Source organism: Dermacentor albipictus, unplaced genomic scaffold (assembly GCF_038994185.2).
Source record: "Dermacentor albipictus isolate Rhodes 1998 colony unplaced genomic scaffold, USDA_Dalb.pri_finalv2 scaffold_35, whole genome shotgun sequence".
NCBI lineage: Eukaryota > Metazoa > Arthropoda > Arachnida > Ixodida > Ixodidae > Dermacentor > Dermacentor albipictus.
This window is the reverse complement of record NW_027225589.1, coordinates 298006-583359: the sequence shown is the minus strand read 5'-3', so window position 1 is coordinate 583359 and position 285354 is coordinate 298006. Positions and strand designations below refer to the sequence as shown.

At 44.7% G+C, this 285354-nt stretch overlaps 11 protein-coding genes and 1 long non-coding RNA gene across 18 annotated transcripts; 3 read left to right on the top strand and 9 right to left on the bottom strand.

Annotated features, from left to right (window-relative positions):
* Positions 1–14743: 14743 nt before the first annotated feature.
* LOC135897230 (sulfotransferase 1B1-like) lies at positions 14744–31281 on the bottom strand. The gene is made up of 3 exons (XM_065425812.2): positions 31143–31281; positions 20073–20548; positions 14744–15275 (listed from the first exon to the last, which is right to left on the bottom strand). Exons 2-3 carry the CDS (start codon positions 20526–20528, stop codon positions 14790–14792), a joined length of 942 nt encoding a protein of 313 aa, XP_065281884.1. The 5' UTR covers positions 20529–20548; positions 31143–31281; the 3' UTR covers positions 14744–14789.
* Positions 31282–44134: 12853 nt separating this feature from the next.
* Positions 44135–47376, top strand: LOC135897202 (uncharacterized). The gene is made up of 4 exons (XM_065425784.2): positions 44135–44387; positions 44979–45125; positions 45393–45467; positions 45732–47376. Exons 1-4 carry the CDS (start codon positions 44186–44188, stop codon positions 46472–46474), a joined length of 1167 nt encoding a protein of 388 aa, XP_065281856.2. The 5' UTR covers positions 44135–44185; the 3' UTR covers positions 46475–47376.
* Positions 47377–49087: 1711 nt separating this feature from the next.
* On the bottom strand, positions 49088–59037 carry LOC135897220 (uncharacterized). Its single transcript, XM_070529891.1, has 6 exons — positions 58543–59037; positions 57789–57904; positions 57154–57356; positions 55689–55803; positions 54205–54545; positions 49088–49102 (listed from the first exon to the last, which is right to left on the bottom strand). The coding sequence occupies exons 1-6, from the start codon at positions 58884–58886 to the stop codon at positions 49088–49090; spliced, it is 1134 nt and encodes a 377-aa protein (XP_070385992.1). The 5' UTR covers positions 58887–59037.
* Positions 59038–62504: 3467 nt separating this feature from the next.
* On the bottom strand, positions 62505–119461 carry LOC135897211 (sulfotransferase 1C2-like). 5 transcript variants are annotated; one of them, XM_070529917.1, is made up of 4 exons: positions 73762–73788; positions 72237–72712; positions 64936–65432; positions 62505–62658 (listed from the first exon to the last, which is right to left on the bottom strand). In XM_070529917.1, the coding sequence occupies exons 1-3, from the start codon at positions 73763–73765 to the stop codon at positions 64947–64949; spliced, it is 966 nt and encodes a 321-aa protein (XP_070386018.1). In that variant the 5' UTR covers positions 73766–73788; the 3' UTR covers positions 62505–62658; positions 64936–64946. The 5 variants fall into 5 exon arrangements, with proteins under 5 accessions (XP_070386018.1, XP_065281866.1, XP_065281864.1 ...); XM_065425794.1 differs by lacking the exons at positions 62505–62658; positions 73762–73788 and adding an exon at positions 119381–119461 and having other exon boundaries at positions 64900–65432; XM_065425792.1 differs by lacking the exons at positions 62505–62658; positions 73762–73788 and adding an exon at positions 80350–80450 and having other exon boundaries at positions 64900–65432.
* A 12060-nt stretch (positions 119462–131521) lies between these two features.
* On the bottom strand, positions 131522–144932 carry LOC135897243 (sulfotransferase 1C2-like). Its single transcript, XM_065425827.1, has 3 exons — positions 144840–144932; positions 138816–139291; positions 131522–132007 (listed from the first exon to the last, which is right to left on the bottom strand). The coding sequence occupies exons 2-3, from the start codon at positions 139269–139271 to the stop codon at positions 131522–131524; spliced, it is 942 nt and encodes a 313-aa protein (XP_065281899.1). The 5' UTR covers positions 139272–139291; positions 144840–144932.
* Positions 144933–145486: 554 nt separating this feature from the next.
* On the bottom strand, positions 145487–179778 carry LOC135897236 (sulfotransferase 1B1-like). The gene is made up of 4 exons (XM_065425818.2): positions 179551–179778; positions 178346–178415; positions 148305–148780; positions 145487–146085 (listed from the first exon to the last, which is right to left on the bottom strand). The coding sequence occupies exons 1-4, from the start codon at positions 179776–179778 to the stop codon at positions 145600–145602; spliced, it is 1260 nt and encodes a 419-aa protein (XP_065281890.2). The 3' UTR covers positions 145487–145599.
* A 21424-nt stretch (positions 179779–201202) lies between these two features.
* Positions 201203–217615, bottom strand: LOC135897207 (sterile alpha motif domain-containing protein 3-like). Its single transcript, XM_065425787.2, has 8 exons — positions 217539–217615; positions 216816–217016; positions 216126–216210; positions 215266–215418; positions 214270–214485; positions 210828–211002; positions 207963–208039; positions 201203–206022 (listed from the first exon to the last, which is right to left on the bottom strand). Exons 1-8 carry the CDS (start codon positions 217547–217549, stop codon positions 205726–205728), a joined length of 1215 nt encoding a protein of 404 aa, XP_065281859.2. The 5' UTR covers positions 217550–217615; the 3' UTR covers positions 201203–205725.
* Positions 217616–221821: 4206 nt separating this feature from the next.
* On the top strand, positions 221822–222721 carry LOC135897219 (uncharacterized). The gene has a single exon (XM_065425802.1). The coding sequence runs from the start codon at positions 221822–221824 to the stop codon at positions 222719–222721; it is 900 nt and encodes a 299-aa protein (XP_065281874.1).
* Positions 222722–225186: 2465 nt separating this feature from the next.
* LOC135897241 (uncharacterized) lies at positions 225187–229535 on the bottom strand. The gene is made up of 4 exons (XR_011510066.1): positions 229407–229535; positions 228546–228565; positions 225928–226402; positions 225187–225345 (listed from the first exon to the last, which is right to left on the bottom strand). It is a non-coding gene; the product is annotated as an uncharacterized lncRNA (long non-coding RNA).
* A 9749-nt stretch (positions 229536–239284) lies between these two features.
* LOC139052802 (sulfotransferase 1B1-like) lies at positions 239285–241024 on the bottom strand. Of its 2 annotated transcripts, none has more exons than XR_011510069.1 (2): positions 240911–241024; positions 239285–240395 (listed from the first exon to the last, which is right to left on the bottom strand). XR_011510069.1 is itself a non-coding variant. In XM_070529919.1 (2 exons), exons 1-2 carry the CDS (start codon positions 240953–240955, stop codon positions 239907–239909), a joined length of 501 nt encoding a protein of 166 aa, XP_070386020.1. In that variant the 5' UTR covers positions 240956–240999; the 3' UTR covers positions 239285–239906. The 2 variants fall into 2 exon arrangements, 1 of the variants encoding a protein (XP_070386020.1); XM_070529919.1 differs by having other exon boundaries at positions 240944–240999.
* An 83-nt stretch (positions 241025–241107) lies between these two features.
* On the top strand, positions 241108–262535 carry LOC135897253 (piggyBac transposable element-derived protein 3-like). Its single transcript, XM_070529889.1, has 5 exons — positions 241108–241189; positions 241461–241600; positions 241658–242720; positions 246637–246738; positions 262327–262535. The coding sequence occupies exons 1-5, from the start codon at positions 241159–241161 to the stop codon at positions 262533–262535; spliced, it is 1545 nt and encodes a 514-aa protein (XP_070385990.1). The 5' UTR covers positions 241108–241158.
* Positions 262536–267859: 5324 nt separating this feature from the next.
* On the bottom strand, positions 267860–284909 carry LOC135897200 (sulfotransferase 1C2-like). 2 transcript variants are annotated; one of them, XM_065425782.1, is made up of 4 exons: positions 284777–284909; positions 273448–273730; positions 273253–273321; positions 267860–268519 (listed from the first exon to the last, which is right to left on the bottom strand). In XM_065425782.1, the coding sequence occupies exons 2-4, from the start codon at positions 273706–273708 to the stop codon at positions 268034–268036; spliced, it is 816 nt and encodes a 271-aa protein (XP_065281854.1). In that variant the 5' UTR covers positions 273709–273730; positions 284777–284909; the 3' UTR covers positions 267860–268033. The 2 variants fall into 2 exon arrangements, with proteins under 2 accessions (XP_065281854.1, XP_065281853.1); XM_065425781.1 differs by having other exon boundaries at positions 273253–273730.
* Between the last annotated feature and the right edge of the window lie 445 nt (positions 284910–285354).

Here is a 285354-nt window from a genome sequence, read left to right as displayed (position 1 = left end):
GCATACTACACTAGAGGCTTCCACATTTAAGGGCACTTAGTACTAATAGTGCAACGAGCATTTTTCTTTGTAAATAATGGTTTGTACGTGGCTGATTCATTCCAATACACTTTTTTGCAGCAAAACATTCTGCTGCTGGAGCCACTCAACCGCCTGGTGGCAGTAGGCGAGCGCCAGGCACGTGCTCTTGAGAGTGTGGCAAAGGTCCAGAGGGCTGCTCCGCAACAGTAGTATCGGTGCCCTCACTGCTCTCCTGTCGAGCCCACAGAAGGCACCTTATAAAAGAGCTTTCAGTTTAATATTTTGTTTATTATTCAAGAACATGAATAAAATTATTGCAGTAAACATTGTGCTGTGCATATTGGGAGACTTATAACATGCACTTTGTGTCCCTTCAAAATAGGCAAAAACGTAAGACAACCTGTGCCACTCTTGGACCATGTAAATAAAAAATACACTAATGCAGCATACACGTGATCATGCTGTTTGTTCTTTCTATGTGCAAGAATACAGTGCGTGTTCATTAGCCACAAGATGAACGGTGTGTGTAATTAACAATGAAGAAAGGAAACAGCAGGAGCTTATTAATGCTATCACCTATAGACTGTGCATATGACTGCAACACTCCCCGATTCAAATGTGCCATTACATGCATGTTCGATACCACATATTCTTTAACATTGTCTTATAATTGCATGTACCATATTTCACACATCTTAAGCCCTTGCATAGCACACTTCTGATGTATCCATTTCATAGGCCAAATAATTGTACACTTTGTCCTTTTGTGTTGTATGAAAAGCAGCATCCTTTACAGTCGGATAAAACTTCAGAAGACAGGAGAGGCCCCACCCAGATGACCAAAGCGCAGCAGCCGATTGCCTACACGTCTAAAGAAATAGTCCCTCTCCAACGAACAATATTAGTCTGTCTGGCGGCACGATATCAGTCTCGAGTGCGTGCCCATTGGTGCAGGCTTGTGTTCACCTGCCTTAAAGTGCAGATTCCGCAGCCTCCTAAAGTTGTATCCGACTATACAAACACGTAATGCCTTGCACCAGTTGCATAGACTTCTGCAATTTGATAGCACACAATTATCAGGAGCAGAAATCTATAAAGGCATCCAAGCAAAGCTGGCTGACCACACTTCCAGTATGAGGGGCTGAAAAAGGTCTCGCCAAATATTCCCATGACGTCCTTGAAAAAGAGGTGGTGTTTGGCACTTCTTTAGAATCAAAAACAGATTACACTGAATGTTGTGTAGCACATCAAAACAAACTGAGCTTGGTTATTTTCACAGCATGTAATGGGAGGTCGAGCTTCACATAGGAAACAAACTGCTCTGTCCAGTACAATTTTGAGGCCGGTATGGCACCTATTATGGCACCGGTATGGCACCTATTATGTCAACAGTGTCTATATACAAATTACACTTTTCACAGGCCATTGATTTCACCATTATTTTTGTGTGATCGTTCTTTCAATCTGCGCTTGTATTACATGAGCAGGTGGATTTGAAAGCAAAGCTTTGTTTGCATACCTTCCGACTTCCATAAGTGTGTGGCAAGGCACTGGCATTTTGTCGAATAGCTCACACTTCCTCGGTCCTGCACCAAAGAAGCCCAATGCTCTATTTTAAGTTGGATCGCACAACAATTCAACGGCACACAAAGAAGTGTAACACACACAGCAAAGCATTCTGTTGTGTGTATTTCTCTTTGTGTCCCGTCGAATTGTTGTGCAATTAAACTTCAAGCTTCTATACCAATACACCGTCTTCAACCTCACCAATGCTCTAGTTATTAGGCCACAATGGTGCACATCTTTGAAATTTCCCAACACAAATTAGTTCTCCGAAAAATCACAAATGTTAAATTTTGCAGCACAGCTGTATGTATGAACGTGCCATATTCTTTACCACTAAACTCACAGGAATCAAAGAGGCAAGCATTAACCAGCCTTGCTGCTGCCGTTACCATTATCATCATGACACCAATGGAAAGACAGTGCCACGTTTCAGTAAAGGGAGTGCTGGAGGGAAAGGTGTGACAGCGAGGGCTTACAATAAAAATAACAGTTACGAGACATCTTCAATGCCAATATATGCTGCATGTCGCTCAGCCTACTTTGGCAATGCGGCAAGTGTTTACTCGTTTGGGCAAATCACGTTTTGTGTAATCATTGCTCTAAAGCTGTACAAATGGTCTATTTGCTCTGCAAGTTTTATTTTTATCATGGTAGGTTAAATACCCACTTTTCATTGGCATCTGCGCCACATTTCTCCCGATATGTAATAATGCCTTGGTGGTTCATGACATCTTGACGTACAGACAGTTCTGCAGAGTATCGGATGTGCATTGTTCTAATGCTTAAGAATTAGAGCCCCATTATGAGACGAAGATATACAATTTATCCATCCAGAATAACGCCGCCCCCCCCCAAAAAAAAGGAAGATGCACTGAACCTCTGGCACATGCATCGACAGTGAACAGAGCAAACAATCTGAAGTATTTTCTTCATGCAAGCCAACACACTAAGATTCTCAATGCATTTTCATTTCGCCACAAATGCATAGGCACAACCGGCTTGGCGCAACATCCACATCTCGCGCTGCAACAAATTGTGCAATGCCTCGCTGTTTCATAGCGCGGCCGATAGATTACGCATGACCAAAATTCAGCATTGTGCATACTTAGTAACTTCACCAATGAAGAACCCCAAGTTCTTTATGAGATTAGGATTCATAGGTTACTTCACACAATTAGTGATATCCATTTATCTATTTATACTTAACCCCTTTCCCAAGAAAGTGAGCCATTTGGAAGGCACCCTGACAGATAAGTAGAACAATCGACAAAAAGTGATCAACCAGCGAAAAAGTCTGTTAATCACAGTAACGCTGACACTGAAGGCACCTTAATTCCTACGTACGTTCCGTCGACACACCCGACTACGTTCGTAATGTTCCCACGAAGTGGAAAGCATTCTTTTATATATGCCCGCTCCGCCGCAGTATTCTGGAAAGCTAGCCACCGCTTACGCACTGCCGCATCGATAAGCGCGTCAGACACATCTCTGACACAGTGGCTAACAGTAGTTTGATGGTGTCCGATGTAACGCTCGGCGCCGACGCTTCCCTGAAAACTTCCAGTCCCGTAGAAACGGAGGGCACAGATGACTTGCTCTACGACGGTGAGCGAATGAAGCCCGCCACGCTGTCTCCGCAGACGAGAGTCTTTGCCTAGCTCGTCACACAGCCAGCACACTGATGTCTTCGACAGGCGAAAATGACGCTGAAACTCCCCGTCGGTCATGCAGGTGAACGGGTCCGGACGGTCATACTGACGCTTGCTGCCGCTGGATTCAATGAAACAGGCTGCTGCTGCCGCCGCCATGTTCCCGAGTTGAACTCGGAGGGGGTTTCGCGATGTACGAGTTTAGCACGAGTTCGCGTGTCAATCAAAACCAGAGGTCACGCCCCGCGCGAGGCATGTAACTATTGCGCGCGCACCCACTACAGTTGGGCCACGCCCAACTTATCTTCCGGCAACAGCGACGCGGTGTCGAGCTGAGAGGCATCAACAATCTTGACCGCCGACATAAAACACGCACAACGCACTGTCATCGGTGATATACTGAGCACCACTATCGAAAACAAAGCGTTGACTGTCGCTGGCATACATCTTCTCGGGCTGAGATGGCCGCACAACACGGTTTCATTGCCTGCATTGCGGCACGTAGCGCACAGTAAATAATTATCGGCACGTCACTGTAGGTGCTTGCAAGGCGTCGAGGCGTCGAGGGGGACGACGATGCTGAAGAGTGCTTATTGCAGCAGTCGTTTCAGATGGCTCCTCTGTCATCGGTGATGAAACGGAGCCACAACGTCGTAAACACGATCAGCGTCCGAGAATCGCTCGCTCTTCTAGGCCCAGTGCAATGGCATTTCTTCATCACAAGCACTGCGCACTCAACAGTTCCAACACCTCTCTCCGTTCGAAATCTGATTTCATAACTGCACACAACAGCCCTCACCTGCCAAAATGCGAGTGCTGCGGTGTCGTTACGATATCCATCTGCGATCGCTGCTGGCTCCAGCAGAGGTAATCCGCAAGCACCTTCGACTGCACAACACACTCATATACTGCGTACATGCGCTCAGAGGCGCCTTCACTGGGCAAGCGATGACAAGCGATGAATTCTGTCGCTGGGGAAGCAGCCACGTTTCGCAATGTATCGCAGAGGCTTCGCGCACAAATATAAACTGGTACATTTTCACTGAACTGCGTCACTACGCACTCTAAAATAACATACCGCCATTTTACAGCGACAGCTGTTGTGTCGTTTTTAGTTGGTAAAGCGGGGGCCTTAATGGCCTAGTGAAGCGCCTGTGATGAACAGCCGTACCGCGGCGCTGCGTTTCTATTCCGCAAATAGAGAAAGAGTGGCCATGACCCTCCATGGATCATGACCGACTTTATTGAGAATAGCACTGCAGCGCCCCTAGGCGACTAATCACCATATGAACGCCCTCGTGCGTGCGACCCGCTTCAATGTACCGCTTCTAAGCTTTCGCCTCCCTGTCGCCACTCACGGCAAGAAGTGCAAAATTTAATAATTTGCTCGATCTCCGTTTGTCATCACAAATTTTTAGCATTGAAAACGAAAAACAGATACCTAAAGAAATTAAAATGTGCGTTATTTTATTTGTCGTATTTTAACGTATTCGTTTGAGTGAAAGTGTAGGTGCAAGAATGCGCCGCATGTACCCCGTTCGCACTCGATGGAGGATAGATAGATAGCGCCCGAAAGATGAGGCACGCCCTTGACGCGCCCGGGAAAGGCGTGGCAAACGGCTCACGGAAAGTGTGCTGACAGACAGCGGGGCAGTCACGGTATCGCTAAGTTGCAATAATCCGTTGATAACAATACGCGGCGCTGGCGCGTTTCGTTGTGCAGCCTTCTGCGCTTGAAACGTGGAAGCAGCGTGCCGCGCAGGGTGCGCTCATGTTGTCAAACGCGACTTTTTGTCTACATATTTTTTTGCCTGCACCTTCGGCCCATTCCGCGCTATCTCCGTTCACTGACTGCCGTCGAGCAAACTCGGGCAAAACTCGGGTGAACGAGAAACTCGGCGCATCCTGCATAGCACCCATGTAGTGGTATAAAATCTTTTAAACAGGGATGAAGTACCTCAGACAGGCTGGCCAACGTTTCGATAGGTGGACCTATGGCGCTGTCGTGACCTAACTGTTCATGCAACTGTGGCCTAATGGTTCGATCATATGGCTGATGTTGTCATGTGACCGGGAGTATGATTTCACCATCGGGCACGTAATTCAGTGTTCTCATAGTGTTGGCTGTATATATGGCAGGACCACAGTACTACCCATCAGCCACGGCCTTCAGGCAAATCAGGGAGGCATCGGAAAGGAACCGATCGTGTAAAAAAAAATATTGCGGCGCAACTTGTCATGCCCGCACTTCACATCTACTAGTTGCTGGCAATTTCGCGCGCGCTCTTTGAAATCTGCAAGTTTCCGTCGGCTGAACGCTTGATGGGCTGAACAAAAAAGAATTATGTTTCGGGATGAATGCAACCACATTGATGCTCAGTACCAGAGCTTGCACACACATCAAAAAATTTTTGACAAATTGCATCTTGACCTTGAGCAATTGTGTCAAGGTTTAAACGATAGTTTCGTAAATTTGTAAACCCATATACACCCACAGACACACAGGCGCATACTCGAGGTAGGTGCGAATTTAATCAATTCGCACAATCTAATATAAAGCAGTGCCTATGCACATGTTGTGAGAATGCGAAGGTGATTCTTACATTTGCGAAAACTGCCTCAATTCAGTCTTTTGGATACGGAGATCGAGCTTGTACGTATCTAACAGTGATGTATGATCTAGCGTAGTCTTTGACTGGAAGAAATCAAGCAATGAAGATTTAGAAGCGGCTGCGGCGAGCTTTTTAAAGCGGGAGCGTGTGAACAAGCTCATAGCTTGTCATGTTTATCATGTTTCTCTGCTTAATTGGAAATTCATGCAAATGTAGTGGCACAACTTCTACGAGGCTTCAGAACACAAGCAAACAAAGCACTTAGTTCATATTTTATACCACTGCATGTATGATCGTCTGTCACATCCACAATGGCTGGAGGCTATGTGGTCACAGCTCCTATGTCGATGCTGTTCAACTATGAAATTTCTGTTTGTATGGTTCAGTTAGCGGTATCGACGCAGTTATTCGGTGTGACCAAATAAACAAACAGAATTCCTAGAAATTCTGCCCTGATATATGCTCTTCACGCTGTGTTAGGCCAACGTACCGATCGGCACCATCCTTGTAATTTCTAGTAGCAATACAATATTGCAACAATCATTTGTCTTATTATATTTTCTTCAAAAGTAATGCACTGTCTAGCGCAGGTAAATTTAGCCGGAAGGTTCTGATCAACTCGAGGGGGTTAATAAGGTTATAGTGGTGGGTGTCAAAAATAGCATCGGCGTATTTCAGCTAGCCCGCAGAAAAGATAGAAAAGCAAGTTGTTCAATAGAGGGAGGAGGGACAAAAATGCTACGGTGTAGGTAACCTACAGTACGATTAGCATAATTTATTATGTGGTTAACATGACATGTCCAAGTTAAGTCACGCGAGATATACAGGCGAAGATATTTGAATGAATCAGTTATTGCAATCTGCATATTATCGATGCTGTAATTAGGCATATCGTAATTACACGATAGTACACGATGAATACATATTAACACGGTTTTAGCTACATTTATTGACATGAGCCAAGTGTTACACCAGTTTTGCGTGCGCAATATGGGTGAGCAACTGTTCGGTAAACGACACAATTATATGCGAAGAGTCGGATATGAGAAGAAATATTACAAGACTGCACATTGATTTATAATAAGAAAAGGAGGGGACCAAAAAAGCTACCTTGAGGTATACCTGAAAGCACGGGTGTTAAGGATGAAGAGTGTGAGCGTATACGGACTCCTGATGGTTAGTTGGAAACCCTCGATTACGGCTTAGGACACAAAGATGAAAAATAGTACGGGATAACTTTATTAAGAGACTACCATGAGGGGTCTTATCGAGCGCTTTTTCAATATCTAGAAATATTGTTTCAGTCGGGATGTTACAATCAAGGTATAAATGTAAGTCGTGCAAGAAAAGAGCAAGTTGGGTGTCACATGAATAATTTTTGCGGAAACGACGTTGACGTGGGTTAAAAAAATTCACGGATGTTAGGAAGTTAGCAATACGCGAGCATCAAGTATGTTCCATTATTTTACGAGACACGTTTGTTATGAAAATAGGGTGGTAGCTACTCGGTGATGATAGGCTTTCTTTCTTGAAGACTGGCATGACCTTGCCCAACTGCCAGTCATGTGGAATTGAAGCGCTGTTAAGTGATTCCTAGAATATCAGTGATAAAAACAGGATACACATGTGTTTATTAGGTTTTACACTTTGGCATTGATACCATCTACGGTCGTGAATGACAAGTTCTTTAATGATTCAGTTACTTTGATCATGCCGATGGATCGAATGTGATATTTTGCATAAGCTGGTACGCGAAGTATGGTGAATCGGGCATGCCGCCAGGTAAATATTTAGTAAAAACCAAAGTAAATGTTGTATTACGAAGATCTGCAACCTCAGTCTCAGCGATCGGAACTCCGGAGCTACTGTTAAGTGAAATATGATTGCATTGATTAGGATTCATTATTTTCCGAATTCGCTTAGGGTTAGTTTGTAGCATAGCTGGTAAAGTGGTAGAAAGAAACTCGTGTCCAGTTTGAGAGCTTAACTTGTCATATTCTTTCTCGACGGCGTTATACTTCTGTCATGTACGAGAATTAGATCGTTTGCCTCATCGAAACAGCCGTATTTTTTCTTATTATTTAGTCATTTGAGGGATGCATTAAACCATGGTGATGTTCTTTCTGTTATTGTAATAGTGAGACTGTAAAGACGTATAAGGCGATGCATCTCTGCTTTGAAAAGCAGCCAGTTCGCCTCGACATTATTCAGTGGAAAGTTCGCGACAAACGTATCAAAGTACTCAGATAATTTTGGGTTCATGCTGACATAGCCCCTTTATCATGTCCAGGTTTGGCCTATGATTGGCAAGACGAACAGCGTAATATGAAACGTTCGATTGCAAAAGAAGTCTGCACTTCTATGCCCATCATTGTATCGATCTGGTCACCCCCTTGGGGAGGTCGAAAATGGAGTACGGCGCAGGACAGCATAGGAGAAGTGAAACAAGAAGGACGTGGAGGAAGCGCTTAAACACATACTCATTTGTTCGAGATGCATTAGTGAAAAGGCAGTGTTACACATAAAAGCATGTCTATTGTGGGACGGTAACACGGCACTGCAGTCTTATATAATATACTACTGTGGCATTGAACAATACATGGAGGTTGTGCATACTGCACGCAGTAAAATCACAAAAAGGTACCTGCAGTGGACAGTGGCAGAAAACTACGGGCACAATTGTGTGCTTGGCCCATGTCCTGATAAAACAGTAGCTTTTCTTTGGGTGTGCAACTCCAGTTAGGAACTCGATAAAATTTATTCTATTCAAAGCAAGAGAGGGGTTCGCTGGTAGATAGAGGCCTAAAGTCGCAAAGTGTGGTACAAGAAGACATGGTCGCTGGAAGCCGACGCTTCGACAACAGAACTTGTCTTCGTTAGGATGGCTACTGCCTACCTTGGTGCTTATGTACTTGCTCTCCCACTCACTTGATGAGGCGAGGAAGAGGAGAATATTCTAGTGCACCAAGTAGGTGGAATTCACAATTTTGAAGAAAAGGTGAGGAAGGCGAAAAAGAAAAGAGGGGCTGAGGACGGTGTTAAGTTGATAGATTGAGACAACATCGGGTAACTGATACTTGTTAGAATCAACCTGACCAAAAATGTAAACTGATACAAACATGCAAGCACTGGATGACAACAACCGCAGACCCATCTTCCCGCAAAAGAGGGAATAAGAAATCGTGCTGTTCGACTGCGTGAAATAAAAAATCTAAAAAAAGCAGAAAAAAAAATCGAAATTGTTAGAAGGAACTAAGAGGCAAGACATGTTCGGTTAGTAGTAAAAATACAACTGCGCGCTTGCTTGAAGGCTGAGAGAGAGGGAAACAAGATTGATCAAATATTAAATAAGTTAACATTTAGCTTATACGGAGGAAGACAATATATTAGTAAAACACTTTTTGAGCGAGTGAGGGAAAGAACATTATTTGGTCCACAATAGACGTGAGCAAACTCAACGTCACCTGGCTAGGCCCACTCGAGAACTTCACTGTAAACACCATGCACATACACAATATATTTAGATATACACACACGACAAAGCTTATTATATTTTTGAAAGAGATGGAGGTAGCCAATTAAAAATTATTTCTCAAAGTATGGATAGCGTATGCCCAGACAATTGATATGTTGCTGTATATTGGCCACGCTTCAAATTGCTTTGCCTGCTTTTTTGACCATGAATAAAAAACCTATAGACTTCAGTGACACCTTCGGCAGAGTCTTATCAATGGCGTGTGAAATGCACGCGAATGTTGTTTGTCTCAGTATCGCTTCTCTTTCCAGTAACAATACTAACGACTCATGATAAAAACATTTCTAATAATTTGGAACATTTATTAAGAATGGAAACATCGTCACTTGCGTGCAAAGGTAATAAATATGTACAGTACGTGTGTCCCAATCAACTGTCATGCGCCATGTTTTAAAAGAAAACCAATGCGTTACTCGAAAAAAACCTTTTACATCATAGTGAAGTAGCTGCCAGTATATTTTCGTTACTGAGATTTAATTAAGAAATTGTAAATAATTGTAATTTTAATTATAATGTAATTATAACTCGAGACGTACTAGGATGATTATCAGACTATCAATGAGGCATTTGAAGGCACAGCCAAGAGATGTCTAATTCTGGTATTTTGAGTGACGTACTAATTGCGTAAAAACTTTTTTGCGACTGATAAATAAAAATCGCGCAATATGTAGAATACAACTTGACTGCGCTCCCACCCGGATCATAGAGGAGCGCCCTCGATAAGGCACCCTATGAGTTATCCAGAACGAAATAAAGGAAACGAAGAAAAACATCGTGATGGTGCTTGTGCCGCATCTGCCGCGCCCCAGCCGAAGTAAGACATCGCGTGCGGAGTTAGTTGGAAAGAAGCTGTGATAGCTGCTGCCTTAGTGTATATAAAGTACACGGATGTCTTCTTTTTTTCCCACAAAATCTATCGCGACAAAAGCGAATTGACAACTTCAAAGCAAAGGTTTAAATGTTCGTTTTGTTTCGGTAGCGCTGTAAATATGATAAAGATGAAGATAAACAATGAGGTAAAGATGATCCTTGCCTTGGGATCTGCAAAAGACAGCAAGAGGAAGGCTACAAGTATATATGTCAGTCATGGAAGTGTGGCGCAAGACCACATGCATCATCGACTCTCATAAGAAATTATGAGAACCTGAGAAAAGCAGGCACCTTCAAGAAAGAGCTGCGGAGGACTCCATCTTTGAGTCGAATAGCCTAGGAACGGATTTTCTTGTATTGATGGCCTCAATCTCTCATGTTAGCGTGCGGGACGTAGGTGCCCAAGTACCAATTTCCAAGTCATCAGTTTGGAGGATTATAAATGACGGCCTTTCACCCGTACCACCTCAGCCAGCACCAACGCTTAGAAGAGAGGGACCTGTAGAATTGTCTCGATTTCTCGAATTGGGTCCTCACAAAAGCCGATGAGTTACCGGACATTTGGGAAAGATCATGTGCACAGATGGTGCCAGTTTTTGCAGAAACGGTGAGGTAAATAAACCCAATGAGCACTATTGAAGTGACTCCAATCCACGCTGGGGAAAGCGCCGTCGGCACCAGTACCAGTGGTCGCTCAATGTGTGGTGCAGAAATTACGCCGGTGGTATAATCTGTCCCACTTTCTTCAATCGCACACTGACTGGCCAGCGCACGGGAACGAAATCCTTGAAGGAGTAGTGGATGAGTTTCTCGGCGAAGTACCACTGTCAAGTCTTCCATTTCTGTGATATCAGAATCATCGGGCGCCCGCACACGTCAGCAGCTGAGTTCGAAACTAACTGAATGCGACTTTTCATGCGCAACAAATTGGAATGGACGGGCCTGTAAATTGTTCGGCTAGGTCAGCTGACCTCTGTCCACTCGATTTCTTTCTTTGAGGTTACGTGAAATATCGTGCGTAAATGATCGAGACGGACGTCCGATTAATTCCAGGCAAGGATAACGGATGGCAGCCGTAGAATTATGGCTACTGTCATGAAGAAAGCCACTAAAGATGCGATAAAGCGTACTCATTAATGCGTAGCTGCTCACGGAGACTCATTAGAACACGTCCGCCAGGCAGTAGCTGTTGTTCAAGGGGGCTTACAAATTCACAGGTATCAAGGGCACAGTGAAATCTGATGTTTTTTGTGTGTGTTCTTTTTTTGTGCAGACATCCTGATTGCCAATTCGGCTAATTTAGAAGTATAATTACTTTCTTTAACGCACGCGTTTTGCATTTTCTCTACACGTTGGCCACTTCCCGTTCTGTTTTTTTTCGCTTTTCTTTTTTAACAACAACCTGTTTTTGCAGCACGTATACACTTTTTGAAAAATAAAACAGTCACTTTAATTTGGCTTTGCTCCAAAACGAGTTTCTGGCGCAAAATATAACTTTGCGCGCACTCTTTCGACGCGGTGCGAGCAAAGCCCGGATTTTGAAACACTCTATGCCTATTACTTTGCTTATAGGATTTCGTGCGTCGTCACAGCGGCGCTTCGGCCTCGCTATCATGGGGCATTTGCTATCGATCTGATCAGCAGGCCTTGAGAGGTGGATAATAAGTGTGACGTAGAAAGGAGACGAAGTAGTAGCTGCGAAGCCGCAAAACCTGCTGTTGGAGCTCCTTCCATGCCATTATCCAAGTGACCCGCTGTCTCTTCGTGCTTGTGACAGGCATTGCGGTTGCTTTCAATCAGCTTATTTCGGGCGCTGCATTATGGTGCGGGTGGGAGGTACTCACGTGGTATTTCCATACTTCGTCAGGTTCCTTCGCCATTCGGAAAAAATTGTACGCAATAACTACGTCGCTGAAAACACTGCCCTTAGACGCCATTTCGGGTGTCTACAAGTGCGTCATCGAGACTTTGAAAATTAGGACAGTACTTCTCGAGTTAAACAATTGATTGTAATTACCGTACTAAATCTCAGTAACGAAAGAATTAGTGGCGCCTACTCCGCTACACTGAAAACAATACGCAGGAGGTTTTCTTCGAGTAACGCAACTGATATTTTTTTAAGTCTTGGTGCAAGATAGCTCGTGAGCACTGTACAATTCTCTCAGTAACCGAAATGAGGACAGGCTGGATTCGCTCAAACTCAGAACGAACCACAGTCATGTGCAGCAGCACCTATACTTGGACCCACAGAAAAAGAAAAAGAAAGAGAAGCTTCAGGTCAACCGCAAAGGTGGAACATCACACCATCGCATCTTCACTGCCGTCACGTCAACGCTCAATTTTTCAAGGTCAAGAGTAGTTTCAAGTGCAAGAAACACACACACAAATATATATATATATATATATATATATATATATATATATATATATATATATATATATATATATATATATATATACACACACACATATATATGGGGTTCGGAAAGGTGATCGAAGGCCCCAGCCCTCCCGCCGAAAAATATGGCAAGGTCTGCTGGGCATTGCTGTTCACAGCACCTCGGGGAATGCAAATGTGAAGGGAGGTGTGTTCTAAATGAAGCGGGAGGGGCAACTCCCGAACATGCATATAACAGGTGAAGTGCAAGAGTGAGTGAACAAACTTTACTGGAGGCGTAAATTATTAGTTGAGAACTTGGCAGTGGAGATAGCGTGATGTTTCGGCCAGTTCTCGGGAGTGACATTTCTGCACGCAGTCTACGGAAGCTTTCTTAGGAACATGTATTTTTTGGCACGTCAAATGCACATGTCGTTTGCTTATTTAAAGAACCGCCAAGCTGCATATTGTCAGCTCTTCGGGTACTAATGCGGTGGGGAAGAGCTGCTAGTGCTTATGAGTGTGTGCGATACTACGTGGGATTCATTGAAACCTGCAGTGGTACCAACGTGAGACTTGTCGCACGAAGACTTTACTGAGACAACGTTTATTGAAGAATACTATACTCCAGAGCTGCCACCTAAATCGTACACCCATTGAATAAACAAGCTCCACCTTCCGTATTATTTGCCAGTCATGCAAGAGATTAAGTGCGCAGACAAAGCCTGCAAGATTAAAGAGGCGGTTCCCACGAAGCTTCTGGAAGATCTAACGGCTTTGACCAAAATCCTATGCGCTAAAGTATGCACAACGAGAACGATTGATTGAGCCACCATGCATGCCGAGTCATGGTGCCTTACACCACAATTGATCACTATTCAAACCTTTGAATCAAGTTCGAGAAATGCGCGGAGGCAATGGCCACTACTGCCGAATTTTACTCGGCATGCCAGCGCTGTGTTGTTCATACAGTTCAGCTATTGGCTCAGCTCCCACAGTGCACATTCCAGGCCATGGCATTACTGTCAGTGGGAGCGTGCTTCCAGATGCTGAAAGAACCCACCGTGGAATAGGTGGAACATTTTGCATAGAGTCAAGAAAGCTCGACCTTGCACAGACCAATGGAAGAACGTAACCTTCGTGGCCTGTGCTACTGCTGCTAAAATGCTCGGTTTTAGTCTAAGGTACTAGACTAGCCTGAGGGAGCTCGCTAATGCCTATTTCGGGATCTTGCGCGGCTATCTAATAGCGTTTTCTCATTGTCGCACTAGAATCAAGAGGCTCAAACAGCCGTTACTGAACTCGGCATCATGAAGCAATGCACAGGAGTCACTTGAGTGCTACAAGTCCAAAGGCTGTTGAAAGATTGCAGCAGAAAAGACCCTCTTGAAAAGTAGAATTTCTGCACTATCATACCTGGTGGCAATGACGATCTTTATCTTCAGTGTGTGCGTGCGTGTGTGTGTGTGTTTGTGTTTGTGTGCGTGTCTGTCTGTGTGTGTCTGTTATCTTTGGGAAACATAGATAAACTTATTACAAACTGGTAAGAAATTCAATACGTAATAATGACTAACTGGAAAGTTAGGCGATATACAAAAAACTCTGACTTGCCTTAGGCCACGGCAAACAAGGTTACCGCAGCGCTGTCCAGCTATGTGACAATCACATGATTTTCAATTTTGGCGCAACTTACGTGAAATACCCAGTATACACCCGAAATATTTATTTTCGTACGCAACATTTTTTGCACTGTATTGTACACTTGAAACAAAGCTATAAAAAAAATATGCATGGATGACCTCATGTAGCTGCTTACATAGCAAGATCGAATATTATACCAAAAAAGCACAAGTCAGATAAGCCGCAAGGGTTTTACTTGATGCTTCGTTTTGATAGGCGACAGCGTGAAAACGCGCGTGTATCAAGCAAATGCCAGGTGGAGTACACCACCATTACACTCAGCAGGCTCTTTTGCTTTTATGAATGAATACACAGCTAAATGTGCGTATTAAAACCCCGATATATATATATATATATATATATATATATATATATATATATATATATATATATATATATATATACATACGTACATATATATATATAAGGCCATGCGTTTGCACCATGTTATGCATATTATACACATACACCACGTTTCCTCACGGGAGATCACAGACTTCCCATAGCGCCATGACGCCGCTTCCCTGTGCTTTTTTCGTGATCCATTCTTTCGTTCGCTGTACCTGGTCAGGAGAAAAATAGTTTCGCCAATCGCCAACGATTCCCTTGCGAACAAAGCTGGAGCCCTCGTGCATTTCGTCCTTTACCTCGGCCACGTCCTTCGTCCCTGCAAACGTCTCTGACATCTCCGGTGAAGCTTTCAGCATCGACTTTGCTAGGTCCGCTGGTTTTACATTGAAGACGGCCTTCATGCTTTCCAGACTGCAGGCGTGGAGGACTCTCTCAAGAAGCTCATCGTCTTTACGCAATGCAGTTCCGTGTTCTTCACCAAGAAAATCGGCGATTCTGAGCACTTGCGACCTTGTGTCCGCCTTCAGTTGTTCATATGTGATGAAGAGAATATTTTCTGCTCCTCGATGCTCATACCATGGTAGTAGGTGATCGAAGTAGTCGCCGTAGAGGACCTGGACAAGAGGAAAGCGATCTTTGTTTAAGAAAGAGGAATAGACACGGAGGATTTTAATAAGGACACATTAGGTGCCTACACCATTTGCTTTTTCATTTTTTCTAAGCTAATCTGCATCTATTCTGCTTTCTTCCGTTCGTGAAATGTTGAACTACATTTTGTGTCAGTTCTTACAAAAAGCTAAAATTACTTTGCGCACGGTGGATTGCATTATTAATTGACCCCTTAAAGACCAGCGTGACCATATGGTCACGTAAGTCTGCACAGTGGATTTCAATTAATTAAGATAACCAAAATGGCACCAAAATTGCCTTTGACATGCCGTTAGACATATGGGGGTTCCCTTTACGGATATCAAGTGGCAGCAGGTGTCAGTTGTTTTGTGGGAGCCCCCTCACAAAGTCGGGAATAAGTGTTGCTGTGCGAGTAGCGTCGCCATGCATCACTCCAAAGGGTAATGCGTTTTTTTTTCACTACTTGTTTAAGCAATAGTCAAATATCCTTATCTCAATATTAATTTTTCAATATGTGACCTTCGATGAGCATTCGTGAAAGATTAATGCTTGATTTATCCATGTGCGCGTTGCCATATGGTCACGCTGGGCCTTTAGGCTACGTAACTTTTAATTTTTTTTAAACTGCATTCTCATCTCGTGCACGGCTGCTGGCGCGTTCCCACTGTGGTTATTTCTTATTATATTGCCTGAATAGGTTGATGATTGAATAAATAGCGAAGATACTCGAAGAAGACGATGACGACGTGTCAGTGATTTATATCGACCCGCAAGAGGGTAGCACCTATTTGGTTGAAGACTCGGCCGATGAAGACTCAGGCGGGCTCATTGACAATGTAATCGCGCGGCAGCTATGAGCCGGCACTGAAACTGTTTTCTGTGATGGACGCCGCATTGGTGGATCCGACTCGGACGATGACGACCCCGCCAGGCAAGGTAACGGAACATCAGAGGTTTCTTCTGCTGTAGTTGGTGCGGCCATTCCCGCGAAATTATCCACTGCTTCTGACTAGACGAATGGTGATCTCCAGAGAAGCCTTGGCATATTTCCCTACCCAAACTTTGCTGCTCACAGGGACTTTTCAGCTGATGAATTGTTCGAAATCGTTTTTTGACGAAGCCGTCGTGTAGCTGCTAGTCGCACAAACAAGAAAGTGTGCATTATTTTTCAATATGCTAAATCCGGAGGTTACCAAAGAAGAATTAGGTTTTCTTGGAGTGTTCGTTTTGTCCGGCTATAACCGCTTGCCAGGGAAAAAGTGCTATTGGGACAGCGGCTTGGATATGCGCAACACGATGGCCTACAATGCTATGCGAAGAAATCGTTTCGTACAGATGATGCGATTCCTGCACTGTGCGAAATGCAAGCCTAACGCTTAGTGACAAGTTGGCAGAGTTGCGTCCATTGGTGTCACTATTGAAAGCAAGGTTTCTGGAGCCCTTTATACCTGTGCGTCACCTGAGCTATGACGAAAGTATGATTGACTATTATAGCCGTCATGGCTGTAAACAGTTTATACGCGGAAAGCCTATCCGCTTCGGTTATAAAGTATGGTGCCTAAATGCCAAGAACGGATACCTTGTAAACTTCAAAGTGTATCAAGGCAAGCAGGGGATCCCGGAACATCTGAAAAATATGAAAAGAACTTTGGAAAAGCAGCGGCGCCACTTCTTCAAATGGTGGATGAACTCGCAGCAGAGACGCACGACCTTCCTTCCTTCGGGCACGACCTTCACAGGCATGCCGCTACTCGGGCATTTCAAGGCACAGGACTACGAAGGCACGGGAACAGTGAAGTAGAAGCGTGTTCCCAAAGAGTGCCCTATCGCTTGACCACAATTCGTCAAGCGCCAACCTAGCGGGCACGAAGAGCCCGTGTTGAGCGACAATGGGATAATTCCTGTCCGCTGGATGGACAATTCTGTAGTAACAATCGTAAGCACCATTCATGGCGCAGAGCCAATGTCATCTGCAGACAGCTACTCTCGTGTTCACAACAAGCAAATTAAGGTGGCCCGCAAAAAACAGCTCAGTACAAGTTTCATGGGAGGCACGGACCAGATGGGTGCAAATGTAGGCGCCCACAGGATTGTAATCTATGGGCAAAAGTGGTGTTGGCCGATTTTTACTTCACTTTGTGACCTATCTATAAGCAACGCTTGGGCGCTAATTCGTAGCACAGGGTTCAACGTCACGCAGGTGGAATTCCGCAGGCAAATTGCACAAAGCTACCTGATGCAATGGGACAATAAGCATAGAGGACCTGGTCAACATAGAATCCCAAAGACTGGTGAAGTCCTGACTGGTACGCGGTGTGACCGCATGGCCCACTTTGTTGCACCAGTACCTAATGGCAAGAGGTGGTGGTGTGCAAGAGAAAACTGCAACAGCGCAGTGCACATACAATGCACGAAGTATGACGACGGCATGTGTATTCCACGATTTAAACAATGTCACACTAAATAGGTGCTCGAATATTCGCTATGTATGCTTTTTGTGACGTTTCATAGCTTGAAATAAATGTTTTTCACTTAGCGTAGTTTGCTGTAGAGTAAGGATCCAGTGTGACCATATGGCCACGGGCTATATTTCAAAAACTAATTAGGCAAGAGTAATATTATTTTGCATGTGAATTATTAGTATAAAGGTAAGTTAATATATTAGATTTATTTCAAGATAGCAAGAAAAAAAGGGAAACAGGTCCCTAATCGGTTAAATTAAACAATGTGCTAAACATGGCTCTTTAAGCTGATAGCGCAATTTACAAATAGGTAGTCTCATATTAAGGCAATGTTCAGCTGAAGTCTGTTTACAAACCTTTTATTAGTATAACGGAAACGATGCTGAGTGCCAGTAGTTGCAGGAGCATACCTAAGATTCTTCGACTGACATAATACGCAGTCTTTTATAGACTTCTGTTAGACTATATGCGCCGCCGATTTGATAAGGTGAATGGGGCCAGAGTTGTACTTGTGCGGATAGTTGAGCTGTTATTCGTCAACCGTAAGGCTCAAACACCGCTAATTTGCTGGGCTGGAAACAAGGCAATCTCTTAAAGTGACAGGGCCTCTCATAATGGTGCCTTTTCGTTGGCTAAGGATTAAGCCATACGTTCAAATATAGGTCATAACACAGCCGAAATTATTTTAGTAACCTCAATTGCTGCCGCACCTTCGCGCGCAAAATATATCCTTTAATGTGGGTGCACCGCCGTTACTGGAATATTTAAAATCATAGTTCAACGCGAAGCTAGGAAATGTGCTCTCCGATAATTGTCTTCAAAATGGCACAGCTTTCATATGCCCTCATTTTGCCCGATATTGGTATTGTTTGCAACATAATCTAGTCATTCTTCGAGTACTTTAAGGCAAGCCAACAAAACGTAAGCAATCTTACAGTGCGCACGTTAAGGTCGGGACAAAAATAACACGATATGAAAGATGTCCAGGACAGTTGGTGTTTATGGAATATGCAATTGCTTCGCTTTTACATCCACTTCAGAGCAGAGACTCGTTATTGTTTCATAGTTATTAGGATGTTGTGAAGAGTTGGAGATAACGTGTGCCTGTATAGCAGAACTTGCAGACTTGGTGTCTTGCCTATGTTGCACTAGGCCTTAAAAACCAAGAATGTACGTCCGTGAACAAAAGTTTAAGCAGCACAGGTTACCAAAAAAAATTTATTTTACTGGTAACTAAGACGGACCACTTGAAACGGGCGATCCACTGGAAAACTCGCGCCGCCAAATTTTCCCTGAAGTGCACGATTTCAAGCTACTTTCGCAGGCAGCACCAAAAATTTGTTTTGTTGTGGAATCCCTGGTCCATACACATTTTACTCACGGGCACATTTGATGGGATTAAGAACGATGGCACGATTTGTTACTAGTTGTGCCGAGTTACTCAACAGAAGACAGGGATTCTATTTATCTAATGATGCCATTTGAACTATGATAAATCGTACAGGATGGATCAAGGATGCAGTGGCCCTCTGGTACCCTAAACGCATTGTGAGTGATCCAGATGGTGTATGGGCCCTAGGGTGCATAAATGGCCGTCACCAAATGGGGGCACACGTTACCTTTATTCGCGCAATAACAATGCTTACAAGCTAGAGCTGGTTGCAGCTAGTCGCCACCAGGTGTAATTTTGCAATTGTGCGCACGCCAAATTAGTAGTGGCCCCGTTTGTTTTGAACAGGATGTGTCGACACCATCGTCAATAAGTGACCCCCGTACTGGTGGCGCACAACTACGCCCTCCGTCGATCGAGTTCGTCGCACTACTAGCCGGTACGGGCTCTCTCGCTTGCATCAATATCCTACACTTGTGCTTCTTACGCCGAAGTGCACGTTCGACCGTGGTCTACACAGCGGAACAACCGTTGATCTCGCTATCTTAGTCTTTTCACGCCATTTCCGGAGACATGACAGGGTCTTCATACGGTACTGCGTTGAAATATGACCGATTCTGCAAACCCTAACTATGTCAGAGATGCGTCTGTGACCACTAAGAGGCTACGGGCACTCTACACTCAGTACGTAGATTAGGTGGGAACTTTGACGATAGCTCTAGATACACGCTAAGGATAAAATGATAGTTAGTCGTGTACGCAATCGTCGGCCACAAATGCATAATGAATCTTTATCTACAGACCAGCTAATGTCGAAACTGCAGACGCTTGGCATGCGTATAAGTCGTCTGAATAAAATTAACTACTGTAAACAATTCGAGATACATCCGGATCCCGGATGCATTTGATTAAGATGAAAAAAAAGTTACCTTTCCTTCCAAGTAGAGGCTGAGGAACTTCTCAAAGGAAACATCGGTGACAGTTCGCGGAGTCAGCCCCTTCATGAAGTGGTAGAAGGACACGGCACAGTCATAAGGGTTCCTGGCTACGTAGATGTACTTGGCACAGTCCACTGGACGTAAAACGCTGAAGGGGAAGTGTGTGATAATGGGGCCAGTTCTCAACGGGCTCTCAGCAGAACTTGCTCCTGTCAAATCGATGAACGGGCACGTAATTCTGAACTCCAAAAGGTTAGAGACCGGCGCCGCATGTGTTAAGATGTTGTAAACGATAAACTGCGTCCAATTGGTGCCGCATTTCGGGTACGTAACGACAAGGACGTCTCGCTCCCGTGGTTTGTAGTTCATTGCGGAGAGGATATCTTCATCCTTGAAGAGCTTGTGCATCCACAGGCCTTCGACGTAACGGTATGACTCTTCGTCCATCGTGGCACTCTTGGGTGGCCCTGCGCATTGCATTGACGATAGATGAAACTTTTCAATTGGCGGTGACACTGCGATAACATGTTATGAAACTGTACTGTTGCAGAGCGCTTGCGATAACATTGTCTATATATTGAGAGCCGTTACAACGTGAGAGATAAAACTTGAGAAATGAAAAACACGAAATAACCAAGTGAACTACGGAGCAATTTCTAAAGTAATAATAAAGCCAACTGTTATGAAACGAGAAAAAGAAACCCATAGGTGTCAACTTGCTCGAAGGATTGTGATGGCGCCGGTTGACCAGGCCGATAGCTAAAGAGGGCATTGTTAACACGAATGGAACTACCGGTGTATTCGCAGCGTCATCAGGTATGCGTATTTTGTTTATTCTTCGAGTAATATCTTATGCGAGGAATTGCTTCCGAGGTCCAACGTTTTTCATATATTAAGTGCACCGCCAGAGTGAAGCTTGCGTCCAAGGAACGGCACTTTCCATATTTTTGAAGACTACCGTGAACGCACGCCTTATACCGCTGCCAGAACAGGGGTCTGTTCGCCTAATTTGACAAGACCACTTGCTCGTTCGATCTTCATACGCACGTCGAACGTGCCGCCATGACGCGTGGCCTGCAAACTACAGGCTACTGTATTGTTCACCGGTGCCCGTATTTCGTGTCATTTACCGAGCCTAAAATTATTGAAGAAAGTTTATTTGAAATTTATAACTGAATTATCATACTGTGATATAAAGTTTGTGAACAGGGATGAAGTACCTCAGACAGCCTGTCTGAGGTACTTCATCCCTGTTCACAAACTTTATATCACAGCGTGCCATCCCATCTGTCAGCCCCTTTCTTGTTTTTGAATTATCATACGACATTCGGCATGTTCCAGGTGCTTCCCAGTCATTCTAGTGCAAAAAGAGGGTGGCTCCGCCCGCTTTCGCTTCGACTGTCGCACGTTTAACAATATCACGCGTAACGATGTTTAACTTTAGCGACGAAATGGCGAGGTACAAGGATCGTAACAGAGCGCAGGATATTTCCCCACCTTTGAAATTTGACCTGACTACTGGCAAATAGCAATGTACAATGAGAAAAGAACAGTAGTGGTACTCTACGGGTTCCTTCTAATGCACTTGAGACTATGCAATGCACTTGCCCCATTTTAAAGCACCACTGCAGATTGAAAACAGTATCATATTATATTTTTACCCATTCTCACATCTGCTGAGTTTTGAAGAAACGCTCGTCTGTGTTGCCTAGGATAGACTACATTCTTTCACCGAAAAATGAAAATAAACAAACAGACAAGAAATATGGCAGAACTCATCTCACGATGACTGCCGATGTCAATCCGTCTAGAACAGGATCAATAGAGCAATCGAACCTTTTGCCACCCCCAAAATGAGTTACGTATCAGGCGCTTAGTTCAGCGGGGCTCCTGTTTCACACTTTCCTAAAGCACTCGATGCCATTTTGCGTGCCCTGCTAAAATTCACGGTGCGCCGGTGCGTGCGACCGCTTACAAAGGAGTCATGCAGAAACCTCGCGCTTGATTTAGGAAGCACTGCGCCATCTGGAGGCACCGACGAGAAGTCCTCGCAATGCCTCACAGAGGACAAGAGTGGTGCGTCGGCGCCTGCAAAGTTTTAGAGTTGTTCCGTCGCTTGCCGCACACCGAGTAGTGCGTACTCAGCGACTGAAGCTGGCGAATCGTTCATTGAAGAGCCCCACATACACCGTGCACTCATGGCGTAGCTTGCTGAAGCGCTGGTGTGAAATTGCCACATACCCACTGAAATGGTAGGGCAGCCTGCCGGTGCATCGGGTTACTGCCTTTGAGAAACCCTTGTGATGTGGTTTCGATTCCGCTCAGCGTTGGGGAATTTTAGGAATCTAGTGTCACAATAAGCAATCTGAGGGTACATCATCAATTTTCGCCGGGCTATGTAAGTATGCGTGGGTCTGCTTGTCTCTTTCTGTTCATATATGTTTGTTTTAATGTATAGCATTCTTAGAACACTTCACAGACTAATATGAGCATAAGTATGCCCGTTTCTGTATACGTATACGTATCCATGTTTGTATAAAACCGTTTTACACGCTACCTGGTTCACTGGGCAGTCAATGATCGAATAGCTAGCGCGTCAGGCTGCTCTGCTAACATAACAGGGCTCCAGACCAACCATCCGATCAGCTTAGGTGACTGAGTGTGCGGCAATGCGTGCATACGTGCTCCTGCTCTTCAATGAATATCTTTTAAGCCAACATGAACTGCTGCAGACGCGAGAATGGGTAGGTACCCCTGTTCGCAGAAACACTGTGCGCTGACTTGGAGAACTGGGTGCGTCACTCCCTGCAGTGCGCGCTGAGGGAAATGTCTTGGAAAACAAGCGTGTAGCACTGCTACCTGGCCATTGCTGCATGCGAACGGCTGTGGGAGCTCGATGACGAAGATGACTCCGCCCACAAGTAACATGATGCATTACCTTTCTGCCAATTGCCGTAGTCGGTAAAGCCATGAAATAATGAGTAAGCGTACAATTAAGTATCGCAAGCTGCTGACTGAGAGGTGTTGCCCAAAGATTGCGCTTATATCGGGGAAATTGAACAATAAAAGCGCCAGGGTGCTTTTAATCAGTGCGCCGCATGTGGCTTGCGGGGTTGTTAACCATGTAAAAGCACGCGTAACGCATTTCCTTTCTTAGGCCTCTCACACCGTGGCCACTTGACACTTCTCTTGGAGAGCGGGTCAAGGACTTGAACACTGCCAGTGATAACCCCGCTATCTACCGGTACTCTCCGTATCCTGCGGCTATCTCCCATGGCCATTTTTTTCTTCCTTCTGCATGTTTTCTTTCTCACCCCGTTTTGTTTTCTTTCTTTTTCTGTCTTTCCTTCCTTATGGCGTTGTTATTTCTCTACCTAAATATATAAAAATAGTGTGGCAACGATTTTTTGTATGCCTTGAAAAAAATTGATCCACTGGCCCAGACTCCGGTAATTACACCAAATATAACCGTGAAGTTTGCTTCTCGTCAAATGAAGGTGCCAACATCGAATAATAATTATCCACTGAAGAACCGCTGTTTGACTTTCGCAGCGATTGTTTCAAGTGTTTAACGGACAAATCAAAAATAGTTCTCTTAGTGCGAATGATAAGCCTATCCTTCAGCTTGGTAGACTGTCTGACTGACGTGCATGCTTCAGCGGTGCACGCCATGCCTGACAACATGCAAGCACCTTGGGAGGAAGATAAATGAAACACGTTACTTGTTATATATATATATATATATATATATATATATATATATATATATATATATATATATATATATATATATATATATATTGTTACGTCCAAGCGCGTCAGAGGGACGCGGGGATCAAGAAGAGAGGGAAAGAAGAGAACGAAGACTGTGCAGCGGCCATTCCTGTTGTTCGTAGCCTGCCGTTCCTGCTCTCGTACGCCTAAATAAACCCCTTTTCCCCGTGCTTGTAACAAATTGGTGGACGGTGCGGGGTGCACCTCGTAACCACGGAGCCTACGCTGCTACAACTTCGCCGAAGCCGTCGACTTGCCGGACTTCCGCCACCATCACCTGACATGACTGAATACGCCTGCCATACTCCCGAAGGTTCTGACGCGACTTCAAGGCCAGCACCTGGGGTTCCGTGGCAATACTACCGGGTGCCACTCACTTTCGGAGGAAAAGCCGGAGAAGATGTCGACGAGTGGCTCACAAACTACCGAAGGGTGAGCCGATCTAACGGTTGGAACTCGACCGCACAGTTGTCAAATGTTGTGTTTTCCCTTACCGACACTGCACTCGTCTCGTATGAGAATCACGAAGACACGCTCACTTCGTGGGAGCTTTTCGTAGAGGATCTCAGAGCGTGTTTTGGAGACTCTAGCGCAAAAAAGAAACACGCCGAACAGACGCTTTCACAAAGAGCTCAGATTCCCGGCGAGACCTGTACGACTTATATCGAAGAAGTGCTGAAACTATGCAAAATAGTGAACTCTCAAATGTCTGAAGAGGACAAAGTTGGACATTTGTTGAAAGGGATAGCCGAAGACGTCTACAATTTTTTGATCGGCAAAGAAAGCTTGGATTCCGTGTCTGACGTCATTCGCCACTGCAGGACCTTTGAGACGCTGAAGATGCGACGGATAATACCGAAGTTTGGTCGCCTGGCTAATGTCACGACGGTGGCAAGTGTAGACCCGAGCTCGTGTGTTGACCTTCCATCCACTATACGGCAGATTGTTCGCGAAGAGTTGCTCTATCAGGAAGAGATGTACCGTTGCACACCCGGCATCACTGGCGCGTACTCACCACACGAGACGAGAAACACGGCCGTTTCGACATCATGGCAACCCACGGTTCACTCAGCGTCCATCGAGTATAGGTCTACCCCACAAACGAGAGGGACCATGAGCTATCAAGGTCATGACTACGACCAACGCCCACGCCACACGCACGCCTCCCAGCGGCCGATGCCTAGCCATGATGAATGTCATCCACCTGGTGTCTATGCAGTCGACAGCAACATGCGCAACTACATGGAAGAACATCGCAATTCGAGGCATCTGCCGGTGTGTTTTCAATGCGGTGTCGCGGGCCACATAGCGAGGTTTTGCAATCGTCGCCCAACAACGTGGAATCGTCGATCGGGGTCCTCAACAAGCACCACACCTCCTACGAGGACAACTCAACGGCCATACACCACCACTTGGTCAGCTGGCGTCCCTCCTGGCAACGATTACTGGCAGAGAAGCTTCCGGAGCCGCTCGCCGGCATCTGACAGGAGTTTGACGCCACCGCCAACTTCTCGTGCACCGCGTTTACGTCAATCTCCATCGCCAGTGCGCCGCTCAGCCTCGCCTTCACAACCGGAAAACTAGCTAGCGCGGCCGATGGGGGTGAGGTCGCTCGACACGTGCTATTGAGAGAAATGCCCCCTGCATTTGCTATGATTAAGAACAAACTGCATGTACTTGTTGATGGTGTTCCTACAATGGCTTTAGTGGATACCGGGGCAACTGTATCCGTAATGAGCCTCGGTTTTAAAGGTCGGTTGGGGCGCAAAGTTGTATTTCCGTGGGACCAGGCTGCAACGTTTTGTGGAGTGAGCGGCGAGTCGTTGCGCCCTGTTTGTGTGTGCACTGCTGAAGTGTCCCTCGCTGGTGGAGTTTTCGCGACGGAGTTTGTAGTTATTCCCCGATCGACGCACGAAGTGATTTTGGGCATCGACTTTTTGCGGCAGTGTGATGCGACCGGTGATTGTCGTACGGGGGAAGTTTGCGTCGATGGCCATGTTTCGTGCGAGCTCTTAGAGGAGACTTGCAGTCAAGGTGAACTTTGTGTGTCTGCAGATACTGTTGTGCCTGCGTCCACCTCGGTGTGCGTGCCGGTTGTATGTCGCGGTGAAGTTCGAGACAGTTTCGATGCCTCCGTAGAGCCAATGCATCTAAATTGTGTGAAGAAGAACGTTTTTGTCCCTCATTGTGTGGTATCCATCGGCAACGGGCGTGCTGGCTTGTGGACGGCCAACTGCTCGGCAGAACCCGTCCTGCTTCCAGACGGCTTGAAACTCGGCTACTTTACAGAATACACGTCTTCGTCCGTAGCCGTACTAACAGACTCGCCGTGTGAACCTGCTGACCTTCGCCACGTCTCAGACAAAAAGCTTCTGTCTATGATAAACAAGTCACTCAGCACAAGGGAGCGCCATACCTTAGTGGATACGCTTTCTAAGCATCTGTCAGTGTTTGACTTTGCGCAGCCGGACAAAGCGTTCTCGATTCCCGAGTCACGAACGCGCCATACTATAGATACGGGATCTGCGCGCCCGATCAGGCAAAAGCCTTATCGCGTGTCGCCTAACGAGCGCAAGATAATCGGGGAACAAGTGAGTGACATGATTAAAAATGGGATAATACAAGAGTCCTCGAGTCCTTGGGCAGCTCCGGTCATACTCGTCAGAAAGAAAGACGGTAACTGGAGATTTTGCGTCGATTATCGCAGATTAAACGCCGTGACTAAGAAGGATATCTACCCGCTTCCCCGGATTGATGATGCAATTGATTGCCTTCATTCGGCCTCTTATTTTTCTTCAGTGGACCTGCGCTCGGGATATTGGCAAATCCAGATACACCCGACAGACAGAGAGAAAACAGCCTTCATAACCCCGGATGGATTATTCGAATTCAATGTGATGCCATTTGGGTTGTGCAATGCTCCAGCAACCTTTGAAAGGTTCATGGACACCATTCTGCGTGGGTTAAAATGGAACACCTGTATGTGCTATCTTGACGACGTTGTTATATTCGGGCGCACATTCAATGAGCACAATACGCGCCTCGATATTGTCCTTGACTGCATCAAAAACGCCGGCCTGGTTCTGAACTCCAAGAAATGTAAATTTGGTGATCGTCAAACCCTTGTGCTGGGTCATCTTGTTGACAAAGACGGTATCCGGCTTGATCCCCTCAAGACGGCAGCTGTTGAGGCATTCAGTGCGCCGCAGTCAGTGAAGCAACTTCGTAGTTTTCTGGGTCTTTGCTCTTACTTTCGCCGATTTATTCCTGGTTTTGCTGACGTCGCTTATCCTCTGACAAATCTGCTACATAAAGACGCACGGTTTGAGTGGACACCCGAGTGCGAGTCTGCATTTCGTCAGCTGACGTTCCTGCTGACCTCCCGACCTATCCTTCGCCACTTCAATCCTACTGCGCCGACAGAAATCCACACAGATGCTAGTGGCGTTGGTTTGGGTGCCGTCTTGGTCCAACGTTATGACGACCGTCAGCACGTGATTGCTTATGCAAGCCGCTCATTAAGCAAACCTGAACGAAATTACACGGTGACAGAGCAAGAATGCCTCGCTGTCATCTTTGCAGTTCAGCGATTTCGCTCGTACTTGTACGGACGCCCATTCCTAGTCGTCACAGACCACCATTCCCTGTGCTGGCTCGTGAATCTTCGCGACCCTTGTGGTCGCCTTGCGCGCTGGGCTTTGAGGTTGCAGGAATATAACTTCACTGTTTCCTACAAGAGTGGCCGAAAACACGCCGACGCAGACTGCCTTTCCCGTATGCCGCTTGCCACGACGGACTGCGACGCAGACGATTTTGATCATCTCGTCGCTTCTGTGACACCCGCTTTTTCAGATATCGATGTGTTCAAAACAGAACAACGGACAGACACTAAATTGGAGCCACTCTTTACTTCTGCCCATTCAAGTGCAACAAGCAGCTACTGCGTACGTGACGGTCTCCTGTACAAAAGGAACTACTCAAGCACGGGTGCACGCTTCCTTCTAGTGGTGCCGGAGAGTCTCGGGCCAGCAATCCTTCAGGCTATGCACGATGACCCTACCTCCGGGCACTTAGGCACTGTGCGCACACTTTATCGCATTCAAGAACGCTTTTACTGGCCCCGGATGTGACATTCGGTTGAGTTTTATGTCGCCAGCTGCATACAGTGCCAACGTCGGAAACGCCCAACCACTGCCCCATCTCGTCTCCTTCAGCCTGTGCCGCCTTCCAGCTCACCCTTTCGGCAAGTTGGAATTGATCTGTTAGGCCCTTTTCCAAAGTCATCTAAGGGGAACCGCTGGATAATTGTATGCGCCGACTATTTCACACGCTATTGCGAGACGGCGGCTATACCATCAGCAACTGCCACCGAAGTATCGGTTTTCTTACTTCACGCTATTGTTCTACGACATGGGCCACCTGGTGTTATCATAAGCGACCGGGGACGTCAATTCACGGCGGATATAGTGGAAGAGCTTGTGCGTTTGTGTAACTCGCACCTCAGGCACTCGACGCCGTATCATCCGCAAACGAATGGCCTCACTGAGTGCACTAATCGAACGATCACAAATATGCTTTATGTTGCGTCCGATCACAAGAATTGGGATGAAGTTCTACCGTTTATTACTTACGCATACAACACCGCCAAGCACGAGACAACCGGCTACAGCCCCTTCTTCCTTCTATATGCTCGGCCGCCCCGGTATACGCTCGACACTGTCCTCCCTTTTTACCACCACGACAATCCTACGGTCGCCGATACGCTGTGCCTCGCTGAAGGGGCTCGGAGACTTGCGCGTCTTCGGACTTTGGCATCACAAGAAAACTCCAAAGCCCGCTACGACGCACGACATCGGCCTGTTACATATAACCCTGGTGATCTCGTTTGGCTTTGGACTCCCACAAGGAAGCGCGGTTTGTGTCAAAAGCTGCTGGCAAACTACGATGGACCGTATGTTGTCATCGACAAAGTCAGTGAAGTGAACTATACTCTCGCGCGCCTCACGAACACTGGTAGACGTTCTGCCAGGACACAAGTCGCGCATGTCGCACGGTTGAAATCATGCATGCCACGACAAGCTAGTTGACTCACCCAGGGGGGCTTTGTCTGCGAGGGGAGGTATGTTACGTCCAAGCGCGTCAGAGGGACGCGGGAATCAAGAAGAGAGGGAAAGAAGAGAACGAAGACTGTGCAGCGGCCATTCCTGTTGTTCGTAGCCTGCCGTTCCTGCTCTCGTACGCCTAAATAAACCGCTTTTCCCCGTGCTTGTAACAATATATACATATACACATATATACATATATATATATATATATATATTCACATCATAAGACGCCTACAAACACGAGACCAAGGTCAACATGGGGGATATTACTTGTGCTCAATTGATCAACTAAAGAATCGCTAGCTTACCGGAAATACAAGTGGACAAAGAAACAATTTGCCGAAGCTGGTGAACGATCCCACAAACTCCGCGACCAGTAATTTATCGTTTGTTTATTCCATTGACTAAACACAAGTAATTTCGCCTAAGGTGTGCTTGGTGTCAGTGTCGGTTGGCTTCTTATGATGTGACAAACAAAAATCATGGCTCTCCGTTTACCCACTTGCTTGTCGTTCCTATATATATATATATATATATATATATATATATATATATATATATATATAACCGGGGTTGTTGGAGAAGCATGGGAGAGGCCTTTGCCCTGCAGTGGGAGCAACCCGGCTGATGATGATGATGATGATGATATATATGTATGTAGGGAGAGAGAGAGAGGGAGAGAGAGATCGATAGACACCCAAATTATTTTTCTTCTCACCTGATCTAATCAGATCATTAGTGTTAGCTAAATTATAAACATCTCAAATGTCATAATTAGCTTAAAAGTGCCACTGAGCAAATTTGTAGAGCAACCCGACAAAGTCCTGATAAAGCTTTCTGTTGCTGAATACGTGCCCCATGAAAGTGTGTTTTTGCAAGCGTGAACGAAGCCCACGAATATACGCAAAGCGCCTCAAGGGGGCAATCGTGTGGAAATTTTGCGTGAATTCGCGGGCTTCTGCCTGCTCGGAAAAAAAATGCTTTTATGTGACACGCATTGATCAACAGAAAGCGGTATCGGCAGTTTTCCATGATTATCTAATTATTTTCTCATTGACGCTTGTCATGTTATTATAATAATTGAGAAGTTGAGAAGTTAGTTAAGTCTACTTCGTATAACGTTCATGTATATTGCGCTAAGTAAATTTATTATTGCGTTAAGATTATTGGCAGTGTCAGATTGTCGTTTTTCATCGCGAGAGGTTCGGATTTGTGGCGGAACCCTTGATCGCTATCGATAATGAACGCTGCTACTTGGTCCAACAGTCCCGATCAAGTTTGAGTGAGTTCAATCACACCCGTTGTAGTAAGTGGGTCTAAATCAATTATCAAATTTGTCTAATATGGTGTCAAAATTGCACCACTGAAATATTTTTTTTTCAGGAAACTATATATATTTTCAGGGCTGTTATCGTCTAATGATCATCTGCAACTCTCCAAAATGCATGGCCGTCAGCCTATAATTTCGTTAAAGAGGCGCAATCGCGATGCACGGATCGCGATTGTATCAATTCGGATCGACCAAGATCGTGATCAAAAGGCACGTGACCCTGCATGCGGGCCGAGCGCAATCCGGATCGGGCCCAATCGCAATGGAAAATGACAGCCTGACACTTGTACAACTCGCATTAGATTTATATGCAAGCTGTAGTTCGATGCCCCTCTTTGAAAAAGCTGAGGTGTGGGTTTGTTGAAAATGCATTCCGTAGAGTTGAACATTATTCATTTTGTTGCTAGCCACCAAAACGGCAATACTTTATTAACTTCTATAATAAGATATCTTATTTCTTCTTATGAAAGCGGTACTGCTGTGGCATAAAACCACAAGACCCGTATCCAGAAACAACTCCTAGTCTAGAATTGTTTCTAACTGAAAAAAAAAATGTGCTAACATTGACGCTCGCCATATAGTTAGGGATTGCAACTGCTGGCCAAAGGCAAATGATAATTTAGAAAAACAATCTGTTGATTCTAAGACCCTTTCCTTGGCAAGTGCTGTTAGATATTGACCGTCCAAACTTCGCTGAAATGCCCAACGTAGCCATTGGCTGCAATCTCCTTCATTAACTACAGTTTCTGCGGGAGGACAGATTTCTTAATATTTACGCTAGCATTGGAATACCCCTGCTGCTGAAAAAGTAGCGCAAAGTGGAACGAAACAATAGTGGGTAGATCCACCTACCTCTGTTTCACAGTGCCTTCTGATGTGTATAATTGGCGCTCTTTCAGCGTAGCGAGCCAACGACTGTTTCTGAGCTCAGAATACCGGGACTGCTATCTCAACTGCTGCGGCAAGCAAACCCGCCTGCCTTTAGTTCTTTCTGGGCGTTGCTTTTGTGAGAGCCTTTGGAGTGCTTCTTGTACTGATAGGGTCACCGCATGGCGTGCTGTGGGAACAAAGGTTATTTTTTCTTTTCCTGCAAATAATTCGTTTTGCTGAGTCCTAAGTGAATGCGACAGTTGTAATTTACGTAAGTCATTGGGTTATGTGAATGTTGTACAGCTTTAACACATTAAGGACCAGCGTGACCTTATGGTCACGTTAGTCTGCACAGTGGATTTCAATTATTTAGATTAACAAAACGGCACCAAAATTGCCTTTGACATGCCGATTGACAGATTAGAGTCCCCTTTGTGGATACCAAGTGTCAGCAGCTGTAAGTCGTTTTGTGGGAGCCCCTCGCAGAGGCGGGAATAAGTGTTGCTATGCGAGTAGCGTCGCGATGCATCGCTCCAAAGAATAAGTGTTTTTTTTCTTCACTACTTACTTAAGGAATTGTTGGATATCGTTACCTCCATATTGCTCTTTGAATATGTGACCTCCGATGAGCATTTGGGAAAGAATTATGTTTGATTTATCCATGAACGAGTACGTTATCTTATGCGTTGCCATATGGTCACGCTGGGCCTTTAGGATACCGAACTTTTTGTTTTTGTTTTTTTCAAACTGCATTCCCATCTCTTGCACGGCTGCTGGCGCGTTCCCACAGTGGTTATTTGTTATTTTATTGTCTGAATAGGTAGATGTTGGAAGAAATATCGAAGATACTCGACGAGGAAGATGACGATGTGTAAGTGATTTATATCGAGCTGCCAGATCTGGCAGCTCGATATAGGCTAGCACCTATTTGGATGAACACTCGGCCGATGAAGACTCAGACAGGCTCATTGATAATCTAAGCGGGCGGCAGCTATGAGCCGGCGCTGAAGCTGTTTTCTCCGACGGACGCAGCATTGGTGGATGCGCGTCTGGCCACAACGACCCCGGCGGGCAAAGTGACGGAACATCAGAGGTGTCTTCTGCTGCAGTTCATGCGGCCATTCCTGCGAAATTATCCGCTGCTTCTAAGTGCACGAAGGGTGATCTCCAGAAAAGCCTTGGCATATTTCCCGACCCAAACTTTGCTGCTTAAAGGGACTTTTCAGCTGTTGAGTTGTTCGAACTCTTTTTGGACGAAGCCGTCGTGGAGCTGTTAGTCGAACAAACAAGAAACGTTATTTTGAATATGCCTGATCCAAAGGTTACCAAAGAAGAATTAAGATAAGTTTTCTTGGAGTACTTGTTTTTTCCGGCTATAACCGCTTGCCAGAAAAAAAGTGCTATCGGGACAGCGGCATGGATATGTGCAACACGATGACCAAGAATGCTATGTGAAGAAATCGCTTCATACAGATAATGTGATTCCTGCACGGAGCGAAATGCAAGCCTAACACTAAGTGACAATTTGGCAAAGTTGCGCCCATTGATGGCACTATTGAAAACAAGATTTCTGGAGCACTTTCAACCTGTGCGTCACCTGAGCTATGACGAAAGTATGATTGAGTATTATGGTCGTCATGACTGGAAACAGTTCATACGCGGAAAGCCTATCCGCTTCGGGCATATAGTATGGCGGCTAAATGCCAAGAACGGATACCTTGTAAACCTCAAAGGGTATCAAGGCAAGCAGGGGATCTCGGAACATGTAAAAATATGAAAAGAACTTCGGATAAGCAGCGGCGCCACTTCTTTAAATGCGGGGTGAACTCGCAGCAGACACGCACAACCTTCCTTTTTTCTATTTTGATAATTTATTCACGAGAATGCAGCTACTCAGGCATCTCAAGGCACAGGGCTACGAAGGCGCGGGCACAGTGAAGCAGAACCGTGTTCAGAAAGAATGCCCTATCGCTGGACCAGAACTCGTCAAGCACCAACCTCACAAGCACGAAGAGCCCGTGCTGAGCGACAATGGGATAATTGTTGTCCGCTGGATGGACAATTCTGTAGTAACGATCGTAAGCACCATTCAAGGCATAGAGTCAATGTCATCTGCAGACAGGTACTCTCGTGTTCAAAAGAATCGAATCAAGGAGGCCCGTCCAAACACTGTTGCTCAGTACAAGATTTATGGGAGGTACCGACCAGATGGATGCAAATGTAGGTGCCTGCAGGTTTGCAATCCGTGGCAAAAAGTGGTGGTGGCCGATTTTCACTTGACTTTGTGATGTATCTTTCAGCAACACTTCGACGCTAATTCGTAGCACAGGGTTCAACGTCACGCACGTGGGATTCCGCAGGCAAATTGCACAAAGCTACCTGATGCGATGGGACAATAAGCCTAGAGGGAAGGGTCAATGCAGAATCCCAAAGACTGGTGATTTGCCATTAGGTATTGGCCCACTTTGTTGCGCCAATACCTACTGGCAAGCGGTGGAGGTGTGCATGAGATAATTGCAACAACGTGGTGCACAGAATACGCACAAAGTATGACGTCGGCATGTGTATTCGATGATTTAAACCATATCACACTAAATAAGTGCTCGACTATTCGCTATGTATGTTTTTTGTGGCGTCTCATGGATTGAAATAAATGTTTTTCACTTCGCGTATTTTTCTGTAGCGTAAGGGCCCAACGTGACCATATGGTCACGGGCTATATTTCAAAAACCAATTAGGCAAGGGTAATAATTTTTTGCATGTGAATTATTAGTATACAGGTACATTAATATATTAGATTTATTTCAAGATAGCAAGAAAAAAAGAAACCGGTCCCTAATGGGTTAAAGAGGATTGTGCTTTAATTATTGTACGCACCTCGCATGCTTATTGTTTACTGTACGGCGATTTCATCTTGCATGTACTGGAAAAATTTGATGGTTTGAGTCATTTCGCAAATCAATCCTTCTCTTGATTGTTTTCTTCTTGTTGTACGTGCTCAGGTTATTGCTTTCATATATCGTACAGAAATGAAATATATAAGTCAAATGGCACACTTTTTTTCGTTGCATACCTGACTGCTCTCATACGTATCAATGCGCCCTGTTCCAAAAAAATAGTAATTTTATTATCACCATAATGTTACCACTATAGGTACTCTACAAATACAAGGACAGACGAATATAAATATTAAACTATGCATAAGCAACGCGCATCTTGGATATATGTGAAGCGAAGCTTGCTTAAAATGGTAAATCAAATGCTATAAGTTTGCCGATTTCATCTATGGGTCTTTCGTGGGAAGGAAAGTTGGAAAGTTGGCTTCCTCTCGCGTGCGCGTGTAATTTTCAAGGAGACGTTCACGGCGATTAACTCTGAGAGGTAGTTAGCGCTGTCGTGATAGAACCATTCATGCAATTGTGGCCTAATGGTTAGATATATGGCTGCTGTTGTGGTACGACCGGGAGTATGATGCCACCATCGGGCACGCAGTTAAGTTTTCTTATAGTGTTGGCTCTACTACCCAGAAGCCATGGCTTACAGTAAAGTCTGGAAGACATCGGAAAAGAAACGTTCGTGTAAAAAAAAATTATGCCGGAACAAATTTTCATGCGTGCAGACCACAGGTACTAGTTGTTGGCCATATCGCGCGTGCTCTTTGAAATCTGCAAGTTTCCGTGGGCTGAAGGCTTAATGGGCCGAACAAAAAAAAATTATGGTTTCGTTATGTATGCTGCCACATTCATGCCCAGTACGTGAGCTTGCACTCACTTAACAAATTTTTGACAAATTGCATCTTGATTTTGAGCAATTGCGTCAAGGCTGAAACGAAAGTTTCGTAAATTTGTAAACCCATATACACCCACGGACACACACGCGCATACTCGAGGTAGGTGCGAATTCATACAATTCGCACAATCTAATATAACGCTGTGCCTATGGACATGTTGTAAGAATGTGAAGGCAAAGGTGATTCTTACATTTACTAAAACTGCCTCAATTCAGCCTTTTAGATACGGAGATCGAGCTTGTACGTGCCTATATATAACAGTGATGTACCATCTAACATAGTCTTTGGCTGGAAGGAATCAAGCAATAAAGCTTTAGAAGCGGCTGACGTGAGTTCTTTAAAGTGGGAGCGGGCGAGCAAGCGCATAGCTTGTCATGTTCATCAGGTTTCTCGGCTGAACTGAAAATTCATGCAAATGCAGCGGCACATCTTCTACGAGGCCTGAGAATACAAGCAAATAGAGCACTTAATTCACATTTTATACCACTGCCTGTATGATCGTCTGTCGCACCTGCAATGGCTGGAGGCGACGTGGTCACACCTCCTATGTCGATGCTGTTCAACTATGAAATTCCTGTTTCTACTCTTCAGTTAGCGGTATTGACGCACTTATTCGGTGTGACTAAATAAACAAACGGAATTCCTAGAAATTCTGTCCAGATATATGCTCTCCACGCTGTGTTAGGCCAGCGTTCCGATCCGCAGCATCCTGGTAATTTATAGTAGCAATAATATATTGCAACAATCATTTGCCTTATCATTGTTTCGTCAAAAGTAATGCGTTCTCTAGCGGGCGTAAAATTGGGCGAAAGGAGTGTCGCCGTTCCTGTAACTTTGAGTGCCAGCGCACCCACAATGACACTATTTCTTTCCGCTCAAAGTGGTCAACATATGCTTATGTATGAGTATTATTATCACTCAGAAGCTCACTTCAAAGTCTACTATGAGCATAAAACGTACCCTATCGTTCTTGGTTTACGCACGCTTTCCTTCTAAACGGGTCCCAAATCGTTCCCGTTACATCGTACAGACGTTTTTCATTCGGAACACCTGAAACAGATATACATATATATATATATATATATATATATATATATATATATATATATATATATATATATATATATATATATATATATATATTCTATATATATATAGATTCTGATGAAGGCCGGACATCGGCCGAAACGTCAATAAACCGCTTCATACGTGCGTCTACTTCACTGTGACTATTTACCCGGACCCAGAACTGCTTTCTTTCTCGTATATATATATATATATATATATATATATATATATATATATATATATATATATATATATATATATATATATATATATATTGATTGACACGTGAACTTGTTTATCTTTTTAGGTGGAACGCTTTTGAACGCCTAACAAATGTTATCGCTCAGCGCGGGACATGCCTGCATGTATCGGAAGTTTCTACAATGTTATCAGCGGTTCTATCCGTGGTCTGTAGACAACGAACCTTGTGTAATCTGAGTGCGTGTTTGCGCGACACGAATGATATAGCACTTTCTGGACGACACGCGGGCACCAGCGATTTCTCTAGAACGTTCGATGGCTCGTGTAGAAAAGCTGACCCACTTGACCGGCAAATCTAATTTCCCAGGATCGCCCTCTGTAGTCGCCGCCACCGTCGTGCTTGCGTGTAGCCTATTTTTGAGGGCACAGGTTCACCTAATAAAATACTTAGCTTCGCCATTCACAGTTTTGCTGCAGTCTTCAACGTCACTACTGTAGTAGCGTGCGGCAACCGAGAAGCCGTACTCCAGAAAACGACAGTGGCCGGTGCAGAACAAGGAATCAGCGTTTATTCTTTAGCACACGCTTTTTATAGGCAGCGGTTACTTATCCGCTGCTGATATCAGTGCCCCGTGATGACGAAGTGGCACGGCATGCGCTTGGCGTTACGTCATCACAACTACCACGTGACACACACACACACACACACACACACACACACATATATATATATATATATATATATATATATATACACACACAGTATGTCATGCTCTTACAAAACAGATCTAAACTCCAAAATTTATAGAAATGGCGCGGTCAAACTTATCTTTGGCGCCTGTAGGCGTAATGTCGGCGTAGTCGCGGGGTCTATATCTTGTTGCTCCACAGTTATCATTCAAAGGCTGCATTTGGTGCTATCAGGGAGCTGACAATCATATATTCATATGCAGGCACCACTGGAGGCATCTCTTCGATGCCACTGGTAGCACTGGCCCTCCACTAACTTCTATTTCATTTCGCTTTTGCCAAAGCATTGGGAAACGTAAGAATAGCGCTATATCTGCAAATTCCACGCCGTATATTAGTTTCTTTTACCACCTCTACAGTTGGAAGAGCGTATTTTAATCATTTGTCTTCACGTAACGCCACATCTACCATATTGTTTGTTGAACATTTACATGGCGTTTCAGCTAACTTGGGGCAAGTATTAAAAAAAGATAAACATACTGTACGCGTGTGAGATTGGTGCAGTATTGATATGAGCTGTATGAAGCACGTCCTGCAATTTTTTTTTCAGACCGCCAAGCTGGGTATTTATAAAACATTGCTTAATTAGCTTTTTAACTAATAACTCTAGCGAAAAATGTTCAATGCGAAAGCTGCAGCGCTTGCTCAGAGACATCGGAATATATAGCCTATGCTAAAATAACTGCCGTGTCTAATGTTTTTCCAGCCTTTCTTTAAAAACGGCGAAATTCTAAGAATTCCCCGTCACTGCCAGCTGTCGCGTCACGCTTTCAGTGCCCGCAAATGTAAGTTGAACGGATTTGCAAAAGCTGTTCCGCGCACAGAGATCGATGTCACGTTACGCGACAAAAGGGGCGAACAGTTCTAGGAAAAAAAGATTCTACAACGAAATTGCGGCTGCCACGTGCGAATACGATATGTGGCAGGATCGAGCGTGGTTTTTTATCTCCGTCTTTCTGCACAATATCTGCGTCAGTCCCTCTACCGCGTTTCTCAATTGGTTCCAAAAAGAAACGCCTGCGCTGCGTCAAATGCTGCTTCCGGTCCCATATCGCAGTCTCACGCGGCAGCCAATTTCTCGTAGGAGAATTTTTTTCTTAACATGGTGCGCTGCTTTTCTTGGTTAAAGCATGCGCAGTCCCGCAGCCGATCTCTGAGCGGGGAGCAGCTTCTGCTAAATCGTTCAAGTTGTATTTGCAGGCACTCAAAGCGCGTTGCGTTAGCCGACAGTCACGTGCTATTTTTGAAATTTCGCGCACTTTAAAGCAAGGCCGCAAAAAAAAAATGAACAATGTAGTTAGTTATTTTAGTATAGATGAAATAATGCGACGTTTCTGCACAAGCCCTAGAACTTCCTAATAAATATTTTTCGCTTGAGTTGCCATTTAAAAAGTTTTAAGTAATTTTTCATAATTACCCAGCTTGGCGCATGGGAAAAATCATCATGACGTGGTCCATGCTCCTCAGAACAATGCTGAGCCAATTCTACACGCGTAACGCCTATGTTTGTTTCTTTAATACTTCGCCCAAGTTAGCTGAAAGACCCCGTATAAACACCATATTTGGTGTTGGGATGCTGAGCACGAGGTCGCGGGATCGAATCCCGGCCACGGCGGCCGCATTTCGATGGGGGCGAAATGCGAAAACATCCGTGTGCTTAGATTTAGGTGCACGTTAAAGAACCCCAGGAGGTCGAAATTTCCGGAGTCCTCCACTACGGCGTGCCTCATAATGAGAAAGTGGTTTTGGCACGTAAAACCCCAAATGTTATTATTTAAACACCATATTCTCTTTCGGGCAATGAGAGTGGTTCGCGAGTACCATGACAACACTCCTTTTGGTCTTTTACGTGATTCCTTCTTTCATTTGCTGTACGCACTCAGCGATAAATTGGTTTGGCCAATCCCCGACGGTGCACTCGCGGAGCGAAGGCGGAGCTCTCGTCAATCTCCATCTTCGTCGTCGCCACGGCCGTCAGCATAGCATGCAACTATTACTTGTCCGCTGCACCTTTAAGCGTGATTTTAGCCATGTCCACTTTTCTTTCTGAACGTAGAGATCACGCTTTGCATGGTGGAGGCGTGCAAGACTCTCTGAAGAAGAGATTCTTCGTTACGCAGCGCTGTTCCTTGTTCTTCGCCAAGAAAGCCTTCGCCAAGTGAGCACTTGATCCGTTGTATCTATCTTCAGTTCTTGGTGTACTATGCAGAGCATATCTTTAGCTCCGCGGTACTCGTACGCCGGCGGAATGGGATCAGAACGGTCGCCATAAGTGACCTACAGATGCGTAAAATGTTCTTTGCACATATATATATATATATATATATATATATATATATATATATATATATATATATATATATATATATATATATATATATATATATATATATATATATATATATATATATATATATATATTGCTACGGCATGAGCCGGGCGAGGAGAAGAGGAAGAAGAAGTGAGCTGCTGCAGCCTCAGGACGCCATCTTGACTTTACCATCCATCTCGTCCCTTGAATAAAGCCGGTTTAACATTAACCGTAACAGTTTTGTGGTGGAGGTGCTGGGTACTTCGACCAAGACGACGGAGCTGCTGCAGCAAGTGCCACGCCGGAGCCGACGCCTCGCTCGACTGCCTCCAACACCACTTGAGATCCCGATGTCCCACAGCAGCGACGAACAGCCTTCTCTGGCTGCTCCAGTGCGAACAACCGGCTCCTGGATGCATCAGATGGAGCCCCGCCCTTTCTCTGGAAGATTCGGCGAGGACGTGGAGGAATGGCTCACCCACTACAAGCGTGTGAGCAAGTACAACGGCTGGAACTCCACGACTCAGCTCGACAATGTGGTTCTGTTCCTCACAGACACGGCGCTAGTGTGGTTCGAGAACCATGAAGATATGTTCACAACGTGGGACAGCTTCGTTACTCACCTCACAGAGTGCTTTGGCGATTCCACCACGAAACGGAAGCGGGCGGAGCAGACATTGCTTCAGCGCGCTCAAGTCCCAGGTGAGACCTGTACTACGTACATAGAGGCGATCCTGAAGCTTTGCAAGACTGTCAATCCTCGAATGTCCGAAGAGGACAAGGTTGGACACCTACTCAAAGGCATAGCCGAGGATGTGTACAATTATTTAATCGGCAAGGAGAGTCTCGCCTCGGTCGCCGACCTCATCAAGCATTGCCGCACATTTGAGGCCTTGAAGCTGCGCCGTATCACGCCAAAGTTTGACAGGCTAGCCAATGTCACCACGGTGGCAAGCGTTGACGAAAACAACTACAGCTTTCAATTTGACCTTGCGGCAACTATAAGGCAAATTGTCCGTGAAGAACTTGAACGACACACCAAAGGGGCGGATGTCGAACAGCTTGGTTGCACTTCCAACCAACCTCAAGAACATGCATCTGCTGTGTCAGCATTGTCTGCCACGCCAGGCGTTGCAGACTGTCGAGTTGATCAGCTGCGACAGCACCGACGTACCTTTCCCGACGACATGACGCACGATCAACGAACTCGTCGAGCTACCACCACGAATCGCAATTCGGAAGATCGCGTTTATTATTCGCAGCGTCCCAGGGTTGACTCCGAGGCATACAACGTCGGTCGCGCATCTCCTGTATGTTACAGCTGTGGCACCTCAGGACACATTGCTCGTTTTTGTCGCCGGCGCCGACAGACAACAACATATGGCCCACCACCAACTTGGCATAATTTTGAACGTGATAGTTACGACGACCGTTGGCCGATAGACCCTGCAAACACCACAGGCGCGCCACCTCGGAATACCTTCCGTCAGTATAGTAGAAGGAGTGGCTCGCCAGCTTCTGACCGCAGCCTGACGCCCCCAACCAGTCGCCAACGCCGTTCACCGTCACCACGGCGACGTGCTACGTCTCCACCACCGTCGGGAAACTAGCCGGCGCGGCCGATGGAGGTAAGGTCGCCGGACAGTCTGTGTATCTGCGAAATACTCCTCTGCCTATTATGATGGTGAAGAACAAAGTGCGTGTGTTAATTGATAGTATACCTGCAACGGCATTAGTGGACACTGGTGCTACCGTTTCCGTCATGAGTGTGACTTTCAAAGAGAGGCTGGGTAGGAAAGTTATGTTCCCGTGGAATGATGGTGTGACGTTTCGTGGTGTCAGCGGAGAGTGCCTAGTTCCCCTTGGTATTTGTGTTGCAAGTGTTTTATTCGGAGGAGAAGATCTTAAAACAGAATTTCTCGTACTGCCGCGATGCACTCACGATGTGATTCTCGGGATTGACTTTCTTCAGGATTGTGGTGCATCCGTTAACTGTGGCACAGGCGAAATTACTTTGAATAGCGCGCTTCTCGCCACCCTTGCCGACACATCCTTACCAGTGAAAAACTATTGTGTTGTTTCGAACGATTTGCTGCTACCGCCTTGGTCGCTGTCACGTATCCCTGTCAATTTCGCTGCTGCCGACCTTTCATCGTTTGACGCGCAAGTCCAGCCACTTACGTCGAGCTGCGCAAAGAAAGATGTACTTGTACCACGCTCTGTCGTGAGAGTAGTGAATGGCGCCTCCAATTTGTGGGCTTTCAATTGTTCTTGCGTCCCTGCCGTTCTCCCGCGTGATATGAAGCTTGCTGAATTTGACGAGATTACTTACAGCTCCATTACAGTGCTAAGCGAGGAGGAGCAGTCTCATGCTAGCGATCCCCAAAGAAGCATTTCTGAAGAGCAGATCCTGCGAATGATCAACAAGGCACTGCCCTCACATGAGCGCCGCGCTCTCGCACAAGTTTTGTGGGCACATCTTTCTGTATTCGATTTCGCACAAGGCGACAAGCAGGCTTCACTCCCTCGTTCCCGTGCTCGCCACAGAATTGACACCGGATCTGCGCACCCCATTCGGCAAAAGCCTTACCGCGTTTCTTCAGCAGAGAGGACAGTTATTGCTGAACAGGTGAAAGACATGCTGCGGAAAAGGGTTGTCCAAGAGTCTTCTAGTCCGTGGGCAGCACCAGTAATCTTAGTAAAGAAGAAGGATGGATCGTGGCGGTTTTGCGTTGATTACCGGAAACTGAATGCGGTCACCAAAAAGGATGTGTATCCGCTTCCTAGAATTGATGATGTCATCGACTGTCTACATTCCGCTGCCTACTTTTCATCACTGGATTTGCGATCAGGGTATTGGCAGGTACCCATGCACCCAGACGATAAGGAGAAAACGGCCTTCGTGACACCAGACGGTCTTTATGAATTTAACGTTATGCCGTTCGGCCTTTGTAACGCGCCAGCAACATTCGAACGATTCATGGATACTATCCTCCGAGGACTTAAATGGGAAATTTGTTTGTGCTACCTCGATGATGTGGTGATTTTTGGCAGCACATTGAGTGAACATAACAGCCGTCTCAATCTTGTTCTGGATTGTGTCAAACAAGCCGGCTTGATCCTAAATGCCAAGAAATGTCGTTTTGGAGAAACCGAGACGTTAGTGCTTGGGCATCTGGTCGACAAAAACGGTGTGAGGCCAGATCCACGGAAGATTGAGGCAGTCAGCTCCTTCGAAGCACCGAAGTCAGTGCGGGAGTTGAGGAGTTTCTTGGGCCTGTGCTCGTATTTTCGGCGCTTCGTCCCAAGATTCGCCGACGTGGTGTACCCCCTAACATGTCTTCTCCAAAAAGCCGTCCCTTTCAACTGGACATCGGCTTGCGACGACGCGTTCCGTCAGCTAAAATTTCTACTAACATCAGGGCCCATATTGCGTCACTTCGATGCATCCGCACCTACGGAAGTGCACGCTGATGCCAGTGGCATCGGCATCGGTGCCGTACTTGTGCAACGTCATCAAGGAGCTGAACACGTTGTGGCTTATGCTAGTCGCTCTTTGACTAAGGCGGAACGCAATTACACTGTGACCGAGCAAGAATGCTTGTCAGCTGTTTTCGCTGTCCACAAATTTCGACCTTATATCTACGGACGCCCGTTCACTATCATTACTGACCACCACGCGTTGTGCTGGTTGGTGAATCTCCGTGACCCGAGTGGACGACTGGCACGTTGGGCTCTTCGACTGCAGGAGTACGACTTCGTTATTTCCTACAAGTCCGGGCGTCGCCACGCAGATGCGGACTGTCTCTCCCGCCTTCCTCTGACGACGACGAAGTGTGACGAAGACAATTTTGATGACTGTTTTGCTCCCATTTCTTCTACATTCCCAGACTCGATGACTTTCAAAGTAGAGCAGGAAAATGATATTGGTTTGGAACCTATATTTGTAGCCGCATCGCGTCCTGGAGCCACCGGTCGATTTTGTGTCCGTGACGGCCTGCTTTACAAGACCAATTATTCGGTTAAAGGCGCACGCTTCCTTCTGGTGGTGCCGCAGAGTCTGCGAACGGACATACTGAGAGCCATGCACAACGATGTGACCTCTGGCCATCTAGGATTCATAAGAACTTTGAACCGGACACAGGAGCGTTTTTACTGGCCCAGAATGCGGGACACGGTCAAGCACTACGTCGCCAGTTGCGAACAATGTCAACGCTACAAGCGCCCTACGACCGCTCGGCCAGGTCTTCTCCAACCTCTGCCGCCGCCTCGCCTGCCATTTGAACAAGTGGGTATCGATCTTCTGGGCCCATTTCCCCGATCATCTAATGACAACCGATGGGTGATCGTATGTGTCGACCATCTGACCCGTTACGCGGAAACGGCGGCCGTGCCATCTTCAACAGCTGCGTCCGTTGCAACGTTTTTGCTTCGATTCATTATTCTTCGACATGGTCCCCCCCGTGTGATCATTAGCGATCGCGGTCGTCAGTTCGTTGCGGACGCCGTAGAAGAACTGCTTCGTCTCTGCAGTTCGCAGTTCCGTCATTCAACGCCTTATCACCCTCAGACAAATGGGCTTGTCGAACGTACGAACAGAACTCTAACTAACATGCTGGCCATGTACGTATCTTCCGATCACAAGGACTGGGATGACGCACTCCCCTTCATCACCTATGCGTATAATACTGCAAAGCATGAGACGACCGATTACAGTCCTTTTTATCTCCTTTACGCCCGTTCACCGCTAAGCTGCATTGACACTATACTACCGTTTGACTTTCACAGCGAGTACTAGAGGCGCTAGAGCAGACGGCGGACGGCCGGGGCAGGCGCTGCTGTGCTATACTCGCTGCCGCGCGCACGGCACGCCTTCCTAACATATTGACATCGAAATTTGGCGCGATGCCAATGTCGTGTGTCGCGTACGGCTGCAGTTCACGTGACAGTCCCAGCAGGACAGTGCGGTTTTTCCGATTTCCGTCGGTAAAACGAGATCGACAGCGCCGTGAAGCCTGGATTAGGGCTGTGAAGCGGCAAGATGCGCAAGGGCGTCCATGGCAGCCGTCAGCAGCATCTCGACTCTGCGGGAAGCACTTTGTGACAGGTATGCATCCACATACGTAGTTCTGTGTTTTTGTCGTTACTGACTCATACGAATAATCTCGAGAAAGACGCAAATGTGTTTGAGCTAGCGAAACAAACGATCTCTTGCTCGCGAGAGCCGGCCGAGTGAAACGCGGTGCTTTATTTTTTTTTTATTCTTTTTTGTCGTCATCTCTGTGCGGCCGCCGCGTTGTGCTTTACTTTGTTTTTTTTGCTGTCACCTCTGTGCGGCCGCCGCTAGAACGCAGTCTTTAGCAACGTTACACCGTGCACACTTTTACTACTTCATAAGCGTTCAGCGAGTGCTCGTGATGTCGGCGTAGTTATCCGTTGGAGCCAAGCGCGCCTGCACTGCCGGGCAGATTTGGAAACGGCGTGCACTGTTTAAGTAGCTGATGGTGCTAGTTAGCAATCGCTGCTATTTGTCGTTTCATCATTCTTGTCGACACCGAGTATAGTAATATTTCTTGAAGAAAGCTTATGTTCGTTTAGCGAATAGCGATGTAGTACGGTTTGTACTATGGCTCATTTTCCCGTGCTGCGCTTTCTGGAGTCGAGTGGCGCGTCTTATTGTGTAACGGACACATTCCAGGGGCACCTTCACTGTCACCCAGACATCCGGACTTCATACCGACGCTGTTCGTGTATACAGACCAGTTCAGAAAGAAGGACGCGGTCGACCGCCATGTTCGTACCGCGGCGCGTTCCAAGAGGAAAACAGGCGCTCCACCAACAGCAGGTATCACCGGTTCTGGGCATACTGGCCATTTTCTGGCATTTTTGTAGGTGTACATATACTTTATGTGGGTAAAACACGTATGCAAACTGACATTCTGTTGGCCTCCCCATTACCTGTGTATGCACGCCAAGCACTATGGCACACTATAAAGGAATATATGCAGTGGTGAAACGTGATATTTGCCCTAAGAACTACACTTCATGCCCTATCCGAGTCATGCGTTTTTGTGTGTACTCATACTATTTTATTACTCACTTTACGTCACAGGTACAGAGGTTTCAGGTCAAGGAGGAACTTGTAAAGGTCACAGTGATGGGGAACCAGACACGTCCTGTGTTCAGGGTGAGCAGTGGCTTTTGAACTAATGGCAAGCACACTGCCACATTATGCAGCTGGAAATGTTTTCTGAGGCTCACCTTATGTTGCTCATTGCGAGTCTTGCACGTTTGCGACATATGAATTATCCATAATTTGCTTTCAGGTCACCAGGTCATTAGAGTAGTGCACTCTGCACAAAGTGCGAATGCTCAGAGTAAATGTCAGTGTTCAATGAATTGTGTCTAAAGCAATAGCGTCACTTTATTGCATTTGTTGATGCAAATGCAGGTGCAGACTCTTCATTCGACGAGGAAGGAGCAGCTGATGCACTCTTGCTGCTTGCAACATCCCCAATGCTCACTGAGCCACAGGAGGTCCTAGAGCCAACGCCCTTAAGCAGAGAGGAGAACACTGACCACCTATTAACTGAAAATGTGGCATTACAACGGAAAGTCAGGGATCTAGAACTGCAATGCAGAAAGCTAAAACGCTGCACGTTTTCTGTGGATACTATTCACAAATCGTCTTTTAAGTTTTATACAGGACTGCAAAGTAAGGAACAGTTTGAAGCACTCTTTAAGCACATTGAAAAAAATGCAGAACGCATGGTTTATTGGGATGGAGGAAAAACACAAGCAAAGGAAAGACAGCTCTCCAAGCGCGAAGAACTTTTCATGGTGCTGTATAGGCTCAGGACTGGTGTTTGTGCCAAGGAAGTGGCTCGAATCTTTGGAATTTCTCAGTCATGCCTTAGTCGCATCTTCTGTACATGGGTAATTTTTCTTGATAAAGAGCTCTCAGCATTGACAAGGTTTCCCACATTAGCAGAGATCAAAAGGCACATGCCAATGGCATTCAGTGACTTCTCAAACACTAGAGTCATACTTGATTGCACAGAGGTGAGAATCCAAAGACCTTCAAAACTACAGGCACAGAGGCATACTTTCTCTTCGTACAAGCATTATAACACGTTCAAAGCACTTGTTGGGGTAACACCAGATGGCTACGCTTCATTTGTGCCAGATTTGTAGGGTGGGCATGTTAGTGATAGCGAAGTTGTCGAAAAATCGGGCCTACTGGGTTTATTAGATGCGGGGGACGGTGTGATGGTCGACAAAAGGCTTTAGGTTGGAGGGCGTTTTTCCACCATCTATTCAGACCCACATGCCACCATTTAAAATGGGGAACCAATTGTCAGCTAGTGACGTGATTGCCACCCGAAAAATAGCTGGCGCTAGGATCCATGTTGAGCGAGTCATAAGACGTATCAAAGAATTTCATTTTTTAGACAAACCACTGCCAATCAACATGCTCGACATTATTGACAGCATTTTTAGGACTTGCGCCTTTTTGTGCAATATTCTACAGCCAATCATTTCAATCAATAATGAGAACAAGTAGCCAGCTCGCACATCTCTACTTCAAATGAGCCTCCTTTACCATGCTTATGACCAGAAGAGACCAGACTGTGTAACAACAGTGTACTCTCATACTATATCACGTGTACTTACGACGACGCTGTCTACTGTGCTACCTTCTGAGGAAATTTGTATTTTCCATCTCTGAATAAATGATGCTGCTTTTTCAGTTATCTTCCATGTACACTGCACATTTATTTTGTTATGTCTATAGACGTAACGGCTATAGTTATCACCAATGCTACACAATTTGCTTAGGCCATGCTATTTCTTTTCATTTTGCCATAGAAAACAAAATACTTCGAAACAGTTTAGCCGAGCTACGAGCCGAGTTTGAAGCTTTTAAGCGCACGGCAAACAACAGCACATCACAGCAACCCATACAAATTGCGGACCACACTTCCAAATCACCACCACAAACATCACTGCAACAAAGTACCGCCTCCAGCACTCATTCGTTAACGCTGCAACAGTTAGCACAAAACATGCAACTAATATTCGCAGAGCTACACAAACTCAAACGAATGGTAGAAGATGTGCAAACAAAAGCCGCAGCCGTCCGCCGAAAGAGGGTCAGTCAAAGTCCGGGAGCTCCTACCAGGACTCCGAAAGCTATAGAGCACACTGATAGCGACAGTAATATCCATGGATAATATGGCAAGCAACACAAAGAGCGGACACATTGAAATCTGGCAATGGAATTGCTGCACGCTACGCACTAAATTGGCTAATTTCACGCACTACATAGAATCGGCGCCAATCCCTCCCGACGTTATCTGTATTCAGGAAATAGGGAAACAAAATCAAAAACTCAAAGGCTACGAGCTTCATGCTCACCCTGACTACCCTCAAGTAGCCACCTTTGCCAAGGAGGATGTCGCGATTAGCGTAAATTATTTTTTCCGGGAACCTATTCAGCACCAGATAATCACGATTTGGCCGCAGAAAAGGGGCAAACCTAAAACAATTATTGTCAACGTTTATAGTTCTCCCAGAGAACAACAGGCGGATTTTGGAAACGTGGTGGCCACCGCGGTGCGACTCGCTCAAGGTAGGGACAAATTAATATTGTTAGGCGACTTTAACGCGCTACGGACTTTTTCAGCTAACTCAACCGGATCTCCCAACGCGAATCGGGAACAGCGTGTCCCAGGACACTTCCCCCGACCTCACGTTCACCAACAACGAAAGTGAGACGCGATGGACGAACCTAGGTGAAAACCTAGGAAGTGATCACTATATCTTAAGCATATCGGTTAACGCAGCCAGGATTCGAAGAGCTATTGGCAAGGCAAGGCTATCCGACTGGACCAAATTTCGTGAAAAACAGAAAACAATCGGCAGCATAACAGACGTAGGAGAATGGGCCGAGCAGATCCGAGTTATTCACTCTAGGGTCACCAAAACAATTGAAACGACAACGGAGGCTCCAGCCGTGGATCATCACCTGTTGCATCTCTGGGAAGCCCGGAGAGGCCTCACAAAAAGGTGGAAAAGGCAGAAGCTTAATCGTAAACTCAGGATACGGATAGCTCAGCTAGTGCAGGAAGCTAACGAATACGCACAAAAGCTAAGCGACAGCAATTGGTGTCAGTTCAGCGACTCGCTTCGGGGCACGTTGACTACAAAGAAAACATGGCGCATTCTTCGAAGTATGATTGACCCAGGAGGAACAAAAACAGTCGCGAATCGCACACTTAAGCTGCTTGAAAACGAGTTTGAAGGTCGGGAAGCTGACATCATAGACAAAATTAAAGAGATATACGTAGGTACTGTACCGACCGGGGAATCAACCAAACCCGTTTACGAAGGTCAGGACCAACCGGAACTGGACGCCCCCGTAACCTTTGAAGGTTTACGCAGCGGCACACTCCTTCAAGAAAAACACAACCCCAGGGGTAGATCAGGTCACGAACGCAATGATTCGCAATCTAAATGATGACACGCTAAAGAGCTTGACCAAATTCTTTAACGACACGGTCTGGACAGAGGACGGCGTCCTTCCAAAAGAATGGAAGGAAGCAAAAATTATTCTTATTCCAAAACCAGGTAAGCCTCGTAACATCAACAACCTTCGACCCATCTCCCTAACGTCGTGCGCGGGGGAAATTCTTTGAAAAGGTTGTGCAGGGCCGGCTCTCGAACCACATAGAGCTAAACAACATGTTCCCCTCCAACATGTTCGGTTTCCGAGCCCACGTGTCAGGACAGGACATTTTTCTACTACTAAAGCACGAGGTCCTGCACCCCAACAGAGGGTCGGAAGATAAATTTGTACTGGCATTGGACATCAAAAAGGCCTTCGACAGCATCTCCCACCACGCTATTCGCGGTGAACTGTGGATCGCGAATTTATAACTACATGCGCTCGTTCCTCAGCCACCGCACGGCCACAATCGGATTAGGCTCCACGAGGTCCGACACCTTCAACTGTCCCGACAGAGGTCCCCCCAGGGAGCTATACTCTCTCCACTGCTATTCAATGTAGGGATGAGAAAGCTAGCCCTGGAGCTAGATAAGCACCCGAATCTCGGTTGTGCGATATATGCCGATGATATCACGTTCTGGGCTCACCAGGGGTCCTACGGGGACAAGCAAGAAACCCTTCAAAAGGCCATAGACGCAGTCGTGGAATACGCGAGGGCGGCGGACATGGCATGCGCACCCGAAAAATCGGAATTCATTCGGGTGCGTGCGAAGTACGCAAGAAAGAAGGACTGGGTGCCGCTCACTTTGACTCTCGACGGGGTGCCTATTCGTGAAGTGGAGACACTCAGAATATTGGGGATGTGGATACAGCAGAATGCTGGAACATCTCACACCCTACAAAAACTAAAGGCGGTCACAGGAAACGTGGCCATAATGATAAGGAGAGTGGCAAGAAGCAGAGACGGCCTAACTAAGGGAGAGACCATCAGCCTGGTTCACGCATTCGTAATTAGCCGACTCACATAGGCCCTTCCGTATCAGGCCATTGTTTTGTCCCACCTCCTTGACAATGACTTCATTCTCTTTGTGGTATACATATTGTTACGTAGGAAGACACCGACGAAAAGCTATTTACAAGTATATTTACAAGGCAATACGCCGCAGTTGACCAAGAGGCAACAGCCCGCGCTAGCTTCCAATCGTCGTCTTCGTCTTCTTCCTGCGCGGCTCTTCGTCTGTGGGAATACTACCCCGTAGCATTACCCCCGGCGGCAAAAGCGCCGTCCCGGAGCGACTAAAGGCTGGACTCGGAAGCAGTGTAGTAGCTCTTGAGCCTACTGATGTGCACGACATCACTGGACGCCAGAGTAGATGACGAGGTTGAGCTCAGAGGAGCAATTTCATAAGTCAGAGGCGTCACCTGGCGAAGCACGCGGTAGGGCCCTGTGTATCGCGAAAGGAGCTTTTCGGAAAGTCCAACGTGACGACAGGGCGACCACAGGAGCACGAGTGCACCAGGCGAAAACTGTACGTCACGGTGGCGGGCGTTGTACTGACGCTGCTGCGTGGTTTGCGAGTCCGTCAGTCGAGCACGGGCAAGCTGGCGTGCATGATCGGCGAGGGCGATGGCGTCGCGCGCATACTCGGTTGTTGAGGTCGCAGCAGGAGGAAGTACCGTGTCAAGGGGCAAGGTCGGTTCGCGACCGTAGAGTAGATAAAATGGAGAAAATCCGGCGGTGTCGTGCCGGGAAGAATTGTAAGCAAAGGTGACGTAAGGAAGGGCAACGTCCCAGTCGTGGTGGTCCTTCGAAACGTACTTGGACAGCATGTCGGTAAGGGTACGGTTTAAGCGCTCTGTCAGGCCATTGGTTTGAGGATGGTATGAGGTAGTCAGCTTGTGTTGAATAGAGCAGGAACGCACAATGTCGGCGACAACTTTCGAGAGGAAGTTACGACCGCGGTCAGTAAGCAGCTGTCGCGGGGCGCCATGCACTAAGATAATGTCAGGCAAGAGAAAGTCCGCGACGTCAGTGGCGCAACTGGTAGGTAGAGCCCGCGTGATAGCGTATCGGGTGGCGTAATCAGTTGCGACGGCTACCCATTTGTTCTCAGAGGATGACGTGGGAAAGGGACCGAGGAGGTCTAATCCAACACGAAAAAACGGTTCCACAGGGACGGCGATCGGCTGGAGATGACCGGAAGGTAGCACCTGAGGCGTTTTCTGACGCTGGCAGGGATCACAGGCAGCAACATAGCGTCGGACGGAGCGAGCAAGACCAGGCCAATAGAAGCGGCGGTGGACGCGGTCGTACGTGCGGGTTACGCCAAGATGTCCTGCAGTGGGTGCGTCATGCATCTGAAAGAGCACAGTCTGTCGTAGATGTTGTGGCACGACAAGAAGAAGATCAGGGCCGTCAGGGAGGAAGCTCCTTCGGTACAGAATGCCGCCCTGGAGGACACATCGGCGAACGGATGTGTCGGTAGGTGCAGAGCGCAGACGCTCGATGAGTACTCGCAGCGATATGTCTCGATATGTCTCGGAGGCGGAGAGTACTGGCGGAGCAATCGATGAGAGCAGAATGTGCGGAGAGGAAGTCGAGGCCGAGGATGATGTCGTGGGGACAGTGAGCGATGACTGTGAATAGCACGGTAGTGGAGCGATCGGCGAAGGAGACGCGGGCGGCACGCATACCAATTACGGGGGCTGTTCCGCCATCGGCGACACGGACAACAGGCGTCGTGGCGGGCGTGATTATTTTCCTCAGCCGGTTACGAAGATCCGCGCTCATTAAGGCCGATCCACACGACGGACCAAGTCCGCGGGCCGCTCGGTCACGTGATGCGACGTCACGGCCCGGCGCGGTCCGGTCCGGCGCAGAGCACATCCACACGGCGGACCGCCATAGCAGACGGCAGAGCAGATCAACCAGCTACACTCTCGGCCAGAGTGTTATCATTGTTATCATTCCGGCTCGAGTCCCACAAAGCCGGGAACTGCTCAACGAGGTATACAAAATGAAAAAACCTCCTCGTCAATTCCAACAGGACACGGTGTTTAAAAAATATATCTGCTGCACGCACGTGTACGCGGAACGGCGGACATGAAACGACTGGCTTGACTGGCTTTTGCTGAGCCGAAAACTGGATTGGATTTGGCTGAAGACACTCTGTTGCCGGACAACATTCGTTGGCTAAGCCAAAATCGCTGCGGTTTGCATGCGGTCCGCCGCCAAAACGGAAGCGGGAAAAGCCTCGGCGATTTGTTGGATCGCGAGGGCCGCGGTCTTGCGCGGGCTAACGGCGGTACGCACGAACTGGTGACGTCCTATCACGTGATGCGCGGACCGCGGTCCAAAAGAGCAATTTGGTCCGTCGTGTGGATCGGCCTTTACCGACAAATGCGCCCCAGTATCTATGAGAGCTGATACAGGAACACCGTCGACTTGCACGTCAAGAAGGTTCAGATGGGTGGGCAACGTCAGGAGAGGATTTGGCGGCGTAGGGAGCAATGCAGCGTCACCTCGAGGCGCTGCATCGTCTAGTTTTCCGGCTGGGAGCGGCGTCCGAAGGGAGTCGGCGAATAGGAACGACGGGGCTGGGGAGAGCGAGATTGTCGTCGTTGGGGCGAAGGCGAACGAGAATAGGGTCGGTTCGGCGCAGGAGAATCGGTGGCGGCATTATCTGAGCGGGCAGCATAGGGACGAGAAAGGCCACCTGAGGGGCGGGAGTAGGCAGTATATGTAGACTGGTTCAGGGAACTCCAGCGACTGCGGCAGTGCCGAGAAATGTGCCCAATTCGATGGCAGTGAAAACAAATTGGCTTGTCGTCTGCAGTGCGCCATTCAGAGGGGTTGCGGAAACGTGGAGGGTAAGAAGCTGCGGGACGGGGTGGAATCGAAGATGCCGGGTGGGGATCAGGGCGATGGGCCGAGCAGATTGTGTGAATACCCATGTTGGCGAACTCCTGGCGGACAACTGCCTGGATCAGGGAAACAGTGACTGCAGGTGCATTGGAGGGGCTGGAGTCGAACGCAGCCGGATAGGCGGCCTCGATCTCACGCCGGACAATCCTGGTAACATCGCCAGTGTTGTTGGGACGAGGAGCGTCGGCACAGGAAGATGTCGCTGGGGTGTTGGGCAGACGGGAAAACTGTTGGTCGATACGGCGGCTTTTAGCGAATTCCAGGCGGCGGCACTCTTTTATAACTGCATCCACCGTCGCGACGTTGTTAAACACGAGCAAGTTGAAGGCGTCATCGGCAATGCCTTTGAGGATGTGGGAGACCTTGTCGGACTCAGTCATGTGTCCGTCAACTTTGCGGCATAGAGCCAAGACGTCCTGAATGTACGTGACGTAGGGCTCCGTTGACGTCTGCACACGACCGGAAAGCGCCTTCTGCGCGGTAAGTTGGTGACCGTAGGGGTTGCCGAACAAGTCTCGAAGCTTTTGCTTAAGCGAATCCCAACTGGTCAGCTCATCTTCGTGCGTCCGATACCAAACTCGAGGTGTGCCACCGAGGTAAAAGACGAAGTTGGCGAGCATGATAGTTGGGTCCCACCGGTTATTGCGGCTGACGTGCTCGTAAAGGCTGATCCAGTCCTCGACGTCTTCCCCATCTTTTGCCGAGAATACGCCAGGATCACGGGGAGCGGAGAGGGTGATGTAGGTCGTCGAAGTGGCAGCAGGTGTCGGAGCCGGTGGAGTCGGGTTGGCGTCGCCGGGAGCCATGAAGGTAGGCTCGACGGACCGTCCACTGCGAAGCTCCGTGACGAGGTACAGGGAACGTCCACCTCCACCAAATATGTTACGTAGGAAGACACCGACGAAAAGCTATTTACAAGTATATTTACAAGGCAATACGCCGCAGTTGACCAAGAGGCAACAGCCCGCGCTAGCTTCCAATCGTCGTCTTCGTCTTCTTCCTGCGCGGCTCTTCGTCAGTGGGAATACTACCCTGTAGCATTATTTTTGCAGTAGGGGGCTCCTGCTTTCTGCAGGTTTTCAGATTCCTTTTGGCAGTGCCAACATACCTGGCAGAACTATACAGGGGAAGCCCTCTTCTAATTCGCTGGGTCAGCTCCTCAGCTAGCACAGCATTCCTATAGAAATTCAGTAGTGCTGGCAATATTTCCTGAGACCACATGGCGTCATCAAAGAAAATCCTTTCGACGTGTAAGGAGGATGCAATGGATGCTGCATTAGTCCACACAACGAAGTCGCACCAGCTAAGTCCTGTCACTGCCATTTGGCCCTGCAACTGGTAATAGTAATCATGCTCCCTTTTCAATGTAATTTCATTACCTGTTGCCCTACAACAAAACTTTGGAGAAGCTGCAGCTTCTTCGATACTTTTTCCTTTGAAAGAAAACGGGCATTTAAATTCTAGCAGCCCCATGTCACTGCCCTCAAATACCAGTCTATCTGGGGATGCAGGAATAAACGGATGCTCAGCATGCACGTGCAGGCCTGTATATCCCACAGTTATGGTCTTATCCATGCAGGCCATTAGCTGTTCATATGCCTGAACGGCATCTGGCTCGTGCACATTTCCATAGTGCATGGCTTCAGTTTTATAGCTCCGCGGGTAAAGTATCTCTTTAACAATACTGTCAGGTTTCCGGCACCGCACAATTCTTTTAAACATTGAGGCAGTTAGCCGACCAATCCGCTCCATGTGCCAGGTTGGATTTGCGGCCTGTCCAATCGTTGACTCGAGAACAACTGCTCTGCTGTCCACCGAGAGGGCCTGTATAGCTGCAAAAAAAAAACAGTATTGTTAATTTATAGGTTTAGAATCCGTTTTACAAGTCGTACAGCAAGCATTACATTGTATTAAAGCAATGAGAAGTAGCGTGACGTCAACAAAGCATCACTTGTCATGGCAATGTTGAGCTATTTGGTGGGGATTCATCGTGAAAGGAAGTAAGGGGTGCAAACATGGACACAAGAGAACCAGACAACACAAACGCTGCAGATAGGAGCTAAGTGTACTAGAAATGAAGCTTAAAATGAGAGAAAGTTTAGCTAGTTGGTAGCGAATCGCACTAAAAGAAAGTAACGCATGCAAACATGGATACAAGAGAACCAAACTAAGTAAATGCCATGTTGTCTAGTTCTCTTGTTGGTGTTTGCACGCCTTACTTTCTTTTATGTTGAATCACTTGTCAGAAACTTAATACCATTAGGTTAGCTTTTATTTACTCCTACAAAGAAACCCCTACAGGCCTACTCAAAGAGGCTAAAGTACTTAGGTTGTGTCAAATGACACAACTGCATATTGCAACGATTAAAATGTAGGTAGATACTAATCTCCTACAAAATTGTACAGCTTACTTTCACAGTGACATAAGAATTTTTCTGCAGCTTGTAACTTGCATGTGCTCATTATGTTTTATTTTTTTTTCGCTAATTATGCTGGTCAACATAGCTAAATCGTAAGTTGATTCAGTATTGCAAGTATTTAAACATGCCTAAAAACAAGAAGAGCAAGACAAATGTGCATGCTTTCAATTCCATGCTCTGCTAAAACACAGTCAACATATATATATGACAAATGCCGTGCATGAATCCAGGTGATGGACTCATGCTAAAGGAACATCCATTATACATTCACACAGTGCTTCACAAACATGCCATAGATGAAGCAGATATGTTTGAGGACCCTGTGGGTGCTCACACACATCGAGTTATGCGACAGCCCTGTAAAAGTTAAGAAATGACAAGACACTAAGTCTAAAAGTGACTGCTGCATTATCTGCTGCTCAGTGGGATACTTGTGAAGGTGATGCCCAGAGACATAGGTGGGCATTCTTATATAAATGAGACAGCCTCAGAATGACACGTGCCAAGACAAAAAGTTGCGAAAAATGTAATAAACAAGGAAGTGGACTTTCTTACCATCAAACCTCTCTTGTATGAGTCTTTGACAGGTTTCACTGTGGATGTCTTCAATGTCTGGGACCAGTGGAGTGTCTGAAGCTTCTGGTGCCACTTCACTGGGACTGTGTTCATCCTGGAATATAGTGCTTTACATTAGACAGCGCAGATAACATGCAAATGTTAGCTTAGTGACGACCTTGAATAGTAGTGCAGCTTGAAATATACGAAGCAGCATAGTAAAGATTTGAGGATTTTGTAAACAGGTCTTTGACAGCATCATATTGCGCCAGTGGTGAGAAGCGCAACAAAATAGGTTCAGATTGTGGTCTCATACCTGGCATGCCTTATTGCGCATGGTTGTTAAACAAGCAAACTCAGTATTGTACTTCTGAATCATTTTTCACATTTTATTTATTCGTACTCTAAATGCCTTCTTTCAGGGTGAGCAAAGAACAGTTTTGAAAGTAAGCAAACTACAAGCTTACTAGCATTAGAAAATTTAAAAAAAAACATTCAGATGCAGTGACATGGAACTCGTGCTAACATGTGCTGTAAATCAAGAGCAAATGTAAATATGAAAGTGCAATAATGTGCATGTTGCAGAAGGGGATAGAAAAAACTCAAGCCATACGTAGAGGTAAACAGTAATCAATGCACATCAGATATGCCAACGCAAGATTTAAAATTCTTTAAAATTAGGTTCAGCAGCTCTGTGTAGAGAAGTTATTCCATTCAGCTATAAAGCATGGTATGAAAAATCAAGGGACACTTAATACACGTAACTAAGGAAACTATGTACAGATAATTTAATAAGACTTGCCCAGCATGCTATACTCACATGCTTTGCTGCATAAGTTGCAGGTGATTGGACAGTCTCGCATGATAATTATGTGAATCACATGTGGCTATAAGAATTTATGAAGCAGGCACTGGGGAGTTCATCAGCGACTTGATACCTACAGTATTACAGGAGGCGTCAAAGGTCTTGTATTTTGTAAAGGCACACAGCATTTGAAAGCCCTTAAATGTATCACACTTTGGAATTCACAGTCCCTTACTGCTGTCATGTACAAGACAAGCTATAGAATGGAAGTTGAACAGATGTTTGTGTCAGTTTAACAGTGTGTATGTGCATGAATGCTCTCGCATTATTTCAGTCATCACGAGATAGGTTCTGCCAGAATTTTTAAAATAACTTTGGCTTTAAAGAGGTTTAGTTGCCTCAATTAACCAAGACTTACATCACAGGTTTGCTGCATCATCTCATTGCTAAGCTTGCAGATTGTTTAGTGAGATAAAAAAGAAAGTCACCATATATAAACACTACTGACATTAGTGTTATACTGATGCAAACTGTACTTCGCATAAAAGCACAGTAAAAGGGGCTCTCAAACTGTTCCTGTCTGTCGTCACATGCTGATGGAACACTGCTAACTCTTATTTTAACATATCACAAGCATGCAGAGTTAAGTGTAGCACTTACAAGTGATTCTCCTGAGTTTTCTTTGCTCATATAACGGAGAAGCAGGCAGTTTGCTGCCACCTTTTCGAGATCGGCAGCAACCAGAGATGGGTCACTCGGTGAGAGCCCTGGCAGTGGATCAAACCGCCGCCTTTTCGCACCTTCATGTTTCCTTGTGTGAAAAGTGATGTCTTGCAGAGGCAGAGGTGGCTCATGCTTTTTGACTGAAAAAAAAAAGTTTTGTTTGTACAAGTACAATAACGAAATTTTAAGTGCTTCCTGTGATGTTTAGCCAACGACCACATCCATTGTAAGAAAATTAAATGTTGCAGTTTGGGATTATTTTTTCTCTATGCAGGTCTTGTAGTTAAGAATTTATGAAGCGACACCAATATGTGTTCTTAATTAAAACCAGTAGCCTATATTTGTCCACATACCAATACTCATGTACGCTGTAAACAATGTAGCTGTGTGAATGAGTTGATATTCAACAGCTGCTACCACGAATGCAAGCAATTTTACAACACGTTAAATGGTCAACACGGTGCCACAAAGAACCGTTTGCAGAAAGGGGCCGGAAGTGTGATCACAGATTTTTTAGGCACTTTTGCCGCCTCCTATGTTAACTAATGCTTGCTAAGTAGTAGCATTCTTACCTTGGGCAGGAACAATCCAAGCACATGGAACTTCCGGGCACGTTGCCGCATCCTTTTGCGCCAAGTGAATGGCATGAAGGATTAACCCAACAAAATGTTGGCATGTGCCGCTCAGGCTGCAAGAATAAAATGGAAGAGGAGATGAGTTTTCATGCTCAACAGGTATTCATCAAGGAAAAGATGGGATCAAGTGTTTATGAATTCGAAAGAACGGGTTTAAGTTCACGTCACTCAACGTGAAATACATGCGCCAATCTCAGACATGAGCCGCACACCACCACTCGCGCGTTGGCCTTGTAACACCATGTGCACACATTAGCAGCATCATTGAACGATGCGATGCGGCTTGTCAGACAGCTATGCCGGCACGAAGTTAGGTACAACTAGCGGTTTTACAGTAAACAGCCAAACTTGGAAGTCATTCTCGTTATATGCCTCTAAATAGTGTACTGTGTGATACCGGCAATCCAAGGCTGTGTACGGTCGCAGACAAGTGCAAATTGGTATGCTGCACGACCGTGTCGATCGGTATACATGCAAATGCGCAAAAACAAGAACTCCCCGCTTTCTTCATTTACAGTATGTGTATTTTTTCAACATTTAAGCAACCGTACCTTTATATAAGCAAACAGCTAGCCCAAAACGGCAGGGCCGGTATAGTTATGAATTCCAAAATTTAACCCATCAGACTTAAATGTCCTGCACGCGGTTCATGCAGGTCGCACTCCAGATGTAGAATAGAAAGCTTGCTCACCCTGCGGGGCAGAGGCAATGACCAGCCAGGATGGAGCCCGACGCCTTGGAAATCGCGGCGTGCACGATGTAATAGCCGCCTTTCATTGACGGTAGGCAGATACTACGCAAAAGTCCGCACGTGGATTCTGCTGACACGTCGTTGTACATGACGTTGCGCACGTATCCTTCTTCTTGGAACATCGTTCCTTTCATTTGCTGTCGCGCGAAGCGCGCTCCGCTCGACACCATGTGTTCTTCGAGCTGCGCTTCCGTGGGTATTTTGACGTTGCCGAAGCGCTTTTTCCAGCCGTTCGTCACGCTGAAGAAACCTCCAGGTACAAAGCAGTCACCAGCGGGCTCCATGGCTAGCGGACGGCGACAAACTGTGCGCACACGTTGTTGCGGTTTTCACTCACACGCTGCTTGCTTGCACACGTGTCTCGCGTGCGGCGGCTGTCTGTCGCGGCGAGAGCGGCGCCTGCCAAATCGTTTCTCGTGGCCACCGCACAGTGGCGCCACAATGCATCGCAAAAGGCCCATTGTTCGGAAGCGCTCAACAAGATGGCACGTTTTAATGCAGGCTACGCTCGAACCATTCGCGTAGGCGGAAAGGGGTAGCGTTCCAACGCCGCTAAATTTTTATTTTGCCATGTGGATATACACATGCCATATACAAACACACGCGCGAACATGCATTCATGGGGTAGGACACGCCTCGATCCCCAGAAATAAAATACTGACTATGCCCGAGGCTCCAACAGCTCGAAAAGTCGCTTGCAAACACGCAGTACTTTGCAACAAAACGCACGGCAATGTTGTGCAGCATGAATATGAAGTTTTCTCGCGGAAGCTGAAAGGCAAGAAATGTTTTAAGGGGTGTTCAAGGAAAACTCCACGCGCGTGTGGTGGGCAATTATGACAGAACGTTTTGGCTGCCGAAACCGGACGAATAATGATTGTCGGCAAGATAAAAATCGTGCCTACAGTTACGTAAGTGACCGTTAACCATGGCCATCATTCATCACTAGTGGTCGTTCATAGCAGCTGCATGTTTGGGATATATGGGGTGCAGACATGTGTATCTGAACACTTTTCAAATGTTCACATGCGCAAATTTTAGGCAACGTTTATTTTTACGATTCATTGATACCGCAGACTAAACAGCTGCATCGTAGTAGCAAATCTGCAAGTGTAGTAAGATTCAACATTCAGGAACTGCGAAATCAAATTAATTTCGTAAGTTCTTATTTTTATTTTTTCATACTACTCGGGTCAATTTACCATAACAGAGCGCTTATTAAACATACAGGCAGAATTTTACATTGCTCATTTCGACGAAGGCCAATCGAAGAAGCAGGATATTGCGGCCTCTATATGCTGATGCTATGACAGTTGTCTCATGAGTGGGAGCGCGCGGGGTTCTCGCTATACTGCAAAACAATGAACACTAGCACATTTACCGAAGTTACATAAAAAATAAAGAACTGACAAAAATAGAGGAGGAAAAAACCAGGATGCACGATTAAACTCTATCTGCTTGCATTTACTCTGTTTTGAACACTGTTCTAGAGCCGCATAGTCCGAACAATCGTACAAGCAGCACAGTGAATTGAGCGAGTTGGTAAGTTCACATTCTTGGCTTATATGTGCAGTGCGACACAGACGTGTCGTTCATTCTTTGTCCCACGCGTGAAGTCGCGCTGCACACATACGCCGAAAATCGTACAAGTGAACAACCTTTCAAGCCACCCGTAGGTATCTCAGCGTTAACAAGTATGTTACTCGAGCTAAATGCTGCTTTAGTGTAAACACGACGAACGCAACTCGCATATCCTGGTCGCTTCTGGAACCGGCCAGTCTCGGCGTATACGCAGCAGCCATGCCAGTCCCCTGCGCACATGTGTCCGTCCGCGCCGTACCACGTAAGGAGCTTTGCCACATTCCGGGCAGTTTGTGCAGTTTGGCGGGCTGCAGACCATCATAGTGGAATACAACTGTCAATATGATCTGCTTCGTATCACATCACCAATGTCGCTGACATAAAATCGTCGAATACCGTACCTGCCGCTCGGAGTATATGAATGCAGTGCGCGCTCGACGCTTTTCCAATTGCAATGTCGCTGACACTGATGGAAACAATGAGTCGGCATCGCGCTCGTAAAGTTGGCTCTACCGCGGCGAATTTGATCATTTCATGTCATTTAGCAGCATGTGATAGCGATCGGCGAATATCGGTGCGAGCGGTGCCAGAAAAGCTATGCGTAACTTAGCTCCCTGCGGGAGCATATAGAGGAACAATATACCCGGCCTTAACCAGTTACCCTCTCTGAACCTTTCTCATTACCAGTTGGGCCTGCAAATTTCTTTTTTTTTCATCTCACTACCTACTTCTGTAGCGTCGTCCATGGCGAGCACCTTCCTTTAGCATCCACTCTCTAGCTCTAAGCGACCGCTGATTATCTGCCCAGCCAAGGATAGGGACAGCCCAGCTCCATTTTTAAAGCGAACTTGCGATTTCGCCTTGATGGTGCTCTGAGGAGACACATGACGTATGAACGCGGGCTTCGCCGCGGATATTTGTCTCTCTTTCTCTCGCTCCCTAGTCACTACTGCGCAGGCGCGACTAGTAGCACCGAGCCACAGGTGTTACGCCGCCGCCGCCGCCGCCATTTGGGAAGACGTCACGACCCGTTCCTCGTCGTTGCGCTCGCCTCCGCTGGCTTTGCCAGCTGCGTCGCATGCCCGATAACATGTCGGAGGATTCAAAGGGAGAGCTTGCGTGCGCCGCAACCACAATTGGGGTAGCAATATGGACGGCGACAATTCTGATAAGCAGGAGGAGGCATGGAATCGGCATCGGAACGAGATGAGAGGAAACGGATCGCCCGGGAAACAGACAAACAGCGTGCCGAATGACTGGGTAAGCGCGGCCACATAGCTAAACAGCCAGACTAACCTGGACTTGCAATCAAGATTAACTTAGGCTAATCATGATATGCCTTACCTTTCGCTACGTATATCCTGGCATAGCCGAGCAAAGCCACTGCCAATTTTTTTTTTCATTTTGATGTAAACCACAATACCAGGTACCACCCGTTCAACCTCACACCCACAGCAATGCCTACCTTCCTCTTAACGTTACGCCTAAATTGTTTTACCTCCAATGCCATGATGCGCGGTCCTTAACTTCCTCTGAAGCTTTTTTGTTAGCCTCCACATACCTGCCACACATGTTACTAGAAGTAAATTGCAATGATTGTACACATTTCGAACTGCGCAAGTTCTTATTCCTTCTTTTGCAGAAAGATTGGTGTGCAGATGTTGCCAGAAATTGCTTCCATGTTTTTATCACCTTCCATTTTTTGTCAGCTTGCTTCTAAACCGGTATCATTATCTTTGTTTTCTCAGTCTGACAACTTAACACCGTCATCAGCCCCTCTTTTCTTTTTCTCCTTCCTCCCCTTTGCTTCAACATTCTCAATCCCCCTTACTCAGTGCACCAGCTTATTCTCCTCCTCCTCCTCCCATTATCAAGTGAAGGGGAGAGCAGGCTATGTGTACATAACGATGCTGTTAATATAGGCAGGTGCTGTTCCGACAAAATTTAAAAAGGCAACGATTTCCTTAGAAATTCCTGCGCTGTAGCAGAAAATGTTGGCTGTCGTGTAGCAATGAGTTCCTCCTCGGCTGGTATTCTATAAGCGTCTGTCACGTGCAGGTGTGGCCCAGAAGAGCTGCTGGTAAAGCAGCTCCGGTATGAGCTGGCCTCACACCTCATCATCACTGCCAGGATGAGCATGTGATTGTAGCCTATAAATAAACAGATAAATACATAACTAAATGAATTGTGTCACAGCATGGCTCTTTGTGGGGTGGCTACCACAATAAAGATATTACCGAAGCAGATGTTATAGGCATTCTTCAAGTGTGGTAAACATTAGCAACGAGCCTAGTAAATTTCTGTAGGAACGAACTTTGTTTCAGTACCATAGGTTGGCAGTGTCTTGCAAGAGGTGACAGTGAAGTGGCCCTCCTCGCTTTGCTGAGCTTTACTTTCCATCGTAGCGCTCCTTTCTTGGTGGAAGCCTGAAGTCTTGTAGCGTTCTCATTATAGGGAAGCACAGCTAGTTGAGTCCTGGAAAGAAATGTGGAAGCAGGTATGCCTTTTCATATCACCAAATTTAGTCAGTTTACTTTATGTTCGTGCCATCTACTGAGTAAGCCACAGATTTAGGGGCAAAGCAAATCAACAAGCTGTTGAACGAATCTAATTATTACGTCTGTGCTCCAGGTGAAAGGTAGCGCAGATCACTCAGCAAGCCAGGGCTTTCCGAAATTAGTCTCAGCTTTTGAAAGGTGGTTGAATCTGTTTGCAAGAGGTATTTTCAAGAAGGTGTTAAAATGATGAACTTGGCAAGTATGGACAACCATATGAAATAGCGCAGCTTTCTATTGACATTCACAGACAAAGTACTGTGGTTTTGCTTCTGCTGAATATAGAAGCACAGTATCTTCTTGGCATGTGTGGTAGTTGATGCATGATTGCTTTGTATTCCAAATTCCAGTTTGCATGCCAGTGTGAAATAACATGATTAAGGTCAATGGCTTTTGACAGGCACCGAACAGTGTACTATACACTGCAAAAAAAAAACTGAGCTTTTCAACTCATTAGTTTAGAGATTGCAAATTCCAGCTTAATGTTGCACTGTAGGGTTGTTCTCATTCTTTGTGCCATTCACACTACGACATGACAAATTGTACAATGATGTACCTTACAAAGTTCTCATCAAAGGATGGCTGGTAGCTTGTATCCGCTAGGTGCGCTGAAAGCCAAAGTCGGAGGCAGGCGCCTATGGGAGTGTCCACTCTTTACGTTTACTACGTTACTCTATGGTTATACCTCTTATGCGTCGAAGATTGAAGAACGACTACACTGCATATGCTTTCAACGAAAACACACGTACAGAAATTTTAAGCCCGGCTGTCACGTGACATTGGAGACCTAGTTCTCGAGCGAGCAGAAATCTCGTCTGGTTCATAAGCTAGCTCAGCTGAATTGAAGATCCACCTAAGAGCAGTGGCAACTCTACTACGATGCTAGAAAACAAAACATAGGTAATGAGAGCGTTGAATTGACTTCTTATACCGTGTCTTTTTCACTCTCCGCTGCATCCACAATGACTTGTGGCAATGAAGTGCACTGATGGACAAAATATTATCGTTTTAACGTCAGTTAAAGGTAGCGCGTTAAAGCTTAAAGGTAGCGCGCTTGATTAGTGTGATAAACGAGCACTCTCAATACCTGTAAATTCCCACAGAAACGAACAAAAGTACTTCTCCATAATTTCTTTGCAATTCCTAGTAAAACAATAAATGCTACTAATTATATGCTTCTTGTACTTTTATGCAATTGCAGCGATTTTTTTTATTATGAGTAAAGATAGGACTACAGAGGATTTTCCCCTTGTTCTCAGCTTCGCTAGCAGTGCACATACATTAGGACGATTTCCTTTACCTAAGGTTGCTGAACATATGCCGATTTACCTGCAATAGTATGATTAAAATCGCTGATTTGTAACTGCAGCTTTTAGAGCACAACGACCCGACCTCTTACGTACGATACATCCCTTCTCTATGCGATTTTGGGGCTCTTCATATTTGCTAATATATCTCATTGAGAAGTGGTTCATTCTGGATATAATAAAGAAAGTTGTAGAAGGCATTAGATTTCAGTTATGCGAAAAGGAAGAGGCGTGCGGACAGGACACAAGAGTAGAGAAGTGGACAAGACGAACGCCGACTATCAACTGAAGGGAGCACAGATGCGAAAAAAGAAAGAAGACACAAAACTCAGCTGCGCAAGCATCTGCAAGATTTGTGTATTCTTTCTTTTTTTCTCCTATGTGGCAATCGCATGATTTGCAATTTTGGCATAAGCTACGTGGAACACCCAGTATACATCCTAAATGTTTGTTTTCGTACGCAACATTTCTTGCACTACATTGTACACTTTAGACTAATCAATAAAAATGAGCGCAATGGATGACCTCTTGAAGCTGCTTACATAGAAAGATCGAATACTATACCATGAAGGCAAAACTCAGGCAAGCCGCAATGGATTTAGTGGATGCTTCGTTTTGATAGGGGGCAGCTTGAAAACGTGCGTTTATCAAGTTTATGCCAGGTGGAAAAAGAGTAAAAACACCATTGCACTCAGTAGGCTATATTGCTTTTAATGAAGGAATATACAGCTAAATGTGCGTATATATATATATATATATATATATATATATATATATATATATATATATATATATATATATATATATATATATATATATATATATATATATATATATATATATATATAGGGACATGCGTGTGCACTATATTATGGATATTATACACGTACACCACATTTCCTCATGGGAGATCACAGTCTTCCCATAGTGCCATGACGTCGCTTCCCTGTGTCTTTTTCGTGATCCATTCTTTCGTTCGCTGTACCTGCTCAGCAGTAAAATAGTTTCGCCAATCGCCAACGATTCCCTTGCGAACAATGCTGGAGCCCTCGTGCATTTCGTCCTTTAGCTCGGCCACGTCCTTCATCACGGCAAACGTCTCTGACTTCTCCGCTGACGCTTTCAGCATGATCTTTGGCCGGTCCGCTGGTTTTACATCAAAGATGGCCTTCATGCTTTCCAGACTACAGGCGTGGAGGACTCTCTGAAGAAGGTCATCGTCTTTACGCAACGCTGTTCCATGTTCTTCGCCAAGAAAATCGGCGATTTTGAGCACTTGAGACCTCGTATCCGCCTTCAGTTGTTCATATGTGATGAAAAGAGTATTTTGTGCTCCTCGATGCTCATACCATGGCAGAAGGTGACCGAAGTAGTCGCCGTAGAGGACCTGGATAAGAGAAAAGCGCGCTTTGTTTAAGATAGAGGAATAGACACGGTGGATTTTATTAAGGCGGCAATAGGTGCCTACACCATTGGTTTTTCATTTTATCTTAGGTAGTTTGCATCTACTCTAATTTCTTCCGTTTGTTCAATGTTGAACTGCGTTTTGTGTTAGTTCTTACAAAAAGCGAAAATCACTTTGCGCGCTGTCGATTGTATTATTAAATTAAACCATGTGCTAAACAGGGTTCTTTAAGTTGCGAGTGCAATATACATAGGTAGTCTCATATTTAGGCAATTTTTACTCGAAGTCTGTTTACAAGCCTTTTATTAGTATAACGGAAACGATGCTGAGTGCCAGTAGTGGCAGGATCATACCTAAGATTCTTCGACTGACATAATACGCAGTCTTCTATGGACTTCTGCTAAACTATATGCGCCGCCGATTTGATAAGGTGAATGTGACCACATTTTTGCATGGGCGGATAGTTGAGCTCTTGTTCGTCGAGTGTAAGGCTCAAACACCGCTACTTTGCTGGGCTAGAAACGAGGCAATCTCTTAAAGTGACAGGGCCTCTCATCATGATGGTTTTTCGTTGGCTAAGAATTGCGCCGAACGATCAAATATAGGTCATAACACAACCGAAATTACTTTAGTAACCTCAATTGGTGCCGCACCTTCGTCCAAAAAATATAGCCTTTAATGTGGGTGCACCGCCATCGTTGGAATATATATAATCACAGTTCAACCCGAAGCTAGGAAATGCGCTCTTCGATAATTATCTTCAGAATGACACAGCTTTTATATGTCATCAATTTGCCCCATATTTGTAATGTGTGCACGATATGCTAGTCACTCTTCGAGTACCTTAAGGCAAGCCAAAAAAACGTGAGCAATCTTACAGTGCTCACTTCAAGGTCGGGACAAAAATAACACGAAATGAAAGAAGTCCAGGGCAATTGGTGCACACGGAATATGCAATTACTTCATTTTACATCCACTTCAAGGACTCGTTATTGTATTCTTTCAGAGTTATTAGGATGTTGTGAAGAGTTGCAGATAACGTGTGCCTGTATAGCAGAGCTTACAGACTGGTTGTTTTGTCTATGTTTTACTGGTCCTTACACACCAAGAACGTACGCCCGTGAACTAAAGTTTATGCACCAAAGGTTACCAAAAAAATTGATTTTACTGCTAACTAAGACGGACCACTTGAACAGGTCGGTCCACTGGAACTCGCACCGCCAAATTTTCCCAGAAGTGCACGATTTCAAGCTACATTCGAAGGCAGCACCAAAAATTTGCTTTATTGTGGAATCCCCGGTCCATACACGTTTTACTGAAGGGCACACTTGATGGGAATTAGGACGATGACACAATTTGTTACTAGTTGTGCTGAGTTACTCAGCAGAAGACAGGCACTGTATTTATCCAAGGATGCTATTTGAACTATGAGAAATTGTATAGCCTGAATCAAGGATGCTGTCACCCTCTGGTACCCTAAACGCTTTGGGAGTGCTGCAGGCGGTGTATGGGCCCTAGGGTACATAAATGGCCGTCACCGAATTGAGGCCCAAGTTACATTTATTCGCGCAAAAGAAATTTCAAGGTAAGTAAGTTCAAGGTAAGGGAATTTCAGTTCAAGGTAACGTAAGTTCAAGGTAAGATAAATTTCAGGGTGTAATTTTGCAATTGTGTGCACTCCCAAGTAGTAGTATCCCCGTTTGTTTTGCACAGAATGCGTCGATACCAGCGTCATTAAGTGACCCCCGTACTGGTGGCGCACAACTACGCCTTCCGTCAATCGAGTTCGCCGCACCAGTAGACGCTACGGGCTCTCGAGCTTGCATCAATATCCTACGTTTGTGCTTCTTACGCTTGCCTGCACGTTCAAACATGGTCTCCACAGCTGAACAACCGTTGATCTCGCTACCTTAGTCCTTTCACACCATTTCCGGGGCCATATGGGGGAAGGAGGTGTAGTTGAAAACATTTTGCGCCTGCTCGCTTATGGAGCCCCCACGTTCAAGAAAGAATTAGCATTCGTAGGCGACATCATACCTGGTGGGCAGTCATGTGAGGACGGGAGACAGACATAACTGAGGAGGGAATTCTTTTTTCTGCACAACGATACTAAAGTCCCTACAACGGTCACAGAGACCTAAGCGGTTACTAGTCAACAAGTTTTCGTTACACGCGGTTTTACCAAGAGATTCCTTCTGAGGATCCTAAGAACGTTTCACAAACATCATGATGTTGCGGTCTTGCAAATGTTTTTGCCACTCGTGTACGCATGTCTATAATGAAAAAGGTATTAAAGGGGTGGAGAATCTCAAATAAACTTTCAGTAGGCAGTGAGCGCTTGTCTGTGGTATTTATTGTCTCGTGTCCTTGTTGATTCGCGCTGTTTAACCTCAATTCAAAATATGACCCAACTAGCCCTTCTCAAAATCTTATAATAACTTTATTGGTCTTTACATATAATTTGGGCGCTTTCCTCAAGCTCGGGAAAATGAGCTACGTTATGAATAGCATCGTAGAAACAGCACTACTCGTTTATGAGCACGGTCTGCAGCGGTTGCATTGTAATTTGTGCCCGACGAAAAATATTTAAAATTGTCAATTATTCAATGAGCTTCTTAGGTTATCGCACTTTAATACACATCTGATCAGCCTGGGCGACCAATAATATGTATTTGTCCAAATCGCCTAAGGTGAACGACTATTTTATAGATTGCTTCAAGGTACGCGAAACAACTATAGATAATGAACTATCTATACTATATTGGGAACGAGTCCATTCTTTCGTTACATTAGTTGGAGATTCGTAGAACACCGCCTACAGCACTTTCCTATCGAATATTTTTGCAGCAATGGAGAACCATCCATGCTACTGTGAGTGATTTGTCACAAAGTTCTTTAAACATGAGGTGTCCTACTAACTTCAGCAGATGTGGTCGTTTTCACCATGTGACAATACACGAACACGTCTTTTTTTCACTTTCAGTCTGAGTTTATTGATGCGATTGAAATTTTGTACAAAACACGCAGCGCTAGGAGGTCCCATAGTCAAAGACTGGGCCAGGGATCTTCAACAATAAATGCATAGATAAAGTACTTAATACGGTTAAAAGAAGTAGCAATCCTATGGAACACATCATCCTCATCATCAGCCTGGTTGCGCCCACTACAGGGCAAAGGTATCTCCCATACTTCTCCAACTACCCCGCTCGTGTACTAATCGTGGCCATGCTGTCCCTGCAAACCTTCTAATATAATCAACCCACCTAACTTTCTGCCGCATACTCCTACGCTTGCCTTGCCTTGGAATCCAGTCCGCAACCCTTAAAGACCATCGGTTATCTTCCCTACTCATAACATGTCCTGCCCATACCCATTTCTTTTTCTTGATTTCAAAAAAAAAATGTCAATAACCCGCGTTTGTTCCCTCACCCAATCTGCTCTTTTCTTATCCCTTAACGTTACACCCATCATTCTTCTTTCCATAGCTCGTTGCGTCATCCTCAATTTAAGCAGAACCCTTTTCGTAAGCCTCCAGGTTTCTGCCTCATACGTTAGTACTGGTAAGACACAGCTGTTATACTCTTTTCTCTTGATGGATAGTGGCAACCTGCTGTTCATGATTTGAGAATGGCGGCCGAGCGCACCCCAGCCCATTCATATTCTTCTGGTTATTTCAGTCTCATGATCCGGATCCGCGGTCACTACCTGTCCTAAGTAGATATATTCCCTTACCACTTCCAGTGCCTCGCTATCTATCGTAAACTACTGTTCTCTTCAGATGCTGTTAACCATTACTTTAGTTTTCTGCAGATCAATTTTCAGACCCACCTTTCGGCTTTGTCTCTCCAGGTCATTGACCATGCACTGCAATTGTTCTCCTGATTTACTAAGCAAGGCAATATCATCAGCGAATCGCAAGTTGCTAAGGTATTCTCCATCAACTTTTATCCCCAATTCTTCCCACTCCAGATCTCGGAATACCTCCTGTAAACACGCTGTGAATAGCACTGGAGAGATCGTATCTCCCTGTCTGACGCCTTTTTTTCTTGGGATTTTGTTGCCTCCTTTATGGATGACTACGGTGGTTGTGGAGCCGCTATAGATATCTTTCAGTAATTTACCATATGGCTAATCTATACCCTGATTCCGTAATGCCTCGATGAGTGCTGAGGTTTTGACTGAATCAAACGCTTTTTCTGAACAAATGAAAGCTATATATAAGGGTTGGTAATAGTCCGCACATTTCGCTATCACCTGATTGATAGTGTGAATGTGGTCTATTGTTGAGTAGCCTTTATGGAATCCTGCCTTGTCTTTAGGTTGAAAGAAGTCTGAGGTGTTCCTGATACTATTTGCGATTATCTTTGGAAATACTTTGTAGGCAACGGAGAGTAAGCTGATTGGTTTATAATTTTTCAAGTCTTTGGCGTCCCCTTTCTCATGGATTCCGGTACGCTCGAGGTCATGAGATATTGTGTATATAGGGTGGCCAGTCTTTCTAGAACAATGCTCCCACCATCCTTCATCAAATCTGCTGTTACCTGATCCTCCCCAGCTCCCTTCCCCCTTTGTATAGCTCTCAAGGCGTTCTTTACTTCTACCGGCGTTACTTGTGGCATATCGAATTCCTCTGGACTATTCTCTCTCAGATTATCGTCGTGCGAGCTACTGGTACTGTATAAATCTCTATAGAACTCCTCAGCCACTTGAACTATCTCATCCATATTAGTAACGATATTGCCGGCTTTATCTCTTAACGCATACATCTTATTCTTGCCTATTCCTATTTTCTTCTTCACTGCTTTTAGGCTTCCTTCGTTCCTGAGAGCATGTTCAATTCTACCCAAATTATAGTTCCTTATGTCAGCTCTCTTACGCTTGTTGATTAACTTAGAAAGTCCTGCCAGCTCTATTCTAGCTGTAGGGTTAGAGCCTTTCATACATTGACGTTTAATGATCAGATCATTCGTCTCCTGCGAACAAGAAACGCCAATGTATGAAAGCCTCTAACCCTACAGCTAGAATAAAACTGGTATAACTTCTAAGTTAATGAAACACAAATATTAACAAAAAATTCAGGTCATAGTAATAATTGTAAAGTTTAAACACAAAAGGCAGATTCTCGAAGTATTATTCCACGTACAGAAGCGTGAAATAAACAAAACCTTCACTGTTCTAACAAGTGGTGACGAAGTTTCTTTTTTTCGAGAAGAGGATTGTAGCACCGAAAAAAGACAAATCATAGCAAGCGAGACGGGAAAATGTGCTGTCAAATATGTGCTGTCTTTTTTCGGCCCTAAAACCCCCTTCTGAAAACATGCAACAACTAGCCCTCCAACAAGTATTACTCAGTCAATTCCATATAGGGGGGGGGGGGGGTGTTGCCAAAAAGTTCACAGTAAATTTGCTTTAGTTAGTTCTTGGTTTCGGTAGCAGGTAGTTATTATGGTGTGAAAATCGAGTGCCAGGGAAATGTAGGGTTTAGTCTTTTGTTATCAACAAAATTGGTAGTTCTCCTTGACAAAACCTATACGACAGGACACCAAGAGAACGTTTAATTAAATCCCCTCCTGTCAAAATATTATATGCTTGGAGTAATGGCAAGGCACAAGATGAAAAATGGCAGTAAGTGATTATTCCCAAAGCTTGCTTTTGAGTGTGCTGCAGGGGCGACAAGTGAGTTACGTAGGTATTGCCCCAAAAAGAAATGCAGTAACAGATGTGGCTGTGAAGAAATGCATAGTAGAGTGAAATTATTACACGTACAGGAAAACACGGGCGGATTTTGATTGGTATTCTGAGAACATATGCCATTTTACTTGTTAATAAAAATATGTGAGTTGTAAATTTCAAATCATTTTCCAATTCAACTACAAGAAATGTTGCATGGTCAGCAGCCTGAAGTGAAGTCGGACCAATGTTAATGCATGGCTTCTTCTGTGCACTTTCTTGCGGGATGAAAATAATTAAAAATTTCGATTTGGTAGCATTGATATTGAACATATTATCTCTGCACCAATTCACGATTTTAGCCCCGTCAGCGTTAATGTAAGATATCAGTGATTGCAAACACGTGTTAGAAGAATAAATTGTTGTGTCATCAGCACTTAAAATACAACTAGAATGTGTAATGCATTCTGGAAGATCATTGATGCTCTCGAGATAAATAAAATTTGTCCTAGTATTGAGCCTTGTGGAACCCTTGTGTTAGTTTGGTACGAGAATGAGAATCGTAGGAGCAGAGAATGTCAATGAGTATACAGACGACATGTTTTCCATCATGTAAATAATTGCAAATTAGGCAAAATGCTGTACCACATATGCCAACAGCGCTTAGTTTAGCAAAAAGTATGTCATGATTTAATGAATCGAAAGCATTAGAAAAAGCAAGAAACAAGGTACCATCCAATCTACTAGCGTCAATGGCTGCTTTAAGAAGATAAGTTAAAGTAATGAGCGCTAATTTAGTTGAGTAATAGATCGAAATCCAAATTAATTAGATGACAAAATACTGAACTTTGCGAAATAGCTAGCTAAACGTACTACGAATAATTTTTCAATTACCTTGCTGAAAATGTTATAATAAGTAGTTAATAAACAATTGTTGCTCGTGTACGCAATCGTAAGTAACATAGTCATAATGAATTTGTATCTAGTGACCAGCTAATGTAGAAACTGCAGACGCTTGACGTATGTATAAGTCGTCTGAGTAAAATTAACTACAGTAAGCCAATCGAGATACATCCGGATTCTGGTTGCAGGGGATAAAGCGAGTAAAAAAGTTACCTTTCCTTTCAAGTAGAAGCTCAGGAACTTCTCAAAGGAAACATCGGTGACAGTTCGCGGAGTCAGCCCCTTCATGAAGTGGTAGAAGGACACGGCACAGTCATAAGGGTTCCTGGCTACGTAGATGTACTTGGCACAGTCCACTGGACGTAAAACGCTGAAGGGGAAGTGTGACATAATGGGGCCAGTTCTCAACGGGCTCTCAGCAGAACTTGCTCCAGTCAAATCGATGAACGGGCACGTAATTCTGAACTCCAACATATTGGAGACCGGCGCCGCATGTGTTAAGATGTTGTAAACGATAAACTGCGTCCAATTGGTGCCGCATTTCGGGTACGTTACGACAAGGACGTCTCGCTCCCGTGGTTTGTAGTTCATTGCGGAGAGGATAGCTTCATCCTTGAACATCTTGTGCATCCACAGGCCTTCGACGTAACGGTATGACTCTTCCTCCATCGTGGCACTGTTGGGTGGCCCTGCGCATTGCATTGATGATAGATGAAGCTTTTAAATTAGCGGTGACACTGCTACAACATGTTATGAATCTGTACTGTGGCAGAGCGCTTGCGATAACTTTGTCTATATATTGAGAGCCGTTACAACGTGAGAGATAAAAGTTGAGAAATGAAAAACACGAAAAACCCAGTGAACTACGGAGCAATTTCTAAAATAATAATAAAGCCAACTGTTATGAAACGAGAAAAAGAAACCCATAGGTGTCAACTTGCTCGAAGGATTCTGATGGCGCGGGTTGACCAGGCCGATAGCTAAAGAGGGCATTGTTAACACGAATGGAACTACCGGAGTATGCGCAGCGTCATCAGGTACGCGTATTTTGTTTATTGTTCGAGTAATATCTGCTGCCAGGAATAGCTTCCGAGGTCCAACGTTTTTCATATATTAAGTGCATCGCCAGAGTGAAGCTTGCGTCCTAGCATCGGCACTTTCCATATTTTTGATGACTACCGTAAATGCACGTCTTATACCACTGCCAGAACAGGGGTCTGTTCACCTAGTTTGACAAGACCACTTGCTCGTTCGATGTTCATACGCCCGTCGAGCGTTCCGCCACGACGCGTGGCCTGCAAACTGCAGGCTACCGTATTGTTCACCGGTGCCCGTATTTCGTGTCATTTATCGAGCCTAAAATTATAGAAGAAAGTTCATACGACATTCGGCAAGTTCCAGGTGCTCCCCAGTCATTCTAGTAAAGAAAGAGGTTGGCTCCGCCCGCTTTCGCTTCGGCTATCGCATGGTTAACAAAATCACGCGTAACGATGTTTAACGCCTGCGACGAAATGGCGAGGTACGAGAATCGTAACAGACCGCCCAGTAGTTGACCCCCTTTGACATTTGACCTGACTACCGGCAGATGGCGATGCACTATCAGAAAAGAACAGCAGTTTCTTTTCCTGCCCAGGTATACTCTATGGGTTCCTTCTGATGCACTTGAGGCATTGCAATGCACTTGCCCAAATCTATAGTATGATTGCAAATTGAAAACAATATTATAATGTATTTTTACCCATTCTCTCATCTGCTGAGCTTTGAAGACGCGCTCACCTGTGTTGCCTAGGATAGACTACATCCTTTCACTGAAAAATGAAAAAAAACAAACAGACAAAAATATGGCAGAACTCATATCACGATGAATGCCGATGTCAGTCCGTCCAGAATAGGATAAATAGAGCAACCCAACCTTTTGCCACCCCCAAAATGAGTTACGTATCAGGCGCGTAATTCAGCGGGGCTACTGTTTCATCATCATCATCATCATCATCATCATCATCATCATCATCATCAGCACCACCACCACCATCATCATCATCATCATCATCACCATCATCATCATCATCAGCCTGTTTGCGCCCACTGCAGGGCAAAGGCCTCTCCCATACTTCTCCAACAACCCCGGTCATGTACTAATAGTGGCCATGCCGTCCCTGCAAACTTCTTAATCTCATCCGCCCACCTAACTTTCTGCCGCCCCCTGCTGCGCTTCCCTTCCCTTGGGATCCAGTCCGTAACCCTTAATGACCATCGGTTATCCTCCCTCCTCATTACATGTCCTGCCCATGCCCATTTCTTTTTCTTGATTTCAACTAAGATGTCATTACCTCTCGTTTGTTCCCTCACCCAATCTGCTCTTTTCTTATCCCTTAACGTTACACCTATCATTCTTCTTTCCATAGCTCGTTGCGTCGTTCTCAATTTGAGTAGAACCCTTTTCGTAAGCCGCCAGGTTTCTGCCCCGTAGGTGAGTACTGGTAAGACGCAGCTATTATACACTTTCCTCTTGAGGGATAATGGCAACCTGCTGTTCATGATCTGAGAATGCCTGCCAAACGCACCCCAGCCCATTCTTATTCTTCTGATTATTTCTGTCTCATGATCTGGATCTGCCGTCACTACCTGCCCTAAGTAGATGTATTCCCTTACAACTTCCAGTGCCTCGCTGCCTATTGTAAATTGCTGTTCTCTTCCGAGTCTGTTAAACATTACTTTAGTTTTCTGCAGATTAATTTTTAAACCCACTCTTCTGCTTTGCCTCTCCAGGTCAGTGAGCATGCATTGCAATTGGTCCCCTGAGTTACTAAGCAAGGCAATATCATCAGCGAATCGCAAGTTACTAAGGTATTCTCCATCAACTTTTATCCCTAATTCTTCCCAATCCAGGTCTCTGAATACCTCCTGTAAACACGCTGTGAATAGCATTGGAGAGATCGTATCTCCCTGTCTGACGCCTTTCTTTATTGGGATTTTGTTGCTTTCTTTATGGAGGACTACGGTGGCTGTGGAGCCACTATAGATATCTTTCAGTATTTTTACATACGGCTCGTCTACACCCTGACGCCGTAATGCCTCCATGACTGCTGAGGTTTCGACAGAATCAAACGCTTTCTCGTAATCAATGAACGCTATATATAAGGGTTGGTTATATTCCCTACATTTCTCTATCACCTGATTGATAGTGTGAATATGATCAATTGTTGAGTAGCCTTTACGGAATCCTGCCTGGTCCTTTGCTTTGGTCATTTGCGAATACCTTAGTGAATAGTTTGTAGGCAACGGACAGTAAGCTGATCGGTCTATAATTTTTCAAGTCTTTGGCGTCCCCTTTCTTATGGATTAGGATTATGTTAGCTTTCTTCCAAGATTCCGGTACGCTCGAAGTCATGAGGCATTGCGTATACAGGGTGGCCAGTTTCTCTAGAACAATCTGCCCACCATCCTTCAACAAATCTGCTGTTACCTGATCCTCCCCAGCTGCCTTTCATTTTCTTAGGATTTCTTTACTTCTTCCGGCGTTACCTCTGGGATTTCGAATTCCTCTAGACTACTTTCTCTTCCATTATCGTCGTGCGTGCCACTGCTACGGTATAAATCTCTATAGAACTCCTCAGCCACTTGAACTATCGCATCCATATTAGTTATGATATTGCCGGCTTTGTCTCTTAACGCATACATCTGATTCTTGCCAACTCCTAGTTTCGATCTTCTTCGCTGTTTTTAGACTTCCTCCATTTCTGAGAGCATGTTCAATTCTATCAATATTATACTTCCTTATGTCAGCTGTCTTACGCTTGTTGATTAACTTCGAATGTTCTGCCAGTTCTATTCTAGCTGTAGGGTTAGAGGCTTTCATACATTGGCGTTTCTTGATCAGATCTTTCGTCTCCTGTGATAGTTTACTGGTATCCTGCCTAACGGAGTTGCCTCCGACTTCCATTGCACAATCCTTAATGATGCCCATAAGATTCTTGTTCATTGCTTCAGCACTAAGGTCCTCTTCCTGAGTTAAAGCCGAGTACCTGTTCTGTAGCTTGATCTGGAATTCCTCTATTTTCCCTCTTACTACTAACTCATTGATCGGCTTCTTATATACCAGTTTCTTCCGTTCCCTTCTCAGGTCTAGGCTACTGTTTCACACTTTCCTAAAGCACTCGATGCCATTTTGCGTGCCCTCGTAAAATGCACGGTGCACCGGTGCGTGCGACCGCTTACAAAGGCGTCATGCAGAAACCTCGCGCTTCTTTCAGGAAACAATCAAGCATTATGAGCAAGCATGCAGGCAAGGTATTGCACGCTGCCGACTGACAGGTGTTGCTCGCACAATGCGCCTATATCAGAAAAGAACATTAAAAGCGCCAGGGTGCTCTTAATCAGTGCGACGCAATCTGGCTTGCGGCGTTGCTAACCTCGTAAAAGCACGAATAACGCATTCCATTTTTTATGGCTCTCACACCTTGGCCACTTGACACTTCTCTTGGAGAGCGGGTCAAAGATCTGGACATTGCCAGTGATAACCCCACTATCTACGAGTACACTACGTAGCCTTCGGCTATCTCCCATGGCCATTTTTTCTTCATTCTGCATGTTTTCTCTCTCACCCCGTCTTGTTTTCTTTCTTTATTCTGTCTTTCTTTTCTTATTGCGTTGTTATTTGTCTACCTATATATATCAAAGGCTGTGGCAGCAATTTATTGTATGCCTTGAAAAAATTGGTCCACTTACTGAGACTCAGGTAAGTAAACCAAAAATAACCCTGAAGTTGTGCTTCTCGTCAGCTGAAGGTGCCCACATCGAATAATTATTGTCCACTAAATAAACATGGTTTGGCTTTCGTAGTGCATGTTCCACGTGTTTAGAGGATCCACCAAAATATTGCTTTCAGTTTGAATGGCTAGCCTCTCCTTCAGCTTGATAAACTGCCTGTCTGTGGTGAATGCTCGAGCGGTGCATGCCATGTATGGCGTCGTGCATAGTCCCTGGGATGAAGATAAATTGGTAACATGGTACTGGTAGTCATATATATATATATATATATATATAGTCATATAATGAGAAGCCCACAAACACTGACACCAAGTACAACATAGGGGAAATTACATGTGCTGAATAAATGAAAGAAAGTAATGCTAAATTAATGGAAATTAAAGCGGATGAAAAAAGAACTTGCCGCAGGTGGGAACCGAACCCACAACCTTCGCATGTCGCGTGCGATGCTCTACCAATTGAGCTACCGCGGCGGCGTTTCCCCATCCACTTTCTTGGGTATATATGTGTACTAGTAGAACCCTGGGAGTGTTAGCCAGCGCCCCCACTCACAGACCTTGGCGGCGGACGTGGAACGTCTTTTTTGCCGCAGGCGTCACGACAACGTGATCTTTTCGGGTGAAGGCAACTGGTCAATAAACCCACATATGCTACCTGAAGGCATCAATGTTGCCGGATTCGGGACCCTCGTTATGTAATAAACGAGAAGAAAGGGGGTTAACCGAGCGACCCATTAATTATTAGTCATATAATGAGAAGCCAACAAACACTGACACCAAGTACAACATAGGGGAAATTACATGTGCCTAATAAATGAAATAAAGTAATGATACATTATTGGAAATTAAAGTGGATGAAAAAAACAACTTGCCGCAGGTGGGAACCGAACCCACAACCTTCGCATGTCGCGTGCGATGCTCTACCAATTGAGCTACCGCGGCGGCGTTTCCCCATCCACTTTCTTGGGTATTTATGTGTACTAGTAGAACCCTGGGAGTGTTAGCCAGCGCCCCCACTCACAGACCTTGGCGGCGGACGTGGAACGTCTTTTTTGCCGCAGGCGTCACGAGAACGTGATCTTTTCGGGTGAAGGCAACTGGTCAATAAACCCACATATCCTACCTGAAGGCATCAATGTTGCCGGATTCGGGACCCTCGTTATGTAATAAACGAGAAGAAAGGGGGTTAACCGAGCGACCCGATAATTATTAGTCATATAATGAGAAGCCAACAAACACTGACACCAAGTACAACATAGGGGAAATTACATGTGCTTAATAAATGAAATAAAGTAATGATAAATTAATGGAAATTAAAGTGGATGAAAAAACAACTTGCCGCAGGTGGGAACCGAACCCACAACCTTCGCATGTCGCGTGCGATGCTCTACCAATTGAGCTACCGCGGCGGCGTTTCCCCATCCACTTTCTTGGGTATTTATGTGTACTAGTAGAACCCTGGGAGTGTTAGCCAGCGCCCCCACTCACAGACCTTGGCGGCGGACGTGGAACGTCTTTTTTGCCGCAGGCGTCACGAGAACGTGATCTTTTCTGGTGAAGGCAACTGGTCAATAAACCCGCATATGCTACCTGAAGGCATCAATGTTGCCGGATTCGGGACCCTCGTTATGTAATAAACGAGAAGAAAGGGGGTTAACCGAGCGACCCGATAATTATTAGTCATATAATGAGAAGCCAACAAACACTGACACCAAGTACAACATAGGGGAAATTACATGTGCTTAATAAATGAAATAAAGTAATGAAAAATAATGGAAATTAAAGTGGATGAAAAAACAACTTGCCGCAGGTGGGAACCGAACCCACAACCTTCGCATGTCGCGTGCGATGCTCTACCAATTGAGCTACCGCGGCGGCGTTTCCCCATCCACTTTCTTGGGTATTTATGTGTACTAGTAGAACCCTGGGAGTGTTAGCCAGCGCCCCCACTCACAGACCTTGGCGGCGGACGTGGAACGTCTTTTTTGCCGCAGGCGTCACGAGAACGTGATCTTTTCGGGTGAAGGCAACTGGTCAATAAACCCGCATATGCTACCTGAAGGCATCAATGTTGCCGGATTCGGGACCCTCGTTATGTAATAAACGAGAAGAAAGGGGGTTAACCGAGCGACCCGATAATTATTAGTCATATAATGAGAAGCCAACAAACACTGACACCAAGTACAACATAGGGGAAATTACATGTGCTTAATAAATGAAATAAAGTAATGATAAATTAATGGAAATTAAAGTGGATGAAAAAACAACTTGCCGCAGGTGGGAACCGAACCCACAACCTTCGCATGTCGCGTGCGATGCTCTACCAATTGAGCTACCGCGGCGGCATTTCCCCATCCATTTTCTTGGGTATTTATGTGTACTAGTAGAACCCTGGGAGTCTTAGCCAGCGCGCCCACTCACGGACCTTGGCGGCGGACGTGGAACGTCTTTTTTGCCGCAGGCGTCACGAGAACGTGATCTTTTCGGGTGAAGGCAACTGGTCAATAAACCCACATATGCTACCTGAAGGCATCAATGTTGCCGGATTCGGGACCCTCGTTATGTAATAAACGAGAAGAAAGGGGGTTAACCGAGCGACCCGATAATTATTAGTCATATAACGATCCAGATAAAGTCTGAGTGAGCTCAATCACACCAGTTGTAGTAAGTGGGTCTAAATCATTTATCATATTTGTCAAATATGGTGCGAAAATTCTACCATTGAAATCTTTTTCTTTTTCATGAAAATATGTATATTTTTTGTAGGACTGTTTTCGTCTACTGATCTTCTGCAACTCTCTCAAATGCATGGTCGTCCGCCTACAATTTCGGTAAAGAGGCGCGATCGTGGTGTGCGGATCGCGATTGTATCAGCCCGGATCAACCAAGATCGCGATCAAAAGGGGCGTGACCATGCATACGCGCTGAGCGCAATCTGGATTCGGCCCAATCGCAATGGAAAGTGATAGCCTGACACTTGTATGACTCGCGATACCCTTTATATGCAAGCTGTAGTTCGATGCCTGTCTTTCAAAAGCTAAGGTGTGGGTTTATTGAATATGCATTCCGGAGAGTTGCACATTATTTTGTATAAGACGGGTAAAGTCATTTGTTTGCTAGCAACCAATAGGGCAACACTTCATTAACTTCTGTAGTCAGATATCTCCCTCCTTCTTATGAAAGCGGTACTGTTGGGGCATAAAACCAGTAGACCCGTATTCAGAAAAAGCTCCTAGACTAGAATTGTTTCTAACAGAAAAACAAATGTGCTAATCTTCACGCTCGACTTTTAGGTAGAGAATGCAACTGGCAAATGACAATTACGAAGGAAAATCGGTAAATTCAGAGACCCTTTCCTTGGCAGGTGCTGTTGGGTATTGACCATCCAAACTTCGCTGAAATGCCCAACGGAGCCATTGGCTGCAATCTCCTTGATTAACTACATGTTTCGCATCAGGCCAATTTTTATCTTTATGTATACACTAGCCATGGAATACCCCTGCTGCTGAAAAAGCAGCGCAAAGTGGAACGAAACAATAGTGGGTAGATCCACCTACCTCTGCTTCACAGCGCCTTCTGATGCGTATCCTGCACGCTCTTTCTGCGGAGCTAGCCAACGACTGTTTCTGAGCTGAGAGTAACGCGACTGCTATCTCGACTACAGGCGGCAAGCAATCCCGCCTGCCGCTTGTTTTTTTCCGGGGGTTGCTCTTGTGAGAGCCATTCAAGTGCTTCTCCTAATGATACGGTCACCGTAAGGCGCGCTGTGGGAACAAAGGTATTTTTTTAATAAGCAAATTAATTTCTTTTGCTGAATCCTAAGTGAATGCGAGAGCAGTAATTAACGTAAGCCATTGGTTTACGTGAATGGTGTACTGCTTTAAAGCGAAATCTGCTTTAATTATTTTATGCGCCTCGCAAGCTAATTGTTTACTTTACGGTGATTTCGTCTAAGACGTAGCAGATAAGTTGGATGGTTACAATGATTTCGCAGCTCCACTTCTTTTCTTGAATATCTTCTTGTTGTTGTGCATGCTCCAGACATTGCTTTCGTATATCGCACATAAATGCGATATATAAATCAAATGCACACTTTCTTTTCTTTGCATAGCTAACTGCTTCCGAAAATAAATTTCATTAGAATGACAATGCACCCACTATGCGTACTCTACGAATACAAGCACAGGCGAGTATGAATAATAAACTATGTATGAGCAACGCACACCTTGGATATATGTGAAGCGAAGCTTTCTTAAATTGCTAAACAAATGCTGTAAGTTTGCCGATTTCATCGATGTGTCTTTCGTGGGAAGGAAAGTTGGAGAGTGGGTGCGCTCTCGCTTGCGCGCGTTATAGTCAAGGAGACGTATGCGGCGACTAACTCTGAGAGCAAGTTGACGCTGTCGTTATCTAACTATTCATGCAACTGTGGCCTAATGGTTCGATCATATGGCAGCTGTTGTCATGTGACCAGGAGTATGATTCCACCATCGGGCACGTAATTCAGTGTTCTCATAGTGTTGGCTGTATATATGGCAGGACCGCGGTACTACCCAGCAGCCACGGCCTTCAGGCAAATGAGGGAGGCATCGGAAAGGAAACGTTCGTGTAAAAAAAAAATTATTTCGGGACAACTTGACATGCCCGCACTTCACATGTACTAGTTGCCGGAAATATCGCGTGCGCTCTTTGAAATCTGCGTTTCCGTGGGCTGATTGCTTGATGGGCTGAAAAAAAAAAGAATTATGATTCCGGGATAAATGCAACCACACTGATGCTCAGTACCTGAGCTTGCCCTCACATAAAAAAGTTTTTGACAAATTGCATCTTGACCTTGAGCAATTGTGTGAAAGTTTAAACGAATGTTGCGTAAATTTGTAAACCCATATACACCCACAGACACACAGGCGCATACTCGAGGTAGGTGCGAATTTAATCAATTCGCACCATCTAATATAAAGCAGTGCCTATGCACATGTTGCGAGAATGTGAAGGTGATTCTTACATTTGTGAAAACTGCCTCAATTCGGTCTTTTGGATACGGAGATCAAGCTTGTACGCACCTAACAGTGATGTACCATCTAGCGCAGTCTTTGACTGGAAGAAATCAAGCAATGAAGCTTTAGAAGCGGCTGCCGCGAGCTTTTTAAAGCGGTAGCGTGTGAACAAGCTCATAGCCTGTCATGTTTATCATGTTTCTCTGCTTAATTGGAAATTCATGCAAATGTAGTGGCATAACTTCTACGAGGCTTGAGAACAAAAGCAAACAAAGCAGTTAGTTCATGTTTTATACCACTGCATGTACGATCGTCTGTCGCATCCACAATGGCTGGAGGCTTTGTGGTCACAGATCCTATGTCGATGCTGTTCAACTATGAAATTTCTGTTTGTATAGTTCAGCTAGCGGTATCGACGCAGTTATTCGGTGGGACCTAATAAACAAACAGAATTCCTAGATATTCTGTTCAGATATATGCTATGCACGCTGTGCTAGGCCAACGTACCGATCCGCACCATCCTTGTAATTTCTAGTAGCAATAAAATATTGCAACAATCATTTGCCTTATTATATTTTCTTCAAAAGTAATGCATTGTGTAGCGCGGGTAAAATTAGCCGAAAGGTTCTGATCAACTCGAGAGGGTTAATAAGGTTATTGTGGTGGGGGTCAAAAATAGCATCGGCATACTCCAGCTTGGGCCCCACAAAGGTTAGAAAAGCAATTTGTTCAATAGATGGAGAATCGACAAAAATGTTACGGCGTAGATAACCTAGAGTACGATTAGCATAATTTATTATGTGGTTAACATGACATGTCCAAGTCACGCGAGATATACAGGCGAAGATATTTGAATGAATCAGCTATTGCAATCTGCATGTTATCGATGCTATAATTAGGCATATCGTAATTACGATGACGATGAGTACATATTAACATAGTTTTAGCTACATTTATTGACATGAGCCAAGTGTTACACCAGTTTTGTGTGCGCAATAGGGGTGAGCAACTGCTCGGTAAACGACACAATTATCTGCGAAGAGTCGGATATGAGAATAAATATTACAAGACAGGTCATTGATTTATATTAACAAAAGGAGGGGACCAAATAAGGTACCTTGAGCTATACCTGAAAGCACGGGTGTTAAGGATGAAGGGTGTGAGCGTATACGGACTCCTGATGGTTAGTTAGAAACCGTCGAATCCAGCTTAGGACGCAAAGATGAAAAATAGTACGGGATAACTTTATTAAGAGACTACCATGAGGGGCCTTATCGAGCGCTTTTCCAAAATCTAGAAATATTGTTCTAATCGGGATGTTACAATCTAGGTTTAAATGTAAGTCGTTCAAGAAAAGAGCAGGTTGGGTGTCACGTGAATGATTTTGGCGGAAACGACGTTGACCTGGGTCAAACAAATTGACGGATGTTAGGAAGTTAGCAATACGCGAGCATGAAGTATGTTCCTATACTTTACGAGACACGTTTGTTATGAAAATAGGGCGGTAGTTACTTGGTGATGATAGGTTTTCTTTCTTGAAGACTGGCATGACCTTGCCCTACTGCCACTCATGTGGAATTGAAGCGCCGTTAAGTGATTCGTAGAATATCAGTGATAAAAACAGGATACACATTTGTTTATTATGTTTTGGCAGTTTGGCATTGATACCGTCTACTGACGTGAATGACAAGTTCTTCGAAGATTCCATTACTTTGATCATGCCGATGGATCGAATGTGATATTGTGCATGAGCTGGTACGCGAGGTATGGTGAATCGGGCATGCCACCAGGTAATTAATTAGTAAAAACAGAAGTAAATGTTGTATTACGAAGATCGGCAACCTCAGTCTCAGGAATCGGAAGTCTGGAGCTACTGTTAAGTAAAATATGATAGCATTGGTTAGGATTCATTATTTTCCAAAATCGTTTAGGGTTCGTTTGCAGCATAGCTGGTAATGTGGTAGAAATAAACTTGTGTCCAGTTTGAGAGCTTAACTTGTCATATTCTTTCTCGACGGCGTTATAGTTCTGCCATGTGCAAGAATTAGATCGTTTGGCTCATCGAAACAGCTGTCTTTTTTCATATTATTTAGTCGTTTTAGGGGTGCAGTAAACCATGGTGATGTTCTTTCTATTATTGTAATAGTGGGGATGTAAAGACGTCTAAGGCGATGCATCTCGGCTTTGAAAAGCAGCCAGCTCGATTCGACGTTATTCAGTGGAAAGTTCGCGACGAACGTATCAAAGTACTCAGATAATTTTGGGTTCTAGCTGACACAGCCCCTTTATCATGTCCAGATTTGGCCTATGATTGGCAAGACGAATAGCGCAATATGAAACTTTGGATTGCAAAACAAGTCTGCATTTCTATGCCCATCATTGCATCGACCTGGTCACCCCCTTGGCTATGTTGAAAATGGACTACGGTGCAGGACAACAAAGGGGAAGTCAAACAAGAAGGACGAGGAGGAAGCGCTTGCAACACATACTCATTTGTTCGAGATGCATTTGTGAAAAGGTAGTGTTACACATAAAAGCATATCTATTCTGGGACGTTAACACGGCACTGCAGTCTAATGTAATATACTACTGTGGCATTGAACTATACATAGATGTTGTGCATACTGCACGCAGTAAAATCACGAAAAGGTACCTGCAGTGGACAGTGGCAGAAAACTACGGGCACAATTGTGTGCTTGGGCCATGCCCTGATAAAACAGTAGCTTTTGTTTTGGTGTACAACTCCAGTTAAGAACGCGATAAAATTTATTCTATTCAAAACAAGAGAGGGGTTCGCTGGTAGATGGAGGCCTAACGTCGCAAAGGGTGGTATAACGAGACAATGTCGCTGGAAGCCGACGCTTCGACAACGGAACTTGTCTTCGTAAGGATGGCAACTGCCTACCTTGGTGTTTATGTACTTGCTCTCCCACTCAATTGATGAGGGGAGGAAGAGGAGAATAATCTAGTGCACCAAGTAGGTGGAATTCACAATTTTGAAGAAAATGTGAAGAAGGAGGAACAGAAAAGAGGGGCTGGGGATGGTGTTAAGTTGATAGATTAAGACAACATCGGGGAAATGATACTGGTTAAAATCAAGCTGACCAAAAATGTAAACTGATACAAACATGCAAGCACTGGATGACAACAGCCGCACGCCCATCTTCCCGCAAAAGACGGTATAAGAAGTCGTGCTGTTCGAATGCGTGGAATGAAAAATCTGAAAAAACGAAGCGAAAAAATCGAAATTGTTGGAAGGAGCTAAGACGCAATACATGTCCGGTTAGTAGTAATAATACAAAGGCGCACCTGCTTGAAGGCTGAAGAGATGGAAACAAGCTTGATCAAATAATAAACCAGTTAACAATAATCTTATACGGAGGAAGACAATGTATTAGCCAAACACTTTGTGAGCGAGTGCGTGAAGGAAATTTATTTGGTCCACAATAGACGCGAGCAAACTCAAGGTCACCTGGCTAGGCCCACTCGGGCACCATCAGGTGAAACCTGACGGCCCTCTCGCGAGCCCTCTGGACATCCAGGATTTGAGAATTCTGGTCCTGGTCCCTAACGAGCCTCATCATTTCCTCTGGGTGAAAGGAGGACCGGCAGAGGCGCAGCCCCACAAGACATGTTCCAAGTCCGCATTATCACCACACAAAGGCAGTCTGGGCTTGGAAACCGTTCGGGGTACATTGTGTGCAGCGCCGTGGGGCTCGGGTAAGTGCTTGTTTGCAGAAGTCTGAGATTGACTGCCTGGACCCGCACAGCGAGGAGGACGGCAAAGGCAGGAGTCTTCTTGAGAGATAATTATGTTTGCGAATTTCGTTGTACGAGCAGAGAGGCTCGGGTTGTTCAGGAGAGGATTCGTTACCCGGCGTACGGTCAGTCAAACCATCGAAATGAGGCAATCGAAATTGTTAGAAGGAACTAAGAGGCAAGACATGTACGCTTAGTAGTAAAAGAACAAATGCGCACCTGCTTGAAGGCTGAGATTGAGGGAAACAAGATTGATTCAATATTAAATAGGTTAACAATTACCTTATACTGAGCTTATAATAAGCTCAGTATAAGCTGAATAAGCCTAATAGATTAGTAAAACACTTTGTGAGTGAGTGAGCGAAACAACTTTATTTGGTGCACAGTAGACGCGAGCTAACCCAACGTCACCTGGCTAGGCCTACTCGGAACCATCGGGTGAAACCTGACAGCCCTCTCGCGAGTCCTCTGGACTGCCAGGAATTGAGAGTTCTGGTCCCGGGCCCTAATGAGATTCATCATTCCCTCTTGGATGAAAGGGGGACTGGCAGAGACGCAGCCCAACAGGACGTGCTCGAAGTCCCCATAATTACCACAGAGGTGGCCGTCCGGGCTTGGGAACCGTTCGGGGTACAGTGTGCAACGCCGTGGGCCTCGGGTAAGAGCTTGCTTGCAGAAGGCTGAGAGTGACTGCCTGGGCCCGGCACAGCGAGGAGTGCGGCAAAGGCATGAGTCTTGTAGACAGATAATTATGCTATCAAATCTCGTTGCACGAGCACATTGGCTCGGGTCGCCCAGGAGAGAACGCGTTATCCAGCGCACGGTCAGTCAAACCTCATGCCACCGAGTGAGCTTCCTCATTGGGGTTGATCTAGGCACCCTCAATGGTTCCAAGGTGCGCAGGAAACCAGACCAAAGAGTGATGTTGGATGTCTTTATCATTTTGGATTATATGTAGGGCCTCTGAGCCACCATTCGCATCTCAAAGGCCCTGACAGCGGCTTTGGAATCTGAATAAATCGTATTATGTACACTGTCCGTCAATGCAACAGGAAGACCAACCTGCTCTGCAACGCTGGAACTAGAAGCGCGGATAGTAGCGCAGCTAAGGACTTTAGAATCACAGACGATGACCCCTGAGGAGAAGGCTTCGTGAACGTATCAAGCATGTTCACTCCTTGTTCAAGCGGGCACTGGCGAGCAGAGCTTTACCCCCGGCTAGTCTTCGTCCCTCGTTGTAGGTGGGATGCATCACGGCATCCGGTGTATGTAAATCTGGGATCTTACGTCGGTGGGAAGCATCACAGCGTCGGGCCTGACGACCATGGGGTTTCGTGCCAACTTGCCAAATATTGCTCGGCTGGCTGGTGTACCGGGTAGTCTGACAAACTGGGAAAACCCTTGGGCTTCAAGGATTTCTTCGGGCGTGTAGTGTGTTCCCAAATCAAAAAAAGAAAAATATCTGGTCTAATAAATTAGACGGGGGGGGGGGGTGCATTGTCAGGTCTGGTCTAACCAGTTGTAAGACTGAAAGAAATTACCGCATGGTGCGTTTGAAACATTTATGCCTGTTAGTTGCAGTGCAGTGAACTCGTAAAAGAGAGATCATTCTCCATATTTTCCATCTCTGATGAACAGAAGAGTGACCATAGGATATGAAATTTAAGCTCGTTCAAATTGTGGCCTCTCAGGTTAAAATGATGTGTGACTGCTCTTGGATGTTTCTTAGCCGTGCTGGTACGGTGTCTATTTGATGTAACGTTCTTTGGTTCTCATGTTTATATTGACAAAATAGAAGTAAATACTGTTATGTTTACGTCAGGGTTTTACTGGTCTATTGTCTTCCCCAGTGTAAGCTTATTGTTAACTAAATATTTCATCAATCGCGTTTACCTGTTCTTCAGCTTTCGAGAAGACGTGCATTTGTATTTTTACTCCCAACTGAGCATATCTTGTTATAACTCACTTCCTTCTAGCGATTTTCGATTTTCTTTGTGCATTTTTGTTGTTTTTTTCCACACATTCGAACTACACAACTTCTTATTCCTTCTTTTGCAGAAAGATGGGTGTGCGGTTGTTGCCAGCAACTGCTTGAATGTTTATATCCACTTACATTTTTTGTCAGCTTGCTTCTAAGCCAGTATCAGTTTCTTTATGTTGTCTCAGTTTGACGACTAAACCCCATCCTCAGCCCCTCTTTTCTTTTTTGTCCTTCCACCTCTTATATTCAACATTCTCAATTCCACCTACGTAGTGCACCAGCTTATTCCCTTCCTCTTCCCATCATCAAGTGAGGGGGAGAGCAAGCTAAGTGTACACAAAGACGCTGCTAATGTAGGCAGTTGCTGTTCCGACAAAATTAAAAAACGGCAACGATTTTCTTAGAAATTCCTCAGCTGTAGCAGAAAATGTTGGATGTCGTGTAGCAATGAGTTCCTCCTTGGCTGGTATTCCATAAGCGTCTGTCATGTGCAGGTGTGGCCCAGATGAGCTGCTGGTAAAGCTGCTCCGGTATGAGCTGGCCTCACGGCTCATCACCACTGCTTGGATGAGCTTGTGAATGTAGCCTCTACATAAACACATAAATAAATCAACTATGTCGCAGCATGTCTCTTTGTAGGGTGGCGTATACCACAAGAAAGATATTACCGAAGCAGATCTTAGAGGCATTCTTCATGTGTGGTAAACATTAGCAACAAACCTAGTAAATTTCTGAAGGGACACACTTTGTTTCAGTGCCATAGGTTGGAAGTGTCTTGCAAGGGGTGACGCTGAAGCGCCCCTGCTCGCTTTGCTGAGCTTTACTTTCCATCGTAGCGCTCCTTTCTTGGTGGAAGCCTAAAGTCTTGTAGCATTCTTACTATAGTGAAGAACGGCTAGTTAAGTCCTGGAAACAAATGTGGAAGCTGGTATGCCTTCTCATGTAATTTTTTTAGGCAGTTTACCATACGTTCATGCCATCTGCTTAGTAAGCCACAGATTTAGCGGAAACGCAAAGCAACAAGCTGTTAAATGACTCTAATGAGTACGTCTGCGCTCCAGGTGAAAGGTAGCGCAGATCACTCAGCAAGCGAGGGCTTTCCAAGATTGGTCTCAGCTTTTGAAAGGTGGTTGAATCTGTTCGCAAAATATATTTTCAAGAAGGTGTTAAAATGATGAACATGGCAAGTATGCACAACCGTATGACATAGCACGGCTTTCTCTTGACATTCACAGACAAAATAATGTGATTTTGTTTCTGCTGAATTATAGAAGCACAGTATCTTTTTGGCATGTGTGGTAGTTGGTGCATGATATCTTACAATAGGTATAGCAGAGATTTAAACAGTGTTAACTAACGACCACAGGGAGAGCATGACACTAGGACAGGTATCGTCCTTCTATAAGACTAAGCAGATGACCATGCATTCAGATACACAGGAAAGTGCTGTAAGGTTAAACATTCAAATGGAATATAAGTTTACTACAACTGCATATACTCCAGGGAAGAGGCCGGTAGACACAATGCCTGACCACGGCCTTCCTCCCCATGGTAGGCAGGTTGCATGTGGAGGGTTACAAGTGTAAAAAAATGCACACGCAGCATAGCATATACGTCAACACGTGTTGGCAGGACAAAAAATAATAATCCATTGTAATAAAAAGAAAAGAAAAGCTGCAAGCAACTCCCATGGCTGGTTTCTGAGGTAGTACAAAAACACCAGACATAGGAATACCGCAGGTAAGAGCAACATTTGCAACAGCAACTACAACATTTGGACGCACCCTTTGTGAGTACAAACTCATCCCATGCATCTTTGTGTGTGGTAGTTTGCTTCGAACAAACCTGCTGTAAGCAAACTACGTCATATTTTAAATTATTTTTACAGCAGTGGTTGGATCCATACTGCGTGGAAATATATATGCATGTATATATACTTTTTAATTCATGCTCATGCATAGAAGTTGTGATGTTAGAGTTGTGAATTTGTGCACGGAAAATTTAATGATATGACACTAACTGTATGTAGCAGCATGTGAAGAGTTCCTGATTGCACATGAGATAGAAAAAAAATGACAGTCACTTTAGCATACTTCTCTTCTGCCACCAAATGTGGTGTGAGAAGGACGCTGCCTTAATTAACTTTGCCATATGTAGCACCAAAGCTCATGATTTCAATTCCAACCAAAGGTCGAGTGTTCGTGTGCCTTAATTTCGCCATAACACCAAAGGTCATGGGTTTAACCCCCACATAAGATCTAAGGTTCGACTCCCATCGAAGGTCGCGGTTCGAGTGCCTGAATTAACTTTATCTTAATTAAATTTGCCTTTGTTTCTTGGCATGAAGACCAGCATCGGAGCAGCTGTGCAAAATGATGCATAATGCTAGAGCAGTGGCACAAATTCAAGAGTCAGTACGGGAGCGCTGGCATGCTGAACGGCATCGCAGCCATCTGTGGAAGACGGCGACAAACGCACGAGCAATAGCACAAACACGTGTCTGCGCAAGGCGAACTTACGTGACTGTCTGCACCACACGCAGTGTATTCAAGGCCACTGTCTGTTGAGGTATTTAAGGCTTTTAAGCCATTATGCATTTAAGAGAGCAGTTTAAGCAAATTACCTCGTGTCATCCATACAATGTCTTCAAGGGGGTGATGCAGACATTCTGTGAAGGGTCCTTGATGTTCATGAGGCTGGTCACAGGTGTGGTTCACCAGGGACTTCCACATGCTCACCAGCACTTTGTCCCATAGCAGCCACCCAGTATAGATGGTTGATTATGCTGTGTATCCATTGGCGAATATAAGCACAGTGGCGGAATTTGGCAGCTGCTTTGATCAACTTATTCAATCCTAGGAACACCACACGACCCAGGCACTCATTGTTGGTGTAGATTGATGAGGTATATTCATGACGCACACTTTGCCATGCGCCACACATTGAAATAGTGTGTCATGTCAAGTTTTTTCTGCCTGCAGTAGGCCCTGATGGCAGGGTGTCGATCTGCAAAATAAGCTAGCTTTTCCAAAAGACAGGCCTAAAAGTAAACGTAAAGTTATCATCTGCAGTCATTCAAGTGCGACCAGTGGAGTGCATGGTTTTTGTACAAACTTTGTAAAACCAAAGGCCATGGACATGTACGATGAACTGCGATGTGTTGGTGTTTGTATTGAAAGAGTTCATCAGACAGCTTCAACCTCTCTTACTTTTCGTTTGTTTCACAAAAACCATGCACTCCCCATGCACTGCACTGTTGACATTTCAGTGACTGCACATACTGCTTTGCATTATGTAGGGTTACTTCCATTAGAGCACAGATCAGTACTAAATAAAATAATGGAAGTTGGCAGGCTGTACATGGAAACTACTGTATTACCACTGTCAATCACTTGCCTGTGTAATTTTAAGGTTCAACTTTACCTGTGGTTGGGGAGCGCACTGTGACTCCCTGTTCCAAGTAGTCCAGGCTCCTCACCAGCCCCTCCTTCTCCATTGAAGTGCTGCTTGGCACTGCAGCTGACTATAAAAAGAAACGCCATTTAGAACTTGGTAGCAGTTGATTGGATTATTTGCCTTTTTGTTACATGCCTGTTTTACGTGTACTTGCTCACACTGCAATATTTGCTTACCCTGTGTGCAAAGTAGATTGTATGTGCCGTACTTGGCATTATGCCCTTGTGAACAGCAGTGGCCATCACCCGCCAAGTCGACCTCGGCGCCTGCAATTTTGCTTATCAAGCAAGTCTGCTGCTCCTTGAAAGGCTGTGTACCAACATAATTTACCTTTACACCAATGTTAAGATGTAACTATTTGCAACGTTATGCTTTCTTTTCGTTCTGTGATAGCACTTTTTTTAGTGTACTCCTAATGTGGCATAGCTATTCCACTACCAATTGTTGATGCAATGAAAAAGCCTGTTCCATAGTGGCAAGCCTTGCTAAAGTGCAGTAGGTGAATAGTATAATATTGTTACGCATGAAGAAAACGAAGACCAGTGAACGTGCTTGCGGTCCCGAGTGGAGGAAGGAAGAAGAGGACGACGCTCAGTGGATAAACCAGCTGACCGCTCTTGCGCTCACCTTCGCGACTTAAAGTAAACGGTCCCCTTCATCCGTAAGGGTTACAAACGGTCTCCTTCGCGCGCAACAAAGTGGTGGAGGTGCTGGGTAAGAGCGGTCAGCTGGTTTATCCACTGAGCGTCGTCCTCTTCTTCCTTCCTCCACTCGGGACCGCAAGCACGTTCACTGGTCTTCGTTTTCTTCATGCGTAACAATATGGTTCGCAAATTGTTTATGGTATATTCTTGTGATTGAAAGTTTTGGCCCTCGCTCCAGTTTTGTTGTTCTTGCATTGCTTTATTAGAGCATGTCTTCCATCTTATGCTGGTGTTCTGTCCAGCTTCACATTTATTTCCATACTTTTTCATAAAAAAAGAGAATGCCGACCAAGAACTAAAAAAAGCATTCAGTGAAGAATTAAAACATGCTTTATTTCAACAATCCTCACGTTTCGAGTGATGATGATTGTGAACAAGGCTCCTATATGAGAGCCTAAATATTTTCATTTTTTAATTCAGTGTTTTTATTTCTTGGTCGGTGTTGATATTTTTTCATCATGCCTCTCCCTGACCAAACGAGATTCCGTCAAGCCCTGGGTTTCATTTCCGCACTTTCTGCTTTCTTCTCGTCTTCATCTGACTGAACCCTAAACTGGTTTTTAAAAACATTTGGTAATGTGTATAATGGATCCCAAATTAGCTAATATATGATGTGCAGAGGTCACGAGATTATTTGCAAATGTACACTGCGCTGTTTGAATGAGCCATCTTTGTAGATAGCTCCGGTACTCTTCTTGCATTTGGTGCAAAAAATCACCACGGCCATGGAAAAAATATTGAATTGAATTCTGTTTTATTAAAAAAATTGAATTCTGTTTTACTTGTAAAAATCATGATATCCTCATGAGCAAGCCGTAGTGAGGGACTCCGCATTAATTTCGACCCCTGGGAGCTTCTTTGACTTGCATGCAATGCACGGCACAATGATATTTATTTTTTTGCCTATTATCTCAGTCGAAATGTGCAGCCGGGACATGTATTCTACCCCGTACCCAAGGGCTCAGCAGCGCCATGCCATAGCCACTACGTCACCAAGGCGGGTGTATGATCAGGGAGATAGAGCAAACAATTTGTAAAGAGATGTGTGATTTTACAGCCCCAAGTCAGTCGAGGAGACACGCAAAAGTAAACAATGTAACATGCCCTAGCAACCCTTCGCACCTGTCGCCATACGACAGTTGCCTAGTGAACGGTGGATCCACTATGCCCGCGAAGCACGATCAGCAATAGCTAAAACTTTCTGAGTCATCACCTGATTTCAAAAGCTGGTTGTGTCCAGTTGAACATGATACAAGGAAATGATCTTGGGCGCATCGCTCCACTGAATTGCATGAGATGATCTAGCATGTAGACTCTCGTCCTGCCAGGAGAAAGGAATAGAATTCATGAGAGCCCTGTGGAAGTTCCCGACTGCTGAAGCACCCGTTTTCTGCACCAACCGATTTTTCCAGCGGAGAAAGTGAATAACTCTCTGTGTATTCGTTTGGGATCATGACGCCTCCCTTTCCGCCGATTATTTAGGCAATCTCTGCCAGAATCAATTCACAAGCAGCAAGTGTTGCAGAAAGCCTACGTGTGCACTGTAATTGCGCGCAGATCATTTTGAACGCGTACTCGCCACACTTCAGGCAGCTTTTGGCGGATTAAATCGGGGATTTGACGTACAGCCTGATTGTCGAGGGGGCTACAAATGTAGTAACAACAAAGTTATTGGTTATAGTAGCACACCGTTTTAGTAGTCAGCAAAATAGAATTTTCACTACTTTCCTTGGCGCTTATCAAACATGAGAATGCTGATTCCGCTGCCATCGTGGAGGTATTAAAAAATGGCATCGCATACAATTTTACGCCTTCAATGTCATTAACAATGATGGAGGCGTAATTGGTGTTGATTTTATCAGATGTATCATAAGAAAAGCGGCATATACCCTATGACCAAACTTGGCGTTAGGGATGTTTATCTAGGTGCAGCCCATTCCAAGTAGGCGCAAAACGTGTTCGCTGAAGAGTGGCTCATGCTCAATGCCAGATACCCAGTTGCATAAGCTAGCGTAAAAATGATGCCTTGAAGAGCGCCAGGTACTCACTGACCCAAGTATTTCCAAAGGTTGTTATTGAACACGGTTCCATGAGCACAGCAGCCTCGTGCTTTACCCATTTGACCATAGACTACCTACTGACTTTATTTGACCTGAAAGAGCTCAGTCATGTACATACACACACACACACGCACATACATACATACATACATACATACATACATACGTACATACATACATACATACATACATACATACATACATACATACATACATACATACATACATACATACATACATACATACATACATACATACATACATACATACATACATACATACATACATACATACATACATACATACATACATACATACATACATACATACACATACACACATACATACATAGACACATACATACCGCAAACCTCGTGAAATTCCCACAGAATGCTGGTCGCATTCAATTCTTCGTATGGAAGGCCCATAGGGGCCGACTACCGGGGGGTATTGGGGCCCTTCCCCCTCCCCCCCAAACACACACACCAAAGTGGCATTACCAGAGCTTTGCCACCCAGATCAGTTGTTTCTTTTCACTTTCCTCGACCTTCACACTCCAAAATTTTACTGCTAGTAATAGCTTACTGCATCATTGTTGGCACGGACGTGCATGACTTTGAATTTATACTTTCACTTTATTTCTGCAATTCCTCACAATAGGAGGACACGTGCATTAGAAGCACTAGCGGCGGCAGCCTCCTCCGTATTTTCTCACTTCTACATTGTTTTAAATTTTCACTGTAAACACCATGCACATACACCATATATTTAGATATACACACACGACAAAGCTTATTATATTTTTGAAAGAGATGGAGGTAGCCAATTAAAAATTATTTCTCAAAGTATGGATAGCGTATGCCTATACAATTGATATGTTGCTGTATATTGGCCACGCTTCAAATTGCTTTGCCTGCTTTTTTGACCATGAATAAAAAACCTATAGACTTCAGTGACACCTTCGGCAGAGTCTTATCAATGGCGTGTGAAATGCACGTGAATGTTGTTTGTCTCAGTATCGCTTCTCTTTCCAGTAACAATACTAACGACTCATGATAAAAACATTTCTAATAATTTGGAACATTTATTAAGAATGGAAACATCGTCACTTGCGTGCAAAGGTAATAAATATGTACAGTGTGTCCCAATCAACTGTCATGCGCCATGTTTTAAAAGAAAACCAATGCGTTACTCGAAAAAAACCTTTTACATCATAGTGAAGTAGCTGCCAGTATATTTTCGTTACTGAGATTTAATTAAGAAATTGTAAATAATTGTAATTGTAATTATAATGTAATTATAACTCGAGACGTACTAGGATAATTATCAGACTATCAATGAGGCATTTGAAGGCACAGCCAAGAGATGTCTAATTCTGGTATTTTGAGTGACGTACTAATTGCGTAAAAACTTTTTTGCGACTGATAAATAAAAATCGCGCAATATGTAGAATACAACTTGACTGCGCTCCCACCCGGAACATAGAGGAGCGCCGTCGAACAGGCTCCCTACGAGTTATCCAGAACCAAATAAAGGAAATGAAGAAAAACATCGTTATGGTGCTAGTGCCTCATCTAGTGCGCCCCGGCCGAAGTAAGAAATCGCCTGTGGAGTTAGTTCGAAGGAAGCTGTGATAGCTGCTGCCTCTGTGTAGAAAAAGTGCACGGATGGTTTTTTATGCCACAAAACTTATCACGACAAAAGCTAATTGACAACTTCAAAGCGAAGATTTAGATGTTCGTTTTGGTCTGTCCCAGTCGCCCTGTAAAGATACTAAAGATGAAGATCAAGAGCGAGGTAAAGAAGATCCTTGCCTTGGGATGTGCAAATGGCAGCAAGAGGAAGGCTGCAAATATATATATATATATATATATATATATATATATATATATATATATATATATATATATATATATATATATATAAGTCATGGCAGTGTGGCGCTAAACCACACGCATCAACGACTATCATGAGGAATTATGAGAACCTGAGAAAAACAGGCACCTTCAAGAAGCAGCTGCGGATGACTCCATCTTTGCGCTCCTTAGCCTAGGCACGGATTTTTTTCGTATTGATAGCCTGAAACCATCATGTTAGCATGCGGGACGTGGGTGCCCAGGTACCAATTTCCAAGTCATCAGTTTGAAGCATTCCTAATGACGGCCTTTCACCTGTACCACCTTAGCCAGCACGAACGCTTAGAAGAGAGGGACCTGTAGAATTGTCTAGATTTCTCGAATTGGGTCCTCACAAAAGCTAATGAGTCACCGGGGATTTTGTGAGACATCATGTGCATAGGTGGCGCCAGTTTTTGCAGAAACGGCCAGGTAAATGAGCCTAATGAACACTATTGAAGTGACTCCAATCCACGCCAGGGAAAGCGCCGTCGGCACCAGTACCAGTGGTCACTCAATGTGCGGTGCAGAAATTACGCTGGTGGCATAATCGGTCCCACTTTCTTCAATCGCACACCGACTGGACAGCGCACGGGAACGAAATCCTTGAAGGAGTGGTGGATGAGTTTCTCGGCGAAGTACCGCTGTCAAGGCTTCCATTTCTGTGATATCAGCAGGATGGGGCGCCCGCACACGTCAGCAGCTGAGTTCGAAACTAACTGAATGCGACTTTTCATGCGCAATAAATTGGAAGGGACGGGCCTTTAAATTGTCCGCCTAGGTCAGCTGACCTCTCTTTGCTCAATTTCTTTATTTGGGGTTACGTGAAAGATCGTGCTTACATGATCGAGAAGGACATCAGATTAATTCCTGGCAAGGATAACGGATGGCTGCCGTAGAATTACGGTGTCTGTCTTGAAGAAAGCCACTAAAGATGCGATAAAGCGGATTCAGTACTGCGTAGCTGCTGATGAAGAGTCATTAGAACACGTCCTCCATGTAGTAGCTGGTGTTCAATGGGGCTTACGAATTCACAGGTACTAAGGGCACAGTGAAATCTGATGTTTTTTTCTGTGTGTTCTTTCTTTTTGTGCAGACATCCTCATTGCCAATTCGGCTAATTTAGAAGTATATTCACTTTCTTTACCGCACGCGTTTTGGCTTTTCTCTACACGTCGGCCATTTCCCGGTCTGTTTATTTCGCTTTTCTTTTTTAACACCGACCTGTTTTTGCAGCACGTATACACTGTCATGAAAAATAAAACAGTCAGTTTGGTCCGAACCGAGTTTCTGGCGCCAAATATACCTTCGCGCGCACTCTTGCGACGCGGTGCGAGCAAAGCCGGGATTTTGAAACATTCTATGCCGATTACATTGCTTTTAGCATTTCGTGCGTAGTCACAGCGGCGCTTCGGCCTCGCTATCATGGGGCTTTTGCTATCAATCTGATCCGCAGGCCTTGAGAGGTGGATAATAAGTGTGATGTAGAAGGGAGACGAAGTAGCTGCGAACCCGCGAAACCTGCTGTTGGCGCTCCTTCCGTGCGATTATCCAGGTTATGCGCTGTCTCTTCGGGCTTGTGACAGGCAATGCGGTTGCTTTCAATCAGCTTATTTAGGGCGCTGGTTTATGGTGCGGGTGGGAGGTACTCACGTGGTATTTCCATACTTCGTCAGGTCCCTTCGCCATTCAAAAAAATTGTACGCAATGACTACGTCACTGGAAATACGGCCTTTAGACGCCATTTTGGGTGTCTACAAGTGCATCATTCAGACTGAAAATTAGGACAGTACTTCACGAGTTAAACAATTCATTGCAACTACCGAAATAAATCTCAGTAACGAAAGAATTAGTGGTGGCTACTCCGCTACACAAAAAACAATATGCACGAGGTTTTCTTCGGGTAACACAACTGATATTTTTTTTAAGTCTTTGTGCAAGATAGTTGGTGAGCACTGTACTATTCTCTCAGTAACCGAAATGAGGTCAAGCTGGATTCGCTAAAAAGCAGAGCGAACCGCAGTCATGCGCAGTAACGCCTCTACTTGGACTAACAGAAAAAGAAAAAAAAGAGACGCTTCAGTTCAACCGCAAAGGTGACACATCACACCGTCGCATCGTCCCCACCATCACATGAATGCACAATCATTCGAGGTCAAGAGAGGTTGCAAGTGCAAGAAACACACACACACACACACACACACACACACACACACACACACACACACGCACACACACACACACACACACGCACGCACGCACGCACGCGCGCACACACACACACACGCACGCGCGCACGCGCGCACGCGCACACGCACACACACACACACACACACACACACACACACACATATATAAAAAAATATATATGGGGTTTGGAAAGCTGGTCGAGGGCCCCAGCCCGCCCACCGGAAAAATAAAGCAAGGTCTGCTAGGCATTGCTGTTGACGGCACCTCGGGGAACACAAATGATGTGAAGAGAAGTGTGTTCCAAATGAAGCGAATATGAATATAATAGGTAAAGTGCAAGAGAGAGTGAAGCAAATTTTATTGGAGGCATAAGTTATTAGTTGAGACCCTGAGAGAGGATATCGCGTAGTGTTTCGGGCAGTTCTCGCGAGTGACATTTCTGCACGCAGTCTATGGAAGCTTTCTTAGGAACATGTATTTTCGGGTACGTGAAATGCACATGTCATTTGCTTATTTGAAGAACCGCCAAGCTGCATATTGCCAGCACTTCGGGTATCCCTGTGGTGGGGAAGAGCCGCATGTGCTTATGAGGGTATGCGATACGACGTGGGTTTGCTTGAAGCCTGCAGTGGTCAAAGTATTGGACGAATATGACACTTGTTACAGAAAGACTTTACTGAGGCAACGTTCATTAAAGAATGCTATACACCAGAGCTGCCACCTAAAACGTACGCCCATTGAATAAACAAGCTCTACCTTCCGTATTATTTGCCAGTAACGCAAGAGATTAAGCGCACAGACAAAGCCGGTCCCCACGAGGCGGTTCCCACGAAGCTACTGGAAGATCTAACACTTCTGACTAAAATCCCATGCACTAAATTATGCACAACGAGAATGATTGATTGAGCCCCCGTGAATGCCGAGTCATGGTCCCTTACAACACAATTGATCACCATTCAAACCTCTGATTCAAGTTCGAGAAACACGCGAAGGCAATGGCCACTGCTGCCGCATTTGATTCGGAATGCCAGAGCTTTGTTGCTTTTACAGTTCAGCTATTGACTGAGCTCCCACAGTGCACATTGCAGGCCATGGCATTGCTCTCAGTGGGAGAGTGCTTCAAGATGCTCAAAGAACCCACCGTGGAATAGGCTGAACATATTGCATAGAGTCAAGGAAACTCGACCTTACGCAGACCAATGGAAGAAGGTAACTTTCGTGGCCTGTGCTACTGCTGCGAAAATGTTCGGTTTTAGTCCAAGGTACTAGACTAGCCTGAGGGAGCTCGCTCAAGCCTATTTCGGGATCCTGCGCGGCTATAGAACAGCGTGTTCTCATTGTCGCACTAGAAGCAAGAGACGCAAACCACCGTTACTGAACTCGATATCATGAAGCAATGCACAGGAGTCACTTGCGTGCTACAAGTCCAAAGACTATGTTGTAAGAGTGCAGCAGAAAACACCCTCTTGAAAAGTGGAATTTTTGCACTATCATACCTGGTGGCAATGACGATCTTTATCATCAATGTGTGTGTGTGTGTGTGTGTGTGTGTGTGTGCGTGCGTGCGTGCGTGCGTGTGTGTGTGTGTGTGTGTGTGTGTGTGTGTGTGTGTGTGTGTGTGTGTATGATCGTTGGGAACATAGATAAACTTTTTACAAACCGGTAACAAATTTAATACCTAATAATGACCAATTGGAAAGTTAGGCGAATTACAAAAACGTCTCACTTGCTTTAGGCCACGGCAAACGACGTTACCGCAGCGCTGTCCAGCTATGTGACAATCACATGATTTTCAATTTTGGCACAACTTACGTGAAATACTCAGTATACACCCGAAATACTTATTTTCGTACGCAACATGTTTTGCACTATATTGTACACTTGAAACGAAGCAATAAAAAAAGTTTCATGGACGACCTCATTTAGCTGCTTACATAGCAAGATCGAATATTATAGCAAGAAGGCACAAGTCAGAAAAGCCGCAGTGGTTTTACGGGAAGGTTCGTTTTGATAGGTGACAGCTTGAAAACGCGCGTGTATCAAGCAAATGCCAGGTGGAGTACACCACCATTACACTCAGCAGGCCCTTTTGCTTTTAGTGAATGAATACACAGCTAAATGTGCGTATTCTAACCCTGATATTATATATATATATATATATATATATATATATATATATATACAAGGCCATGCGTATGCACCATATTATGCATATTATACACACACACCACGTTTCCTCATGGGAGATCACAGTCTTCCCATTGTGCCATGACGCCGCTTCCCTGTGCTTTTTTCATGATCCATTCTTTCGTTCGCTGTACCTGGTCAGCAGTAAAATAGTTTCGCCAATCGCCAACGATTCCCTTGCGAACAAAGCTGGAGCCCTCGTGCATTTCGTCCTTTACCTCGGCCACGTCCTTCATCACTTCACACGTCTCTGACTTCTCCGGTGAAGCTTTCAGCATCGACTTTGCTAGGTCCGCTGGTTTTACATTGAAGACGGCCTTCATGCTTTGCAGACTGCAGGCGTGGAGGACTCTCTGAAGAAGCCCATCGTCTTTACGCAATGCAGTTCCGTGTTCTTCACCAAGAAAATCGGCGATTCTGAGCACTTGCGACCTTGTGTCCGCCTTCAGTTGTTCATATGTGATGAAGAGAATATTTTCTGCTCCTCGATGCTCGTACCATGGCAGTAGGTGATCGAAGTAGTCGCCGTAGAGGACCTGAACAAGAGGAAAGCGATCTTTGTTTAAGAAAGAGGAATAGACACGGAGGATTTTAATAAGGCCGCATTAGGTGCCTACACCATTGGCTTTTTCATTTTTTTAAGGTAATCTGCATCTATTCTACTTTCTTCCGTTCGTGAAATGTTGAACAACATTTTGTGTTAGTTCTTACAAAAAAGCTAAAATTACTTTGCGCATGGTGGATTGTATTATTAATTAACCTATTAAAGACCAGCGTGACCACATGGTCGCGTTAGTCTGCACAGTGGATTTCAAATAATTAAGATTACCAAAACGGCACCAAAATTGCCTTTGACATGCCGTTAGACAGATGGGAGTTCCCTTTACGGATATCAAGTGGCAGCAGGTGTCAGTTGTTTTGTGGGAGCCCCTCACAAAGTCGGGAATAAGTGTTGCTGTGCGAGTAGCGTCGCCATGAATGACTCCAAAGGGTAATGCGTTCTTTTTTTCACTACTTGTTTAAGCAATAGTCAAATATCCTTATCTCCATATTGCTCTTTGAATATGTGACATTCGATGAGCATTCGTGAAAGCTTAATGCTTGATTTCTCCATGAACGAGCGTGTTATCTTTTGCGTTGCCATATGGTCATGCTGGGCCTTTAGGCTACCTAACTTTTTATTTTTTTGTAACTGCATTCTCATCTTTTGCACGGTTGCTGGCGCATTCCCACAGTGGTTATTTCTTATTGTATTGGCTGAATAGGTTGATGTTGGGATAAATAGCGAAGATACTCGAAGAAGACGATGACGACGTGTCAGTGATCTATATCGACCCGCGAGAGGCTAGCACCTGTTCGGATGAAGATTCGGCCGATGAAGACTCAGACGGGCTCATTGACAATCTAATCAGACGGCAGCTATGAGCCGGCGCTGAAACTTTTCTCTGACGGATGCCGCATTGGTGGATCCGACTCGGACGATGACGACCCCGCCAGGCAAGGTAACGGAACATGAGAGGTTTCTTCTGCTGTAGTTGATGCGGCCATTCCTGCGAAATTATCCACTGCTTCTAAGTAGACGAACGGTGATCTCCAGAGGAGCCTTGGCATATTTCTCTACCCAAACTTTGCTGCTTAGAGGGACTTTTCACCTGCTGAGTTGTTCGAAATCGTTTTTTGACGAAGCCGTCGTGTAGCTGCTAGTCGCACAAACAAGAAAGTGTGCATTATTTTTCAATATGCTAAATCCGGAGGTTACCAAAGAAGAATTAGGTTTTCTTGGAGTGTTCGTTTTGTCCGGCTATAACCGCTTGCCAGGGAAAAAGTGCTATTGGGGCAGCGGCTTGGATATACGCAACACGATGGCCTACAATGCTATGCGAAGAAATCGCTTCGTATAGATAATGCGATTCCTGCACTGTGCGAAATGCAAGACTGACGCTTAGTGACAAGTTGGCAGAGTTGCGTCCATTGGTGTCACTTTGAAAGCAAGGTTTCTGGAGCCCTTTCAACCCGTGCGCCACCTGAGCTATGACGAAAGTATGATTGACTATTATGGTCGTCATGGCTGTAAGCAGTTTATACGCGGAAGGCCTATCCACTTCGGTTATAAAGTATCGTGCCTAAATGCCAAGAACGGATACCTTGTAAACTTCAAAGTGTATCAAGGCAAGCAGGGGATCCCGGAACATCTGAAAAATATGAAAAGGACTTTGAAAAAGCAGCGGCGCCACTTCTTCAAATGGTGGATGAACTCGCAGCAGAGACGCACGACCTTCCTTCCTTCGGGCACGACATTCACAGGCATGCCGCTACTCGGGCATTTCAAGGCACAGTGAAGCAGAAACGTGTTCCCAAAGAGTGCCCTATCGCTCGACCACAATTCGTCAAGCGCCAACCTAGCGGGCACGAAGAGCCCGTGTTGAGGGACAATGGGATAATTCCTGTCCGCTGGATGGACAATTCTGTAGTAACAATCGTAAGCACCATTCATGGCGCAGAGCCAATGTCATCTGCAGACAGCTACTCTCGTGTTGAGAACAAGCAAATTAAGGTGGCCCGCAAAAAACACTGTTGCTCAGTACAAGTTTCATGGGAGGCACGGACCAGATGGGTGCAAATGTAGGTGCCCACAGGATTGTAATCCATGGGCAAAAGTGGTGTTGGCCGATTTTCACTTCACTTTGTGACGTATCTATCAGCAACGCTTGGGCGCTAATTCGTAGCACAGGGTTCAACGTCACGCAGGTGGAATTCCGCAGGCAAATTGCACAAAGATACCTGATGCAATGGGACAATAAGCATAGAGGACCTGCTCAACATAGAATCCCAAAGACTGGTGATGTCCTGACTGGTACGCGGTATGACCGCGTGGCCCACTTTGTTGCACCAGTACCTAATGGCAAGAGTAGGAAGTGTGCATGAGATAACTGCCACAGCGCAGTGCACACACAATGCACGAAGTATGACGACGGCATGTGTATTCCACGATTTAAACAATGTCACACTAAACAGGTGCTCGACTATTCGCTATGTATGCTTTTTGTGATGTTTTATAGCTTAAAAACCCGCCGTGGTTGCTCAGTGGCTATGGTGTTAGGCTGCTCAGCATGAGGTCGCGGGATCGAATCCCGGCCACGGCGGCCACATTTCGATGGGGGCGAAATGCGAAAACACCCGTGTACTTAGATTTAGGTGCACGTTAAAGAACCCCAGGTGGTCGAAATTTCCGGAGTCCTCCACTACGGCGTGCCTCATAATCAGAAAGTGGTTTTAGCACATAAAACCCCATAATTTATTATTATTTTATGGCTTGAAATAAATGTTTTTCACTTAGCGTAGTTTGCTGTAGCGTAAGGGCCCAGTGTGACCATATGGCCACGGGCTATATTTCAAAAACTAATTAGGCAAGAGTAATAATATTTTGCATGTGAATTATTAGTATAAAGGTAAGTTAATATATTAGATTTATTTCAAGATAGCAAGGAAAAAAGGAAACAGGTCCCTAATTGGTTAAATTAAACAATGTGCTAAACAGGGTTCTTTAGGTTGATAGCACAATTTACAAATAGGTAGTCTCATATTAGGCAATGTTTAGCTGAAGTCTGTTTACAAACATTTTATTAGTATAACGGAAACGATGCTGAGTGCCAGTAGTTGCAGCATCATACCTAAGATTTTTATAGACATCTGTCAGACTATATGCGCCGCCGATTTGATAAGGTGAATGGGGCCACAGTTATACTTGTGCGGACAGTTGAGCTGTTATTCGTCAAGCGTAAGGCTCAAACACCGCTAATTTGCTGGTCTGGAAACAAGGCAATCTCTTAAAGTGACAGGGCCTCTCATAATGGTGGCCTTTTCGTTGGCTAAGGATTAAGCCATACGTTTAAATATAGGTCATAACACAGCCGAAATTATTTTAGTAACCTCAATTGCTACCGCACCTTCGCGCGAAAAATATAGCCTTTAATGTGGGTGCACCGCCGTTAATGGAATATTTAAAATCATAGTTCAACCCGAAGCTAGGAAATGTGCTCTTCGATAATTGTCTTCAAAATGACTCAGCTTTTATATGCCCTCATTTTTCCCGATATTGGTATTGTTTGCAACATAAACTAGTCATTCTTCGAGTGCCTTAAGGCAAGCCAAAAAACGTAAGCAATCTTACAGTGCGCACGTTAAGTTCGGGACAAAAAGAACACGAAATGAAAGACGTCCAGGACAGTTGGTGTTTATGGAATATGCAATTGCTTCGCTTTTACATCCACTTTAGGAACTCGTTATTGTTTCATAGTTATTAGGATGTTGTGAAGAGTTGGAGATAACGTGTGCCTGTATAGCAGAACTTGCAGACTTGGTGTCTTGCCTATGTTGCACTAGGCCTTAAAAATCAAGAATGTACATCCGTGAACAAAAGTTTAAGCAGCACAGGTTACCAAAAAAAAAATGATTTTACTGGTAACTAAGACGGACCACTTGAAACGGACGATCGACTGGAAAACTCGCGCCGCCAAATTTTCCCTGAAGTGCATGATTTCAAGCTACATTCGCAGGCAGCACCAAAAATGTGTTTTATTGTGGAATCCCTGGTATATACACATTTTACTCACGGGCACATTTGATGGGATTAAGAACGATGGCATAATTTGTTACTAGTTGTGCCGAGTTACTCAACAGAAGACAGGGATTCTATTTATCTAATGATGCCATTTGAACTATGTCAAATCGTATAGGATGGATCAAGGATGCAGTGGACCTCTGGTACCCTAAACGCATTGTGAGTGATGCAGATGGTGTATGGGCCCTAGGGTGCATAAATGGCCGTCACCAAATGGGAGCACACCTTACCTTTATTCGCGCAATAACGATGCTTAGAAGCTAGAGCTGGTTGCAGCTAGTCGCCACCGGGTGTAATTTTGCAATTGTGCGCACTCCAAATTAATAGTGGCCCCGTTTGTTTTGAACAGGATGTGTCGACACCGTCGTCAATAAGTGACCCCCGTACTGGTGGCGCGCAACTACGCCCTCCGTCGATCGAGTTCGTCGCACTACTAGCCGGTACGGGCTCTCGCGCTTGCAACAATATCCTACACGTGTGCTTCTTACGCCGAAGTGCACGTTCGACCATGGTCTACACAGCTGAACAACCATTGATCTCGCTATCTTAGTCTTTTCACGCCATTTTCGGAGACATGGCAGGGGTCTTCATACGGTACTGCGTTGAAATATGACTGATTCTGCAAACCCATCTGCGTCAGAGATGCTTCTGTGAGCACTAAGAGGCTACGGGCACTCTCCACTCAGCACGTAGATTAGGTGGGAACTTTGGCGATAGCTCTAGATACACGCTAAGGATAAAATGATAGTTAGTCGTGTACGCAATCGTCGGCAACAAAGGCATAATGGATCTGTATCTACAGACCAGCTAATGTCGAAACTGCAGACGCTTCGCATGCGTATAAGTCGTCTGAATAAAATTAACTACTGTAAACAATTCGAGATACATCCGGATCCCGGATGCATTTGATTAAGATGAAAAAAAGTTACCTTTCCTTCCAAGTAGAGCCTGAGGAACTTCTCAAAGGAAAAATCGGTGACAGTTCGCGGAGTCAGCCCCTTTATGAAGTGGTAGAAAGACACGGCACAGTCATAAGGGTTCCTGGCTACGTAGATGTACTTGGCACAGTCCACTGGACGTTAAACGCTGAAGGGGAAGTGTGTCATAATGGGGCCAGTTCTCAACGGGCTCTCAGCAGAACTTGCTCCAGTCAAATCGATGAACGGGCACGTAATTCTGAACTCCAACATGTTGGAGACCGGCGCCGCATGTGTTAAGATGTTGTAAACGATAAACTGCGTCCAATTGGTGCCGCATTTCGGGTACGTAACGACAAGGACGTCTCCCTCCCGTGGTTTGTCGTTCATTGCGGAGAGGATATCTTCATCCTTGAAGAGCTTGTGCATCCACAGGCCTTCGACGTAACGGTATGACTCTTCGTCCATCGTGGCACAGTTGGGTGGCCCTGCGCATTGCATTGATGATAGATGAAACTTTTAAATTGGCGGTGACACTGCGATAACATGTTATGAAACTGTACTGTGGCAGAGCACTTACGATAACTTTGTCTGTTTATGGAGAGTGGTCACAACATGAGGGATGAAACGTGAGAAATGAAAAACACGAGATAACCAAGAGATATACGGATCAATTTCTAAAATGATAATAAAGCCAACTGTTATGAAACGAGAAAAAGAAACCCATAGGTGGCAACTTGCTCGAAGGATTGTGATGGCGCGGGTTGACCAAGCCGATAGCTAAAGCGGGCGTTGTTAACACGAATGGAACTACCGGAGTATTCGCAGCGTCATCAGGTACGCGTATTTTGTTTATTGTTCGAGTAATATCTGCTGCCAGGAATAGCTTCCGAGGTCCAACGTTTTTCATATATTAAGTGCATCGCCATAGTGATGCTTGCGTCCTAGCATCGGCACTTTCCATATTTTTGAAGACTACCGTAAACGCACGCCTTATACCACTGCCAGAGCAGGGCTCTGTTCGCCTAGTTTGACAAGACCACTTGCTCGTTCGATGTTCATACGCCCGTCGAACGTTCCGCCACGACGCGTGGCCTGCAAACTGCAGGCTACTGTATTGTTCACCGGTGCCCGTATTTCGTGTCATTTATCGAGCCTAAAATTATAGAAGAAATTATATTTGAAATGTATCACTGAATTATCATACGACATTCGGCAAGTTCCAGGTGCGCCACAGTCATTCTAGTGCAGAAAGATGGTGGCTCCGCCCGCTTTCGCTTCGGCTATCGCATGGTTAACAAAATCACGCGTAACGATGTTTAACGCCTGCGACGAAATTGCGAGGTACAAGAATCGTAACAGACTACCCAATAGTTGACCCCCTTTGACATTTGACCTGACTACCGGCAGATGGCAATGCACAATCAGAAAAGAGCAGCAGTTTTTTTTTTCCTGCCCAGGTATACTCTATGGGTTCCTTCTGATGCACTTGAGGCATTGCAATGCACTTGCCCAATTCGCATGATTGCAAATTGAAAACAATATTATAATGTATTTTTACCCATTCTCTCATCTGCTGAGCTTTGAAGACGCGCTCACCTGTGTTGCCTAGGATAGACTGCATCCTTTCACTGAAAAATGAAATTAAACAAACAGACAAGAAATATGGCAGAACTCATCTCACGATGACTGCCGATGTCAATCCGTCTAGAATAGGATCAATAGAGCAACCCAACCTTTTGCCACCCCCAAAATGAGTACGTATCAGGCGCGTAGTTCAGCGGGGGCTACTGTTTCACATTTTCCTAAAGCACTCGATGCCATTTTGCGTGCCCTCCTAAAATGCACGGTGCGCCGGTGCGTGCGACCGCTTACAAAGGCGTCATGGGGAAACCTCGCGCTTCTTTCAGGAAGCACTGCGCCATCTTGAGGCACCGCCGAGAAGTCCGCGTAATGCCTCACAGAGGACAAGCGTGGTGCGTCGTCGCCTGCAAACTTTGAGAGTTGTTCCTTCGTTTGCCGCACCCCGAGTAGTGCGTACTCAGCGACCGAAGCTGGCGAATGGTTCATTGAAGAGCCCCACATACACCGTGCATTCATGGCGTAGCTTCCTGAACGCTGGTGTGAAATTGCCACATACCCACTGAATTGGTAGGGCAGCCTGCCAAAGCATCGGGTTACTGCCCTTGAGAAACCCTTGTGATATGGTTTCGATTCCGCTCAGCGTTGGGGAATTTTAGGAATCTGGTATCACAATAAGCAGTCTGAGAGTACATCATGAATTTTCACCGCGGCATGTAAGTATACATGCATCTGCTGGTGTGTTTCTGTTCATATATGTTTGTTTTAATGTACAATTTATCTTAGAACACTTCAGAGACTATTCGCATGCCGACTATTCGCATTCACAGACTTCGCATGCTTGACCCAATGGCAGACAAGCATGCTACCAAACAACGACGTGCCGCCTTCCTCGCAGCAGTGGACAAGGCACTCTCTATACCATCACTTCCACCGAAGGTATTCACACGGCGAGAGTCAGTCTTGCTTTGGAGAATCCAGGCAAGCACCCTCCTTACTCCTCACTTGTTGAAACGTTTCCACAAGGGTGGCAAACCACCAACCGTAAGTGGGTTCTGTTTCATGTGCACATGTGCTGATCTAAACCACCTTTGTTCGGAGTGCCCCCTCTACATCCCACCTAGGCTTCGTGCCCTGGCCACCATACAGCGAGGACCCTGGCCTTCTTCTCTCCGGACTTGGGTTTGCCCGGATACCACGTCTCCGGAACATGCCATCGAGCTCTGGCGAGCACTGCTGCTGTTCCTTCAGGACCCTGCAGCACCACCCATCGGCGATCGCCTCCGCGACAGCCACAAGCGGCATGCCGCCCCCAATTAGCTGCCTCCAGGACGTTCATTAATAAAACGAAGGTAGCCTTACCCTTCCCCTTTTCCAACAGCACCCCTCCTCTTTCCAGCGCAGCGTTTTCGACGCATTTCATGTGGAATAAACGTGGTTTATTCACATGATGGCGGCAGATGGCGATGCACTATCAGAAAAGAACAGCTGTATTTTTCCTGCCCAGGTGTGCTCTATGGGTTCCTTCTGATGCACTTGAGACTATGCAATGCACTTGCCACATTCTAAAGCACCACTGCAGATTGAAAACAGTATCACATCATATTTTTACCACTCTCACATCTGCTGAGTTTTGAAGAAGCGCTCGTCTGTGTTGCCTAGGATAGACTACATCCTTGCACCGAAAAATGAAAATAAACAAACAGACAAGAAATATGGCAGAACCATTCTCACGATGACTGTCGATGTCAATCCGTCTAGAATAAGATCCATAGAGCAACCCAACATTTTGCCACAGCCAAAAGGAGTTACGTATCAGGCGCGTAGTTGAGCGGGGCTCCTGTTTCACACTTTCCTAATGCACTCGATGCCATTTTGCGCGGCCTCCTATATGCACGGCGTGCCGGTGCGTGTCACCGCTTACAACGGCGTCATGGGGAAACCTCGCGCTTCTTTCAGGAAGCACTGCGCCATCTGGAGGCACCGCCGGGAAGTCCGCGCAATGCCTCCCAGAGGACAGGCGTGGTACGCCGGCGCCTGCAAACATTGAGAGTTGTTCCCTCGCTTGTCACACACGCAGTAGTGCGTACTCAGTGACCCAACCTGGCGACAGGTTTATTGAGAAGGCCCACATACACCGTGCACTCATGGCGTAGCTTGCTGAAGCACTGCCGTGAAAATGCGACATACCGGGCCCACTGAATTTGTAGGGCAGCCTGCTAAAGCGTCGAGTTACTGCTCTTGAGAAACCCTTGTGATGTGGTTTTGATTCCGCTGAGCGTTCTGGAATTTTAGGAATCTGGTATTAGAATCAGCAATCTGAGGGTATTTCATGAATTTTCGCCGCTATATGTAAGTGTACATGCACCCGCCTGTCTGTTTTTATTCATATATGTTTGTTTTAATGTCTAGAAGTCTTAGCATCCTTCGCGGACTATTATGAGCATAAGTATGCACGTTTCTGTATATGTATACGTATCTATGTTTTTATAAAACCGTTTTTCCTGCTACCTGGTTCACTGGGCAGTCAATGATCGAATAGCTAGTGCGTCAGGCTGCTCTGCAAAGATAACAGGGCTGGAGACCAACCATCCGATCAGCTTAGGTGACTGAGTGTGCGGCAATGCGTGCATACGTGCTCCTGCTCTTCAATGAATATCTTTTAAGCCAACATGAACTGCTGCAGACGCGAGAATGGGTAGGTACCCCTGTTCGCAGAAACACTGTGCGCTGACTTGGAGAACTGGGTGCGTCACTCCCTGCAGTGCGCGCTGAGGGAAATGTCTTGTAAAACAAGCGTGTAGCACTGCTTCCTGGCCATTGCTGCATGCCAACGGCTGTGGGAGCTCGATGACGAAGATGACTCCACCCGCAAGTAACATGATGCATTGGCTTTCTGCCAATCGCCGTAGTCGGTAAAGCCATGACATAATGAGCAAGCGTACAAGCAAGGTATCGCAAGCTGTTGACTGACAGGTGTTGCCCAAAGGTTGTGCTTATATCGGGGAAATTGAACAGTAAAAGCGCCAAGGTGCTTTTAATCAGTGCGCCGCATGTGGCTTGCGGGGTTGTTAACCATGTAAAAGCACGCGTAACGCATTTCCTTTCTGAGGCCTCTCACACCGTGGCCACTTGACACTTCTCTTGGAGAGCGGGTCAAGGACTTGAACACTGCCAGTGATAACCCCGCTATCTACCGGTACTCTCCGTATCCTCCCATGGCCATTTTTTTCTTCCTTCTGCATGTTTTCTTTCTCACCCCGTTTTGTTTTCTTTCTTTTTCTTTCTTTCCTTTGTTATGGCGTTGTTATTTCTATGCCTAAATAAATAAAAAAGAGCGTGGCAACGATGTATTGTATGCCTTGAAAAAAATTGATCCACTGACCCAGACTCCGGTAATTACACCAAATATAACCGTGAAGTTTGCTTCTCGTCAAATGAAGGTGCTAACATCGAATAATAATTATCCTCTGAATAACCACTGTTTGACTTTCGCAGCGATTGTTTCAAGTGTTTAACGGACAAATCAAAAATACTTCTCTTAGTGCGAATGGTAAGCCTATCCTGCAGCTTGGTAGACTGCCTGTCTGACGTGAACGCTTCAGAGGTGCATGCCATGCCTGACAACATGCGCAGACCTTGGGAGGAAGATAAAGGAAACACGGTACTTGTTATATATATATATATATATGTATATATATATATATATATATATATATATATATTGTTACGCTCTTAGGTGCATAGTGGGTTCACGCCTCAACAAACAGTATGCGGGGGCACCGAAGGGTGGTGAAGGAGGAAGACGACGTGTGGCTGGCTGGCTGAATCTCGACAGGCGCTCAGCTGATCAAGGCCATCACTTCTAACTCTACCCGGCTTCAAAGTAACGCCTTTTGTGGGCGCAACAGAGTGGTGGAGGTGCTGGGTACGACAGGACGTACCACGGATTCGCAACATCCAGAACTTCGCCGGAGCCGTCGTCTTGCCGGTCTCTTGCCAACGACCTTCCCTATGGCTCAGGACGGAGGTGGACAAATGCCAGCTCTAGTTTCCCCTTCTCAAAGGTCAGCGCCAGTTGGACCTTTGCGGCACTACATGGAACCACGCTCGTTCGCGGGAAAAGTGGGCGAAGACGTCGACGAGTGGCTGATGCACTACGCAAGGGTGAGCCGCTACAACCATTGGGATTCTGTCACTCAGCTTGAAGATGTCGCGCTCTTTCTGAGTGAGACAGCGCTGATGTGGTATGAAAACCACGAAGACTCCCTAACAACGTGGGAGCACTTTGTCGAGGAAATTAAGAAGTGTTTTGGCGACACCCACGCCAAACAGAAACGCGCCGAAAGAACACTTGCTCAAAGAGCTTAAGCTCCTGGAGAAACATGCACTATATACATAGAGGAAATCCTCAAGCTGTGCAAAATCGTCAATCCGCAGATGTCCGAGGAAGACCGAGTCGGACATCTCCTCAAAGGAATTGCAGAGGATGTATACAATTTCCTCATAAGTCGGGAACACGTTGATTCCGTCTCAGATGTCGTGCGTCATTGCCGTACGTTTGAGACGTTGAAAACACGTCGCATTGTGCCAATGTTTGGACGCCTGGCGAATGTGACCACCATTGCCAGCGTCGATGAGAGCCCGTCTGCCGATCTTTCGTCTACTATACGGCAGATCGTGCGTGAGGAACTGCTGCGGCACCAGGAACTTGCGCGCGACGTCATACGACAACCTGACGCTTATTACCCGCAACACATGGCGCCTGCCGCACCCTGCGCTTCCTGGCAACCGGCGGTATGTGTCACAGACGTCAACCGCAGAGGTGCTCCATGGCCACGTGAGGACACATTTACGCCCGAACACAGACCTGCAGAACACCCTCGCCCCAGCAGGTTTGCACGCAGACCGACCGTTCCTCCTGTGCAGCAGGCTCAGCCGCTTCGCTCTGCTACACGACCCCCCATGGCTGAGCGCTTCGAAGGGCAGTTCATCGATCGTCGTTTACCTGTGTGTTATAGCTGTGGCGACTTAGGTCACATTGCTAGGTACTGCAATCGCCGCCAACCACCGAGGTTCGACCGATCGACGATGTCTAGGCGGTACCGCGCTCCTCTGGGCGAAACATACTCGCCCTCGCACACATACTTAGGAAGCTTGCCTCACCAGCACCCGGAGCCGCTGCGGAACCCTTCCCCAGCATCCGATCGCAGCTTGACACCACCACCCGCCCCTCGTGTAAGCCGATCGCCCTCTCCGCGGCGTCGATACCCGTCGCCACCTCCGGAAAACTAACCAGCGCGGCCGTTGGAGGTGAGGTCGCTGGACAATCTTCGCTGTCGACAAAGATACCTCGAACCATTTTTATGTTTAAGAATAAGGTGTTTGTATTAATTGACGGGGTTTCATCCATGGCCTTAGTGGACACGGGAGCAACCGTTTCAGTGATGAGTCTGGCGTTTAAAAGCCTCCTAGGACGGAAGGTGATGTTTCGCTGGGACCGTGCTGATACGTTTCGCGGAGTGAGTGGGGAGTTGTTGTATCCTGTGGGCGTGTGTAATGTAGACGTAACCTTGGGTGGTCAAATATTTAACGCGGAGTTCGCTGTTCTACCTCATTCTACGCATGACGTAATCCTGGGCCTTGATTTTTTGAAACTGTGTGGTGCCACCGTCGACTGCAAAACGGGTGAAATCAGTGTAGGTACGAGCGTTTCTGCTGCGTTTATGGAAGGCCCACCGTATCGTGAAAGTGTGCTTTGTGTATCCCTGGATACCGTTGTGCCTCCGTTATCCGCAACGTGTGTTTCAGTCGCCTGTTTCCCCACCACCGACGGAACGTTTGACGCTACCGTGGAGCCCGTTCACCTGAGTTGCATCAAGAGGAATGTACTGATACAGTATTGCACGCTGTCAGTTGTTCAGGTACGCACCAACTTATGGGCCGTAAACTGTTCCAGTGAACCTGCAATACTACCCCAGGGTCTGAAACTTGCCGCCTACCATGAAGATCACGTGCTATCGCTCGCCATTCTTACAGAGGCCCTTGATTCCGCGGATGAGCGCCATTTCGCTAATGTCTGCCCCGCGGCGCACTCCTCATTTCTGACTATGGTAAACAAGTCGCTCAGCACTAAGGAGCGTCACGAAGTGGCGAATATTCTGCTAAAACATGCCCGACTGTTTGACTTCTTCCAGCAAGAGGGACCACCATTGTTTCCTCCTTCTCGTATACACCATCGCATAGATACGGGATCTGCCCAACCACTGCGACAGAAACCATACAGAGTATCACCATCAGAACGCAAGGTGATCAATGACCAAGTCCACGAAATGCTAAATAAGAATGTAATCCAAGAATCCTGTAGTCCGTGGGCAGCGCCAGTGATCCTGGTTAGAAAGAAAGATGGTTGATGGCGATTTTGTGTTGACTACCGCCGCCTCAACACCATCACTAAAAGGACGTATATCCTCTTCCGCGTATTGATGATGCTATCGACTGCCTCTCATCAGCGTCTTACTTTGCGTCTGTTGACTTGAGGTCGGGGTACTGGCAGATTCCTATGCACGAGGCAGACAAGGAGAAAACGGCATTTGTAACACCAGATGGACTTTTTGAATTTAATGTGATGCCGTTCGGGCTCTGTAATGCGCCTGCAACTTTCGAGCGCTTCATGGACAACATCCTGCGTGGTTTGAAGTGGGAAGTATGCATGTGCTATCTAGATGATGTAGTGATTTTCGGGCGCACGTTCAGTGAGCACAACGCACGTCTCGATCTTGTGCTAGACTGCTTGGACAAAGCGGGTTTGGTCCTCAACTCGAAGAAGTGCCATTTTGGAGAGCGCCAAACACTCGTTCTGGGACACCTAGTGGATAAGGACGGTATACGACCTGATCCAGCGAAGACTGCTACGGTGAAGCCTTCAAGCAACCTCGCCATGTAAAAGAGCTACGCAGTTTCCTAGGGCTTTGCTCGTACTTTCGCCGGTTTATTCGTGGATTTGCCAACATCGCGTATCCGCTGACATGCCTCCTTCAGAAGGGCGTTCCCTTTGAATGGACTCCTGAATGTGAAGCTAGTTTTCGTGAACTGAAGTCTCGTCTGACGTCTCACCCCATTCTCCGACACTTCGATCATGCGGCTCCCACAGAAGTTCATACGGACGCTAGCGGTATTGGCATCGGCGCTGTCCTTATTCAACGCGTCGACACCAAAGAACACGTCGTCGCCTATGCGAGTCGTTCTTTAAGTAAGTCCGAGCGTAACTACACCGTTACAGAGCAAGAATGTCTTGCAGTTATTTTCGCAGTACAGCGCTTCCGGTCGTACCTGTACGGGCGCCCCTTCACTGTGGTGACAGACCATCATTCTCTCTGCTGGCTGGTTAATCTCCGTGATCCGTCGGGCCGGCTTGCGCGTTGGACACTCCGTTTACAGGAATATAACTTTACCGTTTCTTATAAAAGCGGCCGCCGACACGCCGACGCTGACTGCCTCTCGCGCATGCCGCTTCCAACGACGGACTGCGACGCGGACAACTTCGACTGCTATATCGCATCACTGGAGCCGGGATTTCCTGATATAAATACCTTCAAGGTCGAGCAACAAAAAGACAGAACTTTAGAACCACTGCTCATTACTGCAAGGCAATCAGCACCATCCACTCGTTTCTGTGTTCGTGATGGGGTTCTTTACAAAAAGAACTATTCTACTACAGGCCCACGATATCTTCTGGTGGTCCCGGAGAGTCTCCGTGTCTCCGTCTTGCGCGCTATGCACGACGATCCAACATCTGGACATTTGGGTTCTGCGCGAACTCTCTACCGCCTTCAAGAAAGGTTCTACTGGCCTAAAATGCGCCAGACGACCGCCCAGTATGTGTCCAGCTGCAGCGAGTGTCAACGTTATAAGCGTCCGACGAGTGCTCCTCCTGGTCAACTCCATCCAGTGCCACCCCCCAGCACTCCCTTTGAGCAAGTTGGCATCGACCTCCTCGGTCCTTTCCCGCGTTCATCCGATGGGAATCGCTGGATAATCGTGTGTGCCGATCACAATACCATCGGCTACTGCAACCGAAGTGTGTATTTTTCTGCTGCATTTTGTCATTCTCCGACATGGACCTCCCAGAGTCATCATCAGCGATCGTGGGTGGCAGTTCACTGCAGACGTGGTCGAAGAGATGCTTCGTCTATGTGCTTCAAGGTTTCGACATTCCACCCCGTATCATCCCCAAACAAATGGCCTTACGGAACGCACGAACAGAACTCTTACTAACATGCTGTCCATGTATGTCGAGTCAGATCATAAGAACTGGGACAGCGTGCTACCTTTCATTACGTACGCATTTAACACCTCAAAGCATGAAGTTACGGGCTAGAGTCCCTTCTTTCTTCTTTACGCTCGTCCGCCTCGTTATACACTAGACACTATCTTCCCGTTTTCCAGCCACGATAATCTTGGTATATCAGAGACAGTCTGTCTTTCTGAAGAAGCCCGATGACTTGCTTCGTTACGCACTCTTGTTTCACAAGATCGCTCGAAGGCACGCTACGACCGCCGACGCCGACACGTGATATATGACCCTGGTGATTTAGTGTTGCTCTGGAAACCAACCAGGAAACGTGGACTATGTGAAAAACTGCTGGCCCACTATGTTGGACCCTATGTTATTACGGAGCGCATCAGCGAATTAACCTACCGCATAGCACGTCTCACATCAAATGGCCGACGGTCAGCAAAGACTGAACTTTCGCATGTCGCCCGTTTAAAGCCCTTTATTTCTCGACAGCCTGTTTGACTTGCCCGGCGGGCTTCGTCTGCGCGGAGGGAAATGTTACGCTCTTAGGTGCATAGTGGGTTCACGCCTCAACAAACAGTATGCGGGGGCACCGAAGGGTGGTGAAGGAGGAAGACGACGTGTGGCTGGCTGGCTGAATCTCGACAGGCGCTCAGCTGATCAAGGCCATCACTTCTAACTCTACCCGGCTTCAAAGTAACGCCTTTTGTGGGCGCAACAGCACCCGCACCTCGCACCTCCACCACTCTGTTGCGCCCACAAAAGGCGTTACTTTGAAGCCGGGTAGAGTTAGAAGTGATGGCCTTGATCAGCTGAGGTGGTGGTGGTGAAAACGTTCATTTCCTCTGAAAAGAGGGAGTTACATGGATGCTTCTCTGGAGTCAGGCTTAGTGCCTTTCCCCTCACAAACACTAGGTGGAGTCCCTAGTACGGGACCCCAGTGGCTTCCGCTGCCGCCATAGCTCGTTCGACCATCGCCTTTTGGGCTTTCAGGTCGCAACAGGCGAGTAGGGTCGCCTCCCAGTCCTCCCGGGTGGGGTTTGGGTGTGGAGTAAAAGCAGGGTTGGAGGGGCACGCCCACACCATGTGGTAGAGGTCCGAGGATCTCTCCCCACAGTGCGGGCACTCCCCGGAGAAGGCAGGGTCAAAGTGCTTTAGCGAGGCCGGGCACATCATGGTGTTCGTGACAAGGCGGAGGAACAGGCGTTCCTCCGCTCTCGTTAATCCTTTACACGGGTAGGGGTACAGTTTATGTCTATCTTTGTATAATTGTGTTATTTCCTTGTAAGTGTAGGTCGGCGTGGCTTCCGCTGCTTCTTCAGAGGTGGCGGGGGACGAGGTTGCCCGGTTAGAGAGCGCGCGGGCGGCTGCATCTGCTGCCTCGTTTCCTCCTAGCCCCGAGTGGGCCGGAGCCCAGACTATGAAGCGGTGGGATGGATCTCCTACGTACGAGCTATTTTGCAGTAGCCGGTAGGCCAGGTACGGGACCCAGCCCTGTTGGACGTTCCGACACGCCCCTCGCGAGTCGGTTATGATTGTCTTGGAATCGGAGTGTGTTGCCGCTAAAGCGATGGCGACTTCCTCTGCTTGAGTGACGCTTCGGGCTTTGAAGGTGAGCCCGTTCACCGTTTTGGACTCGTGGATCACTGCCGCCGTGTACCACCCGCCATTGTGCGGGCCGGATGCGTCCACGTAGTATACCCCGGGTTTCCTTCCGTAGTGGTGAGCTAAGGCCTCTGCCCTGGCCCTGCGTCTACCCTCGTGGTCGTCCCTGGACATCTTAATTGGGAGTGGTCTTACGTGCAGGGCGTAACGCCATTCCTGAGAGAGTCTTACTCTCTCCTCGGTTAGAGTCGTGTGTTCTATGTGCAGACGGGCCAGAAGGCGGCGTCCTGACGGCGTCTGCGATAATAGCGTGTATTGACCTGTGAGGTGGGCTTCTCTAAGTTCATCGAAGGAGTTCGAAGGTGAGCGCCTGTCGAGATTCAGCCAGCCAGCCACATGTCGTCTTCCTCCTTCACCACCCTTCGGTGCCCCCGCATACTGTTTGTTGAGGCGTGAACCCACTATGCACCTAAGAGCGTAACAATATATACATATATATCATAAGATGCCAACAAACACGATACCAAGGTTAACGTGGGGGATATTACTTGTGCTCAATAGATGAACTAAGGAATCGCTAAATCACCAGAAATAAAAGTGCACAAAGAAACAACTTGCCGAAGCTGGTGAACGATCCCACAAACTCCGTGACCAGTAATTTATCGTTTGTTTATTTCATTGAAAAAACACAATTTCGCCTAGGGTGTGCTTGGTGTCAGTGTCTGTTGGCTTCTTATTATGTGACTAACAAAAATCATGGCCCTACATTTACCCACTTGCTTGTCGTTTCTCTCTCTCTCTCTCTCTCTCTATATATATATATATATATATATATATAGAGAGAGAGAGAGAGAGACCCGAATTAGTTTTCTTCTCGCCTAATCTAACCAGATCATTGGTGTTAGCTAAATTATAAACATCTCAAATGTCACAATTAGCTTAAAAGTGCCACTGAGAAAATTTGTAGAGCAACACTACAAAGTCCTGATACAGCTTTCTGTTGCTGAATACGTGCCCCATGAAAGTGTGTTTTTGCAAGCGTGAATGAAGCCCGCGAATACACGCAAAGTGCCTCGAGGGGGCAATCGCATGGCAATTTTGCGTGAATTTGGGGGCTTCTAACTGCTCGGAAAAAAAATACTTTTATGTGACACGTATTGAGCAACAGAAAGCGGTATCGGATGTTTTCCATGATACTCCAATTATTTTCTCATTGACGCTTGTCATGTTATTTTATTATTTGAGAAGTTGAGAAGTTAGTTAAGTCTACTTCGTATAACGTTCATGTATATTGCGCTAAGTAAATTTATTATTGCGTTAAGCTTATGTGCAGTGTCAGATTGTCGTTTTTCATCGCGAGAGGGTCCGATTTGTGGCGGAACCCTTGATCGCTATCGATAACGAACGCTGCTACTTGGTCCAACAGTCCCGATCAAGTTTGAGTGAGTTCTATCACACCCGTTGTAGTAAGTGGGTCAAAATCAATTATCAAATTTGTCTAATATGGTGTCATAATTGCATCACTGAAATATTTTTTTCAGGAAACTATATATATTTTCAAGGCTGTTATCGTCTAATGATCATCTGCAACTCTCCAAAATGCATGGCCGTCAGTCTATAATTTCGTTAAAGAGGCGCAATCGCGATGCACGGATCGCGATTGTATCAATTCGGATCGACCAAGATCGCGATCAAAAGGGACGTGACCATGCATGCGGGCCGAGCGCAATCCGGATTGGGCCCAATCGCAATGGAAAATGACAGCTTGACACTTGTATAACTCGCATTAGCCTTTATATGCAAGCTGTAGTTCGATGCCCCTCTTTGAAAAGCTGAGGTGTGGGTTTATTGAAAATGCATTCCGTAGAGTTGAACATTATTCATTTATGTCTAGCCAGCAAAACGGCAACACTTTATTAACTACTGTAATAAGATATCTTATTTCTTCTTATGAAAGCAGTACTGCTGTGGCATAAAACCCCCAGACCCGTATCCAGAAACAACTCCTAGACTAGAATTGTTTCTAACAGAAAACAAAAATCTGCTAACATTGACGCTCGCCATATAGTTAGGGAATGTAACTGGCCAAAGGCAAATGATAATTTAGAAAGACAATCTGTTAATTCTAAGACCCTTTCCTTGGCAAGTGCTGTTAGATATTGACCGTCCGAACATTGCTGAAATGCCCAACGTAACCATTGGCTGCAATCTCCTTCATTAACTACAGTTTCTGCATGAGGACAGATTTCCTTATATATACGCTAGCAATGGAATACCCCTGTTGCTGAAACAGTAGCGCAAAGTGGAACGAAACAATAGTGGGTACATCCACCTACCTCTGTTTCACAGTGCCTTCTGATGTGTATACTTGGCGCTCTTTCAGCGTAGTGAGCCAACGACTGTTTCTGAGCTCAGAATAAGCGACTGATATGTCAACTGCTGCGGCAAGCAAAACCGCCTGCCTTTCGTTCTTTCTGGGCGTTGCTTTTGTGAGAGCCTTTAGAGTGCTTCTTGTACTGATAGGGTCCCCGTATGGCGTGCTGTGGGAACACAGGTTATTTTTTTCTTTTGCTCCAAATAATTTCTTTTGCTGAGTCCTAAGTGAATGCGACAGTTGTAATTTACGTAAGTCATTGTGTTATGTGAATGTTGTACAGCTTTAAATTGGATTCGGCTTTAATTATGCACGCACTTCGCATGCTTGTTTACTGTACGGCGATTTCATCTTGAATGTACTGGAAAAATTGGATCGTTTCAGTCATTTCGCAAATCAATCCTTCTCTTGATTGTTTTCTTCTTGTTGTACGTGCTCAGGACATTGCTTTCACATATCGTACAGAAATACAATATATAAGTCAAATGGCACACTTTTTTTCTATGCATACCTGACTGCTCTCAAACGTATCGTTGCGCGCTGTTCGAAAAAATAGTAATTTTATTATAACCATAATGTTGCCACTATAGGTACTCTACTAATACAAGGACAGGCGAATATAAATATTAAACTATGCATAAGCAACGCGCATCTTGGATATATGTGAAGCGAAGCTTCCTTAAAATGGTAAATCAAATGCCATAAGTTCGCCGATTTCATCTATGTGTCTTTCGTTGGAAGGAAAGTTGGAAAGTTGGTTTGCTCTCGCGTGCGCGTGTTATTTTCAAGGAGACGTTCACGGCGACTAACTCTGAGAGGTAGTTAGCGCTGTCGTGATAGAACCGTTCATGCAATTGTGGCCTCATGGTTAGATATATGGCTGCTGTGTGGTATGACCGGGAGTATGATGCCACCATCGGGCGCGCAGTTCAGTTTTCTCATAGTGTTGGCTCTACTACCCAGAAGCCATGGCTTACAGTAAAGACTGGAAGACATTGGACGTTGGTTCGTGTAAAAAAAAACTGTTCCGGAACAAATTTTCATGCGTGCAGTCCACAGGTACTACTTGTTCGCCATATCGCGCGTGCTCTTTGAAATCTGCAAGTTTCCGTGGGCTGAAGGCTTAATGGGCTGAACAAAAAAAAATTACGGTTTCGTGATGTATGCTGCCACATTCATGCCAGGTGTGTGAGCTTGCACTCACATAACAAATTTTTGACAAATTTAATCTTGATTTTGAGCAATTGTGACAAGGTTGAAATTAAAGTTTCGTAAATTTGTAAACCAATATACACCCACGGACACACACGTGCATACTCGAGGTAGGTGCGAATTTAATCAATTCGCACAATCTAATACAACGCAGTGCCTATGCACATGTTGTAAGAATGTGAAAGCAAATGTGATTCTTACATTTACTTTTTGCCTGGGGGCCCCCAACTAGTGTGTTGGAAATAAAGTGGATTCTGATAACGTACCGATCCGCAGCATCCTTGTAATTGTGGTGATCGGTGACGACATCGAAGGACCGGCCGTACAGGTATGGGCGAAATTTTGTGATGGCCCAGATGATCGCGAGACATTCTTTTTCCGTGACGGAATAGTTCGCTTCAGCTTTCGTCAGAGTACGGCTTGCGTAAGCAACAACATATTCTTGGCAGCCGGGCTTTCACTGGGCGAGCACAGTGCCAAGACCAACACCGCTAGCATCCGTGTGGATTTCCGTGGGAGCAGTTGGATCGAAATGGCGCAGTATCGGTGGTGTTGTGAGCAGCCGCCGTAGCGTCGCGAAGGCATCATCGCAAGTCGGGGACCACGCGGAAAGATTGGGGTCTCCCCGAAGAAGCTCTGTCAGAGGTGCCATAATCGAAGCGAAATTTCGAATAAAGCGGCGGAAGTACGAGCAGAGGCCAATGAAACTGCGCAAGTCTTTTAGAGACGTCGGCTTCGGAAATTCTTTAACAGCACGGAGCTTAGCGGCATCAGGGAGAACGCCGTCCTTCGACACGACATGTCCGAGAATTCTCAGCTTGCGTGCCCCAAAGTGACATTTTTTCAGATTTAGTTGGAGGCCAGCGTCACTGAGACAGCGTAAAACTTGCTCCAAGCGGTGAAGGTGAGTAGGAAAATCTGGTGCGAACACTACTACATCATTCAAATAACACAAGCACGTGTTCCATTTGAGTCCTCGAAGAATAGTGTCGATCATCCGCTCAAAAGTCGCGGGCGCGGTACAAAGTCCGAATGGCATCACACGAAATTCATATAAGCCATCTGGTGTGCTGAAAGCAGTTTTAGGCTTATCTTCTGCAGCCATAGGCACCTGCCAATAACCAGAGCGTAGATCGAGGGAGGAAAAGAACCCTGCACCTTGTAAGCTGTCGAGGGCGTCGTCGATCCGCGGCAATGGATAAACATCCTTTCGGGTTATTTTGTTTAGGCGACGGTAATCCACGCAAAAGCGGATCGAGCCATCCTTCTTTTTAACTAAAACAACTGGCGATGCCCATGGGCTGTCGGACGGTTCAATGACACCACGCTTTAGCATGTCACCTACTTGCTCATCAATGACGCGTCGTTCTGTCGACGAGACGCGGTAGGGTCGCTGCCGTAGCGGTGAGTGAGAACCGGTGTCAATACGGTGACATACAGTCGTCGTTCGGCCCAGAGAAGTGCTATGGCTGTCAAAAGCAGGGCGAAATTTCTCGAGGAGACGGAGAAGGTCATGGCGTTGCATGGGGCTTAAGGCGTTGTCGATGACGTGGCTGAAAACGTCTTCAGGTGATGTGGCAGGTACGGGACTACAGTAGAGGGTGTTGACCCCTGACGACCCAACAGGAAGTTCCGACGTGGTAATGGTGTCGTAAGGCTCCACAGAGCCGAGAGACTCCCCGCGAAGCAACGCAATCGGGAATGGGAAGTGGTTGTGTATAGGAAGGTGAGTAGCACCAGCTTGAAGTCTAAGTAACGCAGTTGGGAGTGGTGAGAGGTGGCGGGGAACGAAAGCAGTGGAAGGCGTGAAGAGTACGGTAGAGTCGGAGGCAACGGAACAGGATGGAGGTGCCAGAACGGATGCGTGCGGAGGTATATGGATGTCGTCAGTGAGGGACAACTTGGTGCAGGAAAGCGAAACGTCATCGGATATGGCATTGCCAAGCGAAGAGAAAGCGACTTCCGCACGGGAGCAATCAATAACAGCTTGGTGACGGGAAAGAAAGTCCCAACCTAAAATAATATCGTGGGAACAGTGGGGAAGAACGACGAACTCGACTGTGTAGAGCACTCCTTGAATTTCAAGTCTGGCGGTGCACGTAGCCACCGGCTGGACGTGCTGTGCTGTGGCCGTGCGGAGTAAAGGACCGAAGAAAGGCGTCGTGACTTTTCGTATTGAGCGGCATAGTTTTTCGGCAATTACAGATATGGCGGCACCGGTGTCAATGAGGGCAAGCACAGAGACTCCTTCAACAGCGACATCAATAACATTGGGCGGCGAAAGAAGAGGGCTGGAGCGTTGTGACGATGACGCAGTTCTTGCCTCGGGAACTGCGCCACTTAGTTTTCCGTGTCAGCGGTAGAGGGACGGCGACGCATCGGGGAGAGCGAGCGACAACGAGGAGAAGGAGAACGGCGGTCGGAAACTGGGCGAAGGCTTGGGCGGGGAAAGGGTAAATCGCGGTCTGATGCGTAAGACGACGGATGGTCGTACGCGGCTGTGCGTGGGTCATCACGTGGATGAAGTGGATGGCGGCGGCACAGGCGTGCGACGTGCCCGGGAATACCACACGAATAGCAGATGGGCCGATTGTCCAGTGTGCGCCAGGGATTAATCACTCGATGGGCTGGAGGTCGTGGCGGCGTGGGCGTAAAAACAGGGCTAGGCATCGGAGGCGAAGCCCGGAAGGTCGGTGGTTGTGGTCGTTGTCGTGCGACGGCGTCGGCGTAAGTCAAAGGGGCGGTGAGTTGAGGCGCCCGTTCCAGAGGAAGTATCTCGGACGCTTGTTCTTCTATAACGTGTCGTAGGGTTGGGCTAAGGGACGAACTTGACTCTGGTGGGTTGGAGATCAGGGAGAGCTGGCGAGCAACTTCTTCCCGGACGAAAGCCTTGATTTGCGAGAGGAGGGTGGCATCTGGAAAAGGAGAGGTCAAGTCGGACAACGATTCCTGATGGGGAACAGGACGGCGAGTGAGGAGGCGTTGCCGGCGGAGCTCGTCATAGCTTTGGCACAGTTCAATAACTTGGGCAACAGTAGATGGGCTCTTTGAAATGAGCATCTGAAACGCGTCCTCGTCGATACCCTTCATGATATGCTTGATTTTATTGCCCTCAGTCATGGATGCATCGACGCGTTTACAGAGATCGATGACATCTTCGATGTAGCTGGTAAAGTTCTCACCAGGCTGCTGAGAGCGCGACTGCAGACGCTGTTCGGCACGAAGCTTTTGCACAGCAGGGCGGCCGAAGACCTCGCTGAACTTTGTCTTGAACACCGTCCAGCTTGGAACTTCGCTTTCGTGGTTCCGAAACCACAAGTGGGCAATTCCGGTGAGGTAGAAAGGGACGGTGGTCAATTTCGTGATGTCATCCCATTTGTTGTTCCGACTGACGCGTTCATATGATGAGAGCCAGTCATGAACGTCATGGTCGTCAGTGCCGCTAAAGAAAGGAGGGTCCCGCTGGCGGAACGTGCCGGGGCATACGGTAGACTGGGGAGCAGGTGGTGGTAAGCTCGTGGCGCTTTCGGTGGTCATGATGGCAGGTAGAGTCCGGCTGCGCATTTCCAGGATTGCAGGAGACCCAGCAAACATCCACCAATTATGGCAAAGAAGTCCGACACGGCTGTGGACGACACGAAGGACGTGGACAAGAATACGCAACAGCGTAGGCTTAGCCGGTACAAAACCAGGAACAGCGTCTAGCCCGAGCCCCACTTCAGTAGCGCTGGCGATCCGGCTGCGGAACTCGGCACGGCGCACTTCTTCTTCCTTACATAGCAATAATATATTGCAACAATCATTTGCCTCATCATAGTTTCGTCAAAAGTAATGCGTTGTCTAGCGGGCGTAAAAATTAGGCGAAAGGAATGTGGCCCTTCCTGTAACGTTGATTGCCAGCGCACCCACAATGACACTATTTCTTTCCGCTCAAAATGGTCAACATATGCTTATCTATGCGTATTATTATCACTCAAGAAGCTCACTTCAAAATCTGCCATAAGCATAAAACGTGCCCTATCGCTCTTAATTTACGCATGCTTTCCTCCTAAACGGTTCCCAAATCGTTCCCGTTGCATCGTAGAGACGTTTTTCATTCGGAACTCCTGAAACACGTATATATATATATATATATATATATATATATATTGATTGACACGTGAACTGGTTTATCTTTTTGGGTGGAGCGTTTTTCAACGCCTAACAAATGTTATCGCTCAGCACGGGACATGCCTGCGTGTGTCGGAAGTTTCTACAATGTTATCAGTGGTTCTATCCGCGGTCTGTAGACAACGAGCCTTGTGTAATCTGATTTCGTGTTTGCGTGACACGAATGATATAGCACTTCCTGGACGACACGCGGGCACCAGCGATTTCTCTAGAACGTTCGATGGCTCGTGTAGAAAAGCTGACCCACTTGACCGGCAAATCAAGTTTTCCAGGATCGCCCACTGTATTCGCCGCAATCGTTGTGCTTTGAGTGTAGCCTGCTTAGATGGCACAGGTTCACCTAATAAAACACTTAGCGTCGCCATGCACAGTTTTGCTGCGGTCTTCACCGTCACTACCACGTGCTATATATATATATATATACATATATATATATATATATATATATATATATATATATATATATGCAGGATATCATGATTTTAGGGAGGAAGTCTAAACTCCAAAATTTAATGACATTGTGCGGTCAAACTTTGGCGCCGCTAGGCATAGTGTCGGCGTAGTCGCGGGGTCTATATCTTGTTGCTCCACAGTTATAATTCAACGGCTGCATTTGCTGCCATCAGGGAGCTGACGATCATATATTCATATGTAGGCACCATTGGAGGCATCTCTTCAATGCCACTGGAAGCACTGGCACTCCACTCACTTCTATTTCATTGCAGTTTCGCTATTACGTTTCCCAAAGCATTGGGAAACGTAAGAATAGCGCCATATCTGTAAATTCGGTGCCGTATATTGCTTTCTTATACAACATCTACAGTTGGAAGATCGTATTTTAGTCCTCAGTCTTAACGTAACGCCACATCTACCATATTGTTTGCTGATCATGTACATGGCGTTTATGCTAACTTGGGCCAAGTATTAAAAAAGATAAACATGCTGTACGCGCGTGAAATTGCTGCAGTATTTTTATGAGCTATATGAAGCACATCCTTCAATTTTTTTTAGACCACCAAGCTTGGTATTTAAAAAACGTTGCTTAATTAGCTTTTTAACTAGTAACTCTAGCGAAAAATCTTCAATGCGGAAGTTGTAGCGCTTGCTCAGAGACATCGGAATATGTAGTCTATGCTAAAATAACTGCCGTGTTTAATTTTTTTCCAGCCTTTCTTTAAAAACGGCGAAATTCTAAGAATTCCACGTCACTGCCGGCTGTCTTGTCACGCTTTTAGTGCCGGCCAATGTATGTTGAACGGATTTGCAAAAGCTGTTCCGCGCACAGAGATTGATGTCACGTTAAGTGACAAAAGGGGCGGACAGTTCTAGGAAAAAAGATTCTACAACGAAATTGCCGCTGCCACGTGCGAATACGATATGTGGCAGGATCGAGCGTGGTTTTTTATCTCCGTCTTTATACACAATATCTGCGTCAGTCCCTCTACCGCGTTTCTCAATTGGTTCCAAAAAGAAATGCCTGCGCTGCGTCAAATGCTGCTTTCGGTCCCATATCGCAGTCGCATGCGGCAGCCAATTTTTCGTTGGAGAATTTTTTTCTTAACATTGTACGCCGCTTTCGTTGGTTAACGCATGCGCAGTCCCGCAGCCGATCGATGTGTGGTGAGCAGCTCCTGCTAAATCGTTCAACTTGTTTTTGCAACCACTCAAAACCCGTTGCGTTAGCCGGCAGTCACGTGCTATTTTTGAAATATCGCGCACTTTAAAGAAAGGCTGCAAAAAAAAAATGAACAATGTAGTTATCTTAGTAAAGATGAAATAAAGCGACGTTTCTGCACAAGCCCTACAACTTCCTTAATAAAGATTTTTCGCTAGAGTTGCCATTAAAAATGTTATTTCAGTAATTTTTCTTAATTACCCAGCTCGGCGCATGGGTAAAAATATCATGACGTGCTCCATGCTGCTCACAACAGTGCTGAACCAATTCTTCACGCGTAGAGCCTATGTTTGTTTCTTTAATACTTCGCCCAAGTTAGCTGAATCACCCCGTATAAACACCATATTCTCTTTCGGGCAATCAGAGTGGTTCATGAGTACCATGACACCCCTCCTTTTGGTATTTTACGTGATTCATTATTTCATCTGCTGTACGCACTCAGCGGTAAATCGGTTTGGCCAATCACCGACGATGCACTCGCGGAAGAAAGCCGGAGCTCTCGTCTATCTCCATTTTCCTCGTAGCCATGACCGTTACCATAGCACGCAACTATGACTTATCCGGTGCAGCTTTAAGGATAATTTTTGCCATGTCCATTTTTCTTTCTGAACGTAGACATCACGCTTTGTATGGTGGAGGCGTGCAGGACTCTCTGAAGAAGAGCTTCTTCTTTGCGCAGCACTGTTCTGTGTTCTTTTAAAACAAACAAAGGCCAAGAAAGTCTCAAATGTTGAGAACTTGATCCGTTCTGTCTATCTTCAGTTCTTGATGTGCTATGAAGAGGATAGCTTTAGCGCCGCGGTACACGTACCGTGGCAGAATGTGATCAGGATAGCCGCCGCAAGTGACCTTCGGATGTGCAAGATGTCCTGTGCATATATATATATATATATATATATATATATATATATAAATATATATATATATATATATATATATATATATATATATATGCACAAGTGGTTGCTTTACTGAAGACAAGCGAGACTGTCCACGTAGTATATTTTCTGCTTTCTCATATTTCCTGGCGCAATCCACATACATTAGTCCTAGCTTTCGCCTAGTCAGCTTTATCGTGGCCAGCCAATTTTTACTATCTATAGCAGGACGAAGGGCTCTCCCGGCTAGTGTCCCTGTATAACCTCCCGAAGGGCGCAGAGTTGCGCATAGGTCCTGCATTATGTCCCAGCTGTGATGTGACGCCACTCCTAGCGCGCGCAGGAGGAAAATCACGCGTGGTGTTCCATTCGCTTTTTTGTCTGCTGCTCGCTAGCAACATGCGGCAATTGTTCGGAAGCGCTCAACAAGATGGCACGTTTCAATGCAGGCTGTGCTCGAACCATTCGCGTAAGCGGAAGGGGGTAGCGTTCCAACGGACCTAAATTTTTATTTTGCCATGTGGATATACACATGCCATATACAAACACACGCGCGAACGTGCATACATGTGGTAGGACACGCCTCGATCCCCGGAAATAAAATACTGACTATGCCCGAGGCTCCAACAGCTCGAAAAGTCGCTTGCAAACACGCAGTACTTTGCAACAAAACGCACGGCAACGTTGTGCAGCATGCATATGAAGTTTTCTCGCGGAAGCTGAAAGGCAAGAAATATTTTAAAGGGTGTTCAAGGAAAACTCCACACGCGTGTGGTGGGCAATAATGACACAAAGTTTTGTCTGCCGAAACTGGATGAATAATGACTGTCGCCAAGAGAAAAATCGTGCCTACAGTCATATAAGTGACCGTTAACCGTGGCCATCATTGATCATTAATGGTCGTTCATAGCAGCTGCACGTTTGGGATATATGCGGTACCGGTGCGATATGCGGTGCGGTATGCGGTACCGGATATACCGGTATCATTACCTTTATGTTTTCTCAGTCAGACAACTTACCACCGTCATCAGCCCCTCTTTTCTTTTTCTCCTTCTTCCACTTTGCTTCAACATTCTCAATCCCCCTTACTCAGTGCACCAGCTTATTTTCCTCCTCCTCCTCCCATTATCAAGTGAGGGGGAGAGCAGGCTATGTGTACATAACGATGCTGTTAATATAGGCAGGTGCTGTTCCGACAAAATTTAACAAGGCAACGATTTTCTTAGAAATTCGTGAGCTGTAGCAGAAAATGTCGGCTCTCGTGTAGCAATGAGTTCCTCCTCGGCTGGTATTCTATATGCGTCTGTCATGTGCAGGTATGGCCCAGAAGAGCTGCTGGTAAAGCTGCTCCGGTATGAGCTGGCCTCACATCTCGTCATCACTGCTAGGATGAGCTTGTGAATGTAGCCTATAAATAAACAGATAAATACATAACTAAATTAATTATGTCACAGCATGGCTCTTTGTGGGGTGGCTACCACAACAAAGATATTACCGAAGCAGATGTTATATGCATTCTTCAAGTGTGGTAAACATTAGCAACGAGCCTAGTAAATTTCTGAAGGAACGAACTTTGTTTCAGTACCATAGGTTGGCAGTGTCTTGCAAGAGGTGACGGTGAAGTGGCCCTCCTCGCTTTGCTGAGCTTTACTTTCCATCGTAGCGCTCCTTTCTTGGCGGAAGCCTGCAGTCTTGTAGCGTTCTCATTATAGGGAAGCACAGCTAGTTGAGTCCTGGAAAGAAATGTGGAAGCTGGTATGCATTTTCATATCACCAAATTTAGGCAGTTTACCTTACGTTCGTGCCATCTACTGAGTAAGCCACAGATTTAGGGGCAAGGCAAATCAACAAGCTGTTGAACGACTCTAATTAGTACGTCTGTGCTCCAGGTGAAAGGTAGCGCAGATCACTCAGCAAGCGAGGGCTTTCCAATCTTAGTTTCAGCTTTTGAAAGGTGGTTGAATCTGTTTGCAAAAGATATTTTCAAGAAGGTGTCAAAATGATGAACTTGGCAAGTATGGACAACCATATGAAATAGCGTGGCTTTCTATTGGCATTCACAGACAAAATAATGTGGTTTTGCTTCTGCTGAATTATAGAAGCACAGTATTTTTTTTTTGGCATGTGTGATAGTTGATGCATGACCTCTTTGTATTCCAAATTCCAGTTTGCATGCCAGTGTGAAATAACATGATTAAGGTAAATGGCTTTTGACAGGCACCGAACAGTGTACTATACATCGCAAAAAAAACGAACTGTGCTCTTCAACTTATTAGTTTGGAGATTGCAAATTCCAGCTTAATGATGCACTGTAGAGTTGCTCACATTCTTTGTGTCATTCACACTACCAGATGACAAATTCTACAATGATGTACCTTACAAAGTTCTCATCAAAGGATGGCTGGTAGCTTTTATCCGCTAGGTGCACTGAGAGCCAAAGTCGGCGGCAGGTGCCTATGGGAGTAACCACTCTTTACGTTTACTATGTTACTCTGAGGTTATACCTCTTATGCACCGAACATTGAAGAACGATTATACTACATATGCTTTCAACGAAAACACACGTACAGAAATTTTGAGCCCGGCTGTCAGGGGACATTGGAGACGTAGTTCTCGAGGGAGCAGAAATCTCGTCTGGTCCATAAGCTAGCTCAGCTGAATTGAAGATCCACCGAAGAGCAGTGGTACCTCTACTGTGACGCTAGACAACAAAACATAGGTAATGAGAGCATTTAATTGACTTCTTATACCGTGTCTTTTTCACTCTCCGCTGCATTCCCAATGACTTTTGGCAATGAAGTGCACTGCTGGACAAAAAATTACCGTTTTAACTTCATGTAAAGGTAGCGCGTTAAAGCTTAAAGATAGCGCGTTTGTTTAGTGTGATAAACGAGCACTCTCACTACCTGTAAATTCCCACAGAAACGAACCAAAGTACTTCTCTATAGTTTCTTTGCAATTCCTAGTAAAGTAATAAATACTTCTAATTATATGCTTCCTGTACTTTTATGCAATTGCAGCGATTTTTGTATTATGAGTAAAGATAGGACTAAAGAGGATTTTAGCCCTTGTTCTCAGGTTCCCTAGCAGTGCACCTAGATTAACACAATTTGCTTTACCTAAGGATGCTGAACATATGCCGATTTACCTGCAATAGTATAATTAAAATCGCTCATTTGTAACTGCAGCTTTTAGAGCACAACGACCCGACCTCTTACGTACGATACATCCCTTCTCTATGAGATTTTGGGGTTCTTCATATATGCTAATATATCTCATTGAGAAGTGGCTCATTCTGGATATATTAAAGAAAACTGTAAAAGGCATTAAATTTCAGTTATGCGAAGAGGAAGAGGCATGCGGACAGGGCACAAGAGTAGAGAAGTGGACAACACGAACGCCGACTATCAACTGAAGGGAGCACAGAGGCGAAAAAAGAAAGAAGACACAAAACTCATCTGCACAAGCATCTGCAAGTTTTGTGTATTCTTTCTTTTTTATCACATGTGAGAATCGCATGATCTGAAATTTTGGCATAAGTTACGTGGAACACCCAGTACACATCCTAAATATTTGCTTTCGTACGCAACATTTTTTGCACTATATTGTACACTTTAGACGAATCAATAAAAATAAGCGGCATGGATGGCCTCTTGAAGCTGCTTGCATAGAAAGATCGAATACTATACCAAGAAGGCAAAACTCAGGCAAGCCGCAATGGTTTCAGTGGATGCTTCGTTTTGATAGGCGGCAGCTTGAAAACGCGCGTGTATCAAGTTAATGCCAGGTGGAAAAACAGTAGAAACACCACTGCACGCAGTAGGCTATTGTGCTTTTATTGACGGAATATACAGCTAAATGTACGTATTGTACTTCATGTATATCTATAAATATATATATATATATATATATATATATATATATATATATATATATATATATATATATATATGCACGTAAAGAACTTGAGTGGTGCTACAAGGTAAACAGAACAAGTATTTATTTCGACAGTTTCGATCGGTGGACCGATCTTCATCAGGGCCTTCATATATATATATATATATATATATATATATATATATATATATATATATATATATATATATACATATATACGGACATGCGTGTGCCCTGTCTTATGCCTATTATACACGTACACCACATTTCCTCATGGGATATCACAGTCTTCCCATAGTGCAATGACGTCGCTTTCCTGTGTCTTTTTCGTGATCCATTCTTTCATTCGCTGCACCTGCTCAGGAGTAAAATAATTTCGCCAATCGCCGACGATTCCCTTGCGAACAATGCCGGAGCCCTCGTGCATTTCGTCCTTTAGCTCGGCCACGTCCTTCAAAACGGCAAACGTCTCTGACTTCTCCGCTGACGCTTTCAGCATGATCTTTGGCAGGTCCGCTGGTTTTACATAAAAGATGGCCTTCATGCTTTCCAGACTGCAGGCCTGGAGGACTCTCTGAAGGAGGTCATCGTCTTTACGCAACGCTGTTCCGTGTTCTTCGCCAAGAAAATCGGCGATTTTGAGCACTTGTGACCTCGTGTCCGCCTTCAGTTGTTCATATGTGATGAATAGAATATTTTCTGCTCCTCGATGCTCATACCATGGCAGTAGGTGATCGAAGTAGTCGCCGTAGAGGACCTGGGTAAGAGAAAAGCGATCTTTGCTTAAGATAGAGGCATAGACACGGTGGATTTTATTACGGCGACATTAGGTGCCACACCATTGGCTTTTTCATTTTTTCTAAGGTAATCTGCATCTACTCTACTTTCTTCCGTTTGTTCAATGTTGAACTGCGTTTTGTGTTAGTTCTTACAAAAAGCTAAAATCAATTTGCGCACGGTTGATTGTATTATTAAATTAAACCATGTGCTAAACAGGGTTCTTTAAGTTGCGAGTGCAATTTGCAAATAGGTAGTCTCACATTTAGGCGATTTTTACTTGAAGTCTGTTTACAAACATTTTATTAGTATAACGGAAACGATGCTGAGTGCCAGTAGTGGCAGGATCATACCTAAGATTCTTCGATTGACATAATACGCAGTCTTTTATAGACTTCTGCTAAACTATATGCGCCGCCGATTTGATAAGGTGAATGCGACCACATTTTTGCATGTGCGGATAGTTGAGCTCTTGTTCGTCGAGCGTAAGGCTCAAACACCGCTAATTCGCTTGAATAGAAACGAGGCAAGCTCTTAAAGTGACAGGGCCTCTCATCATGATGGCTTTTTCGTTGGCTAGGAATTGCGCCATATGTTCAAATATATGTCATAAGACAACCGAATTTTTTTAGTAACCTCAATTGCTGCCGCACCTTCGTGCAAAAAATATAGCCTTAAATGTGGGTGCACCGCCATCGTTGGAATATATAAAATCACAGTTAAACCCGAACCTAGGAAATGTGCTCTTCGATAATTGTCTTCAAAATGACACAGCTTTTATATGTCCTCATTTTGCCCCATATTTGTATTGTTTGCACGATATACTAGTCACTCTTCGAGTACCTTAAGGCAAGCCAAAAGAACGTAAGCAATCTTACAGTGCTCACTTCAAGGTCGGGACAAAAATAACACGAAATGAAAGGCGTCCAGGGCAATTGGTGTTCATGGAATATGCAATTATTTCAATTTTACATCCACTTCAGGGACTCGTTATTGTATTGTTTCAGAGTTATTAGGATGTTGTGAAGAGTTGGAGATAACGTGTGCCTGTATAGCAGAGCTTACAGACAGGGTGTTTTGTCTATGTTTTGCTAGGCCTTAAAAACCAAGAACGTACGCCCGTGAACTAAAGTTTATGCATCAAAGGTTACCAAAAAAAGTGATTTTACTGCTAACTAAGACGGATCACATGAACAGGTCGGTCCACTGGAACTCACACCGCCAAATGTTCCATGAAGTGCACAAATCTCAAGCTACATTCGAAGGCAGCACCAAAAATTTGCTTTATTGTGGAATCCCCGGTCCATACAAGTTTTTCTCAAGGGCACACTTGATGGGATTAAGGACGATGCCATAATTTGTTACTAGTTGTGCTGAGTTACTCAGTAGAAGACAGGCATCGTATTTATCCAATGATGCTATTTGAACTATGAGAAATTGTATGGCCTGGTTCAAGGATGCTGTCGCCCTCTGGTACCCTAAACGCTTTGTGAGTGCTGCAGGCGGTGTATGGGCCCTAGGGTACATGAAAGACCGTCACCAAATGGAGGCCTAAGTTACATTTATTCGCGCAATAAAAATGCTTACAAGCCAGGGCTTGTTGCAGCTAGTCGACATTTCAGGGTTTAATTTTGCAATTGTGCGCACTCCCAAGTAGTAGTATCCCCGTTTGTTTTGCACAGGATGCGTCGATACCAGCGTAATTAAGTGACCCCCGTATTGGTGGGCGCACAACTGCGCCCTCCGTCAATCGAGTTCGCGCACCAGTAGACGCTACGGGCTCTCGCGCTTGCATCAATATCCTACGTTTGTGCTTCTTACGCCTGCGTGCACGTTCAACCATGGTCTCCACAGCTGAACAACCGTTGATCTCGCTACCTTAGTCCTTTCACGCCATTTCCGTGGCCATGAGGGGGAGGAGGTGTAGTTGAACGTAGGGGCGTCATAAGCGAGCAGGCGCAAAATGTGTTCAAGAAAGAATTAGCATCGTTAGGCGACATCATACCTGGTGGGCAGTCATGTGAGGACGGGAGACAGACATAACTGAGAAGGGAATTCTTTCTTCTGCACAACGATACTGAAGTCCCTAGTACGGTCACAGAGACCTAAGCGGTAATGAGTCAACAAGGTTTCGTTACACGCGGTTTCACCAAGAGATTCCTTCTGAGGATCCTTAAGGACGTTTCAAAAACATCACGATGTTGCGGACTTGGAAATGTTTTGCCACTGGTGTACACATGTCTATAATGAAAAAGGTATTAAAGGAGCGGAGAATCGCAAATAAGCTTCCAGTAGGCAGTGAGCGCTTGCCTGTGGTATTTATTGCCTCGTGTCCTTGTTGATTCGCGCTGTTTAACCTCAATTCAATATATGACCCAACTAGCCCTTCTCAAAATCTTATAATAACTTTATTGGTCTTTACATATAATTTCGGCGCTTTCCTCAAGCTCGGGAAAATGAGCTACGTTATGAATAGCATCGTAGAAACACCACTACTTGTTTATGAGCACGGTCTGCAGCGGTTGCATTGTAATTTGTGACCGAAGACAAATATTTAAAATTGTCAATTATTCAATGAGGTTGTTAGGTTATCGCACTTTATATACACATCTGATCAGCCTGGGCGACCAATAATACCATGTATTTGTCCAAATCGCCTAAGGTGAACGACTATTTTATAGATTGCTTCAAGGTACGTGAAACAGCAATAGATAATAAGCCATTTATACTATATGGGAACGTGTCGTATATTTGTTACATTAGTTGGAGATTCGTAGAACACCGCCTACAGCAATTTCCTATCGAATATTTTTGCAGCAATGGAGAACCATTCATGCTACTGTTGGTGATTTGTCACACAGTTCTTGAAACATGAGGTGTCCTACTAACTTCAGCAGATGTGGTCGTTTTGACCACGTGATAATACACGAACACGTCCTTTTTTCACTTTCAATCTTAGTTTATTGATGCGATTGAAATTTTGTACAAAACACGTTGCGCTAGGAGGTCCCATAGTCAAAGACTGGGCAGGGATCTTCAACAATAAATGCATAGATAAAGGACTTAATGCGGTTAACAGAGGTAGAAATCGTATGGAACACATCATCCTCATCATCAGCTTGGTTACGCCCACTACAGGGCAAAGGCATCTCCCATACTTCTCCAACTACCCCGGTCATGTACTAATTGTGGCCATGTTGTCCCTGCAAACTTCTTAATGTAATCCGCCCACCTAACTTTCTGCCGCCCCCTCCTACGCTTCCCTTGCCTCGGAATCCAGTCCGTAACCCTTAATGACCATCGGTTATTTTCCCTTCTCATAACATGTCCTGCCCGTACCCATTTCTTTTTCTTGATTTCAACAAAAATGTTAATAACCCGCGTTTTTTCCCTCACCCAATCTTATCTTTTCTTATCCCTTAACGTTACTCCCATCATTCTTCTTTCCATAGCCCGTTACGTCGTCCTCAATTTAAGCAGAACCCTTTTCGTAAGCCTCGAGGTTTCTGCCCCTTACGTGAGTACTGGTAAGACACAGCTGTTATACACTTTTCTCTTGAGGGATAGTGGCAACCTGCTGTTCATGATTTGAGAATGCCTGCCAAGCGCATTCCAGCCCATTCTTATTCTTCTGGTTATTTCAGTCTCAGGATCCGGATCCGTGGTCACTATCTGTCGTAAGTAGATATACTCCCTTACCACTTCCAGTGCCTCGCTAACTATCGTAAACTGCTGCTCTCTTCAGAGACTGTTAAACATTACTTTAGTTTTCTGCAGATCAATTTTCAGACCCACCCCTCTGCTTTGCCTCTCCAGGTTATTGAGCATGCATTGCAATTGTTATCCTGAGTTACTAAGCAAGGTAATATCAGCGAATCGCAAGTTGCTAATGTCTTCTCCATCAGCTTTTATACCCAATTCTTCGCACTCCAGGTCTCTGAGTATCTCCTGTAAACCCACTGTGAATAGCACTGGAGAGATCGTATCTCCCTGCCTTTCTTTCTTTATGCCTTTCTTTATTGCGATTTTGTTGCTTTCTTTATGGACGACTACGGTGGTTGTGGAGCCGCTATAGCTATATTTCAGTTATTTTACATATGGCTCATCTACACCCTGATTCCGTAATGCCTCCATGAGTGCCGAGGTTTTGACTGAATCAAACTCTTTTTCTGAATCAATGAAAGCTATATATAAGGGTTGGTAATATTCCGCACATTTCTCTATCACCTGATTGACAGTGTGAATATGGTCTATTGTTGAGTAGCCTTTACGGAATCCTGCCTGGCCCTTTGGTTGAAGGAAGTCTAAGGTGTTCCTGACTCTATTTGCGATTATCTTAGGAAATACTTTGTAGGCAACGGACCGTAAGCTGATCGGTCTTTAATTTTTCAAGTCTTTGGCGTCCCCATTCTTATGAATAAGGCTTATGTTAGCGTTCGTCCAAGATTCCGGTACGCTCGAGGTCATGAGGCATTCTGTATATAGGGTGGCCAGTCTTTCTAGAACAATGCTCCCACCATCCTTCATCAAATCTGCTGTTACCTGATCCTCCCCAGCTCCCTTCCCCCTTTGCATAGCTCCCAAGGCGTTCTTTACTTCTTCCGGCGTTACTTGTGACATTTCGAATGTCTCTAGACTATTCGGTATCAGATTATCGTCGTGGGAGCTACTGGTACTGTATAAATCTCTATAGAGCTCCTCTGCCACTTGAACTATCTCATCCATTTTAGTAACGATATTGCCGGCTTTTTCTCTTAGCGCATACATCTGATTCTTGCGTATTCCTAGTTTCTTCTTCACTGCTTTTAGGCTTCCTCCGTTCCTGAGTGCATGTTCAATTCTTCCTAAATTATAGTGCTTATGTGAGCTCTCTTACGCTTGTTGATTACCTTAGAAAGTTCTGCCAGCTCTACTCTAGCTGTAGGGTTAGAGCCTTTCATACATTGACGTTTCATGATCAGATCTTTCGTCTCCTGCGATCAAGAAACGCCAATATATGAAAGCCTCTAACCCTGCAGCTAGCATAAAACTGGTAGAACTTTCTAAGTTAATGAAACACAAATATTAACAAAAAAGGTCAGGTCATAGTAATAATTGCAAAGTTTAAACACAAAAGGCAGATCCTGGAAGTATTATTCCAGGTACAGAAGCGTGAAATAAACAAAACATTCACTTTTCTAACAAGTGGTGACGAAGTTTTTTTGTTCATAGAAGAGGGTTGTAGGGCCGAAAAAAGACAAATCATAGCAAGCGAGACGGGACAATGTGTTGTCAAATATGTGTTGTCTTTTTTCGGCGCTACAACCCTCTTGTGAAAACATGCACGAACTTCCCTCCAATAAGTATTACCCAGTCAATTCCATATTGGGGCTGGAATGTTGCCAAAAAGTTTGCAGTAAATTTGCCGCAGTTAGTTCTTGGTTTCGGTAGCAGGTTGTTGTTATGGTGTGAAAATTGAGTGCCAGGGAAATGTCCGGTTTAGTCTTTTGTTACCAACGAAATCGGTAGTTCTCCTTGACAAAATTTATACGTCAGGACAGCAAGAGAACGTTTAATTAAATCCACTACTGTCAAAATACTATATGCTTGGAGTAATGGCAAGGCACTAGATTAAAAATGGCAGTAAGTGATTATTGTCAAAGCTTGCTTTTGAGTGTGCTGCAGGAGCGACAAGTGAGTTACGTAGGTATTGCCCCAAAAAGAAATGCACTAAGAGATGTGGCTGAGAATAAGTGCGTAGCAGAGTTAAATTAATATACGTACAGGAAAATAGGGGCGGACTTTGATTGGTATTCTGATAACACATGCCATTTCACTAGTTAATAAAAATATGTGAGTTGTAAATTTCAATTTCATTCATTGCTGACCATGCAAATGAAAGAAATTTTGCATGGTCAGCAGTCTGAAGGGAAATCGGACGAATGATAATGCATGGCTTCTTCTGTACACATTTTTTGCTGGATGAAAATAATTAAAAATTTCAATTTAATAGCAATAATATTGAGCCTATTATCTCTGCACCAATTAACGATTTTGGCCGCGTCAGCGTTAAGGTAAGATATGAGTGATTGCAAACACGTGTTAGAAGAATAAATTGTTGTGTCATCAGCATGTAAAATACAACTAGAATGTGTAATGCATTCTCGGAGATCATTGATGCACAGGAGAAAAATAAAATTTGTCCTAGTATTGAGCCTTGTGGAACCCCTGTGTTAGTTTCGTACGAGAATGAGTATCGTAGGAGTATAGAATGGCAATGAGTGTAGAGACGACATGTTTTAGATCATGTAAATAATTGTAAATAAGGCAAAGTGCTGGACCACATATGCCAACAGCGCTTTGTTTAGCAAAAAGTATGGCATGATTTAATGAATCGAAAGCATTAGAAGAAACAAGAAACATGGTACCATCCAATTTACTAGTGTCAATGGCTGTTTTAAGATAAGTTACAGTAATGAGCGCTAATTTAGTTGAGTACCAGATCGAAAGCCAAATTAATTAGATGACAAAATACTGAACTTTGTGAAATAGCTAGTTAAACGTACTACGAATAATTTTTCAATTACCTTGCTGAAAATGTTATAATAAATATTTAATAAACAATTGTTACTCGTGTACGCAATCGTCGGCAGCAAAGTCATAATGGATCAGAATCTAGAAAGCAGCTAATGTCGAAACTGCCGACGCTTGGCATGTGTATAAGTCGTCTGAGTAAAATTAACTACAGTAAGCAAATCGAGATACCTCCGGATTCCGGATGCACTGGATAAAGAGGGTAAAAAAGTTACCTTTCCTTCCAAGTAAAGGCTGAGGAACTTCTCAAAGGAAACATCGGTGACAGTTCGCAGAGTCAGCCCCTTCATGAAGTGGTAGAAGGACACGGCACAGTCATAAGGGTTCCTGGCTACGTAGATGTACTTGGCACAGTCCACTGGACGTAAAACGCTGAAGGGGAAGTGTGACATAATGGGGCCAGTTCTCAACGGGCTCTCAGCAGAACTTGCTCCAGTCAAATCGATGAACGGGCACGTAATTCTGAACTCCAACATATTGGAGACCGGCGCCGCATGTGTTAAGATGTTGTAAACGATAAACTGCGTCCAATTGGTGCCGCATTTCGGGTACGTAACGACAAGGACGTCTCCCTCCCGTGGTTTGTAGTTCATTGCGGATAGGATAGCTTCATCCTCGAAGAGCTTGTGCATCCACAGGCCTTCGACGTAACGGTATGACTCTTCGTCCATCGTGGCACTGTTGGGTGGCCCTGCGCATTGCATAGATGATGGATGGAACGTTTATATTGGCGGTGACACTGCGATAACATGTTCTGAAACTCTACTGTGGCAGAGAACTTACGATAACTTTGTCTATATATTGAGAGCAGTTACAACGTGAGAGATAAAACTTGAGAAATGAAAAACACTAAATAACTAAGTTAACTACAGAGCAATTTCTAAGATAACGAAAAGACCAACTGTTATGAAACGACAAAAACAAACCTATAGATGTCAACTTGCTCGAAGGGTTGTGATGGCGCGGATTGACCAGGCCGATAGCTAAAAAGGGCATTGTTAACAAGAATGAAACTAACGGAGTATCCTTCTCAGCGTCGTCAGGTACGTGTACTTTGTTTATTGTTAAAGTAAAATCTGTTGTAAAATCTGCTGCTAAGGTTTTTCATGTATTAAGTGCACCGCCAGCGTGAAACTTGTTTCCTAGCAACGGCACTGTCCATACTTTTGAACACTACCGTAAACGCACGCCTTATACCACTGGCCAGAACAGGGGCCTGTTCGCCTAGTTTGACAAGACCACTGGCTCGTTCGCTGTTCATGCGCCCCTCAAACGTACTGCCACGACGCGTGGCCTGCAGAGTGCAGGTTACCATATTGTTCACCGGTGCCTGTATTTCATGTCACTTACCCAGCGTAAAATTATCGAAGAAAATATATGTTAAAAATATCACTGAAATATCATACGACCGTCAGCAAATTCGTGATGCGTCCCAGTCATTCTAGCGCAGAAAAAGGGTGGCTCCGTACGCTTTCGCTTCGGCTATCGCGTGCTTACCAAAATCACGCGTAGCCATCTTTAATGCCAGCGACGAAATGGAGAGGGTCAAGGATCGTAACAGAGCGCAGAATATTTCTCCACCTTTGACATTTGACCTGGCTACTGCTAGATAGCGATGCACTATCAGAAACGAACAGTAGTTTTTTTTCCTGCCCAGGTGTACTCTATGGGCTCCTTCTAATTCATTTGAGACATTGCAATGCACCTGCCCTATTCTAGAGCATGACTGCAAATTGAAAACAATATCATATTACATTTTGCCCCATTCTCACATCGGCTGAGCATTGACGAAGCGCTCATCTGTGTTGCCTAGGATGGACTACCTCGCTTCACCGAAAAAGGAAAACAAACAAACAGACAAGAAATTTCACAGAACCCATCTCACGATGACGGCCGATGTCAATGCGTTTAGCATAGGATCAATAGAGCAACCCAACCTTTTGCCACCACCAAAACAAGCGACGTATCAGGCAAGTAGTGAAGCGGGGCTACTTGTTCACACTTTCCTAAAGCACTCGATGCCATTTGGCGTGGCCTCCAAAATGCATGGTGCCGCGGTGCGTGTGACCGCATATAAAGGCGTCATGCGGAAACCTCGAGCTTCTATCATGAGGCACTGCGCCATCTGGAGGCACGGCGAGAAGTGCGCGCCATGTCTCCCAGGGGACAAGCGTGGCGCCTCGGCGCCTGCACAGGTTGAGAATTGTTCCCTCGCTTGCCGCGCACCGAGTAGTGCGTACTCAGTGACCCAAGTTGGCGACAGGTTCATTGAAGAGCCGAACATACACCGTGCGCTCAAGGCGTAGCCTGTTGAAGCGCTGGCGTGAAAGTGCCACATACCCATTGAATTTGTATGGATTTGTAGGGCAGCCTCCAAAAGCGTCGGGTTACTGCCCTTGAGAAACACCTGTGATGTGGTTTCGATTCCGCTCAGCTTTGGGGGAATTTTAGGAATCTCGTATCACAATTAGCAATCTAAGGTTACTTGACGAATTTTCGCAGGGCTCTGTATGTATATATGTATATATTGGTCTGCTTCTATCCGTATATGTTTTCTTTATTACCTAGCTTTCTTAGAATACGTCACCAAGTATTAGGAACATATTTATGCACGTTTCTGTATGTGTACACGTATCTTTTTTGGTATAAAACCGTTTTTCCGCCTACCTGGCTCGTTGGCCAGTCAATGATCCGTCAAGGATCGAATGGCTCGCGCGTCGGGCTACTGCGCGAAGATAACAGGGCTCGAAACCAACTATCAGATCAGCTTGGGTCACTCAGTGCGCGCCAATGGGTACATACGTGCTGCTCTTCAATCAATTACCTTGAAGGCAACATGAACGGCGGCAGACGGCGGGAATGGGTAAGTACCAATGTTCGAAAAAACTATTTCCAGCTGAATTGAAGCACAGGCCATGTCTCTCTCAGTGCGCTCTGGGGAAACAGGCTTCTAAAGTAACCGTGAGCCACTGATGACTGGCCATTGCTGCATGCAAGCGGCTGTGGTAGTTCGATGACGACGACTCCGCCCACAAGCAGCATAGTGCATTGGCTTCCTGGCCAATCGCCGTAGTCGGTAGGGGCAATGAAATAATGAGCAAGCACGCAAGCAAGGCATGGCGTGATGTCGACTGACAGGTGTTGCCCGGAGACGGCCGAGAATTTGAATGTTAAAAGCACGCTTTTAATCAGCGCATCGCAATGTGACTTGCGTGTTTGCTAACGATGTAAAAGCACGCGTAATGTATTCCCTTTCTTACGCATCTCACACCGTGGCCACTTGACACTCCTCTTAAAGAGCGGATCAAAGACCTGAACATTGCCAGCGATTACCCCGCTATCTACGAGTAGCCTCTGTAGCCTTTGGCTCATTCCCTTTGCTCTTTTTTTTCTTCTTTCTGCTTTTTTATCTCACCCCGTCTTGTTCTCTTACTTGTTTCTTTTTTTCTTTATTTACCTAAATATGTAGAAAGACTGTCGCGAGAATTTATTGTATCCCTTAAAAAAATGGTCCGCTCACCGAGACTGTCGGGTAAGAGAACCAAAAATAACCGCGAAGCTGTGCTTCTCGTAAACTAAAGGTGCCAACAACGAATAATTATCATGCATGAAATAAACACCAATTGGATTTCATAGTGTTTGTTTCACGTGGTTAACGGGAAAAGTGCCTTGAGCGCCCAATTGCGCGGCAATTTTACCTGCACTTGCGGGCTTCTCCCACGCTCGAAAAAACACTTTTATGTAGCACGTACTTAGCAACAGAAAGCTGTATCGGCAGTTTCCCATGTGGCTCTCAAATTTTCTCATTGACACTTCTCATATAACTATAATATTTGAGAAGTTGCTAAATTAGTTCAGACTAATTTTCTGATGAGACAAAATTAAAAAGAAGTGATTTGAGTATCTATAAGCGGCGGCAAAAACCAAATTACCTTGCTTCTGTCGAGCTACGCGAAATTCTCATATTTGTATACTCTGACTAAAGTTAGGTGGGACACCCAGTAATATATATATATTTAAAGATACATGTGTGTGTATATATATATATGTGTGTGTGTGTGTGTGTGTGTGTGTGTGTGTGTGTGTGTGTGTGTGTGTGTGTGTGTGTGTGTACCGGCAAGTACCGTGTTTCGAGAATTCATCTGCATCCCAAGGAGTCTGCATGGTGCCATGCATGGCATGGACCGCTGCAGCATTCACGTCAGACCTGCCGTTCATCTGGCTGAAAGATAGGCTTATCATTCACACTGATAGCAATATCTTGTTGTGTCCGTTGAGCGCGTGAACCAAACACTACGAAAGCGAAACGGTTGTTATTTATTGCATCATAATTGTTCGATGTTGGCACCTTTAGATGGCACCGAATGCGCCTTCTCACATAGGACAGATATACACTGAACATCAAATAACAAGTGGGCAGTGACTTAAATGAAGAAACGAAAATCGAGAGCAACAAAGTCAGCCAGTTGGGGTAAATGTTCTAAAATTGTTCACTACAAAAATCACATAAAACACACCATATATAACAGAATATTTGCTAATACTCACGTGCATTCGAAAAGCGGCAATGCTATGACCGTATTGTGAATCAGTGTTCCATGGTGTTGCCACTTTTCGCAAAAAAATGTAGAAGGCATTTGTGTCACGCCCACATAAAATGTGTTTCATGCAATACATTACCTTCAGCTCTATACTGTTTGGCAGCTCGAGACTTAGATGACTTTTACCGTCAAACATTATATCTGCAATATACGCCCTCATTTGCTAGGAGCAACATCGTTTCTAGCAAAGAAGATGTAATTATGTTAAGAATTTTCTTAAACCATTATAAGGGCGCATTCAGTGCAGCGATTGGCAAAGGTAACTTGATCGACCGCGGGTAGCTTCCAAGGAGCGACTCATGTCGACTGATGCTGATGCCGCCACACGTGACCTGTCCGTCGCCATGGGTACAACTACTCAGACATGACCGCTGATTGGGTAAGCATCTTGTCGATGCTAGTCACGGAGCTGAAAAAATCTATCAGCAAGTGACTGGCCAAAATTGGTGCTCTCTCTTTTTTGGGGGGGGGCTAAAGGGACAATTTCTCACCGTTTCTTGGTGAACAATTTCGCTGGGGGCCTACGGCGACTCGCTGTTTGAATGTCGATGCTGCTGTAATCTTGCCACCAAATCGGTTATTTTTGTCTGTATAACTGCATCGATCCATAGCTGGCCTCTGACTAAGAATCCAGACGCTTTCATATAACAATCTTTTAAATTCATCTAAGCAAATTTGTTATTGCGTTAGGATTATTGCCCTGTCATTTTTTATCGCAATCGACAATGAACGCTGCGACATGATCCGACGATCCAGATCAGGTTTGAATCGGCTCAATCACGCCAGTGTCGTAAGTGGGTCTAAATGAATTATCAAATTTGTCTAATATGCTGTGAAAATTGTAACATACAAATTCTTTTATATTTCAAGAGACTATTGTTTTTTTTTGTAGCACTGTTATCGTCTACTGACCGTCCGAAATGCATGGTCGTCAACCTATAATTTTGGTCAAGAGGCGCGATCGTGATGCACGGATTGCGATTGTGTCAATCTGGATCGAGAAAGGCAGCTATCGAAAGCGATTCGAGACTGTCCGTCCGGGCCGAGCACAATCCGAATTGAACCCAATCACAACGAAAAATGACAGCGTGGCTCCTGTATAACTCGCTATAGCCTTTATATGCAAGTTGTAGTTCGATGCCTGTCCTTCAAAAGCGGAGATGTGGCTTTATGAAACATAGATTCCGTACAGTGGAACATTATTTTGTATAGGATGCGTAAATTCGTTTGCTTGCTAGGTACTAAAAGTGCAACACTTTAACTTCTTTAATCGGATATCTCATTCTTTCTTATGAAAGTGGTACTTCTGAGGCATAAAACCCCTACACTCGTATTAAGAAATAGCTTCTAGGCTCGAATCGTTTGTAACAGGAAAAAATCAGGTTATTTTTACGCTTTACGCGGCAATTAAGAATACAACTCTGTTGATTCAAATAGCCCTTCCGTGGCGAGTGCTGTTGGCTATTGACCGACCGAACTTCGCGGAAATGCCCAATGTAGTGATTGGCTGCAACATCCTTTATTAACTAGTTTTGGCGTAACGACAATTTTGTTAATATACACCCTAGTCATGGAACACATCTGTTGAAAAAAAGCACCGCAACATAGAACGAAACAAAAGTAATTAGATCCACTTACCTCTGTGTCACAAGGCCTTCTGATATGTATACCTGGCGCTCATTCAGCAGAGGTAGCAAACGAGTTTCTGAGCTTACAGTAACGCGACTGCTATCTCGAAAACTGGCGGCACGCAATCCTAGCTGCCTTATATTTTTCTGGGCCTTGCTCTTCTGAAAGCCTTTCGAGTGCGTTTCCTACTGATACGCTAATCATATCGCGCACTGTGTGAACAAAACTATTTTTTTTTACTAGGCAAAGGTGATTTCGTTTGCTGAATAAGTGTATGCGATAGCTGTAATTTACGTAGGCACGCAGCATCGCATTCCCCTCCGCCCCAACTCTTAATTGTGTAAACCTCCATGATTAAATACCATTTATTTGAATTTTCATACGTAGCTCAATCATTTCTGTTTGTACGCTACAGCTCTTGTGCTTCATTATGGACCTGTCACTAAGCAGTGGAGATACACCACATGGATGACGAAACGAGGCTGCCAAAATAGATGAAGCAAATAGGAATGCAAGGAAAATAGAAGGCAAAAAGCCTAGATGACTTCATCCATGGTTTTTTTCTATTAGAGTGGAAGTTGTTACATAAAGGTGTATATAGCATGCGAATGTCAGGGGAATACAACAGCACACACACTGTGAGTGTCAGTGTGGTATTTTGCGTTTATTCAAGACATCTACAGTCAGATGTGTATTCTATGCCTCACCATCTGCGTACCGCCACACAAATGTACCATATTATGCGCAGTACACACAGATGCCTTAACACTTATGGGAGATCACAGTCATCCCAAATTGCCATGACGTCGCTCCCCTGTGTCTTTTTCGTGATCCATTCTTTCGTTCGCTGTACCTGCTCTGCAGTAAAATAGTTTCGCCAATCGCCGACGATCCCCTTGCGAACAAAGCCGGAGCCCTCATGCATTTCCTCCTTTACATTCACCATCTCCTTTATCATTGCAAAAGTCTCTGACTTCTCTGGTGCAGCTTTAAGCATCATCTTTGCCACGTCCATTGGTTTGCTAGGAAGTAAACTTTTCATGCTTTCCAGACTGCAGGCGTGGAGGACTGTCTGAAGAAGCTCATCGTCCTGACGCAACAAAGTTCCGTGGCCTTCGCCAAGAAAGTCAGCGATTTTGAGCACTTGCTCCCTGGTGTCCGCCTTCAGTTGTTCATATGTTATGAAAAGGATATTTTTTGATCCTCGATGCTCGTACCATGGCAGGAGGTGGTCAAAGTAGTCGCCGTAGAGTACCTGAGGGTGTGAAAAGTTACATATCGTTAGTTATGACGAATACACATCGTTGATTCAATAAAGACAAGCAAGCTTTTCTATAAGTGGACACAGCATATGGTTTCTGATCTGTTCTGATACAATCTGCACCGATTCCCCTCTCTTGCGTTAGGGTTTTTTGTTCTTTTAGTTCTTACCCAAGACTAAAATGGAATTCTGCACGTAGCCGTGGATTTCTTAAATTCTGCAACAACCTTAAGACTATGATTTATGTTGAAAGTGTGAATTAAAAGATAGACAGTTTGATCGTAAGACATTATTTAGAATAATTACCTATGCCGAATGTTTACAAAAAAACATAAAATGATTAGGGTAGTAGTTTTCAAGCCAACGCAAAGCAAGCAATAAAAAGAACGTACGCACTCTGGCAGTGCGCGCTGTGTGGTCTGGACATAAATAGCACAACTCAGCAGAGCATAACCAAACAAGCGTGAAGTTTCTGCAAAATTTTACTTTTTTACACCTTATTATTCATGATACCCGCCGTGGGGCTGCTTAGTGGCTATGGTGTTGGGCTGCTAAGCATGAGGTAGCGGAATCGAATCCTGGCCATTGCGGCCGCCTTTCGATTCGGGCGAAATGTGAAAACACGGGTGTTGTCATATTTAGTTGGACGTTAAAGAACCCCAGGTGGTCCTGAATTCAGGAGTCCCCCACTACGGCGTGCCTCATGATCAGGAAGTGTCACATCACGTAAAACGAAATAACGTTTTTTTTAATTACTCTAGATGAGCAGCAGTTGCAGATTGATATGTTATACATACCATTATATAGCCCGTTATTGCAAACATGGCAATTCCTACTCAGATGGACAAATGTACTGTCCAGCGATGCCTGTCTCAATGCCACACGCAGGACATCAAGTATCTCGCATTGCGTGATACGTGGAGCGAACGTGGCACCGTCTACGCCATGCCGCACATGCAATAGCGAGTAATGGGCTTCATTCCTCTGCACAACGACATGAGAGTAAGCCGCATGACAACTATTCACGCATTGACTAATATTTAATATTGCCCAATTTTGAACTCAGCTAACTAGGCGATTGCATTTTATAGACTGATCTGAGAAACTTAGGCGCCTACTAGAAATATGGCGTTGGTCTCAATCGCGTAAGATGTACTGCATTTTCTTAACCTTCTTTCATGTTACATCAACCACCAGCAGCTAACCACCATTTATACTATCTTATAAGTCCGCATATCCTTTTGTTTTTATCGTCAGATGTTAGTGGAGCACCCCTTTCAGCTATTTCATATTGACTATTAGGGCAGTGACGCACAACCATCGATAATAATTTTGCTCTCTGTGGGAGAATTTCTGAAACCTAAGAACTGTTCTGCCTATAACAGCATAACTGGCCGTTTTTGCCGTGGCATCGTACGAACACTCCTGAGTTATTATAGCTACTGTGCTTCATTAAAAGCGACGTCGCATTGATGGTGACTTTCGCTAGGTAATGTAGCTTGTCGGAAAAAGTGAAACATTTGTAATTTGGAAACGTATTAATCAAAAGGTCATTCATTGCAAACGGAATCTAGTGCACCCTGAAATACATTCAGTGGGGACATGTGAAAAAAAAAACAATCTGGAATTGTTATAAAGCGCATGGCAGTAGCAAAATGGGCTATAGGAAGGGGCGTATTACTATTTATTTGGAACTGAGCAGCGGAGGACTGTTTTTTTTTTCAAGATATGAGCATGGAATACCAGAAGGGTGGCCACCGTCGTTGTAACAAAATGACCAAATAAAGCAGTATTCATAAGGCAGCAACTGTCTAATATTACTAAAGCAAGCGGACTTCTCTCACGTTTGCTAATGACGGAAAAATGGTAGGGTTCTTCACGTGATATTGGGTTGAAAAATGACCGATCGTGCACAACTGTCACCCACACTGCGGACACTTTCCTGATCACTATAGCAGGCATTGCACGCTCCATACTCAGTACCTATGGGAATGCGGAAGGTTGAACATTGTGATAGATAAACTCTCCAGGAAAAAAGCAGAGTTTGCTGTGCGCACCGTTGTCAACAAGACAGTCATAATACCTCTGTGTCTCCGAGTCCGGCCAATTTCTAAAGGTCAGACGCATCGCATGTACGAATAAAATTAACTACCGCAAAGAAGTCACGTTCCCTCTGGTTTCACAGTGCATGTGCTAAAGTGGTAGAAAGTTACCTTTCCTGCCAAGTAGAGGTTGAGGAACTTCTCAAAGGAAACATCGGTGACAGTTTTAGGAGTCAGCCCCTTGATGAAGTGGTAGAAGGAAACGGCACAGTCGTACGGATTCCTGGCTACGTAGATATACTTGGCTCTATCCACCGGTCGTAAAACGTTGTACGGAAAGTGTGTCATCACGGGACCATTTCTCAAGGGGTTCTCCGCAGCAGAGGCTCCTGTCATTTCGATAAATGGGCTCATCAGTCTGAATGCACCCAAGTTGGTGACCGGTGCTGTACGAGTCAAAATGTTGTATACAATAAACTGCATCCAATTTGTGCCGCATTTAGGATACGTATCGATAAATATGTCTCCCTGCCGTGGCTTATAGTTGACAGCGGAGATGATAGCTTCATCCTTGAACAACTTGTGCAGCCACATCCCTTCGACGTAACGGTACGAGTCCTCGTCCATCGGGGCACTGCTGGTTGTCCCTGCGAATGAGGGTTGCAAAATGGATCGAACATATTATAAAGTGGTTTCGACAACGCCAAATTGTAAAATTGAAAGCATAGCGAAGCAGCTTTTCGGCAATGTTTTCCTGTTCAGGATGATCATTTCTAAGCTTCCTGGAATTCACAAATATCGACTGAGGCAGGTTAAAAATTTCTTGTTTTGCATTTGGATTATCCGATGAAGGAAAAATTACTAGCGTGATAAATCTAAGCATATATTACACTAATTTAAAATTGTCTAACTGACATCTTATCTAATTACCTTACGGCACATATTGCGATTTCCGGATTGTAGCAGGTGAGTTTGCAAGGTGGACCCTCTTGAAATTAAGCTCCAGGATGACAAGAGTTTCGAGATAATCTTTCGCAAAGTGCGGGACGAAATACATGGGCTCTCCAGTTACTTTTGTGCTTGCCTGAATAAAAGAGCGCCTTTTTAAAAATGTAAGTGGAACAACAATGTATTTTTGGTGAGCTTGATGGCACATATCTCCAAAGAGATGTAATTCTGGAAGTACATCCTAAGTCAATACACGATGCATACTCACCGGCTCCTATTCGTAAATATCAATGGGCCGCAATACAGGTAATTAGAAAGTTCAATAATAGTTTTTAAAATTATTTTAACATATGTCTTGATTTCTCGTGTAAGTAGTATCCACCTGTCTCAGTAATTCATCTGAAAGCCTTCAATTATGTTACTTGAAACGGCCAATTTTTCAAAATTTAGGAAATCTTCAAAATTATCACCATGTTTACTGAGAGCCGGTAAATATACAGTGGTAAAGCATCAAAGCTGCTTAATTACTCATTATTAGTAAGTTCATGCAGTTATTTTCGGAAAAACAACAAGTCACAAAGTGAAGCATAGTGAAATCCTTCCGCGATAATAAAACAAACATTTATGAAACAGAAAAAATAAACTTGTAAATGTTACGCTTTTCTAAGTGTCACTGTTTCTTGAGCTTTGCGGAGGTGTGAGTGCGCCAAAACGTATTAATAGGCGAAGTAATACATTGTTGTTCCCAGTCTTAAGGTAGGCGTTTTTAAGAGGAGCAGCACCAACGGAATATCCTTCGCAGTGTCCTCAGGCACATGCATGCCATCGGATGACCCGAGTCAAATGATCTGGCAAAATTACTCTCTAAAGTTCTGTTATATTATTTGCACATTCCGAGTCGACCTTGCGTCGTATCAATGGCAGTTGCACATACCCATCGACTGCCATAAGCATGGACCAGAGTGAGATAGATAATAGAGCAAGGAAAGAGCTTAACCATGACTCCATCCAGTTTGCTACCCTAAGCATGGAGAACGAGAGGGGGAGAGAAAGACGAGAGAGAGAGCCACGTCTCTTCGTACACGGCTATATATATATATATATATATATACGTGTGTGTGTGTGTATGTGTGTGTGAAATGCTTCGACGTATTCCCATAGGATCTTCAGAAACTGTGTAGTCATTTTTGTAGGCTGTTCAGTAGGCTTTCACTCGGACTGACGCGTCCCGTACAAAATCACGCGCAATTATGTCTACTGCCTGTAATAGACTGAATTGACGAGGTGCTCTGAACGTAACACAGAAACCAATATTTTGCCACCCCGATATGCTCTGCAGGTTCAGCGTCGTGCCTTTCGTTCTCTGCAAGGCAGCTGTCACATTCGAGGGCATCACAGTAGTGTCTAGCACGGCCTGAAATTGAAAACTTGCTTATGCTATTTAGACGGCATTGTAGTGTATATTCTTTCATACTGCCACATCTGCGGTGCCATGATGAAGTGATCGCCTGTCTTGTTCAGGTCGGACTACAACTCTTTACAAAAATACAAATCGAAAAAAAAATGAAATGCAGCTTCCCAAACAAGGCAATAAAGCTTCTGGGACAGCTGTTTAGGCAAGAAAGGCTTTCATCGGACCAGGAGAAGATTCCAGCAAATAGCAAAGCCATCAAACGTTGCGAGGGGAACAACTGGTACTGTGCATCTAGTACTGAGCTGCTCGTTCATCTTTCACGAGGACTGAACAGCTCGCTACGAATATTGAATATCGAGCTCGACATATTGCTTTGCATTGGACAGCGAGCATTTAGATAAAGAGCCAAACTGTTGCACACATAATTGCCTGAAGAGGCTTCTGTTGCATGCGTGCCGATGTGCTGTAAGTTGGTATATCTTTATAGTGTCCATACTTTCTCTATTTCTCCCTCCTCAAAAAATAAACACTCGTTGTTTACCTCTTTTAGTTCGATTTGCCCTACGATTATCTACAATTGCGCAACTAACATATTCATATGTAAAACAACAATAAAATTTCTGTAATTGTATTCCAATAAAAATAATGACATGCCAGAGAATAAAAATTTCTGCCGCTTTCTCAACAAAACTCGAACGCAAAATTCTGCACTCGGGTCTGATTCACGTAGAATGGGTAGTCTTTCTTTATAACTAAGTGCTCGAAGGGCGTAAAACCATGTCCCTAAGCATGTACGCATGTATGTATGTACGTATGCATACATGCATGTACGTATGCATGCATGCATGTACGTATGTTCATGCATGTACGTATGCATGCATACACGTACGTATGCATGCACGTATGCATGCATGCATGCATGTGCGTATGCATGCATGAAAGTATGTATGAAGAATGCGGCGTTTTGTGGCGCAAGGGCCACATATAGCCAAAAGAGTGTCAGGCCCGTGGTCATGAGTTCGCAGTGGAGGCATGAATTACGAGAGGTATATATTACATGGCTGTAAAGGAGCCTAAAACAGTCGCCATAAAGTGCGTAAAGCGTATATGTAACAAAATAACACCAATGGTTAATGAGCTATACTGTGGACATGAAAGATTGCGGAATTATGATGATATTGTAAATTACGTCACAGCTCTACATTTGCATGTAACACTACTGCCTTAGCAGAGCCCTTGAGATGAGGGGGTGTAGGGGCATGTACCACAGTGGCATCCTCTGGGAAGAGGATGTGCTATGAATTTATGAGGCTAAAAACGTGGAAGTCTACATAATTCAAGTATCCTAGAACTGCTTTGGTGTCAAAGAACCGTTCTGCACCAAGAAGCATTGCAGGATGGAGAGGGGTGTGCTGGTGGTATACAAGAGGAAAACGTTTCTCCCAGTTTCGGCTTCCCGACACTCCAGGAGGACGGTTAGCCAAGGTCCAAAGAATGGCCACCTCTCCCCACATCTACGACAGGTTGGAGGCTCATTTGCAGTCAGTAAAAATTATGGGTGCCATAGGTCTGTCCAATCCCGGGTGGTCAGAATAGGACATCAATTCGTCGTGTTTCCGTTTTGCAGGGTCAGGAACCTAACTGTGGCTTAATCATGTGAAGCTTGTTCGTTGTTTCAACGTGCCGCAAGCGCTCTCAGTGGCTTGGCAGTTTCATTTATAAGATAGGCTTCAGATCAGTGACAGCGACAGCAACGATAGGAGTAATAGCTTGCGATGTGAGTGACACGTCCATTTGGTCTGCTAGTACATTACCCTCGATGCCTCTGGGGCCAGATACACAGCATTTAATGACATGCTTGTTAGATATATGCGCTGTACAGAGAACAGAATACAGGTGAATAAGTGCCGGGTTTTTGGGCTTACAGAGTGACTTCTTGTTAATTACAGAGAACCTCTTCATAATTTTTTGAACTGCATTTTTTATTTGATAATTGTAAATTTGCTTTTGAACGTATGAATCGTAATACCGCTGTCATGTACGTGGGCCTTTAGGTATTTTCGAGTGGTGTTACTACCGCTTTTCGCAAAAGGGACCCCCAACTGTCGCTGGAAATAAATATTTGATTGATTGATTGATTGATTGATTGATTGACTTCAAGGCTTTTACGACGCTAAGCGAGCCTGTAAATATAATTGCTCTTTGAAGTTTTCATTTGTTTATATGCTTCACAGTCCACAATAGTATATAGGCTTCAGCCGTAAATATACTTTTTTCTGTGCAGTACACCGGATTCTCAGGAGGATGGACCAACGCATGTATAAGGCAACCCGACATGTGACTTAGAAGCGTCTTTGTAAAACTCTGTGCTCGAATACTTGCACTGGAGTTCTAAGAAAGGCATTTTAATGTGTGCCTCTGGCAGATGTTTAGTGAACTCTACGAAGCAGGCACGTACCCAGGGGGGGGCCCGGGGGGGCCCGGGCCCCCCCCGAAATCAAGTGGCCTACCCCCCCCCCCCCCCCTGCCCACCCCACGCCACCACTCCTCACACATTCCTATAGCGTCGCCAGATCATTGTTGAGACTTGGCAGCTGTTCATCGGTCAGCATTATGCTGCCTTTTTCACTCCTTTTAGATGGCGGTAGTTATCGGCATCTCTTGTAATGTGAAGGACAGTTTTCTCGTAGATTCCGCACCCGCGCGATTAACTTGAGATGCGTTCAGTTGTCACCATCTATTCAACCGTCACGCGCATAGCTGTTGCTTTTATTAGTTCAACCTTCTTTGTTTAGGCTGATCCTGGGACCAGGAGAGGGATGCGGTTGTTACTCAGCTGGTCTGTACCCTCATGGAACGAGTTGCGGCCGGAGAAAACACCAATTGCGTTTAACTTTTCCCTTTGCTTCATTATTTCCTTGAGTTACGGCTCGCCGCGACGCTGGCAGATGCCCGGAACCATATACACGTGATATGGGTTAGATAAGGTGGAAAATAAGATAATGTGAAAGAGCGTCCATCATGAAACCCTGCAATAACCCTTAAACCCATAAGCAAGATGACTGTCGCCCATTACCTTGTCTGTTTTTTCCTAATTGTATAGCACTTTTCGTGCAAAATTGGAAACTGGAAACAAAAATCTCAAGGAGTTGAGAAATTAAGCGATCTACTAAGGGAGAAAGCCAAGGCAACAACCAAACTGCAAGCAAAAGCGAATAATAAAAAGTTAACCATTGTTTATGAGAATATTTATGGATCAACATATTGTCACGTGGTAGTGACGGCGAAGAAAGAAGCAGTACGGTGGAATACAAAACTAGCTTTTATTGGGCGAACCTGTGCCCACAAAACACGCTACACTTATAGCACAACGAAAGCGGCGAACACAGTCGGCGATCGTCGAAAATCTGATCAGCGGGTCAAGCGCGTCGTCTTTTATAGAGCAGTCGTCGAATGTTCCAGACTAATTGTTCGGACCCGCGTGCCTTCCACAAAGTTCTACACCATTCGCGTTACGCGATGAAATCAGATAACACAAGGTTCGGCGACAACAGACAGCCGGGTAGAAGCATCGATAACTTTCCAGAAACATCAGATACATTCAGGCGCGTCCCTCGCTGTGCGATTACAGTTGTTAAGTGGCGAAACGTGGTCGCCCGATAAAGATAAGTACACGTGTCAATATTTTTATTTAAAAAGGAAGTAGAGAAAACGCCGCCGGAAGTGGAGAATAATTACTTGCTTTGGATGACGCTTCTACAGTTATCGGTCGAACCGCCTCACGTAGCCACTTCTGTGCTTATATATGTGGGTGTTTTTCTAACCTTTCACGGTGAGCGCAGTACGTCTAGAATCGCAGAGTCCTGCGCTCTACGCGGTTGTATGGGACTGGCGGCTACACAGCGTTACGCAATTCGCGGAACTGTCAACGCGGATCCACAAGGCGAAAATAACTGATATTCGAAACTATAACATCAGAAAGACTGAAGAAGCCGTAAAACAAATGAACGCAGCCTGAAATCAGTAAAAAAGAAACCTGGCATAGGACAAACCATGATGTATGCACTAAAAGATAAGGATAATATCATAAGCAATCTGGAAGATATAGTAAAAGCAGCGGAAAAATTCTAAGCTGACCAGTATACAGTACCCAGAGGGGTCACCATACCTCACTTAGAAACAGTGATGAACAGGATACAGAAACTCTCCTATAACTACCGATGAGGTCAGAAAGGCCCTGCAAGACATGAAACGATGAAGAGCGTCAGGATAAGGTGGAATAACAGTCGATTTAATCAAAAATGGAGGAGACATAATGCTTGGAAAACTGACGGCTCTTTATACGAAGTGTCTATCGACTGCAAGGGTCCCAGAAAGCTGGAAGAATGCAGACATTATACTAATCCACAAAAAAGGAGACGTTAAAGAATTGAAAAATTATAGGACCATTAGCTTGCTCCCAGTATTATATAAGATATTTACCAAAATAATCTCCAATAGAATAAGGGCAACACTAGATTTTGTCAACCGAGGGAACAGGCTGGCTTCAGGAAGAGATACCTTACAATGGATCACATCCATGTCATCAATCAGGTTATCGCGAAGTCTGCAGAGTACAATAAGCCTCTCTATGTGACTTATATAGATTACAAACATGCATTTGATTCAGTAGAGATACCAGCAGTCTAGAGGTACTATTTAATCAAGGACTACAGAACGCTTACGTAAAAAGCTTAAAAAATATTGCTACATGCGTGTGGTATTTCTTTGTTTGAACGAGGTGCGTGGGCGCCATCACTCCAGAAAAGAGGAGGAAGAACGAACTGGGCTCGCGCTGTGAATCTAACCGGTCAGCGCTGCAACCGTTGTTGTAAATATAATCTATAAATAGTTTCTCGTCTTACTGACTCGTCCTTCGCGTAAGAATATCTACAGAGGTTCTACAGCTACCTTATTTCTACACAAGAAAAGCAGGGAGATACCTATAGGGAAAGGGGTCAGACAGGGAGACACAATTTTCACTGCGTGCTTAGAAGAATTCAAGCTATTAAACTGGGAAGGCTTAGGAGTAAAGATCGACGGCAATTATCTCAGCAACCTTCGGTTTGCGGCTGACATTGTTCTATTCAACAACAATGCAGACGAGTTACAACAAATGATTCGTGACCTTAACAGAGAGAATGTAAGAGTGGGGTTGAATATTAATATGCAGAAGATGAAGATAGTGATAAATAGCCGGGCAAAGAAACAAGAGATCAGGATTGCCAGTCGGCCACTAGAGACGGTGAAGGGGTACGTATACCTAGGTTAAATAATCACAGGGAACCCTGATCATGAGAAGGAAATTTACAGAAGAATAAAAATAGGTTGGATCGCATACGGCAGACATTGCCAGCTCCTGACTGGAAGCTTACCATTATTATTGAAAAGTAAGGTGTGCAATCAGTGCATTTTGCCAGTGCTGACATATGGGGCAGAGACTTGAGAATAGGTTAAAGACCGCGCAAAGAGCGATCGAACGAAGATTGCTAGACACAACGTTAAGAGAGAGAAAAAGAGCGGTTTGGATCAGAGAGCGAACGGGTATAGACAATACTCTAATTGACATCAAAAGGTAAAAATGTAGCTGAGAAGGTCATGTAATGCGCCGGTTAGATATCCGTTGAACCATAAGGGTTACAGAATGGGTACCAAGAGAAGGAAAACGCAATCGAGGACGACAAAACACTAAGTGGAGTGATGAAATTAGGAAATTCGCGGGTGCTAGTTGGAATCGGTTGGCGCAGGACAGGGGTAAATGGAGATCGCAGGGAGATGCCTTCGTCCTGCAGTGGACATAAAATATGATGATGATGATGATGATGATGATGATGATGGAGGTGGTGGGCCCCCCCCGAAAAAAAATCCTGGGTACGTGCCTGCTACGAAGTATGTGTCACTCTCTATCATCTGGCGCTGCCATGGCGGTAGCAATTTTGCTGGGGCCATGTGACAATCTTCAAGAACTGGAACACCCACTTCTTCACTAAGGTTCCTCACACGCAAAGTCAACCGCCTTCTCGCTGCGGGTTGTTTATCGAAGAGTGTGGATGCGGTCACGTCAGTTACGGTGGAGTCAGACCGATGGTCATGGTTCGAATTTATTTTCAGGGAATATGTAAAACTTGTATACGACCTGTGAAGATGGAGCGAACCCACATTTGCTTCTCCATAAAGGCTTTATACGGGGCTTGCTATGAAGGCTGTGGTCGTGCGGTGGATTCCTAAATGGTGGACAGGATCCGACAACTTTAAAGCACTTGGTGAAGCGGGGTGGATTCCTAAATGGTGGACAGGATCCGACAACATTAAAGCACTATGGTGCCGTAGTCAAGGCGTGGGCCGACAGGACATTTCTACAAGTTCAAAAGACATTTGTTGTCACTGCCTCATGTTGTGCTTGATAGAAGCTTCAATAAGTTCATTGTTTTGAGGCACTTTGCCTTCAAGTATATATACGCGGGATGAATGTGAGTTTTAAGTCTAATATGATGCCGAGAAACTTGTGCTCGGCACTTACAGGTAAGCTACTATAAGATATCTCAATAGTAGGGTCTGATAGCATTCCTGTGTTATTCGTGAAAAGAACGCATGTACTTTTCGGTGGGCTCAACCGAAAACCCTTTTCATCAGTCTATTTTGCTACTTTACTTAAGGTATGCTGGACACGTCGTTGGCAGATAGCAAGGTGGCATGATTTAAATCCATTCTGTACATCGTCTATATATACAGACTATAATCAAATCAAATCAAGTTTATTCATTACAAACAAAGAAACGGTTACATTTTTGTTTTACAGACGAGGGTCCCAAAGTCGAAGACTGTAACCGGGACCCTCAGTGGGTAAATATCAGAAAAAAAAATTACATAGGTGGCAGGACAGAAATAAAACTTATAGAATGTACACTAACAGAAACGAAGAGCTGTAGTGCAACAACAGAAAAGTGATTGTGATGACAATGTACAGTAATACTAACAAAAAAAATGGCTTTGGCTTAGCTAAGGTTAAGCCCAGGATGCGAAGCATACTAGCCTTTATTTTAACGCGACAGCGTTAAGGAGCTCGTGTCGCAGAAAAGCCGGTGTCGTCGGCGTTGGCTCAGGCGTGCGGCGCTTGCTCAGGCGCACATTTCGTTGTCGCGCCGAACGCTGCGTTGCTCGACGCTCACCGCGTCCGATGCGGGGCGCGTAGTCGCTACGCCGTGGCAAGGCCACCTAGAAACAGTCTCTGTAGCACGCCGCAACCTTCGCTTCTCATTCCAACGAGCAGCTCTGTCTCCAGGAGGCATCTCACCTCGTGAGTGTCTAGCAGAGGCAAGCGCAGCTGCTTGTATACCGCCGCGACGCCGCGAGCGACGGCGTGAGTTGGAGCACCGTTTCTCCTCTGTCGTGACGTCACGGTGTCACGTGGTCAGCCTTGAAGGCGACGCCGCGAGCGACGGTGCGAGTTGGAGCCCCGTTTCTCCTCTGTCGTGACGTCGCGGTGTCACGTGGTATTGAAGGCGACACCGCCGCGCCTGAAGAGCTGGGTTGAGCTCTAGTAATATGCTTCGCATAAAATGAAAATAATATCGGCGTACAACAGAACCTTTATATTATGTAAAGAAGGAACAGAACGAAATAGAGAAAAATATGATCGGCAGGCCAAGATGAACTTGAAGTAAAAATATAAGTGTGCTAGAAATATACATATACAAAATTTTGACAGACACAAAATACATGAGAATACATAAAAAGAAGCATTATGAACAAAACGACTAAAGACAACAGCAAGCATGTGAACAGCAAAACATAAGAGAAATAGTGATAATAAATAATACATTTGGAACCATAACTGCGTCACTGCGCCAAAAGGAACTCTTTAAGGGATTTTTGAAGGCATAGAATGATGTGAGTGATTTTATGTTTAATGGTGAGTGATTCCATAAAGATATGCCAGCGAAAGAAGATGTTAGTTTACCATAGTTGGTACGGACACGAGGCAGTAAAAAATTTCTGTTAAAGGCAAACCTAGTTCTATTGTAGTTATGTAAATCATTTAGGTCAATGAATTCGTAAAGCAATTGGTTGTTAAGTAACTTGAAAAATAAGATTGTTAAATTATATTGAAACCAGTTCACGGTCGTTAAAAATGAGGTTTTGACGGAGCAAAATGGATGCATTTGACTGACGAGGACTGCTAGTAATGATACGAATGGCTTGATTTTGTTAATGCTGAAGTGATGACAGGTGGCAGTTGTACGTGTTGCCCCAGACAGTGATTCCATAGTTAATATGACTATGAATAAAAGCAAAGTAACGTGATAAAACAGCCTTGCGAGAAAAGAACGCGCGTGCTTTTATTAGAGCGCGAATGCCAAATGCCATTTTTTTTTCTTAATATTGTTAACGCGGGAGTCAAATTTGAGGTTAGCGTCCAGGAGAACACCGAGGAATAGAACCAAGTCACCGGCTGGTATTTGATGAGCACCAAGTATTAACGCTAGTAGAGAAGTTAGGACCCTGTGACCACTATAGAATATATTTATTTTTCTCTGGAATAATAATTAGGTAATTACTGAGACACCATTCTATAATGTCAGTTAGCGCAGCATTTAACTTTGATGTTAAAGAGAATAACGACGTGACTGATAATTATATGGTGGTGTCATCGGCGTATAAAACGCAGTGAAATGAATGTAAAAGGTCAGGTAAGTCATTAATGTAAATAATAAATAGTAATGGACCGAGAATGGACCCCTGGGGTACAGCTAAGTTAATTATCTTAGTTTGAGAAAGGGCACCCGATACAGAAACCACGTACTGCCTATCCAACAAATAGCTTCTTAATAGAGTTAAGGCGGGAACAGTAGTACCGTATGCTTCAAGTTTAGTGAACAAAATGCTGTGGTTAATCGTGTCAAAAGCTTTGGTGAAATCCAAAAAGACAGAGCCAACGAATTTACCACAATCTATAGATTTCTTAATAAAATCGGTTAAAGAGAGCAATGCTAAGCAAGTAGAACTTCCGGAAAGGAATCCGAACTGACAGGGATTAATTGTACTCAATTTTTCAAGGTAGTTATTTAAACGTTTAACTAATAAATGTTCAATAATCTTACTTAAAGACGAAAGAATAGATATTGGTCTGTAGTTAGAAATTAGGTCTTTGGCACCTTTCTTAAATACGGGAATGAGCTTAGCCTTCTTTAGACATAGAGGAAAAGTGCCAGATTCGAAAATTCGATTAGTTATGATACATATTGGTTCAGAAATAATATTAGCAACTAACTGTAAATGGTGTGCTCGAATGTTATCTAAACCTGGACTTGTGTTTTTAAGGCTACAGATTGTTAAATGCACCTCTGGAACAGTAACAGGCGAAAGAAAAAATGAGTGAGGTAACCTAGACAAGGTTGGCTGAGTGATTGGGTTGTTATTTATTTGTGTCACGGCAAAATAGTCGCTAAAGGCATTGGCAGCATGAGTGGGCTCGCGGTATGTTGTACCATTCAGGTTAATTTTAGAACATTGCTCAGGCGTAGAATATTGATTCATGAATTCGTTCAGAAGCTTCCATTGCGTTTTTGGATTATTGCTGTGTTTATTAAATTCATTATCATAGTAGCGCCTTTTAGCCTGTTTAAGTAGCGTGTTAAAAACATAACAATATTTTTTATAACGCAGAGCCAGCTTAGAGATAAAAGGTTGCCGCTTAGTTTTCCTGTATAGCTTATCTTTTTTCCTTAAGCTGGTCAGTAACGCGGACGTCATCCACGGGTTGCAGGCATACTTATATTTATTCTTACACCTAACGGTCCGGGTGCTTATTGATACGGCATGTAAAAACAGCGCAGAGAATTTATCAACTGCTGCAGCCGGATCTTCCAATAGATTTAGCTGAGTCCAATTAGTATTGCTAACGGTATCAATAAATGTATCTTGGTTAAATACTGATGTACTGAAAGAGATGTTGAGGATTCCCACTAGACTGTTAAATGTAACGAAAATGGGAAAATGATCGGTTATATCACTACGTACTACTCCCGACACAGGGGACGGTGTCATGTTAGATAACACATGATCAAGAAGTGTTTGCGTTACGTTATTGCTACATCTGGATGGCGGTTAATAAGCGACTCGTAGCCATATCCGAAAAAGCAATCCGAGTAGGCAGAATATGCGCTGGTATTTGTATCGAGTAAGTTGATGTTAATGTCACCCACGATTGAAACATTCTTGTTTTCGAACGATAATTTGTTAAGTATGACGTCGAGAGCAAGTAGGAAGTCAGTGACAAAAGATGACGGGGCGCGATAGATGGAACCAAGAATAAGATTTTTCCGATTATGTGCAAAGAAACGTTGTTCAGCCTCAATCCAAATAGTCTCACAGGAACTAACATTTATTGAAAGATCCTGCCTACGTGTGTAAGTGATGTCCGAAGCAATGAAAATAGCAGCACCTCCATGATTATTAGACGAACGATGACAGTAATCAGAACTGTAAGATGGAAAACCGTATAAATTGAAATCATTGTCAGAAAGCCAGGTCTCAGAAACACAAATAAACGAGAAAGAGTGATCAAGATTGTTGATAAAGTTACTAATGTTATCATGATTCCTCCTAAGGCTTCGAGCGTTAAAATGGATTAATGAACGATTATTATTTGAAAGTTGATACTTAAATCTTTGTGGGGATATCAAAGACATGGCAGATTAAGGTGCGCACGCGCAAGGAAAAGATGAATGAAAGACGGTTAGGTTAAGATGCGCAGGTCCGCCTCAGCTGAAATGCGGAATACTTTGCTGTCACTGGTCTTGCGAGCTTTAATGAGACAATTATCTGTTTATCTGTCCACAGGAGCTGCCAGTTGCTATGCTTCTTTAGCGCGAGTGCCTTCGCGAAAAGCCTCTTGTTGTCGGGAGTTAAATGGTCATTTACAAAGACTGGAGCTGGGGGTGGAGTGGAGCCTGAGATACCAATTTGGTTACTTTGTAGGCGAGCCTTTCTCGCTTTGCGCAGAAATTCGGTTTTATTGTCACGGAAGCAGAAGCGGGCAATTATGTTTTTTTTTTTGCCAGACTTCGTGGCCATGCGATGTACGGTGTCTAGGTTCGAGGGCGAAACAGGGCATTCAATCACGTCACCCATTAATTTGAGAATCATTGTTCTTTGGACAGCCATGCCAAAGAATTCATTTTCACATTAAACAGTGTGCAGTTTAGCCAACCACATTGCGGAACAACCGCTTACTGGGTGAAAAACGTCGACAAGGCATGGCCCACCCTTACACGGAAAGTGCGGTTAGAAATGCAACTTTCGAAAGTACTTAACATATTGCCGCGGACACCAATAGCGGGAAGGTCTCGGATAACACCAAAGCGCTATGATCTGTCCTACGCTTTCTCCAAATGAAGAAATATGGAAGGGAAAACTGTTTGCGAATGAAGGCATGCCTTAAGCAGACAACGTGGTCTGTAGTCAGCCTACGTTCTCTGAAGAAACACTGGAAAGGATCTACTATTTATTTCCTTTCTAGGAGGCAGACAAGGTGCCGGTTTGTCTTCTTTCCAAGCAGCTTGCACAGACACCTTGTCAAAGCAATAGGTATGTAGCTACTAGGTAAGGAAGGGTCCTCGCCTGGTTTGAGTATGGAGACTATTGTAGCCTCGCCTCAGAAAGATGGAAAAGACCCAGCAGCCCATATAACTTTAAAAAGAAAGAGTATTGTTTTCTATGTTTCAGAGTAATAATAATAATAATTATGGGGTTTTACGTGCCAAAACCACTTTCTGATTATGAGGCACGCCGTAGTGGAGGACTTCGGAAATTTCGACCACCTGGGGTTCTTCAACGTGCACCTAAATCTAAGTACACGGGTGTTTTCGCATTTCGCCCCCATCGAAATGCGGCCGCCGTGGCCGGGATTCGATCCCGCGACCACATGCTCAGCAGCCCAACACCATAGCCAATGAGTAACCACAGCGGGTCGTTTCAGAGTGTAGATGCTTGATAATTTCATTTATGGTACGGTCACTACTTGGTGCTGAATTGTTGGAAGAAGCAAAATTTTTTTTAAGGTCAGCTAAACTGAACAGGCGGTTGCACTCTCCTTTTTGGCCGGATTTCCGATCAAGAGGTTGTTGCTCTGCTGGTTCTTTCAACCTCTGGAATAATTGCGTGCAGGGAGTTGCACTGCAGGTACATTTAATGTGTTCACCCAGGCAATCTGCCTGAACTTCCAGGCACTACTACTTACTAAGGACAGGTGGGGGGAAGGGAGCTTCGTCTCGCAGGCTTTCAATTTATTCACCCTATTACATACTTTCGGCTCTTCCGTGTAAGAATTTATACCAGATATGCACAACTCTCAGGTCTCTGTATGTTACGTCGACGTGTTCTCCTGTCTTGCTCTTTGACCTGTTTGAAATTAACGAAGTTTTCTGCGTTTGGAGAATTACGAAGCAGTCGCCAAGCTTTGTTTTAATTTTTCCACGCTTTCCTACATTCATCATTGCACCATGACATGCGATGCTTATTATCCAGTCTGTTAGTTTGTGTGACGCATTTTGTTGCAGCGTCTATAATAAAACATGTTTAGTACGCCACATCATCGACCAGATTAAAAGCATAAAAGTTATCTGCGCCTAAATATGTGAGCTCTCGAAACAGTTCTCAGTTCGCTGATTCGACGTTCCATTGGAGAAAATGTGGCGAGCACACATTTTGTTTTATTAGGTTTAACATAATTGGGAAGTGATCGCTCCCAAAGATTTTCTTGAGAACATGCCACTCCATGTATGGCACTAGTATGTTCAACATTATGGTTAAATCTATCGATGAGTCGGTGCTATGTGCAACATTGTAGCACGTAGTTTGTTTCTTGTTCAATAAACATGCCCCCGCGAAGAAAAGAAAAAAATTCTAGACTAGGCGCCCCACGCATCACAACGAAAGTCGCCGCATAGGCTCATAGGTGTATCAGCGTTTAGATCTCCGATTATGCATGGCGGAGGAAATTCGTCAATGAAGCTCTGAAACTGTGTTCTGGAAAGCCTAAAGCAAGCGGCATGGAAATGGAACTAATTCTGACTAGATTACCAAACAACACTGCTCGGGCAGCAAGTGCCTTGAAGGAAGTTCGTAGTTCCAATTGCTGACATGAAACACCCTTATCGACCACTACGGCTACACACGCCGAATAGGCGAGTGCGTCGTCACGGTCTTTGCGGAAAGTGGCTTATTGCCTAATAAAGTTAGTCTGTGTTAATTTTATGTGTGCTTTTTGGAGACACATCACCTTTGGACTGAAATTGCGGAGTTCTTTACAATGTCCAGACTGTGGAGAAGTCCTCGCAAATTTCATTGTAATATTTGGATATTCATAATGAGAATGAAGTTAAGGCTGTCTGTTTAGTGAAGAACAGTTAGGTTAGAGGGCCCTTTCGGGGGTCCCGTAATGAGATGTTCCTATTTTTTTTTTTGCGAGCGGTCAAGTTATTCTCGCTCTTCCTTAGGCGCTGGTGGCGCTGCTTGAAAAAGAATTGTGTACACCGCCTTCTGCGAGGCGCTGGGTATCTGCTCTCGTGAGCGATTGTTTGTTGACATGGCTCTTCTCAACGGGTGAGGCCCTTGAGATCACCAGCCAGGAGATTGATGGGCGCTTCTGCTGCGGCGGTGCAGTATAGGCTAGCAGCAGCCGCCATGGGGCGGATGGCGTCATTGCAGCTCATTGCGTGTGGGCCGAACAGTCGCCGGAAGCCGTTGTGTCGCTTCCCCCTGGCGCGTCGCATCGGCAAAGCTGCTATTCGGTAGGTATGACACCTGCATGCGTGCCTGCTTAAATGAGATATTTTCTTTTACATGATAGAAACTACTAATTTTTTCCCATGACGGGCACAACCCCAATTATGCGGCACGCTCACCGTTTCCGCAGTGTTGAGCGCATTCGCAAGTTTCACGGGTATGATCAGCGGCACTACAGTAGCACTACATGTATTATTACATGTCTGTCGATCTCAGCAGTTCTGGGAACTGTGGCCAAAATGCTGGCATTTGAAACATCGAAGAGAGTTTGGGACATAGACTCATACACGTATCTTTATGTAGCCAGCCTCTATTGTCTTAGGCAGCATGCTTGAGCCAAAACTAAGTATCAGATTATTTGTTTTTATCTCCTTGCCGTCAAGCCTTAGCATAATTCGCTTAACATCGATCACATTCTGCTCGCTCCAGCCTTCCAACAGTTCCGCTTCTGTCAGCTTCATTAGGTCATCATCAGAGACAACACCCCTGCTGGAGTTCATAGTTTGGTGCGGGGATATATTGCACTAGAATTTCCTCAAATGTTACTATATAAGGGAGCCTTTCACGCCGTTTCGCATCGCGAAGTTCCAAAAGAAGCTCTCTACTAGCCATTTTGGATCCTTTGTAAGCTGCACCAAGTGCTTCGGTGAGACATTTCGGCACTAGGAAAGGGGAACTCTATCTCAGTCGTTTAAGGTTTGGCAGAATGAATGACATGGAATCGTAGAAGATTCGTAATCTGTTGCCGAAAATTGTAGAAACATCTTCGGTGCGCCCTCTTTTCTGGGGGCGATCAGGGAGTTGGGGGAAAGAACTAGCCATTAGTTTTATGCAGTTTTCGGCAACGGTGCCAGTAACCCACCATGCTGCTGAACAAAGACACGTGACAGGATTGTGTTTAAACAATCCTGTCACGCCAATGTAAGCTCTGTACTCACCCACTATAACTAAAACTGCTATAACCAAGGTAGGCTAGTCCAGACAAGGTGAATCCTTGCTATCTGAAAGATTGGAAGTTGACCAAAGTAAAGGGAAGACAGGAGAGGTGGAAAGTGATAAAGACGAAGATTAGAGGGACAGATAAAAAGGAAAAGGCAACTACCGATTTCCTCCATGTGGGTCAGTCCGAGCATGCCGTCTACGTCAACCCGAGTCTAAAGGGGTTTGTTGCCTCTGCTGAGGGGCCTTAAAGGTCCAAGCACTCAGCATCGGCTCAACCCCGCAAATACCATTTTTCCAGAACACAGCTAAACCACCCAAAGGTAGACGTTGGAGGGCCCAACTTTCATGTGCTCGGATACAGGGGGTCGTAACCCGCCAAACGCCTGCTTATGCAGGATCCCCTGCGAGGACGTACGTACGCATGTAGGCACGCACCTACACAGATCTTCATGGGCGTAAAGCATTGAACAAAGAGTGTGTCATAATGGGAGAATTTCAGGAGAGCTTCTCCGCTGCTCCTGCTCGAGCTGCTCGATCACCGGACTCATCAGTCTGAATTCATGTACAGTGATTGAAGGCCTTGCGATTCCCCTTTGTACTCAGGATATCTACGACTGGATTATTTTTACGATTTAGGTCATTTTGGATCTCTGTGGCAGATGGCATAATTGTAGTCCTTGCCTTGAATGTTTCAATGAAGCTGAGATCTGTTTCGAGAAATCAAAACACATATTCAAATAAACGTCCAAAATACACTAGCTATTTTTTTGGTAAGTATACGGAACATAATGATAGTAGAAATTTAAAACGATGGAGTTCAATGGAAGTTCGTTTGGATTAAACATAGCGCATGACACGGGTTTTTAGATGTGAATACTCACATTTGCCGTATAAATGCACGTTTGTCCCACCTCCTTGTTTGCAAAAGCGCTCTTTTATCCATTGAAGCACAAGATTTACTGGAAATCATTTGTATTTCGCACCATACTTTGGCAAAAAATATGTAGAAACTGGTGTCATCCGGCAAATTGATTCCAAGTGAATACCCCTTGCAAACTCACAGGCTACAGTTCGTAAACTGCAATATGTGCCATACAGAAGTAAATACCTATTGGTGAGTCAACGTCTGGCAATTTGATCAGTGTGTGTCAATTCCTTCTGCATGTAATAACCCCCTTTTTGAATGGTCTAGCACAATGACTAATATTGTGCTATCTGCCGCTAGCGGTTTTTCTTATTTGGTGTAGTCTTCAAATGTTCACCCAGGGTGTGCATACGTATATATATATATATATATATATATATATATATATATATATATATATATATATATATATATATATATATATGTTGTTTTTCAGCAAGAGCACTACGACATCTATGCTTCAGCTTTTTTTTAAACTTCGAGCATCGAACTTCACGTGTGCTCCAGATCTCTAGGCGTTGCTCAACACAACGTTCACAGTCGCACATACATGTAAGGGAGTCATATTAGTTTCTGTCTTTATCATCGGCTATTGGATTTAAAAGCAAGGGGTCGGACCAGCCTAGTTGGTAATTATCCATTGTGTGCGCAGTGCAACAGTATACATAGATGGGAAAGGCACGACCCAGACAACTAGCTGAACAACTAAATTTTATTATCACGATCACCTGATCATATTCGCAACTGTTGAAGCATGCTTAGTAAAAGTAAAAGTATACTGATAATCCCTACGCAGATTAACACTCGGTACCACCTCGTGCATATGCCCGGTAGAAAAGTTCCTTTTTTGGATAGGGCGACAGAACCTTTGCTGCCTAAGTCATACTGAGCAACGTCCACAGCATCAATTATAATCCTGGTGCTATCGCGTGTGACCTTAGTAATTACTGAATTTTAAGCATGAAATACTTTTAGCTACAGTCATAAAATAAGTACACGATACGGGCTCAGACTAACGGTTTACTTTTTCAAAGAAGTTACTAAAATAAACAGAAAATGCAAACATGTCTAAAGTGAGGCTTACAAGGTTGAAATGGTGTTATCCTATCTTTCCATTCAAAAACTCAGTCTCTTTATTCTGCAGAACGATAGAAGTCTGGTTAACGCATGCGCCTGAGTTTACATGCATGCAGTAGGCTTCCACAATATGGCGCTTGATTTGATTCATATTTTTACACATAATTAGGTTTGTTCAAACAAAGCTTCGCATAAGCAATTTCCACAATGCGCGGCCTGATTCGAACCTTCTGCATTCCTAAATTAAAATTAAATTATGGGGTTTTACGTGCCAAAACCACTTTCTAATTATGAGATACGCCGTAGTGGAGTTCTGCGGAAATTTCGATCCCCTGGGTTCCTTAACGTGTACCTAAACCCAAGTACACAGGTGTTTTCCCATTTCGTCCCCATTTCGGCCCCATTCGATCCCGTGACCTCGTGCTCAGCAGCCCAACACCATAGCCACTGAGCAACCACGGTGGGACGGCTGCATTTCTGATCGCACATTGGTGCTCCCTAAGGAGGTTGTTAAGGTGCTGTCCAAGTGATGGAAGATAGCCTTCACCAATAATGTGACCAACATAACGATTGGCTGGAATCGCCTCTTAGGTTCAGCGGTAGCGTTAGTACTTTTTTAACGCGGCAGTGTTAAGGGCCCCGTGTTGTAGAAGATCCGGCAGCCAGCGTACCGCGTTCAGCGTGGACCGTCGCTTCGGTAATAATCGTTGCGCACGACGCATACCTAACCAAGCAGTCTCTTGTTGTAGCGCCAACATGTTACTGAATTGAATTTCTCCTAGTGAAATACGCCAGAAAAATTGAAAACTACAACTTATACACAACCTAGAGACATGATAACGTCAGGTTGTAATTTGAATATATGAGGAAACATAATCCTATTACGCGGGAACGCAGACGCAAACCCCTTTTCAAGCGATAGCGTTTTTCAGCTGCTGTTTGAGGTCTGTCTTCGCACGTGCGGTGCGGTCCCCTCGGTTCCTTGCACACCATCAAATAAAAAGATACAAAGCTCGCCTTCGTGCATAGTGTTCGCCGCCAACACTGCCCAGTAAACATTATGGCGACATAAGACGCAGTTGCCGGGAGGCATGAGAAGAACTCGGGGATCTTTGAATGATGTCGCCATTACACTCTTAAAGGGCAGCTTAAGCGTCCTCTAAAATGTGTTATTACATTTATGGTTATGAAATATTCCTGCTGAAACAACAGCCTAGATCTGAATGAAATAGCAGTGGGTTCATCCACCTACCTTTGAGGCACAGAGTCTTCCGGTATAGCTTGCCTGAACTCCGTTTCGCGACAGCTGCCAACGATAGCCCTTGCGGTATAAATGACGCAACCCCTGGTTGGACTACTTGCGGGAAGGCGACAGTGGCTTTATCTTTTCTCTTGGGCTGCTCTCGCGAACGCATTGGGAGTTCGTCTTTCCCTGATACAGCCGCAATGTGACGCGCTTTGAGGACAGAGGGTCTTTGTTTGCACTATCGCAAGTGTAGGCGAGAGATGTACATCAAGTCGGTGACAGTCACTGGCGGAACTCGAAGAGAAGGCATAGTTGGTTACACCGGTTAAAACGGCTTCTCTTTTATATCCTCCAAGCCCCTTGCATGCCCATTCTCCACTTTGCGGTGAGATTATCCCCGATGTATTAGAGCAATAGGACGGTTACGTAATTTCGCAAATCTGTGTGCCTGCTACAGAATTTCATTTAACTGGTGAGCACACAAATAATGTGTAAATCAACTTCCCCCGAACACTTGCTTTGGCGTGCGTAACTCCTTCCGCTAGTATTGTTGCCACCTCTTTCCTGTGGCCAATATGGGTACCGTACAAATGTAATTAGAATCGAGCATGAATGAAAAATTGCCGCTCCTCACGTTCTTAGCGCATTCAATATGGACTCATCGCAAACCATATCTAGCGTGTTTTTCGGCACTCCCAAGTTCATGCGAGGCAAACGCTCGAAGGGCACACTTTTAAATCAAGCTGCTCCTTACGACACTTGCCACCTTCTTGTATACGTGAGCTTGCGGTCACGTAATGAAGTTTTGGCCAGCGTAGTCCTAATGTTGAGGAATGGTATGAAGTTCAAATGAAGGCTTTGAAACATATGCGCTGGGATGAAATTCAGAATTTTTTGCTGTTCCCAATTCCTGTAGCCATGCACCGCTCACCTTCACTAATAACACCGCGTTTGTCTGTGAATTTTTCATAACAAATTTCTAGTGAAGAAACGTCTTTCTCAATACACGCCAAAAAATACGCAAGCAAGGTCGTGGCTATGAACACAACAACAAACAATGTAGATTGCAAAATGTTATCCTTCGAGCACGTAGTTTGAAGAAACATTGCGTAAGTGGAACGCCCCAAAAGTAGTCGGAGCTTATCAAGCAAGCTCCAAACAAATATTGCTATGTCCATATATCGAATGTCACATGAACACCTAAGGCAATCTTTCACTTGGCATCGTCCTTTATTTCTAGAAAAACAGTCATATCACGGATGACCTACATCGCCGACAGAATGTTCTTGCGGCGCACATTTCTCGAGAGACACCTCGTATCTGGCAGTATGACAAGAGCACGATAGCATGGCTGTGTGTTTGAAAGACAGTCTGATCTCTTTAGACGCCCATATTCGAGCGAAAGAACTTTGGCATCTGTGCTTCTGTTTATTTTATTATTACTTTTTGTACAACATCGAGCATCATTACCCTCGTGTACTTCAACATCTTCAGAGCATTGCTCAAAACAACGGTGACTGTCGCATAGGAATGGAAACGAATAATTTTATTTTCTTTCTTCATCATCAGTTATAGGATTTTAAGTCAAAGTGTCAGACCAGCCTAGTTGATAATCCATGGTGCGCACCATGCGACATCCGACAAAGGACGTAAAGGCACCTCCGAGACAAGTCGTTAACACTTCTAACTAAACATTGTTGCCATGAAACGCCCGCATATGCATATCTGCGCTCACGTGATCACAACCGCAACTACTGAACCATGATTGGCCAACCAAATGGAACATTTATAATTCCTACGCAGATTCCCACAGCGTACCATTTCCCACAGCGTACCAGCGTACCATTCCAGTCAGATAAGTTCCTTTTTCGGATAGGGTGACAGAATGTTTGCTGATTGAGTCGCCTTGAGCAACATCCCTGGATTCATTTACCAAGTTGGTGCTATCGCATGTGTGCTTAGCAATTACTGAGCTTTGTTTCCAGGAATGGAGCGCTGGTAATAATGAATCGTATACATGTAATACTAATCCTGAAAAAAGGTTTGTTGACTGCACAGTGAGGGTTGTGGTATACGACATCCTCATTTCCTGTCACCTAAAATACGTGAAGCATATACCTTATTCTAAGTTTCAAGAGTAGAATCTGAAAGTGTAGAAAGGCAGAGAGGGAGTGCTTCCTTTACATTGTAGCCATCGTGAGTGCGCTCATCTAGTTGCAAAAAAAAAATATCTCACCAATTGCAAAGTGCGCAAGCAATAGCACCAGGTTGATAATTAAAAAATAACGGCTATAAATAAATCCAATTGTGTCAGCAAAGTTTTCGTCACCTTATCTATAAAGAAACTTGTTTGAGTGAAATGCGTGCGAATTGGTATGCTGTGTTAGGCTACGTAGATAAACGAGATGTTCTGTTTTTTGCCAAGTATGGTTCGGCACTTGCGATTCGCGCAAGAGTATGTATGTGTGTTTGTCAAAAGAAAATAAGCTTTAGTTGGAAGCTTGAGCACTTGCCTCCTTCGTGCCTTTCTGTCCTTGGCATGCTGTCACGCTGTTTACCGTATGCAAGCTGACCCACATTTATTAAAACAAAAAGATAAAAATGGAAGACGGTAGCTTTCTTTTCCAATGAAGTCAACCACATTTAATTAGGAGTAACAAGAACCGTCTTGTTTTTTTTTCTTATTGCTAATGAATACTTAGTGACGAGTTACTAACTATTGTTTTCATTGCTATACTTACGGCAGATATATATAAATACACATTATGTATTAGAGTTACATCGAAAACATAAGCTTTATTTGTTTGTGATACACTATAATATGCCCGGATCGTTTTTCCACGTGTTAGAACAAGCCCGAATGTAACAATATACCATGTTACACATAGAACGTGTAGAAATAAGAGCTGCACGATATATAGCTCGCCGCAACCAAATTACATTGAAGATTTCGAAGTCGCTCTAACACCATGTCGTGGCGTGGTGTTTGTAATATACTATTTCGGAAGTTCGTAATTATTCCAATATATTTAAAAACTGAAAACGTATGAAACCCTTCTTCAGGTTCCTGCTAACGATATGTAACTCGTTTCGTGCGCAATAAAGGCTTCCACCTTGTGTTTAATTTATTGCATGTAGCTTGGACAAGTAGCATACTTTAACGAATAGGCTGAGTTCAAGCATTAAAACCTGAAACAGAATTTTCGTTTGACGAAGTGAAAGTTCGCCGCCTCGATATAGAGTGGCTACTTCAATATTTTAGCTTTGAAAGCATCTACAGCAAGGGGCAATAGGAAAGGGATAATGGAAAATGGTGACATACGTACATTAGTACAAGCAAATTTCACAGCATGGTCCACTTACGAGCCCGGAAAGAGCCGCACTAAAACAAATAACTTGCTTTTCCAGGACTTATCAGGGCATCTCTGGCTTAGAATTAAAACCTTTCTTTTATTCTTTGACAATCGCAAACAGAGAAGTGGCCGAGGCTCTTGTTTTGCCGGCACACACAAAAGAAAGCAGAAAAAAAGAGTGCGTAGCCAGTAAAAGACTGTGAACCCTTCCAATGCTAAGGAATATACCGAAAAGATCAATATTGAGCCAACGAAAGTGCGATATAAAGAACATTCACTCAAATGAACTAATATGCAATAACAAAAACTGGCAACGATACTAAGACTCTTTGCGTATGGGAATTCAAAAGCATCAGAGTCCTCTAGGTGAAATGTTTTTCTGCTTTTTTCGCGCGTTCCGTGTTCACGCAAGCTCTCGGCTTCACTTTGCTTCTTTTTTCAGTGATTCATTGCTTAGTGTGCTATCTATGCTCTAGTGCAAACTGGTTTCGCCAATCTCCCACAACTTGCTTTCGGACAAAACTGGAACTTTCACGCATTTTGACAATCTCCTGCGAAAGCGTCTTCAACATTTCAACGATTTTCCGATACTGGTTCTGGAGTTTTCTATGTCCAGTTATTTGTCATTTTTTTAGTAGACGATGCCAACGTTGTATAAACTGCAAGTGTTTAATATCTTCTGTTCACGAGCTTCATCTTTTTACACTGCATGCGCATGCTCGTCTCTCATGGTGGTGGTGGTAAACCTAATTGAAAGCGGGAATAGGAAAGGGGGCGGTGGCTGAGGGATCATGCTCAAGTAATGCCCTGGGCCTGCTTTTCCTTCTCCGCCCAGTCCACCAGTTCAAGCTGTTGGTAGACGTCCCCGGAACTGAGCCAGGCTGTGCAGTCCATATCGCTGCTGACAGAGGGATGAGAGAACTGGAGCGTGGTGCATTCCCAGATTATGTGCGATAGTGTCCCTGTTCGTGAACAGAGCCTACATAGGTCGTTTTCCTGGCCCTCTGTGATTTTTTTAATGTACTTTGGGTAATGTACATTGGGTAATTTACTCTGAAGTAGCCTAAACGCGACCGCCACTCATGTCCTCCTCGACATGTTGATGTGCAAGGAAGAGGAAATTTTTTCCCCTCTGTGCTCGTGCTAGTGGAACATGGGGTGAGAAGAGCCTACCTAGCGCACCTTCCGCTTCAATTTTTCTGTAATATTTGCTTTGTTTTTGTGTTAAGTACACTAGAGGGGCAAGCATTGCGGCACTAGTGTTTGCAAATTTAAATTGCGTAGGATACAGGAAATTCTATGCTCAAGACTTCTTCGTATACTATTTTTTTACGAAATGCCTTTCGTTGTTTTTATGGCTTGGAGGATATGTACTTTGCTTTGAGGTTAAAATATAGTACGAAGGATTCAGTGCTATTAAACATTCTCGAAAACGTTATGTGCGGGTTTTCATGGCGTCCTAAGAGAGTAATTATTACACCAAGTAAAGATTTAAGACAGGAGAATTGGACGCCACTAGAGAGCTGGGTAGCGCGCAAACTTTCGAACTGCGTAAGTTATTTAGGGTTTTCTTCCAGTTAAGGGGATTTTTGTGAAACACCTACAATGCTTCAAGACTGCCGTAGGAAAATCAATACTTGTTGTAGTTCTAAATTTATTTTTAAAAAAGTCGCTACATTTATTGGTGAGGCGTACCGAAAGTTTAAAACGCTTCGGGTAGTAGTGGTCTGTGGGAATTATTTATTGAACAATGCAATTTTGCCTAACTTTCAGGTCTGATAGCACGCACTAGTTGGTTCCCCAGTATTACCGGTGCACTAAACTATATGCACATACCATTCGGCTGAAAAGGAATTGTTGAGGCGATTCATCATAACTATTTGTAGGTGAACCACAGGCTTTGTACAAATTTACTTATTGCGCACTCATTTTACAAATCAATAATTTAGCTCAGCGAATATCACGAAACATATCAACTTGTCACAAAGTTTACAATTGCATAATAAGGAAAGAAACTTTTATGGCTGATGTAGGAGCATATTTTCTAGAGCGGCAGGCAACTATGGGTTTTTCTACTTGTTAGTGAGGCAAGTGGCCAGGAAACGTTGCGCGATCCCTTTTTCACAATGTGTCCCAGCGTCTCAAGCGATCTCTACAACACGCTGAATTCGCACTCAAGGAAAATGGGGGTCATGTATGGTGTGATGTGGGGAAAAAACTTTAACGTTTGAGGCCTACTAAGCAGTTTTGGGAATCAATACCATATGCATGATTTTCCCTATTTCCCTGCGTAATGCTAAGCCTATCATAAGTTTTATTCGTGCTCTCGGTGAAATAAAACAGGCGCAACTGTTGCTATTTATAACAGGTTTTGAATGATTAACGCCTCAAAGGGCAAGTTAAATTCATTCAGTCGGAAACGCGCTAAGTGTTTCACTATTCGATTAATAATACCATAGTTTCGACTGCCCCATCCTACCAATATATCAGCGGTTACCTTTCACCGGACTTATCGCGGACAACGCATGTAGCAGCTGTCTCATCCACAGCTTCTCGATCACTCGGCTACCTGCGTAGAAGCTAGCGCACCGCTTCTTCTAAGGTACGAAAATTAGCATATCTTACTTATGTTCGCCCACAACTAGAATGCGCTTCAACAACATCGTAACCATATAAAGATTATCTAATCGGTATGTTGGAAGCTGTTCAGAATAGGGCAGTCAGATTCATCTCTGGCAACTACGACGATCATTCGAGCATTACCGAAAAAAAAAAAACAAGACCTTTGCTTTCAGTTATTGGAAGATCACCGCGCCATTGCTCTTTTATGTCTGTTTCAAAGGCACTTCCATTGCTTTCCGCTTCGTGCTCCTGTGCCCACATCTCCACGCATTCCCAACGCATTTAGCTTCTGGAATTCATGATCCAACGCAGGCATTTAACTCGTCACCCCTTCCGACAGCTGCCGCACATTGGAACGGTCTCCCGGATCAGATTGCATTCATCTCGAATCGTGGAACATTCTGAGATAACCTGAATTCATTGCGTCCTAATATTATATACTGATGCTGCACTTTGCTATTTTTCTGTCTCTGCAGTAAATCATGCATACAAGTGCTTAAGAGAGGTAAAAGTGTGTTTTATGGAAAGCAAAACATTTAAACTTCTCTCTGGCGGGAAGCTCAATTACTACCTAGACAACCCGTAATCAAAATAATCCAAGCATCACAAGCGATGTTTACGCGAAGTGAGCGGTTGTCATTGATTTACCGCAATTCACAAAAATTGTTTTAAGTAAGTGCTTGAAATGATTATGCTGCCGTTATCCGCTATGCTTGCCATTGTCCCGAGAGAAGTCGTTGTCTCACTTAGGACACATTCACAGACAATGAGGGGCATTTAAAGTGTGAGCTGTCGACAAACGTTTTTCATGCGTGGCCAGTAGCATGCAGCATGATTCCCCGTGTCCTTGGTAGACTAAACTAGACGCCTTGTTTTCGAAGCGCAGCTTTGATTAGCGAACCTTGCCGGGCTGTGCCCTTGCCAGGCTGTGCCCTTGCCAAACAAGCCAGCCAATTACCTAGGGGCGGGCGAGCTGCCTGCGCAGGAGGGTTCCTTGGAGCACCACCAGATGGCATTCATCTTAGAGCTTCCGCAGTGGTGTCGTCCGTGATGGGGAGAGAGAACGAAAAAAAAGAACCAGAAAGCCCGCCATCGCGCTTCCGCGGCTGCTGAGTAATAAGGAAGTAGACTCTTCATGCGCATAGAATGTATTCGAGCTCGTGCTGCCTCTGAAACTATGACGTGTTCAAGGTGTCCGTCTTGCTCACCCGTAGTCATCAACTGCACTGCTGTGCAGCCGCGCTTATGTGCGTGTGTGTGTGTGCGTGCGTGCGTGTGCGTGCGTGTGCGTGTGTGTGTGTGTGTGTGTGTGCGTGCGTGTGTGTGTGTGTTTGTGTGTGTTTCTACTTTTTATGCACTTACGCAATGCTTCGCTGTATATAGAGTCGAAATCGTTGGATCTGCTGCAATTTTTCGTTTGGTGAAATTAATAGTCAGGTTACACGTGATCGGAAGGCGAGATTCAGAGCGAGCTAATTACGACATTTGCAGTAACTTATGCAGTGAAGAGCTCCTGAGCGTTCATTGTTTTAAGTAGAACGCAGAATTACCTTTTTGATGTTTGATAATTATGGCCGCCACTGATAACAAATGATGACCAGATTATGGCTTATGAGCTTTCGAAAATTTTTGTGCCTGTTTAAGTCAAGAGCGTCGTAACAACGTGCTTAGTCAGGTGCTCGAAAACCTATACAGCTTCAATCAGAGATGAATTGGAGTGCCCTGAGAGAATTGTAAATCCCACCAAGTTCCCGTTCATGAAATAGTTGAATGGTGTTAGGTGAATTGTGTGGCTAGAAGTTTGTGGTCTAATTAACAGTTTCCAATCAATCCCTGAACCCATATTGTTGCACTATTTTCACGCATTATGCAAAGCATGCAATGGGATCTACGTGAATTCCCATGGTTCTCACGAAGTAAAATTTTCTATATTTGGTAGAAGTAGGGGGCAAATTCAGGGTGATGTGCACGCGAATATCTTACTCTGTAAATTACTTATGCAGGCCCTCTATAGATGATTGATAAAAGCGTTTTGTTTTGACGCGCCTTGAATTACGCTGGATGTATTAAAAAGGCTATGTCAGTCAACGAGACAACGTTTTCTGAAAATGGAGAAAAGGGAGAAGGTATTATGCTTCATCTGCATGAGAAGATGACAGTTGCGCGGGCGTGTTAGGGACGTTAGAAAATATTATTAGGGAGTGCTCGAATGCTCTTTACGAAGACCTAAGTTTTAAAAAAAATTTAGGGCTTTGCTTGCAAAAACCAAGATATAGTTATTAGACATGGCACAGTGGGGGCTTCCGGAATAATTTTGACCGAGTGGGCTTCTTATACCTATACTGAACGGGAAGTATAGAAGCATTGTCGGTTTTCGCATCATTAAAGATACCACTGCCACGGCGCGAATGTAGAGCACTATCTCAATCTGATAGGAATTTGTAATAGCTACAAGAGAAAATGTTTGTTCTGTTGATTTAACTACCTGAATGTTACGCGGTTCTCGATAATTGCTAGTCAGGAGTGCTTTTATCAGAGATTAGAAAACTGTATGACGTTGTTACCATGATATTTTTGCGCTTCTTATATTTTTTAGCAATAAGAATGCTTATGAAAGGTCGCTAAATAATCAATTTATTCATGCCACAGCACTTTTTGATTTTTGATTTGCAGCGTTCTAAATGAAGTGTTGAAAAAATTATGACCTTGCGTCCCTGTCGCGAAAGAAAAAAAAAGACTTAATTCCGCTACGCTCACCAATTATAGGCGATAGGCTGGCACTCAACGTCACTCCAAACACACTACTCCGCATTTCAGGAGCATGCAGCCTTCATTCTTCGGAAACACAACTGAAAGTGCTGCAAACAAGAGTTCCAAGCGCGCACCGACGTCATATACTGAGACAAGGTCCTCTTTGGTGACTTCAGACTGCCCCACGTAGGTGGAATCAGGGAGTGTGCCTGCCTTTTTGTGCAATAATCTCCCCTCCCATGTGTCGAGAGTGTATCCTGGTCTAACAACTAAACAAAATACACTTAAGTCAAAGTTGTTGCAATGGACATTTGTTACTTGCATAGGCCTCAGAACTGCGTGTGACCCTCCAAAATATACTACAGGTGGTCAGATGATTGCATATACGCTTTTAGCATTACTAAAAAGAATATTGGTGTTGATGTTATTTGAGGACACCGCATGAGCAACCTCTTGCAATTCTAGGGCTCAAAAAGAAAGCGTGCAGAAATCGCCATATGCATTTGGCCTCGCTTGTTCGCGTTCACAACCGCCAATACCAGTTACTTATATCTTGTGCTCGTACAGTTCGTTAATGGGTGGGGAGAGATCACTTAAGTTCTAATTGGATTGAAGCGATGACGCCAACAGATAATGAAGCTAACAGAAGCCAACAGACCACGCCAACAGACCATAGAGAAGCTTTCTTTTCGGAAGCTTTTAATTGAAATGTACAAATGATAAACCAAAGGAACGTGTCTGCGAGCGAACAGTCAACTGCTCAGTGGTGAAAGCCGAGCCCAGAATATGTTTGCATGACGAATGAGACGCGCTGTATTGATTCTGTCGCAGCGGCAGCCACGTCAACGCTCACATTCTTCAGTGTCAACTCAACCGTTTAAATTTATATGTTGGTGGGTGTATATGACTCTATGCTGTGGATTTCTGGCCATATGACGTCATCTCTTTTATATTTGTTTGCCCTTCATAAATTTTCCTTTCAATAAAAAACACAAAAGAACTGGCCACTTGCTTTTCTGTTTGGAAAAGGAGCGCGAGTACGTCATGAATATTTGACTAATTTTTGGACAGAGAAAACAACTCTATATATGGAACAAAACAACTTACCTGTCTGGGACGGTGTCTCTTGATTTCTCTTGGTGGACCATCTTTTTTCGAAAGCCTCCATCGACGATTCCTAAGATGAAATGACACACAGAAATCAAGAGTTTGATGAAATCTCCTCTGCTCGGGAAGTAACGCCTTTTTGTTTGTTCGTCATACACCAGTCGTAGCCGACTCAAATCAAGAGTTTGACGAAATCTCGTCTGGTCGGGAACTAACGGTAGTAATCTCTTGACTGTGGGTGGGAATGAAATAAAGGGTGCTCTTACGTGGAGTTCCAGGATTGCAAAAAGGAGACAAGGGTACATTATTTTGTACTTGCGGTCGTAACATAGGAGGGTCACTTAACAGAGCTTTCTTGCGTAATCATAGGTGTAGGCTACGTCGCAAAACCGCTTATGAGGCGGTCATTGGTGGAGCCGCGTAAATTAAAGGTACGTCCTGAAGAGCCGTAAAAACAAGCGTTCCTGCGTGATCTCAGTTGATGCGAATCGGAATGTATAACATAAAAACCGATTTTTGGGCCAAAACCACGTACACAAGAGAGAAGAAAACACGGGCGCTTACTCCAACTGCAACTGTTTACTGAGCGATTAAAGGGACCCTAGATATATAGCCCTCTAAGAGCCCAGCACATGCGCATGCGTAAAATGCATCAAATAAACTCGGCTTTAAAAACACGTTAGCTGAGTCAGCGTAAAAGAAATTTCAGGTCGGCCTCACACAGAAAAAGCAGATGTGTGACTGACACAATTCGGACCAGCTTTTCTAAATTAAAAAAAAAATATTCCAAGGTTTGGCGTGCCGTTGGTTGCCTGCCTCTACGCAACATCCTCACATTTCGAAACCGTGGACTAGAATTGGAGCAAGCCCTGCAGTGTGCTACTAGCCAGTCACGGTCATTCTTTTCTGTATCTTTTGCATGTTCCCTCAGTGGGTCATACACGCACCGCCCCGTCTGCGCAATGTAGGTTTTTCAGGATGGGAGGGAAATTTCATAAGCGACGTTTGTGGCACACGTTGTGAAACGTTGGGCGTGCCTTTTCCGACAGCCAACCTTTTGGGCTTCGCAAGAGATGCTTCGGCTAAGCTGAGCTACCTTTCTGGGAGCTTAAAACACTACCAGTACTTTGTGTCGTTAGCCACTTTTTTCGTGCGGTGCGAAACCCTGTGGATGGGGGAACCACTAAAAGCCACTCCTTACTCACCGATTCCTTCCTGCTGGCACCACCTTTTATTTTCTTCAGAAGCGGTTCTGCCACAGAGACGAAGACCAACTGAGGGAACCCAGCTGCAACCAGCCTGCACAACTGGTTGTCAAAGCTAGCTTGCACCTCATGCACACACGACTTCCGGTGTGACGAATCGAGGCAGATGTTTTCGATGCCTCTTTTTATTACTCTCAAATTGGCTGAATTACACAGCAGGGGTGCCATACTGGATGTGCCGGGTTTCTCGTTCATCCAAGTTTTTACCTGAGTTCGCTCGACGGCAATCAGTGAACGGAGATAGCGTGGAACGCGGAAAAGCTACAGGCAAAAAAAAAATGGCTGTGGCTTAGCTAAGGCTAAGCCCAGGATGCGAAGCATACTAGCCTTTATTTTAGTTGTTGAACCACTGTTTAGCCTGGTGAACTGCTGTTGCTTGGCTATATTTGGTTCGGCTAGACGAAGAAAGCCTTAGAAACAACTCGCTTCTAAGGCAACACCGCATTCACTAGAGGCGCTTTTGTACCGCTTTGAAGCATCGTACTCGTGGCTCAGTGGTAGCGTCTCCGTCTCACACTCCGGAGACCCTGGTTCGATTCCCACCCAGCCCATCTTGCAAGAGTTGAGCCAAAGCCACCTAGAAAATCAGTCTTTGTAGCACGCCGCAACCTTCGCTTCTCATTCCAACGAGCAGCTCTGTCTCCAGGAGGCATCTCACCTCGTGAGTGTCTAGCAGGGGCAAGCGCAGCTGCTTATATACCGCCGCGACGCCGCGAGCGACGGCGCGAGTTGGAGCCCCGTTTCTCCTCTGTCGTGACGTCACGGTGTCACGTGGTATTGAAGGCGACACCGCCGCGCCTGAGGAGCTGGGTTGAGCTCTCGTAATATGCTTCGCATAAAATATGTTGACAAAAAGCCGCGTATGACGACACGAGCGCACCCTGCGTCCAGGTTTCAAGGGCGGAAGTGCGCACAACGAAACGCGCCAGCGCCGCGTATTGTTTTCAATGGTTTGCCGTAACTTCGCAATACCGCGACTGTCCCGCTGTCTGCCTGCACACTTGCCGTGAGCCGCTTACTGCGCCATTCCCGGGTGCGTCAAGGGCGTGCCTCCTCTTTCAGGCACTATCTCTCTATCCTTCTAATGCGAACAGCGTACATGCGGCGCATTCTTGCACCTGCACTTTCACTCAAACGAATACGTTAAAATGCAACAAATAAAGTAACAGACATTTTTTATTATTTCTTTAAGTATCTGTTTCTTGTTTTGAATGCTAGAAATGTCTCATGACAAACGGAGATCGAGCAAATTATTAAATTTTTACACTTCTTGCCGCGAGTGGCGACAGCGAGGCGAAAGGTTAGAAACCAATACATTGAATAGGGTCGCACGCACGAGGGAGTTCATTCGGAGAAGTTGCAAGGGGCGCTGCAGTGCTGTTCTCAATAGAGTCAGTCATGACAACGGTCATGACCACTCTTTTTCTATTAGGGGAATGGAAACGCTGAGTCGCGGTATACGGCAGTTCATCGCAGGCGCTTCACTACCAGAAACAACACACTAGTCATAGATACGGGAGCAGCGGCTGTCACTGCAAAATGGCGGTACGTTATTTTAGTGTCCATAGTGACGCTGTTCAGTGAAAATGTATCAGTTTGTCTTTGTGCGTGAAGCCTTTGCGATGCATTGCGAAGACGTGCATGCTTCCCAGCGAGACAATTCATCGCTTGCCCAGTGAAGGTGCCTCTGAGCGCATGAACACAGTATTTGAGTGTGTTGTGCACTCCAGTGTGCTTGCGGATTACCTCTGCTGGAGCCAGCAGCGATCGCAGAGGGGTTTCTTAACGACACCGCAGCAATCGTATGTTGGCAGGTGAGGGCTCTTGTGTGCGGCTATGAAATGAGACTTTGAACGGAGGAAGGTGTTGGAACTGGTGAATGTGCAGTGCTGGTGGTGCTGGTGGTGAAGCTGGTGGTGGAGCTGCTGGTGAAGAAATGCCACTGCACTGGGCCTAAAAAAGCGAGTGATTCTCGGATGCTGATCGTGTTTAGGATGCTGTGGCTCTGATACATCACCAATGACAGAGCAGCCATCTCAAACAACTGCTGCGATAAACGCTCCTCAGCATCGTCTTCCCCCTCGGCGCATCGACGCCTTGTAAGCAGCTACAGTGACGTTCTGATAATTATTTACTGCGCGCTACCTCCCTACAATGCAGATAATGAAACCGTGTTTTGGGGCCATCTCACCGCGAGGAGAAATATGCATAAGCCACTGACAGTCAACGCTTTGTTTTTGATATTGGTGCTCAATACATCACCGATGACAGCGCGTTGTGCGTGTTTTATATCGGCGGCCCAGATTTTTGATGCCTCTCAGCTTGGCACCACTTCGCTATTGCAGGAGAAAAAAGTTGGGCGTGGCCCAACCGTTGTGGGCGCGCGCACAAGAGTTACATGCCTCGCGCGGCGCGTTCATTACCTCGGGTTTTGATTGACTGGCGAACTCGTGCTAAACTCGTACATCGCGAAACCCCCTTCGAGTTCAACTCGGTAACATGGCGGCGGCGGCAGCAGCAGCAGCCTGTGTCATTGCATCCAGCGGCAGCAAGCGTCAATATGACCGCCTGGACCCATTCACGTACATCACGGACGCGGACCTACAGCGTCATTTTCGCCTGTCGAAGACATCAGTGCGCTGGGTGTGTGACGCGCTAGGCCAAGACTCTCGTCTGCGGACACAGCGTAGCGGGCTTCATTCACTCACCGTCGAAGAGAAAGTCCTCTGCGCCCTCCATTTCTACGGGACTGGAAGTCTTCGAGGATGCATCGGCGCCGAGCGTTACGTTGGACGTCATCAAACTACTGTGAGCCGCTGTGTCAGTGATGTGTCTGACGCGCTTATCGATGCGGCAGTGCGTAAGCGTTGGCTGGCTATCCAGAAGACTGTGGCTGGCGGGCATATATAAAAGAACGCTTCCTACTAGGCGGGAATCTTACGAACGTAGTCGTGTGTGTCGACGGAATGTACGTAGGAATTAAGGCGCCTTCAATGTCAGCGTTACTGTGATTAACATTGAAGCAATGTTTAGACACGCCATATTGCCAAATTTGTCACTTCTGTGTAGCCGACTTAAATTTTGTGTTAGCGACATCTCACATGTGGCTGTTATGATACAGACTTTTTCGTTGGTTGATGACCTTTTGCCGATTGTTCTACTTGTCTGTCAGGGTGCCTTCCAAATGGCTCAATTTCTTGGGAAAGAGGTTAATTAAGTATAAATAGATAAATGGGTATCACAAATTGTGTGAAGTAACCTATCAATCGTCATCTCATAAAGAACTTGCGGTTCTTCAATAGTGAACTTACTTAGTATGCACAATGCGAATTTTGGTCAAGCGTCATCTATCGGCCGCACCATGAAACAGCAAGGCCTTGCACAATTCGTAACAGCGTGACATGCGGATGTTGCACCAAGCCGGTTGTGCCTATGAATTTGTAGCCAAATGAAAATGCATTGAGAATCCTAATGTGCTGGCTTGCATGAAGAAAATACTTCAGTGTTTGCTCTGTTCACTGTTGATGCAAGTGCCAGAGGTTGAGTGTATATTCCTTTTTTTGGAGGGGGGGGGAGTCAGCGTTATTCTGGATGGACAAATCATATATTTTCGTCTCATAATGGGGCTCAAATTCTTAGGCAGTAGGACAATGCAGATCCAATGCTCTGCAGAACTCTGCGTGCCTGAAGATGTCATGAACCATCAAGGAAAAATTACATATCGGGATCAATGTGGTGCAGATGCCAATGAAAAGTGGGTATTTAACCCGCCATAATAAAAATAAAAATGGCAGAGCGAATGAACCTTTCGTACAGCTTTAGAGCAATGATTACACAAAACGTGATATGCTCAAACCTGGAAAAGCTTGCCGCAATGACAAAGTAGTATGAGTGACATGCAGCATATTTTTGCATTGAACATGTCTTGTAACTGATATTTTTATTGTAAGCCTCGCTGTCACGCCTTTCAGTCCGGCACTCCCTTTACTGAAACGTGGTACTGTCTTTCCATTGGTGTCCTGATGATGATGGTAAAAGCAGCAGTAAGGCAGTAAGGCTGGTTAATGCCTGCCCCTTGTATTCCTGTGAGTTTAGTGGTAAAATATATGGCACGTGCATACACCTGTGCTGCAAAATTTAACGCATGTGGTGATTTTTTAAACGCAACATATTTTGGGACATTTCTAAGGTGTTCGTCATCGGGGTCTAATAACTATAGCATTGGTGAGGTTGAAGAATCCGTGTATTGGTATAGATGCTTGACTTGAATTAGACGGGACAAAAAGAAGAAAAATACACACCGCAGAATGTTCTGCTGTGTGTGTTACTCTTCTTCGTGTGCCATCTAATTTTTGCTTGATCCAACTTCAAATAGAGCACTGGGCTTCTTTGGTGCAGGACCGAGGAAGTTTGAGCTATTCGACAACGTGCCAGTGCCTTGCCCCACAATTATGGAAGTCTGAAGGTATGCAAACAAAGCGTTGCTTTCAAATCCATCTGCTCACGTAATACAAGCACTGATTGAAAGAACTGTCATACGAAAGTAATGGTGAAATGAATGGCCTTTGAAAAGTGTAATTTGTATATTGACACTGTTTACATAATAGGTGCCACACCGGACTCAACAATTGTACTCGATAGAGTAGTTTGTTTCCTATGTGAAGTACAAGCTTCCATTACATGCTGAGCAGATAACTAAGCTCATTTTGTTGGGACGTGGTACACAACATTCACTGGAATCTGTTTTTGATTCTAAAGAAGTGCCAAACACGACCTCTTTTTCAAGGACGTCATGGGAATATTTGGCGACACCTTTTTACAGCCCCTCTTAATGAAAGTGCGGCCAGCCAGTTTTGCTGGGATGCCTCTATAGATTTATGTGCGTGATCATAGTGTGCTATCAAGTAGCTAAGGCCTAGGCAACCAGTGCCAGACATTATATGACTCTATAGTCGGATACACCTTTAGGAGGCCGCGGAACCTGCACTTCAAAGTCAGGAAAACACAAGCCTGCACCAATGGGCACACAATCTAAACTGACATCGTGCCACCGGATGCACTAATACCCGCTCGTTGGAGAAGGACTATTTCTTTAGACGTGGAGGCAATGGGCGACTGCGCTGTGGTCAGGTGGGGCCTCTCCTGTCTTCTGAAGTTGTACCCGACTGTAGAGGAGGCCACTTTTCATACAACACACAAGGACAAAGAGTACAATTATTTGGCCTATGAAATGGATACATCACAAGTGAGCTATGCAAGGGTTTAAGCTTTGTGAAAATTAGTACATGCAAATATATGACATTGTTAAAGAATATGTGGTATCAAACATGCATGTAATGGCACGTTTGAATTGAGGATTGTTGCATTCATATGCACAGTCTATAGGTGATAATATAATTAAGCTACTATTGTTTCCAGTCTTTCATTTTGAATTACATACACACCGTTCATCTTGTGGCTAATCAACACGCAATGTATTCTAGCGCATAGACAGAACAAACAGCAAAATGACGTGTATGCTGCATAAGAGTATTTTTCAGTTACATGGACCAAGAGTGGTACAGGTTGTCTTACGTTTTTGCCCCTTTTGAAGAGACATCAAGTGCATGTTACAAGTGTCCAAATATGCACAGCACAATGTTTACTGCAATAATTTTTGTCATGGTCGTGAATAATAAACAAAGTAATAAACTGAAAGTTCCTTTATATGTTGTATTCGGGGGGCTAGACTGGGGAGCAGTGAGGGCACCGATACTACCGTTGCAGAGCAGCCCTCTGCAGCTCTGCCACACTCTCTAAACACGTGCCTGGCGCTCGCCTATGGCCACCAGGTGGTGGAGTGCATCCAGCAGCAGAATGTTTTGCTGCAAAAAAGAGTAGAATATTGGAATGAATGAACCGCTTCATACAACATTATCTGCAAAGAAAAATGCTCATTGCACTAATAGAACTAATTGCCCTTAACTGTGGAAGCCTTTAGTGTAGTATGCATAATAAAGCAATGTGTCGGGACAACGTTGCTTTATTTTTCATAACTAGGGTTGTCTTTTTCAGAGCAAAATGTCATGTTGATTAGTGTGCTAGCAGCTGAGGTGTCCCCGCACCTTCACGAGTCTCTACTGTCAGCACCAGAAACCTATTTTTGTTCCGTGCTAAACAAATGCCTCTCCCTAAAATACCGTCTTGTGCTAGGTGATTGCACCCTATGCCTACAAGCATAATATTTTTGTCCCATTACGCAATTTCCTACCATCCTCGGTTGCAGTTCTCTTTCCTTGACATTCATTCTGTCACGCTCACGTAATGACGTGTTACAAATTGGCAACAAGCGACTGAAGACGTGTATGGCCTGCCAGACCATTCCATTTTTTCTTAATCTCAACTAGCACATCAGTTGCCACAATTTACTTCGCCACTGTCTTCCTGCCGCAATGTCATCTCCAACAATTTTAATTACTTCGCTTTCTGCACAGTCCTCGACTTCTCAAATTTCTTTGTTAACCTCCAGGTTTATGTCCCATATTGCACAACCAGTAGAATGCAATGATTCTAAACTCTTTTTCAAGAATATCGGTAACGTGGCGATCACGATTCGGTAATGCCTTTCATGTGCTGTTCAACCTATGAAATTTTGTATAAGTTTCCTGCTCTATATCAGTGCCTGCTATTGATATTTCACCTGGATTAAGATACCCTTCCATAGACTCTGCAGGCGGAATGTCACTCATGAATTTCTGCTATCTCACCAAGTTAGTGAAGGTTACGGTTATCTTTTCCATATTTTGGCGGGCCCACGTGCAAGTAGAAGCACGAACACTCACTGGATCTCAATGCCTTTTTAAAGTGCTGGATATTCAGTTCGTTGCTACGAAAGTGACTTAATCCGTGCACTATTATTATACTAAAACGAAACAGTGGAAATATACTTATCTGCAGTTCGACGATGTCTACTTCACTGTGTTGGTAGCGAGATCCATCGTCGGCACCACCTCCTTGTCGCATCGTAGCTGCATTGGCTGTCTTCCTTTTGCGCACACTATGTAATATGCTGCGAAGCAACTGACTACGGCGGCGGTCAGACCTGCGATGCAGTGGCGGGTGCTAAGAATCCCTGGTTCCGGACAGGCTGCCATTGGAATCTGAACTTGGCAACGTTTGTCGCTAGAACGTTATCTAGTGAGGAGAGTCTAGCATTGCTATTGGAGGAATTAGAAGGCAGTAAATTGGATATAATAGGGCTCAGTGAAGTTAGGAGGACCAATGAAGCATATATAGTGCTAAACAGCGGCACGTCATGTGCTTAGGGGAGGGACGATAACTATGAGTCGGATTCCTGATTACTAAAAATATATCTGGTGACATACAGGAATTCTATAGCAATTAGGAGAGGGTGGCAGGTCTTCTTGTGAAACATAATAAGATCTACAAATTGAAGGTCGTGCAGGTGTACGCCCCTACATCCAGTCATGATGACCAAGAAGTCGAAAATTTCTATGAAGACGTTGAATCGGCGGTAGGTAAAGTCAAAACAAAATACACTGTGCTGATGGGTGACTTCAATGCGAAGGTAGGCAAAAAGTAGGCTGGAGACAAGGCAGTGGGGGAATATCGCATAGACACTAGGCCTACCAGGGGAGAGTTATTAGTAGACTTTGCAGAACAGATTAATATACCGATAATGAATACCTTCTTCCGCAAGCTGGATAGCCGAAAGTGGACGTGAAGGAGCCCGAAAAGCGAGACTAAAACTCAAGTAGACTTTATACTCGGCGCTAACCCTGGCATCATACAAGATTTGGACGTGGTCAGCAAAGTGTGCTGCAATGACCATAGGATGGTAAGAACTGGGATTAGACTAGACTTGAGGAGGGAATGGAAGAAACTGGTACGTAAGAAGCCGATCATTGAGCTATCGGTAAGAGGGAAAATACAAGAATTACGGATCATGCTAAAGAACGGGTATACGGCTTTAACGCAGGAAGAGGGCCTTAGTGTTGGATATATGAACGACAATCTTATGGGCGTCATTAAAGTGTGTGCAATAGAAGTCGGTGGTAACTCCGTTAGACAGGATGCCAGTACGCTAACGCAGGAAACGAAAGATCTGATCAAGAAACGATAATGCATGAAAGCCTCTAACCCTAAGGCTAGAATAGAACTGGCAGAACTTTCGAAGTTATTCAACAAGCGTAAGACAACTGACATAAGGAAGTGTTATATGGATATAACTCTTCCTTAAAGGGGGAAGGCAAAGGGGGAAGGCAGCTGGGGAGGATCAGGTTTGATTTGTTGAAGGATGGTGGGCAAATTGTTCTAGAGAAACTGGCCACCCTGTATACGCAATGCCTCATAATGTCGAGCGTACCGGAATCTTGGAAAAACGTTAACCTAATCCTAATCCATAAGAAAGGGGGCGCCAAAGACTTGAAAATTATAGACCGATCAGCTTACTGTCCATTGCCTACAAACTATTCACTAAGGTAATTGCAAATAGAATCAGGAATACCTTAGACTTCCGTCAAGCAAAGGACCAGGCAGGATTCCGTAAAGGCTACTCAACAATATATCATATTCACACTATCAGTCAGGTGATAGAGAAATGTGCGGAATATAACCAACCCCTATATATAGCTTTCATTGATTACAAGAAAGCATTTGATTCTGTCGAAACCTCAGCAGTCATGGAGGCATTACGGAATCAGGGTGTAGACGAGCCGTATTTAAAAATACTGAAAGATATCTATAGCGGCTCCACAGCCACCGTAGTCCTCCATAAAGAAAGCAACAAAATCCCGCTAAAGAAAGGCGTCAGGCAGGGAGATATACGATCTCTCTAATGCTATTCACAGCGTGTTTACAGGAGGTATTCAGAGGCCTGGATTGGAGGGGATAAAAGGTTAATGGAGAATACCTTAGTAACTTGCGATTCGCTGATGATATTGGCTTGATGATGATATTGATATAGCTACTTAGCGGACCAATTGCAATGCATGCTCACTAACCTGGAGAGGCAAAGCAGAAAAGTGGGTCTTAAACAGAATCTGTAGAAAACTAAAGTAATGTTTAACAGTCTTGGAAAAGAACAGCAATTTACAATAGGTAGCGAGGCACTGGAAGTGGTATGGGAATACATCTACTTAGGGCAGGCAATGACTACGGATCCGGATCATGAGACGGAAATAATCAGAATGATAAGAATGGGCTGGGGTGCGTTTGGCATGCGTTCTCAGATCATGAACAGCAGGTTACCATTATCCATCAAGAGAAAAGTGTATAACAGGTGCCTCTTACCAGTACTCACATATGGCGCAAAAACCTGGAGGCTTACTAAGCGGGTTCTACTTAAATCGAGCACGAGGCAATGACCTATGGAACACAGAATGATAGGTGAAACGTTAAGGGATAAGAAAAGAGAAGACTGGGGGAGGGAACAAACGTGTATTAATGGCATCTTAGTTAAAATCAAGAAAAATAAATGGGCATGGGCAGGAAACGTAATGAGGAGGGAAGATAACCGATGGTCATTAAGAGTTACGTAATGGATTCCAAGGGAAGCGAAGCGTAGCAGAGGGCGGCAGAAAGTGAGGTGGGCGGATGAGATTAAGAAGTTTGCGGGGACAACATGGCCACAATTAGTTCATGACCGGGGTAGTTGGAGAAGTATGGGAGAGGCCTTTGCCACGCAGTGGGCGTAACCAGGCTGATGATGATGATGTTGTTGTTGATGATGATGATGATGATGATAATATATGCGCGACACTCGCAGTCACACAGAGTGGAGGAACTCAGCGCACTCACAGTTGTTTCTTCAGCATTACGCTGTGAACAGTAGGTGCGCGTTGCGATCTGTAAAATCGCCGCAGCTATTGGCAGTCTTACGGGGTGCACGGAAAGATAGCTCACGGAGGAACGGAACTATTCAAGAAATAGTGGTCATCGTCGAGCCTGATCGCTACGTCGCGCACTGCAAGCTTCTTGTACAAGTTTACACTGGGCTTTTCGATGTTTAGCTTCCAAGCTCGCCCGGTGAACGGCGGTGATGATGCCACCACAGTGTCGCCTCGTGGTATAATGCGAAGCGTACTATATCACAAATTAATCTAATGGACATTCAGTGTACATCTTGTAAGCCTTAAGATCCTTCTAAACCACGTTAAAGTAACTAATCATATTGTACTAAATGCATTGGCTTTATAACTTGCTTGTGCTTGTACTGCACTCGTTGGAATGACAAACAAGTGAAAGAAGGCACGACCATGCACCGACGGTATGATCACGTGAGCCCCAGTTTGTCGACCACCCAGAAGGCAACGTCTAAGGAATGATAGCCACCCAGAGTGAATGCAGATAATCCAAGGAAACTGGAAGCTTGTCGAAAGATAAACTCTGTCTCCGTACCATTTGTGCATTCATCCTGTGGTGCTGCCAGAGCTCCTGAAGATACCGAATTTCGCCAAACTTGATGCATCCCAGGATTCCTCTTTGCGCACAAGGCGAATAAACCCAGGAAATATGCCCACCTACAAACTTTAAACGTCCATCTGCAAAGTTTAAACGTAAATCTATACACTGAAGCATGCCATTGACATGCAGTTCATGGTTAACCAACAGGCAGTTTCGTAGTTTTATAGATTCGTCTAAAGCAGTGTTTATCATTGCTTCACTTGAAGCAGCCCTTTGCTTGTATAAAACAATTAAAAGGTTGTCCATTTAACGAAACGTTTTAACGACTTTGTCATTAATAAAATGATTAAAACAATCGTATAAAGAGCGATCGATTGATGATAAAAATATAGTTCAAAGTATAGGAGCTTTGCAAGAGCCGATGCAAATGCCTTTCTTTGAAAAGTAAGCTTGCTGGTCAAATATGACCAAAGTGCTAACAAAATAAAACTTTAAAAGTGCTGAAACGTTATCTACAGTAATACCAGTGGTGTTTTGGAAAGGTACAAGGCCACTTTCGTCTATGCAAACTTCCACAGACCCTAATAGCTCAGAATGAGCCGCTTAATAGAATAGATCTTCCACGTCTACAGAAAACGCATAAACTATGTCACTATTCTGTGCACGAAACCGACGCTACATCCCCCGAAATTTTTACAAGGAAAGGATCGGTTATTTTCAGGCCATTTAGATGCCGCTTCAGGAACCTGCTGACGCAGTGCTACCAGGTCCCACCTTCACTTAAAATTGTACTAAATAGAGCTTCTGGTTTGTGCGTTTTAACACCGAAGAAAACATTTAACGCCACATTGCCACCATTAGTTATATCCGTAACTTGTCTTTGCATATTTAGATGTTTACAGATTGCAATAGTCTTGACTTTTTTCTCACAGGTACCAAGTTTTTTAGACAGCTTGCGACCTCATTGTTATGCAATGTTCATGGCAAAACGACGAAGCCTCCTACCTTAGGTGCCTGCAAGAGACCAAATTCATTATGCTTGAAGAACTTTACGACATACCGTAAACGGGCTTTGGGGAGCTCTGGTCTTCCCATGTGACACACTTGTCAAGACAATCAATTCCGTTTACTAGATAACGCTCTCAACATTCTTGCGCGGCCTTTTTCGCCACAATCCTGTTGAGGGCCACCAGTAAAGGGGAAGTAGAGTAGCTAGCTGAGATTCATTCCTAATACACACAGCGCGCTGTAGAAACACAGACGAAGAATAGACGAACACAGCGCTCGTGTTTGTCTTTTCTTCGTCCGTGTTTTTTAGCACGTTCTGTGTATAATAGTTATGAAGTAAAGGAGAAGGCACCCTAGGCTCAAGTCCAGACTTGGGGCCTTACTTAAGAATACTTGAAATGTTGCAGAGAACAGAGGCACCGCCTATAACTGAGACTCCCCTTTCCATGTTTCGGCGTCTTTGATTTTCCAATAACCCAAAGGATTGATTTCGAATTCCAGTTCCACTAGAACTCTGTGACACGGGCCGCTTCCCGTCTAAGGTAATGAAATCTCCTTTGGGCAATCCTTTCAGGGTACGGGGCACGACATGAAACACGCGGCCAATCTGTATATAAATGAACTTGCTGCCACAGTTCAGATCGCTAAACCTTGCAAACACGTTCACGTGACCCCTTGAGGGTGCCGCAGAGCCAAAGAGGGCCAGCGCTTCTACTGGCGCAACGAAGTTCTTAATGCAAAATCTAAGATACCGCGCACGGTATGTCCCATACACGATGCTTGGCAGGTTGACTTCCTGACGGTAAGCAGAACTAAGAAATGCGGGGCTGATTTACAATATACATACGGATATATGTGTATATATATATATATATATATATATATATATATATATATATATATACATATATATATATATATATATATATATATATATATATATATATATATATATATATATATATATATCACAGAATTCGAGTGGAACTGGAATTTCAAATCAATCCTTAGGGCTAGTGGAAAGTCGATGACGCCTGAACATGGAGGGAAGTGTCACAGTTATGGGTGGTGCTTCTATTCCCTCCAGCATTTCAAGTATTCTTCAGTAAGGCGCGAAGTTTAGACTTGAGCTAAGCGTACCTCCCCCCTGACTAGTGGCACTCAACAAGATTGTGGCGAAAAAGGCTCCACAAGCAAATTGAGAGCGTTACCTACTGGACAGAATTGAATGTCTAGCCAAATGTGTCACACGGACAGAGCAGAACTGCCCCAAAGATCATTTACGGGATGTCGTCAAGATTATTTACGGGATGTCGGATGTGTAAGTTCCTGCAGAGACTTCTGAATCGCCTGAAATTAACCGATACTTTTCCTGCAAATCGTTCATGTTATTTCGCCTATTTTTTCGCAGAGAATGGTGGTATAGGTTATGTGTTTTCTGTTGACGTGGAAGAGCTATTCTTTTGAGTGCCTCATTTTGAGCTATTTGCCTCTGTAAAATGTTGCATTACGAATGCGGCCCTGCATCGTTCCGAAGCACTGCTGGTAATACTGTAGATAACTTTTCACCCTTTTATAATATTATCTTCTCAGCACCTATGTTATATTAGACAAGCAGGCTTACTTGCAAAGGCATTTGTATATCTTTTTAACATCAATCATTTGCTCTTTACACGATTGGTTTAATCACTTCAAATAATGATTCTTAAGGTATTTAGTTACATGGACGACTTTTCAGCTGTTTTAAACAAGCAAAGCGTTGTTTCTAGAGAGGCAACAGTAAACAGTGTTTTAGATGAGTTCATAAAACTCGGAAAACGGCTATCGTTTACCCATCAACTGCCGGTGAATGGCATGCTTCAGTTTTTATATTTGCATTTAAAATTTGTAGATGTGAATACTTACTCGGCTTACTCCTTTCGTGTGCAAAACGCAATCCGGCGGTATAATTCCGCCTACTCGAACGTGTAAAAGGACCTCTGCCTCGAGCCGTCACTCCGGAACTCGTGTGTGCACTAGCAGTAAGCTAGTTTTGACAACCAATTGGGCAGGCTTGTTGCAGCTGGGTTCACTAAGTCGGTCTCCGTCCCTGTGGCAGAAGTACTTCTCAAGAAGATAAAAGCTGGCGCCGTCAGTGAAAGTTCGGTCAGCAAGGAGTGCCCAGAAGCGGTTCCCCAGATCCAGAGGGTTTGACACTGCCTGAAAAAAAATGGCTAACCGACACAACGTACTGGTAGTGTTTTAAGCTTCCAAAAAGGTAGCTCAGCTTAGCCGAAGCATATCTTGCGAAGGCCCAAAGGTTGGCTGTCGGAAAAGACGTGCCCAACGTTTCATAAAGTGTGCCACAAACGTCGCATATAAAATTTTTCTCCCTATTGTTGCAAAACCTATATTGCACAGACGGGGCGCTGCGTGTATGACCGACTGAGGGAACATGCAAAAGATACAGAAAATAATGACCGTGGCTGGCTAGTAGCACACTGCAGGGCTTGCTCCAATTTTAGTATTCGGTTTCGAAATGTGAGAATTTTTGGTAGAGGCAAGCAACAAACGGCACGTGAAAGCCTGGAAGCTTTTGCCATTAGAAAAGCTGGTCCGAATTGTGTCAGTGACACATCTGTTTTTTACTATATATATATATATATATATATATATATATATATATATATATATATATATATATATATATATAGTTACGCGAAGGCCGAGCCAGTCAGACGAGCCACAGCGGGAGCCATTCTTCATTTTTCCTGCTCTTTTCTTGAGTGATCGCCCACACGCGCTTCGTTCACACAATCAAATGCCACACGCATGTAGCATAATCCCCCGGTGGCAGACGCGACATCCCGGCGCGCATATATGTCATCAATGGGAGGGCGATACTGCTTTAGCCGTGTAACGTGCACGATATCGCTGGGATGGGAAGCAGATGGGGCATGAAAGGTGACCTCGTAGTGGACGGGAGTCACGGCACGAAGCACTCGGTATGGGCCTGTGTAACGAGACAGCAGTTTTTCTGACAGGCCTACCTGACGCGACGGAGACCATGGAAGCACCAAATAACCAGGCGGGAAGTGCACGTCTCAGTGTCGCTGGTCGTACAAACGCCTTTGACTCTCTTGGGATTTCAGAAGGCGGTCACGGGCAATTTCCCTTGCTTGGGCACAGCGGGCGATGGCGTCCAGTGCATAATCACTAGTCGGTGCCGCGTGAACAGAGGGAGGTTGTGTCGAGGGGTCGCGCTGGTTCTCGGCCCAAAAGAAGGAAAAATAGGGAATAACCGGCTTTGTCGTGGCGCAAAGAATTATATATAAGCAAATGTGTCAAATGGTATCGCGAGGTCCCATTAAGTGTGGTCTGAAGAGACAACATATTTGGCGAGCATGTCTGTGAGAGTGCGACTGAGACGGTCTGTGAGGCCATTTGTTTGCGAATGGTATGACGTGTAGGGTGTCGATGGTATCTTGCGTCGCTGGTATTTCTCACACGAAGCTACGTATCTTGGAACGGATCGAGCAAATCCTGGCCAAAAGAAGCGTCGGCGGATCTGGTCGTAGGTACGTGACACACCCAGGTGACCCACAGGGGGCAGGTGGTGAAGTTCATGGAGAACAGCAGAGCGAAGGTGTTTAGGGATCATAAGGAGTAATGCAAGGTCATCCGGGTGAACGTGGTGGCGGTAGAGTGCGCCATCTGGAAGTGTGAATAAGCGAAGGGCACTGTAGGCAAGTGCCGATTCCAGGCGGTCAATGATGATATGCAAGGACGGTTCATGGCACTGCTCGTCGGCGATATGGACCAGTGGAAATACATAGAGAACACAGGTGTCGGTGTCAGTATCAGACGTAGAGCTAGCGTCTCCGACTGGGTAGCGAGAGAGGCAATCTGCGTCCTGGTGTTGGTGTCCCGACTTGTAAGTCACTGTGTAGGGATATTCTTGTAGTCGGCGGGCCCAATGACCGAGCCGGCCAGAAGGATCCTTCAGCGACGAACGCCAACAGAGCGTATGATGGTCTGTGGATGCTGAGGAGGGCTTGCCATATAAATATGGGCGGAACTTTGAATCAGCCCACACGAGAGCAATACATTCACGCTTGGTAATTGAATAGTTGCCCTCTGCAGTTGTCACGAGCCGGCTAGAGTAGGCTATAACGTGGTCGTGTCCGTGTTGGCGTTGCGATAAGACTGCGCCGATCCCACAACCACTGGCATCAGTTCGGACCTCTGTATGTGCGGACGGGTCAAAGTAGGCCAAGACTGGTGGATTGATGAGAATCGTGATAACGCGTGAAAATGCGGCAGCCTGAGGGGACGCACGACTTTCTTCAGAAGATCAGTGAGTGATCAAGCGATTGCCCCGAAATATTTCACGAACCGTCGGAAACAAGAACATAGCCCCACAAAACATCTGACGACTTTGAAAGACTGAGGTACAGGAAAATCCGTTGCTGCTCGAACTTTCTCCGGGTTGGGTTGTACTCCGGAAGCATCGACGAGATGGCTTAGCACTGTAATCTGTCGGCGCCCGAAGTGGCACTTCGATGAGTTTAATTGGAGCCCAGCCTTGCGGAAAACGTCAAGGATAGATGCAAGGCGCCGACGGTGCGTCTGAAATGTTGAGAAAACACAAGGACGTCGCCAAGGTACCAAAGGCAAGTTGACCATTCGAAACCTTGAAACAGAGAGTCGATCGTCCGTAAGAACGTGGCGGGGGCATTGCATGAACCAAACGGCATAATCTTGAATTGGTAGAGGCCACCTAGAGTGAAGAAAGCGGTCTTTTCTTGGTCTTCCTCATTGGCGGAAATATACCAATAACCACATCGAAGTTCGATGGACGAAAAGTCTATGGCACTATGAAGACAAGAGCGTCGTCAACTCGTGGTAAAGGGTAAACGTTGTTTTTAGTATTTTGGTTTAGGGAGCGGTAATCTACGCACAAACGCCACATGCCATCTTTCTTTTTGACGAGAACGACCGGCGACGCCCAAGGACTAGACGTGGGCTCAACACTGCCTCTGGCGAGCATCTTGTTTACTTTCTGCTGAATAACTTGCCGCTCTGCCTTTGACACGCGATACAATCGGCGGTAAATGGGCCCAGCATTACCAGTGTTTATCTGATGCTTGACAAGGGACGTCTGACCAAGTGGTCGATTGTCAGTGTCAAATTTGTTGCTGTAGGGAAGCAAAAGGCGATATAGGGTTGCTCCTTGGGGAGGTGCGAGGACCGGAGCGACCATGGGACGTAATGGGCCTTCCAGGTTCAAGGCATCCTGTGTGTAATCAGGAGGATCTGGAGACGTGTCGGTTGCAAAATGAGTGACGCGGTCGTCTGTCACTGACCGGAACGTGGCCATCCCTCTGCCTTCAGGTAACACTTGCTTCGTCAAGGAAAAATAGATAACGGGACGACACATCGTATTAACGGCAAGAGTTACCATGGAGTGTGGCACAGAGATGATGGTTAGGGCTTTCAAAGGTAAGCGAACACACACTGTAGTGCAGAGGGTGTTCGGTTGTTCGGGTCGAACGTCTTAAAGAAGAGGAAGCTCTACGCACAGCATACTGGTGGCACAGTCGATGTGAGCAAAATGCGTCGTCAGAAAGTCGAGCCCAAAGATTAGGTCATGAGGGCAGTTGGTGAGCACGGTGAACAGCACAGGAACTTGGCGGCCAGTGATTCTTATGCGAGCAGTGCACATATCCCTGACGGCAACAGTGGCGCCTCTGGCGACGCGTTACAACTTTTTTGAGGCGAGGACATAGGTTGGCGCTCATTATGGGCTTTGGGGCTCCAGTATCCATTAGTGCCGACAACGGAACACCATCTACGTCTACTTCAATTAGGTTCGTGTTGGTAAGGAGCGTAAATGGAGGATTTCGACAGGAGAACCATGATGCAGCACTACCTTCAAGAGTAGCATGGCCTAGTTTTCCGTCCGTCGGTTTGGCTAGGAACAGCGGCGAGGATGGGGTGACGGGGAGCGGCGGCGATCGCGCGGAGGAGCGGCTGTCAGGGGCATCGGAAGGAGGGTACAGATGGCAAGGTTTATAACGGCGAGCGTCGGCGTATGGGTGAGGAGCAGGGAATGAGCTCCAGTACGGTGAAATCCAGGTGGTGCGGCAGTGGCGGGATACATGACCAATGCGGTGGCAGGGGAAGGAGATTAGTTTCTCATCTGGGGTTCGCCATTCAGCAGTATTGCATAGTCTGGGAGCAAAATACTGGTCATTGCAGGTTGTGGACATGAGAATTTATGCCGAATCTGGTCGGGAGACCGAGCAGGTGGCAGGCTTGCCAAGGTTTGTAATTTTTTGCCGCAGAACTGCTTGAATAACGGTAATAGGAGGGGCGGCTTGGTCAAAGGTACCGTCAGGTTGTCGTGGTTGAAGGGTGGCCGGACTCACCGCTTCAATCTCACGGTGAACGATACGTGTCACGTTCTCTTGAAATGGTCGTGTGGCGGTAAGAGTGGAGCAAGTGGGTGTGTTCGGGAGCCGGGCAAACTGTTGGACAACGCGGCGGCTTTTCGCCACCTCGAAGCGGCGACATTCTTTGACGTTGGTGTCAGCGGTAGAAATATATGAGCAAATCGAAGGCATTGTCCGCGATGCCTTTTAGGATATGGCCCACTTTGTCAACCTCGGTCATGTGCCAGTCGACTTTCCGGCAAAGCGCGAACACTTCCTGCATGTAGGAGACATAGGATTCGGTCGACGACTGGAGACAGGTGGCAATCTATTTTTGCGGAGCCTGTTGGTGTCCTGACAGGTTGCCAAATAGGCTCGATCTCATGTGTGCAAAACCAGACACGCCGTGCCCCACCTAGATAAGAGATCACATTGGCAAGTATGACCATAGGGTCCCAGAGGTGGGTTTGGCTAACACGCTCATAAATGCTGAGGCAGTCGTCGACATCAACGATATTTTGCGCGGAGAATGCCCCAAGATCACAGAGACTAGGAACTGTGACTTACGTTGTGCTGGGCGCCGTAGGTGTAGGTGGCCACGGAGTGGTTCCATCGGAAGCCGTGGCTGAGAAGACGACGATGCAGTCGCTTCGGAGCTCCGTGGCGAGGACTGGCAACGTTCCACGCCCAGCACCACAATGTTACGCGAAGGACGAGCGAGCAAGACGAGCAACTATTTGCAGGGTATATCTACAACAGCGGCTGCAGCACTGACCGGTTAGATTCAGAGCGCGAGCTCGTTTCGTTCATATATATATATATATATATATATATATATATATATATATATATATATATATATATATATATATATATATATATATCATATACACAAGACTGTCTGAATTTATATGATGCAAGTTGGACTACGCCCAGCACACGAGACATTTTAAGGATCTTTTTTTAGTCATTCAACAGCAGCGCAAACCAAACACCCCAGAATGCTATTAACATTAATGCGCGATGAAATTGCGACGGAGGCCTAGCCATAGGAAAAATAAAATGAAGCTATGGTATAGAAGCGTCAGGTTCATCATCACACACGCATTCCTTCTAAAAGAACCGTCCCTCACGCACGTGTAGCTTCATTGCAAAGCACTCAACACGCCTATTAATTGAAAGTGGCAATATGCGGAATTTTGTGCCCGCAAAAATTTTACTTGGTGAGCGCGGAGGCCCAATTCAGGAACGTTGATATCAGGAGGTACTTGGGCTTGTGACTTACCTGCCTAACTGGGAACGCGCATCGCCGGAGCAATAGAAATAATGGTGCTTGAATTCGCAAATCAGGTTTCACTGAAATCAATATCGCCTCAAGTGTTCGAGAATAAACATGGCTCCAGAAATGTGACGCACTCACTACTAGCCAGAAGGCATAATCATGACAAGAACAATTCTGCCTGCAGCGTTAACACCTCAAGTCCAAATTGTTGCTCAAACCAGAAAAGGTAATAGAAAATTTTGTACCTTTATTGTACACATGACAAAGGAAACATGTAAAGCTGGGAGGTTTGGCTGACGACCGTAAGATACGTTAATTCAGACTGCATACAACACAAGTGGAGAGTAAAACATAGAGAGAACGACAAAGTAATTGTACTAGTCTCGCACACACCTGTAGAAGAGCAGTAAACATATACGTGGTCTATGAGGCCTATCGACTTGAGGTACCACAGTAATGCCTTCGTTGCTTTCAATAGTGGCTAGGAACAGCCGTTCTCCCAGGATCTCCAATTGCTAAACTCTAATAAATACAGCCAGCATAATTCTTTCCACCCATACACAAATATATACCCTTTATTGTTGCATTTCATGTGGAGCCACCAGCATCCCCTTTTCGCTCCAGCTGTTTCTTGAATCGAGAGCCACTAACCAACCTATAAACATCTAAGGCAGCTCGCACTCACTCCACAGTTTCATTACGTCACTTCCTTGTATCTTTTTATCTATCCAGGCTTTCATTTGTTCGACCTGATCCTTTGTAAAGTGGTTTCTCCAGTCGCCCACAATTCCCTTACGCACGAACCCAGCACCCTCGTGCATCTCGACAGCTTCCCTTGGAATGTTCTTCACCATTTCAAATGAAGCAGATTTCTTCGACGCGGTTTCCACCATTTTTTTCACTCTGTTCGTCGGCTTGTCGCTGAAGAAGACTTTCATGTTTTCTAGACTGCAGGCGTCGAGCACCTTCTGCAGAATTACGCCATCTTCACGCATGGCAGCACCGTGTTCCACCGAGAGAAAGTCGGCAATCTTGAGCACTTGAGCTCTCGTGCACACTAAGAAAAAAAAGCGTATCCCGTACTCCTTTCGAAGAGTCTGGACTCGTCACGTATATGACACACTTTGGCGGAGACACCCGAACTACCTTTTTGCAAAGAGTCCCGAGACTATCTGTGCTGTGTAAAGAGTGGTTAAATAACTCTTTACGCAATAGTCATGCAGACTACTTTGTAAGAGTCACCTGTACACTCTTATATGGACCACAAGAACACTTACTTAAAGGGTCACCTAACTACTACTGAGATTGTCAAGTGACCTTTGAATGGGAGTCGAGGATGGACTCTCGAGAAAAGACTAATGTAACTATTCTAAGTGAGTCAAGTGACACTAAACGGAATGTCAAGCGACCATTCAAAATGCATCAGCTGACTCTTAGCAAAATTCTCAAGCGATTCCTCAAAATGAGCCGGGTCGACGCGGCTGACGCGGTCGACGTGGCCTCTCCACATAAAGGTAACTATATATATGTGTCTATTGACAACCTGCAAGGGAACTTTCACTCGGTGAAACCTGTACATTAGTGATATTACCTCATCACACAATCGCATGACTAGCAAGAATAAATGCAAAGAAGGTAGTGACCACATTGAATGCAGGAAATAAGAAATGCACCTCAAAACAATAGAAGAGCACACCTATGACGGTGAAGGAAAAAATTTTCAACACTGGCAGCTGTTATTGCTGAACTGGAAATAAGCCAAGTAAATATTAGAGGGACTTGTCTTATCAATAGGCACAATAGAGACTATGCTAAAGCTAGCCATGCTCTGCAAAGCCACCTTACCTAGCTATACACTATTTTCTTTAGAACATGATTGCTTACTAGTACACAGCAGGATGGCCACAGCTACATGAGACTTGGGTAAAGAAACTCCTAAACTTTCAGATGCTAACAAATTAGATTTGGAAAACTATACAAGAAAAGGAGTGTCCACGAAGTATGTGCATGAAATTGATATAAAAGCCATGGCAATAAGAATCTACTGCAGGATAGTACTAAATGCAAAACATAATCGTCTTCAGTTTTCAGTTCAGCAATTAATGTGCTTTTCATACCTCTGATTTGAACTTATCTGAAACACACACAAAAAGTTTCAAGGTAGCTTTATTAATGCACAAAAATATCACAGCATTGATCAAAACACGTCTCTTTCAGAATCACAATAGGAGAAATATCTTGTTCCAATCAAATTTCGATTGGACGATACATATAAAAAATGACTGTCACACAACAGGGCCTATATATATATATATATATATATATATATATATATATATATATATATATATATATATATATATATATATATATATATATATATATATATATATATATATATATATATATATATATATATATATATATATATATATATATATATATATATATATATATATATATATATATATATATGACTAGAAGAGACACTTTCTCACTAAATAAGTATTTGTGTAAAAATCCCCCTGCACATACAATGGCATTGTAAATGTGCTTGCCTAAAGCACAGGAGCACTGTCAGTAACCTTCTTGTTTACAAGTATTGTGAACAAGAGAAATACCTTAAGAAAATGAGTTCAACTTTGCAAACTGTGAATGGCTAATGAAACGAATTACATATGTACTGCAAAAAAAAAATGTGATTCAGTCCACTACTGCACCAAAATCACCTCAATCGTACGCACTAATTTCGTGCAAGATGCAAGATAAATACATACTGCACTATATGCATGTATTGAAGTTCAACATTGCAATCTACTGCAACAAACCACAAATGGAAAGTCATATGATGTCCGATATTAAAAAAGGCACACTGCAGATAGAAACAACAAATAATGCGCACTTTAAGAATGAGAAAAACAGGCTTTGAACTAGCATGACTACTGCAAAGTTCTGCCATATCAGTGTCACTACATGAGGCATGACAGACAGCATAGCCTATAATTAGCTGTAATACACGGCACAAAAATATGACCTCTATTTCAATATGCACTTATAAACAAGAAGTGTATACACTAAACAACTAGCATGGCAACTACAAAATACAATGTGCTGTTGCACTACCATATGTAAGCAAAATGGCAAGATCTAGCAGAAAGTGCACTTTGAACACCAGGTATGTAATCACTGCAATGTTGTGTAGGTGCAACACACCCCTTGTGAGTGAAGCAAGAGCTTTGTGGCAAGATGTAGATGAAAAGAGGCACACTAGGTGGATAAAGTGCCACCGCAAATAAAAAAAGTGGCAAGATACACGAGAGAAAGTGCGCATTTTGAGCATCATTTACAACAGAGCAGTAATGCACTGTAGTTGCACTATCACGAGTCAGCAAAACAAAAGCGCTGCGGTAAGATGTAGATATAAAACAGGTGCTAAGCATCTTGTATTGAAACTAATGACACAATAAGATGCATTGCTAGAGCAAAAAAAATATTAATGGTTACAAGAAAAAGTGCACTTCAAGCTTCATTTCTGCAAATGCTGTAATGTAATGTAGTTGCATTATGACATTTGAAACGAAAGCCCTGCGGCAAGATGCACATATAGAAAACGGCATGCTAACCATCTTACATGCCAGCTACAAAGTTACAATACATGAATGCACTACCACAGCAATAAAAAAAATTCCATGTAACATGAAAAGTGCATTTGAGCATCTTTTATGCAAGTGCGGTAATGTAAGTAGTTGCACTATCACACATGACACAAACGCTCTATGGCAAGATACACATGTAAAAAGGGCACACTAAGCACTTAGCTCACTTAGCAACTGCAAAGTTTCAATATGTTGATGCACTACAACATATAAACAAAAAAAAATTGGGAAAGTGGCAAGGTGTAGACATAATAAGAAAATTCACATAAAGCATTAATGAAGTGAACAGCTATAGTTTCAGTAGTGCAACCGCTTGATGACAAAGCTCTCAACTAAGAAGGTGGCTGACAGGGCTAGTTGTAATCCATAGTGGTGTGTGAATGGGGAAAATACGGCAAGAAGATAGCAACGAAACAAAATCAAGCGCTTTATCGCTTTATTTTTTATACTGCAAGAAAATTAGGGTGGACTCACACGTGTGATAATTCATCGCCAAATGGGAGCAGAGAATAGATAGGCTGATTTAATCCTGCATGTGTGTGTTGACAAGATCATCCTGGCCTGCACATGTCTTCCCACACAACAGAATCGTTTATGCAAACCAGATGGTGCTGGCAGGACACATACAAAAGTGTAATGTCTGATTTTTCTTTACTACCAAGGAACAACATAAAAACCTGTCGATGAGAAAAGAAGACATCCACAGCGCTTTGTGCCTCTCTTCATTATCATCAGATTTCTGCGCTGTTTCATGGTAATGATGAACAGCCTACAAGCCCAACTGGAAATGTCTGTTGGCATTCTTTTGCAAATGAGAAATTTTTTCTCAAAAATTAGTGATGATAAAACAATGCTGATATTATATCCGTCGAGAATATTCTTTAAATTGTTAACACTGTTTTGCCATAACGACTATAATTTGGAAAGATTTGTCACCACTTCATAAGCATTGTAAGGCAAAGAACAGCAACAGGGGGCAACAAAGAAAGTTCTGTTATGAATACAGTGAAAGCTCGTTAATTCGAACTTCAATAATTCGAATTTATGGATAATTCGAACTGTACGATTTTGTCCGGCCAAGCTCCACAGAAGTGTATGTATAAAAAAAGTCCGTTAATTCGAACGCGAGAAGGTTCCCTCACGGATAATTCGAACTACGCTCGCCTGGCACACGGCCAGAGAAACGCGCCTACTGTGTACACACAAGGCTGTATTGCCTCCGAAACGTAGAGAACGGCGAGAGAAGGTAAAATCGGAAAAAAATCTAACCGACGCGGGGTCAGCCAGAAGGCAGCGGCGGCTGCCGCCTCTCCGTTCTACGTAACCTCCGAGACTTCATGCCCGTTGCGAACCTCGGAGGCTTTGGAAATCTTGTACAGCTGCTAATGTTGTGCGGAGATGGCACGGCAAGTGCCATCGTGACACAGCGAATCAAGTACGTCGCAGCTGCGCTTGCAATCAAGAACCAACGAATCAGGGCCTTCGCCACCTTCACATGTTCAGCGTCGTTGTCTCGGCAGTCTTCATCGGTTGTGCACGTCTGTTTTCAGCTTAGGAGGTATCGGCCATCGCGATTCATTGTGATGGTGTTAAGCCTCAGCTAACGTTCGTTTCGGTGGACATCGGTAGTGTGGCACAGTCGGACCCAGAGCTTCGACTTGAAGATGGCGTGTGCCACTTTATGACACGCCAAATTTCTGACATGCCCTACTGCTTCCAAATCGCAGTGGACTGTTGCTCTCCTTCACTTTCGTTAGTTCGAACTTTCGTTAATTCGAACTGAAGCGGCTTCCCCTTGCGGTTCGAATTAACGAGCTTTTACTGTAAAACATGGGTTTTAGTATGTCCTCTCCTATCATGATTCAGCTTACATCCCGGAGAAAAAAAAACAGCATGAAAGATGCAGTGCAAAGTGAAAAACAAGAGGACAAGTGCTGAACTCACTAATTTCATTTTCGACAAAGATGTGGCCCACATACATCTTGCTGCTCAACAGGGGAAGAGAAAGCACCTCCTTCACTCCGCATTGAACATAATTATGCTTTTGCTTTATGCTGCACTTAGAGGTTCAAAGCAGACAACTGTAAACGAGCCCTCAATGAATGGCTAGCTAGATCCTAATTTTCCTGGTGCTGATAAATTGATGTGTACACCACATCACGTGCCACCTATGTCCTTTGCCCCATGCGACAGTTCGCACATATAGGGCAGTACAATGTTAAAACAGTACAACCTGCTTTTCTTGTGCCAGCTTTTTTTCCCCATAGTTTTCAGCCATTTTACTAGCTTTCCACAAGCTTATGCCTTGACATGCACTGCATATTGAGAATCCATCATCTGTTGCTCAGACACTTCCCTTATTAGATGAATGCTAAGCTTTGTCAATGCTGCCTGAAAACCAGTTCAGCCAAATCAAATCTTCACTTTTTAATGGTCTCATGTGGAATTTAGGACACTTAACAGCACGGTATGAGTACTGCCAACAAACATGGTGGTCACAAAACTTGAGGCACGTATCCAAAAATTGCAAGTTGTTTTTTTTGCCATATTACAGGTAAACAGGTGTTTGGTTATTAAGCTGTCAACATAATGCAAAATAAAAAAAAAATGACGAGTTGGTTTTTGGATTTCGACCTCTGCTTTTGTGGCAGTGCTCGCCCCACTCTGAATTCTCTCCTCAATTTCACATCACACCACTTACAAGTTCTTAAGAATAGAATCAGCCAAGATCTTGCCTTGGTGTCGCATTGAATGAATCTTTTACCCATCTATTGTGGAAAGTGTTTGAGCAACAGGTGCAGCAGGTGGTAGATTCTGGATATCCAGTGATATCATAACGTGAACTTGTAAAGTCTAGTCAAATGAGTGAAAACTACGGGATAAAACTAACACAGGGTCAGCAGGAAAAGAGAAAAAGTCTATATTCATAAAATGTTGCAACAGCTAAAGAACCAGTCACAGATATGGTGTGCAGGTCATCTTTAGCAGCTCGGGAAGATTAGGATATGCCCAGAAGGCTCGGTTAGAATTACGCATCTTAAACTTAAAAGGTCACAATAATGACATTGCCTTCCATGTACATTCATGCTTTGATCATTGCGCTTAAATGGTATTACTTCTCACAGTCTTTGCTCCAATTAAATTTTTGGCCATCAATAAAAAAATCAATTGCGAGAACCGCGCATGTTTTTTCACTTCATTACTTTGCCATCATGCTGTTGCACTAGCGAAAGTAGCAACTGTGCACTTTCTCTCCTCCTACAACTGCCCAATAATTATTTCAAGTTAAAAAAGAAACTGTGTGCACTAAAAAAACAATTTTGCAAGAACATTTAACCACCTTGACGGCCCTTCACTGCTGTTTTTCAGCTGCACATGCATTGAGCTTGGTGAGCACTTTAATAGCCCTAGTTGAAAGCTTGGTCCATTTTATGCCCATCAGGTGCTCAAGCAATGCAAAGGTTTGTTTGGCAGATTGTACATACTCAATGTTATACGCCCAGTACATGGAAAAGAGAAGAGCCATACCAGCTGTCACATCAAGCACATCAATTTGCACATTTTCGAATGTGACACTCAGCCCTTCCGAGGACATCACACTATCGCCGGTGAAAATTAATGTTGGGTATGGGCGTGTCCTTCCATCAACCTTAAAAGAAAAAAATAAGGCACGCATTAAGGCAACCACAAACAAATTGAAATATGTGCCCTTTATATAGACCTTGCACACTGATTACAGCCTTTGAATGAAAATAATTAACACTAAGGTGAAGATAAAAAGTCAAGACACACGAATGGAACAAACTAATAACTTATGCTACATATGCTGCTGCAGCGTGCCTGTCCATGACTTGCCTTTAATGAAGTGCATAAATTTGGAAACAATGTCATGAAAGTAATTTTGGGAGTACATTGTCTTTTAGCCCGTGGAAAGCTTGAAATCAAATTTCACAATTCTGAATGGTTGCATTCATATGCAGTCTCTAGACTGGGTAAATGTTCTCTATTTTGCTGGAGCAGACAAATGAAATTTGATAATGTTGACAAAATGAAAATATTGAGAAGCAAATTTACTATATGATAAAAATGGTAGAAACAGGACAAGGTGCCTTAGATGTTTAAAAACTGTACAGTCTCATTATTTTCATTATGTGTAACAATGAGAAAATTCTGCTCTTTAGGTAGCTAGTGGCAAGTGTATATATAGTTTCAGAAGTTTTACAGAGTGTAAACATCTCAGGCTAAGCATTTCTGATAACTGAAACAGAAATAAATCTCATCCATATGAGTAGACATGGACCTTATAGCAACATTTTTATCACTAAACCTAATTTGGGTCTTATCAGCTTAAGAATGCCTGGTAAGAATGCCTTAGCAGAGTAAGAATGCCTGGTGAGTTAATTAGCATCAAGACGGCAAGTTGGGAGAGTTGGTTGGGATTCATAGTAAGGTTCGTTGCAGCGCAACACAAGACGAGGACAAAAGAAGGTATAAAACAACAATGGTGCTGTAACGAACCTTACTATGAGTTAATTAGCTTTAAAAAATACTACAGTTTTATATCTATTAGTGGTAAAAGCCACACACAAAAAAAAGCTATGCTGCAAGCTAGTAGCCAACACAATAACCTTTTTGGCGAGTTGATCTTTGCTATAGGACATATCTTTGTAGCACAAATAATTGGGAAAGAAAAGCTAGAGAAACAGAAAGGGAGATAGACAGGCTTTACACTTACAAGACTTAATTCAGAAGCAAGGTGTGCTACATATTATGGTGCCGACACACATTAACAAGGCGCAACAAAAAGAAGAAAAGTTGCCAACATAAAACCTGCCAATCTCATTTCCACATCATACAAGTAAACTTAGCTTTGGCTAACACAGGCTTCACCATTTATTTGAATATGATGTGCTACTCACAGTTGGCATGCAGTTTTCTCTTTATTTCCACCCATAATCCTAATGTAAAGAAACATAGTTCGCGGAAGCAAGATCTGCAATGTGCAGAAAGATAACCTGTCTGCTCTCCTTTCGCTGGTTTTCCCTTACTGATATTTTGCACTACAAGGATAATCTTCTATTGTAGTTCATGGTTATAGAACCACAATGCACGAGTGCAATACTAGAAACAGTCCCCAAATAAACCATTAATAGCGATTCAGCTTCCAACGAATGCCCACTGCTTGCAGCAAGTCTTCAGAAGAAAAAAAAAGGATTTCAGCAATAAATAATCTGCTCCCAGCATTGTATGCTTTATATGCATAACTTAACATGGCAAACACAATTATAACAGTAGATGTGCTAGATCTAACCTATCTCTTTCCTAATTCACAAACTGACTGAGCTTCAACAAAAGAAAAATTTTAGTTAAAATGCAGCTTGCATGAGTGGCACCAAAGGTTTTACTGGTGATTCATGAAAGCCCTACAGCCTTGTTTCATCAAACTAAAAAATAACTTTTTCCAAACTTCTTTTCTCAATTTTCTTTAGCCTCAAGGACCAATGTCCAACCGACCCACAAATAGAATACCATTGTAACTCTTCTTTTTGTGTTTATCTGAAAGAATGCTTACAACATATGAGATCTTACCAATGGGGCAAAGATGTCATCCCCACGTTCATTCAAGAGGAATGGCAACAGAATGAGAGCACCAACTCCTCTGGCATCTAAAACATAGAAAATGCAAGGCTTAGGCAAAGCTCGTTCGTAATAGGAACCATCTCACAGCTTAGCTGGACTGTGTGTAGTCCGTAAACATTTAGGTTACTGACACAATGGCCCATATATGAATGCAAAAGACTGTGCAGATCCAATGCAAATGTCGGAAACTATGAGAGGTGTAGCTTTAGCCAAGCAGTGTTAATTAAACCTTAAGCAACTAACACAATCCATGCAACTATTTACTTTTATCATATGCAACATGCAACTGCACACAATCTCTATGTTTATCGGCCACAAAGGTTGCAACTCGTGCAATTTTTACATTTATGCATTACAATGTTTACACGCCACGCTAAAATGCAATCAAATCTAGTAAATGCATAATGGGAGCCGTGCACATAGCAAAGTCGAAAGGATGAAGGTGATGCATTATGCTTGTAGAGGCAATGGTGATGACAGGTGTATGTACTTACTGGCATTACATTGATGGTTAGCATGCAGGACAACTTCTCTAATTACTCTATACACATTAAGGGTGAGTATTTTAAAAATATGCTTCTGCAGCGCGTGCCAAACAGCATGTCCTATAGGTTTAACAAAAAGCAGCATTCAGCTAGGTAGGGAATGTTCTTTGGGAAAGTTTACTACCATTACGGCTCCCCCCCTCCCCCCAGCATGATCATACAAACTACATAATCCAGCACCGAAGAATCACGTACACGCAAACTGAGCAACAGTTCGGTAATAAAATTTGGCTGCATTTGGCATTACAACATCAAACTCTGGAAGAAATTATATCTTATACACAGAGCTTGAACAAGTTAAAGTTCTTGGATTTAATTCTCCAATTTGACCAAATAAATAAACTGCTCTGTACGTCTATTCACTAGAGTGTGATACCATAGTTGCAAGATGCATGTATACATGCATGCTGTACACACACAATATAAAGTGAAACTAAAAATGCAAGAACTGTGTTACAATCACAAGGTGTCAATCAATTTCTAATGTTGCAGTGATACAGCTATCATCAGAGAGACAACCATTGCATCCATCATGCAAAATATTTACTGGTTGCTGTGTGCACCATTTGCTGTTGTACAGTGAAGGCCACTTGTGGCCCAAAACAAAAAGTAATTTATGTATGCTTAGCAGACCACTACCGTATTTACTCACATAATTTGCACACTTTTTTTCGTGATTTTAGAGCTCCGAATAGGGGGTGCGCAAATTACGGGGAGATTTCGCGAACGCATTCAAAATGTGCAATATGTAGTAACGCGTTCGGTATGTACATTAAAAAGAAAAAATTATAGCATAAATGAAGGGTACTTGTTTATTAAACAGAATTAGTACGCACTTTAACAAGCCAGATTCGGTCATGCACGGTCTAGTCAGAATCGCTGATCAAAAGGTCCGACTGGGAATCATCGTCGTGGCTGCTGTCACCGCCCTCCCAAAGCGCATCGTCCTCGGTTCCGTCGAGCACGTTCGACAGGCCCGTCTTCTTGAAGCTGTTTTCTAAAATACTTGGAGAAACCAGGTGCCACGCTGCGAGTATCCACTCACAGACCGTCTTTAGTGGTGGTCTCTTTATCCAGCCAGTGGGAGTGAGCCCATGCTCTCCGCTGGCCATCCATTCCACATACATCTTGCACACGTAGTCCTTGAAGGGTTTATTTACGGAGACATCCAAGGGCTGCAGAACAGATGATAGTCCGCTGGGGATAATAGCCATGTTGGTCCTCATGTCCTGCAACTTCTTTATGCTGTCCCCTAAATGGCCTTTGAAAATGTCGAGCACACCAGCAGCGACGGCAGTCACAGTAAGGCCCCTGGTCACTTACCCCAGACAGTGTCGAGCCAGTCGTTCATCAGTTCTTCATTCATCCAGCCTTTTTCTTGGACACAAATGTTATATGGCCTTCAACCTTCAATTTGGGCAATGTCTTCTGCTTGAAGATTACGAACGGTAGTTTTCGGCCATCAGCTGTCACGGCAAGCATAACCGTGCAGCATTGCTTTCCACAGCCAGTTGTCCTTATAGGAACGGACGAGGCGCCTTTCTCACTCACTGTTGCGTTAGGTTAGGTTAGGTTAGGTTAGGTTATTCTCATGGTGGGAGAGAAGGGGAGATAGAGAGAGGCAAACGCTCGAGCAGTTCCGGCAACCCGTGAACAGGTTCGCGTGTTCGAGTATGGTCCCTAGAATGTAATATTCTAGGGACCGTAGTTTGGGGGCTTCCGGAAAAAACAGTGAAGTCCTAGGAAGAAGGGACTTCGCACTCGCAGCCCGTCGTGTGTATGACTGCACTCGCCTTCGTGGCGATGGGCGCGGCTGTCCAAAGCCTCCGTGCGCGCGCGCTGGCAAGCTGGCTCCGGCGGGACGGGGAGTGCAAAATATGCGAGTAAATTTTTTTTTTGTGTAAAGCTGGCTAAATATTAGGAGTGCGCAAATTATGCGGGTAAATATGGTATCATTAAATAGTACACAAAATGCAGGACAAATTACAGTATGGAAACTCTAACCAATATGCTTACGCATTGTTCTTGACCAACCAACCAGAAAAAACATTCAAGCATAACAAAGATTTTAAGTGTGGTTCACGGCCTATTACGCAACTCTGCATAAAAACATTGGTTCACGTGTCTTGAAGATTAATGGATATCTCCATGAAATGCAAGTGTCTGAAGGGTTCATTTGAAGCCTAGTTTTAAATGAACTTGAGCAAACCACACTGTACACACACCTCCCCTGATTCAAGTGTACAAATTTTGTTGTTCCAATACGTACAGCTCTTGGAGTTCCCTTGTGCCACGTTTATTGCTGTTGTCACCGTGGTGTAGGTAGGCAACGCAGGTTGCTTATATTGCACTGCTTGAAGAATTCCATCGGCATGCTTCCGAAGTGCTTGTAGAAGGGACACGTCAGGTGAAATGGACGTCAGACGGCTGCATTCATTCAAGATCTAGAACACAAGCATAAATATTAGTGTCTTACAAAACAAACTTTTCTGCTTATTGTCCATTTTAAGCAGATTATAAATTCAGAATAAAAGAATTTGCCGATATAAACGAATCCCTAGCAGCAGTAGCACATATTGAAGTAAGATAATGTGGCAACATAACTGCAGGAAATTGTGCACATGACTTGTACAATGATGAAGACTATGTAATGACAATATTTCTCACAATCCATGGCAGGAGTTTAGCTTGTCCTTTGACACTTGCAGGTATAGGCACTGTCAGTGCTACTGGTTTACAGTCACCGACTGATTTTCCGGACTCCAAAAATTCAGACATGCTCGATTATTCGGTCTGCTTCGCGGCACCACCATTCTCCCCATGGACCATAATGTATAACAACTGCCGAAAGTTCAGACACCTTGCAACCTCTCATCTGATTTTTCGGACACTCCCGATCGAGAGCACCATGCACCGACTCTGGCCGATGCATGGTTCAACTTGCTGAACGGCATTTTTGTTTTGAACGGAGCCTCCTTGCTGCCCCACGAAGTACCGCTACTGCAAATCCCCGCCCATCATCATCGTTTCTGCCTGGTTCGATAGAGTGGTTATCCAGCAGTTCTGGTTCCAGCTTAGTAAGCCATGTCAAGACAATCCAGTAGCTGATTTCTTTCTTCGCGCACGATGCGGCGAGTAGACCATGTTTTTCGTTTGTGCGACTGGTGTCGACATGGTGGCGTTTGCTTTGTGTGCTGTGTCGAGGTTCCGGCGATCCAACGCGGCATATGGAAACATCGCGTCAAGTGTCTAATGGCACCGACAGTGCCCGCACAGGCTGTGCTGGGGAATGCCGGCAAGCGGGTGCCGGGAGGCCTAAGATTTGTCGCCTTCCGATGTGCTCCCTACCGACACGGAATATGTTCTGCCGAGACTCGCGCAGTGGTTGCATTGCGATTCCGGACACCGTCTCATTTGACAGTTTCACAGGTGCTGACACTGCTGTACTGACATGCGCAGAACTCAACGACAGCGAGATCATTTGTCAGGTTTCTGCTGCACCGCCAGACGATGACTCTGAGTAGGAAGATGATGCACGATGTGCTATGCTGCCGTCCCATGCGGAGCGTGTACATGCGGTGACTGTGCTTTCAGCCGCCTATAGTGACCGTACGACCCTCTCCGAGATTCAGGCTTATCTGATTGCGCGTAAACGGAACAGAGTGCAACGGCGCATTCACGATTTCTTCAAGACTACTGCCGAGCCTGAATAAGTGCGTGGAAATAAAGGATTGAATTTTTTGCCCCCTTAATCTGCTTTTTCGGACACCTGTTTATTCGGACATTTTCGCAGTCCCCGTGAGGTCCGAATAAACAGTCAGTGACTGTATCTGGTAAATCATTTCAGGATTGAAAACATGAATGCAGTGTGCACGCTTAAACAAATTTAATTCGTGTCTGGGGTTTCACATGCTACAACCACAATCTGATGGCACGTCATAGTAGAGGGTCCTGATTTTGACCACCTGCAGTTTTTAACATGCACCTCACGCATAGTAAACAAATGTTTTCGCATTCTGCCCCTATTAGAATGTGGTTGGGATTGAGCCCCAACCTCGCGCTCATCATTAGAACAGTATACATAGCTACTGGGCTACCATACTGAGCCTCTTCAAAGCATTCTGTCCTGAACAAAGGTAGCCAACTTGCTGCTCCTAGCATGCTACCGTGGGATGAATGGATAGCTATATAGAATAAAAGTCTAATGGACAATTTTCTTAAGAACAGCAATACAGGAATGGGCTAGTACACATCACTCTCCGAGTAGGTAGGAATACCACATTTTTCCCTGTCAGGAATTGTGGCGATGCAGCTTTGCATACATATATGCATAATGAAATGCATTAAACAAACACAGTTCAGCATGGTAAGCCGACACTAAAAGCACGTTCACACCGAAGGCGGAGTGGACAAGCGGATATGGCCAAGTGGCCGCAGATTTTCTGCTTGGCGGAAAATACACGACTGCTTGACCGGATCGCGCACGGACCAATTTTTTTCGCGCAGACAAGTTGCCCGCTTTGGCCGCAGCCAATCAGAACTCGACATGGCGGAAGCGCTGGTGAACGAATGTAAACAAATGTCTCTCTCTGGGCTTTTCGCTTCTGTTCTTGAAAAGCATCAAAACGGCAAGTTGGGCCAGTTGGTTGGGATTCATAGTAAGGTTTGTTAGAGCGCAACACAAGACAAGGACAAAAGAAGGTAAAAAACGACGACACGGCACCATGTCGTCGCTTTATACTTTTTTTTGTCCTTGTCTTGTGCTGCACGCTAACAAATCTTGAAAAGCGACTAGACAAGTGACGAGCAAAATGCCAACGATCTCGTCTTCTTCGTCTGAGCTCATCATTTTGAAGAATTAAACAGTGGACGGGAGCGCGCCAACCCACGACGAGAAAAATATAGACAGTGCACGTACAAACCCAAAGTGCCGCGAGATGGCAGCACGTCCCTGAAATTGCTAAACAAATTGCGAGATGCCCTGCCTTCCCAGTGGCGCGGGCAGCAAGACAACCCGGCTGGTCTGAGTAGGCGCGGGCGCTGGCCGCCTCACCGCTTTGAAAATCCGCTTGTCCGCTTAGATGCGCCGCTTTCGGTATGAATGTGTCTTAATGCTCGCTTACGAATATTTTCATGAGCTGTGTACTCACACTTGTGAACACTCCCTCATATTCCTACTCACAACCACTCACGTCATGCTTCTATCACACATACTGGCATGCACACGCGCTAATACTCCTGCCTACTTTCATTCACAACCACTCACTCGTATACGTACTCCCATCCACTCACACTAACCGTTACTTCCGCTCACTCACCTTCACTGACTGTCGTTTCTACTGACATTTACTGGCAATAATGCGTCCATATTCAGGTCCCTCAACCTTTTGTCGCTCACCAAAGCTGTATTCATAAGTCATAAATGACTGCAGTAAAAGTCACTGTACTCATGATTTAGTTGCCAAAATACCATAACATAACATAATGGCATCCCTGAACCACTTTCAACACATGCAACAATTTCCAGTACTTTCCATGCAAGCTTGGACAAATAAGCAGGTTTACTGAAGAACGCACTTTGCAGACAACACTGCATAAATGGCACAAAGTGGATGGTATTACATGACACCTGTATAAGATAAACAAAGGATACTTCAGTGATATTGCTACACAAAACTGTATTAATGGGACTCAACAACTGCAACACTCACTTCCTTTTCAACCATTAGTGCTGGATACAACACCAGGAAGTCTTGTATGTTCATTGCGTCCACTTCTAGGCACTTTCTCCTAGCCTGGCATGTTCGATCCATCGCATCTTTGAGCTTTTCCATACTTGGCTTCGAATTCGACAACTCCTTCTTCATGAAATTTATGGTCTCTGTGACAAACACTGGATCCATCTCAAGAGAAGTTGAAACAGCAATCTGAAAATAGAATAAATTAAATTTATTCATTGTTGACACTTAGGAACTTTTGATAACTTTTATTTTTGTCATTCTCTTTAAACTGTTAGCCACTGCAGCAAAATCATGTCAGTGCTGATTCATGCTCCCTATGTGCAGGCACAGACTGAAACATTTAGCAACCACTTCAGTTTTTCTAAATATTTTTTCCTCTGCTGTGATCATTAATGATGTATAATTTGAGTAACTAAAGTGCAAGCTACTTACATTTTACTTCTTGTTTAGGGCAAGCATTTCTACGCACACCAAACTCATGCCTTACAGAGCACAGTGGTCCATTGTTGAGATAATGAAATGTTATGCTACAAGGTTGAAATTGACACTGACTTAGAAGATAAATGCCTGTAATGTGACACTAAAGCATCCCTCCAAAACTGCTTCACTGCTGACAAGTAACACTGTCAGAAGCACACGAGGATAGAATGCATTAGGTCAGATTAATTATCACATGTATAAGTCGTCTGACTTGATTTTAATTTGAGGCTCTTACCAAATGAGAACATTTGTTAAGATATTTACAAATAAGCAACTGAATTCTACAAACTGGCTAAACTGCCAAATCACATTAAAGTAGAAATGAGTGCTTTAGTTCCAAAAAGCACTTACAGAAATGAGCAAATAATCGTACAAATATTTATGCACATTAATGGCACTAAAGGATTCTTTATTTTGTGCAAGAGCTAATGGCTGCTTGTCGACAAGTGCCTGCTAACATAGTGCATGAAAATACATATGTATTACCTCACGGCGGAATGGTACTCTTTGCTGATCACAGCCGTCACCCAGTTTTCGCATTCGTACTTTATCCTTTTGTGCATCAACTTCAGGACACCCAGGTGGCATCCGTTTGCGAACATTCTTAAATTTGTTTTTGAGAGATAGCAACCATGAAAACTGCAAAAAAGATGGTAAATGCTCACGTACGTAACAGGAGCTGAACAAAGTACTTTAGACATCGTTAGAACAAGCATCACTTCTTCCAGTTTTTGATACATGAAAAAATAGTAGATGTCACAAAGGCATGACACATTTATATTCAACTGCATCTAGCAAAGGTAGTAGACAACATAAAAATATGTCATAGCACTGCTTAAGAAAATTACAGGTCACAAGGTACAAACTCAGGATAAAAGCAGCAATGAACATATTTCAATCATGTCTATGTAGTGTTTTATAAAAGGTTCTTGCGAGGATATGATTACTTGCTAACGGCGCCACAGAAAAAAAACTGACATGGAAAGGACAACAGTAAACTTACGGCTGTGCCCATTGACGCATGTGTTCACAGCATATTCCTGTCTTGTGTTATTTCTGCAGAGCCATTCGGCATGAAATTAAACCATACCAGCAAGCCTAGTTTTCTGTACCTCTGAGACCAGAATGATAATTGTATAGCTTAGATAAATTGCCCACCTATAAAAGAAAGGCTTGAGGGATATTCTAAATAATGGTTTCCGTAAGGTCTTGTACTGGAGAGCTAAATCACGTCAATATTAAACTTGCTTTGATATAAAAATACACACACATGTACTGACTTCTGCGGTACTATTCGCTGCCTGGTTTTATGCATCTTTTGAGTTACAAGCAGCAAAACTTCATACGTAGCCATTGTCAGAGCTGTCCTTCAACTGCGGGTATAAAGCCACCAGGGACCTGGCTGCGGCATTGTAAATCCTTTTTGGGTACCTAGGAATAACATTTTGGCAACATTTAATGGAGTAAACATGGCAAGGTTAACAAGTGCCGAGTTGTTAACTGAAAGTTCGCTAACATTTTCTAATTATTCAATTATGAATTTCAAGTTCTTGTGCAAGTAATGCCCACTTCTTGAAGCAATGGACATAGCAGGTTGGAATTAATCTCTTCGCCATAGGCAATTTTCTTGACTTTTTAGGTCATTTTCAAACATGTGGTATATATAAAGTTTTCATAAATGTGGCAACACCATGCTCTCAACACAAAAAGGAAATCTCCAGGACAAGGAAAACACTCTGCAATAACTTATGCAAAGGCACCTGGGTTAACTTATGAACCCAATGGTGAAAAGAGGTGCATAGGTTTTTTCCCTACGCATGTACAGTATCACTAAGATCTAAGTGGTTAATGAGGTTTATTAAACAGCTATGCAACCAATTTCTCTTTGGCTACTTGGTGAACAGGTAAATTCACAATATTGCATTTGCCAGCAAACGGAATGAAAAGAAAGAAACACAACTGAATTATGAGGTGCATGGTATGAAATATGGTCATACATACAAACAGATTTTTTCACAATAATCATATTTGCTTACATTCCACGTGATGATAAGTCGTAGAAAATCCAGTCTACAATTCTCCTCCTCAACCGGTCTGGAACATCGCCTTTTTTCACTGTCTTCACCTCCACAGCAATGTCGACTGGCACTTGAGGCAACACATACTCGCCCACCTCTTCAGAAGAGCCTTTTGTGCTTCCCACATGGTGCAGGTCCTGAAGCCCTGTGTTTGGCTGTCTAGAAAATAGTTGCCATAATTAGCAATCCGCTGAAGCTGAGTGCAAGAAAGAACCTGAACTCTGTGCAGAAAAGAGCAAACAATCTGAAATCAATCATTATCGGTATCTCTGTGCTGAAGCTGGAATCATTGGTGGACTAGTCTCTGCACATCCAAAAAATGCAAATGACATTTTGACACACAATGCTTCAATAGACGTGACAAATCACTCACCACTAGTGCAGGTAACCTCACCACGACAAAAAAGTAATTATGGTGCGCGAACGATGAGTCACTATGGCTTTACGACTTAACTGGTGAGCCAATACCTTAGACTTTATGAAAACTGCTGTACTTTCATCAATGCTCTCCAGAAGACCTTTATGACATATATCTGCATAAAACACAATGCAACAAACAAATGTGACATAAGTGATTAAAAAAATGACCTGGTGAGTATGAAGTGCATCTGCTACATGCAGTAAATGAACAATTAACAAAAAAGCAATTATTTAGGCATTTACTAAATTGAGAATTATTACTTTTCTGCCATTGGTTTGTCAGGGTCTTCGCAAATGAGCAAATTAATTCTGGCTCCATCCTCAATTACAGTGCCTTCGTCCAAGTCCACAAAACACTTGAATCGTTCATTGTATATCTGAAAACGCACAATTTCGTTAGGATAGCCTGCTGGCATAGTGATGTACCTGACAATGATGTGTTATAAAACAAAATGTGTTTATTTTGTGTTTAACAGTGCACAGTGGCTATTAACGCTTCAGAACTCCCTAGGTTTGAAATTCAGTAAGCTTCTACAAGCTGACAAATATTACAGCGCATAGCATGTTCAAATTCGCAAGCATGTTACAGCCACTAGCACGGTAGTAAATATTCAATTTACTCTGAACGGAATGAAATATTATTAATATAAAATAAATTGAAAACATCACTGCACTTAATGCTAAGCTGCTGATATGGTGCGGCCATGAATGCGGAGAATGTTGGCAATAGACGAGATTATCACTTTCCTTGTGATGAGAAATTGTACAAGTTTTTGAGCACTTGTTTAAGAATTCTTTAGCGATACTGCACTTCACATAAAATACACACTCGACTTCCCATGCACATCAGCCTCAATGTTTGAGCCAATAGAGGGTTTTAGATTAGACTACTTAAGTGTCGGAAGCCGCAAACCGCCGAGTGTAAGAAAAAGAAAACTAATTACAAAAGAAGGAAATGAGCACAAAACATCTTCAAGGGTCCGTAAGGTTAGCCACAATTACACTTCACAGGCCACACTGTTTTGCAAATATAAACGCGGTGCAACGTCGTTATTTCGGAACAATGCGAAACGGCGAATAACTGCCATATGAGGCTTCCAAGGAACCACATTGTAGCACCTTGAGTTCTCTTAGGACTTTAAGGAAACTGCCCATGCGGTTCGCAAAATAAGATTGTACTCTTGCACGCTTGTATGCATTGCATGAAAATATTATTGAAACGCGATACTCTGAGCGCGTAGCCGCTGGCACTCTCCGTGTAACCGGCAGGCGCTGGGGCCACCGAGCTGATAAATTTTTGTACCACATGAAAGCGAGAGCCTTTGTGGTGCGTTGTCTCAGCGATCACGCAGCGCTCACCGGTGGCGCAAAAAGCGCTGGCTGCTGCGCGATCCGAGTACTGCGTTTCGGCACGTATAACCAATAACGTTACGTGCACTCCATTCAGTCCAAATATGAAAGTGCTGCCAGCTTTGCTTGTTCCAGGGCGGCAAGAAAACTTGTTGTTTTGTTTAATAAAGAGCTTCTAAACCGGTAGGAAACGAGGTATTAGCAATTTTAATTGTACCCTTAATCAACCCAAGTAGTTTTTAATTTGCCTACTCGCGTATCACTGTCAACGTGACCCACATTTCCCATAATTATAAATTCGATAGGGCGCCGTCAAAACACCCATATAAAGTTTCCAAGTACTTCTGGTGACATTACAGCCTCGCTGTTAAAAACTTTACGAAGATACAAACTAATCCTTCGCACACTCACCTGAATCAGAAAGCATTTGCCAGACAATAGCGCGAAGTGGCTTCCAAGCAGGCTTGCGCGCAGGTCAGCTTGCTTCCGGGCACCCGTCAGTGGAATAATTTTCTTTGACTGGCCGAAAGAAACTAAACAAACAGCTTGCGCGGTTGTGTCAAGCGCGCCGCTGTTCGCTTCTTCAAAAAAATCGAGCGAATTTGTCGCCATCGTCTCGCGCTGGGTTCGTCAAGCGGTTCCCGGTGTTCGCATGTTTTCGCGCCATCCACAAGCCAAATCCATAGCTGTCAAAGCCGGTCAAAGCTAAACACTTACGGCTCATCCGTGTAATTAAAGCAAATCTCGAAGTCTACGTTAACTCTTTAGCTTTGTCAAAAGTAATCGCAGGAAATAAAGCTTGTCATAAACGCTATGTTTTAAATTATAATGCCATTTTTGATGTATATTGTACTTCTGAATAACTTTTGGCACTTGAAATTGCCACAAGCATAGCCTTCGAGATATGTATATTGTTACCAGAGCCGTTGCACGGGCGTAGGGTGCTCGATTAGAACCGCTGTGGGGCGTACAAAATATTATTTGAAAGTGATTCTTTTCTTTTCAGTTTAAGTTGCCGCCAATATTTTTAATCGGCATGCTCGCTTTCACGTTGCATGTTAGGTCCGGGATGGAGGCTTAGCTGGCGGCTACGGCAAGCTACCGCCTTCGATAACATAACATAACAAGCGGATGTGCATGGAGCGCGAGACATGCGTGAGATTCGATAGTAATCGCAACGCCAAGCGAGCGGTATCAGCGGTATCTTGCAGACGATCACTTGCGGCACGGAGTTGTTGATCACTGCTGCTACTTTCGTTTTCTGCTAGCGTTCCCCGTCACTGCCACAGTCGGCACTATTGAAGGTGTGCTGTCTACACGTTCATCCATAGACTTGCATGCCTTGTGCAGGCTTCGCCAGTGGGGCAGCTGCGCTCTTCGTGTCGTCCGCTACCTCCTCTATGGAGGTTAGTTTGTGTATGTTGCGCGATGACTGACGAGATACTCAAGAAACCTGCGATTTCAGTGTGTAGCCATGAGTTCTGTTGCCTGCTTTCGTTGTCCGCGATGCCATTTTTTTGCGGCTAAGTTTACGCGCATGATTTGGCATCTTGAAGATGCCCACTCCGCAGAGTCACGTTTCGAAGTAAAGTGTGGCGTTGAAGGCTGTGAGAAGCGATACACAATTGTGTCGAGCCTCCGAAGACATCTCTATCGCAAGCACCAGCAGTGGAGTTCGCACGTTGACGGAGAAACGCGAGGAGAGTCGGACGACAATCCTGATGTTTATGGGGCAGACGCAACAGAAGATCCTGGTACAGGTGTTCGTCGCCAGCTCGCGTCTCATCATTCGCACCATTCACCAACTTCGTCACGTGACGCAAGGTTGCAGGAAGCGCCAGAGGCTCCATCACTAGAACACTTCGACGCAGACGCAGCAGATGACCCTGGCGCTGCGGGTGTTACTGGCCATCTCGCCGCTCACCGTTCACAGTTCGAACCAACTGCTTCACGTGATACAGGGTTCCAGGAAATGCCGGCGCCCCCAACGCTAGAACACTTTGCCTTAGGATTGAAAAAATCCCTTGCAAACCTGTTCTTTCGTGTTGCTGAAGCACGAAAGGTGCCCAATTCTACCTGTGAAACTTTGTTCCAAGAAGTTGAGGCCATACTTAGATGCACCATGCAACAGTTTGCAGAACAAATAAGGTGTGCACTGAATTCATTTTTTTCTGATGTGCCTGATTCTCTTAATAACTTGTTAAACTGCAACTTCCTTGAAGGCCTTTTTGATGATATTCGCTCACAGTACCAAAGAGTTCAGTATGCTAAATCTAAGTTTCCTTACACCGAGGCCCAGAAGTGCATATATACTGACAGTGACCGAGCTTCTTTCTATTACGTTCCTGTAGGCAGTGTGTTGAACAATTTTATACAGTGCAAAGGTATCTCTGAACATATAATGAAACCTGAGGCTGCCGAAGCAACTGCATTCCAAAGCTATCGTGAAGGCAGGATTTATAAGAAGCATGTGACTGACATGCTTACGAACTCTAACGAGAAGCTGCTTCACCTTTTATTGTATACAGATGAGCTTGAAATTGCTAACCCAATTGGAGCAGCGAGAGGTGTGCACAAGCTTCTGGCAGTCTATTACAATGTACTCAATGTACCTGCTGCGTATCGTTCACAGTTAAAAATGCTGCATCTCCCAATCATGGCAAAGTACGTAGATGTACAAAAGCATGGCATAGAGGTTGTGCTCCGGCCATTGCTTGCAGAGTTAAAAACTTTGCAGGATAGGGGCCTTGGTGTCATGTTGGATGGGAAATAAGTGTGTTTAAAGGTGGTAGTTTTAGCTTTCTGTGGAGACAACTTGTCCATGCATCGCTTAGGTGGTTTCTCCTGCAATTTTTCTCATGGATCTGTTTGCCGGTTTTGCATGGCACAAATCAAAAACCTTTCATCAATAACAAGAGAAGACTTATGCCAAATAAGAACTAAAGAGCTCCATGAAAACCACCTGAAAGCCATTCAAATAAACCCAGCATTGTATAAGCGGCTGTATGGCTTGAATTGTGAGTCAGTAATGTCTTCTCTTGAACACTTTGACGTTACATCACAGTTGCCACCGGATATCATGCATGATATGTTTGAAGGAGTATTGCCATTTGTAATACAGAACGTGCTAAAAGGGTTGTTTGATGAGCATATTTTGACCTCGTCAGACCTGGAAAAAGTGAGCAAGTTCCAGTATGGTCGAAGTGATGTTAAAAAACAAACCGCTGCCACCAAGTGAAGCCTTTGTACAAGGCAAAAGTGCCCTGAAGGGCACTGCATCACAAAAATGGTGCCTTTTCCGACTCTTGCCCCAAATATTTGGGTCCAGTATTCCAGAGGGAAATAAGGACTGGGAAGTATACCTCCTTTTAAGAGAAATTTTAGACATGTTTCTATCAGACAGGCTTCCATTGCAGTCACTTTCATACCTCGAAATTAAAGTTCAAGAGTTCCTTCGTTCCTTCGTCAGTCGCTACCCATCTGTCCGTCTCATTCCAAAGATGCACTATCTCATACATTACCCCCGCATGATATCTCTTTTTGGACCACTGAAGCAGTTGTGGTGCATGAGGTTCGAGGCAAAGCACCAATATTTTAAGAGCCTTGCAACGCGTATCAAAAATTTCAGGAATATCTGCAAGACCCTTGCAGAGAGGCACCAGCTGCTCCAAAGCTTTGAGTTCAGTGAATTAGCTTTAGACGATGTACTATCTACAAACAGTGCAAAATCTGTGGAGAGGGCTGAGCTTCACCCATGCATTCAAGAGGCGCTGCCAGTTGGCGTCACCTGGCAGGCAAAGTCAGTGACACTGCGGCAGGTAACCTACAAAGTAGAAGATGTGCTTTTGATGCGCAGAGGGGACGATCCAGAGTTTTGTCAGATTATTGGCATTTTCATTGTGAGCAATGAAGTAGCTTTTTTAGTCGAAAGATTCGAAGTACTAGAATTCAGAAGGCACCGATATTCCTACTTGGTCGCAAGGTGTGGTACAATGTATGCTGTGAAACCTGGAGATGAAGCACTTTCAGAGTGCCTTGACCTCTATTTTGGAGGAGAACTTGTAACAAGATGTGAAATTGTTTTGTTTGATTAATGTTGCTATTGACAGCGTTACTGAGTTGTCCTTGTGGTTATACCTTTTGTTATGTATCTGGTAATTCATATTTTTGTTATCTTGTTTACAAAAATGTTCTTCAGCTTAGTTTGTGACTCCTCAACAGTTAGCTTGTGACTTCTCATCAGCATCGTTTCCGGAAGGGTTTCTCTACTGTATGTAACACAATTACCCACAGTTATTCACAACTTTGCAAGTGCTCCTGACAAGTCAAGCCAAATTGACGTAATATTTTTAGACTTTAAGAAAGCGTTTGACCTTGTTTCTCACAATAAACTTAGGAAAACTACAGTCGATAGACTTTCTGGGTGGCAGCTTATCTGTTTAATCGCAAGCAGTTTGTTTCAATTGATAATTACTCTTCTAACAAACTTTCAGTAACCTCTGGAGTACCTGAAGGCAGCGTGCTAGGACCTTTACTATTTCTAATGTACATAAACGACATCACTAACGAAATTTCTCATCCTGTTCAAGTTAGACTATTTGCTGATGATTGTGTGTTGTTTAACGAGGTTACTTGCCACGAAGATCAAGTAATGCTTAACTCTGACCTTCAAAACATTCTTTCCTGGTGCAGTCGGTGGGCTATGGAATTGAACAGAGAAAAACCGTTTGCATGTCCATAACAAAAAAAAAAAGATTTTTTTAAATGTCGATTGTCTATAACCTCGACTCTGAACCGCTAACCAAAGTCAGCCAATATAAATATCTTGGAATCACAATAACCAGTGATCTCAGCTCGAATCGCCACATTTCTAACATATGTAACTCGTCTTTCAGGAAGCTTTGTCTCTTCAGGCACAAACTAAAGCACGCTCCCTCTGGTACTAGATTACTGGCTTACACTTCCCTCATCTGACCTAAACTAGAACATGCATGCATTGTGTGGGATCCCTATAAGAAAATTAACATTAACGCTTTAGAGATGGTCCAACATAAAGCTGTCAGGTTTATTTTTTCTAAATATAGACTGAGTGACTCTCCTGCTAGCCTAATGAATCAACATAATATTCAAACGCTACAGCTACGCAGAAAAATACAACGACTAAAATTCCTTTTCTTGCTTAAAAACAACTGCTTGTCCCTCCCACCAAAGGCTTATGTTAAACTACTTACAGCGTGTCGAACATGGCATCGTCACGCTGATTCTTTAACACCTTATAACACCCGAACTAACCTCTTTAAGTTTTCCTTCTTCCCGCGCACTGTAACAGATTGGAACAGCCTGCCATTATCACAATTGATAAACACCAATTCTATTGAACGCATGTGTCCTTAATATTAAAGGTATTGCCATTGCGGCAAGCCTTGTTACTGTTTTCTTTTTCTTCTTTTACACGTAAATCTTGTTTGACATTTTCCACATCTTCCTTACTCTGTTATTTTCAGTATTTTGCAATGGTCGCTCGTTCAACTTCTGGTACGCCCCCCCCCCCCCACTTCACGCGATAGTGGTTGCAAGTCTCATATGTGCGTGTGATATTCATCTAATGTTTGTCAAGTTGTCTTCCTTCAGTGTGCCTTCACTTAATCTTACTTAGCCAGCGCTTTCATATTTTTTTCTGATATTTACAAACATTGCATTGCTTTTCTATTTCTTTTTCATATGCGTATGTATATATTATATGTGCATATGTAAATATTTATGTAATCTGGCCCTCCTGCTTGGGCCTCCATTTGGACTTGCAGTATTGTAGAAATAAATAAAATAAATAAATAAAAGTGCATGCACGTGCATTCAACTTGCATTACCTCTATTGCTGTTATGTAAATAACTGATCCAAGCATTTATCGCTTATTAAGGAAAGCAAATAAATGTGCCATTAATAAATCATTATTTTTGTCATGCACTTAACTGGATCAAATGAAAAGGCTCTAGTTTTTGTATGGATATGCAAACACCGAATTCACATTCTATAAATGGTGTCCTTATAGGTGATATCAGGGACACGCAGTGGTGTAATATAGGAAGTTTCTATGCATAAAATTACTTTCTTGATGTAAATTGATGGTTCTTTAGTCATTTGTAACATGCCATATTTGGACAGTTTATTGTCATTTGTGCCACGGTGCCCTTCTATTCACTGTCAAGAACAATTTTTAAGTGCCATTATATAACGACTATCTCCTATCGGTTCAATATTAAAATGTAAAACGTGTGTAGAACTATGTAGTAACTGTATTGCGATAATTTAAGTAATGGGTAAATTAAAAGCTTGTATTTAGGAACATGTGTACATACAAAGTCCGAAAAATTTCGAAAAACAATTGTCGAGCTTTTCGACTCCTGAAGTTTCAGCTTTCCCTTGCTGAGACTTCTCCAGTCTCACAGGAGTCGGTTATCTTGCACGACGACTCTTCGCATGCCATTGAGAGTCGAATGACCCTTGCAGCAATCTTGACTCTTATTTTGTGACTCTACTTGCACAGAAAAGGGTCTTCGGTAGAAAAAAGAGAGTCCGGGTGCCGTGACTCACTTTTTACTCTCTTTTTTCTTAGAGTGTGTCCTCCTTCAGTTGTTCGTAGGTAAGGAAAAGTACATTTGTGTCATTTCTCCGCTCGTACCACGGCAAGAGGTGGTCGAAATAGTCACCGTAAATGACCTGCGCAAACAAAAAGACGGGCCTGTTGGTTCCCCAGAGGTAGTAAGTATAAAAATCTCTCATTACATCTGAAACATATACTCAAAGTGCCTTACGAATGCAAAGTTGCTCGCGAAATCGTGCCCTTAGACTCACTTCACCATTGCTCACGCCTGTTTTGTGTTAGGTGAATGCTCAAGACATGGGGATTTTCAAGGTAACTGAAAAGCATCACCACGCTTTTGAACCTGGTCATCATTTTTAAGAACGGACAAAAAAAGCCCTTGGGACTGCACTGAAGGCATGGTACTCTGAAATGCTCAGTGTGCGCTAAAATGTCGACACAGAGGCTTGTGTACTAAGGTTTGTTACAGCGCAACCTAAGACAAGGAACACAGAAGGTACAAAACGACGACGCGGCGCTGTTTTGTACCTTCTGTTGTCCTTGTCTTAGGCTGCGCTGTAACAAACCTTAGTATGAATCCGAACCAACTGGCCAAACTTGCCGTTCTGATGCCGTATATGAGATTAAGAGGCATGCTGAACAAAATAATATTGAAATCGAATGTATACATATCTATACCATAGAAAAGCAATGTTTACCTTGCCGGATAAAAAAAGGGGTAAGAATCTTTCGAAGGAAACGTCGGTGACCGTCGTTGGAGTAAATCCTTTCAGGAAGTGGAAGTAAGACACGGCACAATCGTAAGGATTCCTGGCGACATATATGTACTTTGCGTTGTCCACGGGTGTAAAAACTCTCATAGGGAGGTGCGTAGAAATGGGTCCTGTCCTCGATGGATCCTCAGCAGGTTCGGCACCAGTCATGTCAATGAATGGACACATGAGGCTAAACTCACCAACGTTCGGGAGCTCTTTGCCACGTGACAGAATGTTGTAAACAATGTGCACTACCCAGTTGGTTCCGGCTTTGGGGTACGTCACAACCATAATGTCACCTTGCCGGGGTTTGTAATTAATTGCTGAGTGGATATTTTCATCTCGAAAGAAGTTGTGCATCCATACGCCTTCGACGAACCGATATGATTCTTGATCCATATTACCTTCTCGTCAGGGTCTGCAAAAATGTTTGCGCAAACAGATCACACCGAGTGCCCACAAAACTTTGCCTCATCTTTCGCTGAAAATCTCAAGTGCACCATATACAAGGCGTCTCAGTTAACTCCTACCAAGCCTTAAAGAGCACATGTCAACCACGCAAACTACTTTTATCATCAGGTGAGGTCGTTATTTTACAAAAAATATGATTTCAAGGTATTGCTTGAAGCGTGACCTCTTCAAAAGATAGGTTGTACAGCGTATTGAGAGAAGTTCAAATAAAATATTTTCATGAGATAGCCGTCGTGATTTTACTGTTTTGGTGTTACAGAAATATTTAGTAATAATTTTCTCAAATATCCTTGGATGGCATGATCGATGCTGTAAAGAGACATTGCCAATGATAAGGCTTTCATTTAAGGGGATGGATCAAACACAGTGATCACTTCCACTTCTCCCTATATCTCTGGCTGCTTAAGCGAAATTCCAAGTATAGCCATTCGTTATATAAAAAATGCCGCATTCTTGTAGCCATGTCAATAGTTGTAGATCAACGGCATGACCTAAGGAGAGTCATTGTCACATTGCGTTGTGATCGAGAGGTCGGTCGTGGCCATTTCATCTCAAACATCGTTTAATTTGTTGTTCTATTCTTATTATTTGGCCGGCGTGAACCATTGATAATTCGTTCGAAGCCAGCTGGAGGGCCCTTATCTCGCAACGTTCAAACACCTAGTGACATGGCAAATTTGAAGATTTTCGCGTTTTTGCAACACTCAAAAATTAATAGAAGAACAGCGTTTTGCATACATAAATTGGGTTCGATCTGTCTAGATACCATAGACAATGGCTTATTCGAAGATTTCGAGCACCTAAATTAGCACATTGAAAGCTAAAATTTTCCTCTAAATAACGAGTTGCACAAAACAACAGTTCGCAATAGAAGGTTGGTTCTTTCGGATGTTGTTAAGATTAACTGAAGCACTATTTAGAAGAAATATCAGCATGGTATTGATGCTTACCGTTAAGTGCACCCCTAAGTAGGCTGGTTATGATCCACATTGGAAACAGCGATACACCGGCAATGAAGCTGTATAGCTTGTGGGCACGAATTCAGCCCCATTTCTCAGTGCTTACGAAATATGAATCTCAGGGAAAAAAATCCAAGTGTATCCGTATTTTGTTAGCCATATATTTTTTTTTATCTTCAAGTTGGTGTCTACATGTGCCAAAGCCTACTCCGTTTTTTTCTGACACAGTAATTAGGCTCACAATTTTCATGAAAAGCAAAGTGCTGGGCAAGAGCGCGTGAAGATTGGAACCCACGGTTGTAGCGTAATTGCTCTGGCGTTGCTCTGCTAAGCTGGAAGGCATTGGATCAAATCCCGACAGTGGCCGCCATATTTTGAGGGACACGAAATGTAGAAATGCCCCTCTATACCGTGCATAAGATTCACGCTAAAGAGCCCCGCGTGGTTGTAATTATTCCTGAGGGCCATGCTACGGCGTGCTTCCTAATTTACGCCGTGGTTCCTGGCACGTCAAGTTCCAGAGCTTAATGGGAAAATAACTAAAGGGGTATTCAAGTACAAACAGGTCCTGTAGATATACGAATATTCACCTATTCGAAATGTTCCCGCAGCATAAATATACACGCAAGAGTTCTCACAAACAAAATGCCTTCATGGAGAGTCGCAAATAAGGCTTCTCTTTAGGAAAGTATAAAAGTTTGCGGTTTTATACGTCAAAACCAAGACCTGATTATGAGACACGCTGCTGTGGACGACTCGACATTAAATGTGGCACCTTTATTTTTTTAACATGGACCCCAATTCCAACACGGAAAACTTTTTGCATTTCCTCCCTATCGACATGCGGCTGCAGTAGCCGTGACTGAACATGGGACCTCAAGGTTAGCAATGGATGGTCATAGCCACAAAGCTACCTTAGTAGCTTAGTGGCTAAGCGAAGTGGCAAGCCGCTAAGCGAAGAAGGTCTTCCTCGGGTGCCTCATTCAAGCATAACACTCGCATAACTGAGACAAACGAGTCAAAGACCTTCAAACATGCAAGGAAGCACGTAACGAGTAATATTGAAAAAGAGTAAGCAAACGCGAAACACACAAGAGGGAAAGGAAGACAAGTACAAGAGTGGCAACTTACGAATTGGATTGCGAGGAAGCCTTCCGTCCCCCGGTGTAGCCAGGCGCATGCGCGAGAAACAGCCACAATCATTACAACTTTGACAGTAGATGTTTGTGAAATACTAGGTTAAACTCGCATGAAAATCGTAGAAAATACGGTGATGTAAACATAAACAGAACCGCAAACAAGACAAGATGATAACTTTTTGTCAACACCACCTCCCTTCGCGCGCGCTCGGAGAGGCCTAACTTCTATTCAGCGAAATACGATATTTTCCACCAGTGACGCAGTTGGCAAACGAGCAACGGCGTCCTGCCTCCACGTAGCTAGTTATATCCGCCGTCTCAAGGACCTCACATTGATTCCTTTCTTGCGCGTGATGGAATTTTTCCATACTGGCATGGGCTCGCGAAGACGATTAACGTTCATCTATTCTCGCAAACCACAAGAGCTTGCTTTTGCTAAAGCCTTTTAGTCCTCTATCATTTGAGCGCTTCTGGTGGTGAATTGTCAACACATGTTGTGCTGTCGAGTGTTTACTAAAAACTGGCGCATGGCCCCGGCTGCACCGATGGCAATTTTCATAGCAGCGGCAGGCCAAGTGCAAATAAATCTTGCAAACAAAGCGTTTTTTTTTCTTTTGTTACCGCTTCATGCCCTGCGCCAACAATTAAGCTACTCTGACCTCACAGCATCCCTTGGAATCAAAAGTTTTGGCCATTAAACAAAATACATAGTTCAGCTGCATCACTCAAAACCGCTCAAACGCGTGATAACTTTCGAATCACTCACCTGATTGGCAAATGATTACCTAAGCAGTTTACTCACGGATATGTGCACGACTGGTAATTCTTGCATAAAAAGAAAAGAAATAATTACCCAGTGTCTCAGTCAGTTTGTCGGCAGACCAAACGAAGGAGATTTTCAATCGCGCAATTAGGTTGGTAATAACCTTTCGCCCAGCTGCCTTCACAAGAAATCACTCGCGCAATAGTGCTGGACACAACAACGTAACCCTTGTCTGCGGTATCTTAAGTGCAGGCGTCACCCGAAGCGCTTCCTGAAACACGTGCGCGTGATAACGGCTTGGCGAAAACAAAGATTACAGATGCCCCTCAACAGCAGAGTGCGAGGTGTATGAGTGTTATTCGGAAATTATTTGCGGATGGTACAGGAAGGTATATAACGAAACCAGTAGTACAATTGATGCTGGAGAAAGATTCTAGATTGTCATTTCCTGCAAACAATAAGATTTCATTACTTTTTCATAAGTACGTCTTTAGCATGTAGCCGCACGTGTACAAGAGCCTGCGTCGTTCAGATTTTTTGCGTAATAAAAGAACGATGACTGACTTAAGATACGTGTTCTGCCTCGTATTACTTGCTGCCTTCTTTCCCCAAATTTTATTATCGTTTTTTTTTCTTTTGTTCAGTTATTTAGTTTCTTGTTAATACGTTCCTGTCCCATATTCTATGTTCTTTAAAAAGGAGTTCATTGAGTGGATTGATGTTATCCCGAACAAGATCCCGTTTGCTAACATAGCGATACAATAGAATACGTCCCTTCAAGAAATTTATGTCCATTCGTAGCTTCCTTCACGCAGGACTCTTCTCCCTTTCTCTAACTGGCTGAGACAGGGCATCGGTAAAGCAACAAGGTAGTGCACTAAATAACTATTACTATTGAAACAGATTGACTGATGCTTGTTAATACTTAGCTAAGTTATATATTTAAGCAGGTGAGTGTGAATACGCTTTTATTAGAAAGCCCTTAGATACCAACGTCTTGATTGCATTGAGCTTAGGAAAATACAAGCTTTTTATAGGTATTGAAGCAATTTTTTTGGGAATACTCACACATAGATATTCATTCAATACAGTGAAGCACCATTCTTACCACCTGCAACTCCTTGAGGTTAAGGTTGCTGCCTAGTTTCTGTACCTATGTAACTCGAGCGCTCGAGGCCAATTTACGTAAGGAAAACAATAGCACATGCATTAGCGTACAGTGTGCTAAGATATGGAATCTGTTCTTTTTATTTCTGTTCAGTGTTTTGGCGCAATAAAGTTGATTCTTTACTAAAATCCATAATTCGGGCGGTGATCTATGGTGTGCACATTACTAACAATTCCAGTCTTTTTTCATGCTCGCACATGCCCTCGTTCAGGCTGTTATTCAAAGAAACGGTAATCCTTTTGTATATATGGAACAATGAGTTCTGCCTCCCGTATGTCCCCGCCAGAGCATTATGTACACGTGACCGCTTTACCTTACCAAGAGTAAGGACAAGATATGGCAAACGTGTCCGTGCCTTCTATGTACCTGATGTATTAAATGACCTGCCAGATAAAGTTTTATCTTCCAGCACACGGAAAGAAGTTAAATCTTATATTTTTGATTTGTATGTGTAATTTGGTTTCTTTTCTTCCTTTCTTTCTTTCTTTCTTTCTTTGTTTAGTTTTATTTTTGAGTTTTGTACATAACTGATTTACTGTGCCGCTCCCTGGCTTGCTCCATTCTGCCGAGCGCTGCCCCACAAGCCCATTGTTGGCTTGGGCAGGCTCGTATTTGTATGTAATTTTCGAAATAAATAAATCATTTATATATTTATTTTACAGCAGATGCAGTGTTGAACCATTATTGGAACTTGCATTGCGAGTAGGGCCCACGTAGGTTAGCCTTAGGCATAGTTAATCATATGCATGAAATTGGTGTTCTGTAGGGATCTGCCATCTCAGAAGCTCCGCGTACGAAGCTACTTTCTTGAAAAAAAAAAGAGCATCTTAACTAAGGAACGTAATATCAATTCTTTTGTTTTTGTGATGTGGTGTCGTCATAGTCTACGAGACAGAAAATGAACACGAAGGCGCTTCACCGTTCATTTCCCTGCTTCGGCTATATATTTCCCAACATTCTCCGGTGAAGGATCCTCATAATTCTTTTGCAACTAGCTCCAATGGATTACTCAATCACATAAATCTTACTAGAATGGCTGTTTAGGGGAGCTGGTATTGCGGCGCGGCTTCTTAAATTAACGTTTACTCAAAGTGGGATGCTCGAGAAAAAAGTGCCCCTCTATCTCTTTTTTTTTTATGTGTTTTTCCTCACATTCCTATTTTCCGTACGCCTTTTCTAGTGGCGTGGATGCCAGTAAACACCGTAATCACATGTTTCAGCCGCACCACGTGTGACGAAGCAAGGGTGAAGCATCCGGATCCTGTGACAATCTAGGCCCACCGCGTCAGAACATGTAGGAAAATCTCGGTTATACAGCGCCAGTTGTCTCACGTTCTGGAAATTCTGAAGGGTAGTTCGCAGCTTTAGTGTACCTGAACATCTCCCATTGGTGAGCACAGCGTACATTTGCTGATGTAGGACAGGGAAGTTGTGTGTAATCTACAATGACCTTCTACTCACCGATTGAAGACAGATATGCACTTCCTCAAACAACTTGTTTCCAGTGCCTCCTATCCCTTAGCGGCTCTTCAAAAAGAGTGAGAAGCGACCTCTGTGCATAAAGATCGCACAAAGACGGTAAAAAGAGGCAGGAAAATCGAATTTGAGTAAGTAAAAAAGGTTATTCTTTATGCGTTATGCCTTCTCGCTTACCAACAAGAAATAACGCCTCAATTTTCTCGATAGCCCTGAATGTTTGTCTTCGTGGGCCTAATCACACGTGACACGCACGGGTGGCGTTTACACATTTAAGCAATAATTTCTTCGAATAGAAAACATATATTTGCGTTTTTTCGTATGAGCGCGCACGTTTGAATAGCAAGCGACTATGATGAAATACTAGCCACTTTAAAATACAATGACGCCTTTGCTGCGAAAGAGTAAGCGTGGAAAAACATTACTAAAACAGGATGGAGGGGACAAAATAGGCTTTTGTACATAACTAAGGAATGTTTCTTCCTCAATTTCGCGGTCCGGAAAGGAACGTTTGCAGACATCGACAGAAATAGAATGAAAAGCAAAAAAAATACGATGGAAATAGCAATATCCTCAATTGCTTCAGTATAGGTTGGTTGTCTGTAGTAATCCGAAAAGGCGTGCAAAAGAAATTCCGTTTAATTGCACAAGTATATGTTTTGTGTTGCACATACATACGGGCTTTTGCCTTAGAAGGGCGACCAATTCTGAGACATCGTCATCACGGCAAATCACAGTTTTTCCAGAGGCTCATGACGTCACTTCCGTGACTCTTCTTCGTGATCCAATCCTTCGTCTGCTGAATCTGCTCCGAGGTGAAATAGTTCTTCCAGTCACCGACGATTCCTTTACGGACATACCCAGGTCCTTCATACAGCTCAACACCTTTTGGTGGAAACGTGTTAGTCATTTGAGGCTTTTCAAGTTCTATTGAAGCTGTTTCCAGCGCATTCTTCACCCTCTCCATTGGCTTGTCCGTGAAAAAGGCCTTCATGTTTTCAAGACTACAGGCACTGATAATTTTGTGGAAGAGAGCTTCGTCTTCACGCAGTGCTGTGCCGTGTTCTTCTCCCAGAAAATCTGCGATCTTTAGAACTTCTGCCCTGGTGTCTACTTTCAGTTGCTCGTAAGTGATGAGGAGGACGTTCTTATCGTATCGGCGTTCGTACCATGGAAGTAGATGGTCAAAGTAGTCACCATAGATGACCTAAAATAGAAAATGAAAAACTAAACTGTAATTTCGCTCCAAATAGTTACATGACAAGGGCCTGGACAATAGGTTACCTTGCCGATTTGAGCAATTCTTTGGGACAGTTTGGGTTAGGGAGAATAAAGAATATGACCACGTAGACATTATTCTAAAAGAGATAACTGACAAGAAATCTAAGTAATAATAATTACAATACCAAACAATCTTTAGCTAGTTTACGTAATATCGCTGTCACAATAAACTAAGGAAGCGGTAAGAAAGACGTGCTGTAATAGATGAAAAATTATATGTGGCCAGAAAAAAATATTTTCCAGCGATCACGCCATGCGACTACTGCAGCAGAGGATTACGCAGGTAGAAAGACACCTATATATATATATATATATATATATATATATATATATATATATATATATATATATATATATATATATATATACACTCCTCATCATGTTGCTATGGCCTGTATATATCTGCACTTCTATATTTTGCTTTCTATTCTGTGAAACATGCAACACCATATGCCTTGATTAACTAGAAATCGAAATGGAAGCGGACTGGATTTGCTTCTTGCAATCAAAGAAAATATGTACCAAAAGCTGGTGTGCAGCAGTATTGATTCTGTACATTTCGCAGATTACCAACATTTTAGTTAGCCAGTGAATATCAGTAGCAATTTTTATGCTCAGAATCTTTTCATTGTTCAATCTACGTTATTTCCCGACAATCCGTTTTAGTTCTAACATTAAGAAAATTCGCTGCCGAGGCTGCGTCATGTCTGGCTCAATGGGATATCTATACGTACTCGCGTGAGCAAAATTAATGGACCCCTACGATCGTGCGGCAAACTGACATCACAGCAGTGCTTAGCACTGCGCCACGTGGCCTCGCCTTGTGTTGACACCCGCACCAGCGGAAATTTGCATGCTAACACTGCACGCCTGCATGACGGATTGCCCATACGGCTTGTTCAGCTATGTTTGCGGAGTTTTTTCCTTGAGCCTCGGCTCCACGTAAAGTACATTGCTCGTAGGTGACAGTTTTTAACGTTGCCATCGTTCATTAGAAAATATGGCCCTCTTGACTGAGATCATAATATCTGGCTTATGTTGTCGATGAGTAAAGGCAGTAGAACTGCCTGCAGCTTGATTAGTTTGGGAGATTTCTGGATAAGAAGCAGCTCAAAACACTTGTGTGATAATATTTAGGGACACCTTCGAATGGACACCTTCGAACGCGCCACGATTCGCGTGACTATAGATGCGAATAACCAGGCGTTGGGATCCAGCATGGGGCGAAGATATTCGCTCGCTTCCGGTCGCGGTGAGTCGGACTTCTAGATTTGTCACGCGCCCATCGGCATGTTTGTGGATAGCAAGTCGGCTAGCGGGCATTGACCTATGAAAGGTGCAATAAATGCCCTTGTGATTGTTTGCACTACTGTGTTGTCGTTCTTTGGTCCCAAGAGTACGGTGTGAGAATCCCACATCAGACCCCACAAGGTCCGTTGATAGAATGCATATGTTTGTGGCGGTGTCGCTAAACCCTACTGAGGTAGCGTTCTCGTCAGCAGCTTCATTGCCTTCTATGCAACTGTGGCCATGTACCCAGGAAAGGATGATGACTCGTTTAATCATATACGCCAGACATAGCGATGCGTATAGTTCCTCCAAAACATTGTTCTTGAGTTTTTGTTTACTGATTAGGGCTCAGACTACACTCAATGAGTCCGTAAACCCAATAGCCCTAGTGAGATTAGTTTGTTTAAAGTGTTTAACTGCAGAGAGGATCGCATGTGCTTCTGCAGTAAACCTACTTGTCTGTCTATTCAATGTACCGGATATTAAAAACGATGGTCCTATAGCAGCGTAAGAAACAGGAGGAAGGAGGAGCCTTCAAAGTATCTGTATAAAATTGAGCGAAGGAATACTTCTTAAGTTCAAGACAATGCGATTGGCTATGGCAGACTATCCAATGTCACATTCGATGGTCTGCCACTCCGAAGGTGGTGCAAGCCATGTTGGAGCCATCAGGAGAAGATCAAGAAGGGGCACGCCGGTTTATTCCGACAGGGATTGCAATCGGAGGACAGAGGACGCCTAGTGATTGGGTGGTTACGGAAGAGCCTGGCGATAGACAGATCATGAATAATTTAATGACACGGATGGTCTACAGTTGATTTTATCTTCAAGGTGTAGAAAAAGCATCAATATGTCCTTTGGAAGTACAGAGATCATTCATTATATTCAGCATATAATCTTTGCACATGAATAGGTCTGAAGGCACATGTAGGTAAGCAGAAGCCTAACTGGTGGATAGGGACTAACAATCGAATAGCACCGGGAACAGCAGAATTGTAGACTCTGAGAAAAGACAAGAAGCGGTAACTTCGACTACACAGGCTCTCTTCAGAAAGGGCCTGTAACCACCGCTAGACTATTTCAGATACGTTGACGGCACTTCTCCATTAGGGAACGACGAAACAAGTGCGTTTCGCGTTGAAGTTCTTTAAATAAACCCACAGTGAGATTATGAAAACTTCGGGACTAGAAGACGTTTGCCTTGCCTGAGTATCCGATTGCGTAAGACCCATACCCTCGGCATTTTGGAAAATGCCCACTTCTTCACCTTCTTTGATATCTTCGTGCGCACTGCCTCATTGTCGTTAGGGCCCACTTTCATGCACACATGAGGCCATTGTATGCTCATCCAGTTTGCATTGGGCATCACGTGTTTGAATCGCGTAAAGTAGACCAGGGCCACAAGATTATAGGATTATCGCACAGTGAAGGCGTCACGCCTGCGGTGCTGTTGCTGTCACGGGTTCACACGAAGTATCTTGGATATAGTTTACTGAGGTATCGTTCGTTTCTACGAGAGCGGGCTTCACAGGCAGTTTATAAAATGGGTTGTACGTAGCGTCCTTTCAACCAGAGACCTTGGCTAGTTAACAGTCAAGCACATGGGCAAGCTGCAATTGTTCAGGGCAACCAGAGACCAAGCCCAATGCCTTGAAGACATGCTCCCCCCTGTGATTTCGTCGAGAAAAACAGGTGTCGCCCTGAAATTTATGCTTTCTTGAATAATTTGCTACTTGTGACATTCATGATTACAAATACGAGATGCCATTGTGGCATGCTATTTATTATATCATTAAGCTGCCGAAGTCAGAGTTTATCTACGATCCTCGCAAATCGCCCGTGTTTCAGCATGTGCAAGACTATTCGTAGCACTGTTCCTTTAATTTGGTCCCGGTAAAATATAACTGATGATTATGATAGTCGTAATTTGTGAAATTTAAGCGTATCGCGTTTGACAGCGATCGCCAGCGGCCCCCGCCCCCCTCATCAAGCATACACTGCAAACGGCATGTTAGGCGGTCGGGTGGCTTCCGCTTCCCCACTGTAGCGTTCACGCCGCGCTAGCCGCCCTAGTTTTTCGTGAGCGTTGCAATCAAACGACACTTGAGAGAAAGAACATACTTCCCTCGCCCTCTTCATCCGCGACGCAAGCGAGCAGAGGCGCGCGCCGACCATGGCAACGCCGCGATAGCGGAGTGCAGCTGCTCCGTGGCCGTTCACAGCGGGTTCAAGTTTTTTGACCAAGACCGTACATGCACCCTTATGGTATCTTCGACTGGTAGCCTGTAGGCCCCGAAGCAGAGTCGGGTAGATCGGTCGTTTCCCGAACTCAAATGTAGAGGACAAGCGCGCAAGCCGAACGTGCGACCCGCTCTCGGAGGAGGAAATTGCTGATGCGAAACCACGTGACTACTGCCAACGTCCGATGTTTCGCCTATAGATCCAAAGCTCCCGGCGCTGCCGGAAAAACCGGTGGACGTGCCGGCGGGACGAACGTTCGTCGAAACGCCAGCATGCAGTGGCCTAGGTTGCCAAGGTTACGGTGCGCCGTCACCAACAGCAGCGACGCGGCGCTGCGATGACGTTTCAATCTCGATGACTGCTCCGACGACAGGGCTCGGAGCGCCTCAGAGCGCTCCAAGATAGAGGAGACCAATCGAGAAGAACCAGCCGAACGCAGGGCGCGCACCCTCTTTCAACCAGCCGAAGACAACGCCGCTCGCCAGAGCACTCCAGAGTGCTCAGAAACGACCAGCCGAAGATAGAATTAAACAAAATTACGCCCTTTGCGTCGTGACTTACCACACAACATCGATCGTCATATGCCTTGCCCACGCTTCCTTTCTTTAACGCTGCGAGCCCGGTACTTGCCAGTCATGAATGACTTGCGCGTTATCAGTGTGACGCACCATTCTCGACAGGAAAGTAGCGGGCGCAGCGTTTCGATGATGTGTGGTGTCTTATGGCGCAAGGACCAGGTACGGCCAAAGAGCGCCAAGGCGCAGCATTTTCTAGAACGGAAACGCAAGCAAGTCAGATGAGGATTATCGTTGTGTGGCAACTATACATCCCAAAGGGTCTACTTTTGCCTAAGAGTGTCATAAGCAGGCGCTGTCCCATAGAAATGCTGAGAGTGGGGCAGACAGTTCTTGTGATTTTGTGAAAGTGATTTCTGTTTAATTAGTGTTTGTGTTTGGCTAGTTGGAACAGCATTAGAATTTTATTTCACTTTCGTTCTGACAATGGTGGCCTGATGCCAAATGCAAGAAGAATGACACAGGACTCAGCTGTTGCGAACGACAGGCTTGACAGTGCATCACGTACACATACAGAACATGTCTCATTGCTGAGAAAACTCATAGTAACAATGTCTAATATCATTATATTGTAATATATTCAAAATTTGTTCAGAAATATAAGCGCCCCACACGTACACCAAAAAGCGTCATTATCACAACAGCGGCTCTCAGTTTTACGAGACACACAAACGGGATTACAACGCGCTTTTGCGTTCCTATTCGTCTGTATGTTGTCTCTCTTGTAAATATTCGCAGCACTACTTCCTAATAGCGGATTTGCATAACAATACTTTTTCTTTGTCTTTTTCTTTGGGCTGGATGATTGTGAGAAAAGTACATGTTGGGGTTACTCGAGAGGGTGAATGGGCGTGCTAATATTTACACGATATGTTTGTTAACTCATCATGAAAGAACCTCCGAGTGCCAGCCTTCGAATACACGAACACCGCAGGCTCCTCTTTATTTGCCATTCAACATACGCAATGCTTGCTTTACTGAATTGTGTTTTTATCGGAGTGCATCTGCAAGTTAAACCTGCGGCACTTTTCTTGGCTGCAGTACTGTGTGGTCACTGATTCAATTCAACAGCTGTAAGCAGGAACGATAGGGAGGTAATCTATAATCTCAACTAGCAATATTAGAATGCGAATTATAATAACGTAACTGAAGTGAGCTGAGAGCTGGCGGCGTTATCAAGTTGCTCCCGACTTAGCAGTGTACCGCTGCATCATCGGTAACCACAAATCAGAATTCCTCATTCATGCAGCACGTTCATGTGTTTTTCTTGCACTGATTATTGACTATGTAGCACAAATATAATATATTGCGAAAACGCGCACTGGAAGATGAAGTTTAGGTAAAATTTGATGATTGAAATGAAAAAGTTTCGCATTTAGACTGAAACAGGGTGCAGAGGAAGTAATAAGACGATTGAGCACGGCAATCAATATCCTCGTATGGTGTTCGAACAATACGATGGACGACATGCTAGCGCAACGAAGCACAGAAGACAACTTCTGTCACACAACAGTAAGTGCTTCTCAACCAGTGGAGGTTATGGAGTCTCGCGGGGATAGCCTTAACGCGATAGGGTTCAGGGCCCGGTGTCACGAAAAATCCTGTGTCGGTGTCGAGTGATGTTGCCGGCGTTGACGTCATAACGTGAGCGAAATTGCCGCATATATTATTCACGGCCCTGAAGTTATTCTATCACTAAAGTGGATCTTACCTTGTCTTGCATTCTTTACAACATTATTCCTCGGAATGTTGAGAATGACAGCCCACAAACAAGTGTCAGGAAACAAAACACCGACAGCGACATACGTTTTATGTTAGACCTTCTCAGACTGAAACATTGAAAGTACGAAATAATAACAGAAGATTGACCAAAGCAAGAAACTGCGTTTATTCGTGCATAGCGTTCGCCGCCAGCGCTTCTCGGTGAACATTACACTTCAATCAGCTGCAGATGCCGCGAGGCGTCAGAAGCAGTTAGGGATATTTGAATGCTATCACGTTCCACTCTTAAAGGCTCCACCTAAGGGTCTTACAAACGTTTCTGAGACAAGACTGGAAAAATACTACTGGAGTTTGTTGCTGGAAGTCACTGGCATTTTTCAGCTCCCAATTACGTCGATACATTTTCTTATGTTGATCGTTACTGTTTGATCTCCTACGAACAAGGGCTGTAGCCCATGCACACAATAACGCTGGTGTTTACGCTCAGAGTGCTCATAACAACAGTTGAAGTCACAATGCCGGTCTGGCTCCCCAACAGAACTCAGTTGATTTCACCAGAGGCTAAGAACATCTCTAGAAAAAAATTCTGCTGCTCAATTTATTATTGCATGTTTGAACATTAGGGTATTCATTGGATTTTGCTAGAGAATAAGCTGATACTTAGGAAGCTGCTAGCGGCATGAACATTCTTCGTGCTTATTGACTGGCTTGTTCGCCTAATATCTGTAACCTAACTAGGTGGACTCTATGTCTAACCACTTTAGCTTACAATACGTCTGGTGCTGGCATATAACTTCTGTGTATTTCTAGTGTTGCAGAAACCTCGCCTTCCAGTTGCTAAGGCAAGTCCAAATCACTCCACAGCGACATGACGCAACTTCCCTGCGTCTTTTCAGTTATCCACTTCTTAGCCAATCTGATCTGCTCAGTCGTGAAGTGGTTTTTCCAGTCACCCACTATTCCCTTGCGAACAAATCCTGAACCCTCGTGCATCACCACGTTCTCTTCGTGCGAATTCTTCACCTCCTCAACCGTCTCCGAAGACGTTTGCGACGCTGCTTTGATCACTTTCTTCACCCTGTCACCAACATTATCTTTCAGGAAGGCTGCCATGGTTTCCAAGCTACAGTTATCCAGGGCTCTTTGCAGCAAGTCGCTGTCATTATGAAGGACGGTGCTGTGTTCGGCACTCAGGAATTGCGCGATCTTCAGAGCCATTCTTCTTGTGTCCGCCTTCAGTTGCTCGTAGGTGATAAATAGCACGTTGGAGTGACCCCTGCGTTCATACCAGGGAAGCAGCTGATCGAAGTAGTCACCGTAAGGCACCTGAAGATAAAAGCGGCGCTTTTTTAGTGAAATATGCAAAGCTGTCATGGGTGTGTCAAAAACATATATGTGTCATCGATCTGGCGAACTTGAGCAAAAGTGCTTCGATGACACGAATGGTACTACAATCAGGCTATGAACCCCCGACGTTTGATCAGAGTCGAACCCATTACCTCTTCTGTTAAGTAAGGCGAAGTCTATTCGCACACAGTCCATTAGGATTTAATTAAGGCAGACCTCGGTCTTTGGCGGGAGTGGAACCATATACTTTTGGCGGCAGTACGACGTACAACATGTGGTGGTAATTAAGGCGAAGGTAGTTAAGGCACAGGTTATTAGGTTAGAGTTAATTAAGGCACTCGAACAGGACCTCGTGTGAGTGTCGAACTCTCAACCTTTGAAATAAGGGGGATGACAAAGGGAAGTGCACTAAGCGAATTCTGGGGGATGACTAAATGAATTAAAGAGTAAACGAATTAAGATTATAAGTAAGCGAATAAAAAGGGAAGACTAACCAAAGTAGACTAAGCCAATTAAGGGATGTGTACCTCATGTACCATGACTAACTGAGGATGTGTACCATATCCCCTTCGGGCGCCGTGTCCCCGCGCGGGGACGTGAACTTCGCGTGCCCAGTCGCGTAAAAGTGCAAAGAAAAACGTCGTTGTCAATGCGCCGGAACACGCCCCCAGAGTCACTTTAATGGACAATGGCGCCATCCCACGCCAAGTGAACAAAACGCTGCCGGAGAAGCGCGGGAAAAATGGATGCGACTGTCTTCTACGGAGCGAACTGTAAGTGCTTCTTGCTTTCTTTTATTTTTTACTGTTAAGAGCGTACGCTGAGGGACGCATTGACATTTATTTATTATAATAAGGTCCCAGGAATGCGATATAACCGTTGTCATTCTTATCGTCAACATATTCAGCCTTGCATGTGCTTCCGAATATTGGCGTCCTCCCCCGGGGACATGGCGCCTCAAACCCGCCTTTGCGAACACGCTCCTTTTCTCAGTGCGCGGCGTCGCTTCCTCATTGACATGAAGAAAACGTCTCATTTTTCCAGGTATTTCCAAGCATGGTTTGGAAAGAAAGAAGCTGGATGATGACACAGCTGAAAAAATATTTCGAAGAATTGAAAACGGCGATATTTCTGACGCAGATCTCTCTGATGACGAGCACAGCGAGCAAGAGACACGGCATACGGTAATGGTGCATGTTTTGTGATCTCAGGTTTAGAAATAATTTTGTGCTTCTTTTCAGACTTCTGCTACAGATAGTACTGTGCAGCGTGCAGGAGCATCGCCTGGAGCACCTTGCACGCAGGACAAGCAAGTGCCAGATGCATCATCGAAGAAGATGAATGCGTTGAATTGGGTGGCCCAAGCTTTTCAGCCTAAGAACACCGATTGCACCTACAAGCCTCAAGGTGGATCAGTACCTGAAGAGCCCATGGCATACTTCACTCGGTATTTTTCACCCACGCTTTTTAGTGATCTAGCAACATTCACTAACATGTACGTGCTCCAGACAGATGGAAATGTGCTAGGAACTTCTGCAGAAGAAATCAAAGTTTTTTGTGGAATTCTCATGCTGATGGGAATTCTAAAATTCCCGAGAATTCGCATGTATTGGCAAGCCTCGACAAGAATTCCAGCAATAGCGGAATCTATGACGGCAAAGCGATTTTTTAGAATTAGAGCCGCACTGCACATTACGGACTCAAACGCTCCTCGTGACCCAGCCAGCCAGGACAAGTTCTGGAAAGTGCGCCCTGTCATAGAAGCCATCAGGTCACGATGCTTGCAGCTGGAACCCTTGGAGCACAATAGTATAGATGAGCAAATGATTCCTTTCACAGGCCGTGTCCCTGCAAAACAGTTTGTGAAGGGAAAGCCAAATCCAGAAGGGGTGAAGGTGTTCCTCCGCTGCAGCGCCGATGGCTTAGCTCATGACCTTGAACTGTACCAGGGTAAGGGAACAGGAGTCAGTGCGCAACATGCACATCTCGGACTTGGCGGGTCAGTCGTCATGCGTCTTGTCGAGGCAATGCCTAAGGGAAAGAACCTGAAGTGCTTCATGGACAACTATTTCACCTCAGTGCCACTCATCCTGCAGCTGAAGGAAATGGGCATTCTTGCCAGCGGTACGATACGAGCCAACCGCCTGCTGAAGTGCTGCTTAAAAAGCGAGAAAGAACTGAAGAAAGAAGGTCGGGGAAGCATGGATGAGAAGGTTTCCACGAAAGGAGACATTGCTATTGTGAGATGGCAAGATAACGGAGTCGTAAACATGACATCCACACAAATTGGAATTGGTAATGTTGGTAAAGTTAAACGATGGAGCGAGGCAACAAAGCAGCATATAGAAATTGACTGCCCAGAAGTGATTTTAAAGTACAACTTGTACATGGGAGGGGTCGATAAACTCGACTTCCTAATGTCGCTGTACCCCCTTACGGCAAGAACCAGAAAGTGGCCAGTGAGGGTCATGTCTCACTTTCTGTCTTTTGCGTTGTGCAACAGCTGGATAGAATACCTGAGAGACGCAAGTGCCGAGAACCTTGCACAGAAAAGTACTTTGGCCATGATGGCCTTCCAAACAGACATTGCTAACAGCCTAATCGCATGCAGCAGAGCTCCTCCAAAAAAGCGTGGTCGGCCAAGCACTGAATACCCCGAGCCTGTTGCGAAGAAGGCAAGACCGCATTTGCTACCGACCGTAACCATCAGGTATGATGGCTACAATCACTGGCCGGAGTATGTCAGCACACCGAACTCGCAACGCTGTCGCCGTGAGGGATGCAAAGCGAAGTGCTGGATTCGCTGTCAAAAATGTCACGTGTTTTTGTGCGTGTCGGCACAGAACAATTGTTTTTACCTTTTTCACGCCAAGTAGGCTTTGCTTTAATTTACCAATCAAATCATAATCCATTATTGGCATTCTGTTCCAAATATCTTGCTAACAACACTACCGTACGTTCTGTTATTGCTGTGCTTTATTTTTTCTGTATTGAGGCGCACTGTCCCCGAACGGGGACAGCGCAATATACAATGAAAGAATAAAATTTTTGTTGTAGTTTCTTCAAGACTCGGTATTTGAAGCGTGAAGAGCACAAAATGATGCTCATATATTTTCCTTATTACAAAGATTTTATTCGCGCCTGAAGGGGATATACGTGTTATGACTGCGGTAAGCAAGGTATGTAGGAAGGTTAAAAATTTAATTATGGGGTTTTAAGGGGCAACATCACGACCCAATTATGAGGTATGGCGCATTGGGCGACTCCTAAAAGTTTGAACCACCTGGGTTGCTTAATGTGCACCTAAATATAAGTGCATGGGTGTTTTTGCGTCTCACCCCCACCGAAATGCGGCTGCCTTGGCCGGGATATTGCCCCATGACTTCGTGCTTAGCAGCTGCACACCATAGCGACTACGCAACCACGGCAGGTAGTGCAAAGGTTGTCAAGAAGGACAAGGTGTGGGGGTAATTATGTAAGTATTAACATAGCGCAACAAAAACCACAACGAGACGAGAAATGTCGACAAGGGCAAGCGCTGCTAACAACTGTTGATACGAAGCATAGACTTGTACATATATATCCTTTTGTGACGCATGCCCAAACCAAGCAAGAAAACAAGCACATAGACATCAAGAGCGTTTGGGCAAGAAGTTAAATTCCACTTCAAGTAATGAGATAGAACGCTCACTTATACGCCTATCTCAGGTTTTTTTGATGAAAAGGCCTCCAGTGCCGCTCCTGTCCAGAATGGCGGTATCAGAAAATCGAGTGTGACACCCACACTCAGTAACATGAACCACAATATGTGATCCCTTATCCTCCTTTTGCTTTATTTTTTGTGCATGTTCACTTAAACGGTCATTAACGCAACGCTCGGTTTGTCCAATGTACCGCTGCCCATAAGGGTGCAAGGCAATAGCATAAGCGACCCCTCTGAAGCACTTCACAAAGGGCACTTCATGACTAGCGCGGCAGTACCGCCTGCTCTCACAGCAAACTCGAGAGCACAAGAGGAATACCATGACGATTAGCAACCTTCTTAAGCTTGTGTGACGCCTTAGGCATGTAGGGTATAATGTCGGGTCTCACCTTCGGTCTTCGAACCTCTGCTCTTGCGTTTCCTGGGCGTAAGTTTACTTTTTTGCAGCAGAGACCCTGCTATAGCGCTGACTACCAACAAAGGGAAACCAGCTGCCAAAAGTCGTCCAACTTGGTTTGAGAAACTAGACGCCATTTGGCGGATGCACGATTTTCGCCGAGTTGTTTCCAAGCAACGACTACCTACTGCTCACTTCACCCCCTTAGAATGTATGTAATTATACGGCAGTGCTTTCTTCATAGCTTGCGGTAGATGTGCCCACCAGATGTGACCAACTTCAAAAGGCAGCTTTAAATCTAAGAACTGCAGGTCTATGGTGCCAGGAAGTTCATGTGGAAAAACGAGCCCTTGGCCTTGGTTGTTAAAAGCTTCCAAAATGAAGGCGGGGTAACATGATTTTGGCTTCTAGCGCGAAGTGAAACACGGACACAGAAAGGAGCAGACAGGACGAGCGCTAACTCTCAACTAAATTTTTATTGAAACGAAGAACATATATATAGGCGATTGCAGCAACCGTAGCATCAGAACATGACAATGTAAAAGCATCAGTTCAACATGTCAGTCAAAGAACAAAAATTATTTCAGATTAGTACACGTATTGCGAAGGTACTGGAATTCGCAATCTAACAGAGACAACGAAGCATGACTGACGCAAGTGTCTCCTAATCTTTTTATGTGGAAAGCCTCGATAATTTCCCTCGTGGTTTGGCATCTGTGTCTAGAAAGAATTTTTGTGTCTTTAAAGAAAAGTTTGTTTCACTAAAAATTTAGTTGAGAGTTAGCGCTCGTCCTGTCTGCTCCTTTCTGTGTACGTGTTTCACTTCGCGCTAGAAGCCAAAATCATGTTACCGTACCAACTCGCCCAACTGTCTATCCTTTTGCATGAAGGCGGGGGTTGTAAAGTCACCCTTATTGTTTGAAAGCCCTAAAATATCATCAACACAACTAAAATTTTGAAAACATGCACCCCCCCCCACAGAAAAAAACAATCTCTAAACACCAATCAACAAAATACACAATAATGTCCCTCAAGCGAAGAGTGACAGATGAAGCTAAACACACTTTTCGGGGTTGAGGATATTGCTGCTCGCAGAAATAATAAAAGTCACCTTAACATAAAGCTCAGGTAAAGTTAAGAAGTTCTTCACTGAGACACCGGATGAGTTCTGGAAGCAGACCACGTTATTGTAGTAAATACAGCGCCTTAAGAAAACCAGGAGCATATCCTGAGAAATAGAGTATAATAGGATTTTAGTAAAGCAATGAACGGGGCTAGTTGGTCGACGCTCATAATTATATTGCGATTAGAGTTTCACTGAAGAACATAAGGCACAAGACGTGGACGTACTAATAGGTCTTCTACGTCATCGGAAACACCATACTTAATGCCGTCATTAGACTTAACGGGTGGTGCAACCTCCGGAGAGCTTTCGACACGGAAGGATTGTCCAAATGTAGCTTCTTAAGCTTCTTCAAAATACAAAGGCTCAAACAGTGCTGCCACACCCCGCACTCGCTAATAATAGTTCTAAGAGGAATATCGGGCTTGTGCGTTTTCGCACACGCCCGATATTCATGTGGATGATCTTTCCCGCTACATGTTAAGGATCCTTTCCATCTTAAAAGTTATTCAGAGGTGAAATTCGTCAACTGTAATGATGGTATTTAGTATGGTTTAGTTGTTTACGTAGCAGATTTGTTCCACTGTATTCCTCAGGATATGCTACTGGTATCGTTAGGGAAATGTATTGACAACTACTGACATATGTGCGACATCTCCTATCTTTTGTTTATTAGTCTTTTCTGCTTGTTTATTTCGGAGCGGGGTGCCAGTTTGAATGATATTAAGGATGTGGATGCAGTTGAAGTGGTTTTAAACAATAAGGGTGACTTTATACCCCCTGCTTTCAATTTGGAAGCTTTGAACAATCATGGGTAACTGCTCGTGTTTAGGCATGAACTTCCTGACGCCACAGACCCGCAGTTCTTAGATTTAAACTTGTCTATTTAAGTGGTCACGTCTGCTGGTCACATCAACCGCGAGCCTTGAAGCATGCATCAAATGCGTGCGCCAAATGAACTCTAGTTTGTCAAACCAAGTTACACGTCTTTTTGCAGCTGGTTTCCCTCAGACGGTCGTCAATGCTATAGCAGAGTCTCTGCTGCAAAATGCAAAGCTTAAAGGAAGAAACGGCAAGAGCAGAGGTCCAACGATCGAAGGTATGACAGGAGCTTATACCCTACATGCACAAACTGGCGCACAGCCTTAAAGAGATTGGGAACGCTCGTGGTATTCGTTTTGTTTTTTCTGCGCCCAAGAAGCTTACGAAGCTGTGCGCTTGAGTTTGCTGCGAGATAATGCGGAGCTGCAGCACGAGGCATGAGAAGCCCTTTGTTAAGTGCTCCAGAGGCTTTGTATATGCGATCCCCTTGCAGCCTAGTGGGCAGCTGTACATTGGACAAACCAAGCGTTGCGTGCGCGACTGCCTAAGGGAACATGAACAAAACAATAAAGCAAGAGGAGGCTAAGGAATCCCACATGGTGCTTCGTGTTACCGCGTGTTCGTGTGACGCTCGATTTTCTGATACCATCATTCTGGACATGAGTGGCAACGCCTCTTCTAGACTAGAACTGGAGGCCTCCTTTATCAAGAAGAACAGGGATAGGTGCATACGTGCGCCTTCTTTCTCTTTACTTGATGCTGAATTTGACTTTTCGCGCAACCGCCTTTGATGTTGACATGCCTCTTTTTTTGCATAGTATGCAAAACGTGACAATGGCATATATATGTACAATTCTGTGCTACCAAGAAAGAGTTGTGAGTAGCACTTGTCTTTCTGCACCTTTCACGTCCCTGTGGTATTTATTCCACTAAATTACTAGTTCAATAACAAAAAACTATCTAGCCCAACAATCAACGCTTCTAGAGTGTAGGTAATTAAGCTAGCAGCAGCAGACCAAAGACATTCTGCAGGTGTAATACCCCGTTAACGCGCATGAGAAACTTTGGCTTAACTGCCGTTTCTCGATTTGTGTACATTTTTTGCATTTTATACCTTTTAGAACTCTAGTCGTCACTAAAATACCTTCTGTGGAGCAAGGGATATAAAAGCACATAAGAGTGACTGCGTCATGTAAAGTGCCAGTTTGTCAAGAATGCAGCACCGAATCTTCAATTCGCGACATTCGACTTCGACATTAGCGCCTCTCTCTTTTGCGTAACTCATGATGCAATACTTTGCCCTAGTCACCCATTTCTTGGTCTCCTGCAAACGTAAACAAGAGGGACCATCAGAATAATATCAATTTCAGCGGAATTTCGTGTACATGGTGATGAAAATTGCTTAGTGTAGTCAGAATGTGAAAAAGAGGAATCAATATTCTCATGCAGGCGGGAGTAAACAGCTGTCGCTAGCTCAAAAAAGTGCGTACATGCTTCAGAACAGACAAGGAAAACATGGTGTACTGTTTCAAATTCAGATAGCAATCACAACGTTCCTGCGTTGGAGTTTGTTGTGCGGATTCCATATGTTAGTATCGAATGAGTCGCTCATATTTTACCTCCATATGGTAAAAGATAAACGGGTGACGATTTTCTAGTCATGCTCTATTAAATTTGGACAACACGAACGCCGGGTCTCTGACACTTGCAGCTAATGCCCATTTTTTGTGCATCGCCTTTTTTTATAGTACGGAGTGGAAGCCGGTGTGTAGTGTATTATAGACTCCGGCCAATCGGGAACTGTCAGAGCAGGATATATTAAAACAGTTCTCGCTGAGGTTAGCAAGAGTGCTAGTTCGCTTCCTGGGGTTTATCGTCCTGTGACATATAGGTTGTGAGTGTGGCATGTGTGGCCGGAGAATTTTTCGCTCCGATCTCAGCGTCACCCATATTCTTTCTCGCTGGCCGATCTCTTGAAATTCTTTTTCCTGTTTTTTCTGAGCAAGGTAGAACGAGAGAGCCCACCAAGGTGAACCTACTTGTTTTTCATGGGATTTTCGCCCTCTTATCATCGAGTACCGTTATGCAGAGATAGCGAAACGTTCCAGTCGGAATGAAACGCTAAACACGAAAGCGATGTTAGGGCGTTCTTACTTTGAGGGATATAAAAACCGAGATGCTTCCCTGTGGAGAGAAGAGATTGAGGAGCCAGTTGGGGAAGCATGAAGATGGAACAGTACATAAAGCATCAAAACTGTATATTATCACAGAACGCACAGGTACAGGTAAATGTAATTGCAGCAAAGCACATCATACAGCAACTCTAGTATTTACATTTCTGTAAAGAAATGTTTGGCCGCCTCTCGCGTTTGAAATATTGGAGGATAACAAGCTGATGATTTACATTTACTCACTCTTTAGGCACTTTTATGCGTCATGTATTTTTTTCTTAGGTAATGGCGATAAGTGCGTGCAGGATAACTTTAAGCGGCTACTTCGCGGTAGCTCGGTCCATTCAATAAAGCTGAAACATGCAACAAAGTTAGCTCATCTTTCCAGAAAGGAAAAGACCTAGGAACTTCTCGAAGGAAACATCTGCGCACGTCTTCGGCGTTACTTCCTTTAGGAAGTGGTAACAGGAAACAGCACAGTCGTAAGGGTTCCTGGCTACGTATATATATTTGGCCCAGTCAACTGGCCGAAAAGCGCTGAGCGGAAGATGAGTGACAATGGGGCCTCTCCTGTCTGTGTTCTCAGCTGCGTCGGCCCCAATTAGTTCGATGAACGAACACATGACTGCCAACTCCCCAATTTCTAAAGGTTGTCTTCCGCGCGTCAATATGTTCCATATGATGAACAGTGTCCAGTTGGTACCGCACTTTGGGTATGTTACAAGCACGGTGTCTCCTACTCATGGTTTGTACTTCATTGCCGAACGGATAGCTTCATCGTTGAAGTACCCCAGCGTGCGTACTCCGTCTACTTCTCTGTACAGTCCTTCGTCCATAGTGGCGGTCCTTTAAATACCTGGATAAGACAATGAATATGGGCATAATCCTGGTCGAACGTAAACAGGCAGTCGCAAAGTACTATTTTAAATGAGACACGCAACTGCAAGCCCAGCTTGTATGAGACGCTTGAGCGGCTGCGTTTAGATTGTCTCCATTTAGGAAACCTTGCCGTGCGCAATGGTTCCCTCGTCGACGAAAATGCCGCCATTGAAGCTAAGTACAGTACACTCTGCCCACCAAATCAAGATGGTTTAAGTTACGCTCGGCCATTTCGCACATCGCAAATCAACAATTCGAATTTCACGTCTCAACTGAAACGCGGACAAACAACACAACTAGAAAATGTTCACAAGAGGGAATGGATTTCGGCTAGAAGCTTTGAATTTATTATAAACGTACGCTTAAAATCCAATACTTGAAAGGATCATGTGTGATTTCTTTGACTCTATTGGCATTAATTGTCTGCGTGCTGTTTAGGACGAGTATAAATGTCCATAGGTAAAACGTATAATTCTCTGCTTTCTTCACCTGCTAAAGCTGAAGAGACCTTCCGAACTTTACATTCACGAGATGGGAGGCATTGCTGCTTGGTTGCCTCGAAACGGATTGATTTGGAACCGATGCGAAACTGCTTCGCGCTGCAGTTGCCTTATTCAAGCTGGGGAGAATGAGGCTGATGAGCGTAAAAATTCGCTATGTGCTTACACTTATTAGAAAAAAAACATGTTATTTAGGATTTGTCTGATAAATTCCTGCCAGCTGAAAAGGAGAGGGTTAAATTTATTCGGCATTCCATAGCGCACTTTCTACAAGCTTTGTGGCGGATGTAAACGTGTAATGCATTTTGCTATGCCATTTCGTGCAGAAGAAGTGGCCAGAGAATTCTATTTTGTGCTAGCCTGTCTCACAAAATAGCTGCCTGTGCTTCAACTGAAGTGGACTGAAATGAACTGAAAAAGCAGCAGGGGAGATAAGTGGATTTCTCGGTGACAATATCAACTGCACTACTACATATATTAAAAAAATGAGAGCAAGGCGCATAGACGGAAGTTGAGCTTTAAAATGCGATAACTATACTTGTCAAGAGGGCAGTTTACTTGCAGGGTTGTACTAGAAATTTGCTAGCGCATAATGCAATTTTCGACGTTACTGATAATCCCCATCAGTAATTATCTCACGTTGCACATGGCAGAATCTACGGGATAATAGACCGCGCTGATTTTCTAAGGATTATTTTCTTATAATTGAAATAATTTCTGATCATTAACCGGGTCGAACAGCGTAGCCCGGTGATAACGGGTGTGCACACTCGCATACAGACACGCAGATTGAGCGCAACGCTAGATTTGTATCAAAGCTTATTTTAGTGATAGAGTACATATGCTTGGGCGAGTTGTTTGAGTCCCATAATTAGTGCCATAGAGTTCATGCAATACTGAGAAAAAAAAGAACAGTCGATGTACTCATCGGGATGGTAAGATGCTTGTCTGTCGCCTGATTTTTAATCAATTGCTTTTTGTGGATATAGAAAAGAACAGGGGGGCATCATTGCTATCATCATCATTGAGGTTTGCGTTAGAGGGGTAGCAGCATTAGCGGATGACATGAGGCTGGCCGTTTGCACCTGTGTGCTACATGTGTAAATAGTACAATGTTACCATCCCGAGAGAAGAACGTTGATCTGAGTGGCACGCGCGAGGAAGTGCTACACATATTTACATGTAGAGGTTGTACACTGTAGAGGTTGTATATAATACACCTAAAAATAACAAATCTGATGTAGTCACCTGTCGGCTATTATTTGTAACCAACTTCAGGAGGGTTTAGAACTGAAAAAGAAATCAACTTTGGCTCGCACTTATGTTGGGGTTGAACACGCTGCGATTTGATTCTGATAGAGTTCTACTTGGAAAAAAGAAATAACGCTTTTTCATGGTTCGGAATTCGGTTTGTAAAACTAAGCCAGCTTAAGAAATGGTTCGCCGCCCTCCCCTTTAGCCTACTTGGTGGTGACAGGTTGCACAGTGCTACCGACTTGTCCACGGGCGCAAGTTTTGCCAGGAGGAGGCACATATGGACTACCTGCCATATAGCAATCAGGAATTTATAAAATTACATGACTATCTTGTACCAATGTTTAAGGTTACAATTATACACCACATGCGCTCATAGTTGCAGCCATTTCATGCAGTGCCGTTGCTTTATTGTTGGGCACCGATAGCGTCACCAGGCCATCTCTATGCGCTGCCCTTTCCTGTTCATTCTTTTGTTGTCAGTCTTACATATTACGTGGAAACGGTAGAAAGGAATATGTCATAGGACGTCTAAGCGTGTACAATTAGTTATTTGTGAGAGTAAAGTTATAAGTTCCTGTCCTTATGTTTATGAGATTATTCTTCATAAATATCAAATTGTATTGTAGCGAATAACATTGCCAACGATTAAAAAGTAAAGCTTTCTGTGAGCGTACGTTTCAAAATCAAGCTACAATAATATAAGCCTAGTATGCACGGAACGTACGGAACTAGCAGCGATACATTTTGACAAGAATATGACGTAAGTTACTGTAAGGTATACACTATAACACCTGGTTTCTTAGCGTCCAAATGTGCAGAAATCTAGTATAAAAAATGACACATATATTTAGCATCCAGCTCAGTCGAGAAGTCTATAATTGAACAACAATGAACTTCATGTTTAACAGTTCAAGCTAAGAAACAAAATAAACACCATAGAAAGGAGTGCTCGTCATTTGAATTTAGTTCACGCCGTACAGCGACACGTACGAAAAGATGGCGAAGATTGCGTAAATTAAACAGCATGCCACGAAAAAATAACTAAAAACTGTCAGCAAGCATGATGCCTAACCCACTGCAATTCAAGAGGGCATTTCTGAAAGTCGGGCTCACCACGTCGTTTTGCAAGGTAACACTGGAAACCGAGCATTCGGCAGGAGGGCTCACTTCCTAGAACCACCAGGAGTATCGCGAAAATGGAATTTCCGCAAGCGAAAGTGCGTAGCCCTACTGGAAAACAGAATGTGGCATTGCAGCCACAATTATCGCCAGTTGCTCGGAACGCCGGCTGGCACGGGGTGCGCGAAAAAGCAACAGCAGCGACGTTCAGCCCAGAGCAGTGAGGAGACGCCCTGAAATTCGAATTCGTGGCCGTTTGGAGGAGGCCAGGTGCACTGAGCTTCAGAATGAAGCGTCGAGCTGGAAGAGAACGTGATCGACAACCGCACGGTCCCGTGGTATTTATTGATCACAATACCCACAGTGCCCGTAGGCATGACAGCGGGCGGCAGAAGGAAACGTAGAACCAATAAATAAAGCAGGCAAAACAAAACATGTACCCAGAACAATTTCATACTCGGGCGTACAACTAAAAACACTATCTTACTTCAGTGGGCATATAGAGTTTGAAAATGTATCGTTTGAGAGGATCGTTGACACATCGGATGCTAGCTTGTTTCATTGGCTTATGGTTCTGGGGAAAAATGACATTTTAAACGCTTCAGTTTAGGACGCCATTTCTTTAACTTTAGTTTCATGGTCCAGCCATTGAGAAACATAATCAGGCTTGGAAGAAATATTTCCCGGGATCTATACCTGTTCGAGAGTGGAATATGTTGTGACAGAGCTTCATTCTGAGATATTTCCTGCGTTGCTGTAGTGGTTCCCAACGGAGGTTTTCTTTTGCTCTTGCAACACTGATATTCCTGGTGTAATTTGAATTAAAAAAACGGCTATGCTTTGAATTTTCGCTAACCTGTTCGCATCACGTGCCGACCACGGACCGCACACAGTGCAAGCATAATTCAGAACAGATCAGACATTTGATTTGTACAATAATACCATTGTCTCCAGTGGCACCTTTTTGTATTTATGCGCAGGAAACCTAGAACGCAGCATGCTTTAATTGTGATATGATTAATGTGAAGGGTCCAAGAAAGAGCAGGTGTGATATAAACGCCGAGAGGTTCGTGCTCCTGAACCGATAATATCGTGGTTGAATTTAGAGAGTATCATAAGTCATAAGTTCTTTTCTTCGAAAAACGCATATAAATGGTTTTTTTGAAGTTAATGAGCATGTGCCACTTGCACCACTCATTTACTTTATACAGGTCGTTTTGTAACACATTGAAGTCATTTTTTGCCTTACTAATTCTTGTGATACGCGCAGCTTGCAGCTCAAAGAAAATCAAATTGCCCGTTTCCGCCATCGCTGCGATTCTCGCTGTTTGATTTATATATATATATATATATATATATATATATATATATATATATATATATATATATATATATATATTAAGCAACCAAGGCTACCTGGGAAAAATGAGCGCGGACGTTTTCCTCTGCAATGTGCTCTTTACGAGAAGACTGCGAAGGCACGCGACATGTCTACATAATTATAAAGGCAGTTTTTGCAAGACTATAATCAATATGTAGAAACGGAATATGCGCAGCCACCATGTCTCGCTGCTTTGACAGAAGCGTAGTCCATTTTGCCTTTGCTTGAGGTGTTTAATACTGCACTGGTGCAGAAACGACTGCAGCTCATCATATGTGGTGGCTAAGCAAGAGCACATCGACGTTGCAGTGCGTAAATTACAGAACCATGCTTCGAGCCAGTAGCAAGGCAGGAAGACAGCGGTGGTTACATTGACGAAGCAGCTGAGGACATTGAAGATAAGAAAGTATTTAAAGCTGAAGACATTGAAAGTACACACATTGTCCTTAAGGAATGATTTTCAGAAAGAAAAAAAAACGTTGTACTGAGCTTGAAGGGCCTAAATTAATATAACTTATGGGGTTTTACGTGCGAAAACCATGATATGCCTCTGAGGCAAGCCGTAGTTGGGGGCTCCGGAAATCTGGACAGCCTCGGGCTCTTTAACGTGTAGCTAAATCTACGTACACGGGCGTTTTCGCATTTATCTCCCATCCAAAAGGGACAGCCGTGGTGGGGATTCGGTCCCGTGACCTCGTGCTCAGCAGCCCAACAGCATAGCTATTGAGCAACCACGGCGTGTTGGAGGCCCCAAATAAGCATGGTGTGTAAGAAATGGAGATCTGGGGTCTTGTTAGACGCTGTGGTTATCGTGCACTGAGAAGTTGACGACATTCACTCCTGAACGCAGTGTTAGTTACAAGAATGCGCACTTCACCATTTGTCGCTTTTATTATTTCTGTCCTGAAGAACGCAGTTCTTTCTTCTCACCATGCTTGCGAGTGTTTGGTTATAATAAAAAACCTCTTTAATGCGTGAGTGGACGGTAATCTTGATTAATAAAGATGATCGGACCAATTCCTAATGACTTGATGTGCGATTTTACAACAACGTAGCTACTAGGAGAGCTAGTGTTGATACCACGCATATATTATGCACATATTATGTTGTTTTCATGCACGTGATGCTATAGCTTGGTTTGAGCACACCACGTGAATGAAAATAGGCTCCTCACTGCATCGACATTCATTCCAATTACCTGAGAAATTTCTCATCCCAAAGAGGACGTTCGTAATTGTGATTTGAGGTCGCATTATTACTATCCCGTGCGACTTCCCCTTATCCTTACACGCTGATTTATCAGACGTTCCTCGTGGAAACGCGTTGGTATAACACATCGGATGGATTAGCTCTGGTTATCCTTTTTAGATGATAAGGTATTTCGAATAATTGGAACCTTCACCTAAGCAGTTGTAATTATTTATACCAGTAAAATCGGTTTCGGTTTCATTCCTATACATACCTTGCACGTTGGATGCTATATAGCAAGACTGCCCCTATACATTAGAAAAAGTTGGCGTTCAGAATCACGTTCCGTACAGCTCTTAACATTTCACCATTGAGAATGATTCGAACATTTCCATCAACGACCTGTTTACGTCCGATATTTAGGCCATGCACCGAATGTCACTTTCTTCATACACACTTAACTGCTGTCGCAAGTATGGTTCTAACCTGTTCCAAGAACAAGACTTATTTAATGAAAGTGACCGCATGTGGCCCTGTGTGTCGTAAGAGAAGATAAGCACAAGTGAGTGACGAATCCAAAATAACGATCAAAATTCATTCATGAGAAGTGACCGTTCACTCGCCGCAAGGTGGAGGTCAAGGGTTTTTTGGCATCCAAATACTATAGCGCGGAGAGCACTGGAATGCCCTTTATAGAGTGTTTTGGTGAAACCAATTCTATTGACGCTTCACGACCTTGAGGTCATCTATTAAATTTTTGGGCAATTCCGTCTTTAGTGTATGGCTAAATTTTCGGAACGATAGTTTTGGGAATATGGAAATTGAGACTGATTATACAAGTATTTCCTTTTGTAAGGAATACTTTGGCATTGGCTGGCCACCTTCGTCAAAAATCTTGCGCCACTCCACTATTGCTTGTGAATTATTCTTACGAACAACTCTAACAGACGAGCATTTCTCGTGAATACTCTTCCTGAAAGAAAGAGAACAAGGCAGCAGCCGGTCCCGCAACAACAGGAATTGTGCCGGCTGCAAAAGGCTGTCACGGCTGTCATGGAGAACAAGGAGGTGAAGGCCGAAGTTGCGCTTGCCTGGGCGCAATGGAAACGCTCAGTCAGGAGGAGTGCAAACGCTAAATTGCGAGCGACGACCGTTTCAGTAAATCTGACATATCAGATTCACTCATTCCTTTTTAGAGCCGAGCTCTTAGGAGCCCGTTGGTGTAATGGGCGTTGGCGTTGTCCCTTGTAAAATAGCAAACGAACGCAGCGAAGGATAAAAGCGAACGCGCTACTCAGTGGAAGACGAAATATAACGAAAGCGATGACAGCGCGAGGAGGAATGTGGAGGAGGAGCTTATGAGGTAAGCTTAAGAAAAGCGCAGTGCCGCGCGAAAGAGACTAGGTGGCAACATTAGCCACAAGATGGCGCCAGAGTAGCGCGCTTCGTCTGTTCACCAAAGCGCTAAATGAGCGGAGATCTGTCTGCGGCGGCTGTTGTGAATTGTGCAAACGCGGGACCCATGCGCTGTCTGTATCCCAATTAGCGAGGCAGTCGTGCCACACTGCGCTATCTTTGGAACGTGGCGCACGAAACTGATTATCAGCACCACTGACTATATCGCGAAATAAAAGCGCGTATCGCGCAGGGCTCAGATTTGGCACTAAGGATTATAGTAATCATCGGTGAATTATTTTTCAATTAGGTTTCTTGTAAATAAAATCCTTCTATTATTACCACGAAGCGCCATATTACATTTCTTTTTCGATGGTTAAAGGGCGGCTTGCATCAGGTTGTGCGTGATTGCGGAATCATGAACAGAATTTGTGCGTATTGTAGTCAAAAACGTAAGGTACAATATTTCGTTGCAGTTTCTTCAGCAAAGTACTCAAACTGACTGCTGATTTTGTCTACACTGGCAACCGACCAAAAATATTGTTCATTGCTTCCTTTTCGGTCATGTGATTGTATTGTAATTGAGTAATTGAACCCACTGGTTGGGAGGGGGGTGCAGTTGAATAATTAGGACCTAGACCTGCATTTTGTGGACAATCAAATCAAAGAGGCCGTGTTTCACTGCTTCGATAAGTCATGTCAACCTAGCAATTTCTGCTTTGCAGCAGTGTGCTATCGTCGACAATCGAAATGAGGAACTGCGGAGCACGAGTGCGGGGCGTTACTGAAGGTACAGCGCGTGCCGTCAGCCAGCGACCATTGACCCCGTTCGCCCACATAAGGTTTCTACATAGTAAAAAAAAAAAAACATATGCATTGTAATACTTACGTGAATGTGCTATGCACTGCAAAGCGAAAGCATTGAACTATATCGTCCAATGCTTCTTTACTCACAGCACCCGCTACAATAGGGTGAACAGCTCTGCATTCCGTGTGAAAACTATATAACGGTGCATGCACATAATAATGATTGGCTGACGACGCGCACTGCACCTTCAGTCATGTTTCCGGCATTCACTCCGTTACAATACACGACAGTACCTTACAAGGCAATGCGAACTTTCTAAAACATATTACAACGCCACGCCGGAGGAACATAGAAGAGGAATGACAAGCGGTGCGATGGTTTTCTGTGATCGGCTGTTTCGGAACGTTCCATATCTTCTCCATTTTTTTCACTGTAAATGAATTCATTCTACATGCGCAAGAAGTGACGAAGTTGCTAGGTACAGGACGCCCTGGACACCCAGCAGGCACGTGGCCGGAATACCACCAGAGCCAACAAGCATGGCCGACGCCAAAAATTGGAGGACGCTTAAGCTTCGCCTTCAAGAGTGGGACGCGACAGCGTTCCCGTCGACCCGCCAAGGGGTATAAGACAATGCGCTACGGCACAGCAATCACTTACGATGCGCCCCGCATCGGACTTAGCGCCCACCTATCACGCGGTGAGCGTCGAGCAACGCAGCGTTTGGCGCGGCAACGAAACGTGCGCCTGAGCGAACGAAACGAACCAAAGAACTCGGTGTCTCGGAGGGGAAACGATCTACGCCAGCCAAACGTCGTGATCGGCACGGGCAGAGAGATAGATAGTAATCTAACCCGGAAGCACGGCGAAGCGTCGTCAGGGGAGAGGGAGTCCCGCGACGCGCCTGGCAGCGGTCCCAATGCGCGCGCGGCGCGCCTCCTGTCGGGGCAGCGCCGTACATTGAGAGGAGGGGGTCTTCTGTGTTTGCCGCAAGATGGCTCTGCGTGTGCGGAAAGCGCGGAAGAAATGCAGCGGAAACGCACTTCGCAACTCGTGTAATTGTGACTTCTGTACGTTACATGTTCATAATTACCGATATACACCGCAGTATAACTTTCCACGGCTCGTTTCGAAGGCAACACCGCATTCACTAGAGGCGCGTTTGCACCGCTTGGAAGCATCGAACTCGTGGCTGAGTGGTAGCGTCTCCGTCTCACACTCCGGAGACCTGGGTTCGATTCCCACCGGGCCAATCTTGGAAGTTGCTTTTTATTTATGAAGCGCCTGCCGTGATTTATCGCTCACGGTCAACGCCGCCGACGCCGACACCCGACGCCGACGACACCGGCTTTTCTGCGACACGAGCTCCTTAACGCTATCGCGTTAAAATAGGCCATCAATGAGCGCCGCCGAAATGGGCATCGATCAAGTCCACCAGACACCTAGGCAACCTAGCTACTTGACGTGGGAACCACGTATTCTGAGGCAAACCAGATGAAGACGTGGATGACAGGCTGGGGCACTACGAAAGAGTAAGCTGGCATAACGGGGGCAGTACGTCAGCGCAGCTTGTGAATATTGCATTTATTCTCACCGGTACCGTTCTATTTTGCTTTGACAGTTATGGAAGCGTGGTGGTCACTTGGAAAACTCTTGTGCAGGAATCGAAAACCTCCTTTCGCAACTAGAATTCAGAAAAGAACAAAGCGCAGCGCATGCTCTCGTGCAGAGCCCAATTCCTTGTTGAAACTTGTACGCAGTTTATTGGAGAAAAATTGAAGCTAGGCGGAATTATAAACACTAATACGACCGACGAAGATAAAGTGGAACACCTGTTAAAAGGCATCGCTGAAGAAGTCCCGGACCAGGACAAATTTTTCTTCAACTATGAAGCGTTTCTTTCGAGGAACCCGTATGGGTTTCCTTTGTATTTGTAGCAATTGCTACGTACGGGTGGATGTCTGATTTTTACCTTTATTCAAGTCTACAATACTTTAATAACGAAAGAAAGCCTGAACACTCCTTCCGAATTGGGGGGCAATTTCGCGCGTTCGAAGCTCTGGAGACTCGAAGGTCGGGCGCTTGGAACACGTAAACAAAGTTCTAAATACGGACGTCGCTGCCTGCAATGGCATCGCCTCGGTCGTGCACAGAGGGGCTCAAAATGAGCCAGCATGACTTCAGGCAATAGGCGCTGGTTATCAGTGCGCGTTTGATGAGTGCATTCCCGAACCACCATCCTGTTCGCCAGAACGTTGCATCGAGCGAGCGCCGACCGTCATCTGAAGATCAACACTTAAATAACATGAGCTTTCGGCCGCCTCCGGCGAATCTCAGTCACCACCAGTGATTATATTGATAAATCGAACCACCCGTTCAGAACCAGAGTTGAAGATAAAAAAAGCTTTCAATGTGCCTTACTAATTATCCCTAAACCTGCCTGTCGGTCCAACAAGTCTACGACCCATACAAAGTAAATAACTCGCAAGAAGTCCTTTATTTTCAAAATATCTGCGCCAATCCAACGTTGTTCCATCGACGTCAAAGAACAGTATTATAACACACTGAAGTGAGATACAGTCGGAACGGTTGAAGAATGCGTCGATTTAAGTGGATGGGCAAAATTTCAAGACGTTTGCAAATGTTTTGTGGACAATATGTTGTACACCCCGGCAACGCACCTAAACTCTTCGTTTAACGAATACGAGGGGAAATTGTCGTCCAGAAAGAAGAAATCGCTATTGGATCATGCTTATCTCATGCGTTGCCACATTTATCTATTTCGGCTAGAGACAGGCGACTGACAGAAATGATCAAGGTCACAAGTGTAATCCGGTACTTCCGATATGTACATGATTATCTTCTCTGCAATGAGTATAACAAACATAGCGCTATTACTTTCAAGAGAGTGGTAAAGATGTTCCAGGAGGCACACAGCGGGCTCTATTTCACGGACCAAATACCGAAAGATTCGAGAATACAATTCTTGCGCCTAAAAATTAGTCTAGGACATGCCCACACATATTGGTCATATAGAAGTAGAGGAGAAAAACAAATTTTACGCTACGACTTGAGCCATTCGAAGGTAAAAAAAGTGGAATAGCAAAATCGATTATAGAACAAGCAATCAAGAAGTCCTGCTTTCACGCAGTCGCAGATAGCTTGAACACACAGATTAATCGACTAAAGAAAAGTAAGTATCTTGACAACATGACAGTGAAAATCGTAGAGCCAATACTAGCGCTAATCGCAGGGCTGAAAAAGCGTGACAAAAATAATAAGGACCAACATAACGAGCTGTTATTGACTTTCACGTTCACAACCTGTCGCACCGCCTAAAGAAGGTGCCAGAAAGGCACGATGTAACAGTGCTCTTTTGAGCGCCCATCAAGCTAAGAGTGTTGTGCAAGAAAGTGAACTCAGAGAATTGAAACGCGCAGGGAACATGTAGCGTGAGACACGCGCACAAATAGCTAGCATGCCAAAATAATGTGGTTTACAAGATTCCGCTTAAATGCGGCAAAGTATGCGTGAACCAGCTGGGATGCTGTCTGTACGGCAGGCTTAGAGAAGATCGTTATGCATTCCAGCACACAACCGTATCCAGCTATATGGTCATGCATCGTATAACATGCAAATGTGCAGCTTCCTATGAAAAGGCAACATTTGTCGCTGAAGAAGTTCGAATGACAAGGGAAATCCTAGAAGCTATAGAAATAGAAGAAGAAAATGACAATTGCGCAATCACGGCTTCAGTTATGCTTACTAAGGCTCAAAACCCTCACGCGAGGAATGTATACACACAAAACGCAAAGATACAATAATAACAGCCAGATACGTGAGAACGCCATCTGGGAGGATCTCTTGTAACCATAAACGACGCTGTCGCAATGCGTCGTTGTGTGCTTTATAAAGTATGGTACTGTCGCGGTACAACGCCGACAGAATACAGAGAGATATTCTTAAAGAACAACAGGGCAACTTGTTCAAAAAACAAACGGAACAGAGGTACAATCGCTTCGTCCTCGCCCAATCTACCCACTAAACGGAGTCTGTTAATGCCCCCGTCGTCACTGTCTTCTGCATAGAATACACACGTCATTTGTCCCTCCCTAAAAGAGCATCGCCCCGATGATAAACAAGAAATGTCACTCGCTGAAGTAAGGGCAGTTATTTGCGCACATATGGCTCCATGCGCATAACGTGCACAAGTTCAGGACAGCATGTCTTGCGCCGTATACAATTGGGACTATTGGGAACGACCTCGTATGTGACACCACTGGGTCGGCGCAATACTCGATAAGGTCCGAAGTATCGCCTTAACAGTTTCACGGAGAGGTGTCGTTCCCGTATGGGTGTCCAAACCCACACTCTGTCACCGACTTCATAGCTTACTATTCTACGGTGTGATCACAGCAGACCGCGTCGTAGTCTTGCTGTTGGCAGATCCGTAAGCGTGCAAGTTGCCGAGCCTCTTCTGCGCATGCGTGAACACATCGGCGTCCGTGTCAGTGTCGTCAAAGTCGTGCGGAAGCATCGCATCCAACAACGTTCGTACAACCTGTCCGTGAACAAGGATGAACGGAGTCATGCGCGTCGTATCTTGTTTCGCCATGTTATACGCAAAGGAGATATAAGGCAGGCAGGAATAACGAGCAGATAGGGGGACCCGTACGAAGAAATGTTTCTTTCGTAAAGGACTTTGGCTCGCAAACAAAATGACAGCAGTCCTCTTGCGAAAACTCTAGGGGGTTTCACAGTTCTGCCCTCTAAGTAACTGATGAGTTCAATCAACTCTGGGTCGTCCTGTTGTTGCGCGGTTGTGGGTGTGTCCAGAACGCAAGGAAATGCGAAGTCTCCTTCTTTGGGTGGAGCAGGTGACTCTATCGGTGACCGAGACAGGCAGTCAGCATCCGTATTCCGTTCCCCCGAGTTGTATATGATACCCATGTCAAACTCTTGCAGCCTTAGGCTCCAACGCGGCAGTCGTTCAGATGGATCTTTATGGTTTGTCAACCAACAGAGTGAATGGCGGTCGCTGATAACTGTGAAGTCGTGGCCGTACAAATATGGGCGAAACTTCATAACCGCCCATACCCTGGCGAGGCATTCTTTCTCAGTTGTGGAGTAATTAACCTCTGTGCGTAAGAGTGTTCTACTTGCGTAGACAAGCACTCTTTCTGTGTCCTGCTGCCACTGCACAAGAACAGCTCCCAAGCCATCATTGCTGGCATCAGTGTGGAGCAATGTAGGAGCGCTCTCATCAACGTGAACAAGCACTGGATGGGCCTGGAGACGTTGCCGCAAGTCGTTGAATGCACCTTGCTCTTCATCGCTCCATACAAAAACAACGTCGTTTCTGTTGAGGCCAGTTAACGGCGACGCAATGCGAGCAAAGTCTGCAATAAACCGCCGTTAATAGCCACAAAGGCCGAAGAATCGCTTGACAGCCTTTTTATCGGATGGTACGGGAAACTGTGTGACGGCGGCCATTTTTTCAGGATCCGGGCAGACAGCTGCGTGGCTGATGACGGGACGAAGAAACTATAGTCCCGCAAAGCCAAAGTGGCACTTCTCCAGTTTCAGGGAAAAGCCGGCGGACCGGATGGAGAGGAAAACCACTTCAAGCCGGTTGAGGCGTTCTTCGAATGTTGCGGAGAACACGATGACGTCGTCGAGGTAAACTAAGCAGGTCTTCCACTTCACGCCTGAAAGTACAGTGCCCATGAGGCGTTGGAACGTAGCAGGGGCAGAGCACAAGCCGAAAAGCAAGACCTTAAATTCGTATAGGCCCTCTGGTGTCACAAAAGCAGTTTTTTCACGGTCTCTCGGGTCTACCTCAATTTGCCAATATCCGCTTTTTAAGTCCATTGAAGAGAAGTAACGTGCTTGTCGAAGCCTGTCGAATGAATCGTCGATACGGGGAAGCAGGAACACGTCTTTCTCGTAACTTGATTTAGTTTCTGGTAGTCCACACAGAAACACAAGTTCCCGTTTTTTTTCGTGACTAGAGCTACATGAGATGACCAGGGACTCATTGATGGTTCGATCACGTTGTCTTGAAGCATTTTTGTCACTTGTTGCATGGCTTGACGTTCTCTGGGAGCAACTCGATAAGGATTTTGGTGAATTGGCCTTGCCGTATCCTCTGCAATTATTCGGTGTTGGTTATAGGTGTCCGACCGACGCTGGCCGTCGACACAAAGCAGTCCTTGAATTTCGCCAGTAGCGTAAGAAGCCATTCTCGTTCGTGCGGCGACAAAGCAGTGCTGACGTCAAGTACAGGAGCTGGGTCTTGCGCAGGTGCTTCTTCGAGTAATGAAAAGCAGCCGCGGACATCCGCAAGACCGTCAAAATAAACCACTGTCGTGCCCTTTGGAAGGTGCAGTTGTTCCGCGAAAAAAATTGTTAGCAACAGGCTCGTACGCCTGTCGGTGACATTTACGATTGCTCGTGCGACCGACATACCATGAGTGAACAACAACGTGGTTATTTTGTCGGTAATGCCTTCGCAATCAAGCGGTTCATCACATGCTATGGAAACAAGGGTGCATGATCGAGGTAGGATGACAACGTCGTCTTCTGTTAGAGGAAAGGAGCGGTGTTGGGGCAATAAGCGATGGACTAAACCAGGACTCTTATACAATGTCAGTGTGCGATCGGGGATATTAATAAGAGCGCCATATTCTTTTAGAAAATCCATTTCAATATTCAAATCTTTACAGCACACAGGAAGAACGATGAAAGCGGCCACGAAAGAAGAATCCCCACTAATAATTCTAGAAGTACATCTTTCAGTAGACATCAGTAATTGGGCGCCTGCCATCCGTACGTAAGGTCCCGTCCATAACGTCTTTTATTTCTTCAGGCGGTGGGCAAGTACCTGACTCATTATAGAGATGTCGGCACCAGTGTTGTCTAACGCTGTCACCGGCGGCCTGTCCATGAAAACATCAATGTCGGCACTCACAATTTTGTCGGTGTTTATCGGCTTCACATTGTTCTACAGTGGGAGTGTTGGGGGCTTTTTATTGTCTTGCGGCGGGCGTGCAACCTTACCCCCGGAGGTCACCGCCTTCACTTTCCCCGGCGTGGGCTGGGCGACCTTCGTCCTCGGAGGTCAGCACAAGTACGTCCAGTAGATGAAAACATCTGATGTCGAGGGGTTGGAGAGCGCAACCGACGGCCGAAATCGGATCTATCATTGGGCACGGATTCGTCATTCGGGAGCGCTATTTGAGGTCTTCGAAAAGCTGCATCGTCGCGGCGTAGCATGGAATCGTCATTTGCACGTGGACCATAGGACCACAGACGATGAGGTCAAAATGATGTGTCGCGATGCCAGGAACTACGTGAAATGCAGCCGGCGCCTCCACAGTGAAAACAAAGTGGTCGCCTATCGACAGTGCGCCATACGTTGTTTCGTTGAAATTGCGGCTGTTTCGTAGCATCGTTTCGAGGCGTTGACCAAGGGGCGGTGAACGACGGCTGCTGGTGTAACTGCAACGGCATAACGGTGCGCGTCTCGAAGCCTCCTCTTGCGGTGGCGACCAAGGAGTCGCTATCGGAGGCTGGTTGTACGTCGGCGAGGTTGTGACGGGTGGTGGACATGGGATAGCGGCGGCGTAAGTCATGGACCCGCCGGTTTTGACCAGCCGATCTTGAAGACCGGTCGCCGCGAATGCTTGCCTGATTTTGTCATGCACCACTTCGGCTATTGATTCTACGGGTCTATCTAATGTCGCTGTCACAATCTTTTGCACTTCCTTTCTGACAAGCTCTCTGTACAATTCACGCAAGAAATTCTGATGCTCGGCAGTCTCTTTGGCGGCATTGATTGTAGTGCTGGTGGACAGTCGATCGTACTGCCTGCACCATTGATGAAGGGCCCGCTCAATAGCCATAACCTTCATGATAAAGTAAGTGACGGTGTCTGGTGGATTCCCCACAAACCCTGTGAACAACTGCTCTTTTGCACCTCGCATGAGGTAGCGCAACTTCCTATCTTCGGTCATGTTTGGGTCGTGTCTACAAAAAAGGCAGCCATGTCCTCGGCAAACACTGTGACCGACTTATTAGGTTACGGCACCCGTAGCTACATTATCTGTTGGGCGTGGTTGCGTCAGTAGGCACTTGCGAAAGTATAGCTGATCTTCTGCCGAAAGCCATTCCATGTCGTCAGGCTAATTTCACTGTTCTCGTACGGCCAATGTCCAAGTACGGCCACTGTGTTAAAGTACAGACACTATCGTCAAGGGCGAAATAGACGTGGGAGAGCTTTTGCAGCTCAGTCCGCTGGTTAATCTGTGCGACGCGTTCATATCGTCAAGCCAGTCTTCAATGTCTTCGAAGACTGCACCACGATAGCGATCCGGAACCAGCGGATGCAGAAAGTTTACCTGTTGTGGACTGGGAAACCGGCTGCTTTAGGGTACTTACGGTGGGCTGGTCTCAGCCATTGCGAGATGTGTGCAGCTCCCGGAGAGAGGTGGTTGAAGAGGGGAAAACTCCGGGCCAATGCCACGCAGTCGGCGACTAAAGCGATGAACGGGTGTCGTAACTGGTGATAATGAGTCCGGGCTAGATGAACGACTCCCAGAAGGACTCCGGAGCATCAGGCGAGCTCATTACCCAGCTCCAAAACCAGTGTCGAGGTACAACGTGAAGAAAAGACAGGGAGATGTTCTTGAATAACGGCAGGACAACCTGTAATCCTGTTGTTCAACGGAACAGACGCACGTATTCCTCGCCCTCGCCCGATTTCAGCCACCCACCCGACGGAGTTCGTTAATGCCCCCATTGTCGTTGTTTTCTAGATAGTATACACGCGTCAGTATTATGTGACAATAAATCAGTTGGTAGTTTTTGCTCCCCAGTGCCACTACATGTCTGATTCATATCTAGTGTACGTTTCGTCCCCAGTGCGTCTTACAGAACATGAATACACACCAACCTAAAAAAATTGGGGCACGCTTAAGCTTTGCCTTGAAGAGTGGAACGCGACAGCATTCAAAGATTCCTGACTACTCCTCACACTGCCCGGCAACTGCAGCGCATATAACCGTAATGTTTAGCCGGAAACGCTCGTAGTGAACGCTATGCACGAAGGCGGGCTTTCTGTTCGAAACGTGGCCTGTGGCATGTGCCGCGCTGCGGCGAAAGCGAGCGCCATTTAAAAGTGATTCAGGGAAGCGGGCTAGCCCCTCCATGGACTCTACGATATTTACGCACCGGCGTACGCAAACAGCCAATGCCGGCTCTGGTCTGTGCATTGTAGAATTGCTGGAAAGAGATTGAGTTTTCGCGTAATAAAATTGAAATTAAATTATGGGGTTTTACATGCCAAAACCGCTTTCTGATCATGAGGCACGCCGTAGTGGAGGACTCCGGAAATTTTGACCACCTGGGGTTCTATAACGTGCACCTAAATCTAAGTACACGGGAATTTTCGCATTTCGCCCCCATCGAAATGCGGCCGCCGTGGCCGGGATTCGATCCCGCGACCTTGTGCTCAGCAGCCTAACACCATAGCCACTGAGCTACACGGCGGGTTTCACGTAATAGAATAATGTTGTCTCCTGCATACAAATTGCAATCCGAGAGTCATCGTGTCTGTAGGTTGTGTGTAAGTTGTAGTTGGGGATCATTTCATGCATTTAGCTTGAGAAATTCAATTAGTTCAATGAGTTCTTTGCGTGAAGTGAGCGGCCTCGGTATGTGTGGTTCGAAAATCTCTTTAGCAAAACGCCGTCCGGCGCCGGCACCATGTTTTCGGCGACACGGGCTCGTTAATGCTATCGCGTTAATACAGTTGAATCCACGCCAAAAATGAATACACCCCAACTAGCCCATTTCATTAATATTCGAAATCCGACTGAGAAAGCGGTACCTATAATGGCTGTAACTAGCCCAGTTCATAGTTATTCGAAAACCAACGGCGATAGCGGTGCCTATAATCGCTGTAACTGTCTCATGTCTGGAAGTTTATTTGAAATGGCTGGAGAATTTCAAATAAACTTACAGTTGGCAGTCAGCGCTTGTCTGTGGTATATGTTTCCTTGTGTCCTTGTTTTATTCGTGCTGTTTAACCTCAGTTGTAAATACAAGTACAAACAGCGTTGAAAGATCGCAGCTGAAAACGTCCTCATGAAAAGTGAGATTTCAGTGCTATAAAACCTGGTGGCATTGACGATCTTTATCATCAGTATGTACGCGTGTCTGTGTGCGTGTGCGCGTGCGTGAACGTTGGGAAACATCGAGAAACTTTTTACAGACCAGCAACAAATCAAACACCAAATATTGACTAATTGGATAGTTATGGGAAATACAAAAATGCCTGACTTACTTTAAGCGACGGCAAACAGCATCACCGCAGCGCTGTCCAGCTATGTGGCAATAGCGTGATTTTAAATTTTGGCACAAGTTACGTCGAACACCCAGTTGACACCCAAGATATTTATTTTCGTACGCAACAATTTTTGCACATTGTTCTACACTTCAGACGAAGCAAAAAAAAATATGCTGCTTGGATAACCTCTTGAAGTTGCTTACATAGCAAGATGAAATAGTATACCAAGAAGACAGAAGGGAAAAAAGCCGTAGTGGCTTTACGATAGCCTTTTTCTTAATAGGTGACAGCTTGAAAACGTGGGTGTACCAAGTGAATGTGAGGTGGATAAAACAGTACGAACCACATTACATTCAGCAGGCTATCTTGCTTTTATTTCAGTGTCCGTGTTCCACTTCGCGCTAGAAGCCAAAATCATGCTTTTATTTAATGCATATACACCTGAAAATACACATTGTAACCCCTATCACATATGTATATAAGGCCATGCGTGTGTGCCGTAATATGCATATTACCCTACAGTTCCTCAAGGAAGATCACAGTCTTCCCATAGTGCCATGACGCCGCTCCCCTGGGTCTTTTGCCTGATCCATTCTTTCGTACGCTTTACCTGCTCCGTCGTAAAATAGTTTCGCCAATCGCCGACGATTCCCTTGCGAACAAAACCGGAGCCCTCATGCATTTCCACCTTAAGCTCGGCCATGTCCTTCATCACTGCAAACGTCTCTGACTCCTCCGGTGAAGCTTCAAGTCTCATCTTTGCCACGTCCACTGGTTTTACACTGAAGATAGCCTTCATGCTTTCCAGACTGCAAGCGTGGAGGACTCTCTGAAGAAGGTCATCGTCTTTACGCAACGCAGTCCCGTGTTGTTCGCCAAGAAAATCGGCGATTTTAAGCACTTGCGACCTCGTGTCCGCCTTCAGTTGTTCATATGTGATGAATAGAATATTTTCTGCCCCTCGATGCTCATACCATGGCAGAAGGTGATCGAAGTAGTCGCCGTAGAGGACCTGGGCAAGTGAAAAGCGAAATTTGTTTAAGAAAGAGGAATAGGCATGGTGGATCGTATTAAGGCAAGCAAGCTTGACCATTTAGTGGCTTCACCGTTGGGTTTCTGTTTTTTTTTCTAAGCTATTCTGCATCCATTCTTTCTTCCCGTTCGTTCAATGTTGAACTGTGTTTTTTGTTAGTTCTTACAATAAAGTAAAATCAAATTGCACTTGATGGAGTGTATTATAAAAATGAAACCATGCTCTAACCAGTATTCTTTAGGTTTCAAGCACAATTTACTACTAGGAAGTCTCATTTCACGCCACTCTTTAGCTGAAATCTGTTTACAATACATTTGTGGGGATGTCGCGGCTAGCGAAGGACGAATCCCAACATAAAAACGCAACGCGTCTTTATTCGGCGAACGATGTCAGCGGACGGGCGTACCAACGCTACGTTTTTCACAGTAGCTGGTGGAGAAGGCGGCTTTTATCAGCCAGGCAGCCTGTTCTTATAGCCACCGTCGGTGACGCATACCTCGGGTGACATGGCGATGGCGCTATGCTTTATCGGCCATGCAATCCAGCGTGCAGCTGGGGTATGCTTGGCCAGATGATAAGATGGCAGGTGCGCAGAAAATATGCGCAGAGTGTGTCGCCACACATTTAGTAATATAACAGAAACAATAATGAGTGCAAATAGTTGCAGGATTATATCGAATATTATTCTATTGTCAAAATACGCAGTCCTTTTTAGACTTCTGTTCGACTATATGTGCCACCGATTTGAGAAGCTGAAAACCACCATAGTTGTGCATGCGCGGATAGCTGCGCTATTATTCATCAAGCGTGAGGCTGCAACACCGCGAATTGGCTGGGACTGAAATAAAGCACCACAGGTTACCAAAACATGTAGTTTATTGGTAACTAAGACGGACAACTTGAAATTGGCGAATGTATTGGAAAATTGGCACTGCCAGGTTTTCACTGAAGTGCACGATTTCAAGCTACATTCAAAGGAATTTCAGAACATGCGCGCTTTAGTGTGGAATCTCTGGCATGTACACATTTTACTCAAGGGCGCATTTGAAGCAAGACCAATGACGTAACTTGTTAGTATTGTTCCGAGTTACTCAGCAGATGACTATAGTTCCAATTACCAAATGATGCTATTTGAAATATGACAAATTGGGTGGGATGGATCGAGTATGCAGTCGCCCTCTGGTACCCTAAACGCATTGTAAGTACTGCAAACCGTGTATATGCCCTAGAGTACGAGAAATGAACGTCACCAAGAGCACTAGTTACATACATTCACGGAATAAAAAATGCTTACATGCCAGCACTTGTTCCAGCTAGTGGTCGTATTAGGGGGTAATTTTGCAATTGTGTTCGCTCCCTATAAGAAGTGTCCCGGTTTCTTTTGCTCAGGATGCTTGGATACTAGCGTAAAATTGTGACCCCCGTACTGGTTACGCACAAGTAGGCCCTCTGTCGCGCAAGTTCGCCGCACTAGTTGATGGTACGGTCTCCCACGCTTGCATCAATGTCTTACGCTTGTGCTTCTTGTGCAGGCGTGAACGGTCCATCAGGTGTAAACGCATGAATACCCCTCGATCTCGCTGCCAGTCTTTTCACGCCATTTCTGGAGCATGCGGGTGGTCGAACGCAGAGGCGCCAGAAGCGAGTACGTGTGAAATGTTTGCAAGAAAGAATTCGCATCGGTACGCCATATCACGCCGAATTGCTATTAATTCGAATTTATGAGTTACACCGTCTACGGCTGAGCGAGTTCACTCAAACACGATCGTTCCCCCCCGACAGAGACGGACGTACTGCGAAGCTGCGCCTTTTTGAATACAGCGTGAGAGTCTGAAATTAACTACAATTGCGTCATGCCCGGTGCAAGAACGGGGTCATGTGTGGACGGGAGACAGGCATGACCGAGCAGTGACTTCTTTCTTCTACGCTTCGTTGCTAAAGTAAGGCGCGTGGCTACTACGGTCACAGAGACGTAAGCTATAAAGAATTGACGTGTATTGGTTACATGGTGTTTTAGCGAGCGACCCCCTGTTGCGAAGTTTAAGGACGTTCCACTCAAAAGCTAACTATATGTTCAAGCGATAACCGTTAATTTCGAGAAATCTATTGCGTGCTCAGAAACATGTAAGGAAGTGTTTTTTCAGGGTAATATATTTTACGTATGTCTTCCTTGGGAGCTGTTGAGACAGCTGGTAAAAAAAAAACAGTCATTGCGTGTATGCGCACGAGGTTTCCTGCCCTTTCAACCATGTTTCAGAAAAACAAATTTTCTATATGTCCGCTGTGAAAAGAAGCAGTCGGCCATGGCATGCAGGCCGCCACGTCAGCATAATCGTTCCGAATGCAAAAGAAGGCTGCGGTTTTAAATAATAATCAATAAGCTGAAGTTGAAAGCAGGCAGAAACGCGTTATCGGCCACCTTTTACTACCGGCATGCAGGCTTTGTTATTTGTATGCATTGTTAGGAGCACTGGAAACATTTCGCTGGAACAGCAGCTGGGGCTTGTTGGTTTTCCATCTTGCTAGTAACAGCGCAAAATGTAGACAAGAGACGAGACAAGAAGACACCACAAGCACTAACTTTCAACAACGTTTATTCCGAAAGAAACACGTCTTCTTATAACCATTGCCCGCACGTGTCGCAGTCACGTGATCGCTTATCATGTGAAACATGCGCTTTTTCTTTTTTGCACTCAAGATAGTGATTGCACATGCAAAAGCTCAAGTTCTTTTCTTGTCAGTAACAAGGACGGCGTGCTAACGCATCCCATATCAGGGATTGCCCCTGAAAAGATTGCGCCGCAGAATTCAGACGCTGTAAAGTGCTGAAGAAACACAATGACCCGCTGGTCCAGGAGATAATTTAGGCAGCCGAGATTACCAGATTTGCTTTTTGCCTGTGCAACTACTATCTTGAGTGCAAAAAAGAAAAACTGCATGGTTCACATGATAAGCGATCACGTCGCTGCGACACCTGTGGGCAATAGTTATAAGAAGCCTTGTTTCTTTCGGAATAAACGTTGCTGAAAGTCAGCGCTTGTGGTGTCTTCTTGTCTCGTCTCTTGTATATATTTTGCGCTGTTACTAGCAGGACTGGAAACATGTCGGCATGCCCGTGGGGATATTTTTCTTTCTTTCTTTATCTTGAGGGCTGTCATCGCAGCACGAGAAAATAAACTAGGTTATGGATAGAATCATGCAAACAGCATTACGGATGTTTATCAGCGTGATCTGCAGCTCTTGCACTGAAACTTGTGCCCGAAGAGAAACATTTAAAATTGTTAATTATTCAATAAGGTTATTAGGTAATTGTACTAGATAAACGCATCTTTGCACCATGGGCGACTATTTATAATATGCAGCTCGTCTAAATCGCCAAAGTTGAGTGACAATTCTTGAGGTTTGCTTCAAGTTACTCAGAAACACGGATAATAAACCATTTATACTATTTTCGAAACATGTATACGATTTTCTTACTTTTGTTCGCTATTCGGAGAACACCGCATACAGAAATTTGTTAACGAGTGTTATTGCAGGAATGCAGAACCATCCATGTAACTTTTAGTGATTTGTCACACAATTCCTGAAGCACAAGAGGTGTCCGACCAATTTCGGCAGATGTCGCCGTTTTCACTAAGTGATAATTCGCGAATGCATCTGTGTTGCTATATTTTTGTTTTATTTAGTGTGGCACTGTGTAGGCTATTAGGCCGGTTAGCTTGTGCGCAAAAATAAAAGTTTAATAATTTGAAAACAGATGTAGTAGCAGAAATGCCAGTTACATTGGTGCGAAACGGAATGAAATGTGACGCGAGATGCAGCTAGCGGAGTCGTATCGACAAACAGCTATCATCCTTGTTATCGGCAATGCAGTAGCAACATTTATTATAGAAAACAGGCATCGTTGTGTATCTGGCACTAATCAGTGCAGAACCTATTGCGGATTTTGTCTTTGTCAAAAAATGAGCATGGAAATAGAAAGAAAGTCGCAACCATCTCTTTAAAATATTGCGAGTAAGAGATACAGCAGTTTCGATAAGAAATAAAGCAAAAGTGTAATATCTATGCAAAAGTCAAACTTCTAATAATAATATTTGGGGTTTTACGAGCCAAAACCACTTTCTGATTATGAGGCACGCCGTAGTGGAGGACTCCGGAAATTTAGACCACCTGGGGTTCTTTAATGTGTACCTAAATCTAAGCACACGGGTGTTTTCGCATTTCGCCCCCATCGAAATGCGGCCGCCGTGGCCGGGATTCGATCCCGCGACCTCATGCTCAGCAGCCCAACACCATAGCCACTGAGCAACCACGGCGGGTAAGTCAAACTGCTCACAAGCTTGCCTATGTCTGAGCAATGGCGGGGTCTTTATACGGCACTGCGTTGAAATATGACCGATTCTACAAACCCTACCAACGTGGGAGACACTTCTATTAGCACTAAGAGGATTGGGCTCTCTCCACTCAGTACCTGGGGAAGAGACAACTTTGAGGATAGCTCTACATTCACGCAAAACATAAAAGAGGGATCGGTCACGCACACTTTTGCCGACAACAAAGTCTTAATACATCTGTATCTCTCAGACGAGCTACTTTCGAAACTGCAGACGTTTGACGTGCGTATAAGTCACTTGAATGAAGTTAACTATGGTAAAGAAATCGAGATAGATCCGGTTTCCGGATGAACATGATAAAGATGACAAAAATGTTACCTTTCCTTCCAGGTAGAGGCTGAGGAACTTCTCAAAGGAAACATCAGGGACGGTTTTCGGAGTCAGCCCCTTCATGAAGTGGTAGAAGGACACGGCACAGTCATAAGGGTTCCTGGTTACGTAGATGTACTTGGCACAGTCCACTGGACGTAATACGTTAAACGGCAAGTGCGTGATAATGGGGCCATTTCTCACCGGGTTCTCTGCAGAGCTTGCTCCCGTCATATCGATAAACGGGCACGTCATTCTGAACTCCCCAATGTTGGAGACTGGCGCCGCATGTGATAAAATGTTGTAAACTATAAACTGCGTCCAGTTGGTGCCACACTTCGGGTACGTAACGACAAGTACGTCTCCTTCCCGTGGTTTGTAGTTCATTGCGGAGAGGATAGCTTCATCTTTGAAGAGCTTGTGCATCCTTAGGCCTTCGACGTAACGGTATGACTGTTCGTCCATCGTGGCACAGTTGGGTGGCCCTCTGCATCGCATTGATGATAGATGAAACTTTTAAATTGGCGGTGACATTACGATAACGTGTTATCAAACTAAGCTGTTGCAGAGCGCTTACGAGAAATGTTTATGTCTTGACAGCGGTTAGAAAGTGAGAATTAAAACGTGAGAAACATAAAAACACAAATCCCCAAGTGAAATAGGGAGCAATATTTAGGATAATAATAAATCCAACCATTACGAAACAAAAAGAAGAAAACTATGGGTGTCAACTTGTTAGAATAATTGTGAAAGCGCGGATTGACAAAAACATAATACGCGGTGTAATACATTATTAGGTCGACACCTAAAGCGGGTACTGTTAACACAAATGAAACTATCGGAGTCTTCTTCGCAGTGTCATCAGGTGCGCGCGTTTTGCTTATTTTTCAAGTAAAATCTGCTGCCAAGAATAGCTTCCGAGGTCCAAGGTTTTTACATATTAGGTACAGCGCAAGAGTCAAGCTTGCGTCCTAGCCACGGCACTGTCGATACTGTTGAAGACTATTACCGAAACTTTTACCGATACTTTTGAAGACTATAAACCTTACCGCTGTCGAGAAAAGAGGTCTGTTCGCCTAGTTTGAGGAGAACACTGGCCCGTTCGATGTTCATACACCTGGCGAAGGTAACGCCATGACTCGTAGCATGCAGACTGCCGGCTACTGTATTGTCCATCATCATCATCAGCCTGGCTGCGCCCAATGCAGGGCAATGGCCTCTTCCATACTCCTCCCAGTACCCCGGTCTTGTGCTAATTGTAGCCATGTTGTCCCTGCAAACTTCTTAATGTCATCCGCCCACCTAAATTTCTTCCGCACCCTGCTACGACTCCCTTCTCTTAGAATCCAGTCCGTAACCCTTAATGACTATCGGTTTCTTCCCTTCTCATTACATGCCCTGCCCATGCCCAGTTCTTTTTCTTCATTTCAACTATGACGTCAATACCGCGCGTTGTAACCTCATCCAATTTGATTTCTTATCCCTCACCCCTTAATGTTACACTCATCATTATTTCCATAGCTCGTTGTGTATTCCTCAATGTAAGTAGAAGCCTTTTGGTAAGCTTCTAGGTTTCTGCATCTAAGGCCAGTACTGGTAAGACAAAGCTGTTATACACTTATCTCTTGAGGGATAATGGCAATCTGCTATTCATGATCTGAGACGGCCTGCCAAATGCACCCCAGCCGACTTTTTTATTTTTATGATTGTTTTAGTCTGATGATTTGGATCCGTGGCTACTACCTGCCATAAGTAGATGTATTCCCTTACCACTTCAGGTGCCTAGCTACGAATCGTAAACTGCTGATCTCTTCCGAGACTGTTAAACATTACTTTATATTTCTGCAGAATAATGTTTCGACCAACCCTTTTACTTTGGCTGTCTAGGTCAATGAGCATGCATTGCAATTGCTCCCGTGAGTTGCTAAACATGAAAATATCATCAGCAAATCGCAAGTTACAAAGGTGTTCTCAATTAGCTCTTATCCCCAATTCTTCCCAATCTAGGCCTCTGATTACCTCCTGTAAACAAGCTGTGAATAGCATTAGAGAGATCGTATCTCTCTGTCTGACACTCTTCTTTATTGGGATTTTGTTGATTTCCTTATGGAGGATTACGGTGGCTGTAGAACCAATATAGATATCTATCAGTATTTTTTACATACGGCTCGTTTACACGCTGATTCTCTAATGCCTGCATGGCTGCTGAAGTTTCGACTGAATCAAACGCTTTCTCGTAATCAAAGAAAGCTATATAAGGCTTGATTATATTCCGCACATTTCTCTATTCCCTAATTGATAGTGTGAAATGGTCTATTGTTGAGTAGCCTTTGCGAAATCCTGCCTGGTCCTTTGGTTGACAGAAGTATAAAATGTTTGTAATTCTACTTGCGATTACCTTAGTAAATACTTTGTGGAGAACGGGCAGTAAGCTGATTGGTCTATAATTTTTGAGCTATTTGGCGTCCCTTTTCTTATGGAATAATATTATTTTGGCATTCTTCCATGATTTCGGTACGCTTGAGGTCATGCGGCATTGAGTGTACAGGGTGGCCAGTTTTGCTAGAACAATCTGCCCAATATGCTTCAACAAATCTGCTGCTACCTGATCCTGCCCAGCTGCCTTACCTACTTGCATAGCTCCCAAGATCTTTGTTTATTTATTCTGTCGTTACTTGTGGGATGACAAATTCCTCTAGTATATTTCCTCTTGCATTATCGTCGTGGGTGCCACTGGTGCTGTATAAATGTCTACAGAACTCCTCAGCTACTTGAACTATCTTCTCCACATTAGTAATGATATTGCTGGCTTTGTCTCTTAGAGCATACATCTGATTCTTGGCCATTCCTAGTTTCTTCTTCACTTCTTTAGGCTTCCTCCGTTGCTGAGAGAATGCTCAATTTTATCCATACTATAATTCCTTATGTTGGCGATCTTACGCTTGTTGATTCACTTGGAAAATTCTGCCAGTTCTGTTCTACCTGTAGGGTTACAGGCTTTCATACATTGGCGTTTCTTAATGAGAGCCTTCGTCTGCTGTGATAGCTTACCGGTATCCTGTCTAACAAAGTTACCACCAACTTCTAACGTAAACTCCTCAATGATGTACATGAGATTGTTTTTCATTACTTCAGCACAAAGCTCTTCTTCCTGAGTTAAAGCTGAATGCCTGTTCTTTAGGTTGATCCGGAATTCGTTTATTTTCCCTCTTACCGCTAATTCATCGGCTTCTTATGAACCGGTTTCTTCTGTTCCCTCCCCAAGTCTAGGCTGATTCAAAATCTCATCATCCTATGGTCACTGCAGCGCACCTTGCCGAGCCCGCCCACATCATCTATGATGCCAGGGTTAGCGCATCATAAGTGTATTTGGTTTCTAGTCTCGCTATTCGGGTTCTACCACGTCCACCTTCGGTTAACCTGCTTGTGGAAGAAGGTACTTATTATCCGGAAATTATTGTGTTCTGCAAACTGTACTAATACCGCTCCCTTGCTATTCCTATAACCTATGTCATATTCCCCCGCTGATTGTATTCAGCCTGCTTCTTGCCTACCCTAGCATTTAGGTCGCTCATCAGTATAGTCTATCTTTTTTTACTTCACCCATCACCGATTCATGGTCTTCACAGAAGCTTTTGACTTCCGGGTCATCGTGACTGGATGCAGGCACATAGACCTCTACGACCTTCAATATGCAGTGCTTATTAAGTTTCACAAAACCTGCCACACTCTCGGTAATGCTATAGAATTCCTCTATGTTATCAGCTATATCGGTATTAATCAGGAATCTGATTTCTAGTTCTCCTCTCTCCGCTAGGCCCCGGCAGCACAGGACGTGGCCGCTTTTTAGCACTGTATATGCCTCATTTGTCCTCCTAACCTCACTGATCCCTATTATAGCCCCTTTAATGCCCGCTAATTCCTCCAATAGCACTACTCGACTCGGTGGCCAGGTTCACATTCCAATGGCAGCCTGTCCAGTTCCAGAGATTCATAGCACCCTCTGCTGCATCACAGTTCTGACCCCCGCGGTGCTCAGTTGCTTCGGATCTGATGTGGACTGAGGGCCGCGCTTTGGTTGCCGTATTCATATAGGAGGTTGTGGCCAAGTACTGCACCAGGGCGGCCAATCCTGCTCTGCTGAGGGAGTGCATTACCGGTCATGGTCACGGGGATCAGGCCACACTCCCGGCCTGTTGCCATATTGTTCGCCGGTGGCCATATTTGCTTTCACTTACCGAGGGTGAAATTATTGAAGAAAATATATATGAAATACTTCACTGAATCATCAAACAACCTTCCGCAAGTTCCTGCAATCCTGGTTCCTGGATTCTAGTTCAGAAAGAGGGTGGCTCTATGCGCTTTCGCTTCGGCTATCGTGTCCTCAACAAAATCACGCGTCAAGATGTTTATCCCAGGTGACGAATTGGCGAGGTGCAAGTATCGTAACACAGCGCCGAATATTTATTTCTCCAGCTTTGACATTTGAACTGGCTACTGGCAGATATTGATACAGTATCATAAAAGAACACAGCAGCTTCTTGCTCCCCAGGGGTACTCTATGGATTCATTCTGATGCATTTGGGACTTTGCAACGTACATGCCCCGTTCGATAGCATTAATGCAAATTGAAAAAATACCATATTATATTTTTCCACATTCTTACGCATCCTGAGCTTTGACGAAGTGCTCGTCGGTCTTGCCTAGGCTGCACTACATCTCTTCACCGAAAAAGAAAAAGAGACAAACAGACCAATGATTCGGCAGAATCTGTCTCACGATGACCGCCGATCAATACAGCAACCCAACCTTTCGTCACCGCCAAAACCAGTTGTGTATCGGGCGCGTAGTATGGCAGGGCTCCTCTTTTATGCTTTTTTTAAGCACTCGGTGCCATTTTGCGTGGCTTCCTAAACGCATGGTGAGACGGTGCGCGCGACAGCTTAGAAAGGCGCCAAGCGTAAACTTTGTGCTTCTATCAGGACGCACTGCGCCATCTGGAGGCACCGTCGAGAAGTCCGCACCACGCCTCCCAGAGGACAAGCGTTGCGCGTTGGCGCCTGCAAACGCCGAAGATAGTTTCCTCGCTATCCGCACACCCAGTGGTGCGTATACTCATGACCCGTGTTAGCGACAAGTTCATTGAAGAGCCGCAGATGTACCGTGTACTCATCGCGTAGCTCTCTAAAGCGCTGGCGTGAAAGTGCCACATACCCAGTGCATTTGTGGCGCAGCCTGCCAAACCGTCGGGTTATTGTCCTTGAGGAACCCCTGGGCATGTTGTTTTGATTCCGCTCAGCGTGGGGGAAATTTAGGGATCCGGTATTGCAATTAGCAATCTAATGGTACTTCACAAATTTTCGCACGGATATGTAAGTATACGTGCAGCTGTTAGTCTGTTTCTATTCATATATGTTTGTTTGAATGCCTAGCACTCATAGAATACTTCAGCAACTTTTAGGCGCATATGTATGGAGGATTCTATCTATGGATATGTATGCATAGATTGAAACGTGCATACCGGGTAGGCGGAAACCGCTTTTTCGGAAACCCGGCTCACCGGGCAGTCCATGATCGAATGGATAGCGCGTCGGGCTGCTATGCAAAGATAACAGGGCTCGAAACAAAGCATCATATCAGCTTGGGTCGCTGAGTGTGCGGCAATGCGTACAGCCGCCCTGATTTTTAATAATATAGCGCGAGCGTCGACTGAACTGCTGGTGACCGCCTTATAACGGCGATAAGCGTGCAACAAGAGCGTGCAACAAGGCGAGTGCAACAAGGCAACAAGGCTCGTGCGCGAACTCTCGCCTTGTTGCACGCTTATCGCCGTTATAAGCAGTTACAAGCAGTTCAGTCGACGCTCGCGCTATATTATTAAAAATCAGGGCGGCTGCACATAAGTGCTGCTCTTCAATGAATCTCTTTGACTCCAACATGAACTGCTGCAGCCGCTGGAATGGGTAAGTACCACTGCTCGAAGAACCTCTTTCGCACTGAATCGGAGCAGTAGTTCTGTGCCTCTCAATGCACGTTAAGGGAACAGGCTTCGAAAGCAACCGTGGGCCACTGCTGACTGGCCATTGCTGCATGCAAGAGGCTGTGGGAGCTCGATGACGAGGACAAAGGCTCCGCCCACAAGCAGCATGGTGCATTGCCTTCCTGGCCAAGCGCCGTAGTCCGTAAGGGCAGTGAAATAATGAGCAAGCTTGCAAGAAAGTCAGCGCTCGATGTCAACCGACAGGTGTTGTTCGAAGAAGGGGCTTATTGCCGAGAAGTTGAACATTAAAAGACCCAGGGTGCTTTCAATCAGCGCGCCACAATGTGGCTTGCAGTTTGGAAGGCATGTAAAAGCACTCGTACGCCTCTCACACGGTGGCCAGATAACGCTCTTCTTGGAGAGAGTGTCAAAGACCTGAGCACTGCCAGTTATAACACCTCTATCTACGAGCAATTTCCGCAACCTTCGGCTCTCTCCCTACGCCTTGTTTTCTTCATTCTGCATGTTTTTATCTCTCACCTCGTCTTGTTTCTTTACGTGGCACTGTTGGGTGGCCCTGCGCATTGCATTGATGATAGATGAAGCTTTCAAATTGGCGGTGACACTGCGATAACGTGTTATGAAACTGTACTGTGGCAGAGCGCTTGCGATAACTTTGTCTATATATTGAGAGCCATTACAACGTGAGAGATAAAACTTGAGAAATGAAAAACACGAAATAACCAAGTGAACTACGGAGCAATTTCTAAAATAATAATAAAGCCAACTGTTATGAAACGAGAAAAAGAAACCCATAGGTGTCAACTTGCTCGAAGGATTATGATGGCGCGGGTTGACCAGGCCGGTAGCTATAGAGGGCATTGTTAACACGAATGGAACTACCGGAGTATTCGCAGCGTCATCAGGTACGCGTATTTTGTTTATTGTTCGAGTAATATCTGCTGCCAGGAGTAGCTTCCGAGGTCCAACGTTTTTCACATAATAAGTGCATCGCCAGAGTGAAGCTTGCGTCCTAGCATCGGCACTTTCCATATTTTTGAAGACTACCATAAACGCACGCCTTATAGCGTTGCCAGAACAGGGGTCTGTTCGCCTAGTTTGACAAGACCACTTGCTCGTTCGATGTTCATACGCCCGTCGAACGTTCCGCCACGACGCGTGGCCTGCAGAGTGCAGGCTACCGTATTGTTCACCGGTGCCCGTATTTCGTGTCATTTATCGAGCCTAAAATTATATAAGAAAGTATATTTGAAATATATCACTGAATTATCACACGACATTCGGCAAGTTCCAGGTGCTCCCTAGTCATTCTAGTGCAAAAAGAGGGTGGCTCCGCACGCTTTCGCTTCGGCTATCGCATGGTTAACAAAATCACGCGTAACGATGTTTAACGCCTGCGACGAAATGGCGAGGTACAAGAATCGTAACAGAACACCCAATAGTTGACCCCCTTTGACACTTGACCTGACTACCGGCAGATGGCAATGCATTATAAGAAAAGAGCAGCAGTTTTTTTTTTCCTGCCCAGGTATACTCTATGGGTTCCTTCTGATGCACTTGAGGCATTGCAATGCACTTGCCCAATTCTACAGCATGATTGCAAATTGAAAACAATATTATAATGTATTTTTACCCATTCTCTCATCTGCTGAGCTTTGAAGAAGCGCTCGTCTGTGTTGCCTAGGATAGACTACATCCTTTCACCGAAAAATGAAAATAAACAAACAGACAAGAAATATGGCAGAACAATTCTCACGATGACTGTCGATGTCAATCCGTCTAGAATAGGATCCATAGAGCAACCCAACATTTTGCCACCCCCAAAAATGAGTTACGTATCAGGCGCATAGTTGAGCGGGGCTCCTGTTTCACACTTTCCTGATGCACTCGATGCCATTTTGCGCGGCCTCCTAAAAGCACGGCGTGCCGGTGCGTGTCACCGCTTACAAAGTCGTCATGCGGAAACCTCGCGCTTCTTTCAGGAAGCACTGCGCCATCTGGAGGCACCGCCGGGAAGTCCGCGTAATGCCTCCCAAAGGACAGGCGTGGTGCGCCGGCGCCCGCAAACATTAAGAGTTGTTCCCTCGCTTGCCGCACACCGAGTAGTGCGTACTCAGTGACCCAAGCTGGCGACAGGTTTATTGAAAAGCCCCACATACACCGTGCGCTCATGGCGTAGCTTGCTGAAGCACTGCCGTGAAAGTGCCACATACCCACTGAATTTGTAAGGCAGCCTGCTAAAGCGTCGAGTTACTGCCCTTGAGAAACCTTTGTGACGTGGTTTTGATTCCGCTCAGCGTTCTGGAATTTTAGGAACCTGGTATTACAATCAGCAATCTGAGGGTATTTCATGAATTTTCGCCGCGCTATTTAAGTGTACATGCACCCGCCTGTCTGTTTCTACTCATATATGTTCGTTTTAATGTCTAGTAGTCTTAGAATCCTTCACGGACTATTATGAGCATAAGTATGCACGTTTCTGTATATGTATACGTATCTATGTTTGTCTAAAACCGTTTTTCCTGCTACCTGGTTCACTGGGCAGTCAATGATCGAATAGCTAGCGCGTCAGGCTGCTCTGCAAAGATAACAGGGCTCGAGACCAACCATCCGGTCACCTTAGGTGACTGAGTGTGCGGCAATGCGTGCATACGTGCTCCTGCTCTTCAATGATTATCTTTGAAGCCAGCATGAACTGCTGCAGACGCGAGAATGGGTAGGTACCCCTGTTCGCAGAAACACTGTGCGCTGACTTGGAGAACTGGGTGCGTCACTCCCTGCAGTGCGCGCTGAGGAAAAAGTCTTGGAAAGCAAGCGTGTAGCACAGCTACCTGGCCATTGCTGCATGCCAACGGCTGTGGGAGCTCGATGACGAAGATGACTCCGCCCACAAGTAACATGATGCATTGGCTTTCTGCCAATCGCCGTAGTCGGTAAAGCCATGACATAATGAGCAAGCGTACAATTAGGGTATCGCAAGCTGTTGACTGACAGGTGTTGCCCAAAGATTGCGCTTATATCGGGGAAATGGAACAATAAAAGCGCCAGGGTGCTTTTAATCAGTGCGCCGCATGTGGCTTGCGGGGTTGCTAACCATGTGAAAGCACGCGTAACGGATTTCCTTTATTAGGCCTCTCACACCATGGCCACTTGACACTTCTATTGAAGAGCGGGTCAAAGACTTGAACACTGCCAGTGATAACCCCGCTATCTACCGGTACTCTCCGGTTTTCTTCCTGCTGCATGTTTTCTTTCTCACCCCGTTTTGTTTTCTTTCTTTTTCTGTCTTTCCTTTCTAATGGCGTTGTTATTTCTCTGCCTAAATATATGAAAAGAGTGTGGCAACGATGTATTGTATGCCCTGAAAAAAATTGATCCACTGACCCAGGCTCCGGTAATTACATCAAATATAACCGTGAAGTCTGCTTCTCGTCAAATGAAGGTGCCAACATTGAATAATAATTATGCACTGAATAACCACTGTTTGACTTTCGCAGCGATTGTTTCAAGTGTTGAACGGACAAATCAAAAATATTTCTCTTAGTGCGATTGATAAGCCTATCCTTCAGCTTGGTAGACTGCCTGTCTGACGTGAACGCTTCAGCGGTGCACGCCATGCCTGACAACATGCACAGACCTTGGGAGGAAGATAAATGAAGCACGGTACTTGTTATATATATATATATATATATATATATATATATATAATAAGATAATAATATATAATGAAAGTGGACAAAGAAACAACTTGCCGAAGCTGGTGAATGATCCCACGAACTCCGCGACCAGTAATTTATCGTTTGTTTATTTCATTGATTAAACACAAGTAAATTCGCCTGTGGTGTGCTTGGTGTCAGTGTCTCTTGGCTTCTTATGTGACAAACAAAAATCATGGCTCTCCGTTTACGCACTTGCTTGTCGTTTCTATATATATATATATATATATATATATATATATATATATATATATATATATATATATATATATATATATATATATATATATATATATATATATAGAGAGAGAGAGAGAGAGAGAGAGAGAGAGAGAGAGAGAGAGATACCCGAATTATGTTTCTTCTCACCTAATCTAATCAGATCATTAGTGTTAGCTAAATTATAAACATTTCAAATGTCATAATTAGCTTAAAAGTGCCACTGAGAAAATTTGTAGAGCAACCCGACAAAGTCCTGATACAGCTTCCTGTTGCTGAATACGTGCCCCATGAAAGTGTGTTTTTGCAAGCGTGAACGAAGCCCGCGAATACACGCAAAGCGCCTCGAGGGGGCAATCGTGTGACAATTTTGCGTGAATTTGCAGGCTTCTACCTGCTCGGAAAAAAAATGCTTTTATGTGGCACGTATTGAGCAACAGAAAGCGGTATCGGGAGTTTTCCATGATACTCTAAATATTTTCTCATTGACGCTGGTCACGTTATTATAATAATTGAGAAGTTGAGAAATTAGTTAAATCTACTTCGTATAACGTTCATGTATATTGCGCTAAGTAAATTTATTATTGCGTTAAGACTATTGGCAGTGTCAGATTGTCGTTTTTCATCGCGAGAGGGTCCGATTTGTGGCGGAACCCTTGATCGCTATCGATAATGAACGCGGCTACTTGGTCCAACAGTCCCGATCAAGTTTGAGTGAGTTCAATCACACCCGTTGTAGTAAGTGGGTCTAAACCAATTATCAAATTTGTCTAATATGGTGTCATAATTGCACAACTGAAATATTTTTTTTTCAGGAAACTATATATATTTTAAAGGCTGTTATCGTCTAATGATCATCTGCAACTCACCAAAATGCATGGCCGTCAGTCTATAATTTCGTTAAAGAGGCGCAATCGCAATTGTCTCAATTCGGATCGACCAAGATCGTGATCAAAATGGACGTGACCATGCGTGCGGGCCGAGCGCAATCCGGATTGGGCCCAATCGCAATGGAAAATGACAACCTGATACTTGCATAACTCGCAATAGCCTTTATATGCAAGCTGTAGTTCGATGCCCCTCTTTGAAAAGCTGAGGTGTGGATTTATTAAAAATGCATTCCGTAGAATTGAATATTATTCATTTGGTTGCTAGCCACCAAAACGGCAACACTTTGTTAACTTCTATAATAAGATATCTTATTTCTTCTTATGAAAGCAGTACTGCTGTGGCATAAAACCACAAAACCCGTATCTAGAAACAACTCCTAGTCTGGAATTGTTTCTAACAGAAAAAAAAAATCTGCTAACATTGACGCTCGCCATATAGTTAGGGAATGCAACTGGCCAAAGGCAAATGATAATTTAGAAAGACAATCTGTTAATTCTAAGACCCTTTCCTTGGCAAGTGCTGTTAGATATTGACCGTCCGAACTTCGCTGAAATGCCCAACGTAGCCATGGGCTGCAATCTCCTTCATTAACTACAGATTCTGCGTGAGGACAGATCTCTTAATATATACGCTAGCAATGGAATACCCCTGTTGCCGAAAAAGTAGCGCAAAGTGGAACGAAACAATAGTGGCTAGATCCACCTACCTCTTTTTCACAGTGCCTTCTGATGTGTATACTTGGCGCTCTTTCAGCGTAGCGAGCCAACGACTGTTTCTGAGCTCAGAATAACGCGACTGCTATCTCAACTGCTGTGGCAAGCAAACCCGTCTGCCTTTCGTTCTTTTTGGGCGTTGCTTTTGTGAGAGCCTTTAGAGTGCTTCTTGTACTGATACGGTCACCGTATAGCGCGCTGTGGGAACAAAGGTCATTTTTTTTCTTTTGCTGCAAATAATTTCTTTCGCTGAGTCCTAAGTGAATGCGGCAGTTGTAATTTATGTAAGTCATTGGGTTATGTGAATGTTGCACAGCTTTAAAGAGGATTCTGCTTTAATTATTGTACGCAACTCGCATGCTTATTGTTTACTGTACGGCGATTTCATCTTGAATGTACTGGAAAAATTGGATGGTTTCAGTCATTTCGCAAATCAATCCTTCTCTTGATTGTTTTCTTCTTGTTGTACGTGCTCAGGTTATTGCTTTCATATATTGTACAGAAATACAATATATAAGTCAAATGGCACACTTTTTTTCTTTGCATACCTGGCTGCTTTCAAACGTATCGT

Bases quoted from the DNA above. Each gene is read 5' to 3' on its own strand.
- LOC135897230 (XM_065425812.2), bottom strand. From the start codon at position 20,528: ATGGACGAAGAGTCATACCGTTACGTCGAAGGCCTGTGGATGCACAAG. The intron at 15,276-20,072 runs GTAACTTTTTTT...CCTCTTGTCCAG, and splicing joins GCCTCTACTTGGAAGGAAAG to GTCCTCTACGGCGACTACTT.
- LOC135897202 (XM_065425784.2), top strand. From the start codon at position 44,186: ATGCCAATGTCGTGTGTCGCGTACGGCTGCAGTTCACGTGACAGTCCC. The intron at 44,388-44,978 runs GTATGCATCCAC...GACACATTCCAG, and splicing joins CGGGAAGCACTTTGTGACAG to GGGCACCTTCACTGTCACCC. The intron at 45,468-45,731 runs GTGAGCAGTGGC...ATGCAAATGCAG, and splicing joins AGACACGTCCTGTGTTCAGG to GTGCAGACTCTTCATTCGAC.
- LOC135897220 (XM_070529891.1), bottom strand. From the start codon at position 58,886: ATGGAGCCCGCTGGTGACTGCTTTGTACCTGGAGGTTTCTTCAGCGTG. The intron at 57,905-58,542 runs GTGAGCAAGCTT...TTATTCTTGCAG, and splicing joins CATTGCCTCTGCCCCGCAGG to CCTGAGCGGCACATGCCAAC. The intron at 57,357-57,788 runs GTAAGAATGCTA...TTTTTTTTTCAG, and splicing joins TTGGATTGTTCCTGCCCAAG to TCAAAAAGCATGAGCCACCT.
- LOC135897211 (XM_070529917.1), bottom strand. The intron at 65,433-72,236 runs GTAACTTTTTTA...TCTCTTATCCAG, and splicing joins GCTTCTACTTGAAAGGAAAG to GTCCTCTACGGCGACTACTT.
- LOC135897243 (XM_065425827.1), bottom strand. From the start codon at position 139,271: ATGGACGAAGAGTCATACCGTTACGTCGAAGGCCTGTGGATGCACAAG. The intron at 132,008-138,815 runs GTAACTTTTTTA...TCTCTTACCCAG, and splicing joins GCCTTTACTTGGAAGGAAAG to GTCCTCTACGGCGACTACTT.
- LOC135897236 (XM_065425818.2), bottom strand. From the start codon at position 179,778: ATGGCACCCCTGCTGTGTAATTCAGCCAATTTGAGAGTAATAAAAAGA. The intron at 148,781-178,345 runs GTAAGTTGTTTT...CCTCATTCGCAG, and splicing joins AGAGACACCGTCCCAGACAG to GGACAACCAGCAGTGCCCCG. The intron at 146,086-148,304 runs GTAACTTTCTAC...TCACACCCTCAG, and splicing joins ACCTCTACTTGGCAGGAAAG to GTACTCTACGGCGACTACTT.
- LOC135897207 (XM_065425787.2), bottom strand. The intron at 214,486-215,265 runs GTAATACATATG...TTCTATTTTCAG, and splicing joins GAGTACCATTCCGCCGTGAG to ATTGCTGTTTCAACTTCTCT. The intron at 211,003-214,269 runs GTGAGTGTTGCA...CTTGTGTTCTAG, and splicing joins CACTAATGGTTGAAAAGGAA to ATCTTGAATGAATGCAGCCG.
- LOC135897219 (XM_065425802.1), top strand. From the start codon at position 221,822: ATGGTCGAAGTGATGTTAAAAAACAAACCGCTGCCACCAAGTGAAGCC.
- LOC135897253 (XM_070529889.1), top strand. From the start codon at position 241,159: ATGGATGCGACTGTCTTCTACGGAGCGAACT. The intron at 241,190-241,460 runs GTAAGTGCTTCT...TCATTTTTCCAG, and splicing joins TGTCTTCTACGGAGCGAACT to GTATTTCCAAGCATGGTTTG. The intron at 246,739-262,326 runs GTATGACAGGAG...CTACTTGCGTAG, and splicing joins CAGAGGTCCAACGATCGAAG to ACAAGCACTCTTTCTGTGTC.
- LOC135897200 (XM_065425781.1), bottom strand. From the start codon at position 273,708: ATGGACGAACAGTCATACCGTTACGTCGAAGGCCTAAGGATGCACAAG. The intron at 268,520-273,252 runs GTAACATTTTTG...TCACTTGCCCAG, and splicing joins GCCTCTACCTGGAAGGAAAG to GTCCTCTACGGCGACTACTT.